Raw genomic sequence first — 235205 nt, forward strand, 5'->3', positions numbered from 1 at the left:
CTTAAAAACTATAATTAGGTATAACAATTAAAATGGATTTTAAATTTTGAATAGAAAACAATGTGTTTCTTAAATTCTTCCCAAACATTTCTTTAAAATTCAAATGGCAACAGCCCTTTTCTGATATTCATAATTGTAAAGCTGGGTTATCTGAAAATTTACTGTTACAATTTCTTATTAGTCATGTGGTCAGACTTTGTATATGAAAGGAGTTATATATATATATATACACATAGTGCTCTTTACAAATAGGAAGAAATTCTTAAAATAAGCGTGATGCATTTTGAACAGCTAGAGCTATTCATTCATTTAACAAACCTCTCAGTTTCAGAAGATACCAAATGAGCAGAAAAGTTTCTCTCTGATGCAGTGTACGTTACATATTTGATAATGTGAACTTTCAGCAACTTATCATTTTGGGGAGTATATCAAACATTTCACAATTCTGTTCACTGAGGTGTTCTCCAAAGATACACTGAGACTGATACAAACAATGAATGTTTTAAATATTAGCATGTAGTATTTGTATCAGATATGTGGCCATTTAAATTCCCTAAATTTGGTTGTTAATTTTTAAAGAATTGATTATTTCTAGAGGAGCTGTATTTGGACTTAAAATGTTTCTGATCCTTTTGAGTATATAGTCAGGAAGCAAAGTACATGGACAAGTAATACGTCAATAGTCAACAAAAATTTTCAGTACCAATTTATGGCCCGACCATGTTCTCTTCTCTGAAGAAGTTAAAAGTTTAAATGGGAATGAAGACGAATAAAAAAAGAGATTATAGAGCAGGATTGTAGGGTAAGATACATGATTCAAATGAACCAACCACTCTGCAAAAAGATGGGGTGGACTGTGGAGATAGCAGATGGGAAGAAGGACATTTTTTAAAATTTTTTAAATTTTTTTTTAAATTTTTTTTTTTTTTTATTTATTTATGATAGTTACAGAGAGAGAGAGAGGGAGGCAGAGACACAGGCAGAGGGAGAAGCAGGCTCCATGCACCGGGAGCCCGATGTGGGACTCGATCCCGGGTCTCCGGGATCACGCCCTGGGCCAAAGGCAGGCGCCAAACCGCTGCGCCACCCAGGGATCCCTTTTAAATTTTTAAAAGGATTTTTATTATTTAAAAAAAATATATATATATATATATTTTTTTATTCAGAGAGAGAGAGGAAGAGACACAGGCAGAGGGAGAAGCAGGCTCCATGCAGAGAGCCCGAGGTGGGACTCAATCCTGGGTCTCCAGGATCACACCCCAGGCTGCAGGCGGCGCTAAACCGCTGCACCACTGGGGCTGCCCAGGAAGGACATTTTGGACAGGAGAAACAATAGGTTTGATATTCTGAGTCATAAAACAACATGATTTAACTACAAATACCTTGGCATAATCAAGGCAAAGGATACAATAACAAATTTGAAAATTTTTTCTTCTTTTAAGTCACCTTCATGGTAGTATAAATAATATTCAATAAAAATGTACCCATTTTAAGTGTACTATTAGATTAGTTTTGACAAACCACCACCACACAAAAAAATAAAGAACATTTCTAACAACCTAAAAAGTTCTTTTATCCATGCAATCAGTTCTTCCACCTAACTCCACTTCAAACCCCCAAGATAGCCGCTGATCTGCTTTCTGTCACTATATATTCGATTTCATTTGTTTAGAGTTTCATTAAAATGATGTTACACAGCATGTACTCTTTTGTGCCTCACTTCTTTGCCTCAGCATGATGTTTTTGAAGGTAATCAGTGTTGTTGTACACATCTTTAGTTTTTTTTATTGCTGAATATTGTTGCATTGTAAGGACATATCATACTTTATCCCTTTACCAGTTGGGAAACATTTGGATTATTTCCAGTTTAGGCCTATGATTAATAAAACTGCTGTAAACAATCACATTCAAATCTTTTTTTTTTTTTTTCACATTCAAATCTTGGTGTGGATATATGTTTTTATTTACTTTGGATAAATATATACAGTATAGTTGCCAGGTCAAATGGTAGTTGTATTTTTAACTTTATTTTAAAAAATAGCAGAACAATGCCCAAAGTGGTTGTACCATTTTAGTTCCTGTTTGCACAATATATGTTTTTCATATTTTTAGTTTCAATATTTCTTATGTCTTTGAATCTAAAGTGTGTCTCTTATGGACTGTAGACAGTTGTATCTTTTTTTCTAACCCATTCTGAGATAGTTGTCTTTTAATCAGAAAGTTTCATTCATTTATAAGTAATGTAATTACTGATAAGGTAATATTTACACTTGACATTTTGTTATTTCTTTTCATGTCATATGTTGTTTGCTATTCTGTTCCTTCATAACTGCTGCCTTTTCTGTAAAAATACATATTTTCTAGTGTACCATTTTAATTCCGTTGTCATTTTTTAAATTATATATCTTTTGATTATTTTCCTAGTAGTTGCTGTGGGGATTACAATTACCAAGTTATAACACTACAGTTCAGATTAATACCAACTTAATTTTAATAGTATACAAAAACTTCACTACTCTATAACTTCATTCCCTCCTCTTTCCTTTATGTTGTCACTGTGATACAAATTACATCTTTATACAAATCTGCTAATGCAGAATTATTATTGCTTTATGCAGTTGTCTTTTAAGTCAAATAGAAAAAAATGATTTACAAATAAAAATATATTTAGACTGTCTTTTGTATTTACTTAGGCAGTTATCTGTACAAGTGTCCTCTGTTTTTTCATGTCAATTATCATTTATGTCTAGTGACCTTTTATTTTAACCTGAAGAACTCCCTTTAGTATCTCTTGTAGGGCACATTTCCTGGTGATGAATTCTATTTTTGTTTATACATATATTTTGGAGCTATATTAATTTCTCCTTCATTTTTTGAAGGATAGTTTTCCTGAATATAGAATTCTTGGTTGATTTTTTTTTTCCTCTTCAGTATTTTGAATATGTCATGCCACTGTTTTCTGCTTCTATAGCCTAGGTTGTAAATTCTATTGAGAATTATGTGATGAGTGGCTTTTCTCTTGACACTTTCAAGATTTTCTCCTTGCCTTTGGCTTTCAACAGTTTGATTATCATGTGTCCAGGTATGAATTTCTTTGAATTTATTCAATTTGGAATTTATTAATCTTCTTGGATGTGAGGATTAATGTTTTTATCAAATTTGGGAAGCTTTTGACCATTATGTCTCCAAATATTTCTGCCTTTTCCTCTTTCTCCTCTAAGACTCACATTATACATATGTTGGTATGCCTGAGTGTGTTCCACAGACTTCTGTGTGTCTTTGTGTTTCTTTATTTTCTTTTCTATATGTTCTCCAAACTTGATCGTCTCAACTAATCTGTAGTCAAATTTGCTGATTCTTTCTTCCCTCTGCTCAAATATGCAATTGAGCCACTCTAATCAATTTTTCATTTCAGTTTTTATACTTTTCAACTCTATAGAATTTTTGTTTTTTAAATAATTTTTATCTCTTTATTGATTTTATCTGGCAAAATATTCTCCTCATATTTCCTTCTAGTTCTTTAGACATGATTTCCTTTGGCTTTGTGAATATACTTAAAATATCTTCTTTTTAAGATCTATTTATTTATTCATGAGAGACACACAGAGAGAGGCAGAGATATAGGCAGAGGGAGAAGCAGGCTCTGTGTGGGGAGCCCAATGCAGGACTCGATCCTAGGACCCTGGGATCATAACCTGAGCTGAAGCTGATGCTCAACCACTGAGCCCCCCAGGTGCCCCTATATTTAAAATATTTTATATAAAGTCTTTATGTAGGAAGTTCAACATATGGGCTTCCTCAGAGAGAGTTTCTATTAATTGCTTTTCCTCTCTGTATGGACCTTACATTGTTATTTGTTTGCATGTGTTGTACTTTTAAAACCTTTTTATTTTGAAAACTGGATATTTCAAATAATATAATGTAGCAACTATGGAAATAAGACTCTACTCCCTCCCCAGGGTTTTTGTTGTTTCTGTTTGTTATACCAGATGCTGGTTTAGTGACATATTTTTAAAGGGGAGAGAGAGAGGCAGACTTCCCATCCAGCAGGGAGCCCAATGCAGGGCTCAAACCCAGGACCCCAAGATAATGACCCAAGTCAAAGGCAGGGGCTTAACCCACTGAGCCACCCAGGTGTCCTGGTTTAATGACTTTTTGAATGCATTCCTTAAAGTCTATATTCTTTGTTATGTGTGTGACCAGTGAAGTCTTTGCTCAGTTAGTTTAAGTAGTCATCTGATGACTGGAGAGATTTCCTTAAATGTCTTCAACCAAGGATTCTTCTAGTCTTTGCTGAGGGGGGCTTAGCATGTGTATGGCATGGCTTCAGCACTGAGGCAGTGAGTTTACGCCTCTCTTTTAGTTTTCACTTCTTTCTTTTTTTTTTTTTTTTTTTTCTTGAGGTTTTGATATGTTTCATTAGAGCAAACTCTCAACAAAACGTTGCTTTTATTTACAGAATTTCATGTGTGAGGACTGTCTAACCACTTGGACCCAAGTGAGAATAACCATTAGTCTATTTACGTACTTTCTTACTTTTAGTTGGCATACAAAAAGAAGTTTCACATTTATAAAAATCCCAATAGTGTAAATGACAAACCCATCCCTTAATTAAATATAAAAACAGGGCAGCCCCCGTGGCACAGTGGTTTAGCACCGCCTGCAGCCTGGGGTGTGATCCTGGAGACCTGGGATTGAGTCCCACGTTGGGCCCCCTGCATGGAGCCTGCTTCTCCCTCTGCCTGTGTCTCTGCCTCTCTCTCTCTCTGCGTGTCTCTATGAATGAATGAATGAATAAATAAATAAATATCTTAAAAAAAGATAAGAAAAAAATATAAAAACAGCTTCAAAAACATACAATTTAGATTGGTTTAATCTTGAAATATAATCCAATAAGACTAAATACTAAACATTTCAGGTCCTGTACCAAATAGTAAAATACTCGAAGGCCTTCAGGATATTTTGACTGATTTACATCAATAAGAGAACCTATTTTTGAGGTGGTAAAAGAAATGTGTTCATCTCCAATTACAATCTCAAGCTCCTGTCGGCCAACTCTGTCAGGGGGAGGCCACAAGGCATCATCTTCTTTTGTAATTTCACTGTCATCAATAATCCTCTTGAGTTCCTCCATTACGCTCTTGTGTACATAAGCCTCCTTCCTGATCATGACATCATTTTTGTAATTGCTGTTGTTGGCATATCTACGCTTTCCGTCTGGCTGAAACTCGAATTCCAGAAACTCATGTCCAAACTTGCCCTTGTGCCCTACGTAGTCGTGCAGGTAGAAATCGCTGGCCATAGTCATGTTTGCCCTGCTGAAGCTCTGGTTTTCACTTCTTGCTTGTGTAGAGCCTAAAGGTCAGACAGAGGTGAGAGCTTGGGGCCTTCTCAGGGCTTTCTTGAGCATTCACACATCCCTAGGTATGCGCATGTCCTTAAGCATGCATATTACCTTTTAGATTCCTAGAAATGTCTGAATTTTTCAAAGTCCCTATAGATCTCATTCCCTAGCTTTAGTGTGGCTGGAAGCAAGGCTGTTCTAAATAAAGAGATTTTTGACCTTTGTATTGATTGTTAGAGGGCGTCACTGGTGAAATGTTTAGCAAAGGAAGGACATGACTGTATTTGTGTAATTGAAAAAATTCTTTGCTAATAAATGAGAATGGATTTAAGGGGGACAAATTGGAAGTATGGATATTAAGATTATTGCATCATTCTAGGAAAAAAATGAGGAAGGCTTGGGTTAAGTCTGGAGTAGAGGAAATGGAGAAAGGTGAGTGGTGGATTAGAAAAGTTCTTTTACAGGTTAGACACTTCATGATTTACAGGGTGATTAACTGGGAGGCCAGTGGGACCAGGTGAACAGGAGGGAAACGCCTACTCTCATGTCTGATGAAGCAAACTAGTTGAAGGATGGGGTCGTTCACCAAACAAAAAAGCAAACAAGTAGGCACAGTTTGGGGAGACACAGAAAGATGCTGGTCCAAATGTATTATTACCTATGGTTAAAATAATCGATGTATTTGTTTTTTTTAGATAGAAATGGAGTATCTTTCAGAGGGAAGTTCTGTGTAATTACGTACACTCCAATGGCTTCGGATTCAGATGCTGTAATCCCTCCTCTCCCTCCATCCAGAGGATTCATCACCAATCTTGACTTGGGAATGCCTTAAGGATGCTTATTATTTGGAACATACTTGACAAAGTCAAGGGGTGAACATGTTGCCCTGAACAGAGCCTGTGCCTAAGTAGGATATAGATTTGTCGATAATCGGTCATTTCTCGGTGGTTTTTGTTGTGCCCAAGATTGCGAATCTGAGAAACCACCAAGGAGCCGACACCGATGCAAGTACCGGAGGGTTTACTAACAAGCTCCAGCTTGGGTCCAAGTGTGCCCCACAGGGCGGAGCAGGGACTGGGACCCCGGGGTGGGTTCCAGCTGGGGTTTTATGGGCTGGTCTAGGGGATTTTCAGAAGGGGCAGAAGAATTTTTTCATTCCAATATGGGGGAAAGGGTGGGGGAGTTTCTTAAGATCTGTTTTCCTTCCAACACAGGACTCTCTGTCTCTGTCGAGGGCGTCCCGCGGTTTTTCCTGGAAAGTTCAGCTCTTACTCCCAGGGCCCTGCGGTGGCTGTACTCGGGCTAATGCTAAACTCGAGGTGGGGCGGCCTCGATTTTCTCGGCCTCCAGTTTTGGTCTCTGAAAACCCAGCACAGAGCAGATGAGGAGTTTAACGCTGTTGACGCTAATTACTTGGAGAAACGTGAATAATGCTTTTTTAAAGCCCTGTAAATGAAACTGGGCTTAAAATAGGTGGTTCTAACATTTGGGAAACGTTGGGTTTTCCTGGAAATCCAGTCCCCGGAGAGCGAAGGCGGTGGGTAGGTGCGCGGTGAAGAGGACCTGGGACCTCTCCCCGCCTTTTTACGCCCCTTTCTCTCGGGCTTCGCAGATGGCCCGGGCGCCGCCGCCAGCACGCCAGCGACCCGGGCTCCGGGGCCCGCCGCCCCGCGGCTCCGCCTCCCAGCCCGGCGCCTCCCGGCCCGGACGCGCGCAGGGGGCGCGAGGAAGGTGGGGGCAGAAAGGGGCGGAGGTCGGGGCGGAGGTCGGGGCGGGCTTCCGTGCGGCGCGCGCAGCCGAGGCCGAGCCCGAGCCCGAGCCCGAGCCGCGGGCCGCGCCGCCGTCCGTGCGCGCTCTGCTCCGGGGCGCCCGCCCGACGCCCGAGCCCGCTCCAATTGGCCGTCGGGGAACGGAAGCCGAAGCGGAGCCCCGAGCCGTGAACCCGGAAGTGCTTCGCGCCGGAGGCCCGGGCGACTGTTTTGAATGGAATCGGGCTGATTCATCGCCGGTTCGCGGAGCCAGAGCCCCGTGGAGCGGGAGCCGCCGCCGCCGCCCTCGCGTCGCCGCAGGTGGGAGACCAGAGCCCGGACCGCCGCCTCCCGCGCCCGCCGGCCGCAGGTAAGGCAGGGAGGGCCGGTCCGCGGGCGGCCGCGCTAGGCCGCCGCCAGCCGCGCGCTCGCCTGAGTCACGTTGCGCAGCCGAGCGGCCGCTGAGGCCGGGGCGCCGAGGGGCGCGGGCCGCCGCCCTCCCGCCGCCCTCCCGCCGCCCTCCGCCGGGGACCCGGGCCTCCTGTCAGCCGGGTGCGCCCCGCGGGATTAGACTCGGCCTGGGGACCCCCTCCCTGCAGCGGGGACCTGTGTGTGGCCTCTTGCTGTGTCCGCCGGGCACCTGACGGCAGGCAGCGCGGACGAGAACTTGCCCGTTGAAGGCCTGCTGCCTCCATCCCTGGCCCTTCCCGTGGGCCTTGACCCTTTTTCTCGTAGTGTTAGGATTTTAATTCCCTTTAAAAACCAAACAGAAACCCCAGAGATGCACCGGTTTTTAACCCTGAAACTCTTCCAAAGTATGGTGTTCGTTTTTGTTTTTTGTTGTTTTTTTTCCCCTGCTCTGCCTTTTAACTTTCAGTTTGTCTTGATTGAGGAGTTGTGTGGTTTTTTTTGTTGTTTGTTTGTTTTTAAATTGGTGAATAGATAACATTTCCTGTTTTCAATAAAGTATTAATCTGCTACTCTGTTACTTCTTGGAACTTAGTTTTCCCCGGGGACTTACTTTGTGTCTGTCAAAAGAAGAAAAAGTGTAAACTTTTCGGAAGAGTTTTAATATAAATCTAGTATAGTTGGGGAATGAAAAAGTCTTGAAATTAAAAATGGTAACTAAAAAGTCGATAAAGATTCATGGGGAAGGCAAGGAAGAAGCTTTACAAATTAGCATAGAAATGCAGTTTTGGGTGAAGACTATTATTATTTTTTGGTCAAAGAAATATGTTTTTGGTGCTGCTCTGTTGTTTATTAGGAATAAAGTCATAAGCCAGTCACTGATAATGTTGAAATAACAAAAAACTGAACACAGTTTTGGTGGAGATGTTTATTAACACGGTGGTGGTTTTCTTGTTTTGTTACCTAAGGCTGGCAGCTGGCTCATTTAAAGTTTATATGCTTTAAACAAATATAAATTTAGTGAGTTACTGTGCATTTGGAGAGATGATTAAGATATAGTAGCTCAGAATAAACTACATACAGTTGTGTTCAGTGAAGTGATATTTAGTCAAAGGCCTGAATAGTGATTTGAATGTGTCCCAGGACAAAATTATTTCTGGCCCACAGAAGGAAGTTTTGAAGTCCTCTTTCAAAGAAACCCCATCTGTTGACTTTGGGATATTTTTCTTCCCCCCCAAGGTGCTTGGTAAATAATCTTTTGCGGTTCTAAATGTAAACCTGCATTTTAACCTGTTATGGGTTTATTTTATTTTTATGCTTGTCGTGTAAACTTGTGTTTAGTATGTAGGTTTGGAACCCGTGTTTGAATATCAGGAACAAGAGGCAATTGTGCTTTTGTTTTCCATCGTATAGCAGTGTTCATTTTATAATGTAGTATCCACTTCTGAAAGTCTTACCTGAATATTCATGAAATTTATTACTCAGGAACTTGTCGTACACTCAGTTTTTTGCACTCATTTGACATTCATATCCTGCTTTGTGATATTTTGGAGTCTCCATGTGTAAGATGAGAGTTGGATTAAATATAGCTTCTGGTTCTAAGGTGATGATAACAACAGTATCAAGAGTTCTTGAGTACCTTAAGAATGTTCCAGGCACTATATTAGGCACATTGTATTTCATCTTACCACCAACTTGCAAGGTAGGTATTATCCCCATCTTATAGAAGAAATCTGTAGAAGAAGGTAACGTTTTCCAGATCATACAGAGAATAGGTTTTTGGTTTTAAAGATTTTATTTATTTGAGAGAGAGAGAGAGAGAGAGAGGAGTATGAAGGGGGTGGTGTTGGCTGAGGGAAAGGGAGAAGTAGGCTATCCGTTGAGCAGGGCGCCTGATGTGAAACTCAGTCCCAGGACCCTGGGATCATGGCCTGAGCAGAAAGCAGACACTTAACCTACTGAGCCACCCAGGCATTCCTGGAGAGTAGGTTTTGAAGCTCGTATTCAAATTGAGGTCTGATTGCCTTCACAGGCTTTCTGGCTCTACACTGCTTCCTTTAACTTTATGTATTTTTCATGGGTTTATATCCTGCTTCCCCAAATAGACTATAAATTCAGCGAAAGTCACTGAGTTTCTTAGTGGCTCTATTTCTGTATCACCTTATGTACAAGGTAATACAGGTTTCCCCTACTATCTGAAAGTTAGCTTTACCCCACTTGAGTTTTACAGAACACCTACATTATACCCATTTTTGCTAACAGAAAGAGAACCAAAGAGGATTTTTGCTTTTACAAAATGGTAATTGTTTCTTCGACTTATGTCATTTCCACTTAGGAAAGTTTTAATAGGAACACTCTGCTTTGGGATAGAGGGGGAGACTTGTGTTTAATGAATATTTAACTGAATGCTGTAATTAGGAGAGAGCAGAAGAAAAGATGTTTGTGGTATTTCCATTTTCACTGTTCTAAACTGGAAAAATCTTGTTTTCAGAATCCTACTTATATAATTAAATTTAATATTGACTTTTTCTATTTCTTCCATTGAAGAAAGCCCTTAAGAAAGTCAAAGAAGTTCCTAATTACTTTCCACAAATCAGAAAGTAGAGGAATTAGAGATATAGTGAGATCTGGAGTAAAGAGGGGGTTTAGCAGCAGTCTCAGAAGTAATATGTAACTGCAACATGGGTTGGGGAGTACAAATGAAAAATGAACTAAGGGGGATCCCTGGGTGGCGCAGCGGTTTAGCGCCTGCCTTTGGCCCAGGGCGCGATCCTGGAGACCCGGGATCGAATCCCACGTCGGGCTCCCGGTGCATGGAGCCTGCTTCTCACTCTGCCTATGTCTCTGCCTCTCTCTGTCTCTGTGACTATCATAAAAAATATATATATATGTTTTAAAAAAAATGAACTAAGAAAAACAATGATAAACTCAAACAGCTAAGGGCTTCATGATTTTGTTTGAATTTTATGAATTATTGGGACAACAGTGTCCCTTGTGAAAAGGTTGAAAAATTAAAAAAAATTGCCACATTTCAAATCCAGATTAAGATAATTTTGAAGGGTCTGTTTTTTAAAGTTACTTGTGGTTCTGTACATTCCCTGTAAATATTTGAGAATTGATTTAATTCCAACCTGAACAGAATCTAATTGTATCAGGTTCTAATCAGATATCAACTCAGGGAGATGAACAAGTGGAAAATCAACTTTTTGATGTATAACTTTTTGAAAGTACGTACTGTGTTTTTTTTTTTTTTTTTTTAACCAGTTAGGATTCTAAACATTACTCTATGTATGACATATTAATTACAGCTAAACACTTTATTCATATTATCTGATAATGTTTAAAGTAAGTTAATCATATCACGATAAGCTCTTGGGTCCTCTGTTTTTCGATATGTTTAAAAGCCTGGTTTAGATCCGTAGGTGTTTTGTATGGCTTTTATTTCTAAGTATTGTCTTTTATATTATAGTGTAACACTTTAATTTTATTAACCCTTTTGCTAAATTCTGCAAAGTGGAAGTCCCTCCTCTCCAATGTAATTCATTTAGTACTGTGAAAATGTACCTATTGTTTTGAAATTCACTAAGTGACAGAAGAAGAATCTATGTTGTATGAATTGTAGACCCCTAAGGAGGGTAGTGCAGATGATAGCACCTGGCATTCATTGTTTACTTACTGTACACCAAGCATGTTATTTTTTTTTTAAGATTTTATTTATTTATTCATGAGAGAGACAGAGAGGCAGAGACACAGGCAGAGGGAGAAGCAGGCTCCATGCAGGGAGCCCGATATAGGACTTGTCCCGGGATCATGCCCTGAGCTGAAGGCAGACGCTCAACCACTGAGCCACCCAGATGTCCCCCCAGCATCATGTTAAATGTTTATGTCCACTGTCTTCTTTAATCTTGTAAACAACTGTATAAGATGGATTCTATCATTATTTCCATTTTGCAGATGAGGAAGCTGAGGCTCAGAGAGGTAACTGACCCAAGGACACACAGCTAATAAGTATTAGAGACAGAATTTGAATACTGGCACTTGTACTGCGGAGTCATGGCTCTTTACCTCCATATGAAATATGCATAACATAAAACTTGCCATTTTAACCATTTTTAGATGTGCAGTTCAGTTGCTTTAAGTACATTCAAGTTGTGCAACTATCACCATCATTCGTTTCCAGAACTTTTTCATTTCCCAATTGTAATACTTCTGAAAACATAGATAGTTCATAATTTTGTTGAAGAGACAATGGGTATTATCTCTGCTTACAAAACATTTTTTTTTTTAGATTTATGAATACCAATTAAAGTTAGTCCAATGATTTTTTTTTTCACTTCTACATTACCTATTTCATTTTGCTCATTTTTTTGGACACTTTAGCATTTGTCCACATATGAACTTCATTAGCATTATAAAAGATAAAAGAATATGTCACACATCTCTTTAGCAAAACAAGTTCTTGTAAAATAGCTTGTAATGGGACACCTGGGTGGCTCAGTGGTTCATCGTTCGCCTTCAGCCCAGGGTGTGATCCTGAAGTCCTGGGGGTCGAGTCCCACATTGGGCTCCCTGCATGGAGCCTGCTTCTCCCTCTGCCTCTGTCTGTCTCTGCTCTCTCTGTGTGTGTCTTTCTCATGAATAAATAAATAAAATCTTAAAGTCTGGTTTTTATAAATAAATAAATAAATAAATAAATAAATAAATAAGTTTGTAGTAAAGTCCTTCTTGTTGAATACCTAATTAGATGAGAGCCTTTTTTTTTTTTAGTCTTTCAAATATATTGTTCACTCATTGATCTACTTAAAAAATAATTTTTGTGGTAAAATTCAATTAACATAAAATTAACCATTTTAAAGTGAACAGTTCCAGGGTACCTGGATGGCTCAGCTAGTTAAGCATCTGATTCTTGGTTTCAGGTCAGGTCGTGATCTTAGAGGATGTGAGATCAAGCACTGTGTCAGACTCTACTCTCAGTGTTGTGTCGGCTTGAGATTCTTTCCCCCGTCTCCTGCCCTTCCTCTCATTAAGTGTGCATGTGCTCTGACTCTCTTTCTCTCAAACAAATACATCTAAAAAAAAAAAAAAAAAAGAAGTGAACAGTTCATTGTCTTTTAGTACATTCAGTGTTGTGTGACTACCACCTTTGTCTAGCTCCAAAACATTTCCATTATTCTGTAGTAAAATTCCTTACCCATTAAGCAGTTTCTCCATTTTACTCCTTACCTGCAACCTCTGGCAGTCACTAATCTGCATTCTTTTCCTATAGATTCATATATTTGGGATATTTAATATAAATGGAATCATACAGTTTGCAACCTTTTGTGCATGTCTTTCTTTACGTAGCATGTTTTGAGGTTCATCCACATTATCACATGTGTCAGTGCTACATTCCATATTATAGCTGAATGATATTCCATATGGTCCATTGTACGTATAGTCATACTAGAATTTGTTTATCCTTTCACCTTTTGATGGACATTTAGGCTTTTCCCACCTTTGGGCTGTTAAGAATAATGATACTGTAAACATATATGTACCTGTGTTTGTTTTGAATACCTATTTTTAATTCTTTTCGATATATACCTAGTAGTGAAGTTGCTGCGTCATAAGGTAATTCTTTGTTGAACTTTATAAAGAGCTCCTAAACTGTTTCCAGCACTCAGTGGTTCTTCAGTTCTAGAAAATTCATGTAGGGTTAATTTTGTTATCTGAAGATGTATAGTCTGAAATTTTGTTTATATCAGTGGTACTGAACTGGGAGTGATTTTGCTCTTCCAGGGTACATTTGGCAATGTCTGGAGACATTTTTGATTATCATGAGTGGGTAGGTGCTTCCAGTATCTAATGCATAAAGGCCAGGGATGCTGCTAAACACCCTGTCATGCGTAAGACAACCCCTACAACAAAAAATTTGGTTCTGAATGTCAACAGTGCTGAAGAAACCCTGGTTTATACCATCAATTTTATTGTTATCGTTAGAGACAAGAGTGCTGTTACCTGTTTCTTTATATTCACCTTGTGATTCTCTAATCATTGTAAAAATTTTTTTCTCTGTGACTTTTCCTATCTTTGACATTATGGATGTAACATGAAAAATTCTGAATTTTCAACTGTGTTCAAATGAAAGCTTAAAAAGAAAAAAAAGCTCCAAAGATTATGTCTCTAGTCTTTCATATTTTTCTGAAAGATGGTAAAATACTTTGGGCAGCACAATAGAAGGATGAAGCAATAGCAATAATGTATTTCATTATTGCATGGATAATTCTTACTCTTCCATTTTTCTTGTTATTTCAGTCTTTTTGGCATAGTTGGGAATAATTGACTAAGAAATGAACTAGTTCCTACGGCAATGAAATAGCAAACTTTCAATTATGGGAAAATAACATCACTAAGATTCCATAATATATCATGGATTTGTAATAATCTGCAATGGGACTATATGGTAATTGCACAATACAATGTCCTATTTAAAAATATGAGTAAATTTTCTCTTTGTTCTTTGAAATACCTCTAGAAAGACTAAAAGTCATGAAATGTCAATTCTTATGTATAGCTAAAACTGATCAAAAAAGAGACTTCAAAACAAAATTTGTACGTGGGGTTAATCCTCTGCTTTATATAGCTCCCTGGAATGCTATTCCTTTACATATTCTTCTGGGAATGGTGATTAAAATCAATTTTGATTTCTATTTTGCTTTAAGGAATTTTGCTTCACTTCTAGCTCTTGGCATATTTTCCTCCATAGTTTTCAAAATAATTATATCTTATTTTATTTACCTTTTTTAGGAGAGAGAGAAAAAAATACTTTGGAAAAGTTATACCTGCCAGTATAGCTTGAGTTAAGAAGAAATTTGTCAAACTCAACGAATTGAAGCTTAACACTTCAAGAGTTGGAGTTACTGACCAGGTGAGAATCAAGAATGTGTATAACTTTCACCTATTATTTTAGGAAGTGATATAAAGATGTTATGAAAATGTATCATTTTTTAGCATACATCAAATTATAAATATGTGATAGGTATCCAGATTTAAGAGCTAATGAAAGTCATTTAGATTAGCTAGCATTTTTGTTCTTACTTTCTTTCTGTAACTCTTTTTAGAAAGTAGTGTAATATAGAACATTTATCGATATATATCATTTCCAAATGTTAGTATTTTTATTAGATATGTTTATGTTATCTAAAATGTTTTAGTTTGTTAAATATTTTTTCCTGTTTGCTGAGACATCTAATTTTACTAAAAACACAAATTTGACCTGCCAGATTTTCTTTCCCTCTGCTCCCCACATCGCTCATGTATATTCACAGCATCTGGAGTCTGTGTAAAGTCATCAGAAACAACACTGGGGGAATAGATAAACTGAACACAGCTGGGAATCGACTTTGGCCTGGAATGTATATAATGTCTAAAGTATACTGTATGTTGTTAGTTTTTTTCCATTTGTTCCTTAAGTTTCTAAGCTTGGAATGGTCCAAAGGAATTTTTTTTCCCTTTGGTAATACATTCTAGAGAAATGTATTTATGTATTTTATACACATTATCTTAAATATTTTAAACTATTCAGTTCCCCTCCCCCCGTGTAGATAGTCTTTTAAAAAGTGCCATGTGTTAAATGCTGTATTTGAGTTGAGGAATTTTAATGAGAATTTGATGGAGATTTTGTAAATGCTGCTATTGGAATGCGTTAAGGTTATAAAGCAGAAACTTTGGACACTCAAGTTTCTTATTTGCCTTTCATTTTTTAAAATGAATTTATCTGTTGTGAATCTCATAGACTTGTTGATATAAAGTTGTTTATAATTGTTTATATAAAATTCAAAAGCAGCAGAACTAATATATACCATTAGAAGTTGGAATTCTATCTTTCCATGGTGATAGGGACTGGAAAGGGTGCCTGAGAAGTATGCTTAGGTGCTGATAATGTTGTTTATTTATCTAGGTAGTGGCTATGGGAGTGTGTTCACTTTGTGAAGATTCCATGGCTGTGTCATTTGTGCATATTTCTGTATGTGGACTTGGATAAAGTTCGCAATATTAACATGGTTAAATACAGGAGTAACTTGTTAGCAAGATCCAACAAACATGATTAGGCTGTAATGTAATGATCATGAGTACATTATTAAATTTTAGTGTATATAGCAGTTCTAACTAGTAAAACAACATGAACAAACGACTAATTCATTAGCATTTAATTTAGAATATAAATTGTAGTAATACCATTTCTGGAGAATACATTTAGAAATTTTAAGGCACAGTAACAATTTTCTAGTGGAAGAAATGCTTCATTGTCACGTTTAAAGTATTTAGTTGTATTGATAATAATTTTTTATAATTTGGTTACACTTTTTTGTGTAGTTGAGTTCATATTGTTATCCTTGCTATTTTTTTCCTTTGATTTCTTTTGAGTTTTTCAAGCTTATAAGAATGTCTTCTGTTAGTATTCTAGACATGAAAAACAAATCAGATTGGTACTTTAAAGTTAATGTTCTATTGGTTAACTCCAAAATTATCGTTGAGAACAGCAGCTGAATTTCCTTATTGAAAAAAGTGTATATGTCTACAACATCTGAAATAAGGCTAAATATCTGTGTAGGTTCTAGAACACTATCTTAATGCATTTAATGTTTACTTTATAATATTTCTTTTAGTATAATGAGTTCATTTTGAAAAAGCCTTTGATGCTAATTCAGAGATCCATAATCTGCTCACAATGTCTTTCACATGTAGTTTTGATGATAACTGACAAGCTGTAAGTTAATTAGCACAGAACTTACTAATGAGGATGTTAAAATTTAATTTAAAAGTGAGGATTTTTATTTGTACACTCTGGACAAATTGAAGGAAATTCAATCATACATATGATAAGCATTTCAGGCACTTTTTCCTCATTCAGGTACTTTATTAGATAACAATGAGAAAATATAATTAACTTAATGATAGCAAAGTTTTGAAAGTATGCTAAGATTGCTTGTCTTTAAAACCGGGGATAACCCAAAACCAAAGCAGTAAAGTAAGGTCTGTTAATTAGCATGGAAGACAGCTTCTTGAATTAATATGTGGTGTTAATTAACAGGAAGTCTGATGTTGTGTTGTAATTACCACCAATATTTTTGACATACTGAGTGACTGAAGGTGAATTATATAGATAGCAATTGAGTAAACACTTTTGTGCTTAGGAACGTTTTCCTTTGTTTCTGTTTTCTAGAAATATGGACAGACTTCTTAGACTTGGAGGAGGTATGCCTGGACTGGGCCAGGTTAGTAAATAGACTTTTCAGTATTTCTTTATGTGCAAACTACACATCTTTCTTTACTTACCCAAAGAGAAAGAAATCACTCCCACAAAAATCATCTTTCAGATAATCTTATGGTAAGAAGCTTACCTTATTGTTGGTGGTTATATTTGCAACACTGAATAACGTGTGGAGAACGTTTTCTATTATTTTAATTTCATTTCTCCTAGGAATAAGAATTTTCTCTATTTTTTAGTTTAAAATTTTGGGATGTGTGAGATTTTCAAACTTCCCTTTTAATAAAAAAATGACTCAAAATATCTTACTTCTGGGTTTACAATGTAGACTTTAGGAGTAACACATGAAAAAGTAAACATGGCATGCATGGCAAAATCCAGAAAACTGACCCACAGAATGTATGTACAATTTTAATACTGATAAATTCCTTCTGGTAGTTATGATCCATGGATGAATTAATATGTAATATCTCTTTTTTTTCTTTACATTCTTAATAAAATTAAATTTGTTTTCAGTTTTAGTATTATCATCTATCTTGTTTCTTACTGTTGGGCAGATGGTCTCTAGATAGATTTTTTTTTTTTAATCACAGAATATTTATTCTGCTTTAGGTGAGGAAGAAATTTTTGCCTTTTTTGAGTTCTACACTGATTATCTTTCCAGTTTTCCATTCACAAAAGTGATGACTATGTGTTGTTCCTTTCCTGAGGCTTATATGTAGCATAATGTTTTATGGCCAAATTTTGGGAATATTTTATAACCTACCTTTATAACCCTTCTAGTTACCAAGTTTCCCTCATTTTCATATCATGGTCAATCAGTTTATCTTCCTTCATTTAAAGTAGTCTATATGTTGTGAAAGACACAGTTTTGTTGGGGATTTTATGGTATTTTCAGTGTGGAGGCAATTTTATAAGAATTCCTTACATAGAGGGTGCCTCAGTGGTTGAGCATCTATCTGCCTTTGGCTCAGGGCGTGACCCCGGAGTCCTGGGATCGAGTCCCACGTCGGGCTCCCTGCATGGAGCCTGCTTCTCCCTCTGCCTGTGTGTCTCTGCCTTTCTCTTTCTCTCTGTGTCTCTCATGAATAAGTAAATAAAATCTTTAAAGAAAAAAAAAGAATTCCTTAAGTAGATCTGCCATGTCTTTTACTGATACACCTTTTCCTTTTAGAAAGTTGGAATCATTTTGTGATTCTGTTTTGCATCCTTGTGTAGACTTCAGCTCTTTTTACTTCTGTTAGTGTTGACTATTTCTCGTGTTCCTTTACTATCAGCCTATTTCTTTATGATTCTTCATTTTTGTAAGATCTATTTAATCCATACTCTGAAAAGGCCTAAGCCTTGGGGCACTTGGGTGGCTCAGTTGGTTAAGTGAGGTCATGATCTCAGGGTCATAAGATCAATCTTTGTATTGAGTTCCAAACTGAGTGCAGAGTCTGAGATATTCTTTCTCCCTTGTACTTTTTCACTCTCTGTATAAATAAAATCTTTAAAAAAAAAAAAAAAAAAAAGAGGTCAATTTTTGGGACTTGACCCTTCCAAAGCTGTTTTTTATACTTTCGTAAATGTCAGAAGTGAGCTGAGGTATTATGTAGATACTGCAAATTTACCTGCAAAATATAGGCTATGATATTGCTTTAGTACGATTCTTAAAGGAAGTTGCAGTAAATTTAAATACCAAATATCTTTTCTTAAGCATTAGATGCCATAAATTATATATCTGTGCTAGAAATCCATGCTGAAAAATTGCTGGACATGAAATACGGTTTTACCAACCACAAATAAGCTACATCATACCTCTGTGAGTACTACAAACCTTTGTAGTAAGTAAAAAACTTAAGTTTGATTCAGTAACCTCTCCTTGGTTTCTGATAATTTAATCATCTCATGTGTCCTGTATATTTTTATTTGAACTTGAAAATACGTTGTTTGAAAATTTATTATTTCAAGTATGTGTTTCATCTTCCCAATTAAATGGCAAACTCTTAAGGGGATATTTGTGGGGTGCTTATTTCTGTGATGTCTCCTTTATCAAATACTAGTGTTCAGTGCTTAATGTTTTTTCATTAAAATTTTATTTTAGTCTTGGGGTGCCTGGGTGGCTCTGTCTGTTAAGTGTCTGACTCTTGGTTTTATTTTTATTTTTTATTATTTTTTAATTTTTATTTATTTATGATAGTCACACACACAGAGAGAGAGAGAGAGGCAGAGACACAGACAGAGGGAGGCAGACTCCATGCACCGGGAGCCTGACATGGGATTCGATTCCGGGTCTCCAGGATCGCGCCCTGGGCCAAAGGCAGGCGCTAAACCACTGCGCCACCCAGGGATCCCTGACTCCTGGTTTTAGATTAGGTCATAATATCAGGGTCCTGGGATCGAGCCCTTTGTCAGGCTCTGTGCTCAGTACAGAGTCTGCTTGTCCCTTTCCCTCTATTCCTTCCCTCACTCACATGCTCTATCTCAGAATAAATAAATAAAGGTCTTTAAACATTTTTTTTTTAATTTTTATTTATTTATGATGGTCACACAGAGAGAGAGAGAGAGAGAGAGAGAGAGAGAGAGAGAGGCAGAGACACAGGCAGAGGGAGAAGCAGGCTCCATGCACCGGGAGCCTGACGTGGGATTCGATCCCGGGTCTCCAGGATTGCTCCCTGGGCCAAAGGCAGGCGCTAAACCGCTGAGCCACCCAGGGATCCCCATATTTTAATATTGTTAATAGTGTTTTAAAACTTTCTCTTCCTTTAGCTTTATCATGGTACTTTTTCCTACTTTTTCATTATCATGTCTATACCTACAAAAACAATTTGGAGGTTTTTTTTTTAATATTACAGTTTGAAATGTTAATACTTGAACAATGATAGGCTAATACCATTAAGTCTGTCCGTAATCCTGAAGTTTGGTATAAATTTATTAGTGGTTTGAAGGAGAAACAAACAGATGTTTTATTAGAACTATTTAAATTTATTAACTAGTAGCTTTAAATTTCAAATGTATTTGTTAAAGTGTTTACAAACTTGAAATTACTGTAAGACATGAGATTTTTTTTTTTTTAAGATTTTACTTATTTATTGAGACGGGGGGGGGCGGTATGGGGGGGCAGAGACACGGGCAGAGACACAGGCAGAGGGAGAAGCAGGCTCGATCCCGGATCTCCAGGATCACACCCTGGGCTGCAGGCAGCACCAAACCGCTGCACTACCGGGGCTGCCTGAGATGATTTATTAAAAGCATTTGCTGCTGTAATTTGGCTACTTGATTGTCTTTATAACTATCCCAAGTTAGGTCTTGGCAACTAAACTTTCCAAAATCTGTGAAGATAAAACCCAAGAGATAGGCATAGCCAAAGCATAGTCTCCAGTCTCTGAAAGTTTTAGTTTAAGTCTTTGGGTCCATTTAGCTTTTAGAAAAGTCAAGGTAAGCTTTTAAGATAAGCTTAAAAGTAAATGAATTCTAAGAGTGCCTGAGTGGCTCAGTAGGTTAGGCTCCAACTCTTGGTTAGGCTCCAACTCATGGTTTTGGCTCAGGTCGTGATCTTCGGGGTGGAGATCTAGGATGTGGAGAGAGATGGAGCCCCACCTCCAGCTCTGCACTCTGGGAGGAGTCTACTACTCTTCTGACCCTCCCTTCTTCCCGTACAATTGTGGAAGATTGATCTCTCTCACACACACGAATAAATCTTTAAAAAGAAAGTAAATGAATTTTTAAAGTATTTTATTTATTTATTTTTAAAGATTTTATTTATTTATTCATGAGAGACACAGAGAGACGCACAGGCAGAGTGAGAAGCAGGCTCCATGCAGGGAGCCTGACGTGGGACTTGATCTGGGGTCTTCAGGATCCGCCCTGGGCTGAAGGTGGTGCTAAACCGCTGAGCCGCCCGGGCTGCCCATGAATTTTTAAAGTAAAATGTCAGTGGCATCTTGACTTGTATTTTAATTTGTTAGGCCAGTATTTTGATTTTTTTAAAGAATTTATTTATTATTTGAGATAGAGTGAGTGCATGAGCAGAGGGGAGGGGCAGAGGGAGAGGGAGGAGCAGACTTCCTGCTGAACAGGGAGCCAGCTGCTCTATCCCAGTGTCTTGGGATCGTGATCTGAGCCCAAGGCCAACTGAGTCACCCAGGCACCTGGTATTTTGATTTTCTAAGAACATTATTACTTAACCTAGGTATGTTATATTCTAGTAGAAGCACATCAATTATGTTTTAAGTGCCTGGCACATATTAACTACTTTGAGTAGATACCAATGTTCATTATAAATAGTAGGATTTTGGGCAGCCCAGGTGGCTCAGCGGTTTAGTGCCGCCTTCGGCCCAGGGCGTGATCCTGGAAACCCCGGATCGAGTCCCACGTCGGGCTCCCTGCATGGAGCCTGCTTCTTCCTCTGCCCGTGTCTCTGCCTCTCTCTCTGTGTGTGTCTCTCATGAATAATAATAAAAAAAAATCTTTAAAAAATAAATAGGATTTCAAAGTACAGTGGATGCAGGATTTCTAACTTTTTCCGCAATTAAATAAGACTGAATTGAAGAAATGATGTTTGAGCTAAATTTTGGAATATACGGAAAGGCATACTCAAAAAGTTGGAAAATATGTGACGTAAGGGAAAATAATGAGGAAAGAAGCTGGTGAATAAATTTAGAGTAGGTTGTGAAAGGACTGAATACCATCCCTAGTGATTTTTTACTTTTTTTTTCCCATAGGCATTATAGTTTCATGAAGACTTTTTAGCAGATTTATGATCTGTGTGCCTTTTCTTTTTTTTTTTTTTTAATTTTTTTTAAACATTTTTATTTATTTATGACAGTCACAGAGAGAGAGAGAGGCAGGGACATAGGCAGAGGGAGAAGCAGGCTCCATGCACCGAGAGCCCGACATGGGATTCGATCCCGGGTCTCCAGGATCGCGCCCTGGGCCAAAGGCAGGCGCCAAACCGCTGCGCCACCCAGGGATCCCTGTGCCTTTTCTTTTAAAGATTTTATTTATTTATTAGAGAATGCATGCGTGTATGGGACGGAGTGGCAGAAGGGGAGGTGGAGAGAATGAGCAGATTTTGCACTTAGCGGGGAGCCCAATGTGGGCTTGAGATCATGACCTGAGCCAAAACCAAGATACCTTTAACCCACTGTGCCAGCCAGGGGCCCTGATTCAGTCTGTGTTTTTGAAAAGTAATTCTAGTGGTAGTTTGCAGAATAGATAGAAGGGAAGAAATTGAAGGCAGAGTCCTCAACTATACGAAATCATTTCTGATATTTAACCTTTCAGGCACATAGTAGGATTTTATTTCTCCATCAGTTTTTAAGTTAGCTTGACCATGATTTTGCTTTGACTAATGGAATGGGAGTTGAAAATTAATAGATCACTTTTATGTGGAAGCTTTAAAAATCAGCGTGATTTGTCTCTCTTGGTAATCAAGGAAGCACGGAGACAGAATCTTTGTTAGCTGGGTCCCTTGGAGAGAATGACATACCTGCAAGTCAGAAATCCTAACACAAAATCACAAAAATATCCTTGGTCTCTGGTTTTTGTTTTAAGAAACATGTAGACCAAACTAAGCACATATGCAGGCCTATATTGCCTATAAGTTATCAATTTGTTTCTCTCTGATACAAATCCCAGTAATTTCTAGATGCAAAAAAAAGGGAAGATACTATAAATGAATGACCAGAGGAGGCTTTCTGAAAGTGGTGAGATATAAGCTACATTTTGAGGGATTATTTCAGGTGGCTTGATTAAAAAAAAACAAAACAAAACTTCCTGAATTGGATGTGTTCTATTTTATTTGTTGTAACTCCCAAATCTATATAGTAGTATATGGATTTTGTATGTATATTATAACTAATAGTAATTTTTCTGTTTCCCTGGGTCTTTGAATAGAAATGTTCTTTCTGTTATTTGTCTTTTGGGTTTTGATCGGATATTTTATAGAAAGGATTAACTTAACATAGCAATGGAAAAAAATGCCTGGAATACATGAAATAATACCATTTTCATAGATGAGGAGTCTTAATATCACATGCCAGTTCTCTAATTTAATCATAAATTCAGTGGAGTTCCAATAAAAATATCAACCGGAATTTTCATGGAATTGAAAAACGAATTCTGAAATTCATATAAGAAAAAAGAACCCAAGAATAGCAAAGAAATTCTTAGAAAGGAAAAAGAAACTTGCTCCACCAAATATCAAAATATATTTTAATGTTATATGACTCAAGTAGTGTAATATTGGTATGTAGATAGATCAGTGTCATCAAGACGGAAGCACAAAAGTAGACTCATGCATATATGGGAACTTGATTTGTGAAAGAAATTGCATTAAAAATTAGTGAGGAGGGGCAGCCCGGGTGGCTCAGCAGTTTAGCATAGCCTTCAGTCCAGGGAGTGATCCTGGAGACCCGGGATTGAGTCCCATGTCGGGTTCCCTGCATGGAGCCTGCTTCTGTCTCTGCCTCTCTCTCTCTGTGTCTCTCATGAGTAAATAAATAAAAAACCTTAAAAAAAAAAAAAAAAAAGTGTGGAAAAAAAGACCTGTTCACTAAATGATTTTAGAACAAGTGGCTCCTCCCTCCCTCCCTCCCTCCCTCCCTCCCTCCCTCCCTCCCTCCCTCCCTCCCTCCCTCCCTCCCTCCCTCCCTTCCTTCCTTCCTTCCTTCCTTCCTTCCTTCCTTCCAAGATGTTTGTTTATCTGAGACAGAAGAGGGCACAAGCAGAGGGAGAGAGAAGAGCAGACTCTCTGCTGAGCAGGGAGCCCAGATGCAAACTTGATCCCAGGATTCTGGGATCATGACCTGAACCTAAGGCAGATGCTTAATCGACTGAGCTACCCAGGTGCCCTGGAACAAATGCCTTTCTATATGGGGGGGGGGGGGGACACACACAAAAAATGTATACCACTTGAATTGAAGGCATGATGACTGTGAAAATCAAACTTTATAATTTTGGAAGATACACCAGTTAGAATGGCTATTCAAAAAAATACTAGAAAATCACAATTGTTGATTAGGATGTAGACAAATTAGAACCATGTGCATTGCTGGTAGGAATATAAAATTATGTAACCTCTGAAAAACAGTGTGGTGGTTTGTCAGAAAATTAAGCACAAAAGTACCATATGAGGCAGTAATTCTATTTCTGTCAATATATATATCTCCAAAAATTGAAAGCTGAGACTCAGATATTTGTATCCAGTAGCAGCATTATTTACAGTAGCCAAAAGGTGGAAGCAACTTGTGTCTTACTGATAAGGTGAGTAGATAAACAAAATGTGATATGACATGCTATGGAATATTATTCAACCTTAAAAAGGAAGGAAAAACCTGACATCTGATACAACATGGATGAACCTTGAAGCCATGATGCTAAGTGAAATGAGCCAGTCACAAAAGGACCGTTATTGAATGATTCTGCTTATAGGAAGTACTAGAGTAGTCAGATTCATGGAGATAGAAAGTAGAATGGTGGTTGCCAGAGGTTGGGGGAAGTAGGTGAGAGGGTATTAGTGTTTAATGGTTATAGAGTTTCAATTTAGGAAGATGAAAAAATTCTGGATATGGATATTAGTATTTGTTGCACAGCAATGTGAATATGCTAAATGCCTACAGAACTGTATACTTAAAAATAAATGATTAGTGATAAATTTTACGTTGTGTATATTTTACCACAATAAAAATTTCACTTATCACATCTTTAAAATGAGATTAATACTTATTTTAGATGTATCATAAAGGATTAAATAAACATGTGAGCATGTCAGACACACAGAAAATAGCCCAAAGAAATATTTTTTAGAAGAAAATTTTAGAAGAAATAGGAAAGTAAAACTCAAAAGATTGTTAATTTGAGTTCAATACATTACTAACTCTTGTCCCAACAAAGACAGTAGAAACAAACTTAAAAGACAAGCAATAGATGGAGAGAAGATGTTTGTAATGCGTTCATCTGCAACACATTTAGCGAAGCATAAATCAGTAAGACAGAAAAGATAGTCTCATAGAAGAAAGAACATGAAATAGAAGTTTGTAGGATAACTGCCAATAAGCGTAGGAGAAGATATTCAACCTCACTGTATGTCAGAGAAATAGAAATAAAACAGGTATTAGACCTTTTTTTTTTTTTTTTTAACAAAGTCTGTTGTATTAACTGTTAGGATTTTGGAAAGCAAAAGTTCTCATGTGAGCTTTTTGTCTGTAGGCCCAGTGTGGGTATCAAGTATGGGTATGGGAATTGGTTAAGGATTGTATCCCAATGTTTAGAACATTACTGGCAAATAGAATACATAAATATTTGTTGAATGAACACACTGCATGTGGAAATATAAATGGTTGAAGTTGCTCTGGAAATCAATTTGATAGTATCTAGTAAGTTGAAAATGCCCTAACTTCTATGACTCTGCAATTCTGTTTATTCACTTTAGAGAAATTCTTACACATGTGTATCAGGACACCTGTTTAAGGGTATTTATTACAACATCGTTTACGTTTTTGAAAAAAAATTGAAGAACTTAAATGTCTGTGGCAAAAATGTGTTCTGATGGAATATTACACAGCAGTTAAAATGAACCAGATTCTTATATTAAGAGAAAAATTCAGGTTGGAGAGAGAGATACAGTGTGAATGCATTAATGTTAATTCTAAAAACAACACTTTTTTAAAGAGTATGTAATTCCTGAGTAAAATTATTACAAGTTCTACAGCAGCACTATCCAATAGAACTTTCTGCAGTGATGGAAATATTCTATATTAGTTCTAACACAGTAGCTGCTAGCCATATGTGGCTGGCTATTAAGCACTTGAAATGTGAGTAGAACAACTGAAGAATTGAATTATAAATTTTATTTAATTTCAACTTCTATTAATTTAAATTTAAGCCACATATAGCTGCTGAGTCCATGGATTGTCCCTATTGTGACTAAAGAATTGAATTTTTAATTTTATGTGAGTTTATTGTTGCATGTTACCAGTGACTACCATAGGCCTAGGTAAATCCACACAAATTCATGAGAAGGGAAGAAGGCAAAAGGAACTTTTACTTCATATATAATATTCTGTTGTTTTAATAAACAAATGAACAAACAAAACTAAGCAAAAGAAGTCAGTATTATTAAATGATATTAACATTTTCCTTTAGTACTTTATTAAAAAGTCAGCAAGTACAACAAAATCAGAAATGCATTCTAATTTATTTTTCAGTACTTTTTTTCATGTTTTACTTAGCCATTTCATAAAACTAGAGAGGTTGCCAGAGGCTAGACTATGTGGGGCCTTGTAGAAGATTCTCTTCCAAGTGAGTTGGGAAATCCTTAGGTATTTTTGAGCAAAGGAGTTACGCTTATTAGACAAACTTTTTTTTTCTTTAAGATTTTATTTATTTGAGAGAGAGCATGAGCAGGGAGAAGGGGAAAGGGAGAGGGAGAAGCAGACTCCCCACTGAGCAGGGAGCCTGACCAGGGGGCAGTGTGAGGGGGGCTCTTGATCTGAGCCAAAGGCAGCCGACCAACTGAGCCACCCAGGCGCCCCAGACAAACATTTTAGAGAACTTGGTTACTCAGGAGCTGAGATGTAAGATGGAAAGAATGGAAGCAGAGACAAGAAGCTACTACATTAGTAGTAGTTTTTAAGGTTACAGGTTACAGTATTTAATTTTTATTGTATATTTATCTGCTAGAGAGATTCTGGTGTAGCTTGAACCAACACAGGTTAATATGTATAATTAATCTTTACATCTGTCACATTTGAAAAATGACCCTTATTTACTAAAAGATTCAGTAGCATGAAAACGAGCATAGGCATTTACAAAAGGCTTTTTATGATTAAATTCCTTGAGCACTTTGGCCTATTTGTATTGACAATTTTTATATACTGATGGATGCTTCTGGTTACCTTTTTTTCTCTTTGATTCTTTGAGTTATCTATCCTTATGTGATCCTCTGAACATTTACAGAGAGCCTTTCTAAACATTGATAGATTAATTTGGCCATTTTTATGCCTATTAAGAAGTAGGGAAGGGTCAAGAAATTGTAATTGTTTTATTTCTTCGCTTAACTACAAATAAATAGTGATTTTGCTTTAGAAACAAAGCAAAAATACAAGAAGCCTTTTACTTTTTTCATTTGCTGTGCTTGTCATGTAATAATTTTATTATTTTTAAAAGTATAGTTCCTAATTATTATATTCATGTACTTGAGCTGATGTTTCTACTGTAGAAAATTAAGAAAGGTCAGGTCAATAGCAAGCTAATTAGAGCACACTCTTTCTAGTTGTCATTGTAATGTAATTCTTCTGAATAGATATTAAACCCCATGAAAATGTGGTGCTCTGGAGAGGTCTCAAATCTACTCTCGAGAGTTCTCAAGTACAAGGAAAACAAATTCCTGGTGGATGCATCATAGTTACTTTCTGTAATTTTGTTTGAACATTCTACTGAGAGTGGTCTTTCAAGGGGAAAGATCTTTGACACTTGCGAATGTTAAATTTCTATTTTGATAGGAAATTACCATAAATGGTTTTGTTTGAATTCTTTATAATCTAAGGGGAGCAGTTATTTTTGATTGCACTGAGATTACCTTCCAGAATTAATCACATTCTGATGAAATAGAAAATCAAAATTATGAGGAAAAATGAAATATTAGTATTTAAAAATTTGAAGTCAAGTATATGATGGATCTATGACATTTGATATTTGTATTTGTACAAAAGATATATGGGATGAGAAGGAAGATACCTCTGTTCAATACATAGGAAAGTGAAGTATTGTCATATAATCTCAATATGCCAGAAGAATGGAATTTACAATCTTGGAAATCCAGTCTGTGTCTTTTTCTTCTCTACCTTCAACACTGCGTTTACCTACTTGATTTACTGGCTACACTGTTCATTTGGTATATTGATCTTTGGGTTTCCTGTCTTTTTTTTTTTTTTTTTTTTTTTTTTTTTATGATACAGAGAGAGAGAGAGAGAGAGGCAGAGACACAGGCAGAGGGAGAAGCAGGCTCCATGCACCGGGAGCCCAATGTGGGATTCGATCCCGGGTCTCCAGGATCGCGCCCTGGGCCAGAGGCCGGCGCCAAACCTCTGAGCCACCCAGGGATCCCAGGTTTCCTGTCTTTAACTTTTATAATGTAACTTGTAATTTTTCAGATCAGATTATCATTTGGACAGTACTCTAGATATCATACTTATCTAAAATCTGGGCAGATATGGTCAGTGTTTACTCCCACAATGCACAGTCAAGGTGATTCTTTGTGAGATGTTATCTGGGTGGAATGCCCTGGAAGCATGCCACCAGAGCAGGGCAATGGTCTCCACTAAGTAGCCTCCCAGTGCTGCTTTTCAGACTGTTGCTGGTGATTGCACAGGCTCTTCCTGCCAGGACACTGAATGCTTGTGTGGAGCACAGTGGGTGGGCTTAGGGACAGTAAAGAGTATATTAATGATTATCATAGTTAACTTTTCTCTTTCTCCTATGCATATTTTCCCTCTTTTTACCTGTGTACACTCTTATCTGCCTATGGTAGCTCTGTGTTGAGTAGTTCTTTATTCCTTGGTGTTCTAAATACCAACCCTAAGTAATTGAAAGCAAAATGCTTACCAGAAGTAGATGAAACAACAAAACCTAGTTTTGGAAAAGCACCCCTTTCTGTTTTATAGAAAACAGTGTTCTTTTACTTCATGGAAATGGCTTATTTTATTACCTGGTAGTATACATTTTTGTTACCATTAAATAGCCATATCACTATAGGAAGATTATTTTGATTTTATTTTAGTTGGTACCTGGTTCCACAGTTTCTGGGTACTATTACCTTCCCATTTTCCTCCCTAATTTCTATTTTTTAGGCTAAATGAGATCTTTGAATATTTTATATTTTATATTTATATTTTATATTCAGTCTTTCAAACATGACTCTTTTTTTAAGGACTGTGAACATTGTAGCAATATAGGGAGATAGCCAGATAGTTCAAATAAGAAATGTAATTGTTAATGGGATCTACAGCAAATGTATGCATCCATAAAGAGAACCCACATATTTTGACAATTGTATCAGGATTCCCTAGATTTATAGAAGTGGGGTGGAGGAGAGGATGAAAGCCAAATGGACTAATGCTGAGCCCAGCGGACTAATGCTGAGTGCCTCCCATGTTTTGATGTTTCTATGAACTTAATCTCATTTAATCTTCTCAGTAATCCTATATGAATAGGGATAATTACTCCTGTATTATAGGATTGAGTTACGGAACTAAGAAGTGAAGCTAGAGTTGGAACACGAGTTTCTCTGATGCCAAGGCCTATTCAACATCAACATTTTTCTCCGGTAGATAATCTCACAGTATTGTCACTGGCTATTTGCTTTGTAAATTAAAAAAAACCTTAAATAATCTGGAAATTTCTGTTGCAAAATATAGGTGAGGAGTAAGATGCTTGCTTTTTTCTTTTTTAAAATATTTATTTTTGAGAGAGAGAGGGAGAAAATGCCTTCATGCCTACTCATGCAATGGTGGAGAAGGGCAAGGAGAGGGAGGAACAGAATCTCAAGCAGACTCCCTGCTGAGCGTGCCCCCCCCCCCCCCCACTGGGGGCTCGATACCACCACTCCAAGATCATGACCTGAGGCGAAATCAAGAGTCAGATGCTTAACTGACTGAACCACCCAGGCACTCCAGATGCTTGCTTTTTGTATTTTTAAGAAACTTAAAATATTTAAGAGGGGTTTTCTTTGTTGTGATATGTCATTCTTGTTTCATATTTTAAGAATATTTAAGGAATGAGTAAATATTTTATTCCCTCTGGTAATATATAATGTATACCTTGATATATTGATAAAAGTAGAGGATACAAAGAGTACAACTTTTTAAAGAAGATTTATGTATCTTTCTCCTTTTAGCTAATAAAACATTTTCCTTACTATTCAGAAATTGATTAGTACTCTAATTGCCAAAGTAAGTTGTTTCATTTAAAAAATTATTTTTGGAAAGAGGCTTTTCTTATTAAACTAATTTGAATGACCAGTCTTGTACCTTGACTTGTAATAATGAAAGAAGAGGTACAGAGAGCTGTTTTATTTGAATAATAGACTTGCCAATTAGCCATCAAGTGCTTCCATCTGTGAAATTGTTGATCAGATGGGTTAGCTGGGATGTTTCCAGACTAGGGCATCATAAATGGCACTTGAAAACTGTCACTTTGATGATGAGGTTTCAAGTATTAATGCTTGATGCTGTGGAACCTTTTTTTCCTTTTGCAGTACCATGTTTTTTTAGAACATACTGATCCCACTTATGAATTCTGTGGCACCAAGAGAACTTGGAAGACCTGCCACTGATGTAAAGTTCTGCTTAATCTGCTGCTCTGGCCTGTGCTGAGATTGGTTTTAAACCAGAGTATTAACGGCTTCTTTAATGGCCTACACAGTAATGTTGGTTGATGATCTGACTGGCACAGGCAGGCTATGCTCACTGCCCATGGGCGATGGAACTGACATACACTGGGAAGTTTCTTTGCACTTTCCCATTGATATAAACTCATTTTCAAATATCTCTGTCCCTTAAATGTATGCTAGTCTAAGGTCACATAAATTTTTAATTGTAGCAATTGTACGAAATGAATTTAATATCTGCCCTATAATTTTTTTAGGATTTAAATTACTTATTGATAATTAATACATTTAAAATTTTGTTTAATAATTCAGAAATAAACATTTCTGGAAAGAATTGTCATGTTTTACCTCACTATGCCACATCTTCCTTGCTTGGTCTTCTGTTTTGCAGGATGTTTTCATTAGTAAGTTGACTTCTTTGAATGCTTGTAGATATGATTAGATTATGGGGTCCCTTTCTGGTTCCCAGTTTGTGTGGGGACAAATTCATGCCTTTGTTACTTTGTGGACACCAGCATGGCTGTCTCTCTGTCCTGGCACAGATACCTAATCCAAACTCACTGAGGAAGGCAATATATTTTGGGCAACAATGAAAAGCCTCATTCTGGAACTAGACTAGATCTGAATGGTGGCTGAGATCCGTGGAAGAGGAAAAGAGAATGACAATACAGTGTCAGTGTGCAGGAAAGTGGATGTTTGGGATTTTGTTCCTATTCATTTTTCTTCTAGGGTATATTTTCATATGTTAGCATCATTCCCAGGCCCTTCAACCTCCCTGAGCTATCTCCCAATGAGAAAAAAATATCAATTCAAATGTTTTGTTGTTTATTACTTTGGATTACCTGATGATTGCCTTTTTTATTCTCAGGTTTGGCTGTTACTCCCTCTCCTAGGCAAAAATGTCCAGTATTTAGTAAATAACATTGATTAAGCAACAGGTTTCTATCTCATAGGTGGAGATAGAGGCATATAGTAATTACTATTACTATAGTTGTAAGTAACTTACAACATTTGAAGGAAAAAGTATGATTTCAGAGTAGAACTGAAAGACTTGTTTTCAAGTGCTCTTCTATAGAGCATTAAACAGCAATATGAGAAAGGGAGAAGATAAATAGATGTGACAATGTGACCTTTACCTTCCTTCCTAAAAGAGTAAAATTTTCCCCTAAGTTTTTTTACCACAGCCTCGCTTTAATGGTCCTTGTCTTTTTTTTTCTGTCCCTCCCTGTTTCTTTAATTCTTCCAAAATAGCCATTCTGTAGATTTTATGTTGGTATCCCAAGTAGTATTATGAATAGACAAATGCTTAATGAAGTTAAGGTAGTGGTCAGGAGTGTTTCTAGGAAATCTTAGATGTTTTCCATCCCTTAATATCTGCTGGTTATGCCTCAGAACTTCCGAGGCTTTTTTGCTTCTACTTAGCATAAATCAAGGAGTTTGAGCACTAACCTAGGTATTTTTAAATAGTTACCTTTAAATAGGTAGCATGACATGTTACAGAGTTCAGAAGTTAGAACTGTGTGTATGTGTCCTTGCCATTTCTGTCTCCTTCCTTAGAAATAACTGCTGTTACCAGTTTCTGTCCTTCCAAAGATATTCTCTATTGGTGCTGTCCTGTAGAACTTTCTCTGAGCAAAGAAATGTGTATGGTATGCCACTAGCCACATGTGGCTGTTGAGCCCTTGAAATATAGGTGGTATGACTGAAGAACTAATTTTTTAAATTTAATTTTAATAATTTAAGTTTAAATAGCTTCATGTAGCTAATGGCTACCATATTGGACAGTGGAATGTGCATACTTAATAGTATATCCTGGATATTGTCCCATCTCATATTTAGGACATAAAAAGCTACCTCATTTTTCTCTAAGTGATTTTTTGCTATTTCTTTTTATGGAAGAACCATGACTTATTTAACCAGTCTTCTACTGATACACATTTAGGTCATTTCCTGTATTAATGTTTTCAAAAAGATATTTACTACACCATTGGCAGGTTTGGATTTAGGCTTTACCACTTACCTTGATCACCGTGGACACATTGGTTAACTTCTTTGAGCCTCAGCTTCTTCATTTATATAGGCACAATAATACTCACTTTGCAGGATTATGTAATTATTATAAGTAGTGTTAGGTAATAGACCTCCAAAATGGTGCTAGGAGCTCTATTAGGAGTAGTAGATATTGATAGCCTTATTGTTAACTTACTGTTTTAATAATGAGACCATAACAAGCCCAGAGTCCTATTTAATGTTGAACTAATGGCAGAACATTCAAAAGGCTTTGATTAGCTCAATTTAGGTTTGTAAGTACAGATAGTTTCGACCTTTTATTCACTTGACTTCTCTGAATTGTACATAGCCATCTGTAGATTACTTTTCGTATGCTAATTTAGAACTTTTGTATATCAGCTGGCAAAATTGTACATTTCAAGCTCTTCCATAGTGACTTCCTTGTCAGACAATGGTTAAAGCAGGGTCATTGGCTTTTTTTTTAGGTAGTCATACAACAGTATATTAATTTTAGATGTACAACATAGTGATTTAACATTTCTTTGCGTTACGATATGGTCTACCTTCCATCTGTCACCATACAGAGTTGTCATAATTTATTAACCATATTCACTGTGCTTTACTTTGCCACCCCCCCATCTTATTTATTTTATGACTAGAAGTTTATACGTTTTAATCTCCTTCAACTATTTTGCCAATCCATCCTCCACCCCTATTCCGTAGCAACCACCAGATTGTTCTCTTGAGTCTATATCAGCTTTGTTTTATTCAATTGTTTAATTTTAGATTCCACATATAACTGAGATTATTTGTCTTTCTCTTGAGTTCTTTCACTTAGGATACTTCTAGGTCCATCCATGTTGTTACAAATGGCAAGATTTGATTCTCTTTTATGGTTGAGTAATATTCCATTGTATATGTACCACATCTTTATCCATTTATCTGTCAGTGGATGCTTAGGTTGATTTCTGTATCTTGGCTATTGTAAATAATGCTGCAGTGAACATAAGGGTGTATATATCTTTTTGAATTAGTGTTTTTGTTTGCTTTGGATACATACCCAGAAGTGGAATTGCTGGATCATATGATAATTATATTTTTAATTTTTTGAAGAACTCCATACTGTTTTTCATATTGGCTGTGCTGGTTTCCATTCCCACCAACAATGGGAATTGTAAGAGTTCCTTTTCCTCCACATTCTTGCCAATATTTGTTATTTCTTGTCTTTTTTCATAATAACTATTCTGACAATGGGATCCCTGGGTGGCGCAGCGGTTTGGCGCCTGCCTTTGGCCCAGGGCGCGATCCTGGAGACCCAGGATCAAATCCCACGTCGGGCTCCCGGTGCATGGAGCCTGCTTCTCCCTCTGCCTGTGTCTCTGCCTCTCTCTCTCTCTCTGTGTGACTATCATAAATAAATTAAAAAAAAATAAAAAAAAAATAACTATTCTGACAAGTATGAGATGGTTTTGATATACATTTCCCTGATTAGGGATGTTGAGCATCTTTTCATGTGATTGTTGCCCATCCCTGTGTTTTCTTTGGAGAAATGTCTATTCATAACCTCTACCCATTTAAAAAATATTTTATTTGAGAAAGAGAAAGAGCACGAACAGCAGCGAGGGATAGAGGGAGAAGGAGAAGCAGACTCTCCACTAAGCAGGGGGCCTGATGCGGGGCTCGATCCCAGAATCCTGGGATCATGACCTAAGCAGAAGGCAGACACTAAACTGAGCCACTCAGGTGCCCCTGCCCATTTTTTAATTAGATTGCTTTTTGATACCGAGTTGTGCATTCTTTATATATTTTGGATACTAACCCATTACCATTTATATCATTTGTAAATATCTTCTCCCTATCAATAGGTTGCCTTTTTGGTTTTGATGGTTTCCTTTGCTGTGCAAAAGCTTTTTATTTTAATGTCCCATTTGTTTATTTTTTGCTTTTATTGCCCTTGCCTGACCTCCAAAAAAAATATTGCTTGCACTAATGTCCAAAAGCTTACTGCCTGTGTTTTCTTCTAGGAATTTTATGGTTTGCAGTCTTACATTTAAGTCTTTAATCCAGGGGCGACTTAGTGGCCCAGTTGGTTAAGCATCTGCCTTTGGCTCAGGTCATGATCCCAGAGTCCTGGGATCGAGCCCCTCATTGGGCTCTCTGCTTAACAGTGAGCCTGCTTCTCCTTCTCCTTGTATTCTCTCTCTCTGTCAAATATATAAATAAATGTTTAAAAAAATCTTTAATCTATTTTGAGTTTATTTTTGCATATGACATGAGAAAATGGTCTTGTTTCATTCTTTTGCATGTATTTGTTTAGTTTTCCCAATACCATTTTTTGAAGAGACTGCCCTTTCTCCATGGTATAGTCTTAACCTTTGTTGTAGACTGATTGTATAACTGTGGCTGTGGATTTATTTCTGGGCTGTTTATTCTGTTCCATTGATCTGTGTCTGTTTTTGTGCCAGTACCATACTGTTTTGACTATGATAGCTTTGTAGTATTGTTTGCACTCAGGTTGTGTGATACTTCGATCTTTTTTGTTCTTTCTCAAGATTGCTTTGGTTATTCAGGTTTTTGTGGTACTCTACAGATTTCAGGATTATTTGTTATAGTCCTATGCAAAATGCCATTGGTATCTTGATAGAGATTGCATTGAATCTCTAGATTGTTTTGGATAATATGGGCATTTTAACAGTATTACTTCTTCCAGTCTGTAAGGATGGATATCTTTCCATTTGTATGTGTCATCTTCAGTTTCTTTCATTGGTGTCTTACATTTTTCAGAGTATTGGTATTTCACCTCCTTGGTTAAATTTATTTCTAGTTACTTTATTCTTCTGGTGCAATTGTAAATGGGATTACTTAATTTCTCTTTCTGACAGATAGTTAAAAGTATAGAAATGGAACAGATTAATTGTATATCTTGCAGCTTTAGTGAATTTATTTATTCTAACCGTTTTTTGGTGTGGTCTTTAATTTTTATGTATATAGTATCATGTCATCTGCAAGTAGTGACAGCTTTACTTCTTTTCCAGTTTGGATGCTTTTTATTTCTTTTTCTTATGTGATTGCTGTGGCTAGGACTTATAATATGTGTTGAATTAAAGTAGGTCACTGTTAATATAACATTGTATTTGAACATTTTATGGTATATTGGAATATTGATGAAAAACAGGAATATAAAAAGGCAGTAAAAAAATAATAAAAAGGCAGTGATACTATTTAGAAGTGGCCATAGGTTTTAGAATTATATGGGTAATGGAAGCATATTATGAGTTTGGGTATAATTTTTTTTCTTTAGTATTATCAGTGATATTGTTTATTTGAAACATAAAACCCTTAGAATTATATTGAAGAAGTAAGCTTCGTTGAAACTTCATTTCTTGACCATAGGTGATTTTTGTATTTTTAATAAACTGGAAACAATAGCTCATTTTAAGTTTACCTTGACTTCATTTTTTGTAAACATTAAGGTCTATTATCAACACTGAGCAGTGTCATATAAATGATTCACTTATTCAGAGTTCTTTAAAGAAAAACCAGTAACCAAAATTTTTACAAGTATGCAGATTCAGAACCAGTTTCAGGCATGCTGGATGTCTGTATATACTATGAAGAAAATGTGATGATAGATAGTATTTGTTGTTGTTTAATCTGAGTACCTAACAGGCATGCTTATGAGTGAAACTGGAGTTAAAGGAATGACAAAGTATCCTTTTTATTTCCAAATTTAGTATTTATTTCTAAAGCATATACGTATATATACACACACACACACATAAATAAAATGATGTTAGAATTACTGTTTTTTGACAGACACCAATAATTTAAGTATAAAAAAGTGTATTGTTAAAATACAGTAGTAGCAGCTGTGTGCCAGACACTGTACTAAATGAAATACCTAATGTTCTGTCATTTAATCCTCACAGTAATCAGTACCAGGGTTAAGAGAAGTCCCAGTTCACAGGAGTCTTAACTTTAAGCAGCGAGGCAGTAATTTAACCTCATATTTATTCTTTTTGATTTCGGAATATCTATGCCCCTTACTAACATTTTAATTTGGGAGGGGATTTTATCAGATTTTTGATAGACATTGTCATTTTTTTAATATACTGAATTTATAAGAATGACCCAGTGCAGATGATCAGTTTTTGTGCATGGTGATGGGCTCAGGGCTGTCTGTGCAGGTAACTTTAAGCAGTAAGTCATAATAATATTTTTTATTGTGTAAACAGATAGCATTAGTGGTAATTGAAAAGATGTACTATAGCAGAAAGAGGATTGGACCTGAATATACCTCCTGACCCGTAGCTTGCACAATTATTTAAATTATTTATGTTTATCTTTTATCTGCCTATCTGTATGTTCAGTAGAATTATGATTATACCTCTCTATTTCATTGTTTTAAGAATCAATAAAAAACGAGAGGATTTAAAAATGTTTTTTAAAATCATATAGCACTTACATATTTTAATCTGAAAGATTAAAAATTGGTCTCCCAATGCAAAACATTGTGGTGAGTTTTTGTGCCTTGATGAAGTATCCCTAAACTAGATTTGTCTCCTTTGACCAGAATATTTCTCTAACAACTTTTGGAATTAATTATCTTTGAACTACAAATGATAAGTTTGGAAACTGCAGTGTGTTTATGTGTGTGTGTGTGTGTTTGTATGTAAACACAGGTGCTATAATCCAATCATATTGTAGGCGGAGTCAGGAGGTTTTTTTGTTTTGTTTTGTTTTGAAAGATAGAGAAGCTGCTCTTAAAATGTCTTAATTGGACATTTCTGAATGAATGCTATTTTTGACTCTGATACATAATTTGCTGAGCTGCTACACCAAATCATATTATCTATTCTATTTATTTGTAAGCCTTATTCTATTTTATGCTTACAAAAGAGTTTTATTTTGTAGGGACTATATTTGAGAATTATCATAAGAGGCAGTACATAATCACTGAAGGCATTAAGTAACTTTACAATATTCTTTGAGTTATAAGGATTTAGGATGGAAATATTTCCAAGCTTTTTATTTCTTTTGTTTTTATTAGCTTTATTGAGATGTAATTGGCATGCAATAAACTGTACATACATAAACAATATAATTTGATAAGTTTTGACATGTGTGCATTGTGAAACCAGCACTGCAATCATGATGGTGAGCACCCATCACTCCCACATTTATTTAGGCCCCTTGGTAATCCCTCCTTTTTTATTCTTCCCCATTCGCGAAGCAACCACTGATCTGTCATTATATATTAGTTTTCATTTTCTAGAGTGTTAAATAAATGGAATCATATAGTAGTAGTCTTTTTGTCTGCCTTTTATACCACAAGTATTTTGAGATTCTTCTAAGTGTGTATCAATAGCTCATTCCCTTTTATTGTTTAGTTGTATTTCATTGGATCGATATACCACAGTTCATTTATCTACTCACCTGTTTACAGCTATTTTGGTGTTTTCTGGTTTGGGGCTATTATAAAATAAAGCAGTAATGAACATTATGTACATGTTTCATTTCTCTTGAGGAAACGCCTAAGAGTGGAATAGCTGGATCATATAGTAGATAGATGCTTAACTTACTAAAAAACTGTCCAACTTTTTTCCAAAGTGGTTGTATAATTTTACACTCCTACTAGCAGTGTATGAGAGTTCCAGTTCCTCCACATCCTTGCCAACACTTGATATGGTTAGTCTTTTTAATTGGGGCCCTTTTAATGGGTAATTATGGTTCTAGTTTATACACTTCCTTAATGACTAATGATGTTGAACATCATTTCATGTGCTTATTTGCCATCCGTATATCTTTTTTAGTGAGGTCTTTATTCAGATCTGTTATCCAGTGTTTACTGGGCTGTTTTATTTGTGAATTTTTTGAGTTCTTTACGTAATCTAGATGCAACTCCTTTATCAAGTATGTGATTTGCAGATAATATTTTTTCTACTCTGTGTTTTTTGAAAAGGAGAGTTTTTAATTTTGAAGTCTAATTTATAAAAATTTTCTGTTATAAATTATACTTTGGTATGATGTCTAAGAAATCTGTGCCAACTCAAGATCATGAAGATATTCTCTTGTTTTTCTAGAAGTTTTATAGTTTTAAGTTTTATATTCATGTTTGTGATCCATTTTGAATTTTTTATATATGATGCAAGGTGTGAATCATTCGGATTTTAAAGCATATTTTACATGTGGATATCCAACTCTTGCAGCAACATATATTGAAAGATTTTTTTTCCTACCTTTGCATTTGTACCTTTATTGTAAATCAGTTGTCCCTGTACATGTGACTCTATTTCCAGAATCTCTTCTGTTTCATTATCTGTTTGTCTTTAAAGCTAGTACATTGTCTTGAATACTGTAGTTCCATAATAAATGTTGAAATAAGGTTGTGTTGGTTCTCCTGTTGTTCTTTTTAGCAGCAGTGTTTTGGCCACTCTAGGTCTTTTGCATTTTCATACAGATTTTAAAATCAAGTATCTTAATTTATATAAATGAAAACTTGTTGGTATTTTGATTGATGGTGTATAAGATCTATACAGCAATTTGGGGAGAACGGGTATCTTTTTTTTTTTTTTTTTAGAGATTTTATTTTGAGAACTGATATCTTAACAATATTGAGTCTTGCAACCCATGAACACAGTATATTTCTCTTTATTAAGGTTTTAAATTTTTCTCAACAATTTTTTGTGCTTGTCAGTGTACAGAGTTTTCATATTCTGTCATATTTATGTCTCTTCCATATTTTTGATGCTATTATGGCAGTGTTTTATTTCAGTGATTATGTTGTCTGTGAAACAGTTTTACTTTTTCTAATCTGAATGCCTTTTTTTTTTTTTTTTGGCTGAACTGCATAGAACCGTCAGTAAAGCTTTTTTTTTTTAAGATTTTATTTATTTATTTATTCATGAGAGACAGGGATGGGGGTCAAGACATAGGCAGAGGGAGAAGCAGGCTGCATTTAGGAAGCCGGAAGTGAGACTTGATCCCAGGACCCCAGGATCATGCCCTGAGCCAATGCTCAACCGCTGAGCCACCCAGGCATCCCTGAATGGACATTAAAGTGGACCCTTCTGGGGTGCCTGGGTGGCTCATTCAGTTAAGCACCTGCCTTTGGTTCACGTCGTGATTCTGTGGTCCTGGGATTGAGCCCTGTCAGGATCCTGTTCAGTGGGGAGTCTTGCTTCTTCCTCTCCCTCTCCCTTTGACTCTTCCCCTGCTTGTGTTTGTGCTGTCTCTCAAATGAATAAAAAATAAAATAAAATAAAATAAAATAAAATAAAATAAAATAGACTTTTTTGTTCTTAATCTTAGGGGGAAAACATTCATTCTTTCATCATCAAACATATTAGCTTTGTGTTTTTTAATAGATAGTCTTTATCAGGTTACAGATAAAGTTTTTTGTTTTGTTTTTTTTTTTACAATTTTTTTTTTATCTTATTTAGTTTTCGTCTGGAATGGATATTAGGCTATGTCAAATTCTTTTTTTGCTTTTGCTGAGATGATCATGTTGAGTATAATGAACTTCTTTAACATTTGTAATATTTGCTCTGAAATTGTTTGATACTGTTATAGATATTCCAGCTTTCTTTTTTATTAGTGTTAATGTGAAATAGTTTTACCAGTAAACTCATTTGGGTACTTATTTAACCTACTTGTAATACCTTTCTTTTAGGTAGCATATAGATATTGTTTGTCCTTAATTTAGTCTGATAAACTTGGCTTTTTAATTGCAATATTTAGGTTATTTATGTTTAATGCAATTATTGATATGATTACATTTAAATCTGTCATATTACTGTTTACCTATTTTTTCTCACTTGTTCTTTTGTGAGGTTTTTGCCCTTTTCTGCCTCCTTTTAGATTGAGTTTTTAAATAATTCCATTATATCACCTTTGTTGGATTTCTAGCTATCACTTTTTTGTTAGTTTATTATTTGTTTTAGGACTCGTAGTATAGATCTTTTTTTTTTTTCTTTTTAAAGATTTACTTATTTATCTACTTCTTTTAGAGTGAGCAAAATGGGGGGGAGGGGCAGAAGGAGAGATTCTTCAAGCAGACTCCCCAGCCAGCACAGAGCCTGATAGGGGCTGGATCCCCTGACCTGTGAAATCATGACCTGAGCCAAAACCAAGAGTCAGACACTCAATTGACTGAACCACCCAAATGCCCCTATAGTATATATCTTTAACTTATCAATTTGTCTTCAGTTGATGTGTACTACTTACATGTTAAATGTAAAAATAGTATACTTTTTTTTACAATGTTAAAATACTATACTTTGTATCTTCCCTCTTAACGTTTGTATCATTATTGTTATATATTTTAGTTTTACCTATGTTATAAACTTCACTGTATGTTTTTACTATTTATGCCTAAAGTCTATTTTTTTATTGTAAAATATATGTAACATAAAGTTTACAACTTTAACCATTCATAAGTGTACGGTTCTTTGTCATTAGGTATATTCTCACCGTTTTGTAATCACCACCATCCATCTCTGGAACTTCATCTTCCCATATAGAAACTCTGCCTGTTAAACAATAATTCCTCATTCCCCTCTCCTCCCAGCCTTTGGCAGCCATCATTCTACATTTTATGTGTATGAACTGATTACTTTAGGTACTTCATATGAATGAAATCATATAATATTTGTTCTATTGTGATTGGCTTATTTCACTTAGCATAATATGAAGATTTATCCATATTGTAGCATGTGTCAAAATTTCCTTCCTTCTAAGGTGAACGATATTCCATTGTATGGTAAATTCCATTTTGTTTATTCATCTGTTGATGGACATGTGTGATATTCCACATTTGGCTATTATGAATAATGCTGCTGTGAACATTGGTGTACAGATATCTGCTCTAACTAACCTCTGTGTTCGGTTTTCTTGGGTATATGTGCTGCTGAAGTGAGCACAGTTCTTTTGGGCATACACCCAAAGGTAGAATGCTGGATCATATGTTAATTCTGTTTTTAAGCTTTTGAAGAACTTCCATACTGTTTTATACAGCAGCCTATTGTGGGTTTTTTTGAAGGAATTTAAATAATAAGAAAAAATAATATATTTACCTATGTAGTTATTTCTTGTGTTCTTTCCTTTGGGTAGATCTGTATTTCTCTCTGGTATCCTTTGCCTTCTGTGTGAAGGACATAACTTTTTTTTTTAAGTGCAGGTCAGCTGCCCATTTATTTTATTTTATTTTTTTCCTGCTACCCATTTAAACAATTGTTTTTCTTTTTCTTTTTTTAATTTTTATTTATTTATGATAGTCACACACACAGAGAGAGAGAGAGAGAGGCAGAGACATAGGCAGAGGGAGAAGCAGGCTCCATGCACCGGAAGCCCGACGTGGAATTCGATCCCAGGTCTCCAGGATCGCGCCCTGGGCCAAAGGCAGGCGCTAAACCGCTGCACCACCCAGGGATCCCTGTTTTTCTTTTTAATGCTGAATTGTAAAAGTTCTTTATATATTATGTACCTAAGCCCCTTACATAATTTGCAAATATTTTTTTTGAATCTGTGGGCTGTCTTTTCATTTTCTTGATGGTGCCCTTTGAAACACAAAAGTTGTTGTTTTTTAAGATTTATTTATTTGAGAGAGAGAGGGCACACATGCACACAGGGAGGGTATGGTGGGGAGAGGGAGAGAGGGAGGAAGTAGACTCCCCACTGATCAGGGATCCTGACATGGATCCTGAGACCCTGAGATCATGACCTAAGCCTAAACCAAGAATCTGACGCTTAACCCACTGAGCCACCAGGCACTCTGATTTTTTTAAAAACATTTTTTAAAGTTTTTAAAACTTAAAATTGTATCAGTTTTCTTTTTTATAACTTGTGCCTTTGATGTTGTGCTAAGAAATCAGTGTCTAACCAAAGTTCATGAACAATTACTTCTCAGTTTTCTTCTAATAGTTTTATGATTTTAGCTCTTACATTTAATTTTTTGATCTCCTTTGCATGGTGTAGTGAGGATCATTCTTAGCACCACTGAAAAGACTCCTCCCATTGAATTGTGTTAGTCCCTTTGTCAGAGATCTATTGACTTTAAATGTTAGAATTTATTTCAGAACTTTCAATTCTGTTTTATTGATCTCTGTCCTTGTTATTCTGTAATACTTTTTTTTTTTTTTTAAGATTTTATTTATTTATTCATGAGAGAGAGAGAGAGGGAGAGAGAGACAGAGACACAGGCCGAGGGAGAAGCAGGCTCCATGCAGGCAGCCCAACGTGGGACTTGATCCCGGGACTCCAGGATCAAGCCCTGGACTGAAGGCAGTGCTAAACCACTGAGCAACCTGGGCTGCCCCTCTGTATTATTTTTAAGTTTTCTTTTTATCACTGGGTTTTAGTTACGATGTACATTGATTTGGCTTTCTTTATGTTTCTTGTGCTGTGGTTCTTTGTGATTCCTGTATCTGTATGTTTATTATCGTCATCAAATTTCAACAAATTTTGGTAGTATTTCCTTAAATATTTTTCTGTTTTATCACTCCCCTCCCTTTCAAGGATCCCAGAGACATATATATTTTTCTCATTGTAGTTGTCTCATAGTTCATTTATGGCTGTGTTCATTTCTTTTTTCCTATCATTTTAGTCTCCGTGTTTCATTTTCTTTTGCTGTGTCTTCAGGTTAACTAATTTTTTCTTGTGTTTAATTTTCCATTAACCCCATCCAGTGTATTTTTTATCTTACAATATTTTTTCACCTATGGCCACCCATTTTCCTCCAAAAACACCACTGTAGAATAAATAGCATTTGTGGAGCACTTACATGTGCCAGACATTGTTCTAAGTACTTTAAATATGTTAACTCATGTACTCTTTACAAGACATTGTTCTAAGTACTTTAAATATGTTAACTCATGTACTCTTTACAATAAATGTATGAAGTTGGATTATGTTATAATCCTCATTTTTCAGTTGCAGCTGAGACATGAAGGTAAAAAGCAAAATGGTGAGCCACAGATTAGGGAAGAGATATCTAACATAGTGGACAAAGCAGTAGTTATCTATCTAACTATATATTTACTTTCTATAAATCAGAAAGAAAGATGTCCATTTTTAAATGGGCAAAAGATACAAGTATTAGAACAAACATACATGGTCTATGAAAGTGTATAACCACCTTGGAAAAATAGTTTGGTAAAATCTAGTAATAATAAAGATTGGCATATCTATAGCCTTGCAGATCTTTTCCTAATTATGTTCCCTATCTCCCACATCGATGGGGGAACATTCCTAACAGCATTGTTAATAATACGGGTTGATATCCTTTCCTTAAAGGGCCAGATAGTAAATACTTTGGGCTCATGGACCAAATGGTCTTGTTGCAATTACTCACTTCCACTCTGCCACCGTAGTGTTAAAGCAACCATACATAATTTAAAAAGAAAAAAAAAAAAATGAATGGACCTGGCTGCATTCCAATAAAGCTTCATTTTCAAAAACAGTCAGCTGGCTCACCCAAAGGCTTAGTAGTTTGCTGATCTCTATTTTATAATATTAAGAAGTTGAAAACAACCTAATTGTCCATCAGTAGGAGAATGGGTATGTAATTTTGCTTACCAGTGGAATTTTATAAAGTAAGTGATCTGCACATGCCAACATGATTATCCACAAGATAATGCATAAAGCAAGTGGAGGAATAATATATCCTATTTAAATTTTTATATACAATTTACTATAATACTGTATTTTATCTATGTATATGTTTATAGTGAAAGTATAAAGAAATATATGATAATCCCCAAAATTAGAGTAGTGGCTATAACTAGGGGTATAGAAAGAATGCAGTCAGGATGACACAGGAACTTAAGCCCAACTGTTTCAGTCATGTTTTATTTCATAAGCTGGGTAATGAGTATATTACATTAATATTAGGTATTTCTGTACCTCTTAAATATTTAATGTTTTAAAAGAAAGTAAAAAAATTTAAACTAGATGTTTCTAATGACTAGAAAAAAACATCAGTTCTTCATGCTGTGGATAGTAGTCACTTGGCCCTTTCTCTCTTACTCTCAGCTGCTGACGAAGGTGCCTCATTGGCCTTTCTCACACCCAGGAAAGCAACTTTCTACTCTTAGGCCTGAGACAGAGCAGCTCTCTAAAAGAATAACCCTTGTGCCCAGTAGGCTACCTACTTGGTTTACTGTCTCAGTTTCTTGTTCTCTTTCTAGTAGGCTTCAGGCACGTTAGTTTCCTTTTCTGTAGCCTCTCATTTATTCTGCCTTTTGGATATATTTATCCTTCTGGGAAAAGGGATCTAAAGTTCTTAATGGAGACCACACAAGCAAAGGATTGCCTTTGGCATTTTCATGTATGCTTGGCTCACAGAGGCATCAGAATGCCTGCTGGCATGTTTGTGGGTGAGATAGTGATCAAAAATAAAAGCTAAAACTGCATTTATTTATAAAGAGATTGAAGAGTTATTTATTGAGCATCTTTTTTGTGGGTGTTGGGTAATCTTTATCTAGTGTGGAATTCTTACAGTTATGTCCATACCCTTCTTTTTAACTTTTTTACTTATCTATTGATATATTCTAACAGGGAGCAATAGTAATATGCAGAGCACTCACCCAGATTCTATGGGTGGAGTTATGAACAAGTGAATACAACGCCCTTACAGAGTATTTTATTTAAAGGAGACTTAATGACATAATAAGATTTTGTAGCAAAGAAAATGGAGTAGAGCTAAGGATCACTGCCCAGGGCCTGCATGGAGAGTCCACTGTCCGTTAGACTTGAAACAGAGGTTGGAGAGACCAACAGGGCACAATATACTCTCAACTATATTTTGTTGCCTTAAAGTAAAAGACATTTGTTGATTAATTAATGATCATTTTAGCATTTGATAGGAGAAGACATTTCAAAGTAGATACTGATTTCCAATAAGAATAGGAATATGTGTATATTACTAAGTTGATAATTTCACTTATATTCTTTTTATTGGAGGGAACTGAGTGACCTTTTGACCAGGGTGCTTTTTAGTCTTAAAAGTATTACTTAAAGAAGTATATTAGGGTTTTTTTTTTTTTTTAAGATTATTTGTTTATTTGGTGGGTGGGTGGGGCATGGTGTGCATGACCCGGGGGAGGGGAAGGGAGGAGGGAGAGAGAGAATCCTCAAGCAGAGCTCCAAGCTGGGCTCAGTCTTGACCCCAAGATCCTGATCTGAGCCAAAATCAAGAGTCAACTGCTTACCTGACTGAGACATACCCAGGTGCCCCAAGAAGTAGCATTAGGTTTTGAAAAAGTTACTGGTATGTGTAGTATAAAGTTGCCTTTAGCTTAAGCTAAGCAGAACAAATATAATGGGAAAGGGACTTAAAATATGGACTTATATTAGAAAGTATGTAATAGGGGTGCTTGGGTGGTGCTTGTTGAGTTGGTTGAGTGACAACTCTCAGTTTTGGCTCTGATCGAGCCCCACATTGGGCTCTTCACTGAGTGGGGGTTTGCTTGAGACTCTCTCCTTCTCTGTGCCTCTCTGTCCCCATACCACCCCAGTTTGCGTGCACATACATTCTCTCTCAAAAAAATAAACCTTTTAAAAAGTACTTAATAGTTACATGGGAATAAGGTTGCCATATTTAGCAAATAAAACCATGAGATGTCCAGTTAAATTTGAATTCCCCATGAACAATGAGCATTTAAAAAATATTAGTGTGTCCCAGATATTGCATGGAATGTACATATTAAAAATATTCATTTATTTGAAATTCAAATTTAACTGAGTATTACGTATTACTTTATTCATCAACTCTGCTTAGGGATACAAACTTTAGTAGTTTATATTGAGAAGGAAGAGTACTAGTTCTAAGAATGGATGTTACTATGTTTAATTTTGAGTCAATAAATGATTTCTATCATAGTCTTAAATTCAGCAGGCCTAAACCACTATTTGTAGATGAAATAGATATTATATTCTTAAAGTTGCATGAGATTAAATTTGAACTTTGTAATGTCAGGTCTTGCTTACGGTAAATAGGAAGGAAAGGAGATCTTAGATCATTTGTAATAAGAGGAAAAACAAAATTAGTTAAAACGAGATATAGATGGAGTTCATGCCCTAGTAACATTTATAGTTACCATCAGACAGCTAGCTATGGTGGTAAGCAGTAAAATTCTGGGGGTAAAAAACAGATTCTGAAGATTTTGGATGTGGCTTGAATGTATTTTATGTCTTCATTAATGGCATTGGTATTTTACCCAGCTTCCTCAGGAAAAACATGCAGTCACAGTGTACTACTCCATTGCCTATACATAGTTAGTCCTCAAGAATTGTACTATGGGGTCCGTTTTCCAAGTCTCTTGAATGCATTTCTTCTGTTATTGCCTTTGCTTAATTCAGCCCTTTACATAATCTATCTGTACCCTTCTTGTCACAGTATCCCTGAGTAAATTTTGCTGCCACCAGAAATGTGAGTCCTTTTTAAAATGCGGAGCTAATTGTTTTATTCATTTGTTTGAACATCCTTCATAAGGTCTCAGTCATCTTCAGGATAGGATAAAAATTGCAGTCCTCAAACCATTGTGTAATGATTCTTCAAGGGATAGGAAAGGGGGAGAGCCATCTCTCCTAAAAGTGGGTCAGAATCAACTGGCGCTTTCTAAAATGATATGCTTGGTAGTATGCCATTGTTACTGGTGAAAATAGTTCTTCTGACTTAGGTGTAACAGAGTAGACAGAAGATTGAGGACTGGTATGTGAACTGTTTTGTGGAGTGGCTTCTTTGACCCATTTTTGAGTTGATCTCTTATCTGGATCTTTAGTCCTTCTTGAGTTGTCTTTTTCCAGCTTTATCCCTTGCTCCAATCTTCTCATAACCTAATTAGCCATATTATACTAATTCCTCAAGTGCCCCATGTCATTCTGCTTGTTCATTCATGACTTTATGTAAGGTATTCTCTAGAGTCAAATGACCTTTGCCTCCATTGTTTGTCTAATGAAATGTACTTTTTTTTAAAGTTTATTTATTTTTTAAGTACTCTCTGTAACCAATGTAGGGCTGAAACTCACAACCCTAGGATCAGGAGTCCCATACTCTTCTAACTGAGCTAGCCAGGTGCCCCTGAATTGTACTTCTTAGCTTTGCTTCCAGACCGCTTAAATAATCTTCCTCTGGAAGTCTTCTTTGGTGTGTCAGTCAGGAAGGCTGGGTTATCCTTCAAGAACAACCCCTAAATCTCAGTGACTTCAAACTACAGAGCTTTCTTTTTCACTCCTGTTACATGTCTGTCATGAATCAGCTGGGTACCATTCTGTGTGTCATCCTTTCTCTGGGACTCAAGCTGACAGAATGTTATCATTGAACTCTGATTCTTAAAAAGCTTTGACTGGAATTGACAGGTCACCTCTATTTCTATTTCATTGGCTAAAGCAAGTCATATGTTCACATCTAACTTGAAGAGGTCAAGGAGATACACTCCTAATATGTGCTGAAGAGAAGGACCAGAAATATTTGGTGGAGAGCGATAATTACCACAGATGATACTTTCAAACCTGATTAATCTCTCCTTCGTACTTCTTAATACCTCTGCATTTCATTGAATGGAGATTATAATGAAACCTTGTTGTAATGTTGAATGTGACTTTTTTTGTCAATTGGCTCTAGATCTCTCAAATTCTTAGCTAGTTAGCCAGGCAAATTTGTCCCAATAATTTCATTAAACTCAAAATAATGAAATTCTTTGGTTTCTAAGTTTATATCAGTTGTTCTCTACTTTGGCTGTACATTAGAATCACTTGCAGTGTTTAAAAATAAAAAAGATTCCTGAGCCTCCCTCAGAGCAATTTAAATCTGAATCTCTCAGGGTGGGCCCCGGCCTCAGAATTTTTTAAGCCCTCTGGGGGATTCTCTGTCTTTTTGTATTTCCTCCTAACCATGTCTACATTTACCCATCTTTTTGGATTCCCTCTCCTGTGTAGGATTCTTTCATATATTGTTCCTTGATCTTTCTCCTTTCATTAGGTGATACAAATAACATATTTGAAAAACGCAAAGCAAGATGCAAATGTAACATATTTGAAACATATAAAGTAAGATACACCCAGACCGCAAGGTTACTAGTATTCTGTGTTAACACCTCTAGGGCCTGGTTTTTATGGCTGTTTAGTGGCTATAACAGCTGATCACAGTAGCATCCACATTTTCTTCGGCTCCTTTGATTAGTGATCCAATTAATCCTAGCCTTGAACTCTGTGTCTTTTCCAGTGGTATCCATTGCCTGGATGTCAGATAATCAGCTTTTTATAATATTGTTTGTTAAAACAATATTTTATTCTAAGAACTGTATGTTAAAGAGAAATAGTCCTTGGCCTCAGGTATAATATTTGTACAAAATCTATAAACCAAAGAGCCACTGCTTATTACTATAAGATAACATTTTGTTTTCGGTTTATTTTAGAGAGAGAGAGCACACATGCAAGTGGTGGGTGTGGGTGGAGGGTCAGAGGCAGAGGGAGAGACAATCTTAAGCAACCCAGAGTAGAGACCTACACAGGGCTCGATCTCTCCACCCTGAGATCTGACTTGAGCCAAAATCAAGAGTCTGACGGACACTGAACCAACTGAGCCACTCAGGTGCCCGTATGGAAAAAAACACATCTTCTCCCTTTATTGTCTTACAACTGTTATGTGTTTTTAAAGCATGCATAGATAAGAAAAAGATAGTCATTGAAAAAGTCATATTCTCAGAAAAACACCCATTGAAACTGAAGCAGTATTAACTTATATTTAATTTTAAGAACCCATGCTTTAGGGATGCCTGGGTGGCTCAGCAGTTGAGCGTCTGCCTTTGGCTCAGTGCATGATCCCAGTCCGGGGATCAGTTCCCACATCTGGCTCCCTGTGAGGAGCCTGCTTCTCCCTCTGCCTGTCTCTGTTTCCCTCTCTGTGTCTCTCATGAATCTTTTAAAAAATAAATTAAAAAATAAATTAATAAAAAATAAAAAAAAAAGAACCCATGCTTTAGCTCATTTTATTGTTTAAAAAGTTTGGAACAGTAATGTGAAGGACTGTTTCATGTCTCTTTGCCTTTAAATGTGTCATACTATTTTTTTCTTGGACTACCTTTTCCCAACACTCCCCCCTACCTTTTTTTTGCTTGGGAAAAATTATGCATATTGAAAAATTCTGCAATTCTTAGCCTATGGAAAGAGTTTATCAAATAGATTACTCTGACTTCTGTGCCCCTTATGCATTGTGCCCCTTATACATCTATTTTTGCACTGTGTTGCATTTATATTTTTTTCTCTTTCTTGCTTACCTTCTAGTTTATAAACCTTTAAGGGCAAAGGCCTGTCTGCCCCCCTTTTTAAAAAATTTTTTTAAATTTTATTTATTTATGATAGGCACACAGTGAGAGAGAGAGAGAGAGAGGCAGAGACACAGGCAGAGGGAGAAGCAGGCTCCATGCACTGGGAGCCTGACGCGGGACTCGATCCCGAGTCTCCAGGATCGCTCCCTGGGCCAAAGGCAGGCGCCAAACCGCTGCGCCACCCAGGGATCCCCTGTCTGCCTTTGTTTAGCTAGCAAGTGGGCTTTGTGGTTGTTGAGTGAATAAATAAAAGCATACATTCTGTGTATGTGTGTGTGTGTAACATTTCATACAAGGCATTATGTAGTATATAATTCAGAAGGTGGTCTAATGAATTACGAATGCTTTCCAAAATAACCAGTTTGTGGCTGACTTACATTTTGCATGTTTTGTAATTTAAATTCATAAGTCAATAGTACTAGTTGGACTTTATAAAAGAAGAAAGGTGCATCCATAATTATAAGAACTTTAAAGTTAAAGCTAGTTGTAATGCCAGTTGTGGAAGAAGTTTGGATAAAACTTAATGGTCTGTTGTTGAACATTGAAGGTTCTGCTTGATTCTGGGAATTAATTTCTAGTTATAAAATACAGCATGTTTTTAGCCACTCCTAAGCATTTGTAGTTACGTTCTGGTTTCCGAAGTTTGGGTAACTGATCTGTGAAGATTCTTCTGCATAACAGAGGTAGTCAGGCATTGTATTTGTTCCTTCCTCATTGCTGTGGGGAGAGTGACAGTCACCTAGAGTGGAAGACAATAGATCCCTATTCCAGTGAGACAGATTTCATACATGTCTAAAGTGATTGGTGCTTACAGCATATATCATACACACATACTTTTAAATAGATAAAAATTATTTCAAAATGAGTGTCTTAAAGAAATGTCACATTGGGCATTAGGCTTCCAGATTGTTTGTTACTTTGATCAGTTGTCTTTATAATCAGGTGATTTTATAAATGTCATCTTACCTTCCCCATTACTTGTTTTTTTTTTTTTTTTAAGATTTTATTTATTTATTCATGAGAGACACAGAGGGGCAGAGACATAGGCAGAGGGAGAAGCAGGCTCCATGTAGGGAGCCCGATGTGGGAGTCAATCCCGGGACTACAGGATCACGCCTTGGGCCAAAGGCAGGTGCTAAACTGCTGAGCCACCCAGGGATTTCCCCCCCTTACTATTATGTAGCCTTATTCCACTGCTTTTTCTCCCACTGAAGTTTTTGTATTCTCAAAATACTGGTTCCAAGGCAGCTACTTAGGTTTGCTGTATTGGAGGATGTCAGAAGGCCTAGGGAAAGAGAGTCTCTTGTCTTAGAAGCAAGAACTGAGTTTGTCAAATAATTAGAAGACTTGGGAGAAGAGTGGACGAGGAAGAGAAAGGAATATAGAATTGGGTGTAATATAATTTCTGTTTTTTTGATATCCTTTAACCATTATATTGCCCATTGTTATCTAAGATCTTCCTGACCAAGTTTCTAATAAGCATATTATTAGTTACTGTTACTCAAGAGCCCAGCTTATTACAACAGTGAATGAAGTTATATCTGTATTGTCATGTTGGTAATTTTTTATTGGTTTATTACAAGATATATACTGTTGGGTAGTATACATTTTCTAATATTTAGTTCCTACTCTGATAATATTTTTGATAAAGGGAATATTTTCAGGGTTACTCAGAGATGAAAGATAGAGCATAAATATCTTAATTTTTTAATTGTAATATTTAGAATATTATGTAATTGAATTTTTTATGTAATTGAATTTTATTTAAAATACCTGTAATGCTTAAAATTATATAAGAATATTAGTATTTATAAATATGGCATTTTGAAAGCAGTGCATCATTATTTTGACATTTTCATTCTTATTTTTCTTTCCTTCTTTTTGTATTTTTTTTTTTCCCCTAAGAATTAATGTGCCATCTGGAAACCTCTGAGATCATGCCATAAAAGGAATTTAGGCTTTTTGGCAACCAGTCATTAGGATATGCTGTGACTATGTACCTTATCAGAATAATAAAACATAATTAGAAAGGTGTTTAACTCATATATATTTCAAAACATTTTTAAATTGAGGATTCTTCTATGGACATTTTGGGAATAAAAAAATTAATATTACCTTATCTCAAGGTTAAAATGATTAAGTTACCATTATAGGACAGTTGGTTCCTTAAATAGAAATGTAAATCAAAACCCTATATGACTGAATGGTTCCAAGCTTTTTCTAAACACTATATTCTATATCTTCTTTACAGTGTTAAAACAAGCAAACAAAACTAGTTTCTAGAAAGGAGAGTTGCAATATTACATTGCAATTAACTTGCTCTATTCTTCTCTTCTGAATAATATAGTCATTGGAACTGTCAGCCAAAGGACTTTTTTTTGGGAACATTTTTTTTTTTTAACTCTAAAAAGTAACAAGTTTTTTAAATTAATTGAGAGAAAACAGCTGAAATCATGCATTGAAGGGGTTAAGTCGACATGAAAGAATTCATTTCCACTTTAATGACCTAGCCTTGCTGGGTTAGGACGATGGGGAACATGCTTCTGACTTGTACTCCTATTGCCAATTAACACCTCCTATAACAGGTTGCCTCAGCTAGTCATTGAAGCTCAGGCAGTAGAAATAGTTTACATGCAGCTTGTTTTTCACACTAGTTGTTTAATACTCACAAAATTAAAGTATTAAAAGGTTGTTTCTTACCTTGCTGGATAGGAGATAAACAATACCATGGTAGTTATTTGTATATGTTTGAGTTTGCCTATTTTGTGTTCAGTTGGTTTTTTTCAGAGTATTTTAATTGCAGAAGCTGAAGGTAGTAGTTTCATCTACTTTTTCAAGTAGTAGATGAAATTTAAAAGATTTTGACAATTTGTCAAATTTGGGTTATATTGGATACCATCAATTAAAAATTATTTGCTGTCAACTATTCAGTATATATTTAGGTTTTATTTTGTCTTTCAAAAATATAGTCACCTTCATTTGTTAATAAAATTTATTTTCTCTTTGTTGAAAAATACATATTTTAACAGACCTTTAAAAATAATTCTGTGATGCAGGACCAAATATATACCTTTGAACAGCCATTATAAAAATAAAGCCTGTGTAATATTTTAATCCTAGAACAACCTCTTAACAAATTTTGAAATGTTTTACGTTGTTTCCCAAGATAACTTTATATTTTTAGATAGTTTTAGATTGTTGCAGTTCAGCGATACTATTTATTTTATATTTCTTTTAAGTGACACTTTGGTTCATGTTTAATCAGCAGGTATTTTAATAACATAATAAAATTGGCTAAATAATTGATACCAGTTCACACTAAGAGAAAGGTGGAGTAATATAACTAATAGTGTTAACAAATTTGTTAAAAGGCCTGAGTAGGTAACACTTTGAGGCGTTAGTTTTATCCTGTTATAATGGCAAGTGCCTTTTTTTTTAACACTTAGTCAACAAGGGCTGCCCAAGTAAAAGTCACAGCTTTTTATGCTGGATCAGATTTTAACCTTCTAAATGAGGGTGGGGTGTGGGGAGGAACCATGTCTCATTTAAGTTAACCACACTTAAAATTTATGATCTGGATGTTAATTTCTGTTTTTACTAAACGTGGCATATCAAAACTCATTGTACAGAGGTAAGTTCAGTACCTTCATGGAGTTCATAATAGGTATTATAACAATGGTTAGGTATATTTTCATGGTATGTATAAAGGCTAGTTAACACTGCTTGCTTGTGCCTGTGGCTTACCTGTTTACCCTATAGTTCTATTAGGTAGCTGATTTTATACTCTTAGTCTAAAGGTGTTTTTCTCCTCTTTTAAAATAAACTTATTTTTGAAGACTTATGTAAGTGATTTTAAAGTTGCCTGTAGGAATTGAATATTGAGGAGTTATAGCAAATGTGATTACTGTATTTCAGTCTCTTACTTATAAGAGGGTTATATGCAAGTATTTTAGTTACATGCTTTTTACAGCAAAATATAATTTAAATCATATTCCAATTTTTAAATTATAACATTAAAATTTTTTAACAATAGACTGTAGAGTAGTAGAACATTTAGTTTTGTTTTTCAAAGTAAACTACCCTACCCCCAGTGTGGGGCTCAAACTTACAACCCCAAGATCAAGAGTCACATATTCTACCAACTGAGCCAACTAGGCGTGCTGTAGATTTTTCTTATTTATCTATTATCAGTGATATGTGTGTTTCTATTTTATTGTGGCATTGTATGAAATACAGGCTAGTTTTCTTTAGTTTTTTATTTTAGTTTTTCTTTTACTTAATACCACATTAGTTATGGCAGGGCTTTCAGTTTTCTAATTTTTTTTTTTAAGATTTTATTCACTTATTTGAAAGAGAGAGTAAGAGCATGAGTCGGGGATGAGGGGAGGGGTAGCAGGGAAGGAGAAGCAGACTCCTCGCTGAGCAGGGAACCCAACGTTGAGGACATCGACATCACTGACATCATCATGGGGCTGCATTCCAGGACTTTAGGATCATGATGTGAGCCAAAGACACACGATCAACTAGTGAGCCACCCACCCAGGTGGCCTCTAATAGTTGTTTTTAAAGGACTTTGAAATTTAAGTTACATCATGTTCAATCTCCAAAGAAAATGAGTTTCTGTGCTTGTTTATTATGGTGGTAGTAGAATTGTTACAAGGCCAGCAGAGAATTTGAATAGTTCACACAGTATATAAGCTGATAACTTTAGAACTATGCTGTTTGATTGAGCACCAGAAAGAAAACTACTTTCTCCATTACTTAGTTTTTATGGTATTAATAATAGCCAAGTATAAAAATTCAAAAATATTTGGGTCTAGGTTTTCATTTGATTTAATCATTTGTATAGTTTTTCACTTTAGTTCACCCAGCATTTAGCTTAGTTTCTTAAACATAGTAAGTTCTCAAAAAAATTGAAAAATGATTGAAATAATTCAACTTCTTTGCATTTATTTAGATTTTTTCATTGTACAAATGGGGATATGTACGATTTGTTGTTTTGTGATCACTACATGTCCATTTTAGTAGAATGTAAATATAGCCTAACAATGGTTACCTTAAGTTTAATTTAAAACTGTATCAGTTACTATATATGAAATCCTTTGTTTTTCATTAAATTCATAGGATTGCATATATGAGATGTGAAGACAGGTCTAGTTAAAGGGAGTTTGAAACTTTCAGTGGGTGAGGAATAAAAACCATCATGTCTGCTTTACTGGATAGGGCCTCACAATCCTGGGATTCTCATTACTACCTCATTACCCTGACAACCACTCCTACTTTATACATTTCCCTTTCTTGAATCCTCTGACTCATGTATTTTTTTCTTAAGTTATTTGAAATAGAGCTATACCTCAGTATCTTTGCTTAGGATTTGCCATCTAGCACCTGAAGTATCTAGAGATCTCAGCATAAGGAACTTAAAAAAAATTTTTTTTAAAGATTTTATTTATTTTTTTGAGATGGAGAGAGAGCACAGTGGATAGGAGGATCAGAGGGAGAAGAGACTTCCCACTGAGCAGGGAGCCTGATGCAGGGCTTGATCCCAGGACCCTGAGATCATGACCTCAGCTAAAGGCAGCCATTTAACTGCCTGCACCACCCAGGAGCCCCACTTTAAAAAATTTTTTTATTCAAGTACAATGGCATACAGTATCATATTAGTTTCAGGTGTACAATATAATGATTCAACAATTCTTTACATTTTCAGTGGTCATCAAAGTAAGGGTACTCTTAATCCCCTTCACCCATCCCGCAGGCCACCTCCTCTCTGGCAACTACCAGTTCTGTTTAAGAGACTTTTTTTGTGTCTCTCTTTTTTTCTCTGTTCATTTGTTTCTTAAATTCCACATATGAGTGAAATCATATGGTATTTGTCTTGCAGAGAAAGGAACATTCAACTGTATTGTTTAATTATTGGTTGTTATTTTATTCCTTGATTTATTTGCATTATTAAAAGAAGCATCATGAACATTCTGGTTCATGCAAACATCTCTGCTTATTTACTTAAATAATTTCTAGGAGTGCAAAAGTAGGGTCAAAAAGTTTGTCAGTTGTAAGACTCTTGATATTGCTCAGTTGCTTTTCTGATAGATTATACCAGTGTTCAGAGTGTTTCTTTTATAATACCCTCTCCAGAATTAGGCATTGTAAAGCTCATGCGATAGAAAACAACAACAACGTCTTAATGTGTTAATTGGCATTTCTTAATTAAAGAAGGTCAAATAGTGAGGGTGAACATTTTCATATTTATTTCATCATGTATTTATGTAATTACTTGCTTTATATTCTTTGCCCATGTTTCCATTACAGTTTTAGTATTTTGTTAATTTATATAATGACTTTTTGTTATAAATGGGGCAACTATTTTTTTCAGGTTTCTTTTTCTAATTTTCTTAATATTCAGAAATTTTAGATTATGTTGTCAGTTTCATATTATTATATGTGCAAATTAGAATGTTTTCTCACCCACATCATATAGATATTCATATATATAAATATTCATATATATAAAAATAGATATTCACATATATATAAGCAATAACTCTCCACACTCTTCTCCCTCGAGTTTCTGACAATCACTATTATACTTTTCTTTTTGATTTTGACTATTCTAAGTTACTCATCATAAGTGGAATCATACAGTATTGTCTTTCTGATTGGCGTATTTCACTTAGCATAATATTTTAGTTCATTCATGTTGTAGTATATTGCAGAATTTCCCTACTTTATAAGGCTGAATAATATTTCATTGTATGTATATACCACATTTTGCTTATCTTTTATTTTATTTATTTTTTTTTAAAGATTTTTTTTATTTATTCATGATAGTCACAAAGAGAGAGACAGAGAGGCAGAGACACAGGCAGAGGGAGAAGCAGGCTCCACGCAGGGAGCCCGATGTGGGATTCGATCCCGGGTCTCTAGGATCAAGCCCCGGGCCAAAGGCAGGCGCCAAACCGCTGCGCCACCCAGGGATCCCTTATCTTTTAATCTCTTGACGTATACTTGGGTTGTTTCCACATTTTAGCTATTGTACGTAATGTTGCTGTGAACATTAGTACAAAATATTTCATTGAAGGCCTGTTTTCAATTCTTTTGGGTGTATACCTAAAAGTAGAATTGCAATAAACAAACCTAAAAGTAGAATTGCAATGAATAAATAAACAAACAAATAAATAAATAAGAATTGCTGGATCTTACAGTATTCTATTTTTAATTACTTGAAGAACTGCCATAACTGTTTTCCACAGTGGCTTTACCATTTTACATTCCTGTCAGTAGTGCACAAGGGTTCCAATTTCTCTGCATCCATGTTGTTTCTAGTTTGTTTTTTGTTTTGTTTTGTTTTGTTTTGATAGTAGCCATCCTAATGGGCATAATAAGGTATCTCATTGTAGTTTTGATTTGCATTTCGCTTATGATTAGTGATGTTGAGCATCTGTTCATATGCTTATAGACCATTCATATATCTTTTTTGGGTAAGTGTCCAAGTTCTTTGCCCATTTTTGAATTATGTTTTTTTTGTTGTTGAGTTTTAGCTTTCTATATATTCTGGATATTAATCCCTTGTCAAATATATAATTTGCAAATACTTTCTCCCGTTCTGTGGGTTTTTTTTTTTTTAGCCTTTTTACACTGTCGATAGTATCTTTTGTTTTTGTTTTTCTTGTCCATAGTATATTTTCATGCACAAATTTTTAAAATTTTCATGAAGTCTAATGTGTCTACTTTTTCTTTTGTTACCTGTGCCTTTGGTGTCCAAGAAATCATTGCCAAATCAACGTTATGAAGCTTTTGTCCTTTGTTTTCTTTTATTGTTTAGGTCTTATGTTTAGGTCCTTGGTCCATTTTGAGTTAATTTTTTTAAGGTAATAGGTAAGGTTTCAGCTTCATTTATTTTAGTATTTGGATATCCAGTTTTCTAACACCATTTGTTGAAAAGATTGTCTTTTCCCATTGAATTGTCTTGGCACCCTTGTTAAAAATTTTTGACTATATATGCAAGGGTTTGTTTCTGGGCTCTCTCTGCTCTTCTTTGGTCTATATGTCTATTCTTTGGTCTTTGTGCCAATACCACACTGTTTTGATTACTATAGCTTTGTAGTAAATTTTGAATTCAGGAACTTTGAGTCCTCTGGTTTAGTTTAGTTTTTTCAAGATTATCTTGGCTATTTTAGGGTCCCTTGAGATTCTGAATTTAAGAATGGGTTTTCTGGCCATCCTGGGTGACTCAGCGGTTTAGCGCTGCCTTTGGCCCAGGGCGTGATCCTGGAGACCCAGGATCGAGTCCCACATTGGGCTCCTTGCATGGAGCCTGCTTCTCCCTCTGCCTGTGTGTCTGCGCCTCTCTCTCTCTATCTATCTCTATCTTTCTATCTCTATCTCTATCTCTTATCTCTCATGAATAAATAAATAAAATCTTTAAAAAAGGGGGGGGTCTGTTTCTGCAAAAGTATCATTGGAATTTTGATAGAGATTATATTGAATCTATAGATCACTTTAGGTAGTCTTGATGTTTTAATACTAAGTTTTGTGATCCATGAACATGAGATGTGTTTCCCATTTCATGTTATTTATGTTCTTTAATTTCTTATAGTTTTCTCTGTGCAACTCTTTCACCTCCTTGGTTTAGTTAATTTCTAAGTATTTTATTCTGTTTAATGTTATTTTAAATGGAATTGCTTTTGTAATTTCTTTCTCTCTCTCTCTCTCTCTCTCTCTCTCTTTTTAAAAAGTAGACTCCACACCCAAGTGGGGCTTGAACTCATGACCCTGAGATCAGGAGTCCCATGCTATACTGAATGAATTAGCCAGGTGCCTTGCTTTTGTAATTTTTCAGATTGTTCATTGTTCATGATAGAAATGTAACTGATTTTTGTATTGGTTTTGTAGCCTGCCATTCTGCTAAATTTATTTATTAGTTCTAATAGTTCCTGTGTAATCTTTAGAGTTTTCTACATGTAAGAGCATATTGTCTGCAAACAATTTTATTTCTTCCTTTTCAGTTTTGGTGCATTTTACTTCTTTTCTTGCCTAGTTGCTTTGGCTAGAACTTCCAGAACTGTGTTGAATAGAAGTGAAAAAACAGGCATACTTGCCATGTTCCTGATTTTAGAGGACGTGCTTTTTGTCTTTTGCCATTGAGTATTATGTTCACCGTGGGCTTTCAGATATGGCTTTTGTTTATTGTACGTACTCTTTTTAAAGATTTCTTTATTTTGGGGGGCAGAGAGAACACGAGTTGGGAGAGACAGAGGGGGAGAGAGAGAATCTCAAGTATTTCCTGCTGAGCATGGAACCTGACTTGGGGGTTTGATCTCATGAACCTAAATTCATGACCTGAGCTGAAATCAAGTGTTTGATTGATATGTGTATCAACGGAGCCACCCAGCTGGCCTCAGATATGGCTTTTACTGTGTTGAGGTGGTTTCCTTATATTCCTAGTTGGTTCAGTGTTTTTATTATGAAACTGTGTTGAATTTTGTTAGATGCTTTTTCTTCATCAGTTGAAACAATCATCTGAGTTTTTTTCCCTTCATTCTTTTGATGGGGTATATTACATTGGTCAGTTTTTGTATACTGAACTGTCTTTGCATTGCAGTAGTAAATCCCACTTGGTCATATGTAAAATAATCCTTTCTGTATGCTGCTGAGTTTTGTGTGCTAGTATTTTGTAGAGGATTTTTGCACCGGTGTTTGTAAGAGATATTGGTCTACAGTTCTCTTGTAGTGTCTGTATTGCTTTGGCATCAGTGTATTACTGCCTCTTAGAATGAATTAGGAAGTTTCACCAATATTTTTAGCCAAGTTTTATTATAATTTGATTTTGTAATGTAAATCATGAATCTATGTGAATGGTGATATGATATGGAGAAACAAATTTAGTTTTAAATGTTTTTAGTATTAAACAGTTAACAATTAAAAATTAAAATAGAATATGTTCAATTCGTTGGTGATAACTTTGTAATCTAATGAAATAAGACTTTCTGGAACAATATAATAGTGTCAAGACATAGATAATCTGAATTCATTAATACCACTGAAAAAGTTTATAATGATCAGGTCCAAAATCAGCTTTAGAGCTAAGTATTTATTTATTTTTATTTTTTAGAAGATTTTATTTATTTATTCCTGAGAGACACAGAGTGAGAGGCAGAGGGAGAAGCAGGCTCCATGCAGGGAGCCTGATGCGGGACTCAGTTCCAGGACCCCAGGATCATGACTTGAGCAAAGGCCAGTGCTTAACCACTGAGTCACCCAGGTGCCCTAGAGCCAAGTATTTAATAGTGAAGTCTCCCAAATTTATAAGATGTAGTTGATTTAGTGTATATCATTGATCAACATGGGTTTGAACTACACGGATCTACTGATATAGAGATTTTTCTCAATAAATACAGTGCAGTACTGTAAATGTATTTTCTCATGATTTTCTTAATAGTTTATCTTACTTTATTATAAGAATACAATATATAATCCATATAAGTTACAAAATTGTTCATTGTTCATTTATGTTATCAGTAAGGCTTCTGGTCAAGAGTGGGCTATTAAGTTTGGGGGGAGTCAAGTTATATTTGGATTTTTGACTGTGTCAGGAGTCAGTCCCTTAAACACCGTGTTGTTCAAGGTTTACTGTATTAATATTACTAGAACACAGAAAATGATAAAGAGTAAAATTTCACAATTATAAATCCAGCATAATATCAAAAGCCGACAAATTTAACAGAAAAAAGAAAATACCAGACCAGTCTCACTTGTAAACAGGGAAACAAAAACGCTAACAACAACAAAAAAGTAAATTATGTCAACAGTTTATCCCAGGAATAGAAAGGTGATTTAATACTGGGAAATCTATTACTGTAATATATAACTGGACAAAGGCAAGGTGAGTAAAACATAGTAGCCATTATGGCTGTTTACAAAAAAAAGATTATAGGTATGTCACTGACAAATCTCGCTAATCCTTTTACTTTGTTTTTATTTTTATTTATAAACAGCATATACATGAATTTCCATTTTAAATCTATTAGAGGCTTTTAACAAGGGACTTTATTTACTTATTTTTAAAGATTTTCTTTATTTATTCATGAGAGACACACAGAGAGAGAGAGGGAGAGAGAGGCAGAGACTTAAGCAGAGGGAGAAGCAGGCTCCATGAAGGAAGGCTGATGTGGGACCCGATCCCAGAACTCCAGGATCACGCCCTGAGCTGAAGGCAGATGCTCAACTGCTGAGCCACCCAAGTGTCCCTAAGAAGGGACACTAATTCATTTATGTTTTTCCATTACCAGTATATTTGATCTAACCTTATATTTGCTGTTTTTGTTTTACTCCCTTCTTGGTTCCCTCCTAGTTTGTGTTTGTTGTTGTTTTTGTTAGTGTTGTGTTTGCTTTTCTTCCTCCAGTGATTTTGTAAGATGTACATTCAGTTTTATTGTTTATTGTGGTTATTTTTAAATTGTTCAGAAGACTTTTTTTTAAAAGATTTTATTTATTGGGGTAGCTGGGTGGCTCAGCGATTGAGCATCTGCCTTTGGCTCAGGGCGTGATCATGGAGTCCCGGGATCGAGCCCCACATCAGGCTCCCTGCATGGAGCCTGCTTCTCCTTCTGCCTACATCTCTGCCTCTCACAGTGTTTCTCACAAATCTTGTTTTTAAAAAAGATTTTATTTATTTATCTATTCTATCTATCTATCTATCTATCTATCTATCTATCTATCTATCTATCTATCATCAGAGACACAGAGCAAGAGAGGCAGAGACATAGGCAGAGAGCGAAGCAGGCTCCATGCAGGGAGCCCGATGTGGGACTCGATCTTGGGACTCCAGGATCATGCCCTGAGCCGAAGGCAAATGCCCAGCTGCTAAGCCACCCAGGTGTCCCTGTTCAGAAGACTTTTTAATCCATATTTCTGTAGTAGTCAAAATCAGCACTTAAAGAGAGTTTTTTTTTTCCCCCTTCTGTATGTAAAATAGGGAATACTTCATTTCTTTTCACTGCCATGTATAGTTGTTTGGACAGTATCTATGGTTTTGAAATCTGTTTAAGATTTCATTTATTTATTTGAAAGAAAGAGAGCACGAGTAAGAGAGCATAAGCAGGGAAAGGGGCAGAGGAAGAGGGAGAAGCAGACTCCCAGCTGAGCAGGGAGCTCCATGCAAGGCTCAATCCCAGGACCCTGAAATCATGACCTGAGCTGAAGACAGATGCTTGAATGACTGAGCCATCCAGGTGCCCTGAACCTTGTTTGTTTTTATTATTTAGATCTATCTCTGTTTCTAACCGCTTTCAGTAATCTTAATTTTTTTTTTTATTTATTTATGATAGTCACAGAGAGAGAGAGAGAGGCAGAGACATAGGCAGAGGGAGAAGCAGGCTCCATGCACTGGGAGCCCGATGTGGGATTTGATCCTGGGTCTCCAGGATCGCGCCCTGGGCCAAAGGCAGGCAGGCGCCAAACCGCTGTGCCACCCAGGGATCCCTGCTTTCAGTAATCTTAACAGAATTTTTAAAATATAAGGGCTTTTCCATTTTTCAGGCTTTAATTTTTATTTGTAGAGGCACAACTGGACGATTTATTTAAGAAGTCCTTTGAAGGAGGATACATGGAATCATATTTTCTGAGTTCTTGTGTGGGCCTTCCGACATTTTTTTAATTGAGTATAAAAATTTCTGACTCACAGGTTTTCTCTCTTAAAACTTGGAAACTCTTTCATTGTTTTCTGCCATTTAATGTGGGAAAGAAATCCAAAGTCAGCCTGGGTTGCATTTTTTCATCAGGTTAGTTTTTTTGTTCATGTTTTTAGGAATTTTGCTTTATTCATGTAATTAAGATTTACCCAGTGTGACTGGGTGGCTCAGTCAGTTAAGCTTCCAACTCTTGATTTTGGCTCAGGGGTGTGAGATGATGGCTCAGGGGTGTGAGATGATGTCCTGTGTTGGGCTCTATGCTGAGCATGGAGCCCACTTAAGATTCTCTCTCTCCCTCTCCATTTGCCTCTTCTACCCTCTCTTAAAAAATTTTGCCCAAGATTTTTCAAGGTATAATACTTTATTCAATATTATTGTCTGACATTTAGTGATCCAAAAGTTGAAAAAAATGTTTTTTTTTTTTTTTTCATTCAGGAAAGTTTTCTTCAGGTTTATCTTTACTTACTGATTGATTCTTTCTATTATTTTGTCCTTAGAAACACTATTTCTTAGCTTATAGCTCCTTTGTCCTCTAGTATCATTATATTTTTAGTTGTTTTCATCTCTAACTTTTTACTCTACGTCTTGAGACATCTTTAGTTCTGTATCAGTGAATTAAACTTGTCAGGGGCACCTGGGTGGCTAAGTCAGTTAAGTGTCTGATTTTGGCTCAAGTCATCTTACCAGGGTCCCGGGATTGAGCCCCACATTGGGCTTTCTGCTCTGTGGGGAACCTGCTTCCTCCTCTCCCTCTGCCTGCCGCTCTGCCTACTTGTTCTCTCCCTCTCCCTCCACCCTCCCTGCTGTGCCCAGTAAATAAGTAAAATCTTTTTAAAAATGAATTTGTCATAATGTTATTTTTGCCCTTGTTCCCTCTTGTGTGATTTTATTTCATTATTTTTCATCTTTTCATCTTGGTCTGTCCTTGAACTTTTTGTTTCAAGGTTAGGAAAGCTGATGCCAAATAGGTTTCTAAAATTTTGTTTATGAGTCTTATTTTTAGATGTCTTTCCTTTCTTTGAATCATCAGGGTGCTATACCTCAGGAGCATTTGCCAAGACCATATAGGTATTTTGTCCATAGCCCCACATTTTTCTTAACTTGGGTCATCTTTGATCTACAGCCATACAGGTTTGTATACAAATCTCTTAGCTTAGTTTCCAGGGTCTTAATGGAGTTTTCTTCTTTGCCTGGTTATATGCTATTCTGGACAAGTGAGTGTGTAGAAAAATGATAATCTCAAATATTCACGGTTACGAGAGGTCCTTACCATCTGTCCCATAGACAGTATTTTACATGAGTTACTCTTTTTGTTTTTATTTCTTCTGAGAATGCAGTTCAGGGGCACTGGGCTGGCTCAGTCAGAAGAGCATGTGACTCTTAATGGGAGAAGCATGCTCCCCACTGAGCAGGGAGCCTGATATGGGGCTCTGTTCCCAGGATCCTGAAATTATGACCTGAGCCAAAGGCAGGCACTTAACCAACTGAGCCACCCAGATGCCCCTTGATCTCTACTGTTGGTCTCAAGGTTATGAGTTTGAACCCCATATTAAGTGTAGAGATTACTTTTAAAAAATGTAGTTCATGGGCAGCCTGGGTGGCTCAGCAGTTTAGCGCCGCCTTCAGCCCAGAGCGTGATCCTGGAGACCCGGGATTGTGTCCCACTTTGGGCTCCCTGTATGGAGCCTCCTTCTCCCTCTGCCTGTGTCTCTCACGAATAAATAAATAAAATCTTTTTTTTTTTTAAAGTGTAGTTCACCACTACAAACTCTTTTTCTACTTCTTGCCAAGTTTATTTTTCCTGAGAAAATTTAGTCTGATTAGATCAAGAAACAGAATAGTAATGGAGAGAAGCAACAGGAAATACCACTGGCTGCTCTCTCAAAAAACAGCACCCATCCAGTAGAGAAACAGCTGCATGGTTTTCTATTCCTGTGTTTCTGAACCAGAAGAAAATAGTGAAAGAGGAGGTAATGATCTTTATGTCGACTTACATAAGGCTTGTTCTCTCTCACAGTGTAACTGATGGGTATGTTTCATTTCTGTTCCATTGGCTTGTAATACCTCAGTTTATTCTTTTTTTTTTTTTTTTTAAGCCAATACTTAGGAAGTTCTTGCATGTGCCAGGCACTTTGCTAGGTACTGGTTATATATAATGTTGAACAAAACAGACTGTTTCTTTAACTGATGGCAAGCATAGTTTCTGGACTTTGTCATTAATACATTTGCTGGTGGTGTGATGATTTATTTCCCTGTTCCTTTTTTTTTTAGTATTTTCTGGCAAGTTAAGAAGGCTTGTATTAAAGAAAGAAAATAACAAAATATAATTTTTCTAAGAAAAAAAGTAACTGGGGGGTGGGGGTACCTGGGTGGCTCAGTCGGTTAAAGTGTCCCCTTTGGCTCAGGTCATGATCCCAGGCCTCTGGGATTGAGTCCTACATCAAGCTCTGCATTGGGTTCCCTTCCCCATGGGGACCCTGCTTCTCCCTCTCCCTCTCCCTCTCCCTCTCCCTACTGCTTCCCCTGCTTGTGCTCTCTGTCAAATAAATAAAATCTTAAAAAAAAAGAGAGAGAAAAAAGGTAATTTTCATATGTGATTCTTGTATTTAGAGAAAACTTCTTGTAGAACTTATTATATTTAATACTTCCAGCAAATATTATGAATTTTTAAGCAAAAAATAAAAATTTTAAAATCACGGAATTCAGCATATAACTGACAAGAAGCACAAAATACACAGACCTATAAGTCTGAAATGTAATGAGTAAAGCAATTGTTTAATTTTAATAAGTAAATCCATAAAAGCAAGATAAAATATGATTTGTAATAACATTTTTTTTGTAATTTGTAATAGAGTTATTGTCAAGGAAAGGGAACTTTGAACAAAACAGAACCTGGCAATTATAGGACACATCTCATTGTAATTTCCCAGACTACCCAGTATTGAAAAACAAGAATGCTTTCTGTGTGCAGAATTACATGTATAATAGTCATCTTGAGGGTAAGGACTCTCTGTAAATTACCTCATGCCTCTGAATATTATAGTTAAAAGAGGCTTATCTTTGATGAAGAAGACATAGTCCTTAGGGAAAACATAGTGTCTTTCCTTAACCTATAGTAGGATAAATAGTACCATTTGTTTTAAAGGTAGTAGTCAGAGGGATGGGTGGGTCAGTGGTTGAGCGTCTGCCTTCACACTCAGGGTGTGATCCTGGGCCTGGGGATCGGGCCTGGGGATGGAGTCCCACATCAGGCTCTCTGCGGGGAGCCTGCTTCTCCCTCTGCCTAAGTCTCTGTGTCGTTCATGAATAAATAAATAAAAACTTTAAACAAATAAAGGTGGTAGTCAGAATTTGAAAATATTTTCATGTTAGCCACACCAGTCTCAGCCAGTTTGTTCACACCTGGTGCACTCCCATTAAATTTGTTGTATTGGGGAGAGGAACAACTTCATCAGGGTGAAGTGCATAGTGTGTTGTTCACAGCTTTTTCACCATGGGATTAGAACTCTTCTACCCCTCCCCCCAACTATGTCTATGTATCTGCAGAGATCCCAGAGCCCTAATGTACATGCAGTCTGTAGCTGAAGATCCGTCTCAGATTGCAGTAAGAAACATGGCTAATTGGTGCATTTTAGTTGTTTTATAGCAAAGGTAGATTAGCATTGTTGAAAGATTTAAGCTTTATATCCATTGGACACTTGCCTGAGAACTAAGTTTGATTTGTTTTCCACAGGTTTGGTGTTTACAAAGTTGTTTTGATTATTTGTGTTGTACCTGAATAAAAGGATACTTGAGAATAAAAGGATACTTGATGGGTTTTTTTCAAAACTCTTAAAAACAATCAAATTTATTAACATATAACTTTAATTTTAAACTCATAAACTGTGTGTTTATAATAATTGATGTGCTTATTTCTAGGGGCCACCTACAGATGCTCCTGCAGTGGACACAGCAGAACAAGTCTATATTTCTTCCCTTGCACTATTAAAAGTAAGTATTGAATAGAGTCACTTGCTTTAGAGAGCTCTTTTGCTTTCACTCTCTTTTCCATGAGAATATTTGTTTTGTTAACCCTCAAACTTAAGCCATTGTTTTTGGTGCATCTGTAAAATAAGTGTTTTATTTTCACTGAAACAAACTTAGGTCCTTTAAGATAAAGAAAAAAGGACCAACGATCTTAAAGCTTTATATCCACCCATCTTCCTCTTTGCAGATGTTAAAGCATGGTCGGGCTGGAGTTCCAATGGAAGTTATGGGTCTGATGCTTGGAGAATTTGTTGATGATTACACCGTCAGAGTGATTGATGTGTTTGCTATGCCACAGTCAGGAACAGTGAGTACTTTTTATGGTTGCCTGCTGTAAGTAAATGTGTTTCTTTTCTCTTTCCTTTCCCTATGCAAAATAACTTTCATCACATTACATTTTCTCATCCTGATAGGAAAAATCCATCATAAGATTAATGATAGAAATTTCTACCCTGTATTGAATTAAATCATTTATCTTTTAAATGCATCATGAATTCCCTATAGGTCCAACAGACTGAATGATGCTAGCATTAAGTCCCTTAACTCATACTTTGAGCTTTAACTAGGGTAACATACTGGATTTATAAGTTACCCTAAAATACTAGGTTATTAATTTGAACACTCAGTTCAGAAGATTTTAGAGACTCTCTTTTTTTAAAGATTTTATCTATTTATTCATGAGAAACAGAGAGAGAAGCAGAGATACACGCAGAGAGAGAAGCAGGCTTCATGCAGGAAGCCCTTTGTGGGTCTCGATCCCGGGACCCCAGGATCATGCCTGGGGTTCATGAGCCAAAAGCAGATGCCTGACTACTCAGCCACCCAGGCATCCCGAGACTCTGTTAATGAGACTTTTAATTTACATAAATTATCTAGTCCTCACATTCTGTTTCTTTTGATTTGAAATATGCCCCCCCCCTTTGTGGTTATAAATGACTCTTACGCTTAAGATGGCTTAAATGACTCTTAAGCTTTCTATATTCAAAATGTTAAGTTTAAAAAAAAAAAAAAAAAAAAACTATGGCAAACTTCAGTTCTTTTTGTCCAAGTATGGTAATTTCTTTATAATGGAAGTATATTACATATAAATTTTGGAAGTCATCCACTTTACCTATTTAGAATGCATTATTCTTTCCGGAAGGTTTTTGTTTCGTTATGCTATTTTGTTTAATGGCATTGGACTTGTGTAAAAAGGTATGCATTTAGAGCTAAAGAAAATGGCCAAAAGACAACCACCATTCTGACTTTCTTACAAAAAAACTACACACATATCCTTCTCATCTGTTTGTCTAGAAATATAGAACATGTATATTTTTCAGATGGATGTTTTTTCTCTAATCAACATTTCTCTTATTGAACCTTTTAAAATAACTGGGTTAAAGAAATTGTTGTCATAAAGCTATTTGCTTTGAGGCTCGTAACTGTTAAGTATACCTCAATAAAGTAGATAATAGAGAAAAAGAAGTTATGTGTTTATTTTTCTTATTATTTATTTATTTACAAAGTGAGAGCATGCAAGTGAGCTGAGGGGTAGAGTGCAAAGGGAGAGGGAGAGAATCCTAAACAGACTCCGTGCTTGGCGGAGCCCAACGTGGGGCTCTATCTTATAACCCTGAGACCATGACCTGAGCCAAAATCAAGAGTCAGTCACTTAACTGACTTAGCCACCCAGATGCCCAAGCATTTTAAAGATTTATTTATTATTATTTATTTAAAAGAGAGAGAGTGCACGAGTGAGAGCATGCAAGTTGAGGGAGGGGCAGAAGGAGAGGAAAAGAGAATCTCAGGCAGACTCCCTTGCTAAGTGTGGAGCCTGACTTGGGGCTTGATCCCAGGACCCAGGAAATCATGACTTGCACTGAAATCACAAGTCAGATGCTTAACCAACTGAGCCACCCAGGCACCCCATTAAAAAAAATGATTTATTTAGTTTTTATTATTTATTTTAGAGAAAGAGAGCCTCCAACATTTTATTTTATTGTATTTTATTTTTTTTAATTTTTTTTTTATTTGTTTATGATAGTCACACACACACAGAGAGAGAGGGGCAGAAGGAGAAGCAGGCTCCATGCACCGAGAGCCCGATGTGGGATTCGATCCCGGGTCTCCAGGATCGCGCCTTGGGCCAAAGGCAGGCGCTAAACCGCTGCTCCACCCAGGGATCCCGAGCCTCCAACATTTTAAATAGTTACTACAGATTGCAGTGTGTTTGTAAATAATGCATAGAAAAATACTCAAATTTTTCTTCAATTGGACTAATTTGTTGAGGTAAACTAATTTAGATCTGCTGATTTTTGTCCACCTGGTATCCACTGTATTTATTTTGTACATCTGAATATAGGGAAATATGCCATGTATTAACTAAAGATTTAGATTTATATCATAGACTATTTTTACTTATATTTTCCTTTTCATGTCAGAATAAGAAAAACATAAAATTAACTAGTATTTTCTGTTACATGTGGTCCTTATCAATTATAAAAAAGAGTTCTTAAGCTTTAGTATCATTATTTCCTTGTAAATGCTTGTTTGACAGAAGAAGATCTTGATCTTCATGTTCATTCCATGTAGTAGATTAGAAAGATTTTCTTCTGGCCCAAAAGGTAGCAAACTATCTATAAAGACATATGTTTGTCTCATATTCTTGTGTTTTTTGTTATTTTTTTTTAAATACCCTTTAAAAATATTTTTAAAAAACCTTATCGGCAACAGATTGTATACCCCTGTTCTTGAGGATGCTTTCTCAGTTAGAATTCAAAATATTGTTTGTTTTGGTGGGAAGAAAGTGCTTACGTTAACAGGCTTTTTGGAATTAAATTCCTAGTATTAGAAGAAAGCCTTGTAAGAGTTATAATGGCAGTGATCTATCACTGGAGAGGTGACATGAATGCCTTTAATTCTTCCATGGTCTAAAAATTTTTGGTTGAACTAGCAAGATAATGCAACATTTAAAACAGTTGGTTATAGAGTGTCGCCAATGGGGAATTGGAGGAGGAGCACAGGAAGTGGGAGAGAGAGAATCTTTTTTCTTTTTCTTTTCTTTTCTTTTTTTTTTTTTTAAGATTTTATTTATTCATGAGAGATACAGAGAGATGCAGAGAGAGAGGCAGAGACACAAGCAGAGGGAGAAGCAGACTCCATGCAGGGAGCCTGACCTGGGACTCAATCCCAGGTCTCCAGGATCACGCCCTGGGCTGAAGGCGGTGCTAAACTGCTGAGCCACCCGGGCTGCCTGGGAGAGAGAATCTTAATGAGCTCCATGCCCAGTGTGAAGTGCAATGTGGGGCTCAATCTTACAACCCTGAGATCATGGCCAGAACCAAAATCAAGAATAGTCCTTTTAGTTAGAACTTATTCCCCTCCCAACCTACCCACCCATGAAACAAACAAAAACTACTCTGGGAAACTCACAAATTATTTTCCTTCTTCAAAGTATTTATATTACCAAGGGGGAAAAAAAAGATTTCGGGTTGTTGATTATTATAATAGCTGAATAGTTATAAAATTTCGGATGGGATGGAAGAGAGACATAGTGCTTATCAGGTATCAGTAATGGCATTTGAAAGTATGCTTACCAAGGTAGGTCTAACCAAAAATACTTGGTTCAATTATTTGGTATTTCTGGTAGTAGTAGTGGTGGTGGTGTGTATGTGTGTGAATGTGCATGTATGTAGCCATAGCCATAAACTCTTAAAGGATCCCAAAAACTGTCTTAACTTATTAGCTAATAGCAGTTTGATACTTAGCAGTCTTAGTTTTATTAAAGTATGGCTATAATTGAATGATATAAGTAGAAATCAATTATGGGTACCCAAACCTATAAAATTATTTTGGTATCCCAGAATAATATGCATAGGGGGTTTGGGGGTAACTTTCTGTTTATTTAGGATGTAATAAATGTTTGTGGGTCTTTTTTCATAGTTCTAAAAGCTAATTGTGTTTCTATCTAAACTAGGGTGTTAGTGTGGAGGCAGTTGATCCAGTGTTCCAAGCCAAAATGTTAGATATGTTGAAGCAGACAGGAAGGTAAGTAATCATATAAAGGAATAATGGGAATATTTTCATAGCTGTATTTCAAAATCTGTATATTTACGAATATCATACCTAGAAAAAAAAAAGCCATGTAGTTAATGTAAAAGTATCACTCTCAGTGCTGTGTAACCACCTATCTAGTATCTCTTTTTTCTAGAATCAGAGAAATTTGCCAATGAGAAAACTGCCTCATGTTAAAATTCTCAACCATCACATAGTAAACTTGGGCTGTAGCTTCCCTGTTTAGCATATGGAGTTCCTGTGTAGTCACTTATAATCGAAAGAGCTTGTATGTTCCATGTATTGGAACTGAATAAGATTCTGAATATTTAATTATATTAGGCATATGATTTTTAAAAAGAGAGAAAGTAGAATTCAAATGTTCTTCAAGTTCTCCCCCCACCCCTCCCAGATTAAATCTCAATAGTTGTCATTCTCTTGCTCAAATTCTTTTACTGTGGAAGAAACTTCAAAATTAATGTTAGCAAAAGGCTCAGCAGCTGAGCAGAACAGTGCAAATTGGTTTTTGACTGAGTTCCTAGTTCTACTGCTGGTTTAATTGATATTTAATCCTTTCACAACAGTGGATCCTGGTGTCCATTGTTAAAAATGTACTCTTCCTGGAAAATCCAACTCCCAGAGCTAAGGAGTTAAAGAGTAGATATTTACTTGAATGCTGAAAGGGTAAAAACTGGCTCAGAGAAAGTGTGGTAACAAGGTGAAAAACTGAAAGCCTTATCTACCACTGCTAATGTGCATCTCTTAATGATAGCACTTCTTTGTCATGCTTATTCATTTCCATGTTTTCTGGATAATATGGTGTATGATTTCAGTGTTTCTAATGGTGCTTTTTCACACCTGTGTGTTTTTCATTTCTTCTTAATTTATATCCTGTTAGTGTGTTGTTTCTTTTCATATCATAAATGTGTATTACTTGTTCTGTTCTGAACCGCTGAATGCCCTCTTTGTTTCAGGCCTGAGATGGTTGTTGGTTGGTATCACAGTCACCCTGGTTTTGGTTGTTGGCTTTCTGGTGTGGATATCAACACTCAGCAGAGCTTTGAAGCCTTGTCGGAGAGAGCTGTGGCAGTGGTTGTGGATCCCATTCAGAGTGTAAAAGGAAAGGTAGAGTAGATTATATCTTTATTAGCATCTACTGCCACATTCTGTTTATAGATACATTAAATTAAAATTTCTTTTGTTTAAAGCAGGATTCTTACACACACAAAAAAATCCCTGTCTGTATACTTAAAAAAAACAAACAAAAAACCTGTACAAGTAAAAAAATGTGTCTTGGTATTATTAGCAATATAACTACTTAGAGATTTGTTTCTACTGTAATCAGCTATTGTCTAATCATAAATGTTTATTTTTAAATTTCTTTTTATTTCATAGATTTAAGAATGTTAAAAAGCCTGTGTACATATTTTATTAATATTTTAATTAACATTGTTCTACCTTCCTTTATTTTAAAATGTGGGATTGGCACAACATTTTATATATCTAGTTAAAGACACTGTTTTGCAACATTGTGCAGGACGTATTCTGGAGTTGGATGTTCCAAATATTTTAGACAATGAAAACTTGACCCAAAGACTTAGTATCAGCCACTCGCATTTTTGGAATGAGGACACAGATGAATGATTAAATATGCTAAATGATTCTGAAAAGAGATTAACTTGCAAAGCATATTGGGTTATAGTTGTTCTTTGTTGAAATCTTTTGTTCTTGTTTAGTTCTTTTTTCCCCCCTTCGTTCGTTCTCTCTCTCTTTCTTTTTTTTATTTCTTTCTTTCTAGCCCCATATGCCATTTTCCTATTTCCTGCCTCATGACAGCAGGGAGCAGCTCTATTATCACCTTCACAGAGCTGTCTGCAAATGTGAGAGGCAATTCGATTTTGCTCAACCACAGGGAGAGTGGATTAGAAAAACTACAGAACATAGAGAAATTGGCTAGGTGGTTACTGCTTTAAAATACTGCTGAGGTGTCTTGTTTGAGCATGTACTTCCATTGTAGTGTAGAATAATTGTTAAAATAAAATCACAATACATTTATGGAATCGTTTTTATGCAGCTTTTACAAATAATTTTTAGAGCACTTAAAAATAAATATTAGCTTGCTATCTATCAGACCTGGAGTTTCCTAGTATTGCAGATTACATTTACATCTGCTCAGCAGCTCAAACAAACTAAATATGGCTGTTAAACATGGAGTTTTTATCTGTCATGATTTGAAGTTGAACACTTTCTGACATCATATTATTATGATGAATAAAAATTGAGGCCTTCTCTAAATCATGATCCTATTAGATGTGATTTACCTTTTCAGAGATGAAATCTAGCCACAAAAACAATAATAATAGAAACTGATACACTAGACAATTCAGAATGGATTACTTCTGATGCTTGCTGTTTACCTATATTTCAATTTACTTTTTTTAAACTAAGTGTATTGTTACTTAACTGTATAGATAGAGTTGAAAATCCTTGACTTTTGTTAGTTTTTTGAATTAAAGTACAGTATAATACTTCTTAGGTTTAATTCTCTGATAATTAAGGCATCTTTTTAATAACTCAGAATAACTCATGTAGGTAATAATTATTTTAGAAATATAACAGAATTGTCTGATTAAGTCCTCCTGCCGCGATATTTACAAAAAAATAATTGAAGCTTAATGTTAAATATAATTAGAGTTCTATTTTGTCATATTAGTGTAGCTGACTTTTTATGATAATTTACTTGTGATGGTGGCCACTTTGAAAAGGAAAATATAAACTTAAATACAATGAAGACATTCTCAAAACAATATAGTAAATAAATATGTATTTTATTTTTAATTAGCTTGCTTATAATATCTTAAATGGCAGTTATAGTTTATATTATATAATTAAAAGAATGAGCTCCATTAAAAAATATACTTGTATGACATGACATATGGCAAAATGTAGGTTTTTAAAAAATATATCTAAAGTTACTTTATAAAATCATAAGTATCACTGTCTAGGTTTATATGTCATGAAAAATATTTTTGAAAAATTTAGTATAACTATCTATCACTGATGATTCACATCACTTCTTATACCTAACATGTAGATTCATATAATAATACTACCTGAAATAAGAATCCAGTTCTTTCTTAATAATGTAACTTCCTCTGTAGGATATCTGAATTTGGTTATAATTTCTGGTTCTTTTAGTGTCAAGACCTCTCAGAACTATGACCCAAATTAAATGCTAGTAAATCCATGGCCAGAGTGTTCCAGTTAAAATATTAAACCTAAGAATATAAGCTTACAAAAAAATGAAGAATAGCCCAGGATTCTCCCTCCCCTTTCCCTGCATGTGATTTATCAAAGCTGTCAAAATATTTAGTAAGACAATGATTGGATCAAGAGTTAAAATGACAATCTATATGTAAATTATTCAAGTTGAGTCTCTGTTCACTTAATACTTTTTTCCTGTAAATTTTATATTTTCATTTTTATAAATCCTAATATTATCTCTCTCTTTTGAGTGATTAGGTAAGCACTGATTCTTTGCAATCTCATTAATTCATATCTGATTTCCTTTTATAGTTTACTTTTTATGGAATTATTGCATACCAGGTATTACAGTGATAAATATTCATGTATTCTTTAGTAATTCTGCAGATACTGTTATTACTCTATTTTATCAATGAAAGGGTAAAAAAAAAAAAAACTAGGGTCAAAGAGATTACTTTGTCCAAAATTATAGCATTATTGAGCAGCGGCACAAGGATACAAATCAGGTCTATAAAATTTCAGAACTCAAGCTGTTTTACTGTCTCTTTAATATTAGATAATTATGAATTATGTAATTAGAGTAACTCATGATTGGAGAATGAGTACCAGAGGCCATTGCAAGACTTTTTCTTAACTAACATGGATCAACACCACTCCCTTTTCTTTAGTGTAAGTCAGGGGAAGGGGCTACATATTTTATCTAAGTTCTTAGTAGTTCACTCTACTACTTATAGTAGTTACTATGTATTAATTGATTTTCCTCATATACTCTTTGTTGTATTAATTTTAAGAAGCAATTTAGTCAGACTCATTCATGTCAGCTTTTGTGACATCCCTAGGACTAAACATTGAGACCTACATAAATAATAAAATATACTTATATATAAAGAATCCATAGCACTCGGTATATTACTTAATCCTGTAAATATTTAAAAATGATACAGGTGGAAAATGATAATAACATGTATAATTTAAATGAAAAGTAAGCTATAGAAATTACTGGTGTGCTTCACTCTAAATGTTAAATAGTTTTTAAAATTTTGTTTTGCTTTATTTGTAAAATATACATATTCACCTATTCTAAGCTTCAGTTCTCAAGTAGTAAAGTGGCAACCTTTTGCTTAAAGTTTTGTTATCTTGTATATTCCGCCCACAACTGGACTTGATCCCGCAGCAAATTTAAGAGTTAATTTAACTTGTAAATTATACAAGTTATATTATATTTCTTATATATTTCTATATAAGATTATATTTCTTTAGAGCGAAAAGAATGATGACTTTGTGCAAAGTCATAAAACTACCATGCAACTATACTTTTGAGAACCTATTTTCTTATCATAATTCCTGTCAGTAAAATGTTCAGATGTTACCTGCTAACTGATAACAATCTTTGTATTTGCTCTCTATTTTGAAAACACTGAAAGAAAAAAAACACTAATAACCCTTCAGTCCATATAAATCTTCACAATGGCTGAATTTTCTTGAGAAATTTTCATTCATTCTGATCAGAAATACAACTTATCAGCAGATATTTCTTAAGTACATCTGATGTACCTGTGTGCTAATGATTCTGGCATATAAAATAAATAAAAAACCAATCTTTGTCTTTTGAGAAGATCAGTCATATACATTTTGTGTTTGCCAGATAACATAGATCTAGTGAGCCAGATAACATTCTGCCAATTATGTGCTGATAATCTTATATTGCATACTGATAGAGAATACAAATTACACTGATACTGCTTTGTTTCAATAACTAAGTATTAAATCGGTTGCTAGAGACAGAAATAATTCAACAAATACTTAATTCAGAAACTTGCATGTGCCAATATGCAATAAAATGCTACTTGTATAACAAACATAGTAAATGCAAATTGGAAGAGAGAAATTGGTATGATTGCACAAAGTAAATGAGCTTGGACTGAGCTTTGGTGGATGGGCAGGACATCACTCAGGAAAGAGAAATTTGTCCTTCTGGAGAAGAATGTAGAAATAATAGAGGTGGTATACTTACCTCTTTGTTCATGCTTCTTTCACAGATAGATTAGGACGTAAAATGAATAGTTTTTGATGTTATTGTTGTTTTCATTCAGCATTTTATAAAAAAGTTGGGGCTTTGAAGAGTAAATGCAAGTATAGAAGGAAGGAATTAGGGAATGAAAATGATAAGAGCTTACCTTTTGTTTTCAGAGATTTAGAAGATTTTATGTTTTTCAGTGTGGCGGGGGGGAAATACTTTACTTATCCCAGAATTTTGTATTAGAAGCTTCAGATGGTGGAAATTTAAAACTACTCAAAAATAGTTTTATTTTAGCTTTTTCTTTTATTGTTAAAAAATACATGTCAGGGACTCCTGGGTGGCTCAGTGGTTTAGCACCTGCCCCTGGCTCAGGGCGTGATCTGCTGTCTAAGGATCAAGTCCCACATCAGGCTCCCTGTCTGGAGCCTGCTTCTCCCTCTGCCTACATCTCTGCCTTTCTCTCTCTGTGTCTTTCATGAATAAATAAATAAAATATTTAAAAAAATACATGTCATAAATGGGGATAGAGTAATGAAGGGCAAAAGGCTTTGGGATCAGGCCTGCAGTTGAATCTCATTTTTATCACCTTATCTCTTCTTTATGGTATAACTTTGAGCAAGTTATCTGATCTTTAGCTTTAGTTTTCTCATCTATAAAACGGGGCTTTTAGTACCTATCTCATAGTATTATGAAGTGATATGTCATGAGTAGAATGCACATACCATATAGGAGATGTGCAATAAATGACATTTTATTCTGAAGATTAAATTAATTGCTCTTAAATTAAGATTAATAGATAGCATATTTTAAAATATAGAATATGAGTGTTTCTGAAAATTTTATTAAGAACAGGTCTGTAACTATGTTACAAACTTCAAGAAGGTAAAGGTAATGACTACAAAAGAAATGAAAACTTTCCTTTGTATTTTGTACCTCCTAATTTAAGAATACTCTTCTGAATCAGCTGATTTTTATTAAGCACTATTTTTCTGACATATTTCAGACATGCTGAAGAGAAAAATAAATACTTTAAAATTCTGACCTTTGAAGTGATTATGATTAATGTATTACAGTCAAAACCATTTTGGGTTTTGTGTTATCTCCTCTGCAAGATCAAGGCCTCTTTTAGTGGAGAAATGTTTTCATATCTGGGAAATCATGTAGTGTCTGGTAAAAAGACATTTTCTTCAGGACTCCTGGGTGGCTTAGCGGTTGAGCGTCTGCCTTTGGCCCAGGTGTGGTCCTGGAGTCCTGGGATCAAGTCTCACAACGGGCTTCCTGCAGGGAGCCTACTTCTCCCTCTGCCTATGTCTCTGCCCCTCTCTCTTTCTGTGTCTCTCATGAATAAATAAATAAAATCTTTAAAAAGTAAAAAAATTAACAGTTAAAAAAAAGACATTTTCTTTGTAAATGTTTACAAAATAAAATCAAAGAATGAATGTGTCAGCAGCCAGTTATTAACATTTCTGGCTTTTAACATATAAAAGACTGGTAAATTTTGTGAGGTTTAGTAATTTTTATAGGTAGTGGTCATAGAGACATTTATTAAATGAGTGAAATGTAAGATTGATAAGGTTACTGAGCCATTTGTTCATAGATAATTACCTTGATGAATTCGAACCTTGTGTAATCAGAGCTAGAATTCAAGTTTAATATGCTATTTGTCTTCTAAAGGTAGAGAAAAATAATCAGAATATCTGTTGTTCATAAGATTTTATTTTGATCAATATCCCGTAAGGGTCAGTTAGGGCTGGTTAGTCCTACTCTCAAATTGTATACACATATACACCTTTTCTTCATCTAGTTTTCCAGATTGCAAGAGAAAAATAGAAAATAGGACACATAAAAATTCTATTTCCACTCCTAATATAGATCTGTGAGCATACCCATCCAACTCTTGGAACAAGTTTAGTTACTATATTATCTTTTGTTTGCTTCCTGTTTTATACTCTTATTATCAGAAATTGTCAGCTAGGAATGTTAAAGCAATTTTATGTTTAAAAATCTAAGAAACATAAATCTTACATAGATTTAACAGTTCTTTTTTTTTGTGTGTGTGTTTTTTTTTTTTTGATTTAACAGTTCTTAGTATAGTTCTTTTAGTTTGTAGTTTCTGTGTTAATAATACAGTCTCTGAGCTACTTTGTTATTGTTTAGTACTTGCCATGCATTTCAAGTGCTATAAATCTGTTTCATATTAGTTCAAATTAAACTTTCAATAAAGATAAAGGAAAAACTTTTAAAACACTTCCTGTTATCTATAAGAATGTTATTTATTGACTTTTGATTCTGAAATACTTTTCTCTCCCTAGTCTAATGATCTTTGGTCATTCAACAGATACTTAACACTACTGTGTGACAGGCATATACTGGAGGCCTAGTTCTCTAGTTCCCTGTTGTTAATGCCAGTTTTGTACCAGCAAATGCAAACTATGACTTTGTATAAGAAGCTTTTCCATAGCTCATATATTTTAATAAATTTAATATGTTCTTATCATTGTAACTTCCTAAAGAAGTTAGGATTGATTATGGTGCTAGATATTCTTATAGGTCATAGTTGATTCCTCAGTAATTATTCTTAGACAACTAGTAAGCTGATTAATAGATATCCATTGCCGCTTTTTACATTCCAAATACTCTATGCAGTTTTTATTCCAGATTAAACACAGGTCAGTGCATTGTGATGTTTGGGTTTTTCAGTTTAGTATGCTGTGGAAGAGTATTTTATGATTTCAAGACTGATAGTGAGGAGGATCAGTGAGGAGGAAGTATATATTTTGTAAAGCTAGTGATTAGACTTTTATAGATAACAAATGGCCGTTTTTGAAGGAAAAATAACACGAATGATAAAATTTCATATAAAATGCTTTCTTTGGAGCTTTTGATTTCAATAAATATTTATTCTGTACCATATTATATGTGCCAAGTATTCTGCTGGGGAATGGATATTTGGTGGCGAATAAGACAAAAACTTGCTGTCAAGAAACTAAATCTAATAGTCTTTTCTTGCTTTTGTGTAAAGAGAAAGTGTTACATCAAATAGCTTGGTGATGAAGAGTACTAGCTTTGGCATGCTGTGTATGTACAAATCATAGTGGTATCACTTTGCTAGTTGTGTTATCTCATTTAATTTATCCAAGTTCTCTGAGCCTCTGTTTTCTCATGCATAAATTGTGAATATTAATGCCTATCTCTTGGTTCAGAGGCTTAAACAAGATAATTTTTCTAAATATTTAATTGAGAAGCTCAATAAAAATACATAAAAGTGATATACAACCAAGTATTAATCTTTACATATTATTCTTGCAATAATGACCTTGCCTAATGAGAGATAGCAGTTTAAAGCATATATTTGCATTTTTCTTTGAAGATGATGTTAAAGTCACAAGAAATGTATGTAAGTCCCTTATCCACCTGCCTTACCACTTTGTTAATTTGGTTGAGCTCTGACTTTTAGTCTGTAAAGCTTTTTATTTCTTTCCTTTTTGTGGAACTCTCAAGAAGCATACCAACTGTATTGCTTTAGTTTGTGTACCAGAAAGGAATCTAAAGCACTTGTTCATTTTATATAGGCTGCGTGAGTAGCCACCAGATACAGTTGGTATTCTAAGTTGGTATCAGACCAGTGACCCAGAAGTGAGTCTCTTGTAGCTCATTAACAGTCTAGTTCAGTTTTAAGTTTCTTGTTTGTTGGTCTAGAAATGCCTGTTATGCAGGAGTGTCAAGATTCTAGGGGTATTGCTACATTTATTTATTTATTTATTTATTTATTTATTTTTTAATATTTTATTTATTTATTCATGAGAAACAGAGAGAGAGAGAGAGAGGCAGAGACACAGGCACAGAGAGAAGCAGGCTCCATGCAGGGAGCCTGACGTGGGACTCCATCCCGGGTCTCCAGGATCACGCCCTGGGCTCAAGGCAGATGCTCAACCGCTGAGCCACCCAGGTGTCCCGTATTGCTACTTTTAAAAAGAGATAATAATATTTAGTATAACTGTATACTTTAAAAAAATTAGGAACTGGGATGCCTGGGTGGCTCAGCGGTTGAGCGTCTGCCTTCGACTCAGCGGGTGATCCTGGAGTTCTGGGATCGAGTCCCACATCTGGCTCCCTGCATGGAGCCTGCTTCTCCCTCTGCCTCTGTCTCTGCCTCTCTCCCCTCACCCCCTCTCTTTCTCTCTGTGTCTCTCATGAATAAATAAAATCTTGAAAAAAAAGAAAATAATAAAATAAAATCTTTTTTAAAAAATTAGGAATTTTCCTAAGGAAATAGATATCTTTAAATATTTCTCCCTAACATTCTCTTCTCTTTTCTTTTCCTTTTGTAACTTCTACCCCCCAATGAGAGTCTCGAACTCATGAGTCCAAGATTAAGTCACATGCTCCTCTGACTGAGCCAGCCAGGTGCCCTCTCCCTAATTTTCTGTCGATGTTTTTATATGTCAAATATCTGTGGATGCCAAATTTATAATTCTGAAGTAGTTTGGGGAGTAACCTTTTCTAACTTTAACACCGTATTGCAGTAGCAGGACTCTGCTTTGTTTACCAGGTCAGTTGTGCTCCAAGAAGCAGACTCCAAAATGGGGTTAACTATTCAAGAGATCTATTAGGGTAAATACTCATGATGGATAAAGAGGACAAGCAGTACAGGTGTGACCCTGTGGAAGGAGAAAGGGAGGGTAGAATTGGAAATTGGGTGGAATTGGGAAGATAGGTATAGTATCAGACTATACAGCATGTTTCTGAGAAAGTTTCAGTCAGACTGATGGGAAATCCTTGAGACAAAGTTGCCCTGGGGAGGAATCCTTTATTTGGCAGGAATGGCTAGTTTCTAGTACCCCCACTTTGCTCAGTCTTTGGCTGGGAGCAGCCCAAAGGAAACATGACCTGGGGTGACCTCCCAGAAGATCCAAAGGTGTAGCATGTGGAGGTGGTGAGTCAACTACGCTCTCTGCAGCAGGTTCTGTTGAAAAGAGGTCTGAGCTGGGCAGCTCTGTGACTGCCACAGTTAATAACATTAAGAACTACAGTGGCAGATATACATGTATTTCATGTAATCTTATCACCAACTCTGCGAGGTGTCATTCATGAGCAAATGGGGGACATTGAGAGCGTAAATAACTTATCCTTGGTTGCTGAGCTAGCCAGTGGTAGAACCAGAATTGTAACTTAGGCAGGATTCTGACTCTAGTGTCTCAAGTATTTAAGTACCTATATCAGACTGACTACATGCATACCCTAAAAAATTCTGCTGAACTTTACTTTGTGAAAGTTTTATGAATCTAAAAATGTCTAATTACCTTTTGCCATACTAGTTTCTAAAGATCCGTTTGTTTTCATTAAGCATACATGTTCAGAACTTGTGGCTTTACTGTTTGAATTTTGATGCATGTCTTCACTTGTCAAAAAAAGTACATTATGCTAGTTACACCCCATCCCCCTTTTCTCCCAGTATATTGAAGTTGTACTACAGATCTCTAGCTACAGTAAGCAGTTCTCCAAGGATGAAGAAAGAAAATGTACATACACATAGGAATTTCTTTTCCAGAGCTAAAATTGACATTTTATAAATAATTTCCGTGTTGCAAACTTGAGACTAAGAAATCACAGCAATTCAGTGATATGCATTTGGCATGAGTCAGTTTTAGTTCTTAGTGCTTTTCATTGGAAATGGCATAAAAAGTAAGATTTCTTTGAATTTTTTATGCTGTGGGCTTACAAGAGACAGAAGATGTTTTTCTCTTATAGATGCCTGGCAGTGCATGGCAGCAGAAGTAACGAAAGGGTCACAAACCCCAGCAGTACTTCCCAGGTCACATGCACCCTTAATTTTTAAAGAATCTAGAAACACCCTAAGCAGTTGATAATAGGTCATTTCTAGGTGATAAAGGGTATTTGATACGGAGTACTGCTTTTCTTTCTACACCTACCATTTTTTATAGTCATTTAGAGACTTTGTTTTTAAATATGTAACCACTGGTAACTGAATTACAGCTCTCTTCTTTTTTTGATATTTGATATTGATTTCAAGGTCTTAAAATTTTTCTTTCAAGCTTTGTTAAAAAAATCATTTCAGTTTATTTATAAGCACTTTCTGCAGTCATTGACTTCAATCTAAGTGCAATTAGAAATGCCAGAGGCAGCTACTGTTAAAAAAGATAGACAGAGATAGAGAGGTTATAATTATAGTAACTACTGCCAAAAGTGTTTATGCATTTTTCTTTCAGACACCTTTGTATTAAAGTAATTTGAAACTTGACAATATAGCCTCCTTTGATGTAAAAATTGGGAAACATAGATTGGTGCTTTAGAAATTTAGTCTTTCAGTGACCTAGCAGTTGATATAAAAATATGAATTTGAAAATAAATAGCATATTGGGTAAACTGTACTGTACTCATGAAAGGAGCCAAAAAATTATGGATTAAACTGAATTTGAAAAATAATTACAGTTTTGAGTCCTAAACCAGATTCATTATTAAAATGAAATGATAGGTCCTTGACCCTTGGGTGTGCTTGGAATAAATATGGAACACAGTATTGTTTTTAAAACTATTTTGCTTTTATAAGCTAAGACAGATGTACAAAAAAGATGCAGTTTTTATTTTGTATTGGCAGCTTCCAAATATTTAGTATCTATTTCCAAGAGTTGCAATTAGTAAAGCAACCATGGTACTGAAATCTGCACATCCCACAAGCTAATTATATTTGCAAGGTCAGAGTGAATACATATTTTCAGAAAAATAAAGGGTTATATAAATATGTGTCTTCTACTTGGCTGTTATATCACAGTTTGTTGATCTGGAGTATAATGTGTACAATTCACAAATTTGTCTGATAACAGAAAGTGGTGTGTGATTGTGTTTATTTTACTAACCAGTATATTCACAGCAATCACTTCCAAATATCTCTCCAGTAAAGATGTGTTAATTACAAAACAGACAAGGTCTTCTATTATATTAAAGCTACTAACAAGAAGACAGCAGGAATCACACATGTAAATAGCATCATCAACCCCTATTTTAGTCCTCTGTTTTGATCTGTGAGTTGCGCATAGACCAAAGGTGCTATTAAAGACTGAGTGTATGAAATAGGCAGCATTATATGAACAAAATTTATTCAACAAGAAAACAGACCTTTAACATGAATTTAACAAGCCTGAGAAATTATAAACTATCATATGCTGCAGATTCATGCAGTGATAATAAACAAAAAAGGAAAGTAAGAGGTTTCCCTAAGCTAGCCAAACTGCTAATGGTTTTGTTATAAGCTGTCTACTGTTGCAGTGACCTCTGAAAAGTCTCAAGGCACTTGTACCAGAAAAAATTAAATGGTCAGGCTGGTGGATGGAGATACAGTGTGGATTCAGTGTGGGATATAGGACTTCAGCATGGAAAGGAATTATAAAAGTCTACCATCACATTCCTGAAAATACTCTTTATACTTTTGTTTGGAAGTTTTTGTTATTACGTATTGATGCAGTAGTTTTTGTGCAAAGTTTTTTGGCTAAATTACTATTTGGATTTATAAGCTATAAACTGGACTGGTTTAGTGTATGTATACTTTAAAACAAACTGTTTAGAAAATTTACCTAGCTCCAAAAATGGATTCTTTCCCCTGTCCCCTTCCCTATACCTTAATTAATCTTTGGGGGTTCCTTGTGCCAGTATACTGTATCTAAGATTTCCTTTCTTATCATGGAGTGACCACTTTGCTGTCATTCTGTTGCATCATGCTGTAAATACATAAACATGGAGAAACGCCTTCAGCTTAAACACACCTCCAAGTGCTCACCAGGGCTTTTTCTTGAATCTTACTGTGGCATAATTAACACCTTCTTCACCCATTGCTCATTAGTGCACTGGACATTAATGAGTCTATTTTGATAGGTTGCTCTAAAGAAGGAACCTGCTTATTCTCACAGTGCAAAAGGCAATTATAAAATTGTACAGAAATTGAAATGTAGACTATATTGCCATATTTATATTTTTATTGCGTACTAAATCTAATTTTGGTTTGCAGGTTGTTGAACATGTTAGTTTCCTTAAGACAGTTGCTATAGCAATGGCAGCAAATTCCTTTAATCTTGGTGTAGTTAAAGTATTCTTTTCTATTGGCTATCATATTGCTACTCAGGAATCATCAATCTAAGCATGTCATTCACATAGGCCATCATTTAATACTTAAACAATATATTGCTTTTAAATCTTTTTCTCATTTTTTAATATAATTTATTTTTTTTTAAATTTTAGATTTGTTTCTAACTGATGATAATACCTACTTAGCTGGTATTTTCATTTCCTTTTTATGAGGTTTCACACCTGCTTATAATATTCCAGAGAAATATTATGGAGATTTTTGCATGTAAAATAGCTGCCTGCTGTTTTAGTTTGAAAGTGTTTAATATAAAACAGTATACAGATATTTTGTTGTGGTATATGATGGAATTTTCATAGTTTTATAGGATAGTTTTTTTCCTGCAAATGATTTTATTGAAATCTTAAAATGGAATCAAAATACTCTAAAATCATTTGGGCCAAAATGATGCTTTGCTTTTAAATTTACCCGAGTACTTAAATACTGGAGTACTTAAATGGCAGTGTTTTAATTTTTTTTTTAATTTTAAAATTTTTAAAGATTTTATTTATTTGAGAGAAAGATAGCAAGAGTGTACCAGGGTGGGGGGGAGGGTGGAGGGGGAAGGAAGGGTAGGGAGAAGCAGGCTCCGCATTGAGCCAGGAGCCCAACGTGAGGCCCAATCCCAGGACCCTGGGACTGTGACCTGAGCTGAAGGTAGAAGCTTAACTGACCGAGTCACCCAAGTCCCCTCTAAATGGTGGCAGTTCTTAATCCTGCGCTTACTTATTTAAGTTACACCTATCTTATTCAAATGGTCATTTTTCTCCTTTTGCTTACATCTTAATTTTATTTTATGTGCTTTTGAATAGAAAATTTTACTTCTGTATTTTTTAAACAAGTGTTTGAAATTATTATAATATCTGATTAAAGCATGTCTGATATTAGTACCTATTTTTATTGTTTCATGAAAATAAATGATTAAAAAATCTAAGTACAAGCAAGAAGTATAAATGTAGGCCATATTTATTTTTATATAAATGTGAAAGTTAAGTCTGAATTGCAGTTATTGTATAAAAAGAAAAAGGAGTTTTCACAGACTATTAAATCATGTATGTTCTGGGGATAGTTGGTTTTATTTTGAGGCAAGAGGACTCTGGGGAAATTCAAACTGTTAGAAATAAAAGCAAAACTCAGAGTTGATTTTTTTTTTTTGGCCTGCCAGAGTGGACACTTGTAATGAATGCTTTGGTATAAGTTTGTATCCTTTGTACTGTTTGTTGACCCTTAATGGTAGCCTTTGGAAAGGGTAACTTTTTTCTTTCTTTAGATCTTATTTAGTATACAGCATGTGTACATATACAAACAGATTTTTCAGACTTGATTAGATTTCATTTGGCTTAACTTGAAAATAAATTTGATTTTCTGCTTAATTATACTTACTCAGCTATACGCAAACTACAAAGAAATGGAAAACAGTCTAGTTGATGGTAGGTTTTATAATGTTAATAAATCACGGTTTAAGTACTTTTAAGGCAAATCTAGAAAAATATATTATTCTGCTTTAAGATTTTTTTTATGTGACAGAAGTATTGAATTTATTCTCTAGGCAATTGATTTAAATTCCCAGAAAGAAGCATCTGTCTTAAAGTCCCAGTGCTTGCTTTATATAAAACTTTACAACATTTAAAAGCTTTGACGAGTTTTTTCAAATCCATGATGACGAACAGAAAAAAAGTGTTAGGATAATATATGATTCTTGTTAAATCTCTTAATATATAAGAGCTAATAGATGATACTGTATCATATAAGAATTTGGACTCTTTTTATACAGAAATAGTGAATACACATAGAAAAAGAAGGGTACCTATTATTACTTCCTTACTATGAACTTATGTTTGTCTCATTCTATACCATGTTCCTGGCTTTTAAAGCACAGATGACCTTGGTTTTCTTGTATTTGCCTCCTCCTATTCTTGACAGTGGCTTGGATATTTAAGGCCATCAGACAAGGTATAAAGTCTTTTATAGTCACAAGAAGTAAAAGGTATCTGACTAGAAGAGAATACGTGGAGCAAGTGCCTTTCTGGCTGTAATTTTGTTGTCATTTCAAGTACTGTGGTAGTATAATTGATGTGACAGGGCTGGGCTTTACATGTGGTCCCTTAGCTTGTGCTCACTTTCAGTTTTAGTTTCTCTTTGTCATTCATTTTGATTAGGTAAAATTTAGGTGACAAACATATGCACACCAATGGAGGCTGTTTGGTGTGGAAGTTTAGTAATGATGTATTTCAATAATAAAGATGCAAAGTTAATATTTTTCTTTACTGCTTCATGAAAATTGCAATAATTGGTGTCACCTTACATTACAAGATAGAGGGTGGTGTGCTGATGGCACAGTCAGCAGGAGGTTCTTTTTTATTAATATTATAATTAAATGATTTTCTGGAAATAGGCCAGAAACAGATGCAAGTTGATCATGCCTGTCCACTGTTGCTTGGCATCATCACTTGCTTTTTTAAAAAGAATTGACCTGACACCTTATTTTTACAGGTTGTTATTGATGCCTTCAGATTGATCAATGCTAATATGATGGTCTTAGGACATGAACCAAGACAAACAACCTCAAATCTGGGTCATTTAAACAAGCCATCTATCCAGGTAATGCCTGTTTTTTTTTTTTTTTTTTTTTGTATTTGATAATGTGTTAAAACTCTGTTTTACATTTTAAAGCCTATTATAAATGGCCATTTTAATATCTAATACTTAGCATTTTAATTTGTTTGCAATTAATTTTTCTTGTGCTTGAGAAGATTATGGAAACACTTCCATAAGTTAGATTTGCTCACTTATGAGTCTGTTTTTAGTGGCCTCTTTAAACTTACCTAACATAGTTTGAGTATACCCTTTAAGGGAGCATATGAGAGCCTTTTATCTTGAGAATACCTTATGGCTTTGCATGGTTAACATTGTAGTAAAGGACTAATACAAGTTTTGGGTAGAGTGCATTAGGGGATATCATTATTGATTGGTTAGATATTTCTCATGGCATTAAAAATGGGAAAATTGGTATACTTTAAGAGACAAACAATTCGTAAATGGCACTTAAAATTTTCTGCCTTTTTAAAATTTAATCTCTACATTTAAAATGCATCCAATATATATCTATATTATTACTTTTTATTTATATCTTTTTCTTTCCAATAACATCAACCACCATTATTACAGTTATGCAGTCATTTAATATCCTCCCAAGCGATTAATGTTTTTTTTGTATCATTTACATGTCTCATTGTTTTTACACAAATCTTTATTGTCTGCAAAGATTATTTTAAATGTTTTTTAATGTACCACAACCTGTGTCTATATAGTTAATTGCTTCTCTGAAGATTAATTAAATGGACAGAAATACCATGTTTGGTTAAATAGAACACATAGGACAAAGACATTATAGTAGCTATTGCTTCTTGCCTTCTGAAGCCTGGCTCTGTCATATGATTGTCTTTGGGGAGTTGTGGCTTTGACAGTTAAACATGGTTAAGCGTGGGTTACACTCTGATAACTTTACACCTTTAGATGCTTACTTTTACAGCAGTCATTCATCTGAAATATTTGTCAAAGTGAAACATTTTGTTTCTAAGGATGAGGTGTGCTGCTTTTAAATAAAATTGTTTTATAAGTCAGGAAAAACTACAAAGTTTAATGAGTATGAAATAAGCTACCAGTGTTTTTGATTGGGTACAGACAAGCCCATGCTTGTATGTTCCAGGAGAATATATTATTGGACCTGTTTAGCCTGTGATAATGACCTTTCTTATAAACCCCCATAGTATCATACTGCTTCATTATTTTTTTGCCAAAGGTTAAGTAGCATCTCACAATCCAAGGTCATTGTGATTACTACATGGTATATTTCTGCCAGAAGTTTTTTGCTAATTGCAACTCAACAGCCACCTGTTGCTGATTTCATCTTTTAAGTGTAAACCCTGCTTTTTAACTTTATAAATTGAGCAAAATCAATATTAAAATTTGTTATTTTTTCTCTAACAGTCCAGTTTTATTTTTTAGTCCTACCTTATGAGTCTGTAACTTAAGGTGGACCTTATAGAGCAAATTCCAAACCCAAGTTAAGAGGACCTAATAGCTACATCATTGTTTTTCTTTCATTTTAGTTTTTTTTTTTTTTTTGCCTTCTAATTAAAATTTGTAAATATGTTTATTTCACAGTTTATGTGGTGCCCATCAGAATGACCTCTATCTGGGTGCTTTATAGTTTTAAGACAATTTCAATACTAAAATACTCAAATAGGACCAAGCCAACAAGTAATAGAACAAAGCCACACTTTAAAACTATTTCTTAGTTTTTTTAAGGCAAGCTAGAAAGAAAACAACCCAGAAGAACCTGAAGTTAATATTCATAATAGAATTTTAATATATGTTAGCAGAATCTTGGACTCAGGGATCAGAAGCCTTTCTGAAAGGGTTTTATTTTGAAGGTTTGTGTTAAGAGAGGCCTTGTACCTAAACCAGCTTTTTAATAGTAGAGATAGAAATCTGACAGCAACCATCAGCACTTATGCTGGTGATCACTATTGATTTTCTAACACTGATTTTTTACTATTATAGTAGTGGGGGAATTATTATATTGTAGACTACTGTTTAATAATTTGAGGAAAGTTTAAAACGTGTTAAGAAAAAGATTATAAAATAGGATATACAAGTTCTTCTCTTTGCAAATACATGTTTTATAATCTGTGCCTATCTATCTATACCAAGATGTTAGTATTGATTACCTTTGGTGGTGGGATTATGGAATTTTTTTACTTATTTTTCCTTTTCCATATTTCTTAAACTTTCTACAGTGAAACATATATTACAGAAAATTTTATTTTTAAAGCACTAAAACAGTGTTGGAAATATCTACCACAAAACAAAACTAATAGTGTTTACATTAATATTCAGGTTCTAAGTAAGAGAAGCCATTAATAACCCTGAAAGGGAGGCAAAAGTATAATGCTTACATTCTAGACTTTTGTTTTAATATATGAGACTTAGTATTATTTTGTACTTAGAACATTTGACCAGTATCAAATGTATAGGATTGGTGATTAACAAACATTTATTTTAGTAACTAAACATTTTAAACCATTTCACTTAAAAACTGTTCAAAGTATTCCAGATCCTTATGAGCCATAGTATAAGTAAAGATTGGGTTGTCAACTGCTTAGAAATTTAGTAACTATTGATGCACAGGTGCATTGTGCAAGGACTGTGAGCCTCTGAGTATAGCCCTGGGTACAACTGCATTGTCTAACAGAGTTAAGCTATTTGAAAAATACCGTTTTCAGTGCTTAATGAACAGTTATAAAACAGTTGCCCTGGAAGAAACCATTGTGGTCATTATGTAGATGAGAGAACAGAGAACCCAGAAAGTTCGTAGGCTTTGTAGTGAGTTAATGTAGGAACTGGTATTTATAATCTAGGCTCCTGGCTCTTTATACTATACTTGGGAACTTAATTAATTAAATAATTAATTTAAGCATAGATAATATATTAGTTCAAAATTCAACAGGTACAAAAAGTATTTAAGTGGAAACTCTCTTCTTTTGCCTTCTGCCCAGTTCTCCACTGTAGAGGGAACAACAAAACACATTTTGTTTCTTTTCCGAGTTATTATACTTATATGAAGAAAGCTCCATTTAAAAATATGATCTAAGGGATATTATTTAGCTCCACATTTTCACCTTATTATCAGTGTGAAATAATATAAGACAAACAGACTTATCCTTGGATCTAAATAAACATGCTTTGCTTTTTTAAAAGCATGGAACTTTTTTTTTTTTTTTTTTTTTTTTTTTAACCTATCAAGAACCTCTAAAAAGGTTATTATTGGGCAGCCCCGGTGTGCAGCGGTTTAGCGCCGCCTGCAGCCTGGTGTGTGATCCTGGAGACCCGGGATCAAGTCCCATGCCAGGCTTCCTGTATGGAGCCTGCTTCTCCCTCTGCCTGTGTCTCTGCCCCTCTCTCTCTGTCTCTATGAATAAAATAAAATCTTAAAAAAAAAGTTTATTATTATTAAACAGTTCATAAGCCGTGTATTTTATAATATGCCTGCTTTTCCATAGGAGTGAGTATATGGAGATGCAATTTTAACTTCTTCTCAATAGTCTGGGCAGTATCAATGAAATATGATGAGGGTAGGTTTTAGTTGCTTGTAGTTATTTGACACAGTCATTATATAAGAAGCCATTTAAGTAAAAGATCTTATTTTAAGATCTGTTGTTAGCAATCCCTTTACATAAAATATGGTTTTATACAGTTCATTCCAACCTGATAGCTGACTGCCTCTTATTAACTATTTACATTTTTATTCCGTTTCTACCACCTTTGCTCATCACTACTGTTTGTTTTTTAAGATTTTTAAAAAATTTATTCATGAGAGACACAGAGAGAGGCAGAGGCATAGGCAGAGGGAGAAGCAGGCTCCCTACAGGGAGCCCGATGTGGGACTTGATCCTGGGACTCTGGGATTACTCCGAGCCGAAGGCAGATGCTCAACCGCTGATCCACCTAGACATCCCACATCACTATTGTTATAAGTTTTTTACTTTTCCTTCTCACTGTGATTTATGCTATAATGGTTTAGCCAATCTGAACATTCATTGGGATTAAGTATCTGGTCTCTCAAAGATATATCTAGATCACATGAATGAGTAAATACAGTAGGATAAGTCATTCAAATAGTGATTGATTTTGAAGTTGATTTCACTGTAATGATTATTTGTAGACTTAAGTGTTTTGGATTTGTCATACTAACAAAATGACGAATTTCTACAGATTGATTAAAACAGCATAGAAATAACCAAGAAGTTAATCAGCAGGATCTTAAAACTCCCCTTTGTCTGTGGTCCTCCAAACCATCCTTTATCTAAAATAGGCCCTTAGACTGAAAATGAGTACCAATCTAGGCAGAACTTCCTTCTTCAATGATTGGCAGGGTTTGAGCAAAGAAAACAAGGGTCAGGATATACAAGAAGTAAATAAATAAGCCTCACCGCTTTTAGTGAATTTAAAACATACTGTCCTAGAAACAGGGCTATAGAAGGTGACTGGTTTCCCAGGTCAGCCACTGAAAGCTTATTTAGCCCACGGTATATAATATTATAGAAAAGAATCAACTGTTGCAAATTTTAAATAGCCAATTAGTGTGAATGAGTTGCGAACAAATCCTGTTTTAATGAAGAATTGCCTGAATTTTCCTAAGTCCATCATATGTTTGTTAAGTGTAAATTAAAAAGTTAAGTAATGATATTTTAAGAAATTTCCTAGCTATATAACTTTCTCCTTGATCTGCCTGACATGCTATGGCATTTGCTAGTATATTCTGCTTAATTTGCAGTTTGACTCCTCCAAAAGGTTAGTTCTCTCTCTTGATAAAACTAATCTTCTGTTTGGCATATGCTGCCTCAACTTGTCAACTAAATTGGTTAATTTGAGAGAATTTGTTATTCACCAAGGCTGTGTTTTTTGGGCTCATGTAGAGGGAGGCCTGTACTTGGCCAATTTACTTGTGATTTGGAATGTACTGGGGGTACACAGCAGGTGAGTAAGTGAAATTGGAAGACTGCTTGAGGATATCGTTTTATTTAAACTTACATATTTTTAAAATAATTACACCTGCTGATCTTTCATGCTGCCCATGTTAGTCTTAACTGCTATTATCTAAATGATGTCATTAAAAATCAAGTATAGGTAATTGCCTTCAAATACCAAACTGTATCTATTTGAGCAGTATAGTTAATCTCCAGAATGTGGACTCTGGGCCCATTGGCTTATTTCTGTATTTATTAGCCATAGATAGCCCTTACTAGCTTTATGGCTGCTATGGAGAATTATGCAGTTAGGGCATTGCACAAAGGTGCTTCGATGAGGGGGCAGTTAGTAACTGAAATCTAGTGCAAGTTTCACTCTCCAGTCAGGCTTTATCCACTGGGAGGACTAGGTATCTTCTCTAATTCTTCCACCCAGGGGATACACTTCCTAATTTACGTAAATATGAGTACATATTAAGGAAAACCTGGATTAATTCTACTTGATCTGCACAGCATTTCTGAGCACTGAAATTTGATTCACTACTCCTGATGATTATTGAGATGGATAAGGGTTTAATAGATATACTTAGTACTTTAATTTTGTACATCAACCATTTTATTATAGCAGATGTTAGGATAGGAATGGATTGTTACAGATACATATCTAAAATGTTACAAGTACTTGGTGGAGTGATTTTTTGCTAGCAGAGTTTTAAAATAAGACTGCCTATGTTTTGTTTTTATCCTGATCCTTTAAAGTATAAAGACTTAATCCAAGAATTTCTGAGATACACTGTAGCATACTACGGTAGAAAAAACATGGGCTTTGGAGTCAGAAATACTTGGGTTCAAATCCCACCTTTGCCTTGCTATATAAAACTGGGACAAATTAAGATTTCAGTCATATTTTCTTCATCTATCAAAATACAAATGGAATCAGCCTACCTTACTGAGTTGTTAGGAAGATTAGAAGACCTAATAGGTAAAGCAGATACTGGATACTCACTAAATGTTTCCTCCTTCTAGGCCTACTTCTTTTACCTCAACACCTTAACGCCTTTCGCTATAAAAGTCCAATAAATAGAGAGTGGAGTGGTAGTTTTGGTTAGCTTTATCTTCATATTTGAGCTAACTGTAAAGCCCTTATTGTTTTTATACTTGTTGAAAGTAAGTCCAAGGTGTATTTCTGTACTATCATGTCTTTCTGGGTTGATAGGGTCCCCCAGAGTACCATTCTGAACCACATTTGTACATCTGTTACCAGAGTTCAATATTTGAGCAGCTGTGAATGGATTTCATCACAGGCAGGGTTATTGTTTCTTAATAAAGCCATGTCATTAGCTTAAATTTTTATTATGATCTGCCTGTTTGTCTTAGAAGTCAAGTGCAGTGGAAAAAATTCTGGTTAGTGAGATTGCCTGTCACTGGATAAGATCATGAAGTAAATATAAATAGACCCAATAAAGAACCAACTTCACTTTGTTAATTTGGAGACATATGTGGGACACAATTATTTGAATCTATTCGAATTGAATTAAGAAAAAAGGGAGATCCTACATTAAGTCATGGGTGAAAAAATAAGTGTATTATTATGATTTTCTTTTGAAGTAACAAAGTGCCCCCCCCGATATTGTAAAATCAGACTTTTAAATTATTATTATTTATAAATTATGAATAATTAATTTATAATTTAGATTATGATGGGGTCAGACCCTATCTCTGACTCTGAGCAAGACTACTGAAACTGTTGAATTTGTGCTGCTGTGCATGATATTTTGAAGAATATATGACCCATACCTCTAAACCTCACTTCTAAACTTGTAGTGAAGAAAAAAAATAAATATTTTCATTTAATCTTTATAGGTTAAAGCCTTTTTTTAGAAGATAAGTTTGGTCAATGGTTTCAAACTTATTTTTTACATGCAAAAATGTTAATTTGTCCTTTATCTAATCATTTATCTAATCTTTAATCATTTAGGCATTAATTCATGGACTAAACAGACACTATTACTCCATTACTATTAACTATCGGAAAAATGAACTGGAACAGAAGGTAAGTTAAAATTTTTATATTAGAGAGAGGGGGGAAATCCTTTTTCAGACCATTTAAACTATTACCTAGTATATTTGAGTTTGAATTGTTGATTTCTTTCATTGATGTGTTCAAATATTTTTTCATTCCTAATGAATTATGGGAACATAAAATAAAGGAATATTTTATTGGACATATAAGATATTTTACCTTATTGGTAGGTGCTAGAATAAGAGAATAAGTAGGAAACAAACATTTCTGTTTGATTTTATGATTAATTACAAAAATCTTCTCCTCATTCTGTGTTTTTCTGATTATCTTTTTCCAATAAAATGCCTTTTTGGAACTTTCCAAATTTGAAAGGAATAAATGAGATTGTAATTGCGTAGTACTTAAAAAGTACCTTTTTTACATAGGGTAAACTAAAGGTGAATCAAAAGGGAAATTTTAATCAAAAGGTGTTTTAGATATTTAAAGCTAGATTCTTATCGCTTTTTATACTAGGCAGTTTTTAAATTTGGTTACCTTAAAAACTACCTAGTACCTTGGTGGGTTAGCATTCTTTTGTTTCTACTATTTTAGAATTATTTCAACTAATGCCAAATATTTTAAGTCTGCCTCTTGCTTTTTGAAATTACAATCTGAACTGCTTTTTTTTCTTTACTATTACAATTAGTCATCTTCCAAATTAGCTTTTTGTATTTCTCTCTGATAAAGACTTAAAATAATTTTTAAGAACATCGAGTACTATTGCTAGCCAGTAAGTTTTGGTTCCTATGTGATTCTCAAGTCCAAACAGGGTAAGTAATCAGTAGTAAATAAGACCTTTCTTAACTGATCGAAACTGTTCCTCATAAAGATGCCTTAGAAGGGGATTCTAATACATGAGATGCCTGGGAAGTAGAATAAGTTGAGCTGTCCATATTGCCTCGTCTTTCAACCAGATGGCCTCCATTTTTAATGTCATTTATATATTGTGGGGAAGAATGTACTGTATAAGATTTTCATTGAAAGAAGAATTCTGTTTTGTTTTTTTAAGTTTTATAAACCATGTTTTAAAAGGTCAGAGCCACCAGTAAACTCACCTTGAGCATGATGAGGAGTGAGGGTCTACAGGAGCCCGCCCGTTTTTTCCTTGGCCCAAGGGGGGACACAGCCATAAAGCTTTCTTCCAGCTGCTTGCCTATGTCCCAAAGATTGTATCTACTGTGATAGATTTAGTTGATAGATTGAAATATATTTTTAACACTTATTTTTAATTTTTATAGAATAGGTACAGACCGTGAAAAGGATCACCAGTCAGATACAAACTGAAAAGTTTATTCACGTACATAAATACTTTATCAGTCTAATATCTGTTTGGAAATATCTGGCTGGTTAAATCAACCTTTCCCCCTTTTTGATGCCCCTAAAATTTAGCTACTATTCTTGGCATAAAACATACACACATAAATACCTATATAAGTTAATTAATGATATGATTATGCTCCTAGTAGCTCAGTTGAGGAGCTTTTTTTTTTTTTTTGAGGAGCTTTTATAGTACCAGAAGCCCTGCCTTTACTCTTATGCCACCAAGCTATATACTTACCTTCAGACTTACTCAAGGGTAACAATGGAATCCTTCTTTATTCATGATAGGAATATCCACATGCTCTGTGAGAACTTTGCTTTTGAAGTGGTAGGAAAATTCAGTTCTTAATTATAGGTACCTTTATAACATATATAGTTGCAGCTGCACCAAAATTTCCCAAAGATATATTTTCTAGAATACTTCTCAGTGGAGAAGATGAAAAGCAAAGAAATTGGAGTTACTTGTGCAGGCTTTTTTCAGTTTTTGGTAAACTACTCTTGTCCCTCTGAGCCCCTGAATGGGAATGTAGGAATTTGGAGCTTTGTGTCTTGCGGTCTCAGGTAATTTTTGACATGCAGCATATTCTCTAGCATACAAAAAAAAAAAAAAAAAAAACTTTGTATGACATATAACTGCAAAACTCTAAGCAAGTGGAGCAGTTTTTCTTAACTAAACTCGACACTTCTAGCTGTATCTTCAGATCATGAGTTGTGGATCTCACAAAATATACTGGTTCTAACAGTAAAAGCAACAGCTATTTTTTGTTTACAAAATATTTTTCAGTCTTTTAAAGAAATTCAATTTCAACTAGAGAACATTTATAGAGTTATAAGTCTAAGAAAAACTCTCTTAAGACTCTAAACTTGAAAACCTAGGAACTTCAAGAAAAATATACTCAGGATGAGTCCAATTTGAGAAACAGTGAACTAAGGTGTTTAATTCTGTGATCTGATTCCAGTTTGCTGATTTGATTACAGACTGGACAAAGTTGTGATTTCTTAACCAGTTTCATGACTTTTCATTCTGACAGTAATGAAGTTTTCATTTTAAAAATTACAGATTGAATACTAGAAAAGAAACTTAGAGAGTATTTAGTATGAGCCCTTACTTCCTAGATATGTAAATTGAGGCTCAGAAAGATTTAAATGAAGTTATTCAGTAAATGAGGCATTTACCTCCTTACCATGGACTTCGAAAGCTGGGCTATGGGAGTATTAGAGACCTTGTATGTAACATAGTAGCTTCACATACTCATTCATTCATTTGTGCATTCAACAAATGTTTATTGAATGTCTGTTATGATATATAAGGTATTATTGAATCTACATCTTGGTGATCTTAAAATCAACAGGGCAAAGCTACTCTTTTTTTTTTTTCAAAGTGAGAGAAATGCAATAATAAATTTCAAGTGTTGATAGTATTTTAAAAATAATAAGGCAGGTTAAGGGAAGACAGATGTTTAAGATAGTATGAGGTGACTTTTTTATACAGGATAGTGGGGAAAGGCATCTATCTCTAAGGAAATGAGAAACATAAACCATGCAAAGATAAGGAAAATAGCCTTTGAGGCAGAAGGACAGCAAATACATGGTGTTAGAATACTCCTTAGGTTTTATTAATATAAATTTAGGTGAATCCTTATTCAAGTTTAAGTTAATAAAATTCAATTTTAAGCTCATTAATTCTGAAGGTTTTTTGGTGAAATTGTTTCTTAAGACAAATGAAGGAAGTATCCTCCATACAGGAAAATAATTACTTTTTCTTTCTTTCTTTTTTTTTTTTTTTTAGATGTTGCTAAATTTGCATAAGAAGAGTTGGATGGAAGGTTTGACACTTCAAGACTACAGTGAACACTGTAAACATAATGAATCAGTGGTAAAAGAGATGTTGGAATTAGCCAAGAATTACAATAAGGTGAAAGTTACTTCCAATATTTGTTACTTATAATCTTTGGAATACGTATGATTAGATGCCAAACATGGCATAAATATATATATATAGTTAAAAATAGAGTGGCCTGTTTTATAGATCAGATTAAATATTTTGGACTTTGCAGGTCATCCAGTCTGTTGGCAGCTATTCAACTCTGCTGTCATAGTATAAAAGTAGACTTAGACAATAAATAATGGAGTGAGTGAGCCCGTGTTTCAGCAAAACTTTATTTATTTTTTTTTTTTTTAGCAAAACTTTATTTAATAAAACAAGTAGCTGGCTAGATTTGGCCCATGGGCTGTAGTTTGCCAATCCTATTATAGACTATATAAAATAGTTTTACATTTGAAATCTCTTCATTATCAGAGGGCTTTTTCTTGGAAGGGAAAGAGAAACAAGAAGATATAGGATAATAACAATAGCATTTAATACTTCTGTATGTAGTTTAGTTTATGAACTTTTCTTTTTTTCATTTAATAAGTGTCTATTGAAAACCTGCTATGTGCCAGACACTGGGGATATGGTAAGAAGCAAGAGTTGTCTTCACAGAACTTATTTTCTGGTAGGGAAAACAGAATAAACAAAAAAACACAGTATAAAAATATATTGTGATTGATGCTATAATAAATAAATAAGATGATGTAATGAAGAATAACTAGGGGAGATCACTTTATATGAGGATGTTTAAAAAGTTACATTTTGTAGAATCTCCTGAAAATATTTATTGTGGGCTAAAATACATGTGGCCATAATATTTTCGTTCATAACTCTATTCTTTTACAATTCTGAAATTGAAAAAAAAAATACTTGAGCTACGACTTAAAATGTATCTTCTGTGTTGTAGTAGTTTCCAAGGGCTGTCATAACAAACTACCATAAACTGGGTGGGTTTTTTTTGTTTGTTTTGTTTTGTTTTTAAATTTTTTTTTTTAATTTATTTATGATAGGCACACAGTGAGAGAGAGGGATTGGCAGAGACACAGGCAGAGGGAGAAGCAGGCTCCATGCACCGGAAGCCTGACGTGGGATTTGATCCTGGGTCTCCAGGATCGCGCCCTGGGCCAAAGGCAGGCGCTAAACCGCTGCGCCACCCAGGGATCCCTGTTTTGTTTTGTTTTTAAAGATTTTATTTATTTATTCATGAGAGACACACACACACAGAGAGAGGCAGAGACACAGGCAGAGGGAGAAGCAGGCTCGATGCAGGGAGCCCTACATGGGACTCAGTCCCTGGTTTTTAGGATCACACCCCAGGCCAAAGGTGTTGCTAAACCACTGAGCCACCCAGGCTGCCCTAAACTGGGTGTTTTAAAACAAATATATTCCATCATGATTATTGAGGCTATAAGTCCAAAATCAAGGTAGTAGCAGGGCTGTGCTCCCTCTGAAGCTAGTCCCAGGCTTTCTTCAGTTTGTGACAGCTTAACTCCAATGTCTAACTAAGGTTAGGATTTCAACATATTGTGTGTGTGTGGGGGGGGGGGGGGGCGCGACACCATGATTCAACCCATAACATATATTTTCCAGCTTTCTTGACCAAAAACCCACATGAAGAATAGATTTTACATTTTGACCCAGTACATGCAAATGTATATGTGTGTATATAGCAACAAAAGTTTTATAAAATAATATTTACCCTTATTACATATGATACTGTTTTTTCCCATTTAACTCAATTTTATGGTTTCAATTATATATGCATATTATATACACATACATAGAGCTTACAACCCATTAATGTATTGATAGCCTGTAGTTTATAAAACATACAGATTATACACTGTTTTTTTTTCCTTTTTTTTTACAAATGTTTATTGGATATCTCCTATACAAGTTGCAGTGGGAAACAGGGATCTTTCCTTCATTTATAGGAAAGCAGAGTCAGTAAAAAATAGTTCACAAATGAACCAGAATTGGTGTGTTCCTTGACATACACAATTTGTCCACAGACCAGCTGTGTCAGTATCACCTGGGATCTTGTTATAAATGCAGGTGCTCATATCTACTGGATTAGAATCTACATTTTATCAAGATTTCCAGGAGATTTGTATACAAGTTAGAAGTTAGCAAACACTGCCCTAGAAAAGTCCAATCATACTGAAGTCCTGTAGAAATTCAAAGGCAGGGATCCCTGGGTGGTGCAGCGGTTTGGCGCCTGCCTTTGGCCCAGGGCGCGATCCTGGAGACCCGGGATCAAATCCCACATCGGGCTCCCAGTGCATGGAGCCTGCTTCTCCCTCTGCCTGTGTCTCTGCCTCTCTCTCTCTCTCTCTCTCTCTCTCTCTCTCTGTGTGTGACTATCATAAATAAAAAAAAAAAAAAAAAGAAAGAAAGAAATTCAAAGGCACTTGCTTTTAGTCGTGGGAGTCCTAGGATGCTGTCTTAGAGATAACAGCAATTTACTTTTTAAAGATTATTTATTTATTTATTCATGAGAGACAGAGAGAGTCAGAGACATAGGCAGAGGGAGAAGCAGGCTCCATGCAGGGAGCCCGATGTGGAACTTGATCCCGGGTCTCCAGGATCAGGCTCTGGGCTGAAGGTGACACTAAACCCCTGAGCCACCCGGGCTGCCCGAGATAACAGCATTTGAAGTAGGCCTTAAAGCTTGAATAAGATTGGACATACAGAGAAATGTTACCGTAGGCAAAATAAATGTTACGAGCAAAAAGAGGAGACAGAAAAGGCAAAGATACCTTTAGGAAACTGTGTTTGTCTTAAATATATAATCTATGAGGGTAAATAGGGGAGAATAGTTTTTTAAAGTTACTGAAATCAAATAACAGGGCCTGGACTATCAGGATAGAGTTATTTTGGACCAGGAGCATGATACACCCATAACCCGGCTCTAGAATGTAATTTGACAACAGTATAGGAGTACGCTGTAGGAGGAGATTTGAACTGGAGGTTTTTTGTTTTTTTTTTTTAAGATTTTATTTATTTATTCATGAGAGACACACACAGAGAGGGGCAGAGACACAGGCAGAGGGAGAAGCAGGCTCCATGCAGGGAGCCCGACGTGGGACCCGATCCCAATTGCGGGACTCCAGGATCACGCTCCGGGCCGAAGGTGGCGCCAAACCGCTGAGCCACCAGGGTTGCCCCACGAAATGGAGGTTCTGTTTAGAAGCTTATTGTTACCTAAGCAAAGGGTATTAGGTACCTGTTTTACTGCAGTGGCATTGGGAACAGAGGCATCAGTAACCAAATAAAACATGGCACCCGTTGGATGGATGAAGTAAAAGGAGGAGGAGGATCAAGGATGAATTCAGGGTTCCCTGCCAAGGTGACTATAAGTATGTTAGTACTGTTAAATTTTTCCAATTTTTAGAAGTTGAAGGATTGAGAAAGGAGATAGAATTCTATTTTAAATAAGCAGTGGAAATATAGGGCTAAAAATTATGGTAGAGGCTAGAGCTTAAGATTTTGGAGACAGTTAAAATTGATTTTGGTTGTCACACCAAAAAGTAATATTTCTCTTTTTACATTAAACACATCTTACCAAAATAAATATTAGCCAAGAGACAGTGTATAAAATTTGCCACGTGTAGCAGGAAGTCTCTGGAGAGAGCTTAGATTTGAAAAAATGTTGATGGGCCCATACAAACAAATTCCAACAGAATTGGGTCTGGCTTTGAAGAGCATGCCCTGATTTATATGTAGTGTTCCAGCTGGAAATCTCGGTTGATTCTAGATTATAGGGGAAAAAATTCCTTTAATGTTTCTAGTATATGTTTTCATATTGTGATATTAAAGAGAGAGACGTAGTTTATCATACTTAGAACAGTTATTAACCTTTTATACATTAGTGACTTAAGTAATATTATTCAGCAGACTGTAGGAATGGCTTTCATTTCTCTGTAACATTGCAAGTTTAAGTAAATTCATATTGGTACCACTGCCAGGAAATAACCTATTTATGGTTACTGCTGCCCATCCACAGAAGTTTTTCCTATTTTACAGTTTTAAAAAATCTCTGTAGTACTCAAAAACTTGTAAGGTTTGGTTATAAAATGAAAACAATGTGTAAGCTGTGATATGAAGGAGTCCAAATTTGAGAATGTAATTCCCTCTGTGATTGAAAGAGAATGTGGTGGAGTTTTTAGTAACACTTAAAATATAAAAAGAAAGGCCCATGCTACCAATTCTTCGTAGTATTCTTTTTAATTGGTTGGTGTTTTAAACTAAGGTAATTACCGTTAGGTGCCAGTTAGCTCCTAAAGTGAAAGAAGATTAGAAAATAATTAAATTCCTTTGTCCCAACTTTTCTATTTCAAGTCTGAATTCCACACAGAGATTCTGCTTCATTACTAGTCATGATTTCCCTAATTACTGAACTACAACACCCACACTCTGTTATTCCAGATCTCCTAATTTATTCATGCTAAGATTGCATCAAATTTTAAATTATTGATAATATTTGATTGCATATTTGTAAGTGAATGTGGAAGTGAAAAATGAATTGTAGAAGAGTATTTTAAGAATAACATAGAGACATAAAAATTTGCCTTGTTTTCAAACATGTAGTCCTGTAAATTCTGAGATGTGACAGTTTGCCTTTCAGATAGAAATAGTGCCTGCTCTGTAACCTGAAAGAAAATTCAGGTACATTTTATATATATATATATATATATATATATATATATATACTTTTTTACATATAAAACATAATTATATGATTGCATTTGGTTTACTAGAGTAGCTATTTTAAGTAGGAAAATGTTTTATGCTAGTGCAATAAGATAAGAAAAACAAAATAAAATGTAAATATTGGGGAAACCAGGGCAGATTATCATTATTTAACTATGATAGGATATGTTTGCAATCAAACAGAAACCTAAGAGACTAAACTAGAAAACTGTTAGAATTGTTACAATAGAGAATTATGTAGGTCGTAACCAAGCAGTTACATAGGCTGAAACCAGTTGAAAAATATAATAGGCAAATCATGTCACAGCATCCAAAATTGCAAAATACTTAGAAATAATTACCATAAGAAATGTATAAATGTGTATGACTTATTTGAATAATACTAAAAACAATTGTGAATAGATTCCTTTGTTTCCAAATAGGGAGATTCAATATTGTAAAGCTAATGTCAGGTTTTCGAAAGATTACTTTAATGCTAGTAACAATATCAGTGAGGTTTTAAAGTTTTGATAACTTGACAGTAAAGTTTATCTGCAATAAAAATAATAACATTTATTGAATGCTTGTTAGGAGTCAGACTGGGAGAAAATATTTGTACTGGTAACAGAGAAAGGGCTAGTATCCAAAAACTGTGTAATATCCAAATAATCCCTATAAAATTGTTTTAAAAATTAATAATTTGGACAAAACAGCTAGAAAACTGAAGACAAATGGCATATAAACATGGGAAAAAAAGTTCAACCTTATTAAATGGTCAAAGAAAAAAATTATAAGTAGAATTTTTTTTTTCTTTCAAATATAAAAAACAATTTGGGAAAATGCGTCACTGGTGGGTAAGTAAAGTGACATAACATTTTTGGAGGCCATCTTTCAATTTTAAATGCATATAAGTTTTTAACATGTTCTCTTTTAAAGGTTTATTATGAAGAATAAAATTCTACAAGTACCAACTTAGAGAAATATTTACAGCTCGCTATTATATAAAAAATTAAATTGTAGAACAATATGAAAAGTTCCTACTGTCTTACCTTCTCTTTTCAAAGATACCTATCTCACATTTATCTCAACATACTATGTTGATAACACTGTCTGCTCAAGGGTGGAAAGTAGGGGAATGATATATTTTAGGTAAATCTTAAATAATTTTCAGTTTTTGCATTAACTGGGTGTTACTTCTATCTAAGATTGTGTTAGCTCAACGAGGCAGTGGTTTCCTCAAGATAGAAATGTAGGTCTCTTGCAACTCAAGGCCAGTATGAAACTTTGAAGTCATCATGGACCCAGATTCCTTCCTTTTTTTTTTTTAACTTTTGGTAAAGATTTATTTATTTATTTGAGAGAGAGCTTGCACGTGAGCATGTGGGAGGAGGTCGCAGAGGTAGAGAGAATTTCAGACTCTGAGCTGAACACGAAGTCTCACACAGGGCTCTGTCTCACAACCTTGAGATCATACCTGAGCCGAAACAAAGAGTCGGAAGCTCAATGGACTGAACCACCCAGGTGACCCAAACCCAGATTCCTTCTATCTTTTGCTCCACTACCATTATATTGGCTTCCATCCTGTAGATATCCTCATGATTCAGGGTCATTGCTAGAGCTTTAGCATCCCATCTGAGTTCCCAGCAACAGGTAAAAAAGGTAGGGCAAAAGCGGGGAATACTTCCCAGCTAAATCAGTTCCTTTCACAATCCTTTTCGTAAGTCCTACCCAGCAGCACTTCTGACTATATTTCATTGGCAGAACTCAAGTGGACACACTTTGCTTTGAGAAAGGCTGTATAGTGTGGTCTTTTACCTAGGAACATCACTGTCTTTAATAAAATCAGGGTTATATTACCAAAGAAGAAGGGGAAGAGAAATGTTGGGTAGGCATCAAATAGATTCTGCCATAGAAATTTTTCCAACAAGCTGAACTATAATTTCTATTATGTGTGCATATGCAAACATAGGATCTTTATTATGTGTCCCTGTTTTGTGTAATTACACTTTAAAATTGAATTCCCTGTAAGATTTTTAGAAAGAACTTATGCGCTATTCAGGCCACTTATTAAATCATGGATTTGGCTTAATTATTATTCAGGATGTGTCATTAAAAACTAATCTAATCATTTCCTAAATTGTCATGAATGTTGCTTCAAGGTCTTTGGAGATAGTACAGTTGAATTCACATTGCTTATTGGCCGTATGGCTAAATGTGTCTGCATCAGTCTTTGTGTACGCTCCATTTTTTGTATATTTCATTCTGCATTGCAGTTTGAGATTTATAGACAAGTAAAGCCCAAATATGAGCTCCTTGAAGAGCAAAAACTATCTTATTCAGAACGAGTGATTATTAAATATATAAAATGAAAATTCTGCTGTTGAGGACAGGTATAGAATGTACTGGAATGTTATAAGCTATTCCAAAAGGAGAGTTAGAAATATTTTTTTTATAATAGAAGTATTCCTGGAATTAACATATAGTTCCTTAAAAGGAGGGGGGTGCCTAATTTCTGCATAAGTAAAATGTAGATTAACTACTTCACTGGGATGTTTTAAGGATTCAGTAAATTAATATACTGATAGTGGTAGGAAAGCCAATTTTATGTTCTCCATACTTACACATCTTATCCTGTCTCAGATTTCTAATTGTTTCATGTTTGTTAATTTTGCTTTCCCAAGTACGTTTTATAAAAGTCGTTTCTTTAAACTCATTCTCTACCACCTTAACCTAGTAATGTGATTTTCGGTTATATAGTCATATACTAAGATTGACTTCATCGACTTCACAGAAAATCAGGAAAGAAGTGAAATGCATTATCTTAACATTCACTAGTGCAGAGCTTGTTTAATGGTGAAAGAAATTACCATATTTTTTATGGTAATTTTTGGAAATTTAGAAAGCATGTCCTTAAATGGGAGCATGGCATGTTATAGAGTGAAGAAATTTAACATTTCAAAGGAAAAAGAAGCCTCCCAAGGACCAGAGAAGTAGGAAGTGGAATGAGAGACATGACATCATAAAACCAGAGAGGTTAAAGGATTAGAAGAGAAAACAGGTATTGGAGAAACTCTTAAAGGTGTTCAGAAAGTTCAAGAAAATGGAGTTTGTTGAAATTTACCTGGTGGAGATCCTTAAAAAGGTGTTAATGAAGTGCAGAGAATCCAGTCCGTATCTGTTGAAGGGAAAATTAAATGGTAGAATTTGAGATAAAGGTTTTCCATTTAAGAAATTTGACCATTACCAGAAGACAGAGAATGAAGTTAATTGGGTTTCATAAAAGCCTCTTTAAGATGGGGGTACGTCTGATGGGATTATGATAACATAACAGACCAAATTCTAGGAATTTCTTAGAACTGTGCAGACCGTGCATGATGGGATAGCCATCTGGGGGTCTTTGTTGATAAACTGTTAAAAACGTTTCTAGTGTGAATAGCCACAAACATTTTCAGTGCTTTTTTGTTGGTTGAGTAAACCGAAGAGCATGAATGCAAAAGCAAAATTTGATGCCAAATCACAGAAGTTGCCATAAACACAGAAGTTCCCCTAGTGAGGACACTGCCTGTGCCTGAATTTCATTTGTTTCTGCTGCTACCATTTCTTAATTTTTCCTGGTGACTAGCCAGATTAGAACTATGAATGAAGACTGGTCTTGCGCAGGTGGTAGATGAGATATAGGTGACCTAGGTAAGTGAAGAAAATACTTAGGGGTTCGATGTGATGATCGGGTCTGATCTGGTCTATCTTAGAATGAAAGAGATGTGCTTATTCTTTGTCATGGGGGTTTGCAACCTTAGTATATGCCTAAATCTACAGCTGCTCCTCATTTTCCAGATGGCATCTATGGCTGAGAGTACTTTTTACCATCTGCACTTCTCAAAGAGTTTGTGAACTCTCTCTTTTAATTATTGGAAATGGAAAAACTAATTGGTAAAGTGGTTAAATGATGTAAAAGATTTTTAAAATTAAGTTAGAGCTTTTCACATTCTATTTAACCTTTTAAATAAGATCAATGCTTTAAATGCTTTTTGACTTCCATCTTTGCATACCTGCCATCTTTGATATTTGCAGTACTCCAAAATACTTTGTAATAACTATTTTGTCTATTGACTGACATTTTGAGTCAGATTCCAAGATTCTTACCTCCCTCCAATACCGTACTGTGTTTTTGACATGAGCATAGAGCAACTAACACTGAATGAATGCAGAGTACAAACTTATTTGAATCGTTCCATTCATCTAATAATGTTTTCAAGTCGGTAAGGTATAGTCTCATGATTTGTAAAAGTAATTGAGAAAAACTTTTTAGGTGTTGCTCATGTTTCTATATATGTAAAGCATTGAGATAGCAGGAGGAGCAATTTCCCACTTAGGTAATACTTTTTTAACTAGCTGAGCATAATAGGAGTGACATCTGACTCTGAAAATGAACATATTCTCTAGAATTCCCTAGATTTGGACTGTTATTAGCTTTTATTTTTCCTTCCAGTTTTATGAGTCATAAATGTATTTTCTTAATGATGTGTTGTAAATAAGTATCCTCTAATAATCAGTAGTTACAGTACTTATTCACCATCTTTTCTCTTTAGGCAGGTTCTACTGGGGAAAATTCTCTAGATAGTTTGTCCATTTATAAAATTAGACACTTGCCATCTTTGCTCATTTTCAAGTTCTCTGTTTACAAAACTATTAAGAAGGTGTGAAATGCAGCCAAACTTCCCAGTTTATGGGAAATGTCTGATGATTGCATTTCCTACATGTTCATTGTTCACACATGAAGAAATTTGGCAGCTGCGAGATTATTAAGTTTAGAGTATCCAAATCTAACCCTCGCTGGGATTTTGGTTTCCTGCTTTCCACCCCCACCATCTCACCCCTTTTGTAATCATATTTGTGGTAAGTGCTGTGGTGTTATTTCTTAAGGTTGGTGATCCTTCAGTTTTCTTTGTTTTCCATTTATTGGATGCTATGAATAAATCCTAGACCAGGAGTTCACCTGATAGAGCGCCCTGGCTTCAGACAGAAACATGCCCAAACTCCTCAGGAGGTTCCTTCTAACAAAGAGGTTTGATGGTAGTACCATTGTCGATAGAGGGAGGCAGTGATGGTAGCTAATCTCAATGCTGTCGTTATTTTGTAATTACTTGCTAGAAGATTTATGGTCATACACAAGATTTTATAGCTAACTGAAAATAGTAGAAAACAGTTTGTATATATTGTTGTGGTTGATTGAATTTTACTTAAGTTGGCTTTTAATCCAAGTTTTTTCCTGTTGAAAACTTCAGATGACTCTGTTTCTTCATGATTACTAAAGATCAGTTATGGAAAAGTGAGATTTTTTTCTGAATACATGTAGAGTTATGAAGGGAGAAAACCATATGATTTGTTAAGTGGATCAAAAGTCAGCAGCTCCTTTGATCCGATTAGCTGCTGATAGTTAACCGATAGATGGGTGTGCACAGGTTCAGGTGACAAGAAAGAGAAGACAAAGAAACGGGACTGGGGCAGAGGTGTGATGAAAGTAGGGCATGGAAGAGAAGACAGAGTGGACTGCTTATCATCAAGGTGCCATAAGCAGCTGCCTCAGGTACTGCTCTCCTCCACTGTAGCCATCCCTCAAAGAATTCTTTCGTAGTTTCCAGATGGCTAATACTACCATTTGGTGATCCAGTTTGACATACTCGATGTCTTTTACGTATTTCTGAAGTCTGTTTTCAAAATGATGGTGGTAGTAGTTTTTATGACACTGAAGGTGATTGTGAAGATTAGCAAACTTGCTTTTTTGTTTCATGAGTCATTTGAATAAAAGGTTCTGTGAATGGAAATTATGATCACCATTGCCTTCAGTGAGTATTCTGCAGTGGGAGAAGTAAATTTAGAATTTGAAAGTCTGTCCTTTGTGTTTCATTCACAGGCTGTAGAAGAAGAAGATAAGATGACACCTGAACAGCTGGCAATAAAGAATGTTGGCAAGCAGGTGAGCTATACCGTAATAGGTTATGCAGTCGCATAATAACGTGCTCTTGTAGAGTTAAAACTGTTTTAGGGCCAGTGTAATTTTTTTTCCTGTTTGTTCACTCTATATTTTTCTTTTGTCTTGTAAATATGATGTTAATTTTAAAGGCCACTGAATTACTTGATGTCAAATTCTCTTTGCCATACATCGTGAAGTCACAAATAGATCTGAGAGATACTATCTTTAGTGAAAACAATTTACTAGATATACATTAGGAGACTTATGTCCTGAGTTAGTTTTTAAAGTATTATTTTCACTTCAAATAATATTATTAGTAAAGATAACAGAATGGTAGATTTATTTCATATGTAAGTTTTTTTTAAATGATACAATTTGTCCATATGTAGGCTTCAGTATGTAGGTAGTGTTCCTGAGAAGGCTGAGAGCCCCCTTGGATTATAGCGAGTGAGGAGAAAGGGTTTTAAGTATTTGCTCTTTCACTTTTCCAAGATGAAATATATATTTTAGTTCCTATTTTCTGAGGGTTGGGGGAACACACCAACCAATTAAAAGAATCTACAGATTAATTAGACTGTTTTTTAAAGAATGTTGATTACATTTTTTTTCATTTCATGGAACATGGTTATCATATTGCTGATGTTGGCAGAATCTTGATATTTCAGATGCAAGACACTAAGCTGTCTTTGCTTTCAGCCATCCTACCATATGCTCTGATCCCATCACATCTCACAAGCTATGTAGGTTTGGGCCAGGACCATTCTTGGATGGGAAATCTCTAAGAATCACCCAGCTGCCACAAGAAGTAATGTAGATAACTGAGGGAAGTGTGTTACCAATTCACTACAGAACCAGTTACTCCCAACAGAGCAGTAGGGGCAAAGGTCTGACTTAAATATCATACTTAGTAAAATTAAATCTCACTACACCCTGAATATTACAATTTAAAAACAGCTAGAACACTACCCAGACAAAATGGAGTATGGTTCATCTTATTCTCTCATCCTGTGTGATCTGATCCAGTTACCTTGCTTTTTCCCACTACTTATTGTAGTCTAATATAAATTATTAGATCTCCGACTTGGAGCCTTGCACTTTATAGAACTCACTAACTGTTTTTGCAATAAATGACTCTGAGGCTACGATGTAGATTTTATTTAACAGCAACAAATAAAAGGTCTAAAATAAAAATGAAGCTGAAAAATATGTAATGGGCAAAGTTGAATAATCTTCAGAATCATTTTTTAAAATCTAGTACTTCACTGGTTTAGCCTATTGCGTGGCAAAAGCAAAAGCTGTCTGTAATGGAATCAGATCACTGTCTTTTTCTCCTGCCAGTCTTTCTCAGACACTTTCACCTAAAGTGTCCTAAGGCTTATTTTCTGAAATAAAGAAAATTTAATATGTGGTCTAGTTACTTGAAATTATTTGTAGCATGTTGTATCTCTGGATTGTTTAAGGAAATCAGGTATGTATTGAAATTGTAATTTAGAAAAGAACAGCCAAGAAATAATTCCATTGATGAGCATTTGTTTAAAGTAGGAGTCTTGGGTATTTAAGCAATACCCATACAAAAATAATGCTTTAATTGAGAGTTTTTTTATTGTGTGCAATATATATATGTATCTTTTTTTTTAAAGCTTTCACATTTAGCTGAAATACTTCATTCAGCTCAGCCTTAAACATAAATATAAATTAAGCATTCTAATTTAACTTCATTTATTACAGTGTTATTTTAAGCCTCATTTTTAACTCAGACATTTGAAATACAGATTCGATCAGGTTTCAGTTAAAAGATTGTACCTATATACTTTTCTGTGATATACTATTTTTTTCAAAATAGTTGCAGGAAATATGTATCCTTACCATTATTTCATACATATTATATACATGTAAAATATGTATATCTTAACATTGTATTTAAATTTTTAACAACACACAGTGACTTTTGATCCAGGAATATTTCCTGAGCCATTTAAAGCACCTTTTCTGAAATATCAAAATTGTACAGGAATTAAATTTAAATTAAAATTACAGAGGAAGTGATGAGAGAGAATTCACATTGAACTCTCACCTATTGGTATGTTTGTTTCGAGTAAAGAACCCACTCAGTCAACAAATATGAATGGCAGAAAATATGCATGCATACTTGGGCTTATGCACACTTATAAATGCTTATACTTTGTTTTTAAAAAATCAGATGCTGCGCCTGTATAGAATTCCTTGTTACTCTTTGTAATTTCTGGTCCAGAGTCGTAGCATTGATTGTGTAAATCAGTTTTTCATTGTGTAATCTATTATTTTATCAGGTACTTAATTTTTAAATACATTTAGAAATCCTGAGAATATAACAATATATTAGGAAAGTAGGAAAGTTAAATTGTAAGATAAATATAAATTTAGGTTTGGCTTTCTTTACCACTTTCAACTATTTACACTAAGTAATTCTTCTATCAGTAATGTGGTTCTTTTTTCTTTTTCTTTCCTTTCTTTTTGTTTTTTTTAATTTAGGACCCCAAACGTCATTTGGAGGAACATGTGGATGTCCTTATGACTTCAAATATTGTCCAGTGTTTAGCAGCTATGTTGGATACTGTCGTATTTAAATAAAACCATGCAAAAAGCTATTGGTGATACTTTCAGCGTATATTCCTCTATTGTTCCTAATGCTCAAAATCAAGGGACCTCTGAAGGTGTGTTTGGTTAAATGTAAGACATCTGGCATCATTTGCAGCACTGTAACACCTTCAGTCTCAGTTGTGCAATTACTTCTGTTTCTTTAGTCAGGGTCTTTGCAGATTCCAAAGTTGTATAAGAATACATCAAAGTGGACAAATTTTGTTAAGATCCCATTTAATATTTGAAGAAATCAGTAACACAAATATATTTTGATTGTTGCTTACAAAATAAAATACATTTACAATCTATGTCTCCTGAGGTTTTTTGGCACTGGGTGGAATTGACAGAATAACATTTGACAGTGCTCTAGAAATCTCACACAAAGATATGTTTCTCTTTGCAATGTAAGATCTGATAACACATAAAACATCAACGTGATAACAAAACTTCACAAATGTAAAATGATTGCCATTAAGGAGTTGTTGCCCCATTAGTGAGTAACCCAGAAAAAATGTTGACATATTTTATATCGTATAGTCAGTATCTTAACATATTATACTTTCCAGGGTTTCAGAGGAGTATGTTTAAGAAGAAAGAGGGGACAGTGTTAATTGAGACTTTATTATTTTTTTGAAGAGTACATTCTACCAATGCTGAGATTCCCTGGAAGTTGCCTGCTCCAAAGTCCACTAGACTTTATCCGCTAAGACAACCATAGGAGGTATATAATCTCTTCAAAACAAATTGAGAAAAGTCACCATAATGTGAATTTAATATCATGAGCACATAAGAAATAATTTTGTTACTGTTTTCTCTCATCTTTCTCAAATTAAAACTATGTTTTCTGATAAAGACAAAAATTTGACTAATGGCCCCTTTAACAGATGACCTTATCCCTCAACCTGTTTCTAACCCGACATACATGAGTAGCTGCCCCCATTGGTACTCATGGCACAGCACCATTCTTGGGTACAGCAAGGAGTATGCGAAAACATATGGAGACAGATTTAATTCTTATGTGTACCCTTTGTGAAAATATGGTAAAAATGTTTGTTTCTAAGACTTCATTAAAAGAAGGTTTTACTTGGGGACTTGGAATTTAGATTTAGCCTCTTAGGTGGTAGGAGTGACGTGATAGACCAAATTACTGTCCTGTTTGAACAATTCTAGGCTCTTACTGGTTGCCTAATGAATAGTTACCAGAAACTAAAAGAAATGGCTTAAATTCCCACCGTGTTTCACAGTCTCTTTTTTGGTGAAATAAGAGGTGTTCTGAGCATTTGCTTGTCCTGTGGCTTTTTCTTTTATATATAGTCATAGTATGTTTTATGTAGGACATGTAATATGTATTAATTTAATTGTTGACATTACAACAACTAACCATTATAATTAAAATATAAGTGGAAGTTAGCAGAAGTTTTCCTTTTGCCTAATTTAACCTTGTGTGCAGACTTTTTTTTGGATATGTGATTTTTCCCTTTACATAAAGAGGGTTCTATGATTTATTTCACAGCTATTCATTAGAGCTAGTCAAGATTTCTTTCCTACAATATGCCCTCAGAAGAAGGCCTCAATAATCTAAGGGTTATTCTCAACATTCCATTTGGAAAATTTTTTTGTTTTTCATCTTGGTCTCCTGAAAGCATCTCCTGAGAAGACTTATACAATGCCTGCCTTTTGCTCTTAGTTGATCACCTCTCACCCTGGACTCCTCACAACCAGCACTACCTTCTAACCTTCTACTTGATTCATGGTGGAGACCAATGAATTTCAAAACCAGGAATCCTCCTAGCAAAAGCTACATTTTCTTTTGAGATTTGTAATCAATCAAAATTAGGATCCCCTGAGTTTCAATGAACACTTTTGTCCTGGAAGGTACACCTATTCTAGCAGCAGCCTGGTGGCTCGGGTCCCGTTAGGCATTGAAACCACTTACTTAATCACTAGCTCAGTTAGGTGTGTATGTACTTACGTGAGCATCCTCACCCATCTATTATGCAGTATTAAAGCAACACAAGAACCTGAACTCCCGCTTGCCCCTAATGTAGAGATGCCCCTGCTTTCCTCTTAGACTAACATGAGGCCATTGGAAGCTCCAGTCTCCCCATGCAGTGTGATCTGCCTGGACCAGGAGCAGCGGGGTCTTCGGGGAGCTCATTATATATATACAAAATCCAGACCCTCGCTTGAGACCTGAATCAACAATCCAGAATCCTGGTGTGGTTCATGTGCACTTTGAACCCTGAGGAGCCCTGCTGCACACAAGTATGGCTCAAGAGCAGGTGTGCTGATGTTGAGGAAAGTGAAATTTCCCTTTGGAGCATATATGAGTTCCTGTAGGGAGGAATCGCTGAATGTAGTACAGATAATCTGAGGTCAATGCACATTTATCTCCTCCAATTCCTCAAAAACTGGAAGGTGCACTGTATCCCTTTTCTATACTTTAACATTTCATTTTTGCATTCTTCATTCTTTAAAAAGTTAATTCAGGGTGCCGCGAATGAGAAAGCTTCTAGGGCCCAGGTGCAGTCTCGCGTTTTTTGCCATATACTTAAGGCTCTCGTCCCACTGAGAAAGGCGGTGGCGGGTGGGAGTGGGAGGGGGGGTGGGTGACCTCGGAAGCAGGGGGCAGAGGGGCGCTCAGAGAGAAGTTAAAGACGGAAAGGAGAAAACAAGAGTGGACAAAATTGGGCAAAAACCTCTCAGGAGAAATGATGGTGGAGGGTAATCCGCAGAAAACCCCGGCGTCAAATAGTGCCCCAGCTCTGTCCCCTCCCCCGCACCCCGAGGCCTCAGCAGCCAAGGCCCTGCCCGTTTATGAAGCTTCGTGGCCAGGCGCTGAGATTCGCTTCCGAAAGGGGGAAAAAGAAAAAAAAAAAAAAAAAAAAGGGTCTGGCTGCATTTCTCCGAGCAAACTGTCTGGACATCTGGTCCCCTGCTCGCCCGGCCCAGGGCCGTGGGCCGCGGGGCCTGGCTGGCGGCGCCGGCCGGAGGCCACAGCTGGGACCCTGCGCAGCCCACTCAGGCCCACTGAGGCAGCGCCCTGGCGGGGGCCAAGCCCGTGTGCCCGAGCCCGGGAGCCCCCGCGTCCCCAGCGCCGCTCCCCGCCCGGAGGCGCCGAGGCCCGGGAGCGCGGGCGCGCCGTGTGCAGGGAGGGCTTCGGCTGCCCGGGCGCCCCCGGCACGGCGTGTGCCCGGCCCCGCGCCCCGCAACCCCGCGCCCCGCGCCCCGCGCCGCTGCCCCCACGCTCCCCGGGCCTCGCGGGCGGCGGGCGGCGGGCGGCCTGGGCGCGGGGACGTCAGACAATGCGGCGGCCGGAGGCGGGCAGGGCCGGGAGGGCGCGGGGAGGCCGCGGGGAGGCCGCGGGGAGGCCGCGGGCAGGGCGGGGAGGCCCGCGGGAGCCCGTCCCCCCGTCCCCCGGCCGCCGGCCCGCGGCCCCGAGGCGCCGCCGCGCTCCCGCCCCGGCTCCCCGCGGGCTCGGCGTCCCGGGCAGGGCGCCGCCGCGGGGAGCGCCTCGGGCGGATGCAGCTCTCGGCCGCCGGCCCCGCGCGGGCCGCTGCCCCTCCGGAGCCGGTACCGGGGATTCCTTCCGACATCTCGGGGTCGCTCTGGGCCTCGTGCTACTCATCTGGGCCAACATCCTTTTAAATTGGGTATTTTCTCTATTCCTCCGTTGGAGCCTCCTCGTTTTAAACTTACTGGTATGGGTTGTTTTTTTTTCTCCCTCCCCTCCAGATTATATAAACGGTACACACAGGCGCGCACACACACGCACACGCGTCCTCGGCACCGACCCCCGCGCCCACACCGCTTCCACTCCGCCCCCGCAGATGAGCGCCGCCCGCGACCCCGTCTGCACCGGGGCTCGGCCCGTCCTGCCCTGGCGAGGCTCCCGGGCCCGGCCGCCGCGCCAGCACCTCGGAGCCAGGGGAGCGCAGCGGCCGCCGCGCACGGCGCCGGCCCCCGCCACGGGCTCGCTCTGCACATAACCTGCAACCGAGCTCGCGGATAGAATATTTAGCAAAGACCCCGTACACATCACTGCAAACACACTAGGGCGCTTCAGCCCGACCGCTTATGATTATTTCAGAACTTAAAAAAGGTGATCGTGGATTGTCACCGTGTCTGTGCTGGAGCGAGGAGCCGCACCTTCCCGAGGTGGGCGGACGGTGGGTGAGCCGCAGCGTCTCGCCCCCCGCCCCCGCCCCCGCCCCCGCCCCGCTCGCCGCCGCTCTCTGCCGCACAGATTTATTTATTTATGTGTGTGGATAAAAAGGTGTGCGTGGTGGGGGGGGGGGCGGTTCGCCGGGGACCCGCAGGACCCGCTCACAAAGGACTGGCTCAGGTGTTCTGTGCTTCTGTATTAACTGGAAAAGACAGACTCTGGAACTTTTACAGGGCGAGAAGAGGCCACCGGCTCGCGCTTTGTATACTTTGCACTTGAAATCGTTACATTCAACTGAATATTTGGCTCATTCAGATCCGAAAAGTCTCCTAGCATCATCGAATTCCCTCCTCCGCCCCTCGGCTCGAGAGGAGGGAGGTGGTGGTGGGGGGGGGGGGGGAAGGTAGGAAAATGTTTAGTAAATTGCACATCTTTGAATCTTCCTAAAGCAGTGGTCACAAAGCTTAAAGGTGACACAACAGTGCTCACGTAAAGCCAACACACATTCCCCACCCCACCCACCCCCCCAAGCCAACAATAAAATCATCCCCTTCAATTTGCCATGATCGTCGCGACCAGGAGCCAGGTGATTATCCTAATTAATGTCTATCTAATTAAATTACTGTCAGCAGTTAACCAATGGCAGGAGCCGTTTCATCGGCTGCACAAGCAGCAAGATCAAAAGTGAGCCTTTTCTGATTGCTGCATAGTGTCAATTGGCCAATCTCTTCTCCCAGGGAAAAAAAAAAAGTAAATCAAACCTTTGAGAAGCATTTGCTGGTTGAAGTGCTTTCTGTCTAGTGAGGGGGTCTGTGGATTTCTAGTTTATGATAAATAGGACTTTAAAAACCAGGGACAGGAGGGCGAGTGTTCAGGTTCTAGAGCTATGCAGCTGGAGCACTGCCTTTCTCCTTCTATCATGCTCTCCAAGAAATTTCTCAATGTGAGCAGCAGCTACCCACATTCAGGCGGATCTGAGCTTGTCTTGCACGATCATCCCATTATCTCGACCACTGACAACCTGGAGAGAAGTTCACCTTTGAAAAAAATTACCAGGGGGATGACGAATCAGTCAGATACAGACAATTTTCCTGACTCCAAGGACTCACCAGGGGACGTCCAGAGAAGTAAACTCTCTCCTGTCTTGGACGGGGTCTCTGAGCTTCGTCACAGTTTCGATGGCTCTGCTGCAGATCGCTACCTCCTCTCTCAGTCCAGCCAGCCACAGTCTGCGGCCACTGCTCCCAGTGCCATGTTCCCGTACCCCGGCCAGCACGGACCGGCGCACCCCGCCTTCTCCATCGGCAGCCCCAGCCGCTACATGGCCCACCACCCGGTCATCACCAACGGAGCCTACAACAGCCTGCTGTCCAACTCCTCGCCGCAGGGCTACCCCGCGGCCGGCTACCCCTACCCACAGCAGTACGGCCACTCCTACCAGGGAGCCCCGTTCTACCAGTTCTCCTCCACGCAGCCCGGACTGGTACCCGGCAAAGCGCAGGTGTACCTGTGCAACAGGCCCCTCTGGCTGAAATTTCACCGCCACCAAACGGAGATGATCATCACCAAGCAGGGAAGGTAATGCTACATCCCCGGCAGTCGCTGCTCCAGGCGCGGCCCGGGGGCAAGAGCGCCGGGTTGCCACCGCCCCGGGAGCGCTGTTTTGGGGTCGGGAGCGGAGCGGAAGGCGCCCCGGGGCGCCCCGGAGTTGGCTGGTGTTGGAAGACGGGGACGTGGAAGGTACAACCGCCGCGGTGATGTTGGGAAGGGGGTTCCCGCCCTAGAAAGGTGGTCGGAGAGCCGGCCGGGGCCGGAGAAAGGCGGCGGAGAGGGCGAGTCCCCGGCCTGCGGCTGGGCCATTGCAGGGGCGCCTCCGTGCCCGCGAGCGGGGACAGGTGGACGTGCGGGGCGCCGGCCGCGCTCCCCACCTGGGCAGTGACACCTGCCGACTCCCCGCTCCGGCGCTCCCGCCGATCTCCCCGACTCCAGCCCCACTTCTTTTCCTCCCCCACCACCCCTTCTTTAACCCAGCAAACATTCGCTCATCGACGCTGGAAGAACAAGTTTTGCTTTGCTATCTGGCGCCGCGCTTCTTGCATTTAATCTTTAACATTTATGTGTTTTTTTTCTCTTGTTTTCTACCCCCCCCCCTTAATTTAAATAGGCGCATGTTTCCTTTTTTAAGTTTTAACATTTCTGGTCTCGATCCCACGGCTCATTACAATATTTTTGTGGATGTGATTTTGGCGGATCCCAATCACTGGAGGTTTCAAGGAGGCAAATGGGTTCCTTGCGGCAAAGCGGACACCAATGTGCAAGGCAAGTCCTTCCAATTAACACATTTTCCTGACACTTATTTAGGTGAGAATGATTAATTAAAGCCTTTGTGGACTGGCTCGAGAGACTTTTAAAACGATCGGCCAATGACTTCTAAAAGGAAACGAGGGGGATAAGGGGACAGACTGAGCCGCGAGAAGGGGGAGGATTATGCAAAAGCTATTTTAATCATCTCCAGTTAATAGGAAGAAAGCGAGGCCTAAAAAACCCCCAGCTAATGGGCCTCACTGTGGATAAGGTGTGTGTGTGTGTGTGTGTGTGTGTGTGTGTGTGTGTGTCCTAGGCGGTGAGGAGTTGGGACTGGGCAGTGCCCCGGGCATATGTAAACAACGTATTTGTTTCTCTAGGAAATCGGGTCTATATGCATCCGGATTCCCCCAACACGGGGGCTCACTGGATGCGTCAAGAAATCTCTTTTGGAAAATTGAAACTTACAAACAACAAAGGAGCTTCAAACAACAATGGGCAGGTCAGTGGCTCAAGCGCTCCTCTCCCTCCCTCTCTCCTTCCCTCCCTCCCTCCCTCCCTCTCTCCCTCCCCCTCCCTCTCTCCCTCCCTCTCCCTCTCCCTCTCTCGCTCTCTCTCTCCCTCTCGCTCTCTCTCACGTCCCTCGCTAACATCCAGTCCATTACTTTAAATCAGCAAGAGAAACTGGACATATGTTTCTCTGCTTCACTGAAAAGACTCTTTAAAAATTCTATTTCCACCCTCCTGTAGAGTCGCTCTTGCCCTCCCTCCCCCCCCCCCCCCCCCCCCCCGCCCGATTCCCGGGTCCCGACCTCCCCAAGTGCTGTACAGATACTTGGTGGATTTGAGAAGGAAACCCACAGGCTCTGGGGGTGTAGGAATCTTTGTTCCTCCTCGAGGGAGGCCGGGCGGATCGGGAGGCCTGAGCACCAGCAGTCGGGGTCGCTGTGCTCCGGGAGGAACCAGGGCTGCTGTCCCGCGGCCGGCCCTTGCAGCCCGGCGGGCCCGCGGTCGGGGGGCCGGGGCGGCGCGCTCCAGCCCGCCCTGCAGCCCCCCGGCCCCGCAGCCCCCTGGCCCCCTGGTCCCCGGCCCCGCAGCCCCGCAGCCTCCCCAGCCTCCCCAGCCCCGCATCCCTGCAGCCCGGCAGCCCCACATCCCCGCAGCCCCGCAGCCCCCCCAGCCCCCCAGCCCCGCAGCCCCCCGGCCCCGGGCGCTGGCCCCGACCCGCTGACGCGCCGCCCCGCGCTGCCCTGTGTCCGCCGCGCAGATGGTGGTCCTCCAGTCCTTGCACAAGTACCAGCCCCGCCTGCACGTGGTGGAGGTGAACGAGGACGGCACGGAGGACACCAGCCAGCCCGGCCGCGTGCAGACCTTCACGTTCCCCGAGACGCAGTTCATCGCCGTCACCGCCTACCAGAACACCGACGTAAGGAGGCCCGGGCCGGGGCGCCGCGCAGGCCGAGGCTGGGCCGGGGCAGCCCCCCGGGTCCTGGGCGGTGGGAAGCGCCTCCGACTCGCTCGGGCGCGGCTCGCGCGGGCCACCTGGGAGGGACCCAGGATCTCCAAGGCCTCTTCCTTGGGAATTTTAATTTAGTTCTCAAACTAGAACAGATTTAAATCTGCTTTTTCGTTCGTTTTATTTTTTTCCCCCGAGTCCTTCTTCCCTTTAGAAAACAAGCAGATTTTCCCCTGCATTTTATTCTTGGCAAGCTGTGGCATTATCCCAAAAAAAAAAAAAAAAAAAAAAAAGAGAGAGAAAAAGAAAAAGAAATTTAAAGTCTCAGAACTGATGGCTGAAATAAACAAATATATCGATTTTTGGGTGGTCAAAAGAACAGACACATTCACATATCCAAAAAGTACAATAAATCAAATTCCCAGAAGCCGTGGGATGAGTTTGTTTTGTTTTGTTTTTTCTTAGCACTTGAACCTCTTTAGCTTTTCCAAGTTCACAAAGACTTATTTTACTTCTGTTGATTTGACTACTGGGAGTGACAGTGTTGTTTTTTTTTTAACTCAAATGAAAGTATCAAATATGAAAATATGCATTTATTTTAAATTAAAGCTGATTTTAAAATGCAGCTATGAGTTCTTGTGGTTGTGAATCAGAAATGATAAACGTTTTGAAATGTGGTGAAACACTTAAAATAGGCAACATTTGAGGATACATTCAAGCGCCCCTTTTAAAGACTTTTATCCTTTTGTATCAAGCATTTTTAAAAATGTGCATTTGCACTGACTTAGAACAAATGGGAGAGCTAATTGAGAGCAATCCTTTAATGTTAGGCATCATTGATTTAAACATGTTCCTCATAACTTTCATGATACGTTCTCTTTTTTCCCTTTCTATCCATTCCCTCAAATTTTTCAGGCAGGGAAACCTTGCTACTCAATGACACCGTGGACCCTAAGCCCCTGTAAAAAATGGTGCTATATTCGTAAGTGTGTAATCCACCTACATAGAAGGTAAAATCTTCTTAATCTTTTCATTTTGTCTTTTCTAGATTACACAATTGAAAATAGATCACAACCCCTTTGCAAAAGGATTTCGGGATAATTATGACACGTAAGTAATTTTGCTCGTTCCTTCTAAAATAGTTGCGGAATTGGGCTTTAGGTCAAAGGTGGATTGTTGTGTACAAGGCTTTTGGAAGCTAGAGTGTGTGCAGATAAGGCTGTTTCCAAGGTTTTTCCCTTGCCTTTTTATGGGCTCCCCTTCTTTCTGGTGACTTTCTGACTTGGTACTTTTGTGGTTTTGGTCAAAGATTTCCTCCACTTATTTTTATCTTTCTTATGAATTACAAAGTTGTTGGCGGGCCTCTGGGGCTGGCTGGCTGGGGAAGCTGCCCCGGTTCCTGGGTGCGGGAGCTGTATGTGGCGCTGCAGATGCTCAGCTCAGATTGTCTGTGTCTGAAACCGCCCGATTCTGCCGGAAAGTGCATGTGGCTCTGGCAGTTGTTACATTCTCCTTGGCATATGTGACTTTTATTTACCCATTTCCAAGTTTTGTGTAATGGCTTTTCCTGTGCAAGTTTACTATGGACTGAATAAAAATGTGCACCCACCATAGGCAAGGTCATGAGCAGAGCCGCTGTTACAGTTATTTCAGGCTTCGGGAAGGACCCAGGTGCTGTTGCTGTGTATTATTTACAAGCTTCAAAAGAAAAATATTTCCTTTTATCCTTTGCATCTAGACATGTTTTAATTAGATGTGTTGGTACCCTTTCTTCAGGCCTCCCTTACTTATCTCCGTTTCTTTCCTATCAAAATGATGTTCTCTGGGGGCAACAGGAGATATAAACTTTGTGTTTTCTGGGCTTGTTCTAGCATTCTTGCTCAGAGTTCATATATAGTGCCCAAAAGTTCAGATAGTGCTATATAGCAAAATCTAAATCTGGATTGTAGGGATTCCCCTCCCCCCCCCTACTTTTTCTCTGACCCTGAAAGGGAAGGGTATATAGTTTTTAACTTCATGGCTTGCATTAAGTGTGTGGGATACAGCTACAAAGTTGAAGTTGTCTTTGACCAGAAATAGATCAAATTTGTGGAGAATTAGACAAGTGGCTGCTTCTATTCCATCTCCAGGTAGATAACAAACTTCCCTCCTGATATTTTTATAACAAATTGAAAAGAGAGTCATTGATATTTCTGCCTATCACCGTCATGTGCCTCCCTTAAAAGTAGTTTTGAGGAAGCAAGCCTCATCAAGAAGATTACCCAGAATAAAACCTCAGCTATTCTAGTCTTCACAATCTAAAAATGTGGACCCGGCACTGTGGAAAGTGTGTGGCCCAGGAGACCAGAGATACTGGTCTCTGTACGAGGGGGTCTTGTAGGTTTTGAGCTTTTAATTCTGTTGCGAACATCTGTTCCAAAGCATTTTATTTTGCACAAATCAATCCGGTAATCCCAAGTGTGTTGGGACCTGGATGGGCATCTAAACTGTACCTTTGGCAGGCTGCTTTTTTCTTCTTAAAATATTGTAGTGGTAAACAGAGAAGATATTTGCACCTTGCTGGCTATGTTCCCTTCCTGCCTCCCTCTACTAATTTGAAGCTAGAATTGAATTTCAGGAGGGAGACTTTGTGTAGTAAGCAGAATGGACCTGAGCAACAGCATTACCCTCACCTGCCCTCCCCTGGATGGCTGCTGTAGGAAAAGCCACTTCTTTTTGGTTCTTAAACTGTATTTTCCATAAAAGCTTCTTTATCTATACAGATGAAGGCCTTAGTTTTTAGGGGTTAGGGGAGAGCAGAATGGCTCATGCCACCGCACTTCCCCCCTTTTATGCTGACTCTTTGGGCATGGCTCAAACGTGGAGAAACAGAGCAATAAGAAAGAGTTCAGGGGGACCAGAGGGGATGCTTGGCCACTCACCAGGGAATCTCCTCCCCACAGGATTAAGGTCTGACAAGACTGAGGCTCTCTCTCAGAACAGTGTGTTGATTAAAGATTAAAACATTTATGTGTGAGCTAAATAAAAAGGGAGGCATGTGTCTATGTGTAGGAGAAAACACTTCTACCAATCTCTGGTTCTCTCTCAATTCTAATGGGATTTTCCAGGCCCAGGGCCTAGAGTTCATCTTTATTTCACCTAAGGTGATTCCCAGTAACCCAATTACTGTCTGTGGGCAAGTTATCTAACTTCTCTTTTCCTCAGTTTTCTCATCTGTAAGGTGGGAAAATAATGCTGCATAACCGGGAGGACTGTTGTGATGGTTTACTAAATTACTATGTGTGCAGTGGTAGACAACAGTGCCTGGCACGGAGTCAAGTTGTATAAGGGTTGACGATTCCTGGTGGGAGATTGCTTGGAGGAGGTGGTTGATGATAAGAGTTTGGCCCAAGAGACGGGTTTCGGTGTCTTTTTGTTTTCTTTTCTGGCCTGTGTTTTAGAAATCTAAATAAGAAGATTTTACTTTGTCATTTATTTATTTATTTATTTATTTACCAGTAATGGTTCACAAGCCAGGAAAAGGTCAGAGTAAAGAATACTTTTTTTCTTGGAGCACTTGGCTGGCTCCGTCAGTAAAGCCTGCGACTCTCTTGATCTCGGGGGGCGACTCTTGATCTCGTGTGTCAGTTCAAGCCCCACGTTGGGGACGGAGCTTACTTTACACACACACACACACACACACACACACACACACACACACAGCAGCATGCCTTTTCTCTGTAAAAGAATTTTGTTGATGGACGACTTTGCTTCCAAGTCGTCACTCTGGTTAGCTACTGGTGGAGGTGGTGGTTAAAGGGTGTCGCGGGGGAACGATGGCCAGTAGGTACGGTGGAGGCTTCCAGCCGCACCCTCGAGGGTCAGGCGGCCGGGGAAGGCCCGTCTCTGAGGGTCACTCCGCCGACCGCCCGCGTGCGTGTCGGTCGCGAGCCGGGGGTCCCGCTTAGGGGCGTCGCGCGGCCCCGCTCCCCGCGAGCAGCTCCGTCCGGGCGAGGGAGGCCTGCGGTCGCCCAGGCCCCCGGGTCCCCGGGGAGCCGAGCGGCCTTCCCCGCGGCCTGCGTCCCGCCGGCCCGAGCGCCCGGCCCTGTGCCCCCGAGCCCGGGCGGGCCTCGGCTGCGCAGCGCGGGGGCGGGCGGCGGGGCCGGGGGCGGGGGCGGCCCCCCGCGCGGCCCCCAGGGGACCGACCCCTCCGCCACCCCTCGGTTCTCTCTCTGTCTCCTTCCCTCGCAGGATCTACACCGGCTGCGACATGGACCGCCTGACCCCCTCGCCCAACGACTCCCCGCGCTCGCAGATCGTGCCCGGGGCCCGTTACGCTATGGCCGGCTCTTTCCTGCAGGACCAGTTCGTGAGCAACTACGCCAAGGCGCGCTTCCACCCGGGCGCGGGCGCGGGCCCCGGGCCGGGCACGGACCGCAGCGTGCCGCACACCAACGGGCTGCTGTCGCCGCAGCAGGCCGAGGACCCGGGCGCGCCGTCGCCGCAGCGCTGGTTCGTGACCCCCGCCAACAACCGGCTGGACTTCGCCGCCTCGGCCTACGACACGGCCACGGACTTCGCGGGCAACGCGGCCACGCTGCTGTCCTACGCGGCGGCCGGCGTGAAGGCGCTGCCGCTGCAGGCTGCGGGCTGCACGGGGCGCCCGCTCGGCTACTACGCCGACCCGTCGGGCTGGGGCGCGCGCAGCCCCCCGCAGTACTGCGGCGCCAAGTCGGGCTCCGTGCTGCCCTGCTGGCCCAACAGCGCCGCGGCCGCCGCGCGCATGGCGGGCGCCAACCCCTACCTGGGCGAGGAGGCCGAGGGCCTGGCGGCCGAGCGCTCGCCGCTCCCGCCCGGCGCCGCCGAGGACGCCAAGCCCAAGGACCTGTCCGACTCCAGCTGGATCGAGACGCCCTCCTCCATCAAGTCCATCGACTCGAGCGACTCGGGGATTTACGAGCAGGCCAAGCGGCGGCGGATCTCGCCGGCCGACACGCCGGTGTCCGAGAGCTCGTCGCCGCTCAAGAGCGAGGTGCTGGCCCAGCGGGACTGCGAGAAGAACTGCGCCAAGGACCTGGGCGGCTACTACGGCTTCTACTCGCACAGCTAGGCCGCCCCGCGCCCGCCCCCCGCCCGCGCCCCGCGCCCCGCGCCCCGCGCCCCGCGCCCGCCCCGCGCCCCGCGCCCCGCGCCCCGCGCGCGGCCCCGCGCCCTCCTCCCCGCCGCCCGCCTCGCGCCCCTCGCGCCCCTCGCGCACCGGCTGCAGCGAAGAAGCACAGGTCTCCGAGTGCGACTTTGACCTTTCTTTGGTTCTGGGTTTGGTTTTGTTTTCTGGTTTTCTGTTTTTGTTGGTTTTCGCACAGCAGTGTCTGCAGTTCGCACACCGGCCTTCCACTTGGCTGTTAGACCTTCTTTGGGTTCTCCTCCTTGCGCCCCTTCCGTGGAGTCACGCTCCCATCGAGCCGCCTCCTCCTCCCTCTCGCCTTTTTCTCACCCTCTCCTTCTCTCTCTCGTAATGAAACTCTTCACCCCTAGGAGACCTGGGCAGCCCTGTCAGGCAGCAGCGATTCCGACCCTCCAAGTCTCGGCCTCCCCATTACCCGTAGGATGTTGACTCTAGAACCTGGACCCACCCAGCGCGTCCTTTCTAGTCCCCGAGTGGATGGATGGATGGATGGATGGATGGTAGGGATGTTAATAATTTTAGTGGAACAAAGCCTGTGAAATGACTGTATATAGTGTTAATTTACTGTAACGAATGGCTAGTTTTTATTTTCATCGTCAAGGCACAAAACCAGTTCACGCTTCACCTCTCCATTCTCTTCCTTTCTTTGCCATCTTCTCCACCAAACCCCCTCCACTTAAAAAAAAAAAAAAACTACCTTGTGAGATAATTAACAATATCCTAAGAGGCTCTGGAAACGTGAAATACTTGATAGATAATGATGGGTTTCTCACTTCTCCTCAATCCGTTGCATGAAATAATTGCTCTGTGCCCTAATGCACACAAATAGCTAAGGAGAATCCGACCAAACACCTGTAAACGATAGGTGTCTGCTCCCAGGAAGTCCATTAAGTGGCATGATGCCTGCAAAGCAAAGTTAACTGGAGTTGTATGTCCCCCACCCCCCCCACCCCCCACCCTCCACCCCCACCCCCGACCCCTACACCCCCAATAGAATAGCTCGACATCAGCAATATTATTTTGCCTTATTTGTTTTTCCCCAAAGTGCCAAATCCATTACTGGTCTGTGCAGGTGCCAAATATGCTGACAAACTGTTTCTGAATATCTTTTCAGTCCCCCCTCCACCTTTATATGCTGTAAATCTTTGTAATGAATATTCTACTAATGATATAGATGACTGAATTGTTGGTAACTATAGTGTAGTCTAGTGAAGATAAATTGTGTGAGTTGTATATTTTACTGCATTTTAGTTTTGAAAATGATTTCCCTGCCACCTAGAAACAGCTGAAATTTGACTTCCTTGGGAAAACACTTAGCATTAATGCAAGTAAGACTGGTTTTTCCGCCCCCCCGCCCTAAGTCTTGTTATATTTGATAAGGAGCATTAATCCCCCTGGAAATAGATTAGTAGGATTTCTAATGTTGTGTAGCAAACCTATACTTTTTTTTTTGTATTTTAAAATTAATGTGAAATATGCATCATACACAATATTCAATCTAGATTCCAGTCCATGGGGGGATTTTTCCTAATAGGAATTCAGGGTCTAAACGTGTGTATATTTTGGCTCTTCTGTAAATCTAATGTTGTGATTTTTATATTTGTTTCGTTTTGTCTGTGAACTGAATAATTTATACAAGTACACACTCCATTGAGAAACGTTTTGTTTTTTGCTCGTTTGTATCGTCTGTGTATAACAAGTAAATAAATCTGGTAAAACGCTATGGTGTTTGAAAGCAGTTTACAGTTTGAAAATACTTTATTATAGGTGATTACTTTTAAGGGTTAAGGAAGAATAGCCCGTCCCCACTCGAATATGGGGCAGTCTGTTTAATGGGAATCTGCCTCCCATTTCCCACCTAATTTTGTTTCCTAGCACTACCAGTAATTTTATTTATAAGTAACGTAGTTCCCTATGAGTCAAGTTTCATTTTGTTGCACTTACTATTATCATTATTATTATTTTTTTTTTTTTCAGGAAAATGTAGGCACTTCCTCATCGTAGCTCTCTGATTTTCTCTGAAGTAGGAAATAATGCGAGCAGGAAAAGGAGGGACTTAAATAAGGAGTTAAGAATTTCTTTCCATTTCACAGGCGGGGAGGCCTTGGGCAAGAGTAGGGTGTAGTGGAAATGAACGTGGCGGTAGGCCTTGCCCGCAGCTTTAGGCAGATGTCGAGAATCCGGGTCCTCTCCTAGGAGGCCTTGGCGAGGAGTGGCGAATCGGTAAATGCAAACACAGAATGGCCTACACTTCCGGAGTGGATGGTTTCTGGGGGATCGGGCGGGGTTGCGCGGGGCTGCGGCCTCCTAGAGCAACCTCCGTCCGAACGGTCGGCATCTAGGCCCCGAGCTGAGAACTTGCCTTGGGCGCTGCGTGGGGCTGGGGCAGCACCGCGTCTCTTCTGCGGTGGGATCCCGAGCGCCCCTGCCCCGGCCGGCCGGAGGCCCACCCCTGCAGAGCAAGTGCCGAAATGTGGGCACCGCAGCCCGAGGGGGCGCGGGGAGGGGGCGCCGCGTCGTGGTCGAGGAGCCCGCGGAGCTCTGCCCTCGTCTCCGGGGAGGCGAGTTTTGTACTTTGGTCTCCGGAGAGAGGCGTCCAGGGAAGAGGCGGAGGACGGTTCGACACCCTTGCCCGGTCTGGGTCCCTTTCAGGTTCCGGGACTAAGCGTAGCAGCACCTCGAGACTGTCCCGCGACCCCTTTGCCATCCGACGGGCGCAGAGAGGCCTCCGAGGCCCGAGGAGCAGGAAAACGAAGAGTGGGGGGGACCGGACCGGACGCCTTGCTGTCCCTGGGCCACGTCGCCGCTAGACGGCGTCCCGCGGAGCTCGGCGGCCGCGCGGGGAGGCGAGGGCTGGCTTTCCTTTGTGTCTCTCCGGCCCCTCGCACCCCAAGAGCCGACCGCGGGACGGAGAGCGCAGGCAGGGCGGCTGCGTAGACCCGGGAGCTGAGCGCCCCCGCGGGCCCCCCCCCCCCCCCGCGGCAGGGGCGCACGTGCCGCCCCGAGGGCGCGGGGGTCGCGGCCTTGCTCTGCCCTCGGGGCCCAGCGGGGCGAGCCGGGGCGGCCGTCGGGCGGGGGCGGGGGCGGGGGCGGGGCGGGCCGCGCGGGGACCTGGTGCTGCAGCCGCGTCCTGCAGCCCCGCGCGCCGGCCTCCCCCGCGGGGCCCCGCCGCCCGCCGCCCGCCGCGCTCTCCAGGGAAGCGGCCCGGCCCCGTGCACCTCGCGTGGCCCCTTCGCTCCGCGAGGGCAGGGCCCGGGCGGGCACGCGAGCCGCCCCGCCACCTGCACGTGGCCTCGGGTTTCTCGAGTGCGTGTGGCTTCAGCGGTGTGTCTTCTCGAGGAGAACGGGACGGAGAACGGGGCGCGAGCGGCGAGGCCTCCCGCCATCTTGGCGCCCCCGCCCCCGCCCCCGCCCCCGCCCCCGAGCGGCCCGAGCGCGGCCCCAGCTGCGGCCCCAGCTGCGGGCCCGGGGCGCTGACCTCCGCGCGCTGCAGAGAGGCGGCCCCGGGGCCCTCCCGGAGCCCAGGCGGCCCGCCCGCGAGCTCGGGGTGGGTGCAGCCGGCCCCCGACCGCCCTCCGCCGCAGCCCCCGGCACGGCCCCGCCGACGCCCCCGCGAGGCCTCGGCCCGTAGGCCTCGCAGCAGCCCCTGAGCAGTTGCCTTCCAAAGCCGGGTGGTTTCTGTCTCCCCGATACTGGCATCACCGGAGCGAGCCCTTGGGACGTGGTAATTCGGGGTCTGTAGAGAACTTTCTGAACCCTCTTAGCTCCTGCCCTTACATTTTCTTGTAAATCCTACAGCTGAGACTCTTTGACCCACCATTTGGGTGACGATCCGGATCTCTCTCTTAGCACCGAAGCTTTCAGGCCTGTTTTCGTTTCTGTTGAAGGGACAAAAGCCTTGTTGCCCAGAGGCCATTTACATTCCTGGAGAACCCAAAATGCTCTATAGCAATATTGGGGCAACGTGTTTATGTTCGTAATTGATTTCATAAAATGTTCGGCCTGTACTCAGGTGCAGCGCCCCTCTTGTGTATATTAGTTATTTTATCATTAGGCATTTTACCCCCCGGGCATAGGAAAAAAGTAGAACTCCTGATCCTGTGTGAAAACAATCTAGATTCCCCAAAGGAAAAGCAACTATTATTCAAACTTACTTAGGAAGAAGTCAGCATCTTTCCTTTTTTTTTTTTTTTTTTTTTTTTTTTTTAGATTTTATTTTTAAGCAGCTTCTACACCCATGGTGGAGCTCAATCTTAGAAGCCAGAGATTAAGAGTTGCATACTCCATGGAGCCATAAGCCAGCCAGCCAGTGGCCCCAGAAATCAGCCTCTTTAAAGACCGGAGATGAGCATTCAATTTAAAAAACATTGAATTTACTCTGGTATGTAAGCTAATTGGCTAATTTTAATGTTTGAAAGAATGAATTTTTAGTGCGGTGTCAGTAACATCTGGCTTTTAAAGAAAGGTCAGCTGGGGAAAAAAAAAGGTCAGCTGAGACTTTTTAAGCAAGTTGATTCTATACGATTTATTGAAGTTACAATCTGAGTGCAAGATTTACATTTGGACAATCAGATTTTCTCTTGCCAGAACAACAAGATAAGACAAACCAGGCAAGATTTCAGGCATCGCATTATACTTGTTTTAATTCAGTTGCCTTGAGATTTGTGGGCCTTCCTGGTTCCTGTCTTCAGCTTGTAAGTTAGGTTGCAACATATTTAAAAATATATTCACTTGAAAGAAAACCCCACTGCTTTCACAATAAAGTAAACTTGATGGTGTATAAGTCACTGGTCTCATCTGAGCTGATTATATCCGCCTTGCATGTATTTTACACCCACAGTATGGTTTGCAGCGGTGTTCAAGGCATGGCGTGAAAAATTTGATTTGAATAGTTCCATTAAAGCAATGAAAAAGAAAAAAACATGGCTTAATAGACCTTCTAGTGATAGCTCCCCCTCTTACTATGCTAACTCTGAAATAAATATGTAATCTAGTGTTAGGAACATGGCATTTAGAAGACCCTTGCTGGTATTATTTAATTTAATAAACATACTAACTGTGACATTATTAATGCAATGAAGCTTGTACCACAAGCTGATTCTTTCAGGTTGTTTGACCTATTAGATTCCTTAAAACGTGTCCTGTGATTTATAACTTGAATTTTATATTTAAATTATTTTGGATTTCAACTCTTTAAAAATATCTGCATGATAGCACTCATTTTATATACAAAGCATTTATACATGGGTATCTTGGCATATCCTTTATGAGGAGGGAGAGGGAATTTAGGAGGGCAGAGCATCTCTAGGGATGTGCCTCTGGTCATTTTAGCCAATACAGTTATTTTGTTCCAGTACTAGCAAGAAAAGGAAAAGATTGTAAGATTAAGTTTGGGGGCAAGGGTTATACTGATTTTGTATATACTGGTTATACGTATGTTTTATCGTGTATATATATATATATATCGTATATCATATATATATGATATACGATCACACTAGTTTTTAAGAAATGGCAAATTAATTAAACTTTCTGGTTGAAAAATAAATCTTGCTTGTATTAGGTTTAGTGCTTATATTAGATTTATTTAGGTTTCAGTTTAGTACACATCTTCACGTTAGCAAAAGTGTATTGTATGGGGAAAAAGCCTTTTTTCATTACAATCTTATTTCAGGTTCCTAAAAAAGAAAAAGTCAACAGTGTTGTTCTCGAACCACAGGATCTTCCTAGCTCACATTTCAACTTTCAAGATGTATTTGTCTTTTATTTTGTCATTCCTAGTATGAAAGGGAAGGCATTTTTCAATCTTAGGATAATTCAGAAGCAATTTTTTGGTTCTCAGTTAATTCAGTTTCATCTTAAAAGTTCAAATTTAGCAAAGCACATGTTCCCTTGTTCATGCCAAGTGTGATAAAAACTAGTCGAAAAATAAAACCATTGCAAACAAGTAGAGCACTGCACTTCACTGCATACTATACAGGCCACATCATTTCTAGGTCTGATATCACTGCCTGCTGGGCTGCCATTTGTGGGCACAAGTAAGGCTGCCTTTGAAAGTTGATAGAAGGCACGACCATCTCAGATACGTGTGCTGTAATTGTGTGTGTGTTTGAAATATGCTCTCTGACTAGTGATAGGCACTCAAACATTTGCTCTCTTCTGTCAACAAAAGGTTATTCTGTTGAGTCCCAGAGATGCTTTTCTCCCTCCTGCATCAGGAGGTAGTTTCTTTGTAAATAAAACATGAAACAGCAAAGCCATCTCTCCCCTTTTGTAATATCCTCAAATTATAGACTACTTTGTGGAATTATATATAACTTTCTTTCTAGTTTCATCTTTGTATTTACAAGATTAAGCTATCACATTTATATTTTTAAACTTTAACATCCTTAGACTTCAGTTAATAAAACATACATCCATGTTATGTAGATTCACTTTAGGCCATCTGCAATCAACGGTGACATTTTATGAGAACTTTCCAGTTATCATAGTGATTTCTGTTTTGAATGGCCTGCTCAAGTGGAACTTTACTAAAGGCCAAACCGTTATTTCCAATTAAAAAGGTTTCCAAGGTGGTTAGTACTTTTATAATCTGATGTATTTTTTAATTAAACATTTATAATTTTGGATATAACTTTACCAAATAATAGCAATGTTTACTACTCAGCACCTTCCTTTGAAAGGCTATGAGGACTTACTCCTTCCACAGTTTACTTACCATTGAATGCTATATATTTTGTTCAAATAAAATCTTTTTTTATACCTCTGTCTTAATTTGCTATATATATTTTTAAAAAACTGACTGCTTTCTGAATAATCCTTAGAGCTCACTCACCTTTGGGATTCACTCTCTTAATTTATGCTCACATTCTGCTTTGTTCCTGTGGAGAAAGTCAAAGAAACATACTGACTTCCTCCTCAACAAATTTGTTCTTTCCTCCTCCAACTCGGCTGTCTTTCTGACACTCATTTTGCCCTTGTTGACTCTCTTGCCAACAACTTTTTTTTAACCTCCTCTTTTTTTTTTTGTTTTTCTCACGCTACCACACTGAACCTGAATCTTTATAAAATCTATGCCTGATTCATCATTTTGTTTATTTCGGGTCAGAATTTTTATGCTTTCCCCAAAAGCAATAGTACAGTTTTCAGGACAAACATCAGATACAATGTCTTCTTTTAGCCTCTCCCACATTGTCTTTTGGGTCTTTGCTTCCCTCCCCCCATATACTTCTATAATCACTTCATCTCTCAATATTTTCTATTATCTTTTTTCTTTGTATTTGTGAAAGGACAACTTAATATTTTTGACTCTTACTGGTGTTTCTGTTTTCCTCTTTACCCTCAACATTTTTAGCTCTGTGAGGCACTCATTCCATTTACCCCTGCTCTCTTTTGTACTTAGAACCCATCTTTCAATGCTTTCTTTGATCCTTTTCAGTTCAGCTTCCTCATTTGCACAGACATTAAAATCATTCTTATTACATTTGTCAGTGTGCTCTTGACTGAGTGTAATGGCCTTATTACAAGCTGATCTTCATGCTCTTAGCTATTTAAAATCATAATTAGTCCTTGGGGTGATTCAGAATAACTGCTTCTGCAACTCCTTCACCTACTCTTCCTTCTTCCCGCTTTTCATGGCTCTTTCTGTTTGCTGGCTTCTTTATTTCTGGATTTATAGGTTTCTATAGGATTTATTTGCGCAGGGTATATCCTCATACACTTCTCTTAAGAAAACATGCCATAGGTGTGTTAGGGAAGAATGGAGTGGGAGAAAAATATGCTCCTAGTTTTCTTGATATATACCTACCGCTCATTGCCTTAGTAGCCTGTACCTATTTGATGGTTTCTTGTTTTTTTTTTTTTTTTTTTTGTAGCCTGTACACTTTAATTGACGTTCTGATTTTTTCTATCATCCGTCCTTTAACTTTCTGATACCAACTCATGTTCTCCTTACTCTTATGGTTAGCATGATGAAGATTAAAATGAATTTTTAAAACGTGAATTTTTTGTAGTTAATACTAATTAATTTAACCCCTTAAGGAGATTGCAATATGAAGTGTGTATGCCAACACCATTAAGAAGGAAGGGTTTTGTTTTTTTTTTAAATGGCTATCCAGTTGTGTGTACTATACTTTATTAGTGACATCATTATCAGCCCTTTCTCTATATAGCTTCAAAAATAAATCTCCAAACTTAAGAGATTCAGATTTTATAGATCATGAGAAGCAGTTCTATTTGCATTACCATTTCTTTAGGAAGCTCTTGTTACTGAGTTTAAAGTTACACAGATTTTTATTTTCAATTCTTTCTGCTGTACACCAAATGTATATATACATTTACATATGTGTGTGCGCGCGTGTGTGTACACACACCACGGTGATGTGACGGGACAATAAACTCAAGAAAGCAAGTGGAGAATTTCTCACACTTCTTGCACAGTGCTGCCCTGGGCGCTGTCATGATCTTGTGCTTTTTGAAGACCTCCTATTGGAGCCTGAAGAAATTCCCTTTTGGCAATCTCTTATCTATGAAAATGATTCTCTACTTCTGAGCATTAGAATCAAGAGCTTTTACATTTATCACTTAATTTGCACATGGTATAATTTCTACTCGAGTAACAAATTGGTGAAAATGCCACCATGTCAAAGAAATGTTCACATAATATGACTGAAAACTTACAGTCAGTGCCCTGGCCATTTAGTAGGTAAGACACCTGCATTAAATTTATTTTGAAAATACAGTCTCAAAGGAACCAGACTCCTAAGATATAGCAGAACACACTGGACACAAATAAGACACTTTATTTCTATGATGTTCAATACAATAATTTGTAATCATTTGAAATTATGAATCAAATGTTTCAGGTGTTCTTCAGCTCTAAAGAACTTTGCTTTCTGTGGACCTCTGAATTTCTCTGCAGCATGAATTCAAATGTTCTGAGTTAGGGTAGAATGGAACAACCTGGAGAATAGTGGCTTTCAAAGTTTTAACTGAGACTCACAGTGACTACACACACACACACACACACACACACACAGTTTTCACAAAATAGTTACCTTTACCACTTTGGAGACACTTTGATATTTTTTATTTTCTGTTTAATTTCCTTCTGGTTATGACCTGGTAAATTTATTTCATGGTTCTCTGATGGACAGTGCCTCAATGTGAGAAACATTGTTGCTGGGGTAATGCTCATTAGACTAGCAGAGCATCCTCAGTTTCCTGTTGTATCTCTTGTGTTTTAATCTTTCCTATCTAGAATGGCCAACTATACATACTAGCAAAGAAGAGTGAGTCTTTTCTTGTTTGGTCACCCACTTGAATGCATGGATGCTTGGGTGTAAGCTTGAAAGACTGATCTGCACATTAAAAAAAAAAAAAGGTCTTTAAATTCTATCTCTGAGATTGCTAGATTTTATTTAGATTTAACCTAACTTATTTGTTCTTCAGGCATTTCACATTTTTCTCTCTTCCTTTTTTTTAAAAAAACTTTTTAAGAAAGATTTTATTTTTAAGTAATCTTCACAACCAATGTGGGGCTAGAACTTATGACTCCAAAATCAAGAGTCGCATGCTCTACCAACTAAGCCATTCACACACCCCTCATTCTTTTCTCTTTCATGCACACACATATACTTACTCTAAGCATACTGATTTATTGAAATTGGGGTCACTTCTTGTCTTGGGAATAAGCAGGCCCATACTTGCTGATGTGGTTCTTTGCATGAATTACCTCTTTCCCTTTCTTGATACTAAGGCACAGCTGGAAGGGGCAAGAGGCCACAGCTTTTATATCCTTGAGGTCGGTGGCTTCACATTAGAGTCAACAAGGGAGCTTTTAAAAATTAAAAGTTTTTAATGCTTAGATTTACACCCCACCCCAAATAAATCAGAATGTGAGTGTTTAGTAGTGAGAGCCAGGCGCTAATAGTTTTTAAAGATTGCTAGGCGATTGCAACGTGCAGCAAAATTGGAACCATTCCCCAAGGATTTTTGTTTGATGTTTTTTTTTGTTGATGTTTTTGTAATGAAAGAAAAGGTAGAGGGTTTGTTTGTTTGTTTTTAGTTTTATAGTTATTAGTCATGGTGGCAAACTATTCATTATAATTTCATGCCCAGGGACTCTGGTAATAGCAACATTCTGAAAAATAAAAATAAGCACATAGATTTAAAAATGATTATTTTCAAATCTCTATTTTTAAAAAAAACGTTGTGACAGTATGGTCATGTTTTAGAACAGGCACTTTATGCCCTTGACTATGAGAGAAAAGCGACCCGAAGAGCTCGGTCTTCTTACTTTCTGTATAGAAGAAGCATTTGTATTCCTCCTCCAGCTTAATCATGATTAAAACATGGTGATTAGTACTGTCTCTGGAAACTCTACAGTCATCCATAAGGTAGCCTTTATCTAGAGAGACTGAAATTGGAAGGTTGTCCGGAAGTATTGCATATTTGACATCTGATATCATTCTCAGAACAATAAATGCCAGAGTATTCAGAATAGTCCTAATCTACGGAACAAATACAGAATATAGGGTGGGAATTCAGCATAGCAGTGCCAGCCATATATCATATTTCAGTTCAGTTATGGAGGGATTACCTCCAAAATGTATCAGATGGAAAGATTTCTTCCCCTTAATATAGGCCAGATATAAGCAGCTTACTTACTCAGATAGTCCATGGCAACCTCCCAAGTCATTCATTTTTAAGTGGTTGCATCCATTTGAGTCACGATATGAACATCACCCATCAAACTGAGTCACAGATTAATTTATGTATCTGAGAATTTGTTGTATTAAGCATACTGCCATAGAAATACCGTAGAAACTTAACATTTTGCTTCATTTAGATTCAGAATCCACTAAAATGTGGAGAGTTATTATTTGCTATTATTGTCCCTAGGAATAATAAGTATAAATTAATCTGTGCTTGTGTTTTACATAATATTTATATATAGAAGTGTTATACCATAACTAGAGGAATAGGATGAAATGAGATCTGTTTATTTGCTGAGAAATATCACTTAGAATACAAAAATTCACCAGCTCTAGGAATCAAAGTGGTTAAAGCGTGAAAGGTTAAAATGAAAAACCTTGGTTGAATGTATTTGGGGACTTCCTGATTTTAAAATACTAGAAAAGCCATATAGTATTTGTTACATAGAAACAATTCAGTTTGTCCAGTCTTTAGAAATCTCCAAGTTTCGGGATTTAAAAGTAAAAGAGAAACAACAAGAAGAAGAGTTAAAGTTATTGATTCTTCTTATTTTGACACTGCCTACTACCCACCTCTCCAAATGCAATATTTCATCTGTGCTGGAATTAAGTATTTATTAATGTTCAAGAAACTAGGCAGTCATCTGACCATGGCTTATTATAGCTCACTCCTAAATTTAGAAGTGTTCCCAGATTGAAAAATGGTAAAGGGAATAGAGAACAAATGCACAGTTTTTAGTTTACTCCTTCTTTTAAATTTTATATATTTTTTGAAACTAGATTTTATTATCCTGATCATACTGTATCTAGCATTTTTAGAGAGTGAAGTAAGATTGTGTTAGAATTCTCTGAGGTCTCCAAGTTTTATTTGTATAAATTATACCTCTTTTGTTTGTCCAATTAACATACTTTCTAGAAATGATAGTCAATTTTTAAGAAATCAGGCGTTTCCTGTTTCCGAATTATCTGTGTGAATTGCTTCTCACTTGCTTCCATCTGCCAATCTTTTGATTACTTTTACTCATTTTTACTAGATAACAAAAAAGGGAAGTGTATGGTAAGAATGAAATCTGTTTATCAGTGAATGCAATTTGGCAGGAAGGAGGATACAAATATTTCCAAAATGAAATCTTTAGACTAATGAATTTAATTTATCCTTGCTCTTTTTGCAGTCTTAAAATACCATTAAATGAGAGGTTTTAGTTTTTGTTTTTTATTGCAACTGAAAGCAACATTGTGATAGTTCATTTCATAGAGTTCTTAGTGAGTATGGCCTTAGTTAGCAAGGTAAACTCTAAGATAGGAATTCCTGAACCAAACCTTAGGATTTCCCTGCCATTATTTTGAAAGCCTCCCTGCTAGATCTCAGGGAAATCAACAAAAATGATTGTTTGATCACTTCTCTTTTTTCCTGTGGATTCCCAGTTGAGGGGAGAGTGGTGATGGACAGTGGCATACCTCCATTTCATGTCTCCGTTTATGGTTATTGTAGTTTAGATGAATTTCTTTTCTCTGTTTCTCCTACTCTGTTGCACTCACAACTTTGAGAAATGAAAAGTAGCGCCTCTTTGCAGAAAGATTGGGGTTTCTTTATCTAAGTTAAACTGAGATAACAAGAACTTTTTATGCTGATCTGATATTTTAGTTTAGCAAGGCTTTGTTGAGATTGCTGACTATGATTAAGGTTTATATAAGGCATCGTGGAGATTATAGGATGAACTAAATATGGATTCTTTGTGATTTGTGAAAAGACTGTATTACAAGATAAAAAGTAGTGAGTATGAGTTCTAGAAGAGAAGCATGGGTAAAATTCTTTGGGACAATGTGGGGGGCAGTGTGAATACACCTAGGTTAGGGAATCGTGGAAGGCTTTATGAATGTGATGCTTGTTGAACCTGGACTTGCAGAGGCATTCTGAACAACAACAACAAAAAAGGAAGCCATAAGCCAAGTCTGGGAGGTAGAGCAGCAGAGGTCTGTTGGGAAAGGGGTAATAGTTTTTTGTTTGAGAAATAGAGTGTGTAGAGAAGGTAATAGGAAGGTAAGTGTAGTAAGGCTGGGAGCCAAGGTATGCCACACTTTTGAGTGGTAGGTTGATACAAAGTGGGCCTCTGATTAAATATAACTGATTTTACTATGAATTCTGTCAGAAGAAATGTGTACTGTTGTACAATTTATATTTTTTATTTAACAATATAGTTAGACTCTATTTCTAACTCAGTACATACTGATCTTATTCTTCTGAACATCTTTGCTATTAACGTTGTATGTACAAACTATCCTAATTTAACTAGTCCCAGGAGTGTTCATGTTTCTAGGTTTTTGCTATTGTAAAAAAAAATGCTACATTGTACATTTCTCTCTGTATATTTGTGTTAGATGTCTATTGGATAAGTTCCTAAAAGTGGAATTTCTGGGCTAAAGGCTGTATCAATTTACAGTTACTCCATAAGTATATGAGAATTTGTTTCCTCACCCTCTTACCAGTTCCAACTATGTCAGTCTTGACATAATTAAAAATTTGATCGTATTGATGAAATTAGAAATTGGCATCTAAAATAGGAAGGTATCCACTAACTAGAAAACATGTAACTTTGGAGAGTATGTTATCCTGGGGTATGGGATGGTGTGACAGTATAAGAAAACTTACAGGAATAATGTGACATGCTTTTCTAGATTGTTAAGTTTTAAGATTTGGGAGGAATGTTATTTTCATTTTAAAACAAGCTGAAACATTTGAAGGTAGAATATAGAATTTTTATGATTTATTTTTTATTAAGAAAAATGAACATTTATTCTGTTTCATTATTAAATAATGTTTATGACAGCACTTTGCATATTGGGAAGTGCTATACAAGTTTTATTACTGTATTAGCTAACAACCTATTACAAGACATAAAATCTCTCTTCATTGCTCAACAAAACCATCAATATATGAGAAAAAGGAGTGGCAACTTATTGACTTATTAAAATGTTCTGATAGAATTGTCACATAAACAAATCAAAAAGCTTTGTGAATTCTCTAGAATTTAGTTCATACCCGCTTCTCTTTCTTTTTCTCTCTCAGGTTGTCAGCAAACTATTACCTTGTCTTGAACAACTCTAACTTGTTTCTTATACATTTTGCTTTTAACAAAAAAGTCAACTTTTAAAAAATTGCAGACATTAAATACATATATATTTAATGACCACATAATCTACACTACCTTCTTGACCGGTAGATGAACTGAAGGGGAGAGACCAGAATTCCTATTTAAGGTGACACATCCAATAGAAAGAGGCACTACCAAAAAAATCATTACTTTTCAAACTCTTTGTTTCCCAAGGACAGTGGTCTTCATACTTTAACAATTTTTAGTAACAGAATTACTATCAAAACTAATTGATATGCAGAATACCAAACATGTAGATGCGGTGGTGCTCTGTTGAAGCAGAGTCAGTGCCCCTGCTGAGCCCTGAGGCACCTCCCATGACATCTAGGTTGTTGGGAACACAGTTCAGGAACAGCACTCTCTTAAGCGATTTTGGTCTGCTGCTTTTTAGGACACCGGGTGATTATCCCCAATTGCACAAGTTCTTCCATATTCTACTTTATTGTTAGAAGACATGACGTCCTGAATTTGACACGTGAAATTCTTAGGGCCCGAAGTTTTAGGTTCCAGGTTTTTTGGATGAAACAGGTCTTTGAACTTCAGTTTTTCATGTCGTTTATTGATTTCCACTAGCTGGCAAGTGTAATAATAAACTATGCTACCTCTGTGACCTCCAAGAACTTCCCTGTTGCGATTCATTGATCCTTTCTCAGATCTCTTGTAAAACATGTGTCTTCAGACAAAGTTTATACTTGGGCTAGATGCTTTGGGGTCTGCTCTTGACTTCTAGGATCTTCTAACCCAAGATAGTTATTCTGGTGGAAAAGCTAAAGATAACTCATTAAATTTTATGATAACAATCTCCTTTATAATAGTCATGTGTTTCTGAGGTATGTTAAGTGAGCATTGGTTCATTTTATTTTATTTATTTTCTTAAAGATTATTTATTTATTTATTAGAGACACACACGGAGATACAGGGAGAGAGAGAGAGAGACAGAGACACAGGCAAAGGGAGAAGCAGGCTCCATGTAGGGAGCCCGACGTGGGACTTGATCCCGGGTCTCCAGGATCAGGCCCTGGGCTGAAGGTGGTGCTAAACCGCTGAGCCACCTGGGCTGCCCTCATTGGTTCATTTTAAAGGTAGATTTACTCTAGAAATTCTGCCTTAAATATTGTGTTATAATAATAACCACATTTTTATCAACATGCTGCATATAAAAAAATAAAAAGACTTGTTATCAAACAAGTAAAAAAAAAAAAAAAAAAACAAACCAAAACATGCTGCATATAAATCTGGCCACATAGCAAGAGAGCGATGACATGTGGCAAATGACTGAAGTCACTAATTGTCAGTGCTGTGCATTAAAATTTGTGAGTAAATCCAAAAGGAGATTGGAGGTGCCATAAAGTTCTCCTGTTGGCATTCAAAAATTTTGTTCATGAAGTATGAACCTAGATTGAATTGAAAAGATAGTTACTTTACAGAGATTTAAATTTCTTTTTATTTTTTGCTGATGCCTTCTGGTAAATGCTTTAAATTATTGTAGTAGTTAACAATGATGAACAGAAGACTATATAACTGGAATGTTCTGGATAATCCTCAGTGTAAAAGTGGACATGTCCAATGAAATCAGCTTTCTTACTTAATGGTATTAAGTTAGCTGTATTAACTTATGGATTTAATTGAAGTTTTAAGAGAGCATTTTAAATAAGATTTTATTTATATATTCATGAGAGACAGAGAGAGAGAGAGAGAGGCAGAGACACAGGCAGAGGGAGAAGCAGGCTCCATGCAGGGAGCCTGATGTGGGACTCGATCCCAGGACTCCAGGATCAGGCCCTGGGCTGAAGGTGGCGCTCAACCACTGAGCCACCCAGGCATCCCTAAGAAAACATCTTTTCACCTTTGACTAATGAATGGATAAGAGAAAATTGATTATTATGCCTTTTCTAATGGTGTTCATGGCTTCTTTGGTTCTGATTAGCATCACATGAGTCCTCTGACCATTTAAATATCATTTTTCTTAAAGAAAACATATATAGAATGCTAATAAACTATTAAGTGAACAAGTAATACAATATGTGATAATTTTTACACTCTTTCCACAGAGCGTAAAATTTTAATACAAACTTAGTGTATACTTGATAACAATTTACATGTTTATTTTACCATCTGGTAAATGTGTAAACGATATTTTGAGAAGCACATTTCATATTCACTTTAACAACTTATCCTTGACAATATGTGCCCTATCTTATGTATCGACTGGAAGGATCTTGGAAAATTTTTAAAAAGATGAATCCAGGAAAAAAAAAAAACCCCACCATTCATGTCCTAGTTTGTTTGTTTTAAAAATATTATGGAGATTTGAGACTTAGTTTTTAGTACCAAACTCAGGCATTGCGTTGTTTGCTGACTTTTACCAGACATCCTGCTAATTAGGGTAGAATAATCAGAGCGGCTTCCAAACATTATATCATGTACATCAAATCAGGTTTCTTACGAACACTATGGGCCACATAGGTAGCAGTAATAAGATAAATATGGTTCTGTGTGTTGTATAACAGTATCACATCTTCTCAGAGTGTTTGGCTTGCTCTCGCATGTGTCTAAATATGGGAAGATCATTTTTTTTCCCAGTGTGTTGCAATGAACCTCAAGTGGATAGCTTTTATCGAATACTTTAACAGCATTTATGACACTTTGGCCTTCTGCCTTTTTTATTTCATTCTCTCTGCTTATTGTTCTCACTGGAATAAATCTCAGGGATTTAACACAAAACAAGCAAATAGATAATTCCCTATTTAGTTTTGTTTTAATGCACTCTTTCTTAGCTGGTGATAATCTAAGAATCTTTATAAAATTTCATGGACTACCTCTACATATTAATTGCCATCTGCCCATCTATAATGAAGAGGTTTGATAAACAAATTGCAAATATTGGATTTAACAAATACAGTCTTCATGATAAAATCTTTAATTTGAAGGCAAAATAAATCTCAAAGTCATATATTTTTTTCTATTAGATTTAGAAATCAAAGTACAGGTATATCTTAGAAATATTTTGGTAAATGTATCACATCACAATTACTTTTAATTTATTCTAAATAATATTTTAAATTTAAATTAGTTGTCCTTATTTGTTTCTTTACAGAAGGCATATCTTACTGTTATGATTATATAACATGATTCTGAGAAATATTGTCCGTGTATATCTTTATCTACAGCTGTGATGTTAAGTTACATTGTTCCTGTTGCTTTATAAAGCTTATAACCTACTCTCTACAGCAATTCTGCAAGATGGGCACTGACTTCCTTTTACAGATAGAGAAATTGCACAAAAGTTAAATTTCTGATGAATGTATAATTAGTAAATGGTAGAGCAAGAATTTAACCACAGATTTGCTTTGCCTGAGACCCATGCTCTCTTTAATACATTATTGCTTCAAATTTTTAATCAAGAGGACATGGAATTCACTTCTGATAAAATAATTAAAAGTCTGCCATAGTATCATTTAGTCTTGGAAGGATGATGCTTCTGGATACAGGTATGAGATGGTAGGTGTGGAGACTGGGAAGAGAGGGAAGAAATGGAGATGACTTTCCAGTATTCACTCAGCACTTTGATTGTATAGTTCTAAAATCTGTTTCTTTTTTTAAAACAATATTTTATTTATTTATTCATGAGAGACACACAGAGAGGGGCAGAGACACAGGCAGAGAGAGAAGCAGGCTCCCTGCAGGAAGCCCGATGCAGGACTTGATCCTGGGACTCTGGGATCATGTCCTGAGCCAATGGCAGACGCTCAACCGCTGAGCCACCCAGGCATCCCTAAAATCTATTTCTCTCAAATTATTATATGCCTCCAACCCTTACCTCAAACTAATGTACTTGGATTTAGTTTGTTATAAAGTAGATTAAAAATTCAAGTATTTCAGAATCAACTAATATTCAGATTTTTTTTTTAAATACAAGCAAAAATAGTATCTCAGACACCATGGCAACTCTGGAGGAAAGCTGATTTTTTTTGGAAATACCACAAGTGTTAAACTGATAATAATGATCACAAATATTTATTGAATGCTTTATGACATCTTTCTAAGATGTTTTAAAATGTATATTAACTAATTTAATTCTCATAACAACACTGTAAGATAGATGCTATTATTTGCACTTTTCAGATGAAGGATAGAAATGTTAAGTAACTTGCCTAAGGACACAGTAAATAGTAGTGGAATCAGGATTTGAAGTCCGGCAATCTGGTTTCAGAGTAATGACTATTATTAGCAAAGGTATTAAGTTAAATGAGATGGTAACTGATCTCCCTTAAGACTATTACTACAGAAAGCAGTATGAAGAAAAACATTGAATCAAATATGAGTCTTAAGAAGTCATGACAGACTGTAAATCTGCAATGGATCCTTTAGGACTTTAGTTTATTTAAAGATATAAATATGAGCAAAACAAATGGAGTATTTGCATTTTTAAAAAAGAATTAGTATTTTATTTCAGGTATACAATATTCATTATTTCTTCCAAATTGAATCATAGGAGAGCATGTTGTTTGTGAGTCTGCCAAAATTTTCCTCTTTATTGGTCTCTAATAGCTCTTTATTGTTTTTTTTTTTTTTTAAGATTTTATTTTTAAGGGGCAGCTGGGTGGCTCAGTCAGTTGAGCATCTGCCGTTAGCTCAGGTCATGATTCCAGTGTCCTGGATTTGAGCCCCATATCCAGCTCTCTGCTCAGCAGGGAGCCTGCTTCTCCCTCTCTCTCTGCCTACCACTCTCCCTGCTTGTGCTCTCTTTCTGTCAAATAAATAAATAAAATATTTAACAAAAAATAAAAAATAAAACTAAGTAAAAAAAAAAAAAAAGACTTTATTTTTAAGTACTCTCTACTAGACCCAACATGGGACTCGAACTCATGACCCAGAGATCAAAAGTCCCACTCTACCAACACTCTACCAACTGAGCCAGCCAGGTGCCCCTATAGTTTCTAATAAGTAGAATTAAAAGCAGTTTAAGCTATGTGAGCTTGTTTTATAAATCATGAACTGAAAGGGTTTTGACTTTTGTTCAAAAGTTATCAGTGATATTTTTATTATAGAACTTCCCTTGTACAACAGAATAAAAATATATCTGGTAAGACAAATTTATTATTTTGAATTAGAAAAAAGCATTTTCACCAATAAATTGGACATTTTAAAAAATATAAGACAGTATTTATAGAATTAATCAGAAGTTTGTTAAATTCATGCAGAATCATCTAGTCCCTCATTTGGCCAATAGTAAAGGTCAGATTTTTGAATGATATTACTAAAATGAAAAGTTTCAATACTACTTTGATGTTTTATTGAAACACAAGACCTACTAAAATGCTTTCACAGAACACACGGTAGGACTTATTATTGGGTGTTTAAACTTGGAAATTAAGTTTTTTTTCTTTTTTGTAAAACTTTTTGCTCTAAAGTTGGAGGTCCTCTATTTTAAGTGCTTTCTATTATTATTAATTTCAAAATATTAGTCTACTTGTCTTTTTCTTAAAATGGAGGAATTTCTACAGAAGAAAAGTAAATAGGACATGTAAAAAAGAAAAATAATAATGGTAGTATTTCTTTTTGACTTATATGGCTTATTTTGAGCTTCAATTCAATATATCTGTGTGCAAATTGAGAAATGTTCTTTTCCCCATATTTTAAAAAATGCTTATTTATGTATTTTTATAAATGACCTTTATTTTGTGATTTTTTAAAAAGATTTTATTTATTTATTCATGAGAGACATGGAGAGAGAGGCAGAGACACAGGTGGAGGGAGAGCAGGCTCCATGCAGGGAGCCCGATGTGAGACTCGATCCTGGGATTCCAGGATCACGCCCTGAGCTGAAGGCAGATGCTCAACCGCTGGGCCACCTAGGCATCCCTATTTTGTGGTCTTAAACTAAGCTGAACTCATTTCTATGTCCATCATGGTAAAATGATCTGAAACTAGATCTTCATGCATTTCTTTCCCGGCAGCATTACTTTTCCTCCCATTCTAACAATGTCCCTTAGGTTTCCATGGTTGGCCAAAGGCAAGATTGGAACCCTTGTTTTTGACTGCCTACTCTCCCCATAATGTGTCTCTATTATATATATATATATATATATATATATATATATATATATATATATATATTGCTTCTCTCCTTTTTTGGTTACCTCACACCCTGTTATATTTATTATGATTTGCTCAAATATCCTACAATGGCTACCCATTAGAATCACCTGTCATTGCTTTTTTTTCTTAAAGAGAGCACGATAATGATGGGCAGAGGGAGAGGGAGAGAGAGAAGAGAGAGAATGAGAATCTTAAGGCTTCATGCTCAGCAAGGAGTCCCGTATAGGTTTTGATCTCACGACCCTGAGATCATGACCTGAAATCAAGAGTTGGCCACTTACCTGACTGAGCCACCCAGGTGGCCCTCACCTTCTTAAAAAAACGAAAAGAAAAGAAAGGAAAGAAAAAAAAAGAAAAAAAGAGAAAATATACAGATGCCCAGGCTAAAATAAGAATCCCTGGGGCTGAAGCTACGGCATCAATGTTTTAAAGAAGTGCCCCAGATAATTCTTATGATTGTCCAGGGCTGTGAACCACTGAGTTAAAGAATGAAATACTTGCTTCAAGAATCAGCAGACTGGGTTGGAAGAAGAAAGTTTGGGCCTGGAGCCTTTCTGGCATCCTTAAGCTCACGTTACATAGATCATGCGTCCTTAGCTTATTAATAAGGCTAGCCATGGTATTGCTGGTAAACCAGAAAGGAGAGCCTGAAGTAGATGGGTTTATCTATTAAAAGCCTGTAGAATTTGCTCTATTGGTGTTTATCATCTTCAAATAGTTGGCATTAAGAAAACAAGAGGTAGGAGTGCCCCTGGGTGGCTCAGTTGGTTAAGTGACCTCTTGATTTCGGCTCAGATCTCAGGGTCATGAAATGGAGCCCCACATCAGGCTCTGTGCTGGGCATGGAACTCTTTCTGTACATTCCTCCCCTACCCTGCACTCTCTCTTTAAAATAAGTAAATAAATCTTAAAAAAAAAAAAAAAAAAAAAAAGGAAAACAAGAGGTAAGATTTATCCATCCCCTCTCCCAAGAACCTGCATTGCTAATTCTCTTAATGTTTGATATTTTGAATAAATGATGCTGACTTAGTCTATTTCTACCTAGTATTCACAAGAATTTCAATACATTATGTAATGGGAATTGATGGTGGTTTTGATAGCTTATCTGTTATTCAGATAGCTTATCTTTGTAGAAGAAAAAAACAAGTTTTTTTTGGAGAAGTCAATAAATAATGTCCAGAGCTTGATTAAATCTGGTCACAAGCTCTGGCATTTAGATTGGGTGTTATCTGAAACTTGTATAGATTAATTGATTCTTTTCTTTTAAAGATCTTACACTGAAATGCACCATAGTGGATCAAATACTTTTAATTAACTCAAATGAATGCAGTATCCAGCACCTACCTATGGTTTTGGAAATTGTTCTGCTGTTTGGTCGAACTAAGACTGTTCAGACTATTTGATGGAACTTGTTCAAACTGGTTCTTGAGGAATTAGCTCATTTGAGGAGTCTTTAAAGTCAATATTGCTTTGGATTAAGTAAGATTTTTGTAGAGAAATGAATTTTATATTGGGGGAAGAAGGGTGTGTCCCTGGGAGTTACTTCTGAGATCTGTCAACCATTTGATTTTGTTTAGCCACTGTTTCTCCATGAGCAATTTGGATATAATAATGATTGCCCCGTATGTACTTTCGAGGGATTTAGAGCAGGAAGATTTTGCTATAAATAAATTTAAATACTGGGAGCCTTTAGTAGTTTTGTTGAAATCTTATAATAAAAAGTGTTATAAAATAGTGAATTAGGTAAATACAATTGCTAATATTATTAACAAATCCACAGTTCTAGATGTCATAATGTGCCCCATAGCACTTTGTACTTACCTTTTCGTATCATGTGTCAGATTATATTTTAATGAGTTGATTATGTCTATTTCTCCTTTTAGGTTTAACTTGAGATCTTGAGAGCAGGGACTGCATTTATTTTTGTATTTAGTCTAATGTAGATCTTAGCATATAGAAGAGTCAATAAATATTTGGTCAATGAGGTTTTTTTTTAATGTATTTAGAATGAAAATGTTAATTATTTAAAAATCATTATATCACTTTTTTTTTCTTTTTTTGGGAGAATACTATTAGAAAAGATAATTTTACTGTCTCTGAAATGATGCAAATATATGTTTGAGGTGGTTTGATGCTTTTGAAAATTCGAATTGGATTGGGAAGTGAATGATATTAAGTCAGAGTGATGTAGCAGGGCACTGCGTGTGCTGTTTTATAATGGGTAAGCAGTGAGGTGTGGAGGAAGGATCATGGACTTTGTAGCTAAACTGACCTGGATTTGAATCTGCCACTTTCAAGATGGGTGACTTGGGGAAGTTTTTTAATGTCTCCGTTTCAATTTCCTTATCTGTGAAATAGAGATAACAGTATTTACTTCATAGACTGGTTGTAATGATTAAATAGAATCTTTAGTAAAGCATCTGATACAATATTTGGACACATTAGGGATTGTGATAGCTGTTACTACTAGATAAATTAGCAAAAGGATTCCTTTCAGGTAGAAAATTGTTTAAAGATGTGCTTTTCTTTTTCAGAGATAGATTTTTCAATTGAATAGAAATTTCTGCCTTTTTACTTTTTCTTTTACTTTAATTTGCTGGAAGTTATTTTCCAAATTAAACACTAGGAGAGATTGCACAGGATATATTTTACTCTGCTCCTAAGGGATCTTGTACTATCAGAGGATTACAAGGTGAAGCTAAGCTGGTGGTTTTCATTCTAGCCTCTGTTAGTCCCTGTCACCAAACTACCACACAATTTGGAGCATTTGCCAGTGTTGGCTCAAGAGAGGCCAATCGAGACACTAATAGATGCATTTTCTCCATGAGTACACCCTTGGATCACACATAGAATTCCTATTAACAGCAATGAGAGTTAAACTTGTAAATCCCTTATGCATTGATGGGAGAATAGACCTTTTAGTTTACTTAGCCATCTTCCAGTTATTTGGCACTTTCCCCATCCCTTGTGAGTTCTCCAACATTTTCATTAAAGGCTTTTCTATTTTCTATTCTGCTTCATTCAGTTTGAGTTGTAATTCACGTTGGCCTGATGCCTTGGCAGCAATGAATGATTCTAATTGCCTCACTATCTATCTAGTCTGGCCTGATCATAAAGCCTTTCAACTTTTCATTCAAGCTTCCAGCAGTATCAACTTCATGGGTCACAGACTTCCCACTCATATCCTTTCATTGCATCTTAGCTGCTTACCTCTTATGTATTTAAGAAATTCTAGAGAGTTCATCATTATTTCATTCCTTTTCTGTTATACCATCTTATCCTTTTTGTAAAATTAAAAGCAGCACTGCAAAAACCTAAGGATGCAGGACGACTTTTGTCCAGACATTGTATCCGAAGAGCTGGATACCCTAGTTCTCATTTATTTGAGTTAGTTATAGTAAAGGGCTAGAAACTCAAAAGTTTTAAGTATTCCTCCATTTTGACTCTGTTACTTTAACTATCATCAGCTCCATTTCCTTGTTTACCTACTGAAATACACAGTGTTCTTTTCTGATCCTGAGGATAGATATAGTATGAGAATCGTAATGGAAAGCTGAAAACAAAGGTCCTTCTTTGAACTCATGTGATTTTCTGGCAGGCAGGGAAGCTGCTCCAGTACTCTATATAGTACCAGTGTACTGTTTTGATTCTGTGTGGCAGCGCTTCTTTTGGAGACTTTATGGGAACCTTTCTCATATGGTAAAAATAAATAAATATATATTTTAAGCAGTCTCAAAGGTTTAATGAGGAAAGAATTACATATTATTTGATTATGTAATGTTTTATTTTTGCCTTCTTTTCCCTCTTTTTTTAAAAAAAAGTATTAAAAATTTTAAAAGTTTTATATGTATATATTTATTTTTTAGTAATCTCTATACCAAACGTGTGGCTCAAACTCATGACCCCAAGGCTTAAATGTGAGCCTTATGCTTGTCATACAGTGTAGTGATCCATTTGCAATTTTTTTTAACTAATCATATTTATAATTCCAGGATTTGATACAAGGGAGGATGGTTCATCAGAAGAAGGCACATGACTCTTCACTTTTAACATGGTTAATTGGACATTTTAAAAAATTGATAGTTTTGACTAGTAATCAACAGGTACTGATTTCTTCTCTTGAAGTTTTATATATCTGACAATTAGAGGGATTTTCCATCAGATTAGCCTTAGACTTCACAGATGGCTTTAAACATTTTCTTCCTCTGTCCCCTCAAATATTTCCATGTAGATGCTGTAGGCCATATTCATCATGCAGTGTGACCTCTGCCTATGTGCCTTTATTGAGTGAGTCAGAACAGTGAAGGGTAGAAATATTTCTGAAAGCCATTGCTATAGTGGGGGTGGCTAGCAATAACCCTGAAAATGACTGCATATGTATCCCAATAAATCAAAAGTAAATGTGTACTTGACACAACCTACCCTTGACAGGATCCCAACCCTCAATATTCCTGTAACCACTTCAACACTACCCAATGTGAGGAAAGTGCTGGAGAAGAAGTTGGAATCCATTAGACAGTAGTCTTAATGGATTGTGGTTAAAACATACTACTTTTGCAAGTTTTACAAAATCATATTACCATGTGAATGAATGCAAATTCTTCCAGGAGTTTTGAAGGGATTTGTATTAATTTCCTTATAGTACCAAATGATCACAAATTTGGTTGCTTAAACCAACACAGATTTATTATTTTACAGTTCTGGAGGTCAGAAGTCTGAAATGGAAAAACAAAAAAAGTCTGAAATGGATTTCAGTGGTCTAGAATCAAGGTGTCAGTGGGACCGCATTTCTTTTGGAGGCTCTATGGGAGAATCTGTTTCTTTTCCTTTTATGGCTTCTAGAGGCTGTCTGCATTCTTGGGACTCCTGGTCCCCTTCTTTCTTCAAAACCAGCAACATAACTTCTTCAAGTCTTTCTGACACATCCTCCTACCTTTCTTTTATAAAAGGGTTGTTGTACTTATATCAGGCCCCAAGATAATCCACCATCTCAAGACCCTTAATTTTTTTTTAATTTTTAAATTTATTTTTGATAGTCACAGAGAGAGAGAGAGAGAGAGAGAGAGAGAGAGAGAGAGAGAGAGGCAGAGACACAGGCAGAGGGAGAAGCAGGCTCCATGCACCGGGAGCCCGACGTGGGATTCGATCCCGGGTCTCCAGGATTGCGCCCTGGGCCAAAGGCAGGCGCCAAACCGCTGCGCCACTCAGGGATCCCTCAAGACCCTTAATTTAATCACAACTACAAAGTCCCTTTTACTATGTAAAGTAACATATTCATGAGTTCTGGGGATTATGGCAGTGGACATCTTCGGGGCGGGGGGAGCATTATTCAGCCTACCACAGGTGAATGTAGAGTTTAGTTTCATAATAAATCTGCTTCTGGAGACGCCTGGGTGGCTCAGCTGTTGAGTGTCTGCCTTTGGCTCAGGGCGAGATCCTGGAGTCCCCGGATGGAGTCCCACATCCCGCTTCCTGCAAGGAGCCTGCTTTTCCCTCTATGTCTCTGCCTCTCTCTGTGTGTGTCTCTTGTGAATAAATAAATAAAATCTTCAAAAAAAAAATCTGCTTCTGCCCGTTAGCTAGACTGTAAAGTTTTCTTCATATAGGTCCTATATGGTCCTTATTAACTGTGCTTTTAAATATTTTATATTTTATTGTTACAATTATAAATAGCTTTTTTTTCATTTCCATTTCTGGATGGTCATATAATATTGAGAAAAATTACTGATTTTTATATGTTCTTTTTAAATGTGGTGTTAAAAAGCCATACCGCATTTCATTATCCTAGTATTTTATTTTCACTAAAAATTCTTATGCTTTTATTTTTTTTTAAATTTTTATTTATTTATTTGAGAGAGAGAGAGAGAGAGAAAATGAGTGTGTGAAAGGGTGGGAGGGGCAGAGGGAGAGGAAGAGAGAGAGAGAGAAGCAGACTTCCTTTGAGCTTGGAGTCTGACTTGGCCCGAGGCTTGATCTCAGGATCCTGAGATCCTGACCTGAGCTGAAACTGAGAGTCAGTTGCTCAACCAACTGAGCCACCCAGGTGCCCCCTTATGCTTTTATTTTTTTTCATTTTTTAAATTTATTTATGATAGGCACACAGTGAGAGAGAGAGAGGCAGAGACACAGGCAGAGGGAGAAGCAGGCTCCATGCACCAGGAGCCCGACGTGGGATTCGATCCCGGATCTCCAGGATCACGCCCTGGGCCAAAGGCAGGCGCCAAACCACTGCACCACCCAGGGATCCCCCCCTTATCCTTTTAGATATATAATTATATCAACAGCAAAAGGATTATTTTATCTTGTCCCTACCAATTATTTATTTTTTCTTAATGCATTTACATTCTGGCCCCAATGCTGAGATTTTGCTGAGATAGTTTCTAATTTAGTTTCAGATTATTATATTTTTTATAGTGGTATGGTTTCTATTTCAAAAACTATTTTGCACGTACATTATAAATTTGTGTCAATTTGTTATAAATGAATGATTAAAAACTGTTGGTGGTTCTCAACTTGGGACCAGTTTTGCCCCCTAGGGAACATTTGGCAATGTCTGGAGACATTTTTGATTTTTCAGGACTATGGAGAAGAAATGCTACTAACGTCTAGTGGGTAGAAGCCAGAGTTGTGCTAAACATCCCACAATGGGCAGGTCTTTCTTATCCACTGAACAAATAATGTTCTGGTCCACTTGCCAAAGTTGCGAAACCCTGAGATGTATGTATTACAGAACTCATTGCTTACCTCTGTTCCTCTCCTCTTCATATTCTCATATCTTAAGGTCGTTATTCTGATGCATGTGTTGTTTTGTTAGAGTACTTATCTTGCATATATTTTTTCCTTGGATGGCTTATGTTGATGATATATTCTCTGTATTCTTATATATCTGCAAGCATCTTTATTATGCTTGGCAAGTGAATGATATAATTTTTTTCCATTGTAAATAACTTGTTTTTGAATGATATCTTGGCTAGGTATAGGATTTTTGAATTGCATTCTCTCTCAGTATTCTGTCAATGTTGTATTCCTTCTATTTCCCAATGTTGCTGATGCCAATCTGGATTTTTTCCTTTTTAAATAACTTCTTTAGCTCTGAAGCTTGTTATAATTCTTTTTATCCTTGAAACTTGGGATTTTTACAAGGATATACCTCACTATATTCCCTCACTTCCTCTTATCTTTCCTTAATCAGTGAACTCTTTTAATTGTAGATTTGAATCTTTCCTAATATCAGGGAAGTTTCCTTCTTTTATTTCTTGAGTTATTATCCCTCCTACATGCTCCAATTTCTTCTTCTGGAGTTTCTTTTCTTTTCTTTTTTTTTTTTTTTTTTTTTTTGGAGTTTCTATTACCCATATTTTAGGTCTCTTGGATCCAGGTTTCTAAACTTTTCCTTCATGATTTCTGCTTTTTTGTATTCTCCCCCCACCAAGCCAAACAATAAACTCTTAAAATTTTTTAAATAAGTTGAGACATAATTTACATACATGTACGGGTTTTAAGTGTACAGATTTGTAAGTTTTGACAAATATATACAGCCATGTAACCCATACCTCATCCAGATACGTAATACCTTTACCATCCCAGAAATATCCCTTCCTAGATATTTCCAGGCCCTGGACCAGGCAAGCAGTCTTCTGATTTCCTTCCCTTCCATTAGTTTTGCCTACAATAGAACTTCTTGTGAATAGAATGACACTGTCTGGCTTCTTTTACTGAGCAAGATATATTTTCCAATTTATGTTCAGTTTTCAAAGGTTTTCATATGCTGATTTATCTGTCCCGCACATGCATCATTCATGGATTAGTTGGAGATTTGGGTAGTGGTTTAAATCAGTTTAAATCAGTGGTTAAAGTAGTTCAGTTCTCAAAGCCTTTGCTATGCTGCGTCTGGTTCTCTCCCAAACATGCACACCTTAAAGGTAAACCTATGATTTTGTGGGTTCATGTATTTGAGGATGCACAGTATTTGAGGATTACCCTCTTTACCTCTATCTTCTCTGGGAGTCACTCTCACTCTCTCTGCTCCAAAGGGTCCCTGTTCCTTGTTATTCTGGTGATACAGATGGAATTTATTTTGGAGTTGTGGTTAGGAAGCTAACCTCACAGGTTGCCTGTCCTAGTTTTTATCACTTTTTATTATCTTCCTACTTTTTAGCTATTAAAAACAATTTTGCTGTGATAGAAAAATACTTAACACAAAGTTACTATCTACACTATCTCTAAATGTACCGTTTAGTAGTGTTAAATATATTCGCATTGTTGTGTAGCCAATCTCTAGAACTTATTCAGTTGGAAAAAGGAAACAACTCTCCGTTTGCCATCTCCCAATCCCCTGTGAGCTACCGTTCTACTTTTTGTTTTATGATTTTGACTATTCTAGGTACATCTAAGTGGAATCATGCAGTGTCATGGCGTGACTGGCATATTTCACTTAACATAGTGCCCTCAGGTTTCATCCATGTTATAGCATGTGTCACAATTTCCTTACTTTCTAAGGCTGAATAATATTCCATTGTATGTGTATACTACTTTTTGTTTATCTATTTGTCCACCAATGGATACTAGGTTTCTTCCACCTCTTGGCTATTGTGAATAGTGCTGCTATGAATATAGGTGTGCAAATGTCTCTTTGAGATCATGCTTTTGATTTTTTGAACATATATGTTAAATATTACATATATATGTGTATACACACACAGAAGTGGAATTGCCGGATCAAATAGTAATTCTATTTTTATTTTTTGATATTTTAAAAATGTTTTATTTATTTAGTCATGAGAGACACAGAGAGAGCGAGCCAGAACCACAGGCAGAGGGAGAAGCAGGCTTCCTGCAAGGAGCCTGATGTGGGACTTGATCCTGGATCCTGGGATCACACCCTGAGCCGGAGGCAGACACTAACCACTGAGTCACTCAGGAGTCCCTATTTTTATTTTTTGAGAAACCACCATGCTATTTTCCATAGTGACTGCACCATTTTATATTCCTACTAACAGTGTACAAGCATTACAATTTTTCTATGTCTTCACCAACATTTGTTATGTTTCTGGATAGTAGCCATCCTAATGAGTGTGAGATGATATCTCATTGTGGTTTTGGTTTTGCATTTCCCTAATGACAGTATGCCCATTTTTGTTCACTTTGCATAGTTGACAGATTATTATTATTACTATAGTTATTTTGATATTTTGTCTAGTGCTTTTTTAGTTGTAATCAGTGGGGGACATAAGTTTTAGGGGGCTAAATATGCCATAGCAGAACCATACCTAACAATTTTCAGTTGTAAATTTCATGTTTTGAGTGGCAGATTTTGTTGTATTGAAAAAGTGTTGGACCTTGTTCTGGCCGGCAGTTAAATTATTTAAGGGTCATCTTGAATTTGGAGAGTTTGTTTTTATTTGTTTTGTTTATTTATTTTTCTTTTTCTTAAATATATTATTTGTTTGAGAGAGAGAGAGAAAGCACAAGCAGAGGGAGAGGCAGAGGGAGAGATAGAGACTACAGGCTCCCCATGGAGCAGAGAGCCCGACACAGGGCTCTATCCCCAGACCCCAGGATCATGACCTGAGCCTAAGGCAGACACTTGACTAACTGAGCCGCTGAGGAGTCCCTGGAGGGTTTGTTTTTAAATCTTTGTGGGGTTGATCTTGAGTAGCCTTTCTTGTAGGGCTAGTTTAGCCACATACTAAGGCGTACCCTTCTCAGCATCTCTACTGAATGGCCCATATTTTCAGCACCATCTCTCCAATCTGGTTGATGGGAACTTGAAAAGTTCTCAGCGCTGGGTGAACTCTGAATCATTTCACTTAAAGTTATTTGGGAATTGTTTTTTTGTTTTTTGTTTTTGTTTGTTTTTGTTTTTGTTTTTGTTTTTTTGGTAGTTGTTCTTTGCCTGATAGTGTGGAGTTTCACTCTTGGAGCACACAAATTCATATTCAGCCAGAACTCAGAAGGACCCTGTAAAGGTTTCTGGTGCCCTTGCTTTGTGTAGCTTCCTCCTCTGTGTTGTAATCCCACAATTTACACTCCTCTCAGTTTCCCTAACTCTGATCTCTGCATCCTTTACTCAGTGGCAATGCTGGGCCAGTTTTGATTTCGCCTCCCTGAACCACAGGAATGCCTCCAAGGGTCTCTTCACTTGTTGCTCTTCTCCAAGGGAGGGGGCTAGAGTCTTGCACTGTCAATTGACTGATGTCTGAAATTCATTCTTGTATGTATTTTTTCCTTTCTTCTACTTCCATTAAGAAGGAGGGTAAGTCCTAGGGCAGTTACTCTTGTGGATAAAAGCAGACGTCCATCTCTTTATGCGTTGCTCTGTGCTTTGAGGTATTTCTTCTTGGGCTTCTCATTTGATTTGCAGTAGTGATCATCCTTTTCAATTCAGCTGCTGAATTTTAGAATTGGAAAATCATGCTTAATTCTAAAAAGTTCTCTTTATGCTGTAATTGAATCTCATGTATTCTTTTTATTTTTGTGTTAAAGTTGTTATTTATCTTCTGCAGTATTTCTATTTCAGCAGCAGCTTCTTTCTCTTAAAATTTTTTTGTGAGTTTTCATGAGGTATTTGTGTTCCTTAAATACATTAAAAAATTTACTCCTATTCACTGTCAGAGCTCTCAGCTTTTGGGGTATCTTGACTAGTAGCAGCAAACTCATGAGTAGAAGCAGGGACAACAGCGTTTTCTCCTGTGGGTTATTGATGTATCAGCTGATAATCTGCCAGACTTTCGTTCTGCCAACATACATTTTTAGCATGGCATTTAATGTCCCTGTCATTTCACTAACTCATCTTGTCATCTTCCCAAATACATCCTTTGTTCAAGACATTCTACTTGGAATTTTACATACAACCTAGTTTCTTAAGCATTTGTGCTTTTGTAACAACTGTTTCTCACACCTGAAGAATATTTTCATATTCCCAGGATATTATTTTTTATTCCTACTTTGAGATTCAGCTGAGTAGTCCTTTTACCCCGAGGAGAATAGGGCATTGCCTTAATGGGCTGATCACGTTGGTAAGGAAGGATTGAGAGAACACTCATTGGGCAGTAATTATGAAGTAGGTAGCCAAATAGTGTCTGTGCTACATGTGTGCATTATAGATTATACCTGAAAGGGAAATACAGACCCTGGGATATAACTCTCTTATCATATTTCCAAATAAGTGCTAGTAAGAACTAGAAAAGGGACAGAAGGTTTTGGCCAATACTTGTGAAGAGGCCAGAAGTTTCACGTCATGGGTCTAGTTCCCCACCTTACATACAATTCATGATTTTGATACCAGACTCAGAGTTTTCTGTGCATTCCAAGTCTTATCATCATTCTAGAAACTTCAGTGTCAAAGACCCATGCAAATATTCTTAACTTCAGTGATGTTCATCTGCCCTCCAGATCCAAAAACATTTCCTGTGGTCATAAATGAAATGTGAACTGCCCAGACTTGACATCTTTAGCTTCCAATCTTATTATTCTTTTATAATACTTTTCTATCTTACTAGTTCTTATACATCTCTACATACTGTGCTTTTTTTTTTTTCTTCTTGGCTCTCCTGGACAATTAAGAATGCCTGAAATTCATTTTTCTTTCAAAGTATCAACAACCTTCTGGTTGTATCTTTGTCCAGCCCAGGCACCAGAGTATATAAATTCAACCACTTTCTTGTCAGTGCTCTCAGCTTTCCTACCATTTGTCATTTCACTGTATCCGGTCTTCACGGCTTCAAATCAGGAACAATCCAAGAACCTGTCTTCTCTATTCCAACATATGGGATACTGGAAGAAACAATCACAACCATGAATATTAGCATTAAAAATAATAGAAATGTGCATGTTGTTATCATTAATAACACACACTTATTTTTATGCATAATATAAACCTAACTAATTCTTTAGGGAGACCCAAGTTTTTATGATACTATGCTAAGGCAAAAATTGCTCCCAAAGTTTACATAAAGAGAGAATATACATAATATGCATGCACATAATATACATACATAATACACATAGTACACACATACAATACACATAATATATTGGACATGCTGTGAACAAAATAGTATTTTAGAGCTGTATACAGTATACAGTCAGTGACACCACAAGAGAGTTTGCCTCCATAAAGACAATTTTAAGGGGCCTGCATAATATGATTTAAGCACATTTGGGTGGTAAATTTACCTAATTTAATTCATGGAACAATCTTTTCATCATTCAGCCTTCTTGTTTGCAAATAAGAGAAGATCAATTCTGTCTAACTTAGAAGCAAAAAATATTTTTTTTTTGTTGGAAGGATTTCACACAGAATTCATAAAAATTTTGGAGAAAGAGGCTTGAAGAAAAGGTGGGAATCAAGAGAGGCAAACCCAGGAAAGATTCTATCATAAGCGTAGTCTGCAAAGGACACTTTCACACTGCTGCTCTTAGATGGACTATAGACTTTCACCCTTATTTTCTTGAAAATTCACTTCACTCCTGCTGCTGCCAGTGTGGCAGATAATCTGATTGTCTTTGCATCTTGCTTTACCATCTCATAATACAGCCCCAGGATAATAGATCAAGTAGATCAAGCCTAGATCACATGTGGACTTCAAGCTTCTAGAGAGTGCTCTTTGGTGTTTGTAGGGAGAAGCAGGACCTTGCCTCTCCTCTATCTTGGGATTTCCCCAATATAGGAAGGATATTTGGAAGTTAAGCTGCCAAGAATAGCAAATGTCCACTTTATCCTTGAAGCAATCCTCCCTAAATATTGTTTATCTTGGCCAAGATTTTGATCGGTATTGGACAGCATGAGTTCAAGATTGTATTTGCTGACAACTACCTGGAGTGCTGCTAGTCTATGTTGCCAATTAAATAAAGACCCATATGCTTTAACAGACAGTTGAATTGGGAGTAGGATTGATATCCTCTTGTGAAGATTGAGTTGCCTAATATAGACACACGGCTGACTAGGAGGCCACCCCCGGTGCAAGAGAAGCTGTGGGAGTACTTACAGGCATGGCCAAGAGTCCACTTTAAAAAATGATAATGATTTGCTCTAATGTACAGACAAAGAGAACATTTATGTTACATGTAGCAAAACCATAATAATATTAGCTTGGCATATTTTAGGAAATTTATAATTGATGCCTCCTTAGCCATGAAAAAAAATTCAGTAAAGATTGCATAGAATAGAATGCTTGGCTTTGAAAATTGCTACAGAGTATTGCTACAAATTGGTATATTTTTACAAAAGACGATATTTGAGAAATAAACTCCAGGATAAATAAAAGAGGAAGCTTTCATGAAATTTTTTCTTTTGAAAGATATGGGTATGAAAAATTTTATGTTAAAATTTTATATTGAATAGATAATATGGTCAGATCACATGGTTCAAAATGGTATGAAGTATGAAATCTCTTACCCCATCTATCTAGTGATCTCTAACATAGTTAACCAGTTAAATTGGTTTTGTTTTTCCTTCCAGAGTTACATTTATGCAATCATAAACAAGTATGTATATGTAGTCTTGTTTACCCCCTTTTTAAAAACACAAAAGTGGGCAGCCCCGGTGGCCTAGTGGTTTAGCGCCGCCTGCAGCCCGAGGTGCAGCTCGAGACCCAGGATCGAGTCCCATGTTGGGCTCCCTGCGTGTAGCCTATGTCTCTGCCTTTCTCTCTCTGTGTCTCTCATGAATAAATAAAAATCTTAAAAAAACCCCACAAAAGTAATGTACTATTTTTACTTTTCTGTTCTTGTTTTGAAACTTAATAATAGGTACTGGAGATCTTTGTAATTAATTAATTAATCAATTTAAAATATTTTATTTATTTATTCATGAGAGAGGCAGAGATACCGGCAGAGGGAGAAACAGGTTCCCTTTGGGGAGCCTGATGCGGGACTTGATTCCAGGACCCCAGGATCACAGTCTGAGTCAAAGACAGATACTCAACCACTGAGCCACCCAGGTGTCCCTGGAGATCTTTTTATAGAACTAAGCAAAAAACTTTCTTGTCCTTTTTCTTTTGAGTAACATTTTATTATATAGATGTATCATAATTAAAAAAAGAACTCTCCTCTATTGAAGGAGATTTGGATCGTTCCCTATCTTTTGCTATCATATCCCGTGCTGTGTATATGTGTTATTAACTTGTATATAAATTATTTTGTACACATGCAAGTTTATACGTAGGCATTATATCCAGAATTATTAATTGGTAAGATATATGCATTTGCAATTCTGATAAATATTGCTAAGTTTTACCAATTGTCCTTCCACCGGTCTCCTATTTATTTTCCTATGGACTCCTCAGCAGTGGTTTTGTTACAGTTTTGAATATTTTTTCAATTCTGATAGGTAAAAATGGTATTTGAGTATAGTTTTAGTTTATTTAATTTGTTTATCTTGCCTTGAATGAGCCTGGGAATCTGTCATATATTTAAAAACATTTTGGGACACCTGGGTGGCTCAGTGATTGAGTGCCTGCCTTTAGCTTAGGGCTTGATCATGGAGTCCTGGGATCGAGTCCCCACATCCGGCTCCCTCCAGGGAGTCTGCTTCTCCCTCTGCTTATGTCTCTGCCTCTCTCTCTGAGTCTCTCATGAATAAATAAATAAAATCTTTAAAAAAACAATAACAAAAATGTTTACATTTCCTTTCCTAGGACTTATCTGACTTTATCTTTTGCTATTGGGTATTGGTTTCTTCCTTATCAAAAATTTAAAAAGATTTTAAATCTTTTGTTCAAGGGTCAATTGTATAATTGGGATCCCCATGTGGGACTCAATCCTGGGACTTCAGGATCACACCCTGGGCTGAAGGCAGGCGCTAAACCACTAAGCTACCAGGGATCCCCTCTTATCAAATTTTTATGAACTCTATAAATTTATGAGATTAACCCTTTGCTTGTGATATGATTTGCAGATATTTTTTTGGCCAGTTTGTTATTGTCTAATTACTTTGCTTATGGTTTTTTTTTTTTTTTTTTGCGTCATTCAGAAGATTTTTTATTTTGATTTCTCCTATGAATTTTGGATTTTGAGTCATGGTACTATTATGGCTTATAGTCTTAAATCTTTGATCAACTTTGAATTTATGCCATATATAGTCTGAGGTATGGATATCTTTGTTTTTCAGATGATCACCCTGTCCTAAGACTATTGAATAGTCCATCTTGTCCCTTCTAGCCTTAGATGCTAATCAGTCTAGTCCTGTTCAGTGGATGGTTTTCCTCTATTCAGAGCTTACAGAGACTAAGGCTTCTTTTGGTTTTTGGTTTCACCATCCCATAGAGCCTTACTGTCATTTGCATTTAGCAGGAGAAGGATACAGTTTGAAAAAAAAAACAAAAAACCCCAAAACCTAAACCCTACATTTTAAAGTCTTCTCTGGGAAGTGACACACAGTGCTTCTGCTTACATTCATTGGGGAGAACTAGTCATATCATCTCTCTCTCTCTCTCTCTCTCTCTCTCATCTATCTAGCTATCATGTTTTCCAACTATTCAATTCTCTCTCTATATATACATACACCCCCCCCCCAAGTATTCAGTCAAGTCATCCGCATTTTAATATGATTGCATTGACTGGCCCATTGAGTCCACGTTAAAGAATAGTGGTGACAGTAGGTTACTTCTTTGTGACTGAAGTGTCAATACTTATAATGTTTTCTATAAAACATGCAGGATTTGGGGCCACAATAGAAATATTTTATCATATTCAGGAAATATCTTTGTATTTCTGTTTCATTCAGTTTTTTCCTTTAATTAAAAATAGATTTTTCAAATTCTATTCAGCACCTCAGAGATAAACTTTTTTTGTTATTAGAACCAATAAAGTTTTTATATTAATAGCTTCAAACTAATACATTTATGAAATGAATCCCACTTTATAATTTCCAACCATCTTTGCACTTCTGGAACAAATCCCACCACGTTTTTTATGTATTCATCTTTTAATGTATTGCTGGATTATGTTTAACAATATTTTGCTTAGGTTTAACAATATTTTACTTAAGACTTTCACATAAATTTTCTTAAATGATGTTGATTTGTGGTTTTCATTTTTTTGTGTAATCTTTGTTTAAGGACATGTTTGTTTATTTGAGAGAGAGAGAGTATTACTGTGTGAGTGAGCATGGGCAGGGGCAGAGGGAAAAGAAGAGAGAGAAACTCTAGCAGATTCCTCATTGAGCTGAGACCCTGACTTGATTTCAAGATCCCAAGATCATGACCTGAGCTGAAACCAAGAATCAGAGGCTTAACAGACTGCACCACCCAGGGGACCCTTTTTTGTATAGTCTTTGTCAGACTTGGTGTTAATGTTATTGTTTCATGCAAATAGATGGACATTTTCTTTCTATCTCTATGCAGTTGGGCAGTTAAAATAGCACTGGACAATCTTTCTTTAAAGTTTTCATAAATTCTTGGAAACTATTCTTTTGGGGGGGCAGGGATGGACAGCTTACTGTTTAGCAATTTTTCCAGTTGCTTCTATGGACATTGATCTGTTAATATTTTCTGTTTTTTTGTTTGTTTGTTTTTGTTGTTGTTGTTGTTGTTCAGTTTGGGTAAATTATACAATTGACCCTTGAACAACAAGGATCTGAACTGTGTGGTTCCAATTACGTGGGAATTTTTTTCAATTAATACAGTAGTGCTGTAAATGTATATTCTCTTCCTTAGATTTTCTTTTTTCTTTTTTTTTTTTAAGATTTTATTTATTTACTTAGCGCACATGAGCGGGGGATGGGGCAGAGGGAGAAGGAGAAGCAGGCTTCCCACTGAGCAGGGAGCATAGTGGAGGCTTGATATCAGGATATCATGACCTGAGCTGAAATCAGGAGTCGGATGCCCACCCAGGTGCCCCGTTTCTTATGATTTTCTTAATAGCGCTTTCTCTTCCCTAGCTTACTTTATTGTAAGATTACGATATATAATACATATAACATACAAAATACGTGTTAACTGACTGTTTATGTTGTTGATAAGGCTCAACAGTAGGCAATTAGTAGTTAAGTCAATGGGGAATCACAGTTCTACAGGGATATTTGGCGGTGCAGAGTCAGCATCCTGGCTCCTGTGTTCAAAGGCTAACTGTATTTAAATCATGTTGTTATCATTATTGTTCTTCTCTCAACATTTTTCTATTTTGGTTTATATTTTTTCTTTGGCCTGACAGTTATTTTACAAAAAGTTTTAAAATTTCCAGATGCAAAAGCCTATTTCCTGAGTTTGTTAATTTCCAATGTTATTACATAGTGATCACACTGTTGTGTGTTTTACTTCTGTTTTCTGGAATTTACAGGTTGAATGTAAAAGCATTTATGACAATCCAGATGTCCTATGTCAAGCCAGATAGTAACAGTATTTGCAAAATATGTAACATAATCCTACTCTTTTCACTAAATTTTTGTTTGTTTTGGAAAATATAGTTTTTTCCCCTAAAATATGTTATTTATGGTGATATTTAGTGGCTTATTTTTTTTAAGAATTAAAAAAATTAATAATGAATTTATTCATATAATAAATAACAAATAATAAAAATTTCAGTTTTAATTTCCAAAACAGTAGATATCTATAGCTACAATCTACAAAAACAGACACTCTTTGGGGTCCTCTCTAAATTTTAAGAGTTTAGAGGGTGTGGGTCTTGAGGCCAAAAATGTTTGAGAACTGAAGTACTATAGAATTGAGTTTTGCTTTGTGATCCATTCTAAAAATATTTTTCTTCTAATGATTGAATTAAACTCATTTGCACTTAATTAATATAACAGATGTTTGCTTTTAATTCTTTGCTTTAATTTAAATGGTTTTAATTTTAATTTTTAATTAATACTAATTTTCATCTTACGTTTTCCACTTTAATAATTTTTCAAAAAGTCTTTACTCTTTTTTTGTGTAGTTTTTTTATTATAGAAGTTTTATGTTTTAATCCTAATAGTTCCTTTTATAACTACACCTTTATGCAATATATTTAGTCCTCTTACTTTAAACAGTATCTGTTGTTTCCCTACTCTTAGGAATGATAACATTAGTGTGTTTTCTTTGTTTTCCTTCACACTCCTTCACCATCTTATTTTAGTCAATTATGTAATCTTTTTATAAGTGTCACTGTTGTACTGCTAAATATGCTTATACTTAATTGTGATGTATCAACTTAAAAAGATATCCTTTGAATCCAATTACTATAAATGAAGCAATTGGTGAACATATCGATTCTCCCAATTTCCTCTTCTCTATGAAACTTACTTCTTTCTGGATTTATTTTCAGATTCTTTCATCTTAAGGTGCTGTCCAGTGTTTTCCTTCTTTGCTTCGAATGCATGCTGCTTTATTTTTCTGAGATACTGGCCCATCCTTTTTTATTCTTTATCTTTAATATCTCCTTTTGTATAGACAGTTTTCTTTCATCATATGCATATTCTGAAGTCTTTATCATCTTAGAAAATAACAAAAAATTTCTTATTCTCTCTAAACTACAGCAGCTTGAGATCTTTTCTTTTCTCCTTATCCAGACTCTTGAAATGAATAGTCTATATGCTTCTTTATAAGTCATTCACTCATGAACCACCACAATCTGGCTTCTACTTTCAATTACAGTATTGAAAGCATTCTTTTCATGATTACTAGTAATTTCTTGCTTGTGATATTCAGTTATGTCATACATGACCTCTCTGTAGTGTTTGATAATGCTGACCGCTGTGTCCTCTCTTGTTTTTCATGATAGCATAACATCCTGATTTTCTTCTTACTGCTTTGACTTCTGAATTTTCTTAATGTATTTCTCTTCTCTTTGTTCCTGCTCCTCAGGAATAAAAATTATATATATTCGGTTATCTTCTTTACTTTTTCTGATCTTCTTGGGAGATCGCACCTATTCATATGGCTTTAATTTCCATCTTAAAATAGTTCAAGAGCTTTGACCCTCACAAATTTATAAAAAAATCTGCAGTTTTAGCATAGCACGCAAAATCTTAAATATCTGGCATTTGCTTTTTTTCATTGCTTTTGGGAAAAGTTATATATGCTCACTGTAAGAAATTCAAACAACATGAGAAAGTACAAAAATTAAAGTAAAAAAATAGCCTAAATTCTACCATTCAGAAATTACTTTTATTAGCCTTAGGTGAATATTATTATTAATTCTTGGGTATCTTCATTTATGCCGAACTTTATGCAGGTATCTTGCTTTCTGTATGCAGAACTGTACACATACACACACACACACACACACACACACACCCCTAGATGTATGTACAGGCAGATCTGTAGGCAAAGAGAGATATGCAGGATGGAAGAGATTAAAATAGCTTTGTAAAAGGGCATCATATTGTAGATTCCATTTTAAATATTAAATTTTATCGTATGTGAATCTAATAGAGGTAAAAGAGACCAAAGTTAAAGGAAAGCAATATTAAACTTTAAATAAATGCCTCTTTACCACAGGATTTATTTCTTTTAAGATTCTGAATAGTGATTTAAAAAGATTATGACAAAACTAAGAAGCTGGAGCATTATGTCTTATTAAATGACTGTTTTAATTTTAGACAGAATTGATTGACACTCTGCTGTGAAAAGTGAGAATATTAGCTCTCTTTTACATCCTCCTGGCTTACCACCCTCCAACTTTTAAGTTATATGATTATCGTTACACTTTCTATGTTTATAATATCCATGGCCTATTAACTGTAATACCAGCAGTTGTTCTGTTGTTCTTTATTAGTCATATATATATATATATATATATATAAGTTCACTGTCACCAATCTTGTGTTTTATTTTTGTTTTTAAACTATGGCTTCTTAGGACCCCTGGGTGGCTCAGTGGTTTAGCACCTGCCTTTGGCCCAGGGCGTGATCCTGGAGACCCAGGATCCAGTCCCACATCAGGCTCCCTGCATGGAGCCTGCTTCTCCCTCTGCCTGTGTCTCTGCCTCTCTCTCTCTGTGTGTCTTTCATGAATAAATAAATTTAATCTTTAAAAACAAAACAATGGCTTCTTCATTCCTCAATTCTTTAGTTTGATTAATCTCTTAAATGACTGACTGGCAAGGTGGAATAATGTTTTTTGCAATCGCTGTGTTCTTTAATATTTAAAGATGTCTGACTATTGTCTTTGTATTTGAATAACATAGTGATGCTGGTATTGGTCAGAGTTCATAGTTTCAGGCAATGGAATCCACTCCAGGGAGCTTAAGTAGGAAAAGTTATCAGCTTCACAAAATTAGTTGGGGAGCAGAAACAATAGACTTTAGGCTGAGCTTTGTTGCATGATGAGTTCTCTGACAGTAGACAGTTTTGGGTATAAAATATTTATTAAGGGATAACACCTGTGAAAGGAAGGGTGTGGGGAGAAGCAGGAATGTGCAGAGGAAGAAGTCAGACTGCTGTGCAACCCAGTAAAGCCTTAGCCCAACTGTGGGGACCATGTACCACAACTCACCTTTAGCACTGTTTAGATCCACTTCTCCCTGTATGTTTGGGACCTAGCTCTATGAGGTTTCTGATGGTCCTTTCTTTCTGCAGGGAACCTTAGAAGAGGAAGGTTAGTAGGACAAGCTACAGTCTCTGTCACTGCAGTTGGTCTCTGTGCTGCTATTGATACTTAGTTTTTTTCCTCCACTATCTAGTTTAAATTTTTCTGTCGCTGACTACTCTGTTGGTTTCAATGGCTTATCTAGTGACATGAGGCAGACCTTGATGGGTCTGTGACCCTGATCCCATTCCCTTCTCAAGGAAATTTTGTAATTGGCTATTTATTTATAAGTGACAGTCTGGCAAGGGAGTACAAAGAGGTGCCTGAAAGAATTCCATGTTTCACTCCTCTTTCTCCCTTCCCCAATAGGTAACAGTAGTCCTACCTTCTTCTGATGACCAAGATGGTGATTTCTCTTCTTGCCTACTGGCATTTGGACATGAGGGTCCCAAAGTGCCCAGGTAGTAGCCATAGCTTATAATATAGTGGGATTACTGCTCTGTCACCTGGTGAAAGTGTGCCCACTTTGAGGATTAAGACTTCTGGCTCTGTAGAGTCCAAAGCTTCAATGATGGGAAACACAAGGTCCTCCAGTGGGCCATTAGTAGTAATGGTAAGTAGAGCCACTCCTGTGTCTGCCTTTTAATTCTTAGACCACATATTCTTTCTGTTGGGGACATTATTCTGTATAAAAGGCTTCATTCAGTCCAGTGAGTATTGTACTTGGAGGGTGACACTCCATTCTTGAAGAGTCCCATCTGTGAGCTGGGTTTTTAGTTGTGCTCTTGTTAGGCCATTTCCATACTCTAGCAGCTTCTGGATAGTATAGCATATGATATTACTCCTTGATCCTATGATCACAGGAATACTCCTGCACCCCTTTGCTGAAAATTGGTTCCCCTGGACTGATATGATATTACATGGGCTCCTGTGCCAGTGTATTGAACATGCCATAAACTCTCAGTGTGCGGATGAGGCCCTGCATATGCAAGAAAGGAAAACCTCTGCCTGGGATATCTGTTTCTGTGAGAACGAACTATTGGCCTTTCAAGGATGGAAGGGGCCCAATGTAGTTAACTTGCTACAGAGTCTAGTTAAGCTTCTAGAGGAATGATGTCATACATAACAAGGATTCATCATTGGTCTTTGTTGTTGGATGCTGGACATTCTGTGGTACGTAGGACTAGCTATATCAGACCTTCAGTGGAATTGCATGTTGTTGGGCTTATGCATAGCCTCCAATTCTCCTACTGTGGCCACTTCGTTAATGTGCCTTTTCTGCCAGCACTGGGGGTAGTCTATAAGAGACTTGATGGCATCAAATGACAGAATTACTTTGTTTACTTGGTTATTTTGTGCCTCGTCTGTGATGGATACTTTCTGATGGTTAACAGGTGATACAATTATCTTTACACTTTGTGCCCATTTTCTTTTATCCATCCATATTTCTGTGCTCAACGCCTCCTGATTTCCCAGTCTTTTTACTTTTAGGTTCCTGACCAGCCAGCGAGGCCATTGACCAATGCTTATGATTCTGTATATTTTTAACCTCAGGCTTCTTTTCCTGAAAGAAAATAGATGAGGAAGTGAACTCCCTAAATCTTCTGACTGGGAGGATTTCTCCTTACGATCTTTGTAAGCCATCCTTTAGTGATGCTACAGTATAGCTGCCATCCATTTTTGCATACTGAGTTGTTCCATCCATAGGTTAAGCTCAGGTTCTTCCCTCTTCCTTTAACTTACAGACAGTATCTTCTGAATGACCCTATCTGTGAGTTGAGGGAGGGGCACTGATACAAGAGTGGTAGATACTGTGGGGTTCTGGACTACTTACTCATGAAGCTTGCTTGAGCCCTCTGGTCTTGCTTGTACTTTATTCTAGATGCACCACTTCCATCTTATGATGGATTGTTAACCATCTCACTTGACCTTATGACTTTGTCTTGCTGACGGGACTCAACTCATGATGGGCAGATTTAGCCACATGGTCACTTGGTGTCCTATAGTAGGCATTTCATCTCTACCAGGGCCTGCTAGCATTATAGGTATTGATTTTCAAAGGCATAGTTTTCTACTACAGTTGATAAGTACTTCCTCCAGTATTCTAAAGGACTACAATTTCTCCCACTTTGAGACTACCACAAAGTCTATTTGGCATCTTTTCCTACTATTGATACTCCCAACATGGGAGTGTTAGAATACACACACCAAGCAGCAGAGCTGCTTGAATTGCAGCTTGTATTGTTGTTAAGTCCTTACCTGCTTTGGATCTCACTCAGAACTGCCACCCAGTGTATTCCTAAGGGGTGGAATATGACACCTCCAGAATTTGAAGTAGCCCACCAAGTGTTATGACTTCTTCTTCATGGAAGAAGATGTGAAATATACCAATTTGTCTTTTACTTTGGCCCTGCTTCTAACCACTGGACTCCTACTAAAAATATACTGGCATTGCAGAGTCCAAAATCTTAAGGGTAATCTACCACTCTCTGGAGTGTGTGTTTCTTAGCAAGGCCTCCAGCATCCTAGCCACCTCTTGCTCATTTGGCCCAATCAATATAATGTCCATTGATGTAATGGATCAGTGTGATATTCTTTGGGATGTCCCAATGGTACAATCTCTTTGGACCAAATTATGATAGAAAACATGAGTTAATGTAGCCTTGGAACAAACTAAATGTATGGCGTTGTCTGGTTCATGTGAATTCAAACTCTTTTTGATCTTCTTATTTTCTTTTCTGATTGGTGTAGATATGCACCATATCTACAGTGGCTGTATTACCTCCAACAAAGATAGCACATCTGGCATAGTGGCTGTGATTGGAGCTGTTTGTGGGTTGAGTTTTGGTAGTTTACAGTCATTATCTAGAAGCTATTCATTTTTTAAAGAGGCTAGACTGGTGGATTAGATGGGATATGATGGGGCCAAAATTCTTTTACATTCTTTTTTTAAAATTTCATCTATTTATTCATGAGAGACAGGGAGAGAGAAAGAGAGAGAAGAGAGAGAGAGAGAGATAAAGAGAGAGAAAGAAAGGCAGAGACACAGGCAGAGAGAGAAGGAGGCTCCATGCAGGAAGCCTAACATGGGACTCAATCCCGGGTCTCCAGGATCATGCCCTGGGCTGAAGGTGGCGCTAAACCGCTGAGCCGCTCCGGCTGCCTGCCCTCTTTTACATTCTTAAAGTTACTCTGCCTTTGGGTACAATATTGTTTTTGGTTTGCCATCTTGACTGTGAAGGTGAGGAACAGTTTCAGAGTCTTCCATTTGGTTTCCCTCTCTATGCTATTTCTTACACCAAGGACCAATGTGGGGGTTCGGCCAATTGCTAAGTATATTAATTCTAATTATCCATTTGGAGACTAGGGAAATGACCAGTGGATGACTCTGTGGACCTAGTGAATCCACTGTAAGTTGGGCCTTGCTCATGACTACTTTTATCCTCATATGTCTCTACTCTAATAGGGAAGATATGATGATGTTTTCAGGCAGCTATATATTGTCAATTCAAACTCCGTGCTCAGTGGTCCTCAAAATGTCTTATTGCCCCCTTTTTTTCAATGTATAGTTTCCCAAGTAAATGCCCAGGGGTCCCCTAGGTGGACTAGGGAAATCATTACCATGAATAACTTTCCATGGCATTACAGGGATCTTTATTTTGTGGATCTGGACACCTCTTCAATCATTGAAAAACTGGCTCAGATCCCAAAACAGGGTTAGGGCTTGTTAATTTTTTTGCGAGTGCAACCACTCTCAGCATCCAGTTATCTATCCCTAATTTTTTCTTGTGATATAAGCTGAGTGGTACCCCTTTTGGTTCTCCATCTAATTTCCATGTTCTATTAACCACTTCTGTAACTATAACTCTCTGCACATCAAGACTCCTTTGGTTGCCATTCCTGCCTTTTTGGTCATTATGATAATTTGACTCCCTGGCTTTTGGCAGTAAACTGATCACCTGGCTTCTGTTTTGGGGATCCTGTTATCCCCATTGCTGTTTGTGAACCAAGTTCTCCTACTGTCATCCCAGGTCTATAGAGAAGAGCCATGACTAAACTTTTTGGTGATACTGGTGTCCCTCTTACCAGTATATCTCTATGGTCTTAGTAATTCAAGTAGTGTGTTCTCTTGGTCTTCCAGTGGAACATAATAAACTGGTGGATCTTCTAGCTATATGTATGTTTCAGTCTAGTTCCCTGAGCCTTTTAATCCTATCCACTACTGGCCACAGCCATTCTAGCATTTCAGCTTTATTCGGTGAAGGCCGTTACTTTTTCTGTGTGTCTAGGAGCCACCATAGTAACAAGTGCCCATTACGTCCTAGGAGTCCCTGCCAGAGTGTTAAATTCTTCATCTGCAGGAGGGTGGAGGACATGAGGAAATGTTGATCAAAGGGTACACATTTCTAGCTTTAAGATGAATACGTTCTGGGGATCTAATGTACAGAATGGTGACTATAATTAAGTGTACTGTATTAAACATTTGAAAATTTTGAAGAGAGTAAATTCTTAAATGTTATTACCACAAAAAAGTAATGTTAATTATGTGAGGGCATGGTGGTGTTCCCTAATTATATCATGGTAATAATTTCACAGTATATACCTGCATCAAATTATTATGTTGTGTACCTTAGACTTACATATACTATATGTTAATAATATCTCAATAAAGCTGAAAAATTTTTAATCTTGGACAGTGCTTCTAAGTGAATAAACTCTTACTGATTTTATACCTTGGTGCTTTTTTTTTAAAAAAAGATTTTATTTATTTGAGAGAGAGAGAGAGAGAGATGGTGAGAGAGCACGAGTAGGGAGAAAAGGGAAAAGGGGGAGAAACAGGCTCAGCAGGGAGCTTGACACGGGGCTTGATCCCAGCACCCTGGGATCATGACCTGAGCTGAAGGTGGACGCTTAACTAACTAAGCCACCCAGGTACCCCTGCCCTGGTGCTCTTAATTAAGCAACTTCAGAACCTAGTCCCACATGTACTTGCCAGGTTTCTGTTGTTACATACTGACTAGATTTTGCAGCTTCTTTTAACTATAGTTCCATTTCTCTCTTGTAAGGACCAGCACTCCCTTGCCTGGGTTATGTTGCCATTTAATCCTAATTATAGGTCCAGGAGATGGGAGGGGGGATAGGACTACGTACTGAGGAAGGTACATGTTGCTTTGCCTGGCAGAGGGCTCTGAATTGTCTTCTAGCACCTGGATTGGAGATAGGCAGGGATGAGTGGAAAGGGTTGGAGGTTGGTAGGAGAATAGAGGTTAGAGGTATTAGCTCTTAGTAGGAAGGAGGCCACTTCTACAGACTCAGTAGGTTAGAAGGAGTCTAAGGAGTCAAAATCTTTGGGGAATATTGAGCAACATGCCCACATTCCATCTGTCCCAGTCAAAGGTTTTCCCAACCAAGTTCCTGACCCAGATCTGCTTTGGTTCAGTTACTCGACAGTTAAATTCTGGGCTTGGTCCTTGCTTTGCTTGCCTTCTCTCTGTGGAAGTGAGAGCTTTTTTTTGTATACAACTGAGGAGGTCTTCTGGCTTTCAATTACCTGTTACTCTTATTTTTCCATTATCTCTTGTTTATAAATGCTAACCTCATTACTGTTATTGTTCCTATTTCCTCCACGCTGGTACATCCCCCTAATTCACCACTAGGAAAGTTTTAACAACTGCATTACCACCTGGTGTTGTGATCTGCCTGCCCATCAGTGATGTTTGTTGCAAAGCCCCATTTTATTAAGCATTTTTTGAGACTACCTCTAGCATTAAATTCTGGAGATTGGGTTCTCTGGAAGTTGGCATTCAGACTGAATTGGTGATGCAAGATGTTTATTAGGGATGGATGAAGAGGCAGTATGGAACAGAGGAAGAAGTTGAACTGTCAAGTAGGCCTGACAAAGCCTTAACCAACTTAGTGGGAAGCTCTAGAATTGTCCTGTGTCAAGCCAAAATTTTTGGCCTTTAAATTGCTTCTTTACTCAATCACTGGATGTGGGTCACCCTAGAAAACATATGATTTCTTTTCTTTTCCTTTTTTTTTTTAAAGGAAAGTATTTTATAGTTTAGGAGATCTTCCCTTTAAATATTTTATTTATTTACTTATTTATTTAGAGTGAGAGAGTGAGACTGAGGGAGAGAGACAGAGGGAGAAGGAGAGAATCTTAAGCAGACTCTGAGCTCAGCTCCAAGCCAGATACAGGACTTGCTCTCACAACCCTGAGATCATGATCTGAGCTGAAATTGAGTCAGATACTTGACCAACTGAGCCACAGAAGCACCTCAAAACATGATTTCTTGTGATGTAGTTCTGCAGCTGTGGCAGACCTTGCTGGGGCTGACAGCTGGAGACAACAGTGCACTGACCATTTTCCTTATTGCTGTGTAGCAAGTCCTTCCTAGAAGGAAGATCTGGGTGGTCTATCCTTATGTTTATCCCACGCTTCTAGGATTAGAGCTGCCAGATTTAGCAAATAAAAGAAGATCCCCAGTTAAATCTGAATTTCAGATAAACAATTTTGTTGGTATGTGTGTCCCATATATTGTTTTGTAGACACTAAAAGAATGGTAGCTATTATCATTGTAACCTGACTTCTCCAAGGGCCAATTAAGAATAATGACCAAAATTTCTTGGCTTTTGACCCCACCTTCTTTGAAGGACCTTGGTACCTTCAAGCTTTCTATATGATCTTTCATGTGTATTCTTAAAAGAGAAATCTACTATTTCCCAAGATCCCTCAGTCTCCTGTTGGACCTTGCTGCTGCCCTTGCAGCTACCCATTCCTGACATAACCCAGAACTGAGTGGTAGTTTGTGGTGAAGTGGTGGAAAATCCCTCCCTTTCCTTACTGATATAATCCACTGCAAGACTATCAAAGAATGCCATTTGTGACTCAGCATCTTATAGCAAACCGAAATGGCCTTTTCAAATTTTGCTTAGAGGCTACTACTCACCATAGGAATCATAGATCTATAGAGGATAAGTTTGGAAACATGGTGTATTGGGAATTATCCCTTTCTTTTGAACACAAAGTTTTTTTTTTTTTTTAAGATTTTATTTATTTATTCAGGAGAGAGAGAGAGAGAGAGGCAGAGACACAGGCAAAGGAGAAGCAGGCTCCATGCAGGGAGCCTGATGTGGGACTCGATCCCAGGTCTCCAGGATCACGCCCTGGGCCGAAGGCAGGCGCCAAACCACTGAGCCATCCAGGGATCCCTAAACACAAGTTTTTTTTGTAGTTATTTTTGCCTCTCTTTTTCTCCCTTAGGTTGCATTTCTCCATTCAGAAGGTCCTTACCACCTTATAATGGGATTCTGGGCAGTAGGGGGTAGACTGAGGCAAAATATGCCAGTTGGAACCTTAGAATTGAGATCTGTTCCAGCATGTCTTATGAATTGGATCAGAGCATCACTGGAAGTTATTTTGCTTTAAATTTTCTTTCCAAAGGAAAGAAACCATGACTTGGTACAAAGCAACCATGTAATGCAATAGTGTTTGTCTCAGATATTGGTTGGGCCCATAGCCAGTTCTGGGGAGAGAAAGGCTGCAGATGGTAGCTGAAGAAGCTTCCATGAGAGACTCACTGAGTAAATGGGCACAAGTGACACTACTTAGGCTCAGGTGTTAAATCATAGCACAGAATGGGAACATGATACTTCTCCAACAACTTGAAACTTGGTAGCCCTAGAATTATCAGATGGTAGCACCTTTGGCAGACATTGAAGTCATTTCATGGTGGGTACCAGTAATATGACAAAAACTAGAAATCCTTAAAGTAGATTTAAGGCAGTGAATATACTGGGTGGAACAGGAGAAGAATGATAGTGTAAGGTAAATGTATTTGAAAACTTGATTAATGTTCAGATTTGAAATGCTCCTTGTTAGAGAGTGCATTATAAGTTTAATGTTTTCATGTTAGGTGATTGTATGGGGCAAATGTAAAAAGAAAACCAAACATGGGGACCGAAATGACACTGTAGTATAATTGGAAGGCAAGGATTCAGATGATAAGTAAAATGCTGATAATAACTTAAAAAACAAACATAGAAATGAAGATATAATATTTTTAAAAATCTCATAGAAAATGCCTGTTCAGACTTCCTGGGTCATTGACCCATCTTGAGAGACACTGTTATGTTCATTTCTGTCACCTCAGTCTTGCGTATCTGAATCAGGAAATGCTCTGTAGATATGAAGGAATATATCCCTTTGGGTTTCCCTTTATTAACACTGACTGCTAACTTCCTTGGAGTACTGCTCAATTTCTGTCAGTTCATTTTGGAACTGTGAGGGCTTTCCAGTATTCTTTCTCTTCATTATTTAGACATAATAGATTTATTATCTATTCCATCAACAGAGAATTTTAGAAAAATTTTCACCTTTCTTGTCTTTTTCACCCTCTTGTCTAATCTGGTTTAAATTATTATCATTTGGAATTGAAAAGAGTCAAGAACCAGCTTAGGTCTCATAGCTAACTCCGAGTTCAATAGTCTTTCCACCTGGCCGATTCTATGGAATTAGATCTGTCCCATTACCTTAAATATATCTCTATGGATAAGAATTTTGCACAAATTAATTATGCTTTTATAGGTAATATTCTATAGCAATTATCTGCATATAATATGTTGTCCAGAGCATGTGGAGTTGATACTGCTGACCTAGTGAGCATAGGATACGAATTGCTTTTCAGATATGGTGCTATACCACTTGGTAATCTCTACATGTTGGTCACCTCCTCTGATATTGATGAAATGGTGAGCTCTTTACCCACCATTGAGATATAGTCTTTTTTATATTTGCTTTTTTTTTTTCCAGCTAATTGGTTATTATGGCACTTGAACCAGCACCGTTGGCTTAATTAGCATAATGTTTTCCAATTAAGTTAAGTGGGTTAGATATTTGATCTTAAAATGGCATTGCAGGAGAACATAAAAATGTGGAGATATAAAAAAGCCTGTGAACATGAGGCTATTAGAATGTTACATATATATATATTCAATACGTCTAAGAGTCAAAGCAAAATACAGCAATCATCTATTTAGAGGAGTAGAGGTACAGAGTTTATCAATGTCATCCCACTGATGGCATGAGAAGAAAGGTCTTATACAGTCAGATGGCTGCAATTAAAGGCCACATCGCCAGGATGAGAAAATTTGCTGAAAATGATTGTGTGTGAGATGAAATGATCATTTCCTTTGTGGCAATTATGAAGTTAGGGTAGATAGTGTGGGAGGTGTAAGGGTTACAAAGAGGATTAGGTGTAAGAATAACAAGGCAGAGTGGGAGGATAGCATTTAGTGCAGATGGTAATGCAATGTATTGTGGCTATATTGCAGGGCACATTAAAACTGGCTAAAGAGACGATTTTAAAGCTGGTGAAAATGAACATTTTAAAAATAATCTTTATAAGGAATAGATATTACTTTTTATCAAAAATAGAAATGGTTGACCCATTTATGAAATAAAACATCATCTTGACCATATTAACAAAATACATGGATGTAATGAAAGTTTATGGAAGCCTAAGTAAAGTGTTTGTACTTGTTGTGAGTAAATCTGTGTAAACAGTATATATCTAAGCATGGTACTTATCTTTTAGTAAATATTGCTTGGTCTAGCTATGGCCTAAAAAAAAAAGGAAAACAGATTGTTGAGCAACTTGAGTACAGTGCAGAAGAATATGCAGTTTTCTTGACTAAACTGGCAGTGACACCATATCATAGGGATTTATATATCAGAAAATTTCTCCCATACATTTAATAATTTCATAATACATCTGTACTACTTACAAACAAATAATCCATAGTAAAGAAGTCTAAGTGATCCACACTGATTGTTGCTGGTAAAAATGCTTCAGCAGTGTATTTATTCTCAGAAATATTTAATAATAAAATATTAAGAAGAATAACTATACTGAAGTCCCACTCTTGTGACCCAAGAGCACTGTGTGGTACTACCTTAACAAAAGAGACACTAGGGATCCCTGGGTGGTGCAGCGGTTTGGCGCCTGCCTTTGGCCCAGGGCGCGATCCTGGAGACCTAGGATCGAATCCCACGTCGGGCTCCCGGTGCATGGAGCCTGCTTCTCCCTCTGCCTGTGTCTCTGCCTCTCTCTCTCTCTCTGACTATCATAAATAAATAAAAATTTAAAAAAAACAAAACAAAAAAAAAAAAACAAAAGAGACACTCAATAATGTTTGCTGAATGAATATGTGAATGACTGAGAATTGCACACAACAGGATAATTTCATAAATAGGCTAGCAATAGTCATGAAAGTGAAGTCATCTGAGGGATTTTAGTAATAAGGCCATTATCTCCATAATCATCGTCCTACTGCCCAAAATTACATATTAAAGATTCTTGCTGCTGGGTTAAAGCACAGCTTTCTGTAAGATTCCTTATTGAAATGAAAAAAAAAATCTTCAGAAAAATTTAATAAATTACCTATGACACACTATGGCTCACAAACTTATAATTAGAAAATTTTCCCCATAAAAACTGAAGGGAAATAGGGTGGGATTAGGGGTTTGCTCAGAGGAGGAAATGGAATAAGCATTTTGCTGGGGATAAGAAAGGAATGCCCTTTGAAGTTTGGCCCTATTTGTTACCTTAGATAGGCAGCATGAAAATTTGTAGCCCATAATGGAAAGAGAAGGAGTGAAGGAAAATAACCAAAGAGAAAGATCTACTTTGTTATTTCTGTATTAGAGGGGAGTCCAATAAACTAAGTACCTATTATATTTTTCCCAAAACACGAGGAAAATGGCCACAGGTGATTCATGTTTCATGCCACATTACTTGATGCTCTAGCCATAAGAAACTGGGGACCAGGGATTGGTGCTATAGCCAAGGTACCCATCTGGCTGCCTACTGGATGACCTGATCTAATTAGACACTCACTGTTGAATGCTAATTAACTCAGGAAAGGGGAGTGTTTCTTAGATGTTTTGAATTCTAGACCCACAGAAGCAGAGGCAGTAGAGAGAAAGGCAGACAGAGGGACATTGAGTCACAAAAAATAATTAGTTACTAAACAAATACTAAATATCTGCTATGTGCCAGGCACTGTTCTAAGCTGCTGAAGATGTAGTAGTGAAACAAAAGTTTGCCTTCATGAGCTTATATTCTAGTTGGAGAGACTGGCATTAAATAAAGAATAATTAATATTATTTTAGGTAGGGCTAGTCCACAAAGAAAAATAAATTAGATATGGGAACCAAATTTTTTTGTTTTGTTTCTTCAGATTGGGTGGTCAAGGAAGGCTTCTCTTAGGAGGAGATAGTTGAATTGAGAGAGATCTAGAGGGCAACCCCAGGGGCTCAGTGGTTTAGCGCTGACTTTGGCCCAGGGCATGATCCTGGAGACGCAGGATCGAGTTCCATGTCGGGCTCCCTACATGGAGCCTGCTTCTCCCTCTGCCTCTCTCTCTGTCTCTCATGAATAAATAAATAAAATCTTAAAAAAAAGAGAGAGAGATAGTTCTAGAAGACATGGTGAGAGAGAATTTATCAGTGGAGAAAATAGCATTTGGAAAAGCTTGGAGACAGGAGTATGCTTGTTGTGTTTTAAGGAACAAGAAGAAGGCCAGTGTTGGAGCAGTGAGAGGTAATGAGGCTGGTAGTTACTGAGATTGGGAAGTATCCAGGACTCAAATTATATAAAGCCTTAGAAATCACATGTGCTGGGAAGCCACTGGAGGGTTTTGAACAGAAAAGTGATAGGGTATGGGGTGCATTTTAACAACAGCTTGGGCTGCTGTGCGAACAGACCGAGGGAGAGAGAGCAGAAACAAGATGGTAAGTTAGGAGTGGATTGCAGTCCAAGAGAGAGATGATGGTGGCTTGAAATGCTATTAGCCGTGGAACTCATAAGATGTGGTTGGATTCAGGCTGTATTTTGAATCTGAAGTAGTCAGGATTTGCTAATGGTCTTATTGTGACATGCAAGAAAGAGAAGACTGAATGCTGACTTCAAATGGGAGTTACTAGGAGACGGGTAATACATAGTTGAGAAAGAGGCGATCATTAGATGAGCACGTCATCAGAGCCACTAGTTGGTTACTAGAGCCACTATTTGGGCCTAAGACTGTTGTAGCTTCCTCACCAACAAGGAGCTATCTTTATATTTCTCTGTTGTCTGGTTGTATAGCAGCTGAGTCAGTTTCCTCAGATTAATTTCTTCCCCATATGTGCTCCAGTAAATCTGTATCACCTTGGTGCATCTGTATCTCCTGCAACGTGAAAGGCCCTAACTAATATAGTTTTGCTGAGCACTTCTTAGGTTCACATAAATATTATTGATGTTTATAATACTTAATCCAAAGTCTTGGCTGCACTTATCAAACATTATTAAACTTTAATATTAAAAGAATTCTGGTAGCTCAATTTAAGCCGAATGTTTCATGTCTTGATAATGGCTTTACAAAGCAAAATTTAAAATGTTTGAAATTTTAAAAAAATTACTTGAAAAGAGGGATGCCATGACCTTTAAAAAATTATCTAGTTACTTGAATAGTTGTATAGTCAACACTCTGACAACAGGGTACACTCCTTGCGAACAGGATCTGTATTTATTCTCTGCGGTATCACTAGTGCCTTGCTTGGTGCTGGAAAAACAGTAGATATACAGCATCTCTTGTATTTAAAAATGAATGATTGGATGTATGCTAATATTTCATTAGAACTGCTTATTTTATATATAGAACCTGTGACCTTTTCCTCCCTGGGATAGACATAACTTTGGCACAAAACTTCTTTACAATGAATGTAGTAATTGATGTAAAAAGGAAATATGTAACTACAGAGGGTAGATTTCAACTTGTAGGAGATGAGCCAGAAACTTATTTGGGTTTAAAATATAGATGTCATTTGTTTACTTGAAAAAAGCCCCAATTTTGTGTGTTACATAAAAATATGCATAACTAGAATAAGAAGAGGTTATTTTTTATAACATCTGTGTACAAATTATTATTAGCACTGCTAATCTAAGAACTTAATCATTGGCATGATACCTGTATCACCACCAGATGCAAGCTCTCTGAATCTAACAGTAAATAAATGGTTTTGAATAATTTTAGTATAATTTTAAAAAGAAACAAAAATGTAAACATTTTTCCCTAAAGCTAGCTCATTGGTCCAAAGCTAGCTCATTTATAAATGAATATTTTAAAAATGTGCCATTGTGTTTCTAAATTACAGTTTTCCTTTCATATAAAATAAAAATAGACATCCGTGAATAGTAGTTGTTATGAAAACAGAATTTTAGTGGATGCACCAACATAATTAGAAAAAAAATACAGAACGATTTTCAAACAAACTCAATCCTCAAGACAAAAAACTAACTTTTGTTAAAAATGGAAACCTACCACCAGCCACATCTGTCAATGAAATGTTTTGTAGACAGGCTTGGGATAAAGTAGGTTGTGCAGACTCAGATTGAACTTCTAAAAGTATAGTGAGTTAAGAACATAAAAACTGCTATGTAGAGTTTGTCCACTGTTTTTCTTGCCCAGTATTTAGTTTCCACTAGTAGAACCAAGGGATATGTTGTAGGAAAGAAGGCTTTCTCTTCTTCGTATCATTCTCAAAAAGTCAGGTTTAAAACACTGCAAATTTCCTTAAGTCATTATGACTATCATATTTTACTTTAAATAATTTTCAAGTTATTTACATAGTTTGCACTTCCTTGGGAGTTATAAATTCCGTGTATTTGCTATCTCTTACTAGGGTAAAATATTCTTTTAAAAAATCATCATTGCCTTGAAAGAGAAGGTCTAGATTAGCTTATACTTTGCCCTCTCTCTCAGTCTTGGCAGTAAGTTTAGTACTTTGTACTACTTTTGAAATATTTTGTATATGGATTATCAATTTTCTTATTTCTAGAAATATTTTCATCTGCAAAGTTGGTGTTGCTAGTCAGTACTTACCACTTGAACATGGTCATTGAACTTTTTTCTTTATATATTTTATTACAGCAAAATACAAAAACATAAAAATCAGCATTTAAACCATTTTAGTGTCTAATTCAGTTACATTTAGTACATTCACAATGTACAACAATCATCACTTTAGTTCCAGAACGTTTTCATCACCCTAAAAGGAAACTGTATACCCATTAAACAGTTACTCCTGATTCTCTTCTCCCTACAAACTCTGCAACCATGAATTTGCTGTCTCTATAGGTTTGTCTATCCTGGATATTTCATATAAATGAAACCATACAACATGTGGCCTTTTGTGTCTGACTTCTTTTACTTAGCACAGTATTTGCAAGGTTCATTCATGATGTAGTATGTATTAGCACTTCATTCTCTCTTAGAGTTGGATAATGTTGCTTTGTATGACTATACATATTTTGTTTATTCATTCATCTTTTTAAAAAAGATATATCTATTTATTTTAGAGAGAGATAGAGAGTGAATGGGGGAGGAGTCAAGGGGGAGGGAGACAAGCAGACTCCTTGCTGAGTGGCTGGGGCTTGATCCTGGATCCTGAGATCACTGAGATCTAGACCCGAGCTGAAATCAGAAGTCGGACAGTTAACTGACTAAGCCACCCAGGCGCCTCTTATCTTTCTATTATCTGTTCACCTTTGATGATAACTTGGGTTGTTTCCTCCTTTTTTGCTATCATAATGCTCCTGTGGATGTTCAAACAAGATTTGTTTGAAGGTCTGTTTTTAGTTTATCTGGATTTAGATCTAGGAGTGAAATTGCAGGTTGTTATGGTAGTGTTATGTTTAAATTTTTGAGGAGCTACCATACTGTTTTCTACAGCAGGTGTACCATTTGGCATTCTTACCAGCAATATATGAGTGTTTCCCTCTCTCCAAATCTTTGTTAATACTTATTTTCTGATTTGTTTTTGTTTTTTATTTTAGCCATCCTAATGTACTGTGATTTTGATTTGCATTTCTGTAATCACTAGTGGTGTTGAGCATCTTTACACTTGCTTTTGGCCATTTGTATATCTTTTTTGGAGAAATGTCTATCCAAGTCTTGTGCCCATTTTTAAATATTTTGGATATTAAACCCTTATCAGATATATGATCTGTATATATATTTTTTCCCATTCTGTGGGTTGCCTTTTTCCTCTGTTGACAGTATTCTTTAATGTACAAATATTTTTAATTTTGATAAAGTTCACTTTATTTTTTAAATTGTTTGTGCTTTTGGCATCAAGTATAAGAATCCATTGCTAATCAAAGGCCATGAAGATTCACCCCTTCATCTTCTTCTAAGAGGTTCATAGTTTTAGGTCTTTGAGTAATTTTTGTATATAGTGTGAGGTTAGTGTCTAGCTCATTCTTTTGCTTGTCATATCCAATGTTCCTAGCATCATTTTTTAAAGAGAGTATTCTTTCCTACTGAGTGGTCCAATCATCCATGTTGATAATCAGTTGACCACAGATAGATTGGCTTATATATGGACACATCAGTTCAATTCCATTCATGTATGTCTATCTGTATTCTGGTACTACACTGTTTTGGTTACTGTTAACTTTGTAGTAAGTTTTGAAATCAGGAAACCTGAGTTGTCCAACTTTGTTTTTCTTTTTCAAGATTGTTGAGCCTATTTGAGGTCCTTGCAATTCCATATGAATTTTAGGATAAGCTTTTCCACTTCTACAAAATTGGTTGTTGAGCTTTTATAAGAATTGCTTTGAATCTGTAGATCATCTTGGGAGAGCATTGACATCTTTTTTTATTTTTTTTAAAGATTTTATTTATTTATTCATGAGAGACACAGAGAAAGAGAGAGAGGCAGAGACACAGGCAGAGAGAGAGAAGCAGGCTCCATGCAGAGAGCCTGATGTGGGACTTGATCCTGGGTCTCCAGGATCATGCCCTGGGCTGAAGGCAGGCATTTAACCGCTGAGCCACCCAGGGATCCCAAGCATTGCCATCTTTTAACCATATTAAGTATTCCAACCCATGCCTTTTTCATTTGTTAGGTATCCTCTACTATCTTTCAGTGATTTTTTGTAGTTTTATTTTTTTTTATTTTTTGTAGTTTTAACTGTACAAGTCTTGTACCTGCCTAGTTATATTTATTCCTATGTATTTATTCTTTTTGCTACTATTATAAATGGTTTGTTGTTTAATTTCCTGTTTGGATTGTTTATTGCTAGTATGGAAATACAACTGGTTTTTTGAGTGTTCTTATAGTCTGCAGTTTTGTTGAATTAGTTCATTAGCTCATTTTTGTGGGTTCTTCAGGATTTTCTATATACAAGATCATACAATTTGCCAGAAGGGATTGTTTTGTTTCTTTATCCCCCCTATTTGGATATCCTTATTTTATTTTATTTTTTTTTAAATTTTTTATTTATTTATGATAGTCACAGAGAGAGAGAGAGGTGTAGAGACACAGGCAGAGGGAGAAGCAGGCTCCTTGCACCGGGAGCCCGACGTGGGATTCGATCCCGGGTCTACCAGGATCGTGCCCTGGGCCAAAGGCAGGCACCAAACCGCTGCGCCACCCAGGGATCCCTGGATATCTTTAATCTGATTGCTCTGGCTAGAATTCCAGTACAATGTGAAATAGCAGTGGTGAAAATATGCATCCTTTTGTTCCTAATCTTAGGGGGAAAACTTTCAGTCTATCACCATTCAATATGATGAATGGGATTTTTAATAAATGTTTTTTATTGTGTTAAGTAAGTTCTCTATTCCTAATTTTCTGAGCATTTTTGTCTTGAAAGTGTGTTGATTTTGTCATACGCTTTTTGTTGAGTGAGATGATCAAGTACATTTTTCTTCCCTTGTTCTATTAATATGATGTATTATATTGCTTGATTTTCTTATGTGGAACCATCATTGCATCCCTGGAATAAATTCTAGTTAGTTATGGTATATAATCCTTTAATGTGCTACTGGATTTAGTTTGCTAGTTTTTTTTAAAATAAAGATTCTATTCATTTATTCATGAGAGACACAGAGAGAGAGGCAGAGACACAGGCAGAGGGAGAAGCAGGCTCCATGCACCGGGAGCCCGATGTGGGATTCGATCCCGGGTCTCCAGGATCGCGCCCTGGGCTAAAGGCAAGCGCCAAACCACTGCGCCACCCAGGGATCCCAGTTTGCTAGTTTTTATTGAGGATTTTTGCATCAGTATTCATAAGAGATATTGTCCTGTAGTTTTCTTGTGATATCTTTGGCTTTAGTAATGCTGGCCTTGAACAATGTGTTAGGAAGTACTACTTTCTCTCTTTTTTTGAAAGATTTTTGAATAGTATTGGTGTTAATTCTTCTTTAAATGTTTGGTAGAATTCATCAGAGAAGCCATCTGATTTAGGGCTTTTCTTGTTTGGAAATTTTTGAAAAGTTTTTTTAAAATTTAAGTTCAATTTAGTTAACATATAATGTATTACTAGTATCAGAGGTAGAATTTAGTGATTCATCAGTTTCATATAACACCCAGTGCTCCTTACATTAAGTGCTCTCCTTAATGCCCATCACCAAATTACCCTATCCCCCCTCCCACTTCTCCTTCAGTAACCTTCAGTTTGTTTCTTATAGTTAAGAGTCATTGATTCAATCTGTTTACTCATTATAGATCTGTTCAGATTTTCTATTTTTTCTTGAGACAGTTTTGGTAGTTTGTGTGTTTATAGAAATTTATCCATTTCTCTGGATTACTTAATTTGTTGATACACAGTTTCTCATAGAATTATCTTATGATCCTTTTAATTTTTATAATTTTGTAGTAAGTATACACACACTTTCATTTCTGATTTTGGTTATTTGTGTCTTCTCTCTTTTTTTCCCTTAGTTTACCTAATGGTTTGTCAGTTTCATTGGTTTTTTAGAAAAGCCAACTTTTGGTTTCATTGATTCTTTCTATTGTTTTTTTTTTCTCTTGTCTCTTTCATTTATTTCTGCTCTAATCTTTATATTTCCTTCCTTACGCTGGCTTGGAGTTTAGTTTGCTTTAGTTTGCTCTTCTTTTTTCTTGTTCCTTAAGTTGTAGTTAGATTTTCCTTTTTGAGATCTTTCTTCTTTTTAAAATGTAGGTATTTATAGCTATAATTATCCCTCTGGGCACTGCTTTTGCTGCATCTATAAGTTTTGATATGTTGAGTTTTTGTTTTTGTTCATCTTAAAGTATTTTCTAATTTCCCTAATGAGTTCTTCTTTAACTCATTGGTTGTTTAAGTACATGTTGTTTACTTTCCATGTATTTGCAGATTTTTCAGTTTTCCTTCTGTTGTTGATTTCTAGTTTCATTCTATTATGGTTGGAGAAGATATTTTGTATGATTTCAATCTTTTTAAATTTATTGAGTCTTTTTTAATGGCCTAACATATGGTCTATCCTGGAGAATATTTTAAGTGCACTTGAGAAAAATGTGTATTCTACTCTTGGGAGGAGTAGAATATGTATGTATGTATGTTTTTTTAGTTTTGGTTTATAGTGTTGTTCAAGCTCTCTACCTTTGTTCTGATCTTCTGTCTAGGTGTTATATCCATTATTGAAGTTGGGTATTGGTTTCCAACTATTATTGTAGTAGTACCCATTTATTCCTTTAGTTATTGTTTTAAATGTTTTGGGACTCTGCTTTTAGGTGTGTATGTGTTTATAATTGTTATATCTTCTTTATGGATTGATTCTTTTTATCAATATATAATGTCTTTGTCTTTTGTAATTATTTTTGTCTTAAATTCTATTTTAGGGACACCTGGGTGGCTCAGCGGTTTAGCGCCACCTTCAGCCCAGGGCTTGATCCTGGAGACCTGGGATCAAGTCCCGCCACCGACTCCCTATGTGGAGCCTGCTTCTCCCTCTGCCTGTGTCTCTGCCTCTTTCTCTGTGTCTCTCATTAATAAGTAAATAAAATCTTTAAAAAAATCTATTTTATTTGATATTAGTATAGCCACTTCATGATGCTCACTTTTGGTACTATTTGAATGGAATATTCATTCTATTCTATTCTATTCTATTCTATTCTATTCTATTCTATTCTATTCTATTTTTTCTATTCATTTTCAACCTATTTGTGTTGAATTTGGTTTAAAGTGAGTTTCAAGAGTAGCATAGAATTGGATCATGATTTTAGAATCTATTCTGCCACTCTCTGTCTATTAATTGGAGAGTTTAATCCATTTATATTTAAAATAATCACTGATAAGGAGGGATTTACTTCGGACATTTTACCATGGGGTTTACCATGTGATTACCATGGGGATTCAAATTTGTAACAATCAAGTTTGAATTAATATCAAACTAATGAAAATATCATTATTTTCACTAGTATACAAAACTCTGCTCTTATGCAGCTCCATCCCCTTCATGTTTGCATTGTCACAGATTACATCTTTATATATTTTGTGCCTATTAACATAGATTTATAATTATTGTTTTGTTAATCTATCTTTTAAATTATATAGAAAACAAAAAGAATTACAAAACAAAAATATAGTAATACTGGTTTTTATATTTACCTGTCCAGCTATTTTTGCCATGTTTCTTGTTTCTTCATATGGTTTTTAGTTACTATTTAGAGTTCTTTAATTTGAACCTGAGAAACTCCCTTTTAACATTTCCAGGGCAGGCTACTAGTAATGGACTTTCTCAGTTCTTGTTTATTAGAGAATGTCTTAATTTCTTCTTTATTTTTGAAGGAGAGTTTTGCCAGATAGAGAATTTTGGTTAACAGCTTTTTTATTCTTTCTTTTATTATTAAATGAGTCATCCCACTACTTCCTGGCTTCCATGATTTTTGATGAAGGAATTGGCTGTTCTTATTGAGGCTCCCTTATATATGACAAGTTGCTTCTGCCTTGATGCTTTCAAGATACTTTCTTTGTTTTTCCCATTTGATAGTAGATGATAATGTGTGTTTGTGTGGATTTCTTTGAGTTTATTTTATTTGGAGTTTATTAGAATTCTTGGATATGTAGATTCATGTCTTTCATCACATTTGTGAAGATTTTAGCCATTGTTTCGTAAAATTGTCTTTTCTTCTCTCCTCTTGTTATGACACTCCCATTTTATGTATATTGGTACATTTGATGGTACCTTACAGGTCCTTTAGGCTCTGTTTACTTGTCTTCATTTTTAAGAATTTTCTACTACACAGACTGTATAATTTAAATTGCCTCATCTACAAGCTCACTGATTCTTCCTTGTGCCTGCTCAGATTTGCTGTTGAATCTCTTATGTTCAACACTAGAGAAGCTATTGTATTTTTCAGTACAATATTATATGTAATATTTAATTATTTTACTTCTCAAGTCCAGAATTCTTACTTGGTTCCTTTTTGTAATTTGTAACCGTTTATTGATATTCACTACTTAATCATACATCATTCTCTTGCTTTCTTTTAGGCTTCTGTCCAATTTCTTTAGCTGTTAAGCATATTTAAAACAGTTAATTCAAAGTTATTGTTTAGTATTTTCCTCTGTCTACACGGATAACTACATCAAAAGGTGTTAAAATTTTTGCTTTACCCATTGTAACATACTTTAGAAAACTTAAGAGGAGAAGGATTGTCTATTATGTTTACCCATATTTTTGCTCTTTTGTCATTTTTTCTTAATTCTTGATGTTCAAAGTTTTCTTCTTCTATAATTTCCTTTTTGTTTGAAAAAAAATTTTTTAAGCCATTCTTATTGAGTTGGTCTGCTGGTGACAACTTTTTCTGCTTGCTTTTATTTGAGAATGTCTTAATTTTTCTTTTATTCCCCATGGATATTCTAGGTGAGTAAAGAATACTGGAATGACACTTTTTATATAAAACTAAAACTACTAAAAATGTCTATTTTTAAAAAAGACAAATTATATTGCTAAACCAAAGAATTTTTTTGAAAATTGTTATTTGAAGGGAAAGATTTTAAGCATTTGTATTATCTTTCCAAATATAATTTAGGGTAAACAAATTAAAAGGGAAAGCTCCATCTTTACAAAATAATGGCATAAACTTAGAAAAATAGCTATATTCAGAAAATTACCATTTCACAATCCTTAATGAAATTATTGTTTCAGATAATGAGTATTAATTGGTAATAAAATTATTAAATGAATTGTTGAAATTCAGCTGGAGATTTAAATGGTGGTAAATAATAATAAAAATTCTCTTTTGAAGAAAGGGGAGGGGCATTATGCAGTGGAAGGGTGGCACCTTAATGCAATGGTCATTGGTGGGAATCGGGTATTATGTATCTCCAGTTGTGATGCAGTATGAACTACAGGGCCTCATATATATATATATATATTGGCCAGACATGTTTAATTTTAATCCAGACAAATCTTTAGATTTAACTTCCAGTTGATTTTTTAAGGGAAATTCAGGGATAGGTAATTAAATAATACCAAAAAGGGAGCAATCAGATGAACCTAGAAGGTAAGACATTGTGTAGGACAACTGTCCTAATGACTTCAACCAGTTGGTGTCATGAAAATGTGGTGTTTAAAAGAAAGCCTTACTGGCTGACAGCTAGATGGAATGTGAGGTCCTGGGTTGGATCCTGTTTTAAAAGAAAACAGTCATAAGGCACTTTGAGAACAAGTTGGAGGTGATGGTTTATGAACTGAATATTAGAGGATACTAAGGAATTTCTGTTATATCTGTGAAAATATTTTCTTGGGTGTATAGAAAAGTCTATATTAAGATAGTGTGCACAGAGATAGGTTGACTAATACACTGGATTACAGAATCCAGAAACAGACTGAAGCTCATGTGAAAAATCAATATAGAACTAATATGGCAATGCAAATCATTAGGAAAAAGTCATCTATCTAATTAATGGTGCTGAAACAATTGATCATACAAAAAATGAAATGAGGTCTCTGTATCATGTAGTGTCTAGAAATCAATTACAGGTGCATAAAAGACAAATGTGAAAGTTATAACTTAAAAATTTCAAAATAAAGTGTGAAATAGTGTCTTTATGACTTTTATATAGGGAAGAATTATTTTTTAAACATAACTAAAAATGTGCACTATATATAAAATAAAAGATTAAGAACATAAAAAGACAAACTATATCCTGGGAGAAGATATTGACAAGACAAAATATTGGCATGGTATTAGTATCCAGAGTATGAAAATACTTTTTATAATTTAATAAGAAAAGATAAACTTTTAAAAAATAGATGGTGAACATTTTATTTTAATTAATTAATTAATTTTTAAAAAGGTTTTATTTATTTATTAATGAGAGAGAGAGAGACAGAGACAGAGACAGAGACACAGGCCAAGGGAGAAGCAGGCTCCATGCAGGGAGCCTGACATAAGATTTGATCCCGGGTCTCCAGGATCACGCCATGGGCCGAAGGTGGTGCTAAACCGCTGAGCCATCTGGGCTGCCCGATGGTGAACATTTTAGAGGAGATATGAATGGCAAACAAACCTATGGAAAAGATGCTAAAACTCATTAGATTATGTTAATTTGATATATTATGTATATCATAGCAATATGTTATTTATTACAATGAGATTTTATTTTGCACCTAATAGTTTGGTATTAATTGAGTCTTGCAGCCCAAAATGTTGGTAAGTATATGAAGGAATAAGAACTTTTATATACAGCTGATGGGAGTATAAATTGATATACTCCCTTTGGAAAAAACTTTATTTATTTATTTATTTAAAAATATTTTATTTATTTATTCATGAGAGACAGAGAGAGAGAAAGAGAGAGAGAGAGAGGCAGAGACACAGGCAGAGGGAGAAGCAGGCTCCCTGCAGGGAGCCTGATATGGGACTCGATCCCGGGTCTCCAGGGTCGTGCCCTGGGCTGAAGGCAGTGCTAAACTGCTGAGCCACCCGGGCTACCTTAGAAAAAACTTCTAGATTCAAAATTGAACATATGCATATCCTATATCTCACCTATTTAATCTAGATAAATTCTTGCACAAATATACTATCATACATTATAGCATAGCATAAATACAAAAGTATTTATGTAACATTTTTTGTAATAGCAAAAACCTAAAATAAGCCACTTGTTATTTGACAGGAGAATGGATTAAGAAATTGTCATAGTGACAGAGCAAGAATGAATATAATGCAGCTTCACATAGTAAGGGTAGATCTTGGAAACATGATGGTGAGTGAAGAAATAAAGTCATAGAAGACTACATACAGTATGATACCATTTTAAAATAATGTTTTTAAAAAGGCAAAACTAAAGAATACATGGTTTAGGGATTTGTATACATGTGGGTAAAACTTTTTTTTAAAGCAAGGAAATGATAACATTCAGGATAGTGGTTAATCTGAATGAGACAGAGAAATAGGATCAGTGAGGAACATAGAGATAGTTTTAATGCTACGGGTAAAGTTCTCATTAAAATAAATGGTGGACTCATATGTTGTTTTGTTATGTATCATGTAAAACTACAGTAAAAATTAAGAGATTGTGAAATATTTCTACCAAATGCTAGAGTGCATTCTTTTGTATGAATATCCACTAATAAGAATAAAAAAATAATGTTCTTACCTTTAAATTCCTTTTCTATGATGTTGAAAGTAGTTTAATAGCTAAATAGCTGGTATGGTGCTATTTTAAAAAAATATTTTATTTATTTATTTATTTATTTATGAGAGACACACAGAGAAGCAGGCTCCCTGTGGGGAGCCTGATGCGGGACTCCATCCTAGGACCCCGGGATCACAGCCTGAGCCAAAGGCAGATGCTCAACCACTGAGCCACCCAGGTGCCCTGATATGACACTGTTTTTTTGTAGGTCTTTCATTGGGGCGGGGGGGTGGGGGGGAGACGTTAGTCTGTTTCTCTACCTGGATAGCCTAATGTGCATTTCCAATTTTTCCCCCTAGTCTGTCTAAAATAGCATGGCCTCTGAAAGGCCATACCTGATTTAAATCTTTTAATAGTCATTGAAATAAGATTTAGTATAGATTTTATTTCATTTCATGTAGTAGATACTAAACTAAATAGATACTAAACTAAATAGACAGATTAACTAAAGTTAATCATTTAGTACCTTAGAATGAAATTTATGTAGGAGGTAATAATGAGAGTACATTTTTTTCATTAAAGATTTTTACACTTGATTTATCTTTTAGAAATGTGTAGTTTTACAAAATATATGAATAAAATCCCAAGATATTTTGAAGAAGTTTTTTTTCTTAGTATAATATACAGACCTAGAATTATTTAAAAAATGTTCAAAACTGATGTAGGTACTATATAAAAACTGTGTAAATTCTGTTGATATAATATGATGCATAGCTCAGAGAAGCAGCCACCAAATTTTATATGGTACCAGCTCTTTTATTTATAATTAGCTGTGGATAATGCATTACCACAAAATAAAAGCTGAAAGGATATTTTATGATTTTATGGTAGGTCTCAATTTACAATTGTGTCAAGGTGCTGCATAGTGTTAGATTCACACCATGGTAGTAGAGAGGGATTTTTCTCATTCTTTTCTATGGTTGGATGGTATCTATTAATTTTGTGGATGTAATGTAGTTCAGTTAGCCTGTCATTTTTAAAGGACATTTGGGTTGTTTTCAGTTGTTTGGTCTGACAAATAATGCTACGTTGGATAACATATATGCTGTTTGTGTATATGCTGTTTTGTGTTTCTTGAAGTGTATCTTCAGGGAAGATTGCTAGAAGTGGAGTTGAGGGGGTAAAGAGTAAACACTTTTGTAATTTTTTTGATAATACCAACTTCCTTCTCAATAGAGATCACGTCATTTTGCATCCCAACCACAAATATTTGAGAGTACTTGTTTCGCTAGAGCCTTGATAGAGTATGCTGTCAAACTTGGAGTTTTGCCAATCTGATAGGTTAAAAAATGGATCTCAGTGTAGCATAACTTGCATTTCTCTTATGAGATAGGTAGAGCAGATTTTAATTTGTTTTAGGGTCATTAGCATTTCTATATGTGTGAATTGCTATTTTCCTATTTTTTTCTTGGATATGATCATTTTATTTATTTGTTTTAGGCCCTTTTTGTATATATCTTTATCTGTATGTACACATTTATATGTATATATTTTTGCCATGCAAATTTATTTTGTATTTATAAAATCAAATTTATCTGTCTTTTATTTTATGAATTTCAGATTTTTAAATAAATATTTTATTTATTTATTCGTGATAGAGAGGCAGAGACAGAGGCAGAGGGAGAAGCAGGCTCTACAAAGGGAGCCCAATATGGAACTCGATCCTGGGAATCTGGGATCACGTCCTGAGCTGAAGGCAGACGCTCAACCACTGCACCACCCAGGCATCCCTGGATTCTAGATTTTAAGTCATGAGAAAGGCTTTCTCATCTCCAGGTTATTAAGGTATTGAATCATAATTTCTTCTAGTATTTATAGTTTAAAAATTTTTTAGTTTTTTTTTTTTTTAGAAGAAAACCTTTATTTTATTTTTTTTAAGATTTTATGTATTTATTCATGAGAGACACAGAGAAAGAGAGAGAGAGAGGCAGAGACACAGGAAGAGGGAAAAGCAGGCTCCATGCATGGAGCCCGACGTGGGACTCGATCCTGGGTCCCCAGTATCGGGCCCTGGGCCTAAGGTGACACTAAACCGCTGAGCCACCCGGGCTGCCCAATTTTTTAGTTTTTATTAAAATTTTTTTCTTTTTATTTGAGAGAGAGAGAGAGAGAGTATGAGTGGTAAGGGGGGCCGAGGGGGAGGGAGAAGTAGAAGAAGCAGACCCCCTGCTGAGTAGGGAGCCTGACGAGATGTGGGGCTTGATCCCAGGACCCGGAGATCATGACCTGAGCTGAAGGCAGCCGTTTGAATGACTGAGCCACTCAGGTGCCCCTAAATTTTTTTTAAAGTAAGCTCTAACTCCAACATGGGGCTTGAATTCACGATCCCAAGATCAAGAGTTGCTCAGTGGACTGAACCAGCCAGGTGCTTATCAGTTTGTTTGTTTGTTTGTTTCTTTTTTTTTTTTTTTTTTTTGAGTACAGTTGACACACAGTGTTACATTAGTTTCAGGTATACAGATTAGTAAATTGACAAGTTTACATATTATATTATGTTTACCACAAGTCTAGCTACTATCTGTCCTATTATATCATTATTACAATATCATTGACTGTATTCCTTATGCTCTGCTTTTTATTCCCATTTACCGATTCCATAACTGGAGACCTGTATCTCCCCCTCCCCTTCATCCATTTTGCCCATTCCCCCCCACCACTTTCTCTTCCAGCAACCATCAGTTTGTTTGGTGTATTTATAGTTCTGATTCTACTTTTTGTTTATTCATTTTTTAAAGATTCCATTTAAGAGTGAAATCATATGGTATTTGTCAATCCCTCTCACTTAGCATAATATCCTCTAGGTCCATCCATGTTGTCTTAAATGGCACTATATCATCTTTTTTATGGCTATGCAATATTTTTATATTTAGACTTCTGAATCATTTGGAGTTTATTTATTCTGTACTGATCCAGTTTTAACTTCTTCCAAATGGTTATCCAATTGTCCTGGCATCATTTATTAAAAAGTTCTTTTCCCCAATCACTTAAGATGTCATTTGAATGATAAACTAAAATTTGATATATACTGGTTCTATTTTTAGACTTTATGGTCTGTTTCATTGATCCATTTATGTGTCAGTAAATTATAGAGGCTTTGTGGTGTTTTTATTACTCTTCTTTGTATTTAAACTTTAGAGTCAACATATCTCGATCCAAGACCTTGGTATTTTGTGTTTTTTTTTTTTTTTTTTTTAGATTTTGTTAAATTCATTTTTAGGAAAATCGATAATCTCAAGAGCATGAATTATCTTGCTGTTGTTCACATCTACTTTTTTGTATTTAATGAGAGTTTTATATCTTCCAGATGTAGGTTTGCATCTTTCTTTTCCAGTTTAGGGGTTTTCTATTATTTTCTAATTGGTTATAATTTGTATCAAAACTATCGATTTATTTAGTTTTATATTCTCTTTATTGAATCATCTTATTGTAGTTTTTTCATTGTTTTCCTTTTTTAAATTTGAATTTAGTTAGCCAATGTAAAGTACATACTTAGTTTCAGATGTAGAGTTCAGTGATTTTTCAGTTGCCTATATTTCTTGGTTTTGACAGTTATATCACCATTTCACCTGAAACCAATTTCCCTCGTCCTGTCTTATTTTTATTTCTTTATTTTTTATTTGAGTTACAAAAATTTCCAATACAACTTACGTAGTAGCGAAGCTTTATTTGTGACTGTAGTTAGAATATATTCACTCTTCTTTTAAACTTCCCCAAGACTCCTGTACTCCACTAGGCCTTGATATCATTTTATTTTATTTTTTTAAAGTAGGCTCTAGTCCAACCCAACACAGGGATTGAATTCATGACCCTGAGATCAATACCTGAGTTAGATCAAGAGTCAGATGCCCAGCTGAGTAAGCTATCCAGGTGCCCCTACCAGATGCCCTTCCTGGACATCCTCTGTTTCAGCCAGGTCTTACTCACCCAACTTCTTAGTCTTCTTTCCATTCATCCTTTCCTTTGGCACACTTACTGAGGGCCTTGTTTCCTCTTCTGATTTGCATCTTTGTAAATGAAAAATTCCCTTGTATTCAGTTTTAGTCCTTCATAAGGCAGCGGACAGCTTAAACCTAATTCTTACTGTTATTTTTTTAGTAGAAGTAGATGAAGGAATAGTCCAAGTATGAAAAATTCTCTCATGTTTTAAGACTGCTATTAAGATACCACTCTGTCCTATCATGTAGTAAGATGATACGCTTTCTATGGGCAATTACAGTACAATTGACAAATCATGATTACTGTCTCTCATGCATAGCTCTTGGCTAAGCTTTTCTCACTCTCTTCTGTTTTGTTCTAAGCTTTATGCCAGCTGGCTATATGCCTTTAATCTCTGAAGTAGCCACCCTCTATCATTGGCGTGAACTTCTTTAGGATACAGAAGATTGAACAGGATGCAAAGTTATGGAACAAATCCTATGAAGTTTGAAGAAAAATGAGAAAATGACTCTTACTCTTGGGAAACTCAAATAATTTAAGATCAAAATTTAATTTAATTTTTAAGTGTTTAACTTCAAGTCTAATGGGAATAACTTAACTTTTAAAATTCTCTATCAATTTTTCTGAAGAAAAGATTTTTTTACCCTGAAATTTTATCACAATGCACTATGGCCATATATATTTAACATAAATTGTAGTTTTGATACATGAAATGAATATGAAGTATCAATTCCAAACAAACTTAAGTCTATACCAGAGATGGAAAATAGTTCTCCTCTCATGCCAGTTTTATTTTTAAAATTTTATTTATTTATTTATTTATTTATTTATTTTGAGAGAGAGAGCATGGGTAAAGGGAGGGGCAGAGGGAGAGAGAGAATCTCAAGCAGGCTCCACACTCAGCTAGGAACCTGCCATGTGGCTTGATCTCAGAACCCTGAGATCATGACCTGAGCCAAAATCAAGGGTCAGATGCTTAACAAACTGAGCTATCCAGGAACCCCCATGCCATTTTTAATTGACTGGCTGCTTAGAAGATTATGTTAAGAATGGTTCTGAGGTTATATCTGGCTTTCAAGGAAAGAGTGTTGTGAAGTCTGCCAAGGGCAAGGGTAGAGAAATAGTGGTATAAAGGCCTGTTTGAAATATCTTACCTATATTTCAAAACTTCAGGTATATGGGATGGGTTCCAGTAAGTCATTCCTATGGATGATAGTGTAGCTGATCTCTGTTATATGGGAATGATGGCAAGTTACTACTCAAAGTCTTCAAAAATTGACATTTATTATCTTGGTATCGAGTCCTGAGCTCAGCAGACTTAGAAACTTAATTTTCACATTGAATTCAATCCATACATCATGGTTGACTCATAATAATCAATTTCATAAAGTAGATTTGTTAATTAATGCTGAGAATTTTAACTGGAAGAGGTAGTGAGAAACTAGTCAGCCTGATTAGCTCAGGATACTTGTAGTTAGGTTACTTGGGAAGCCAATATTATTGATTTATAAAAATAAATATTTATTAGAACCAGAATACTCACATTTATTGTGACTGGCCCATGTTTTTCTTGTATATATATGCACCTGGGATGTAAAGCCATAATCCCTTTTTTGAGCATGAATTAGGACAAAGAGAATTACATTAATTTAATAATCTTTTCAGTGGGCTTTATTTTGGGCCCAAACAGATTTTCCCATGTACAAGTGCTTTGGCAAATGCTGCCAAAGTGCAGGTTGCTTTCTTTCTTTCTTAAAGATTTTATTTATTAATGAGAGACACAGAAAGAGAGGCAGAGACATAGGCAGAGGGAGAAGCAGGCTCCCTATAGGGAGCCTGATGCAGGACTCTATCCTGGATCTCAGGATCACTCCCTGAGCCAAAGGCAGATGCTCAACCGCTGAGTCACCCGGGCATCCCCCAAAGTGCAGCTTTCTGAGGCTTCTTTATCTATATGTATTTGATTGGCCAGTTCCCCTTTTGATTGACATATTTAATAAGGCATCATCATATAATTAATCAAATAGCAGTTAAGTTTTTCCATTTGTCTTTTAAGGTGACTTTGCATCTTTACTCTTGTGTATTATGCGTTCAGCATTTTACACTCACAGAAAGATCTTATTTCTCTAATTTTTTAGATTCTTGTGAGAAGCCTCAGTAGCTCATAAGCACTTAGACTACATCTTACTAAAGAATTGTATTTAGGTTTATTTTTAGTTAGTAACCAAAGAATTATTTAGTTATCTCAATTGTTTATATACAGATACTACAGAGTGAAGTAGGAGCGGTGGATAAAGGTTATGAGTTGTGTGCAACACAAAGAAAGTTTTTAATGGATGTTAATATTCAGTAAAATCTTTCAGAAGTGCACTGCTTTTCACACATTTTTTGCTGCATGCTCTAGCTTTAGCCCTCAGACCTCCCATGCAGACAGCACATATGTTCGATGAGGCTGTGCTGTTAAAGTTAGAATCTAATGATGTGTGGTATTAGTCTGTGGTAATGGTCTTATGGAAGCTGAATTGGGCTCAAGATTTTATCCAAATAATACTGCAATGTCTACTAAAAATGTGTTTTTGTTTCTTTTTCCTATTTTATTTGAGACCATGTTTCTAAGATTTTTCTTCCTATAAACCTCCCCATTTCTTGAATTCTATTCTACTCAACCCTGGAAAATGAAAGCTGACCCCATTACTACAATTTCTCAGTAGATGCATACTATTAAGCTTTACAGCAACATTCGGTCTTCTGCAGTAGTTTCTAGTTGAGGAATTCTAAACATGTCATAACTATAGCTTTCTGGTTTTTCATTTAATTGGAATTAGGGGTGAGGGGGAAAGGAAAAATGGCAGGTTTGAAATGTACTTTAATTCTGTGGTCCCTATATGACTTATGGGACAAATCATAGAGTTGTAATTGGTTATGGTGACAATTTTTCCAAAAGGAGAGTAATTTTTTGTGTGAAATTGTTATCATTGGGGTGAATTTGCATATATGGCTTAAGGATTCACTGCTTCTTCTATAAAGAAACTGGAGAGACTTACCAATACTTTTTCTTTTAACTAGAAGAAGATCTTATGATTATGTAGCAAGATGAAACAATACAAAACAAAACCAAAAAAATGCCGTTTTAAAAAATAGCCATTTCTGAGTTTGGGGCGGGAGGTGACCAAAGAAATTCTGTTTTATGTAAGAAAACATCTTGTACTTGGATCACATTTGTTATGCTCCTGAAGACTTATGGTGATGTTTCAAGAAGAAGATAAGGAAAAAAGATCTCAACTTCATTCTGTGTGGTTTGAATTTAGGGAAATCTTTCGGGGATGGGGAAGGAGTCTCTAAGGGGGCAGGTTAGAGAGGGGGAATGGGACTGGTGGACAGAGTGAGGTAGAAGTGGGTGCATGGCTAGACAGTAGAAGTGGTGGTAGTAGTTTTGAATCTTTGAGGCAGCAGATTCTACAACTGATTCCAGCTCTCTGGGGACCAGTTTTAATAACAGGAAGAGGATGTGTGTGTGAATCCAGAGCTGAACCCTAAGAATGAAAATATTTGGCAGTTGGGTTTATTAAGAAATGATTCTCTGCCTGTGGAGCACAGCTAGTGGGGTACCATTCTAACATTCAGAAAGGACACCCAGGCTCCATTTCTTTGTTTTACTCTTGTCCTTTAGGAAGAGGTTCTGAACTTTAGGCAGCATTTTGTGTCCTTGAAATCTGTATTTCTCAGTTCAGAGACTTCTGACAGCCTTTCTTAATAACAAGATATTGAGTTGAACTTTTCCTACTGACTAGGACTCAAAGCTGGGGACAAGGAGGCTATAATAGGATGAAATAATTAGGGGCTAGACCATGCATTTGCTGAGTACTAATTAAGAGGTAAACAGGCTCTGCTACTCCTAATCATCACCTTAGCACCGCTCTTATCACTCTCTCCCCTCTCCCTGCTTCTAACTGTAGAAGCAGAAGACCAGAAGACTAGGGTGAAAGTAAGAAAAAGCACTGGAAGGTCATCATTAGCCTAAGAGAAAGGATGTGGTTTTTCCTTTTTTTTTTTTTTTTTTTTTTTTACTGAGGGAAGAAGAGATGCTAAACACCCCAAACCCAGGAGAGGGGGGTTTTACTTGTAAAGATTTTTGAGTCCTGGTTTGATGTCTGCTCATGTTGTAGACTTGCTGATCTGTCCAGTGCCTATTCAACAGAGAGTAGAGAACGGAGAATGCTTGATGGAGGAGAGGCAGTGTGGACAGCCTGCACTCCCATGTTAGGCCTATCAAGGATGTGTGAGTTTTTGGAGTCAGCTGGGAAGGTAGCTGGGCCTCAGCCATCTTGACAGAAGCCTACTCAAGACAACTTGCCTCCAGGCAAGTATATCCTGGCAGAAAGAAGATGTGAAGTGAAGGGACCTCCAGGGGTGCAAACTGAAGGGGCATTGGAAGAGGACAAGCTGGAGGCAGATTTTCTGTCTCATGGAACCACATTTGCTTAACGAAAGAGCCAACATTTGGATACCTGCCACACAGAACTCATCAATACCCAGCTTTGGCCAAGAAAGGATAACAACAGGGATCAGATGAGAAAGAGCAACTTGTCTCGTTCCAACTCTTCCCTCCTTGCCATAAGCCTGGAGAAAGGAGCTCTAAAATGAGGCTGGCTGGGGAGGAAGAGTGAAAGATCACACTGTTTTCTTTGTCACTCTAAGTCTTTAAGGCCTGGACGGCACTGCAGAGGAAAGGATGAAATGAACTGTAAGTTGAAAGTTTCATATCAGATTGGGCTATTTTATACCTGAAAAGTGATCCAGTAAGTTCTGTGCAAGCATTTTCAGAAATGCTTGTAAGGGACAAGAAAGGGGGACCTGAGCTAGTACACCCGAAAGTGGTGATTGGAGAAATATAAGACCCTTTCTTGTGTGTATTCTATCTGGGTCATGCAGTTCTCCATTCTGGAGCTGCCGAGCCTGGTGTGCTCCACAAAAGCCACTGTTGCATAAAAGCCAAAAACCTCTCTTGATTCAATCCTGTGAGTTGATTGTCATGTGTAGCACTGTGTGAAAGTGGTTGAGGGAGGGAATGAAACTCCTATCCCCAGTTCCAGGGACTATTCCATCCCCCCTGGTTGCTATAGGAGCCCTTGCTTTAGACTCTGGCTCCAGTCTCCACCTGCAAAGGTCAGCTTTTACCCAGCCGTAATACCCTTCTGTCACAGCCAGTGTACTGATTTGGGATGGACCTCCTAGACTCTTTTCCTAAGAAAACTTGAGGACCTCTGGGTATTCAAAGAAGAGCTTTTATAGCCTCAGGTCAGTGGTAAACTGTATTCTCAAATGCCTTATTACTGGTGTCTTAGGCAGACAAACATTGCACTCTAGGGATGTTTTTTGCACTCCAAATTGTGATTAAGTGATATTCTATATATATATCATGAGTTTTTCAATTTTTCTATGTAATTTACAGTCTTCATAATTATTTATCTACTACACAAAATTCTTCAAGAATATGTATCATTCTTTCCCCAATTTTGGAAATTGAGGTATCTTTTTCCTGTTAGGAATGTTGATGTGGGGTGCCTGGGTGGCTCAGTCGGTTAAGCATCTACCTGGGGCTTGGGTCATGATCCCAGGGTCCTGGGATTGAGACCCGTGTTGGGCTCCCTGCTCACTGGGGTGTCTTCTTTTCCCTGCCCTTCTCCCCCTCTCGTGCTCTCTCTCTCTTAAAATCATCATTTGCCACCTCTAAATTTTCCACACCTTTGCTGATTAATCTTGTGGATACATCTTTTTCTCATATCATTCTTGTGTTCAAAAGTTTTAATGGTTCCCATTGTCTCTTAATTTGTATAAGCTAAAACTTACTGACTTCATGTTTTACATTCCAGTCTGGTTCCAAAAATTCTTTTAATCCTAGTCAACTACCACTTTCTTATGTGAAATCATTACTCAGTCCAAATTGCTTTGCTCACTGTCTCCAAAATATACTGCTTCAACATCTTTGCTCACACCATTCTAGCTATATGAATGTCCTGTCTCCACTTTTAGGTCTAAGGAAATTCTATCCATATAGTAATGTGTACTTTTAAAGAACATACTATTTTTATAAAGTTTTACTTGCCCACTCCTACCCTTACAAATTTACTTTTCTCAGCTCTGAACTTTTAAAGTACTCATTAATTTTTCTGACTTGTATTATAAGTATATAAGATTGCCCAGCATGAAATGCCCAAGACTGAACAAACAAAACAAGAACCAAACCAAATGAAACAAACAAGTCCCCCAAAACTTAGTAGAAGCTAGAAATTTTTTTTTTTTTCAAAATGGAACCAGTCTGCCTTGCAAGAAAAGATAGAGATTTGAGTAACTCTGAGTATAGATATTTTATTTTGAGGAAAAACATTTGAAGGGATCCTTTAATTGCAAAGAAACTCCAGCAACAACATATATTTTTATCCTGTATGGTGACATAACCAGAAAAATATACAATAATATTGCTATCTTGAGATAACAAGACTCTTACATATGATGAGTGGTATGGCTGAAAATATTGTTCTTTTAAACTAGAAGTATTTATCTGTTGAGTTATTTAGAAAACACCTACAAGGGGCCGAGCACTATGCTGTTGTCTGAAATTCATGCATGTTTCAGAAATGAGGTCTATAACTCAGGAGCATTGGGGGATTCCCAACACTCACCTAGGCCTTTGTATGTAGGGTAAAGGGAACTATGCCCTATCCTTTCCCTCAAATGCTCAAGCCTGAATGGAACCTTTCTGGCACTGGCTTTTCATACAGTATCAGCTCAGCTTGAAACAATGAAAGTAGCATATCTGATCACAAGCGGTTGATCCCCAGACATGTTTATTGATGGCACTATCAAGGAAAACAGCATACTGACATACAATACAAAGAAACTTGGCAGACTTTATAGTGGCAATTCAGTTTTGGCATTTATATTGGTAAAAACAGATTACAAGGCTTAGTGCAGCTCAAACCTTATTTAAGCTCGCAAAATGTCTGATTTGATCACTTGGCATTCCACTGAGAGCAACACCTCTATCTCTAGGAATTCCTCTTTATGCAGTTTACACTGGTATATTGCCTGTGCTTTTCTTTGAGTGTGTTATATAATCTAGTCTTTTTTGTTTGTTTCTAATTGACCCCATTCAAAGGATTCTACAGTCATCAGGCGTCCCACCCCCCCCATCAGAGCAGTTTTAAAATATTTAACTGAAGAGTGACACTTAGTGGCTAGAAATATTCATTACAGTGCTCTTCTGTAGGAATCTCCATTAACACGTCCCATGGTAATAAAGTAAATGATACCAAAATTTCATCTTCTTGGCAAAGTAATATATAGTATTTGAAGTGTTGTTGGTTTTGCAGCAGCTGTCATTCCATACCAATCCATTTAGTTAAAAAGCAAACAGGTGGCTCACACATATTGTTTGTACTACATAAATTTTAAAATTTTCCTTAGTCCTACTGAAATAAATGAGGCATTTTTGCTGTTGATTTCAATTTACCAGAATATATAACAATGCAGTGAAGATATTATTAATTAAGAGCACTGTTCACAGTACTTGCCGTCTTCTAAGCGGATATCCATTGACCTGAAACGTGAACAAGTATCTTAAGCTAGACAAGTAATTTACACTTATACCTGTGAGAATGAGAAAAAACCAAACCAGACAAAAGATTACTGTGTCCTTAATTAACCCCCTTTGTTTTGGTACTCTGGCATAGAAGAAGTTAAATTAGAGTGAGTTTTTCAAATGTTTACTCCAAGACCAAGAGTTTATTCCTTTAAGGTCTAGGTTAAGTTTCCTCTCGATTTTATTGCATTTATGGATTTATTTTTGACCTTTAAGGAAGGTTTTGGGACAATAATTAGTGTTTTATTTTCCTGCAAAATGAAAGCATGCTATCTTGCCTGAGGTTAATGTGTTTTTAAGTCTCTTGAGGTGCTGTGATTGGAAAGCAATTTAGAATATTGTCTTCTGCTAGCTTCATATACAAGAGAGATGAGTGGAAAATATCTGATTAGTGGGTGTGACAAAATATGGCATGACAGTCATGGAAAAAATGTAAACCATGTCGTTTGAGTTACATATTGGGTTTTTAAGTACCAAAACAAATATAATAAAAAAAATTCTTTTGACAGAATTGATTTAGGGAGTGGGAGTGGGGGAGGTGATATAGTAGTCTTTAACAAGTGTAGTGAAAGTCTTTCAAAAGTAAATCTACTGTATAAAGAGCTGACTTTACAAAACAGATAAATTAGAATGTGATTAGGTGGCTGAGAGAATCATTTACCACAAAGTGAACTATGTAAGATCCAAAGCAATTGTTTTATTTAGATACTTTCTCAATTAAGTAAATTGAGTAAATAATTAACTTACTTCTCCACTGTCTGATTACTTTGAATGCTTACTCTCCCCACCCCTCCCCATCCTTCCTAGCCTATCCCCTCCCCACCTTCCTAGCCCCTCTCTCTGCCCATTAGAAAATGATCTCCCTCTTGTGCTCTCAGGGTATTTTGATTGTACTCTTAACTCTTAACATACTGTAATGTAATTACCTGTAATTGTTTTCTCACAGATGGTAACTCCATGAAGCTTGGAAGTGTATCTCTTGTTCACTGTACCTAGCATCTAGCATAGTGCCTGGCATGTAATAATTACTCAATAAATATTTGATGTTTTCAGGTTCCCAGAATGCTGGAATACAGCTGGAGGGAAGATGCCGAGTAAAATCCTTTCCTGGTCTCTAGGGGTCAGGGGAACTCCTTATTTGTGGGGTTCTTTTTTGTGCTTGTCCAGGAAGGATGATGAGTTTCTAGGCTATTGATTTTTTTTTGTTTTTTTCTGCTCTTTCTCTTTGCTAATAGTTTCCAGGGGTTGGTGATCAAAAGAGGCCATTCTATTCCAGAGAATATGCAATGGGAATTCAGTTTTAGATGGTATGTAGTAGATTTTTTAAAACACAGATTTTATTTATTTATTCATGAGAGGTAGAGAGAGAGAGAGAGAGAGAGAGAGAGAGAGAGGCAGAGACATAGGTAGAGGGAGAAGCAGGCTTCATGCAGGAAGCCCCATGTGGGACTCCATCGCAGGACTCCAGGATCACTCCCTGAGCCAAAGGCAGAGGCTCAACTGCTGAGCCACCCAGGCATCCTGTATGTCGTAGATTCTTTAAATAATTCTCCATATAGACCTATCAAGGAGACTGTCTTCACTCTTGAGGATGTGTAATATAAATCTATGATGGAAAGAATATTATACTGGCAAATGGGAACCTAGGCCTGGTTCCACTACAAATTCTATATTTAAATTTGACTTATAATTAATTTTCTTGATCTTTGGTTTCTTCTTTTATAAAATTACAGAGTTGGATTGGGTAACCTCTAAGGCTTTAGCTCATCAGGACACAAAACAAAGATGTTGAGTTTATTTTATTTTTTAAAAAGATTTTATTTTAGTTATTCATGAGAGACACACACACACACACACACAGAGGCAGAGACACAGGCAGAGGGAGAAGCAGGCTCCATGCAGGGAGCCTGACATGGGACTCGATCACAGGTCTCCAGGATCATACCCTGGGTGGAAGGCAGGTGCCAAACCGCTGAGCCACCCAGGGATCCCCAAGATGTTGAGTTTAATTTTAATTGCCTACAAGTTCAAGACAGAGCTGTCTACCAGATGACCATAGGCCAACAGGAATTGCCTGGTTGCTTCTTCATTCTTTGATTTAATGCAGATATCTATTCAACATATATATTTTGTTGGCTAGTGAGATATCAAATTCCTTCTTTTAGTTCTTTAAGCAAAAAAAAATGTTTTCTGAAAAAAAGACTTTTAATTTTGGTATCATTGTAGATTTACATAATAGTTTTAAGAAACAACACAGAGAGATCCCATGTGCCCTTTACCCAATGGTAACATTTTTTAAAAATAAGAATATAATATCACAAGCATGATATTGACATTGATATAGTCAGTAGGCAGTACATTTCCATCACTACAAAGATCCTCATGTTGCCCTTTCATACTTATATCAGTTCCCTCTGTCCCCACCCATAAACCCCAATCACCCTAACATATTCTCCATTTCTATAATTTTGCCATTTCAAGAATTTTATATACAATGAATCATTCAGTATGTAACCTTTTGGGATTGACTTTTTTCACAGATTAGAATTCTCTGGAGATTTATCCAGGTTATTGCATGTATCAATAATTCATTCTTTTTTATTTCTGGGTAGTGGTCTATGGTATGGATATATCACAGTTAGTTTAACCATGGAAGAGCATCTGGATTGTTTCCAGTTTTTGGCTATTATGAATAAACATTTGTGTCATAAACATTTGTGTTCTAGTTTTGTGTGACCACGTCTTTGAGACAAATGCCCAGGAATGCTATTGCTGTGTCATATGGTAGTTACATGTTTAGATTTTTTTTTTTTAAACAAGCGACATCCAGCCTGGAGCCCAATGTCAGGCTTGAACTCACAACTCTGAGATCAAGACCTGAGCCAAGATCAAGAGTTGGAGGCTTAACCAACTGCTGAGCCATCCAGGTGCCCCCATATTTAGATTTTTAAAGAAACTGCATGCTCAGCTTAGTCTCATGACCCTGATATCACGATCTGAGCCAAAACAAAGAGTCGGATGCTCAACCAACTGCACCACCCAGGCACTTCGTCTTTTGCCTATTTTCTAATTGACTTTTAAAAAACTGTTGAGCTTTGAGAGTCTTATATATTCTAGATAGGAGTAATTTGTTAGATATGTGGTTTGCAAATATTTTATCCCATTCTATAGTTTGTCTTTTTTACCCTCTGAACGAAGTCTTTCACAGAGCAAAAATTTTAAATTTTGATGAAATCCATTTATCAATTTTCCCTTTTGTAGACTGTGCTTTTGGTGTCAAGTCGTAGAACTCATCTGCCTAGTCCTAGATCCTGAGGATTTTGTCCATTTTTTTCCCCCAAAAGTTATACTGTTTTACATTTTATATTTAAGTTTCATCCATTTTATGAAACTTTTTGCATAAAGTATGAGAATTTGGTTCAAGTTCAAAGTATTGCCTATGGGTTTCCAATTGCTCCAATGCCATTTGTTAAACAAGGATTTCTCCTCCATAGAATTTCTTTTGTACTTTTGTCAAAAATTGGTTGGGTGTATTTGTATGGGTCTGTATCTTTGTTCTCTCTTCTATTGCATTGATCTGTGTGTCTCTTCCTCTGCTAATACCGAACAGTCTTGATTACTGTAGCTGTATAATACATTCTGGAAATTAGACTGATTCTTCCCCCTTCATTCTTTTTCAAAATTGTTTTAGCTATTCTAGTTTTTTGGCTTTCCAAATAAATTTAGAGTTCTATCTATCTATCTATCTATCTATCTATCTATCATCTATCTATCTATCTATCTATCTATCTATCTATCATATAATCTTTTTGGGTTATTGATAGAAATTAAATGCATTAAAACTGCATACCAATTTGGAGAGAATTAATATCTTTATTCTATTGTGCCTACCAATCAATGAACATGGTACAGCTCTCCATTTATTTATATTTCCTGTGATTTCTTTCATCAGCTTTGTATAGTTTTCAGCATGCAAAAAAATGAATATGTTTTGTTAGAATAACATTTAAGTATTTCATTTTGAGCAATTATAAATGATTTTGTATTTTAAATTTCAAGTGTTCATTGCTACTGTATAGAAATATAATTGATTTTTGTATGTTAATCTATTCTATTACCTTGCTGAAGTCACTTGTTAGTTCTAGTAGGGTGTGTGTGTGTTTGCGCATAGATTCTTTGAAATTCTCGGTGTAGATAATCATGCTGTTTGCAGACAGGGCAATTTTATTTCCTCTTTTTCAATCTGTATGTCTTTTGTTTCTTGTCTTATTGCAAGGTATTTCGATATATATCTTATTACAATAATTGGTGTTGTCATTTTAGCAGTTTCTGTGAAGTATAGAAACCTTACTTTCCTTTGTATTCCTTTACTTTGCTCTGTTTATAATTGTCATAAATATTTCCTCTACATACATACCACGTAGGACAGTATTGTAATTTTTGCTTCTATTGTCTAATATAAGTTAAGAAACTCAAGAAGGGGGATCCCTGGGTGGCGCAGCGGTTTGGCGCCTGCCTTTGACCCAGGGCGCGATCCTGGAGACCCGGGATCGAATCCCACATCAGGCTCCCGGTGCATGGAGCCTGCTTCTCCCTCTGCCTATGTCTCTGCCTCTCTCTCTCTCTCTGTGACTATCATAAATAAATAAAAAATTAAAAAAAAATTAAAAAAAAAAAAAAAAAAGAAACTCAAGAAGGAAAACCTATTGTACTTACCAACATTTTTGGCTTACTGTGTTCTTTTTTTCATTTCTGATGTTCCAACTTTGCTTCTCTTATTCCTTTTATTTTTAGGGAATTTCCTTTAGCTATTCTTTTAGGATAGGTCTACTAGTATTAAGTTCTCTCAGTTTCTCTTCATCTGAGATGTCTTTATTTCTTCTTAATTCCTGAAGGATAATTTCACAGGGTATAGGATTCTGACATTTCTTTTATTTCAGGACTTGAAATATACTGTGCCACTTTTTTTTTTCCCTCCAAAGATTCTGAGGAGAAGTTCACTGTCATTCAGATAGCTTTCCTTCTATAGGTAAAATATCATGGCTGACTTCAAGACTTTTTCTTTGGCTTTAGTTTTCAGAATTTGAATTATAATTTGTCTTGGTGTAGATTTCTTTGGGTTTATTTGTTTGGGGTTCACTCACCTTTGTGAGTCTATAGGTTTATGTTTTTTGCTAAATTTGGGAAGTTTTCAGCCTTTCTTTTTTGCTTTCTTGCTTTCTTCTTCTTCTTCTTCTTCTTCTTCTTCTTCTTCTTCTTCTTCTTCTTCTTTTTTAATTTTCAATGTAGTGTTCAGTAATTCATCAGTTGCATATAACACCCAATGCTCATCACATCACATGCCCTCCTAATGCCCATCAACTAATAACCCCATTCCCCCACCCACCTCCTCTCCTTCAACCCTCAGTTTATTTCCCATAGTTAAGAGTCTCTCAGGGTTTTTCTCCCTCTCTGATGACTTCCCATTCAGTTTTTCCTCCCTTACCCTATAATCTTCTGCACTGTTCTTATATCCCACACATGAGTAAACCATGTGGTAAGTATCTTTTTCTGATTGACTTATTTCATTCAGCATGATACCCTCCAGTTCCATCCACATCGATGTAAATGATAAATATTCATCCTTTCTGATGTCAGCCATTATTTAAGTGCCTTTCATCTCTGCCCTGTTTCTCCTCTCTTTCTAGGATTCCAATGACACAAATGTTAGATCTTTTGTTATAATCCCATAGATCCCTGAAGCACTGTTCTTTCTCTTCTTCTTTTTTTTTCAGTCTTTTAAATCTATGTTTAGATTAGGTAATTCTATTGTTTTTTCTTCCATTCACCCTTTCTTTCCTTTATCTCCTACATTCTGCTGTTGAGCTCATTTACTGAGACTTTTAAATTTTGACAACTGTATTTTTCAGTTCCAAAATTTCCATATGGTTCTTCTTTATATCTTCTCTTTCTTTGCTGAGGGTTTCTTTTCTTTTCTTTTTTTTTTTTTTTGCTGAGGGTTTCTAATTTTTCATTTGTTTCAAGTGTGTTTGTAATTGCTCACTGAAGCATTTTTATTTATTTTTATTTTTTTAAAGATTTTATTTCTTCATAGAGACACACATTGAGAGAGCGAGAGTGAGTGAGAGGCAGAGACACAGGCAGAGGGAGAAGCAGGCACCATGCAGAGAGCCCCACGTGGGACTCGATCCAGGGTCTCCAGGATGACCCCTGGGCTGCAGGCAGCGCTAAAACGCTGCGCCACCCGGGCTGCCCTGAAGCATTTTTATAATGGCTTTTACAAAAATCTCTGTCAGATAATTCTAGCTCTTTTGTCACCTCCTTTTGGCACACATTGATTGTCTTTTACATTCAGTTTGAGACTTTTCTGGTTGTTAGTGTGGTGAGAGATATTTTATTGAAAGTTGGACATTTTCATATTATATTATGAGACTTTGAGCTTTATTTAAACCTTCCCTTTTGGTTGGCTTTATCTGACATCACTCTGGCAGTGACAGGAAGGGAAAAGGTGCCACCATGTTAATATTAAGTGGAGTAAAAATATTAAGTAGGTTGTTGACACTTGAGTGGGAGAGACTCCTTATTACTGCTAGGTGGCAGTGGGACTCTGGCTCCCTACATAGTCTCTACTGACCCTGTGGTAGGGGTGGCCTTATTACTACTAGGTGATAGTGAGAGTCCCATTCTGCATTAGGCTGCCTCTGACACTCCTCCTGTAGAATGGAGAGGGTGCCTCATTACAGGATTGGGAGGAAGTCCTGGCTCCTTATGTGTTCTCCACTGACACTGCAGGGAGGGGGAAATCATGGAAGTCCCAGCTTCTTCTTTGGACTTCTTCGATGCTCCTTTGGTTGAGTGTGAGGGCAGATGTCTAGGCTCCCTTCTTGGCCTTTGCTGGATGGGAGTAGAGCTGGTTTTACTTTTTGTGTTTGACTGGATTTGAGCAGTTATTGTCTAAAAGTTTTCTGTCTCATGAGGTTGACCTTTCCTTGGTCCTTTGGTTAGAGAGAGCAGGCTCTTGTTGGGGTGATTTTTATGCTTGTTGGTGTTTCCAGGTTACTGGCTTCTTAGGCAGTAAGTCTGGGATGTATGAGGCAAGAAAACCCAAGGGAGGGGCACTTGGGTGACTCAGTTGGTTAAGCATCTGACTCTGATTTTGACTCAGGTCATGATCTCATGGGCCATGAGATCAAGCCTTGCATTGGGCTCTGAGCTCAGCAGTGGGGGTGGGGTTCTGCTTGGGGTCCTCTGTCTTCTCACCCTCTGCCCCTCCTTCTCATTTGCATGCATTCTCTCTCTCTCTCTCTCAAAATAAATAAGTAAATCTTAAAAAAATTCCAGAAAACCCAAGGAGCTCACCACCATGTTGTTGCTTGGGTTTCTATGTTCCTAGCCAGGCTGTCTTCTGTGCACCTTTCAGAGTTTTATATTTATTTTATTTATAACATCCAGGATATTTACTTGTACCTAGTGGGGGAAAATATGGAAAAACTCATCTACTACATCTTCCTGGGATAATGCATCTTTTAATTGTCTCAAAATAGAGAAAATCTTTTATTTGCTGCTGAGGTTAGGAGTTGCTATGAACAAGAATGGGGTAGTTTTGGGCAAAGGAAGAAAATTCCATTTTAGTTAATTTTTAGTGTTTTTGAGTGTTTGAGGAGAGGGAAGGCAAACAGATTCTGTCACTCCGAAAAAAGATCCATGAGTCCTGATTGAATGTGTGTTTGTTCATTCATTCATTTATTCATCATTCTGCAAACGTTTATAAATCAACACTGATGCCTGGCAGTGTGATTGGTGCTAGGAATACAAAGATGAGTAAGATTATTATTGCCTCTTAGGAGCTCAAAATCTAGTCTGTTGGTTCGACACCAAAATAAGCAAATAATTATATTGTCTTATAATAAGTGAACTGAATCCGGAGAGAGGAGTTCTTTGGGTGAACTGAAAGATGGTGATGTAGGCAGAAGAAATAGCTTGTTTAAATAGGCTTAAAAGTACAAAATTTTGTGGGCCTAGGAGAATAGCAAGCATCAAAAGGGGTCCATATCAGGGTGTCGTGGAGGACTAGGCTGAAAATATAGATTGGGTCGGATTGTGGAGGGCTATAATATGTTATGTAGTGCTAAGGAAGTTTAAATTTCCTTCAGGCAAATAAGAGTAATCTTTAAACTATCTGAGTGAGCATTTAAAAATTATTTTTGTTATGTGTATAACTATGTCTATATGTGTCCTTTTCCATCTTTTTACATGTGTGGGTGTAAGTAAGACTTGCCATTGTTTCTTCATCTCTCTTTCCCCTTCTACCTTTCCCTATATGATCATCTGTGGCGAGAAGCAGGGGGTGGGGGGGGAAATGTTCACTTAAACATCTAGAGTTACTAGATAGAAATGTGTAAATGTAACAGATGCACAAGAACAGCTCAGGATGAAGCTATTGTTTCAAATCTGTTCTCCCAGATAGTTCCATTTTCACTAGTTGTGAGTGTGAGTGCATGTGTTTAAATATAGTATCACCAGTTAATCCCAGTAGTCACCTCATATCCCGTCACCCCCTCACTGTCCTTCCAGCCTACTAAACGATGGTGTTTTTTTCATAGAATCTAGAATTGTACATTGATGGGGCTATCTTACTTTTAGGAAATGAAAATCCATATTTTCTCCAAGAAATGAGAATGTATGATTCTAGCTCATTATGTTAAAATAGATAAAATATTCTTTATCATGTAGAGTGTTACATTGATTTTTTATTGTTTTTTTCTTAACCATCTCCATTTATGGTCACTATTTCTTTATGTCTTCAGATATATTCTGTTAGTATCTATAAACTCTTTCCCTCTTTGGTAATAGCATATATTCAAACCTTATGGTATTTCTAATGTATTGGTATATTTTTAAAAATCTCATATACAATAACACTTTATTTTTATGCTGTCTAAATCTTTTATTTAAAGACATCTGGTATGTTTGGCTCAGCGGACAAAATATGACAGTGCTGAAAAGTAGTATTAGCAATTCTTATGACTTCTTACATATTTTAAGATGTTTATGGCAGAAATTACATACTGTAGTGGATAGAGTAGCAGACTAAGAAAAATCTATCACTGATATGCAATTATTTATTTGTGATCTTGGGAAAACCAGTAGCTTTTTCTATGATTTTTTAAACCACAATTTTATATTATAAAAGTGGCAAGAATTGCCCAAAATATCTGCGAAATAGGAATACTGAGATTTTAAACATAGTTCTGTTTTTTTAAAATATAGAATAATACATTGCTACTATCAATATTTTCAAAGTGGCTCACCTGAATGCAGTTTCTTGTAGTGATTAAAGACATGCCCTTTATATTGCTATATGAGAATTTTTTGGTTTGAACTTCTACATGAATTATAAATGAAAATATAATATTGAATTATACTTCCACTTGTATTTATAGAAATTCTTTAGATACTCAAATCTTTTAGATACTAAAATTGAATTAGTATTAAACTAAATTGGAAAAATTGTTACAAAATTTCAATTATGTTTTATTGCTTACAGTTTTATTTCAGAGATGTTAATTGACTAAATACTATCTCTGTAATGAGACTACGATAAATAATGCTATTGTGTTAGACATGTATAAGAACCAGTTTATAGTTTGGTATTTCAGCTTGTGTGTACTGTCCTCTGCTGGATGGAAAACGTCATCCTAGTTCAAATGAACAGCACCTTACTGCCTTACTAATGATTTATCCTGATTAAACTTTGAAAGTCTTTGTGTTAAATTTGCTGAGGATAGGATAAAGAAACTCAGTCACAATCCAGTTTCCTCAGATCTGAGTGATTCTGGGAAGTTCTTTGATTTTTGGAATAATTAATTTTATTACACAGTTTTTAATCATCTGGGAAGTTGATTAAAAAGAGAGACTTAATTACTGTGGTGTGTCTATATTTATGTATATTTATATACCTTTTATTGAAGCCAAATACCAAGGTTTGGCCAAACCAGGGTACTAGACAGCCTATGGTTATTGGAAGTTTTGTGTATAGTGACTGACATTGTGAATTTTGTGCATTTCTTTTTCAGACTAAAGTTATTTAAAAATTGTGCATGCTTAGTAGAGGTGCATGAGAAGAATGCTGGATTTTGATCTGATTCACAATACACATGCCAGATATATTTTGCTTTCCTGAAAAAGTTGTACTATCTTTACTCCTTCTCTAAATCTGTTGCCTTTCTAAGCATGATACCAAAGGCAAATATCCTGAAGGAAAGAGTGATAGATTTTTACTACAAAAAATTTAAAGCTTCTGTCTGCCAAAATCCACTATAAACAAGATTGAAAGGCAAGTGACAACTGGGAACAATGGCTGCAACACATATGGTGAACAAAGGGTGAAAATCCTTCTTATAAAGAGCTCTTAAAATGTAAAAGAGCATGTAATACATGCCAGGCCATCATCTCATCTGGTGAGCTAGGTACTGTTATCTTTATTTTACAGATGAAGACATTAAGTTTTGGAGAGGTCTTACTGTTAGCGATGGATTAAGACTTCAAACCCAGTGGTCTAATGTCAGAACCTGTGCTCTTAACCACTATAAGGCACTGCCCTCCATTCTTGTAGATGGTCAGAGACGTGAACAGGCAATTCAGAAAGAAAGATATCCAATAGACAGTAAGCATATAAAATTTACTTACTCTTTCCAGAAATCAAATAAATGCAAATGAGAATAATGAGTAAACATTTTTGTCTTTCAAACTGAGGTGTAAAAAGGGTGGTTATTTTTTTTGTAGGCAAGATACAGAAAACCAGACAATTGATAAATCCTTTCTGTAGGAAAATTATTTACAAAGTTCGTAAAACTTTGTGCAGTTTTAACATTGTAATTCAATTTTTGGCTTTTTATTCTGAGAAAACAACTTTGTATTTATGAGACTTAGTTACAAGGATATGAACTCTGTTTATAATAGCTAACTAAAGACTGGAATTGGCCAATATGTCCAACAATAGGAAATTAGTTAAAAAAGTTAGAGTACATCTACAAAATAGAAACTAGTAGTTGTTTAAGATGATATTTTAAAGGACTGTTTAATGACATTTTAATATTTATACTGTACATTAAAAGAATAAACCAGGTCATTAAATCATTAAGATTTTGTTTAGAATATGTAAATTTTTGCATTTGATAAAAGATTGGAAAAATTTATACCAAAATGTTAACACAAATCATATTATTAGTCTCATCAGTGGGAATATACTTTGGTGGTTTTTTTTAATTTTTAAAAATTTCTACAATAAATAGACATTTTTATTTTTAAGAAGATAAAGTTACCACGAAATTTCCTTTAAATTACCTCTTGTTGCATGTAAGATGTTTCAAAGCATAGTTATGGATTTGCAAAAGGAAAGTTTTGACCTCTCCATCCTTTTTAAATTTCTAATAAATAGTACACATGGGCCATTATTTTGATTTTAAAAATAGGTAGTTATCAGTAATGTTATTCCCAGATAAACTTGAATGATGTAATTTTTTTCATAATTTCCAGGTGGAGTTTTCTTAGTCTCATTTGCTGGCCAAATTTTTATTTTATTTTCTTTAATCCCTCCACAGTTATATTTGCATTTCTATTCCTTATTTTTCTAATTATTTTTCTACTTGAAAATGCTTTTCTTGTTTTTATATTTCTTCTTTTGTAAGACAATTTCAGTCTTCGAATCTTTCTTTTTCCCACAAAGTGAAAATTTTGCAAAATTGGTGTGGAATTTGTTGTGAGAAATGGAAGATTGCCTACTTGTTTATTTTGTCTTATGTTATTTATCAGAATTAAGATTATATAACCTAGTTCCCAATAATTAGTGGTTTAATTTTAGCATTTGTTTATAAACTTCCACCAGTGTCTTTATTTTCTGTTAATGTGGGACTTTTTAGATTAGGTCTTATTCCTGAATGGCTGGGCTGTTCTTCCTTCTAAGCAAATGATCTCTCTCCTATGCTTTCTGTAAGTCCATTTATATTTGGAGACATGGCACAGTACTAGATGATTCAGCAGAGAGAGGAGAAAAAAAGATCTCTGGCCTTCATTCTCCACTTTCTCCTGATCAGAGTTCCAGCAGGTATCTTGTATATGCTGAATTTTTCATCTTGCTCAGATATATCGGGCAGTGTAAAGCAGGCAGGAATGTAAGACTTTGAATTGATATCTTTAAATCCAGAGTAAATATTTCAAGGTTGCTATATGATAGACTTGGTGGTTTGATTTGCTGCAATTCTGTGATTTGAACACTGAGTGGCACTAAAGCCTAGGTCACAGACAAAATATTGCTGATTCAAATTCTAAGATTCAGGGGTCTGTTGACGGGTATGTCTTTGGGAAGTGCAAAAAGGATCAGTAAAAGGTACTTTGAGCTGAAAAAAGAAAGAAAGAAAGAAAGAAAGAAAAGTTCATTTGACAGCTATTTTGGAAGCTGGAGGCTTAACCAAACTGTTGCTATTATTTGTAAATTATTTGAAAATAAGACGTAAGCTGCTGTTAAAATATCAAAGATGATTAACCTCACTGCAGCCTATTCTTGAAATATTTTCCCTTTTTCTTTCCAGAGAAGGAGGAATTCATACTTAGAAGATTTGCAGACAGAGTGCACCCATATGTATATTGTTAAGCTGTTGTGCCCAAAGTGGGCAATACCTATGGTAAACCTTATTTCTAAACTCAAGCATCTGTAGAGATGATTTAGTTATATTTATAAATATGTGTTCATACATTTGACTGATTTTAGGAAATATCACCATCATTCAAGTTTGAAAAAAATTAGAATTTTGTTATTTTGGAGGAGGAAGAAAGTCATTCTTTTCCTCTCTAAATTTTAAATTCTTCATTTTTTTTCTGCTAATATTCCATTTGTATATATACTCTTCCCTGAGGAAAGGCATAGTCTTATATCTTATATGTTTTCTAGAATCTATTGGATTTTTAGCTATACCTCTTTTCTGTATTTTAAAATTGATTTTCTTTTAAATTATTTTCTTTAGGATTGCAGCACACATCCTTAACAGTCCATTTAGAGTTAATATTATGCTACTTCATTTAAAAATGTAAGAATTTGCAACCATGATATTCCATTTACCTGCTTTCTATCATTATTGTTAAAGATGTCATTTATCCTCTACAGAATTAAAAGGAAAGAGTAATCTTTATATTTAGTCAGATATTTACTATTTCTACTGTGCTCAATTTCTTACTAGGTATCTGAGTTTCTTTCTGGCATCCTTTTTTTTTTTTTTTTTCAGCCTGAAGACTATTTTATCATTTCTTATAGTCTAAGCATCTTGACAACAAACTTTCTTATTTTTCTTTTATCTGAAAATGTCTTCCATTGTGCATTTATTCTTGAAGAATATTTTCTCTGGGTATAGAATTTTGGGTTGATATTTTTTTCCTTTTAGAACTTTTGTGTGTTGTTCTACTATCTTCTGATCACTCTGATTTCTGATAAAAAGGCAGTATCCATGTGAGTCCTTGTTCTCCTATAAGTACTTTACCTTTTTTTGGTGTGTGTGTGGCTATTTTTAAGATTTTTCTATTTGTATTTGGTTTTCAGAATTTTGACCACGATGTCCTTAGATTTATATTGCTTGGAGTTTGCCAAATTACTGAAATTATACATTTGTATCTTTCACCATTTAGGAGAGATTTTTGGCCATTATTTCCTCCCCCTTACCCCCTGCATATTCTTTCTCTTCTCTGGTTTCTGGATTCCAGTTATACAAGTTAGTCTTTGATATTTTGCAACAGGTGTCTGAGGCTCTGTTCATTTTTAAATCTCTTTGCTCATAAGATTGGATAACTTCCATTGTTTATCTGAAATTTCACTGACTTTTTCCATCATTATCATCCATTCTGCTGTTAAGTCCATATGATTAAGTTTTATTTCAGGAATTATAATTTTTCTTCCATAATTTAGATTTTTTTTTTACAATTTCTATTTTTTAATTGAGATTCTCCATCTTTTCATTCATTGTGAGCATATTTCCAATTATTTCTTTGAGTAAAATTTTAATAGCTACATCAAAATATTTCTAACATCCCTGTCATCTTGGAGTTGGGTTCCATAGATTATTTATTTACTTGAGAATGTGTAATTATTTTTTTCCTGATTCCGTTCATTTGCTGAATAATTTTGAATTAATTTTATGACATTGTGAATATTACATTTCTGTAGCTACAAAGACTGCTGTTGCTTTGGTTTTAGCAGACAGTTTTCCCAGTTGAAATCAAAGTACTGCATTTCCTGAGTGGCAGTTTCAAATCTCAGTTTAGTTTTTAAAATCTTTGGTGGGTTGCTTTGTGTCTGTCTCATGCATGCAAGATTCAGTGAGCACTCAGAGATCTGGGCAGATTTTGCAGAATCTGAGCCTCTTCCTCTCTATTTTTGGAGATTTCCACTGCAGTATTTAGTGGGAGTAGTAGTAGAACATTGTTCTCTGGTTCTTAAGGCCAGAAAGGTTGTGTGCTAAAAGCCATATAAATGAAAAACTTCATTCTGTGCCATTCTTCTTCTTCAAGTTTTGATTTCCCTTCATAATCTGTCTTCTTTTGTTTATTCTCCAGTAATTTAAGATTTTTTGGGGGGTGTGGTGTTTTTTCCCCCAGAACTTACCATTGTTTTCTGTATGAGGACCACCCCAGTATGAATTTATTCTGCCACATGGGAGGCAGAAGTTTCATATCACTCTTGACTCAGAATCTCTAGTGGTTCCATGTTAACTCCAGAAAAAAAACAACAACCCTATCTCCTTATCCTGATACTGTTGAATTTTCTTAGTATGACCATGACCAATTTTTTCAGCCACATAATTCTTCCTTCTTTCCTCAGTCTCATGCCCATTTATTCATTCTGTGAATTAGCTATAACACAAGAAAGCTCTTAGTGTCACCCCCACATGCCATATATTTTCAGTTCCCTGTGTTTTGTTCTTATAGCTTCCAATGCTATAAGAATGCTAATATCCCTTTCTATCTGCTCAAGTTCTCATTCAACCATCAAGGCTAACATATCCTTTATTCTGCAGTAGAAGTAGTTGCTCCCTCTTCTGTGCGTCCATTATAATTTGTTTATTCTAATATTTATAGAGCCAGTTAATTTTATATATCTGTCTATGCTACTTTAATCAAGAAAGATCTAATTTGCAGTTTTAGCAGACGTGGTATGTAGCATAATAAATAATTTGAATGAAAAAAACCAGTGACATTTCCTTGTATATATATTCTATCATTTTACTGTGTTCTGACTTACGGGTCTAATAATTGTACTGCAACAAAACAGTGTCTTGGTAAAAAGGCAAATATAGAAATGTTCACATATGTTAAACTCTAATTACATAGATAATATTATTTTTTAATATTTTATGTAACTTAATGACATTGAGCTTGATATACACAATTTAAAAATTTTTATGAAGTTCAGTGTATCCATTTTTTCTTTTGTTACCTATGTCTTTGGTGTCTTCTCCAAGAAATCATTGCTAAATCCAATATAAGGAAGTTTTTGCCCATTATTAACTTCTAAAAGTTTTATTGCTTTAGGTCTTACATTTAGATCTTTGATCCATTTTGAGTTGATTTTTGTATATAGTATCAAGGTAATTGTCTAACTCCATTCTTTTGTATGTGGATATCTAATTTTCCCAGCACCATTTGTTGAAAAGATATTCTTTCCCCCATTGAGTGGTCTTGGCACCAATGACAAAGATCATTTGAGTTTATATGTGAAGATCTATTTCTGGGCTCGTTAGTCTATTCTAATGGTCTATATATCTGTCTGTATGTCAGTAACCATACTATTTTGATTACTATAATTGTATAGTAAGTTTTTTGGAATCAGGAAGTGTGAAACCTCTAGTTTTGTTCTTCTTTTTCAAGATTGTTTTGGCTATACCGGGGCCCTTGATATTCCATATAAATTTAACAATGAGTTTTTATATTTCTGCAAAAAAATCATTGGGATTTTCATAGGCATTACATTGAATCTATAGATTGCTTTGGGTAATTGACATTTTAACAATATTTTTTCTGATACATGAACAAGGGATATGTTTTCAGCTAATTATGTCTTTTCTAATTTCTTGCAGCAGTATTTTGTAGTTTTCATTGTTGCAAGTCTTTTATCTCCTTTGTTAATTCCTAAATATTTTACTCTTTTTGGTGTTTTTTGTAAATGGAATTGTTTTTGTAATTTCCTTTTCAGAAATTACTTTTTGTTCTTTGTATGTACATAGAAATACATTTTTTTGGGTACATTGACTTTGTAGCCTGCTTTTGCTGAATTCATTTTTTAAGTGTCTGCTTTGGGCTTAGATCATGGTCCTGGGGTCCTGGGATCGAGCTCATTTTGGGCTCCCTGCTCAGTGGGATGTCTGCTTCTCCCTCTTCCTCTGCCACTTCCCTTGATTGTGCTTACTCTTTCTCTGTCAAATAAATAAATAAATAAATAAATAAATAAATAAATAAATAAATAAATCTTTATAAAAAATTAACATCTTTTTGTGAGTCTTTAGAGTTGTTTTTTTAGCCTATAAGATCATATTGTCTGTAAACAGACAAAATTTTATTTCTTCCTTTCCAATTTGGATATCTTTTATTTCTTTTACTTGCCTAATTACCCTGCTACTTTACTGAATCTGTTTGCTAGTATTTTGTTGGGGACTTCTGTATCAGTATTCACAAGAGACACTGGTCTGTAGTTTACTTGTAATATCTTTGTCTAATTTTGGTATCCAGGGTTATGCTGGATAGAATGCTTATAGAATGGCTTATAAGTATTCCCTCTCCTTTAATTTTTTAAAAAAATTTATTTATTTATTCATGAGAGACACACACACACACACAGAAGCAGAGACAGGCAGAGGGAGAAGCAGGCTCCCCATGGGAAGCCTGATGTGGGACTGAATCCCGGGACCTGGGATCATACCCTGAGCCGAAGGCAGACGCTCAACCACTGAGCCACCCAGACATCCCCCTGCCCTTTCTTTAATTTTTTGAAAAAGTTTGAGAAGGATTGCTGTTTGTTCTTCTTTAGATGTTTAGTAGAATTCACCAGTGAAGCCATCAGGGTTGCCAATTTTATTTATCTTTTAAAAAATCTGGTTTTAAGTTTTGTTGATTTTTTTCTATTGCTTTTCTGGTCTCTATTTCATTTATTTCTGCTCAGATCTTTGTTATTTCCTTTCTCTGCTAGCCTTGGACTTATATTATTCTTTTTTCCCCCTAATTCCTTGAGGTGTAAAATTAGTTTATTTAAGGTCTTATTTTTTTATGTTGGTATTTATTACTATAAACCTTACTATAGAACTGCTTTTGCTGCATCCCATAAGTTTTGGTAAAAAAAAAAAAAAGACCCATAATCTTGCTAGAAAACTGGAAATGAGGCATCACTGGGTGAGAACATATGAGGATTTCTGGAAGTTAAAAAGCTAATGGGATCAGAAAAGGGGAGAGATCAGAGCAAAGCAACCACAACCCATATAAATATACCAGAGGACTATTGATTAGACAACACCCTTAAAGAATTCTAACATAGGGCACCTGATTGCTACAGTCAGTTAAGCAGCCCACAGTTGGTTTTGACTCAGGTCATGATCTCAAGGTTGTAAGATCAAGCCCCGAGTCAGGCTTCATGATCAGCACAGAGTCTGCTTGAGATTCTCTCTCCTTTTCCCTCTGTCCCTCCTGTTCATGCTCCCTCTCTCTCAAATAAGTAAATAAATAAATCTTAAAAAAAAAAAAAGAATTCTAACCTGAGGGTTAACAATAGGAACAAAAACTGATTGTGAACAAGCCGGTGTTTCTTAAGCCTTAATATACACTGAAGGATCTCAGGTCTTAAAATATAATTTGCATTTTAGGAATTTGCATTTCTAGTAATCTCCCAGGTGAAAACAATAATGAATGGCTGTGAAGCTATTATTATTTGTTAAGCAATACTCTAAGGGCTTTATTATTCAATTTAATTCTCAGCAGTTAAATGAGGTAGCTACAATTTGTATTTCCATTTTAAAATGAGGAAACAGAAGTTTAAAGAGAATTACAGATTTGCCCAAGGTGGTAACTGGTTAAAATTAACATTTAAATTCAAGCCTGAGCTCTTAATCATTGTGCTAACTATTCCATAATTGGAATATAGCAGTCATTCTCAAAGTGTGATCCTTGAACCAATATCATTAATATCATCTGGGAACATGTTAGAAAAGGTGGGGCCTTGCAATTTATAGTACAATAAGATTTCCAAGTGATTCTGATGCATATTAAACAAGAATTTGAGAATGACTAGAACATGTGAGGGTTTACTATATGAAAAAGAGGTGATCATTTATTATTATTTATTTTATTTTTTTAAAATTTAAATTCTAGCTATTTGACATACGGTTCAATACTGGTTCAGGAGTAGAGTAGAGTTCATTTACATATTACACCCAGTGCTCATCATAACAAGTGTCCTCCTTAATGTGCATCACTCATCTAGCCCATCCCTCATTCACCTTCCTCCAACAACCCTCTCTTCTCTATAGTTAAGAGTCTCTTGTAATTTGTTTCCCTCTCTCTCCCTTTACTTCCCACCTTCTGAATGTTCATCTGTTTTGTTTCTTAAATTCGAGGTGGTCATTTTATTTATTTTTATATTTTGAAGATTTTACTTATTTATTTGAGGAAGAGAGAGAGCAGGCACAAGTTGGGGGAGGAGCAGAGACAGAGGGAGAGGGAAAAGTGGACTCTCCACTGAGTGCAGATCCCCATGTGGGGCTCGATCCCAGGACAACGAGATCATGACCTGAGCTGAAGTCAGACACTTAGCTGACTGAGCAACACAGGTACCCCCTAGGTGATCATTTTAAACAGGAGAGAGGAATATTCACTACAGGATAATGAGTCATCTAGCTAGACATTTCCTTTCTTGAAAGTTCTTTATGTTCTAAACATTTTAATTTTTTCCAGTTTTATTGAGATATAATTGACATATAATATTGTGTAAGTTTAAGGTCTATTACGTGATGATTTGATACATGTATATATTGCAAAATGATCACTGCAATAGGGTTAGTTAACACTTTTATCATCTTACATATTTTTTTGTAGTAAAACTTTTAAGATTTACTCTCTTGAATATATAGAATTGTTGAATTACTATATTGTACACCTGAAACTAATATAGCACTATATTTTAACTATACTGGAACTAAAATTAAAATTACTCTCTTGAAAGTTTACTAGCAACTTTTGGGTATATACAGTATAGTTACCATGTTCTACATTAAACTTCAAAACTTATTAATCTTATAACTGGAAGTTTGTTCCCTTTCACCAATATGACTCCATTACCCCACCCCCCGCAGCTCCTGCCAACCACTATTTTATTCTGTTTCTATGAATTCAACTTTTTTAGATTCTACATATAAGTGAAATCATATAGTATGTCTTTCTCTGACTTATTACACTTAGCATAATAAATGCTTGCAAATAGCATTTTCTTTTTTAAATTACTGAATAATACTCCATTGTATATATATATATATCTCACATTTTCTTTTTATACTCATTCATTGATAGGTCGTTTCTGTCTCTTGGTTATTGTGAATAATGCTGCAGTGAACATGGGGGTGCAGGTGTCCCTTTGAGTTAGTGATTTCACTAAGATAAGAAATCTATCCAGAAGATAAGATACCCGTTAAGATATATACCCAGAAGTGGGATTGCTATATCATCTGGTAGTTCTATTTTTGCTTTTTGAGGTAACTCCATACTGGTTATTTTCTTTTGTTTTGTTTTTCTTTTTTACACAGTGGAAGAGCCATTATATTTTCTGGAAGAGCTTGTGATGTTATCATATTAATTCTTTTTTAAATATTTGGTAGACACAGAGAAGCTATCTGCATCTAGGCTTTTCTTTGTGGGAAAATTTTAAATTCCTGATTTAATGTTTTATTTGTTATCCATCTATTCAGGTTTTCTATTTCTTCTTATTTCAATTTTAGTAGTTTGTCTTTCTTAAAATATATCTATTTAATGTAATTTATCTAATATGTTGGCATATTATACCAATATATTATAATATACCAATATTCATAATATTTCCTTATAAGTCTTTGCATTTCTATAAAGTCAGTCATGAGTTCTATATCTCTAACTAAAATGATTACCTGTTCTACATTTTTAAAGTATGGAATATAGTTATAATAACTGTTTTGCTTTGTCTACTGTTTCTATTTATTTGTCTTATTTCTGGCTCTGTTTTCCTTGATTGATTTTTAATCCTTTTTTATGGGCTGTATCTTCCTGCTTTTTTGCATGCCTGATGATTTTTATTAGTTGCTTAAATATTATGAATTTTACCTTGTTGTCTACTGGATATTCTTTTATTCCTGTAAATATTCTAGAACTTTTTTTTCCCCACGACACACTTAAAGTTACGTGGAAACAGTTTGGTCCTTCCAGGTTTTCTTTTTAAGGAAAAGAGCAGCCTTTTAACTAGGGCTAATTTTGCCCCACACCTGAGGCAATAATCTTCTAAGTATTCTGTCCAGTGCTCTGTAAATTGTGAGGTTTTTATGTCTGATGTGAAAATGTAGTATTCCTGGCTCTGTATGACTTTTGAGGATTATTTCTCTACTCCTTTCAGGTTTTTTTTTTTTTTTTTTTTGTTGTTGTTGTTGTTTCTTTTCCCACTTACCTCAGGTACTTTCTTCACACACCTGTGCTACTTGTTATCCAACTGAAGCCTGGACATCTCCCTCTCTCTGTATCTCTTTCCTGTTTGGTATCTGCCTTGGCAACTCAAACTGCCTTGACCTGTCTTAACTTTCAACTTCATCTCTTCAACTTGAGACCATCAAGCTCTGGATCTCCCTCTTCCTGTGCTACAGCTTTTCTTTAAACAGCTGAAACATTCAGAGGACTCCTTTTGTTTCTTTCTCTCGGGGATCTCGGTCATGCATTGCCTGATGTCATGTCTGAAAACTATGGTTTCACATACTTTGTCCAGATTTAATATTGTTCCATGCAGAAGAGTAAATCTTATAACTGTATTCCATCAAGGCTGGAAGTGGAAGGGGAGGTTATATTTTAGTAGGGGAAACAGCTAATAAATTAACAAGAAGATGATTATGGTAAATCGGATTTAGGTTCTTGAGAAGGACTGTCCAGGGAAAATATCTCTGAGGGTGGATTTTAGCATGAGACTTAAGTGATGAGAAGGAGCAAGCTGCTCAAAGATCTGGGGGAAGAGAATTCTGGCCTTAGGTAAAAATCTGTCTAGTGAAAATGCTCTGAAACTCTAACAAATGATTTGACTTAACCCTACCTTTTTAACCTCATCATTTGCAATTGCCCTGTCACTCTCTTATTCAGCCAATCTGAGCTCTTTTCAATCCCCTATCACACTGATGCTTTTCTTCCCTACTCAGGTCATCCCCTCAACTTAAAATGCTGTGTTCTTCTGTTTCTACCTTTGGAAATCTTATTCTCTTGCTAGGTAGGGCCAGTTACAATCTTCTTTACAGAGCCTTCTCTGATAGCTTTAGTTAGAAATGATCTTTTTTTTCCTCTGAATTTCTATAGTACATTTTTTTGGGTTTGCCCAGGGCCCTAAATCCTAAGTGAATACAATTTTGTACTTATTATAGTCTTTTTTTTTTTTTTTTTGTATTTTGTTTCCTCTTGTATCCTTAGTGCCTGGAACAGATACTGGCATAGAGTAGAAAATTAAACATTTGTTGAGTGAATGGTTATATTATACTTGTGTATATGTCTTTCTCTGAAACAGGACATTTTGATATAGTCAGTTTGAAGTAACCATTTTGGTGTATATATATTGTAAAAATATTTTTAGAATTGAAATAATTATGCAACAGGACTGACTTTTATTCATCTTGAACCTACCCTATGGTTTGCTTCCATCCAATTCCTGACCCTTCACCTAATCCTTCACCTTGCTTTTATTTTATTTATTTTTATATATATTTTAAAAAAGATTTTATTTATTTATTCATGAGAGACACAGAGAAGGAGAGAGAGAGAGGCAGAGACACAGGCAGAGGGAGAAGCAGGCTCCATGCAGGGAGCCCGATGCAGGACTCGATCCCGGGACTCCAGGATCAGGCCCTGGGCTGAAGGCGGCACTAAATCGCTGAGCCACCCAGGCTGCCCTTCACCTTGCTTTTAAACACTGTTTCAAAATCATGTTTTGCTAAGCTCAGCAATGGGGTAGAAATGTCTGTTGCACATATTCCTTGATTCTTTTAAAGTCTTATTTTATTATTTTTTAAAAGGTTTTATTTATTTAAAAGACAGAGAGAGAGTGAGTGAGAAAGAGAGCATGAGCAGGGTGAGTGGCATAGGGAGAAGGAAACTCCCTGCTGAGCAGGGAGCCTGACACAGGGCTTGATCCCAGAACCCTGGGATCACAACCTAAGCCAAAGGCAGATACCTAACCGACTGAGCCACCCAGGAGCCCCTAAAATCTTATTTTAAACTAAAATTTCATTTAACAACATTTATTCCATTCTACTTTAAAAGCTACTTAGACATGATTAATATGCATTAATTGTTTTATCTCCCAGATAATTTAGCACTTTGGTACACAAAGTGTTGTTTTTTCAGACTAGCAACATTGGCATCACCCAGGAGCTTGGAACAGTGCAGAATCTTGGGCCCTACTTCAGACCTACTGAACCAGAATTTGTATTTGAACAAGATTTCCAAGTTATTCATTTGCACAGAGCACTGGTTCAGTGTTTTTTTTTTTTTATGTTTTTTGTTTTTTCCCCATATAGTCGTCACACTAAGGTATTTGTTGAGTGAATAAAAAGCTTCCAGGTCAGTTATGAAGTGCACCACCAGTCCTCTATTAACACATTATGTTGAATAGACAATGTTATGTAAGATTAGCCCATTTGCTAGGTAAAGTAGTTCTGCAAACTTAAAAAAAAAAAGATATTATGTATTTATTCATGAGAGACACACAGAGAGAGACAGAGACAGAAGCAGGCTCCCTGTGGCGGATCCCAGGACCCCAGGTGTGACCTGAGCCAAAGGCAGGCACTCAGTCACTGAACCACCCAGGTGCCCGTTTTGCAAGCTCTTAACCCATTACTTGTCAAATCTTCTGCGTATATTTCATAAATATTACAGTAAATGTCAAGATGTCCATAATATAATGATTTCAGCATAGGATGTGTTTAGTGAAGGGATGCTGGTTTTAGAATTTTAAGAGACAGAAACCTAGTTTAAACTATCTTTGGCAAAAAAAGGGTTATTAGCTTTAGTAATCAAACCACAGGAAATGTTGGATTATACTTGCATCTCAGGGATAATTATTATTTATCACTCATTATATCTCACCTTGGTAATTTGTTTTTTTATGGTTTAGTCACCTAAGGTTTTTCTTATGGTGAGAGACATGTTCTTGGTCAACCCTAGAGGCTCATATTTCCTTCAATAGGGATGCATGCAGACTAGGTCTGCCTCATATCAAGTTTAAGAATTCAGGGGAAGCGTACTGACACCCATTGGTTCATATTAGGTCAGATGGCCATCCCTGGACCAATAACCTAGTTAAAAGGTTAAATAGGCCATTTTCCAGATGTAGAGGAGAAGTACTTTTCATGATAGACAAAATGAAAAATTTCCAATATAATACTCAAAAACATGACTATAAGCTTCCATCCCATAGATAGGGCAGTTAAATTTTTTCCCTCGTTTCTTTTATCCAACGAATGTCTGGGACTAACAAAGGAATTTTAATGTTTTGTTAATCTGTTTTGGTGGCACCTTGTGCCCTCTACCAGTTGCTCACACTCTGAATGATTTTATTCTAGGGATGTACTGATGAATAAAGATGGTATTGTAGTTCTCCAAGCTATTTTCCTTCATATCAATTTGCTCCCATGTGGCATCCTGTCATGGGGCAAGCTTGATCTCCACCGAAGAGAAATCATAAGAATCCTGCACCCAGAGTTTTAAACTCTTTTTCATGCCCAGTCTAAGGTGTGCCCCAGGTGACAAAAAGAATCATCTGTTTCTTTTAGGGAAGTGCTTGCTTCCAAGCACAGGTATGGACTTGTCTCTATTACTCAGACAAGAAAATAAAAATATTGGACAGTATATTTCTAAAAGTCTGTTGTTTAGTCATAAATGATATCATTTTGATATGTGGGAGACATTAATATATATATGTAGGAAATCTTTCTCTTGTTCTAGAAGGGCACAGTCAGGCTACAGATTAATCCAATTTATATCGTTTAAACAGCATACCTCTGAGTTCTCCACACCAGCATTCCATATTTATGGTGACATCACAGATTTCTTCATATTCTTCCAAAATAAAGGTTGTCTTACTTTTAGGAACACTAACCTTTAGAAGCTCCTAACGCTTCCAAAACAAAGTCAAAGTAATTTTTTCTTCATCTGGCACCCTCGTGAAGTTAGTAATAATATTTTGTCTCATTAATCGATGTAGATAACATGTGTAGTCTTTCTTTTAAAGTGTTCCATATGTGTGTTTGGAGTTAGAATTAGGCATGGTGGTTATTTATCATGTAAGAGTTTTATTAGTCAGGTTTTATTAGGTAAGACCCTGACTGTGATATATTGTCTAATATAGGGTTAAAATGCTATTCATTCAATTATTCATTTAAGTAATTATTGCATGCTTTCATTCATTCACTTGTTCATTCAGATATATTTACTAAGTTCTTGTTATGCATCCAGCACCAAATAGACCTTGGGAAAACAAGAAGGAACAAGACAGACTTAGTCCATACAGTTACGGAACACAAACTCTAGTGGAATCTTTTGAATGAAGCCCCAAATCAGTATCTTTTTTCACTTGTTTCAAAAAAACAAAAACAAAAAACTTCCATGCCCTTATGAAGAGAGCCACATTGTTGTTATCCCTCATGTCCTGACCTGACTCTGGAAATTATAGTTTACTTCAATGATTCATTCATTCATTCAGCTGAATGGTATCCTTTGCTTCCTGTCTCCAGCAGATCTATGTCTACCAGACAACAGGAATTAAAATTTCATGGTGAGAGAACTGATACTATGATACACTTTAAAAATATTTGTGTTCTTCTTATGTAATCAGGGATTTTAATAAAGGAAATAACCTTCATTTATTGCTGATCAAACCACTAAGCTCTCTTTCCAGTGACTGTTCATCACCCTTTCTGATAAGATAGATTTATTTGTTGTCTATTTTATACCTCTTTTTGTAGTTAATTTGTTTGAGGCATTATTGTTACACTGTTGTAATTTGACTAGAATGAGTCCAATTACTTCATTATTCTACTAATTTGCTGCTCACATTGAAGGAGGCAAAACAAAAACCAAAAAAACAAAAGAGCCACAAATGGGATATGGTGAAGTGCTTTGAAAAGACACTTTGCTCATCTAGTTTGCAAGGTGAATAATAGCTGATTTCTTTTGCTGAGCCTACTTCTCACTCTAGGTCCTGCGTTCTTTACTTCGTTCTTGACTTCCTTCTCCAGTCTTCAGGAGTATTACTTATTATCTATACTCCAATTTTTCTTTCTCTGTTGTTTCTAAATTACTTCCTGCCACTCCATGAACAGCTCTTGTGAAAGTCACTTCCCATTGCTAAATACGAGTGAAATTCTTGGTCCTCATCTGTAATGGAAATGCTGTCTGTCGTACCTGTTCAGGCTGAAAACCTTGGGATGGTCCCCAACTCCTCTTTTTCTCTTTCATCCACATTCCATTCTTCAGTGAATATTGTTGGCTCTACCTTCAGAAACGCATCCAGAATCCCCCATTCTTCACCTGGTTCAAGCTATTATCATCTTTTGCTTGATTTATTGTAAAAATGTCTTATGTGGTTTCTCTGCTTCCTCCTCTCTTATCTTCTGTCTCTCCTTTGCACTTGTTCTCTTTGGAAAACTGATTCAGTCATATAGTTTCAGGGTCCAATATCTCACTTTTGTCAGGTCTTTATTCAGATGTCACCTTCTCAGTGAGGTCTTCTCTGGGCACCATTAATTAACACTGGAAATCTGGACACTCATTCTCCTCACTAGTCTTCCATTTCTTCATTGCATTTACCATCTCACACACCATGTGTTTTCCTCACTACCTAGTTATTCTTTCCTCTTAGGCTTCCTCTTTCCCCTTCCACCAACCAGCGTTTTTGGATATTTTATTTCACTGCTCTCTCCCCAGGTCGTAGAGCATTGAGTATTAAGAATCTGGTACAGGGACACCTGGGTGGCTCAGCGGTTAAGCATCTGCCTTTGTCTCAGGGCGTGATCCTGGGGTCCTGGGATCGAGTCCCACATCGGGCTCCCTGTGAGGACCTGCTTCTCCCTCTGCCTGTGTCTCTGCCTCTCTCTCTCTGTGTCTCTTATGAATAAATAAATAAAATCTTTAAAAAAAGAATCTGGCACATAAAAGTACCTGATTATTTGTTGAAAGGGAATAAATTTTGTTCTTAACTAGGATAATTTTTCATTGGGCCAGTGATAGTCTGAAAAGGCATGTTTTCTATAGACATAGTTTACTGAAAGGGAGAATATTATGCTCTCATATTCAACTGTAATTAAAAAACCCTGCTCATTAAAGGTATTAATGAGTTTTAATTCTATAAGCACTCTTTATTCATTTGTGTGGTTTTAACTTACTTGGCTTTGGAAAGTTCAAGGTTCATTTTTAGATTATTTTTTTATTCCAGTATAGTTGACACACAATGTTACATTAGTCTCAGCTGTACAATTTAGGGATTTGACAAATTTATAGATTTTTATAATGCTAACATATTATGCTATGTTCATCACAAGTGTAGCCACCATCTGTCCCGTTATAGATCTTTCTTTTTATTAACATGAGAGTTGTTCTGGAGTGGCACAGTGCAAATCAAACTCCTGATCTCATAAACATTTTGGCTGGCATCAAAGTAAGTAGAACATTGACATCTTGGGGTATGATAACTACTCACTTGTTAATCCAGCTGCTCCTCAGATTTTCCTCATTATTCTCATTGTCTCATGTGTTGAACATTGCATAATAATAAAAATAGCAACAACAACAACAACAACAACAATTATATTTATTCTCCCTTTCTTTGTGATTGTCCTTTTCTCAGGTCTGAAAAACAGCATTGTATTTCCTGAGGAAGTTCTGGAATCCTTATTCTCTCTAAAGTAGAAAAGAAATATTAATGAAAGAAGGACTTGTAGACTATTTAAGTAAATGAGGAGCTTAAAGTCAAAAAGCAGGCTACTAGAGTAGCATGTGGAACTCTGTGGCATGCAGAGCCACCAGATGCCAAAGGACAAGGATCTTTCAAAACCCATTTATGGTCATGATTTTTTTCTGGGACTAACATGCTCATGGGGCCTGTTAGCTCTTAAACAGGAGTCAAAATTGTATGTGAACATAGAAATCATTAATAACTTTTCCATTATATGTGGGTGGTATTTGTGTGTCAGTGAAGAAATATTTTAGTATATAGGAGCTCCATAGGGTCTTCTAAGAAAATACAGTTTTCTAGGGGAACTGAAATGGACAAATAGAACATCATCACAGATTTATACAAATAAAAGCAATAATTTTAAGAATAGATTGAATATACGGACCTGTCTGAAGGGTTGGGAAATGGTTTGATTTATTGGGAAAAAAAGTTTCTAGAGTCATAAACTGAGACTCGACAATAGTCTGAAACAAATATTTAGGATAATGAGTGGTTTAATGAAATATCCAGCAGACTTTTAAATGTTGGTGTTTACTCAGCCATCCATTCATTGAGTTTTTCTAACTCCACATAACCTTTTAAAGAAATGTAATCAATATTCAGCATTTTTCCTGTCTCCAAACCCATATTTCTAACTCTTTTCTTACCATTTGCCTTTAGACAACTTTCAACCACCACTCAATGGAATAATGATAATCGTAACTGTTTGAGACATTACCATTTACTAGACAATATTCTAAGTGCTTCATATGTGTTAGCTGATTTAATCTGCAGAACAATTCTGAGTTGGTTCTTTTATTACGTTAGCTTTATAGATGAGGAAACTGAGATTTTAGGAGTTTAAGAAACTAGCTCAAGGTCACACAAATATTAAGTGACACTCTTGTGTACAAAGCCTATGTTCTTAACCATTGTTATTAGTTTCAAAATAGAGTTCCTTAGGTGTTCTCTCCAACTACTTCTTTTACTGTTTGCCATATGTTGTTGAATGCTCTCACTATCCATCCGGCCAGATTTCTAGAACTGTTTCTCTCCTTCATTCCCCTCATCCGAATATTCATATCTATTTTTTTCTTTTGCATATATCTTGGAACTATTTCCTTTTTTCCATCATTACTGAAGCTATCATAGTTTAGGTTCTTATCTCTTATCAACTTACTAACTGGTCTCTTACCACAAGTTTTGCCCCAACATCCTCCATGTTATAGTTTATGTGATTTTTCTAACTGGTTGTATTGTTATGTCACTTTTTTTGCTCAAGATCCTTAGCTTCCTATCATCTGTGGTATAAAGTCCAGTCTCTTGTGTGTGGCAAACAAGACCGTTTACCATTTATAATCTGCTCTTTGTCTTCTCTTACATCTTTCTTTCCTGATACTTCCTTTTATACAATTCATGTTTCAGCTAGGTAGGACTCTAGAGTTCTTGAACACCTACTATTTCTCCTATAGATAGGAGAATACTTTTACTCTCTTCTCCCCTAGAGCCTGTTTCATACCTTTATTATAGTGGTTATCCTATGGGATGCTAAATGAATGTGTGTCTTTCCCCATTTCCAAGTACACTATAAGCTTTCTGAGAGTTTGGTTTGTGTTTTATTTATCTTTATATTCTTTATATTTCACCTGTGTTGATTTAGTCTTATTTGCTTAGCAGATAATGTATTTTATAATTTATTATAGTACATAAGGTACCTACTGACTCATAAGCTCTAAATCAATCAACAAATGGATGGATGGTTGGATACACAAATAAACACCGTATCAGTAGGTTTATGTTTGGTTTTGCAAGTGAGGGAACACTCTTTAGAGACTGAGTAGTTGAAGAAAGTAGGAGAGAAGGCTGTCTGCTTGGATTAGTTAACACAGCAGCAGGGAGTTGGAAGAGTTTCCTTTTTGATATTTGGAGATTTACGAGTGTGTGGCGTATTTAGAGATCCTAGGATTTTTTGTTTTGTTTTGTTTTTAGTGATAACATGCAAAATGGTTTGGATACTGAAGCTTGGAGTGTTGACTGATTTGCTTAGGCTCTTTTAACCAGTTAGTTGCCAGGCTTGAATTTGAGTCAGAGACTTCAGTTTTACCTAATTTAGTATTCTGTAGGTGCACAATTTACTGTAATTAGTCCAGCCCTCTTATTTAACCAATAAAGAAGGTAAAGAAAGTACTAGGGCAATAATCTGTCCATGCTTGCAGATCAACTTAGGGACGGAGATTTCCAATCTCATGCTTTCCGCACTGTAAGAAGCAGTGTGGAGTAGTGGTCAAGAAGCGCGGTAAATCCTGGACTTAATTCTCAGCCCTGCCACTTACTACCTCTGTGATTTGGGAGAATTCAGTTATTTTATCTTTAATATGGGGGAAAGTGTCCACATGATAGATTAATGTGAAGGTTAAATCACTTAATATAGTAAAGCCCTTTTGAATAGATCTTATGTAGATATAAAATAGTAAAGCCCTTTTGAATATCTCATGTAGATATATTCATCATTTTTTGATAAAAAGGGCGATAATAATGCTTTCTTCTCCACTCTGTTCCCACTGAATCTACATTATAGGATCTATATCATGCTGTATTCTCAAGTCTATAACCCCCTCTAGACTGTGAGCTTTTAAAGGGTAGAGATCTGGGGCACCTGGGTAGCTCTGTTGGTTAAACACTTGACTCTTGATCTCAAGGTTGTGAGATTGAGCCCTGTGCCAGGCTTCACGTTTAGTGTTGAGTCTGTCCCTCTCCTGTTTGTGCTTTCTCTTTCTCAAAAATAAAATAAAGTGTAGAGTTCTTACTGTAGTCAAAGACTAGCGTAATGGCATACAAGAGACATTTGATACATAAATCTTTAAAGAATGAATTAACTTTTTACATTAGAAAATAACAGTTGGATATATATTTCATTGTCTTTGACATTAAAGCAGAATTCATGGAAAATTTTTGAATTATCATGTCTGTAGAAAAAATAGTGGAAAACATGGAGAAAGTGTACCATATATTATTTGGCCAAGGATACACTTAAACTACTTGGTTAGGGATATCCTCACTATAGGACTTCTCATCCTGATGTAATAGTTATCACTTGAGTTATTTTTTGTTAAGACATAGAATCATATGTTTTCTACTCAGTCTTTTCTGAATAAACATGAAGAAGCAGGATTTGTATGCATCATTGATGATAGAAATACTTTATTTTTGGCTTGACCGGGTTCATTCTTTTCAAATTTTCTGACCAGAGTACCAACTTTGAGCTTGGGACTGGTTGTCATCTTCTTTTTGTTTGGGAGCAAACATTTATTCTGGCTACTTGGACAAATTAGAGATCAGTATAGCATGATGCAAAAAGTAAGGGCTTTGGAGACAGATAGCCTGGGTTGCATGTCTGTTCGTTCTTTCTTTCTTTCTTTAGGGGGGGAGGAGGGAGGGAGGGAGGGAGGGAGGGAGGGAGGGAGGGAGGGGGGAGGGGGAAGGAAGAAAGAAAAACGAAAGAACAGGAAGGCCGGAGGGAGGACGGAAGGCCTCCGTAAGAACGGAAGAAAGCACTACCTCCAAAACACATCCCTCCTCTCTCTCTCTCTCTTCTCTCTCTCGTCTTCTTTCTTCGTTCTTCTTTCTTCTTTCTTTCTTTCTTTCTTTCTTTCTTTCTTTCTTTCTTTCTTTCTTCTTTTCTTCTTTCTTTCTTCTTCCAAGATTTTATTTACTTATTTAATCATTTATGGCATGATGATGCAGAGGGAGAGGGAGAGAGAATGTCAAGCAGATTCCTCACTGAGTGCAGAGCCCCATGCAGGGCTTGACCTGAGACCGTGACCTGAGCCAAAATCAAGAGTCAGACACTCAACCGATTGAGCCACCTAGACACCTTGCCTGGGTTGCATTTCTGACTCTGCTGCTTAATTGCTGTGTGATTTTCAGCAAATTATTTAATTTCACTCAGCTTCAGCTTTCCCATATGTAAAGAGTTTAATGCATATATCTCAGGGTTAATATGAGGAGTAAATTAAATAATCATATAAAAGAGTTGGCACAGTATCTGACATGTAGTAAACACTAAATAAATGGTAGGTTTTTAAAAAGTTTTTATTTTAATTTCAGCTAGTTAACACAGAGTGTTATATTAGATTCAGGTGTACAACATGGTGATTCAACACTTCCATACAATGGTGGGTGTTATTGAATGGTGGATGTCATGTTAGTTCACTCAAGACCTATGCTAATATATTGCTATGTATTATCTACTAAATGATTATAGATATTTAAACCAATCATTTTAAAGAAAAGAGTTATAGTTAAAGTAACAAAGTTTGGAAATAAAATTTGGGATAGATGGTGTCAGACCATCTGTATCAGAATCTCTTGCTATAAATACAGGCTCCTTGTTCTCAACCCAGTTTACTGGATAAGAATCTTTGGAGGTGGGATCTAGGAATCAAATAATTTTGGAAACACCCAAGGAAGATTATTTTGATGTAAATAGCCCATGGATAAACTTTAGGAAATATTTATATACAAGGTATGTGTTTTCTTGAGACTTGTTAACCTATTTGAATATTTCATTTAAACCAACACTGAGGGTGCTTGGTTGGCTCAGTCAGTTAAATGTCTACAGTTCAGCTCCTGGGGTCCTGGGATCGAGTCCCACATCAGGCTTCCTGCTCCACAGGAATCCTGCTTCTCCTTCTGCCTCTGCCTCTTTTTCTCAGTCTCTCATGAATAAACAATAAAACCTTAAAAAAATTGATGATTTTTTTAAGAAATGGAAAATTTCTTACTTAAAGTATCTCAAGTTATAGGATCTGCATTTTTGAGTAGTATTTCAGGTCATAAGAAATACATTAATTCTTTTTTAAAAAAATTTTAATTCCAGTATAGTTAACATGCAGTGTTTGTACATGTTTCAGGTGTACACAATAGTGATTCAACACTTCCATACAATACCCATACTTCATCACAAGTGTGCTCCTTAATCCCCATCACCTATTTCACTCACCGCTCCACCCACCTTCCTTCTGGTAACCCTCAGTTTGTTCTCTATAGTTAAGAATCTCTTTCTTGGTTTGCCTCTCTTTTTTCCTTTGCTCATTTGTTTTGTTTCTTAAACTCCATATATGAGTGAAATCATATGGCATTTTTCTTTCACTGACTGATTTTGCTTAGCATTATACTTTCTAGCTCCATTCAAATGGCAAGACTGTTGTTGCAAATGGCAAGACTTCACTCCTTTTTATGGCTGAGTAATATTCCATTGTATATATGCACCACAACTTCTTTATCCATTCACCTATCTGTGGGCACTTGGGCTGCTTGCATAATTTCATGTTCTTTCTGTTTCTTTCATGTATCTGTCATACTGTTTAGAATGACTGATTGTTTATTTCTTTTCCAGACTATGAGCAACTTGGGGTAGGGACTTTGGATTTTCAGTGTCTAGCAGAATATTAGTCCCATTGGAGATATTTAGTAAATATCTTTTATTATTTTTTTATTTTTTAAAAGATTTTTATTTATTTATTCATAGAGACAGAAGGAGAGAGAGAGGTGCAGATACACAGGCAGAGGGAGAACAGGCTCCATTCAGGGAGCCTGACATGGGACTTGATCCTGGGTCTCCAGGATCACGCCCTGGGCTGCAGGCGGCGCTAAAACGCTGCGCCACCGGGGCTGCCCCGTAAATATCTTTTAAATGAATAAATCAAATTTTATGTATCTCTCTTGATTTATAATTGTGTTCTTGGGAGGAGACACTGAATTCAAACACTTACATAATTAATTCTCTTATCAGAAATAAAAGAGCAATGTTTGGTTGTTCATTTTTTTATGGTTGTTCATTTTTTTTGTCCTATTTTATTAATATTGAAGTAAGATGATTTTTTAATCTTAGGTTCTTCCCCCTTCATTTATGCCTTATATTTATTAATTTAGTCACTGGCATTTAATGTCTTAGGAATGGATAATGCAATAGGAAAGCCATTTTGGGGCACTTGGGTGGCTCAGTTGGTTGTGTCTGACTCTTGATCTCAGCTCAGGTCTCAATCTCAGGGGTCCTGAGTTTGGGCCCTGTGCTGAACATGCAGCATACTTAAAAAAAAGCCAGTTTTAAGTTTCAGAAGCCTAAACCCAAAGGATACAGTTTCTAAATAATAGCATTGTAAGAAAAGATGAAGAACTAGACTGTCTGTAGTAAAAGATTCTCTGGAATGGAGGAGGGCTAGAATTGAAAAGGAACAGGAGCTTTAATTGCCAGTGTGTGCCCTTGAGAAAGGGCTGTGTGTTCTTTCTCCATTAGTTGAGTTCCAGATTGGGTTTGGGGGAAAAAGAGAAAAAGATAGATAATTCAGATAATTATATTTAATATTGTATGTCAGTTATACTTCAATAAAAATTAATTAATTAAGCATACAAATAAACTATTGAACACCTACCATGTACCAGCAGTTTTATACGAGCAAACAAAACATGAAACCTATACTCAAAGACATCCTAATTTAGAAGGAAGGAATATAGTACCTGTAAGTGCTTAAGTAAAAATATGTGCAGACCAGAGGTAAACCAGAAGACAAAACCATTAATTTCTAATAGCATTTTTCTCCCCTTTATAGAGATATAAAATATTTAGGATATTTCTTTTTGTGGAAAAAATTTCTAATTTTTTTGCTTGTCATGTAAGGTAGAAGTATATATATGCTTCAACTTACATATGTCTCCAATTATCAGCATTTAAGCCTAATTGATCACTGTCTGTCAAATGGTTCTGAATGTATTTCTATTCCTAACTTGAAATAATCAATATCATACTTATTACAGAGTTAATGTTATAGCTAAATAACCCTTAACTTGTCCTTTTTCTATACCATGTTTTGAAGAATTATAATAAAATAATAATTATTCATGTGTCCCATGTTTCAGGCATACAGCATAATGATTCAACATTTGTATACATTATAAAACGATCACCACAATAAACCTAATTACCAACTGACACTATACAAAGTTATAATTTTTTTCTCATGTTGGGAAGTTTTAAGAATTCTTTCAAATTTGCAATATGATATTATTAACCTGTAGGTTATTTCTTGAATTTGTCACATTCAGCTAAACACTTTTAGATTCATAAATCAGGGCAGCCCGGGTGGCTCAGCAGTTTAGCGCTGCCTTCGGCCCAGGGCCTGATTCTGGAGACCTGGGATCGAGTCCTGCATTGGGCTCCCTGCATGGAGCCTGCTTCTCCCTCTGCCTGTGTCTCTGCCTCTCTCTCTCTCTCTCTCTCTCTCTGTGAGTCTCTCATGAATAAATAAATTTTAAAAAATCTTAAAAAAAAGATTCATAATCAATTAAATCTACATTAGATACTTTAGGTTGTTCAGAACATTTATGTAGCTCCCAAAGGATTGAAGTACAAAGGAGATAACACTTCAGTAAATGATATGAACAGTGCTCTGACAGATTGATGTATGTGAAAAATAGTCACTTAAAAATATGAATGTTGAATTAATAATATTATCAACAACAGAGTATTAATGTTCAGAATATATTTCTGATCCTGTTGCCTACCTAAAGTTCAGCTCTTTTGTACTAAAAAAGGTCAAAGCACAGGACGTTCATATCTAAGCCAGAACCCAATATTACCAGGACAAAAAAGTGTTTTCTTGAAGTACTAGTGTTGGCAGTAACCTTTAGAATCCAATGTCTTCTTCAAATACAATTAGATGTGTCACATAAAATATTATCTCTAAGATAAACACCATATTAATGTGCATATCTTAACCCCCAGGGCTTAAAATAGCAAAAGGAGTTAGAAATTGAAAGGACATTGGCTCCATGCTGACTTGCGTACTTGGGGGATTAGTAAAATTTGAGGTCAGCAAAAGTCCCAGGATGCAGGACAGATCAAGGAAGGAAGCGCACCATGGTGGCTGTGTTCCTTTTCTATTGGCCACTGCATGGGCAGCTGGAAAGGAAGGAGGGTCTTCTGTTTCGTGCTTTCTGTAATTCCTCTTTGCATGATTGGCTTGTGGCCGATTGCTACTTTTATTTCATTCTTCAGAGAGGAAAATTCCACATGCATATTGATCAGTATAACAGGGAAGAGCATCAGTAGCACAGTGCCTCACACATAGTAGGACTGACTGAATGAAAATCAGACTGTTGTCTCATTCCAGGAAAATATCTGGAACATTTGGTTCTTTGGACGCATTCAGTTTTCATAATGCTTAAAGTTAGGTTTGAAACAATAGCTGTCAAATTGTGCTAATGAAATCTCACTGAGTTTGTAAATAAAACAGGCTGAAGAAGACCTCAATTTTAATCTAGGATCCAAGGAAACTTGACTGTTATGGAAAGAGCTCTGGACTTGGAGAAACGTAGATGTTACCTGGGGCTAGTTTTAGAAAGTATATACCCAGCTCCTTCTTCTAGCCTCCATTCAGGACATACCAGAATCTCCAAGGTGGACAGTATGTAGCTGGGGGTGAAAAAAAAAGCTGCTCATACAAGTTGGATTTTCTCTTCCCTAACCTCTGTGTTCTTTTCACTTTCTGTGTTTGAAAATGAATAGAGAAGTTGATTTCCAAGGGCCTATCTGGTTTTGGTTTTGTTAGTAAAACCTATCTGGCCTATGGTTTTAGTAAAAATTCCACTCCCTAGTGATGCTTTTCTTTTCCCAGAAGTTATCTATTCTATACTTATCTTCTTCATTGGGACTTTTTTAGTATGTGGATATATTTTCTCAGGATATGGGTCTTCATTCTAGCCTTGAGTGTGAGATAGAGGTAGTGGATTAAATGAGGATCACTTTCTTTCCCCAACTTTTCTTTTTGCTAAGCTAGCATTCAATATCTTGGATCAGAGAACTATAGTGGTATGGGCTTGCTTGATCTCTAGAAGTAGAACATCTGCTGTTGAAACTGGCTAAGTCCTGTTATACTGATAGAAATAGTAGCTCTAGGATAATAGTGAACACTCAGGAAATGGTTGTTCCAGCAAAGTCCCTACATGGTTTAATAATGTATTACTGTAGGAAAATATTGATTGAAAGTAATTTAAAATACTATCTTATTTTTATTTTGGCTCATAGAATAAAAATTCAGACATTTTCCTAGTTATATTTGAATTCTTTTTGAACAAATATAAACTGGATGACCTAGGGTTTCCTAGTGAGATAGAAATAATCTTTCTAGAGAGGTTCTCACTTTTCTTCTAATAAGTTTCTTGTGATGATCTACTATAGTCATGTGAGTGGAAGGGGAGCTTTTATTTATTAGTCCATGGTAGAAAATCAAGTTGGGCCCCAAATTAGCAAATTCCCAATCAGCACCTTGTTATTTAAATCCTTGGAATCATCTCTATGTGCTGTACACAAAGTTGCTACTCAAATAATCATTATAGTTTTCCAAAATATGTTTTCTGATCATCAAAATAATAGTTTATTATAAATAATTGTATTGAGAAGATAAACAGATTAAAGTTATTAATAATTTCACCTATGAGGAATGTTGTGGAAAATTTTGGTGTGTTGCTGAAAATAATTTAATATTCACATCTGGTGATGAATGCTTTTTAAATCTGGTAAAAATCTTATTTAACATAAACCATTTTAATAATTTTTAATCATATTCTTTCAACCCCTTTTCATTTCATTTGTAACCTCTGTACTCGGTTTGGGATTCAGTGACATATGGGCTTCATACTTAAAATACTCTA

The 235205-nt window shown here is 36.8% G+C and overlaps 2 protein-coding genes and 1 pseudogene across 3 annotated transcripts; 2 read left to right on the forward strand and 1 right to left on the reverse strand.

Moving 5' to 3' along the window:
- Positions 1–4836: 4836 nt before the first annotated feature.
- On the reverse strand, positions 4837–5403 carry LOC488369 (annotated as a pseudogene).
- A 1881-nt stretch (positions 5404–7284) lies between these two features.
- Positions 7285–110007, forward strand: PSMD14 (proteasome 26S subunit, non-ATPase 14). Of its 2 annotated transcripts, none has more exons than XM_038584652.1 (12): positions 7285–7462; positions 14287–14407; positions 16706–16757; positions 66070–66141; positions 66365–66484; positions 70133–70203; positions 71184–71334; positions 86124–86231; positions 93141–93215; positions 96334–96459; positions 107021–107083; positions 109592–110007. In XM_038584652.1, exons 3-12 carry the CDS (start codon positions 16710–16712, stop codon positions 109688–109690), a joined length of 933 nt encoding a protein of 310 aa, XP_038440580.1. In that variant the 5' UTR covers positions 7285–7462; positions 14287–14407; positions 16706–16709; the 3' UTR covers positions 109691–110007. The 2 variants fall into 2 exon arrangements, with proteins under 2 accessions (XP_038440580.1, XP_038440581.1); XM_038584653.1 differs by lacking the exon at positions 7285–7462 and adding an exon at positions 8240–9202.
- Positions 110008–114454: 4447 nt separating this feature from the next.
- Positions 114455–122741, forward strand: TBR1 (T-box brain transcription factor 1). The gene is made up of 6 exons (XM_038584500.1): positions 114455–115442; positions 116029–116183; positions 116549–116670; positions 117436–117594; positions 118673–118734; positions 121855–122741. The coding sequence occupies exons 1-6, from the start codon at positions 114751–114753 to the stop codon at positions 122711–122713; spliced, it is 2049 nt and encodes a 682-aa protein (XP_038440428.1). The 5' UTR covers positions 114455–114750; the 3' UTR covers positions 122714–122741.
- Positions 122742–235205: the final 112464 nt, after the last annotated feature.

The sequence above is a fragment of the Canis lupus genome, chromosome 36 (assembly GCF_011100685.1).
Source record: "Canis lupus familiaris isolate Mischka breed German Shepherd chromosome 36, alternate assembly UU_Cfam_GSD_1.0, whole genome shotgun sequence".
NCBI lineage: Eukaryota > Metazoa > Chordata > Mammalia > Carnivora > Canidae > Canis > Canis lupus.

What these genes read in the sequence shown, in the direction of transcription:
- TBR1 (XM_038584500.1), top strand. Translation starts at nt 114,751, where the DNA reads ATGCAGCTGGAGCACTGCCTTTCTCCTTCTATCATGCTCTCCAAGAAA. An exon ending in ATCATCACCAAGCAGGGAAG is followed by an intron (nt 115,443 to 116,028) that starts GTAATGCTACAT and finishes TAATTTAAATAG; the next exon opens with GCGCATGTTTCCTTTTTTAA. An exon ending in AGCGGACACCAATGTGCAAG is followed by an intron (nt 116,184 to 116,548) that starts GCAAGTCCTTCC and finishes TTGTTTCTCTAG; the next exon opens with GAAATCGGGTCTATATGCAT.
- PSMD14 (XM_038584652.1), top strand. Translation starts at nt 16,710, where the DNA reads ATGGACAGACTTCTTAGACTTGGAGGAGGTATGCCTGGACTGGGCCAG. An exon ending in GTATGCCTGGACTGGGCCAG is followed by an intron (nt 16,758 to 66,069) that starts GTTAGTAAATAG and finishes GCTTATTTCTAG; the next exon opens with GGGCCACCTACAGATGCTCC. An exon ending in AAAATGAACTGGAACAGAAG is followed by an intron (nt 93,216 to 96,333) that starts GTAAGTTAAAAT and finishes TTTTTTTTTTAG; the next exon opens with ATGTTGCTAAATTTGCATAA.